Raw genomic sequence first — 282,985 nt, forward strand, 5'->3', positions numbered from 1 at the left:
CTTCCTCTCTCCTAGTGGCTTCCTCTGACGCAGGTCAGACTCTACCTTAGCAACTGTCTTGTAAAAGCTCCCGCAGTGCGGCCGTCCGTGGGGACTGTACCTCAGTAGGAGATGCTGATCTTGGTTGCAGTGAGGAAAGTGGATGCTCTTGAGCTTAGTGGTCAGCTGGCTGGTGCTCCTTCCTGAGTTCCCATCTAAAGGAATGCATGCATGTCACCCTTACGGGCGCCAGGTGAATCTGCTACCTGCTGTCAGCACCTGATATGCTCTGATACACCTCAGGAGTATGTCCCGTTCTCCCAACTGCACCCTGGTTTCATCATCCTGAAAAGTAAGAGAAAAGAATCATTGAGTCAAAAATGAACATTCTAAGTTACTCTGCTTTTTTGTTGGCAATTAGTTAACAGGTAAAATCTTTTCCAGTGAAGTGTAACATTTAATAACTCTCAAATATGGCATAAAGTATAGGAAACTGGTTTGTGAGACCACAAATGTGTCAAGGCCCTGATGTCATCAAAGCACAAGAACAAAGCTGGAGACTGTCCCGACATCTGAGGTGTCCCAACAGCCTTTTGATTAGTTAGTTCCTCTGTCGTGGGCACTTTGTGTAATGCATGGGTGCTTAGTTCAAATGAGGGAATACGTTTCTCAGACAGCCCCCATTTACTTCCTCTCCAAATCCTACTTTTCCCTTGCTGAGGAGGTAGAAAAAACTCTATCCTACCTGTTTTTATGAATTCTATGATTTTGCCGACATCTCTAGTGAAAAGTTCTAGAGAATAAAAGAGCTGACTAGTCCAAACAGTGCTAACTGACCACAAGAGAAGCAGACAGTGGACAGCCTCTTCCTCAGTGAACACTGACCAGTTAGATGTTTCCATAACTCATGTATATGTATAGTACACTCTGTAAATGCAAATGTAATGCTTGTCAAGAAAAGTGCAATTTATTGAACATTGTCCCAACAAATGTTTACTTTTATAATTGTAATGAACTTGAATTGGATTAGTACCTTATTTTCATGTGTGAATGAAGGCTTGTGAAATAAACAAATGCAACCCAGAAAGTAACAAGGTGACTGTGTTTGTGAGTCAGTGGTGTTCTCGATGCCTCGTGTCGCCCTGTTGGCGACAAGAAATAGTAATAAACATTTGTTCCGAAGTCCATACATGTCCTTCTGATTTTTTTCTGGTTGGCTTGATTCTGAATCACTTGAACCCAGTGTTCCTGTAACACTTCTTACCAGGCACTAAATTCCAGGCAACTGAGAGAGGAAACACACACAGAATACACCTGCAGAGTGGTACCCTGCTCAGCAACACTGCCTCTCCCCTTTCTAGGGAGGACACTCCTTGGTTACAAGCAATGGACTCTGAGACTGGATTCATGTCAGCAGCAGGGAAGAGGTAATCAGGAATGCTTGTGTATCTCCCGCAGGCTACACAGCTGGGCTTGAGGGCACTTGGACAAGGGACTAGGATGTCACCAGCAGCTGTTCTCACGATTGCTCTCCTGCACGTTTTCCAGGTGATTCTTTGCTGCGTCATTCCTATCTGGAAGTGAGACTTCTCTACTTCTAAATGCTTCTGCATTCAAATGTCTTCTCTTCAAGTTAGAGAATCTGGCTGATCCTGGCTCAGGTGGCTTTGCTGGTCCTTTGAGTCACAGCATGGTGGTGACACAATTCAAACACTAGAAAACAGGCAGCGTGCAGACTCTAAGTGATGTCTGATTTGCACTTGGTCTTTTGTTTTAGGTGTCCATGACTGAAAGTTTAGGTTGATAAGCTCACGTTAGAATTCAGCATTGTTGGCCGGCGCCGCGGCTCACTAGGCTAATCCTCCACCTGTGGCGCCGGCACCCCAGGTTCTAGTCCCGGTCGGGGTGCCAGATTCTGTCCCGGTTGCCTCTCTTCCAGACCAGCTCTCTGCTGTGGCCCGGGAGTGCAGTGGAGGATGGCCCAAGTCCTTGGGCCTTGCACCCGCATGGGAGACCAGGAGAAGCACCTGGCTCCTAGCTTCGGATCGGCGCAATGCGCCGGCTATAGTGGCCATTTGGGGGATGAACCAACGGAATGAAGACCTTTCTCTCTCTCTCTCTCTCTCTCTCTCTCTGTCTAACTCTGCCTGATTAAAAAAGAAATTCAGCATTGTTTAAAAAATATTAATCAGAGGAGGGTCTTTGGCCTAGCAGTTGACGGTGTTTAATATGCCCGTGTCCCATAATGGAGGGCCTGTGTTCAACAGTCACCTGCAGCTCCTGATTCCAGCTTCCTACTGGGATGCTGGTGCAAGTAACTGGGTTCCAGCCACTCACATGGGAGATCTGGGTTGAGTTCCTGCCTCCCAGCTCTGGCCCTCGCCCAACCTCGGGCTGTTCCAGGCATTTGGGGAGTGGACCAGCATGGGCATTGCCTCTCAGTGAAGAACAAACATGCGGAATCTCAGCTGACCAAAGCAGAACCTCTGTGTGTGGATGGGGGATGGCTGATGATCGCACCTATCTCCCACTGATTCTTAGCTCACAGTCTGGAGGAGCCTCCCCGGTGTTACTTGAGAAGTGAGCTCTGTGTTGATCTGGGGAGAGTATTTCAGGCAGTGGGTTTGAACACAGCGTTGCAGAGAGCAAATCCAGTCTGTTCGAGGAAACTAAAAAATGGCAGTGTGCGAAGCTGGGAGAGGAGAGAGCGGTGAGCGAGGAGTTGTGTGAAAGAAGACACAAAGGGAAGTCCACGCAGCGCATCCGACAGCGAGGTGAGGAGTCTCAAGTGCATTCCGCGGCAGACTTTACTCCAGGCCTGACAGAAAGGTTGTGAGGGACTTCTGAGCAAAGGGGTAGGACGGTTTCAAAGGATTATTCCACTCTGGGAAAAATGAACCGTAAAGACCTAATGGAGAGGGAGAAAAAACAATAAAAGTAAAAATCCAGACAACATAATGAATGACGGATTGGTCTTAAGTATGTAGGACAGGAAAATGTATTTTTCCGTCCACCCATCTTAGGTCCATTGTCTGGGGCACCTCTAACAAGACAGATGAACACAAGAAAAACATACAAATTTGTGTAAGTTTCACATGAGATCCTTCATAAGGAAACAAAGACCTGAAGAAACAGTTAAACTCGGTGATGGTGGTTATCGTTCAGATTTTATTTGAAAGGCAGAGTTAGAGAGGGGAGACGCAGATCAATTTTCCATCTGCGGGCTCACTCCCCAAACAGTCCCATCAGCCTGGGGTTAGTCCCATGCCAGGAGCCAGGTCTCCCATGTGGGTGCAGGGGCCCAAGCACTCGGGCCACCCTCTGGTGCTTCTCGGGCCATAGCAGGGAGCTGGACTGGAAGTGGAGCAGCTGGACAGGAACCCGGTGCTGAGGCCATGGCCTAACCAGGTGTGCCACTGGACCCAGCGCTGTTTCTTTGAATAGCAGGTTTGATGAAGAATGGGGAGTTGTAGAAAACACAGGCTAGGCCCCAAACAGTGTGCTGTCAGGGTAATAACCCGGGGGGCACTTAGCAAGGTTTGCTCCCATTGCTGCGCCCCTGCGGTTCGGAGATAAGGGTGTTCCTCTCCTCCAGGTGTAAGGGCACCTCTCCAGGGAGGGTTTTAGACCTGCTTCCGGCGTGAATGAGGGGGAAGTCAGAGACAGCCCTGCAAACTCAGCTTAGTCAGCAGGCCCACTGCCGTATTTGGGGATAGGTCAGCCCCACCCGCTGGCAGCAGTGAAGGCGTGGGAAGTGGTCTGCGTGTCGACGTAGTGTGAAGACTCGCCACAGGACGGGCTGCGGGGACTGCGACTGAAGACGTGGCATGACGCCATGGCCTGGGCGGTTACAGAGAACGAGGTGGCCACGTCACTAGTCACGTTTCACCGTGATGGCTAGTTGTTCCCTCTTAATTAAGCACTTGCGAATTCTAGACACTTTAAAAACAGGTGCAGTTAATACGCAATAGGGCTCCTGGCCCGCCCCGGGAACTCTGACGTCATCAGTGCACCATTTCTATCGCCTTGGGAAACTCTCCAGGCCCGAAGGGCACCCTACAAAGCAGCGCCACCTGTGTAAGCTTAGCTTTGTGAGGTCTCCACGAAGCGCAAACGTCTCTAGCCACAGGCAAAGCCAGAATCCGCCGCGAGAGCAGGCCGAGCCGCCTCCGGGCGTCGTGGGCTCGGAACCCAGCGCCGCCAGCTCCCGCGCGCTGGCTCCTTCCCTTCGCGGCACGTCCCTGGAGGGCCCAGGCGTGCGTTCCCAAGGCGCCGCGCACCGCGGACCTACAGAGCTCAGCGCGGGCTGTCAGGCCTCCCCGGGAGCTCGGTTTGTCCTCAACGGTGCTGCGGGCGTCTGGTGGCGGCCAGGGAATAACCATCAATCACCATCAAAACGTGGGGCGGGGCTGCCAGAACCAGTCCCCGACGTCACCGGTCCTGCGGGTCACGGCGAAGCAACCTGCTGGCAACCCTAAACCCGGTGCTCCCGCGCCCACCACGGGGGTCAACACAGCCCCACCTCCAGCCTCGGCCGCGTGATGACGTCACAGCGTCCTGCACGCCAGGTCGCCGCGACGTCTCCCGGCGCCGAACCCGCTGGAAATCAAACTGCTCCCTGCAGTCATTCTCCATGACTATCACGTTTCTTCTGCGCCGTCTTCACCTCACGAGGCTGCGCCTTCGCATCCCTTTCCCTCCTCCCGCAGGCTCAACCAAGCCTTCGCTAACATGGCCGCCTCACTAGCCCGGCGTCCTAGAGCGGACGCACGCAGTCGCCTCTCTAGCCGACTTCCGCTTCGTGCCGGAAGCTCTCTGCGTTATTTCCGGGGCTGCGTCAAGGGAGCTGGTCCAATCTGCGACTGCGCAGGCGTGGCCTGCGCGGTTAAAGCCTCCGTTCCCCGGGCGGGGAGGAAGGGGCGTGGCTCTCGGCCGGCCGGTTCGCTCGCGAGATCTGGGCGGGGCGGGGCGGAGCTGCGCGAGGCGGGCGGGCGGGCTCGCGAAGGTTCCAGAGGCTCCGCGTGCGGGAGCGGGCGGCGCACGGTCGGGTGTACGCGGGCCGCGGGTCCGTGCGCGGGGTGAGCGCGCTCGGGCGGCGTTTCCTGTTCCCGGCGCTCGCGCGGCTGCAGCTCGGGCCTCGGCCTGCCCGCGCCGGACCATGGCTTCGGCTGTGGACGAGGTAAGGGAGTCGGCCCCGGCGTCCGCGTGGGTCGGGGCCGGCGGCCTCGGGAATGGCGGCGGGCGGCGGCGCGGTGACGCGGCGGGCGGCCTTGCGTCGCGCGGGTTTGAGCGCGGTGCTGGGTGCTGGGTGCAGAGCAGCGGCCGCCCTGCGCGGACCGAGTTCCCGGAGCCCTGCGGCCGGGCGCGCCCCTCCGGGCCCGGCAGGGTCGTCCCTGGCGCCCCCTGCGCTCTCGGCCTCCAGCCGCTCCGTGTGGTTGTGGAAGTAGGTGACTTCTCTCCCTGCTTTCGGGCTCTGCGCCCCGCGTGTAGGCCAGACCGCTGCTGTGAGAAATCGTGATATGTGTGCTGTGTAGACCGCTGCTGTGGGGGATCCCGAGCTGGGTGCTGTGTAGACCGATGCTGTGGGGGATCCCGGGCTGTGTGCTGTGTAGACATGCTGTGGGGGATCCCGGGCTGTGTGCTGTGTAGACATGATGTGGGAGATGACGGGCCGAGCGCCGTGTAGACCGCTGCTGTGAGAAATCGTGATATGTGTGCTGTGTAGACCGCTGCTGTGGGGGATCCCGAGCTGGGTGCTGTGTAGACATGCTGTGGGGGATCCCGGGCTGTGTGCTGTGTAGACATGCTGTGGGGGATCCCGGCCTTGTGCTGTGTAGACATGATGTGGGAGATGACGGGCCGAGCGCCGTTTAGACCGATGCTGTGAGAAATCGTGATATGTGTGCTGTGTAGACATGCTGCGGGAGATCCCGGGCTGTGTGCTGTGTAGACAGATGCTGTGGGAGATCCTGGGCTGTGTGCTGTGTAGACATGATGTGGGGGATCCCGAGCTGTGTGCTGTGTAGACATGCTGTGGGGGATCCCGAGCTGGGTGCTGTGTAGACCGATGCTGTGGGAGATGCCGGACTGTGTGCTGTGTAGACCGATGCTGTGGGAGATGCCGGACTGTGTGCTGTGTAGACCGATGCTGTGGGAGATCCGGGCTGTGTGCTGTGTAGACATGCTGTGGGAGATCCCGGGCTGTGTGCTGTGTAGACCGCTGCTGCGGGGGATCCCGGGCTGTGTGTTGTGTAGACATGCTGTGGGGGATCCCGAGCTGGGTGCTGTGTAGACATGCTGCGGGGGATCCCGGGCTGTGTGTTGTGTAGACATGCTGTGGGAGATCCCGGGCTGTGTGCTGTGTAGACCGCTGCTGCGGGGGATCCCGGGCTGGGTGCTGTGTAGACATGCTGTGGGGGATCCCGGGCTGTGTGTTGTGTAGACATGCTGCGGGGGATCCCGGGCTGTGTGCTGTGTAGACCGATGCTGTGGGAGATGCCGGACTGTGTGCTGTGTAGACCGATGCTGTGGGAGATCCGGGCTGTGTGCTGTGTAGACCGCTGCTGCGGGGGATCCCGGGCTGTGTGTTGTGTAGACCGCTGCTGCGGGGGATCCCGGGCTGTGTGCTGTGTAGACATGCTGTGGGAGATCCCGGGCTGTGTGCTGTGTAGACATGCTGTGGGAGATCCCGGGCTGTGTGCTGTGTAGACATGCTGCGGGAGATCCCGGGCTGTGTGCTGTGTAGACATGCTGTGGGAGATCCTGGGCCGAGCGCCGTGTAGACATGCTGTGGGAGATCCCGGGCTGTGTGCTGTGTAGACATGCTGTGGGAGATCCCGGGCTGTGTGCTGTGTAGACATGCTGTGGGGGATCCCGGGCTGTGTGCTGTGTAGACATGCTGTGGGGGATCCCGGGCTGTGTGTTGTGTAGACATGCTGTGGGGGATCCCGAGCTGGGTGCTGTGTAGACATGCTGTGGGAGATCCTGGGCCGAGCGCCGTGTAGACATGCTGTGGGAGATCCCGGGCTGTGTGCTGTGTAGACATGCTGTGGGAGATCCCGGGCTGTGTGTTGTGTAGACATGCTGTGGGGGATCCCGAGCTGGGTGCTGTGTAGACATGCTGTGGGGGATCCCGAGCTGGGTGCTGTGTAGACATGCTGTGGGGGATCCCGAGCTGGGTGCTGTGTAGACATGCTGTGGGAGATCCCGGGCTGGGTGCTGTGTAGACATGCTGTGGGAGATCCTGGGCCGAGCGCCGTGTAGACATGCTGTGGGAGATCCCGGGCTGTGTGTTGTGTAGACATGCTGTGGGGGATCCCGAGCTGGGTGCTGTGTAGACAGATGCTGTGGGGGATCCCGGGCTGTGTGCTGTGTAGACATGCTGTGGGGGATCCCGGGCTGGGTGCTGTGTAGACATGCTGTGGGGGATCCCGGGCTGTGTGCTGTGTAGACATGCTGTGGGAGATCCCGGGCTGTGTGCTGTGTAGACATGCTGTGGGGGATCCCGGGCTGTGTGTTGTGTAGACATGCTGTGGGGGATCCCGAGCTGGGTGCTGTGTAGACATGCTGTGGGAGATCCTGGGCCGAGCGCCGTGTAGACCGCTGCTGTGGGAGATCCCGGGCTGTGTGCTGTGTAGACAGATGCTGTGGGGGATCCCGGGCTGTGTGCTGTGTAGACATGCTGTGGGAGATCCCGGGCTGTGTGTTGTGTAGACATGCTGTGGGGGATCCCGGGCTGTGTGCTGTGTAGACATGCTGTGGGGGATCCCGGGCTGGGTGCTGTGTAGACATGCTGTGGGGGATCCCGGGCTGTGTGCTGTGTAGACATGCTGTGGGGGATCCCGGGCTGTGTGTTGTGTAGACATGCTGCGGGGGATCCCGGGCTGTGTGCTGTGTAGACCGATGCTGTGGGAGATGCCGGACTGTGTGCTGTGTAGACCGATGCTGTGGGAGATCCGGGCTGTGTGCTATGTAGACCGCTGCTGCGGGGGATCCCGGGCTGTGTGTTGTGTAGACCGCTGCTGCGGGGGATCCCGGGCTGTGTGCTGTGTAGACATGCTGTGGGAGATCCCGGGCTGTGTGCTGTGTAGACATGCTGTGGGAGATCCCGGGCTGTGTGCTGTGTAGACATGCTGCGGGAGATCCCGGGCTGTGTGCTGTGTAGACATGCTGTGGGAGATTCTGGGCCGAGCGCCGTGTAGACATGCTGTGGGAGATCCCGGGCTGTGTGCTGTGTAGACATGCTGTGGGAGATCCCGGGCTGTGTGCTGTGTAGACATGCTATGGGGGATCCCGGGCTGTGTGCTGTGTAGACATGCTGTGGGGGATCCCGGGCTGTGTGTTGTGTAGACATGCTGTGGGGGATCCCGAGCTGGGTGCTGTGTAGACATGCTGTGGGAGATCCTGGGCCGAGCGCCGTGTAGACATGCTGTGGGAGATCCCGGGCTGTGTGCTGTGTAGACAGATGCTGTGGGGGATCCCGGGCTGTGTGCTGTGTAGACATGCTGTGGGAGATCCCGGGCTGTGTGTTGTGTAGACATGCTGTGGGGGATCCCGAGCTGGGTGCTGTGTAGACATGCTGTGGGGGATCCCGAGCTGGGTGCTGTGTAGACATGCTGTGGGAGATCCCGGGCTGGGTGCTGTGTAGACATGCTGTGGGAGATCCTGGGCCGAGCGCCGTGTAGACATGCTGTGGGAGATCCCGGGCTGTGTGTTGTGTAGACATGCTGTGGGGGATCCCGAGCTGGGTGCTGTGTAGACAGATGCTGTGGGGGATCCCGGGCTGTGTGCTGTGTAGACATGCTGTGGGGGATCCCGGGCTGGGTGCTGTGTAGACATGCTGTGGGGGATCCCGGGCTGTGTGCTGTGTAGACATGCTGTGGGAGATCCCGGGCTGTGTGCTGTGTAGACATGCTGTGGGGGATCCCGGGCTGTGTGTTGTGTAGACATGCTGTGGGGGATCCCGAGCTGGGTGCTGTGTAGACATGCTGTGGGAGATCCTGGGCCGAGCGCCGTGTAGACCGCTGCTGTGGGAGATCCCGGGCTGTGTGCTGTGTAGACAGATGCTGTGGGGGATCCCGGGCTGTGTGCTGTGTAGACATGCTGTGGGAGATCCCGGGCTGTGTGTTGTGTAGACATGCTGTGGGGGATCCCGAGCTGGGTGCTGTGTAGACAGATGCTGTGGGGGATCCCGGGCTGTGTGCTGTGTAGACATGCTGTGGGGGATCCCGGGCTGGGTGCTGTGTAGACATGCTGTGGGGGATCCCGGGCTGTGTGCTGTGTAGACATGCTGTGGGAGATCCCGGGCTGTGTGCTGTGTAGACATGCTGCGGGAGATCCCGGGCTGTGTGTTGTGTAGACATGCTGTGGGGGATCCCGGGCTGTGTGTTGTGTAGACATGCTGTGGGGGATCCCGAGCTGGGTGCTGTGTAGACATGCTGTGGGGGATCCCGAGCTGGGTGCTGTGTAGACATGCTGTGGGAGATCCTGGGCCGAGCGCCGTGTAGACATGCTGTGGGAGATCCCGGGCTGTGTGCTGTGTAGACATGCTGTGGGAGATCCCGGGCTGTGTGCTGTGTAGACAGATGCTGTGGGGGATCCCGGGCTGTGTGCTGTGTAGACATGCTGTGGGGGATCCCGGGCTGGGTGCTGTGTAGACATGCTGTGGGGGATCCCGAGCTGGGTGCTGTGTAGACATGCTGTGGGAGATCCTGGGCCGAGCGCCGTGTAGACATGCTGTGGGAGATCCCGGGCTGTGTGCTGTGTAGACATGCTGTGGGAGATCCCGGGCCGAGCACCGTGTAGACAGATGCTGTGAGAAATCGTGATAGGTGTGCTGTGTAGACAGATGCTGTGGGAGCGAAGTCACGGGCCGAGCGCCCGTGTAGACCGATGCTGTGGGAGATCACGGGCCCAGCGCCGTGTTAGCCCTGCCGCGGGTGTCCACGTGGAGCTGAGTGTCCTGTGCCCTGAGGGCGGTCCGTGTCGCGGGGGAGCTGCGGCCCCGCCTGTGCGAGCTCGCGTGGACCCCTCCGAGTGGGGGCCGTCCCCGTGTCGGACACCGAGAAACGCACGTGCACACGACGAGCGCTTCGTGGTGGAGGCGGAGCGCAGCCTTGACACCGTTTTCAGGTGCACCTTCGGCGACTCCTCACGGGGTCTCCATCGCAGGCCGCCGCCTGGCCGCACACGGTTCCCTCGCCCCTCACAACATGGCCCCCAGCCCCTCGCCCTGCCTGCCTCCTCACGTGTCCACTTCGTCTCCGTGGGTTTGCCTGCGCTGGGCACTGTAGATGTAGGGTGTTAGGTGTGCCTGTGGTTTTCGGCCGCTTTGGTGTGCGCAGGCTCGCCACGGGGTGCTGTGTGTCGGTCAGCCGTTCCTGTATAGGGCTGAGTACTACTTCTGGTCATTCGGTCGCCAGCTGAAGGACACTGAAGTTGTTCCCACTTGGTGAGTGTCTCAGGCCTTTATTCCGCCGCAGGGATGCGTGCCCAAGGCTGGGTGCTCAATAAATAAGAGGCTGCTTAGCTCCCACCTGCGAAGGCTGGGGAGGCCCCTCCTGGCTGCACACCACGTGGTGGGTATGCCTGAGTGAGCGCTCACGTGGCAGGAGAGGGGCAGGCTCACTCTCTGCTAACATCGCATTGTCACAGGAGCCCACGGGGGTGCCATGGAACTACCTCACTCTCTTCTCAAGGCACTTAACACCTCTCACTAAGCTTTTAGGTTTTGATTTATTTGAAGGGCAGTTACAGAGGGAGGGTGGGAGTGGTAGAGAGAGTGAGCCTCCATCAGTTGGTTCACTCCCCAAATGGCTGCAGCATGGAGCTTCTTGTGGGTCTCCCACTCGGGTGCAGGGGCCCAAACACTTGGGCGCATTAGCAGGGAGCTGGATCAGAAGTGGAGCAGCCGGGACTCAAACTGGCACCCGTATGGGATGCTGGCTGCAGATGGCTGCTTAACCTGCTGTACCACACTGCTGTCCCTCTAAGCGCTATCTTTTAGAAGTTCCCTCCTGATAATACCACCATACTGGGGACTAAGTATGTAACGCACGAGGCCTTAGCAGATGGATTCAGGCTGTATCCAAACCTCAGCATCCACTCAGGAATCATGCTGTCAGGGAATACTTCTGTGCAGGTTTTTGTGTGGACACGTACCTAGGAGTGGAATTACGAGGTCAGATCCTAACTCTGAGGTCTGTTCCTGAACTGCTGCACCTTTTTATATTTCCACAGAAATGGAAGAAGGTTCTAGTTTTTCCCATGTCCTCATCACCGTTTGCTAGTTTCTGGGGTTTTGTTTGTTTTTATGATACCCCCCCTAGTAGTATAAATGCCATAGACATTTCCCTGGTGACTAAAGGTGATCATCTTTTCAAGTGCTTGGTGGCCGCTGTGTTCTTGGGAGAGATGTCTACGTAAGTCCTTTCCCATTTTTAGGAGGCTTGGTTTTAATGTATGCTAGTGAAGATGTAGGAAATCGACTGGGAACTAAAGCTGAAGTGTTTATGGTGCAGGATAAAGATGAAATGCGGTTCCTGCAAAGAGCAAACACGCATGCCGACAAAGCCAGGACACAGGGTCAGTCGGAACATCTCAAGAACGTGCAGAAAAGCGCCAGGAAATCACTGTCGCTGGCGTTCAGGACTGTGAGAAACCCTCAGAACGGGCCTGCTGGAAGTTGCTGTGGTGCATATCTCTTGCAAATGAACTTTAGAGCCAAAACTGGCCCAAAAAAAAAAAAATGGGGCCTGACAAGACAGAAGTTGGGAGGTACTTGCTTCATTAATTCTGAGTTCCTTTCTGAGTCTACTATGAAAAGGATTCCTATCCCTTTCAGAAAAATTTGCTGTTTAGATTTGATCTGTTTGATAACTGAATTCCTACTTGGGAAAAATTACTCATTTTACACTTCAACATTTTTCATTATGTTGATACTAGAATCAGTGTGAATTTTTGAAACCATTATATGAACGAACTGTTTTGAACTAAATGTCTTCAATCTCCATTCAAAAGATGTAATTCATTTTAGTTTTAGTATATAAGTTTTTTCTGAGCGGGCGGGCAGGGTATGTACACCTGTTGAACAGATAGGCAAAATGAGTGATTCTCAGTTAATGAGGTGATAAAAGACTTGGGGTAGAAGGACTAGTTAGGTTACTGCACTTTATAAGACTGTTAAGAAACATAAAGGCTTGCAAGTTCTGTTGTACTTTGGATAATACGCTGAGTTATCTGGCAGTATAAGACTTTTTTAAAGCTTCTATTTAATGAGTGCATATATTATAGGTGCAACTTTAGGAATATAGTGTTCTTTACCCCCCCATCCCATTCTTCATTATGGTTCATTTTTAGTTTATATACAGAGGACCAACTCTATGTTAAGCACTGATTTCAACAGTTTGCACCCAGCACACATATAACATATAAAGTACAGTTTGAGAACAAATTTTGCAGTTAATTCTCATACAACTCATTAAGGACAGAGGTCCTACATGGAGAGCAGGTGCACAGTGATGTCTGTTGTTCATTTAACAACTGACACTCTTATTTATGCCGTCAGTGATCATTCCAGGCTCTTGCCAAGAGCTGCCAAGGCTATGGAAGCCTTTTGTGACCACAGACTCTGTCAGTATTTAGACAGGGCCAAAATCAAAGTGGAAGTTCTCTCCTGTCGCTCCCCCTCTTCGTGGAGGAACGACACTAAACCCTGCCTAGGCTTCATATCCGAGTCACGGCACCATTATGTCGCTCCCCGTCTTCATGGAGGAACGACACAGGACCCTGCACTGTTCTTTTGTCTGCTTGGCCCTCCCCGGGTTTGCTGCTGGTTCTTCCCGGGTTGGCTACCAACCCTTCCACCTCCGTGGAAGGGCAGTTCCCCCTGGCCACTTTCCCCACTTCCGCAGGGGAGCAGCACACCGCCGGCCGGCTCTCTCGGGGGCTGCACAGGTGTTCCCCTTAGATGTTCCCTTTAGATGTTCCTGGTGCATGTTGTCTCTCTCCTCCTTTATAGTCCTCTTCCGCCAATCCCAACTCTGCTACCCACACGCCGAGTACGCTGCTCTCCTCCAATCAGGAGTAAGTCCCACAGTTTATTGGTTGAACTGGAGGCAGCTGTGTAAAAGCTGTTTCCTCCTCTCCCAGCGCCATATTGTGGGAGAGCAGATGCATAGAATAAGTCTTAATTCCAGTAACTTAGTCTAGTCCGAGTTGCTCCCCACACTCTCCTTCCTTTAGAGAAGAGTACATCTTTCTTTGATGGCCCCTTCTTTCCACTGGGGTCACTCACAGAGATCCTTTATGTAGGATATTTTGTGCCACAGTGTCTTGGCTTTCCATGTCTGAAATGCACTCATAAGCCTTTCAGCCAGACCAGGAAGCCTTAAGGGTTGATTCTGAGGTCAGAGTGTTATAGACTGCTGTGTGGACTGCTTCCCATGGACATTTCCTCCTTTTTAATTCTATTATTATTAGCAGGTACTTGATGTTATTTACGTGATCTCTTCAACACTTAATGCTATCCAGATGTTCACGTTAACACCTAATAGGGCCACTGTAACAAGTAAGATGGCGTTTTTACCACCAATTTTAATGGCATTGGAGTCCCATGACAAGTTTTTAACCTGTACCCTTAAAAGTAAGTCCGTAGGACTGTATGCAGAACTATATTCAGCTTTTTGTATAATTTCAAACAAAAGTTAAGATTTCCCTGGTTAGGTTGCAGGTATCAAGCCAGAATATAAAGTCATTTTAAGAATAGTGGTTGGGGCCGGCGCCGCGGCTCACTAGGCTAATCCTCCGCCTAGCGGCGCCGGCACACCAGGTTCTAGTCCCGGTCAGGGCGCCGGATTCTGTCCCGGTTGCCCCTCTTCCAGGCCAGCCCTCTGCTGTGGCCAGGGAGTGCAGTGGAGGATGGCCCAGGTGCTTGGGCCCTGCACCCCATGGGAGACCAGGAAAAGCACCTGGCTCCTGGCTCCTGCCATCAGATCAGCGCTGTGCGCCGGCCGCAGCGCGCCGGCCATTGGAGGGTGAACCAACGGCAAAGGAAGACCTTTCTCTCTGTCTCTCTCTCTCACTGTCCACTCTGCCTGTCAAAAAAAAAAAAAAGAAGAAGAGTGGTTTAGGGGCCAGCACTGTGGCACAGTGGATTAACACCCTGGCCTGAAGCGCCGGAATCCCATATAGGCACCAGTTCGAGCCCTGGCTGTTCCACTTCCAATCCAGCTGTCTGCTATGGCCTGGGAAAGCAGTAGAAGATGGCCCAAGTCTTTGGGCCCCTGTACCCACATGGGAGACCGGAGGAAGCTCCTGCCTCTTGGTTTCGGATCGGTAAAGCTCCAGCCATTGTGGCCAATTGGGGAGTGAACCAGCGGATGGAAGACCGCTCTCGCCCTCTTCCTCTCCCTCTCTCTTTCTCTCTCTGCCTCTCCTCTCGTGCATTTGCAATATGTCACAGAATAATTAGGGCGAAACTTTTAAACTCATTTATTTTACTTTTTAAAAAAATTCTTGTGGCTGGTGCTGTGCCACAGCAGCTTAAAGCCCTGACCTGAAGCACCGGCATCACATGAGGGCGCCAGTTCAAGTCCCAGCAGCTCCTCTTCAGATCCAGCTCTCTGCTGTGGCCTGGGAAAGCAATGGAAAATGGCCCAAGTCCTTGGGCCCCTGTACTCACGCGGGAGACCGGGAAGAGGCTCCAGGCTCCTGGGTCAGCACAGCTCTGGCTGTCGCAGCCAACTGAGGAGGGAGCCAGCGGATGGGATGTCTCTGTCTCTGCCTCTGCCTCTCCCTGCCTCTGCCTCTCCCTTTCCTTCTCCCTCCCCCTCCCCCTCCCCCTCCCCCTCCCCCTCCCCCTCCCCCTCCCCCTCCCCCTCTCCTTCTCCTTCTTCTCCTTCTCTTTGTAACTCTGCCTTTCAAATATTTGAGAGGCAAAGAGATCTCCCACATGCTCGTTCATTCTCCAAATAACCGCAGGAGTTTCCTCTCTGGAAGTGAAGTAGGAACTCAGCCCAGATCTTCCGCATGAATGACAGGACCCCCGTCACGTCATCACTGCTGGCTCCTAGGTTCTGTATTATCAGGAAGCCAGAGTCAAAACCTGGAGCCGTGCATCCAACCCAGTCACTGAAGGATCGTGGGGGCATCTTATCCTGTAGGCCAAACACTTGCCCTCAGGTTCATTAAAGGTTTATTTATTTATGCCAGAATTTCAAAGAGATGGGGAGAGACGGGGGTAGAGGGCAGGATCTTCCATCTGTTGGTTCATTCCCCAAATGGCCCAGGGGCTCAGGCACCAGGACCATCCTCCATTGTTTTCCCAGGCACATTAACAGGGAGCTGGATTGGAAGTGGAGCAGCCAGGACTTGAACTGAGCCCAGTTCATTAATTTTCTAACAGTGTCTTCAACTAAGGAACTTCATAAAATCTTTGCTGAATCTCCATGGAGAGTACAGTTATTTCAGTAGGTGATGTATTGACTTGAAGTGTGTGTTTTTACTTACTTGAAAGCAGAGAAGAGGGATCTTCCCTCTAATATTTCTCTACTCAGATGGCTGAAGCAGCCATGGCTGGGCTAGACCAAAGCCAGGAGCCTGGAGCTCTAGCCAGCTCTCCCACAGAGATACTGGCCGCCATCTGCTGCTCCCAAGATGCGTTGGCAGGGAGCTGGATTGGAAGCAGAGCAGCCGGGACTTGAACTCTGATAGGCAGTGTGGTAGAGTAACTCCCTGTATACGATGGTGCCTGCCCAGAGGGTTGTTTGTTGTTTATTTTTAATTATTTTGTCTTTAAAATACCAGCTTTTTATTTGGGGTAGGAGGATCAGTGAAGACTGGTCATTGACCATGGTGGGGTTATGTCAGTGTGGATTCTGTAATCTCTTAAGAAATTCTAACATCTGATGACTCTAAAACTGATGTTATAGGGAAATGTCTGAATTCCATTTTTTTTTTTTTTAAAGATTTATTTGAAGGCAGAGGCAGCAGGAGGGGTCCGCTGGTTCACTCCCCAGCCCGAGCTGTGAGGATCTGAAGCCAGGAAATTCTTCCGGGTCTCCCACGCGTGTGCAGGGGCCCAAGGACTTGTGCCATCCTCTACTGCTTTCCCAGGCCACGGCAGAGAAGTGGAAGTGGAGCAGCTGGCGCCCATATGGGGTGCGGGCACTACAGGCAGCGGCTTTACCCGCTACACCACAGCTCCCCTGAATTACTTTTTGTTAAAAAAGATTTTACTTACGTACTTGAAAAAGTTAGACCGGGGTGGGGGTGAGGGGTGGGGTGGGGAGTCTTATATCTGCTGGTGCACTCCCCCGAAGCCAGGAGTTTCCTCCGGGTCTCCCCTGGGTACAGGGGCCCAGGGACTTGGGTCATCTTTCACTGCTATCCCAGGCCATAGCAGGAAGCTGGATCAGAAGTGGAGCAGCCAAGACTAGAACTGGCACCCATGTGGGATGCTGGCACTGCACGCAGCAGCGGCTTTTACCCGCTATGCCACAGCACCAGCCTCTGAATTACTTTTACTAAAATCTGCAGAGTGGGGCCGGCGCTGCAGCTCACTAGGCTAATCCTCCGCCTAGCGGCGCTGGCACACCGGGTTCTAGTCCCGGTTGCCCCCCTTCCAGACCAGCTCTCTGCTGTGGCCAGGGAGTGCAGTGGAGGATGGCCCAAGTGCTTGGGCCCTGCACCCCATGGGAGACCAGCAGAAGCACCTGGCTCCTGGCTCCTGCCATCGGATCAGCGCGGTGCGCCGGCCGCAGCGGCCATTGGAGGGTGAACCAACGGCACAGGAAGACCTTTCTCTCTGTCTCTCTCTCACTGTCCACTCTGCCTGTCCAAAAAAAAAAAAAAAAAAATCTGCAGAGTGGGTGTTGTGGTGCAGCAGCCTAACTTGGGGACCTGAATGCCATATAAAAATGCCTGGTTTGCCAGCTTCCTGGGTCTGGTCCAGCCGTGGCTGTTGCAGTCATCGGGGAGTAGAACAGTGGATGGATGGAAGATGTTGCCACCTTTTGGGGAGTGAACCAGCAGGTGAAAGAATCTCTCTGTCACTCTGCCTTAAAGACCAATTAATGAATAAAACTATCTTGAAAGGACACTAAATGTTTAAAAAACAACAGCTTGAGTTACTTACAGTGGAGCAAGTAAAGTTGTAGCTCAATCCCAGAATTCTAGTAATTTGAAATGATACGCCTTATTTATCCTCACTGACTCACCTTTTATTTTAATGCAGCTACAGAAGGATCTAGAAGAGGTGAAGGCGTTGCTGGAAAAGACTACTAGGAAAAGAATCCATGATGCCCTTACAGCAGAGAAATCCAAGATTGAGACAGAGATCAAGAACAAGGTGCAGCAGAAGCCACAGAGCAAAACAGAACTTGACAATGAAAAGCCGGCTGCTGTGGTTGCTCCCATTACAACGGGCTATACAGTGAAGATCAGTAATTACGGTATGACTTGTCCCGTGCATTTGGTGATTTCTGTCTGTAAGCAGTTTATGCCTCAGTAGTCATCCATTGACAAACTGATTTTTTAAAATACTTTTATTTATTTATTTGAAAGTCAGAGTTACAGAGAGAGGAGAGGCAGAGAGAGAGAGAGAAATCTTCCATCTGCTGGTTCACTCCCCAAAATGTCGCAATGGCCGGAACTGCGCCAGTCCGAAGCCAGGAGTTTCTTCCAGGTCTCCCATGCGGATGCAGGGGCCCAAGGACTTGGGCCATCTTCCACTGCTTTCCCAGGCATAGCAGAGAGCTGGATCAGAAGAGGAGCAGCCGGGACTAGAACCGGCACCCATATGGGATGCCAGCGCTTCAGGCCAAGGTGTTAACCCGCTGCGCCACAGCGCCGGCCCCAACAAACTGATTTTTTAAAATATTTTGAATGTTTTGGTATCTTAGAACACTCATCAGTTTCTCTTGAATAAGGTGCTTTGTATTTTTATTAGATAAAAAGGAAAGGATACACTCTAGATTACTAAAGAAAATAAGGAGATTTAACACAACGATGATAACTGGCAAGAACAACAGACTATTCTGAAATACACTATGTATGGAACACAGCTGTTTAGGTCATTTTGTACATTTCATCAAATGTACTACCAAAGTTAACTGAGAAAAGGAAAAGAAATATTTTTGAGCCATTATTGTGCTTAAATACGTAGATACATAGTAGTGACTAAAAGCCAGTTCCTGCTTAGTGTCTGATTAGGACATAAACATACAACTAATACTGTAATAATGTAGGCAAACTTTTTTCTTGATGGAATGTAAGTTTTTTGTTTGGAAATGGCAGCTTGCATCTGAGCCATGAACTGTCTTGTAAGGGGCAGCCATAGATCCATCACATAGTAGCTGCTTCATGGTATTTGCTTAACCAGGTTCAGTGGAGATTTTTTTTTTAAAGATTTTGTTTATTTGAGATGCAGAAGCAGAGAGAGAGGTCTTCCATCTGCTGGTTCACTCCTCGGATGGCTGCAAAAGCCAGAGCGGAGCCAGTCCAGAGCCAGGAGCTTCTTCTGGGTCTCCCACACAGGCGCAGGGGCCCAAGGACTTGGGCTGTCCCTCACTGGTCTCGCAGGCCACAGCAGGGAGCTGGATCAGAAGTGGAGCAGCTGGGACTTTAACCAGTGCCCATATGGGATGCCGGCACCGCAGGTGGCAGCTTTAATTGTTGGGCCACCAACACCAGCCCTTCAGTAGAGATTTTAAAATATTATGAGAATGTAGCTGAAGAAATAATTCTGGAGATAAGTAGAATTGGAGGAGACATTGACGTTTCAGGAGGTTTTAGCAAGTGGCCAAGGAGGGGAACAGTGAGCAGAGACGTGCGCGCGACTTAAAGGCACAGCAGGAGGCGGTGTGTCTCCCACTCAGGAGACGCATTGGGTGCCGTGAGACACTGCACGCCCATGACTCTAGGAATCTGTCTGGAGGAGGTAAGGAGGATCGGGGTTTTATTTATTTGGAACAGTTACAGAGACGCCTTCCATCGCTGGTTTATCCCCCAGAGGGCTGCAGCGGCTGGGCCAGGCGCTTATCCAGATCTCCCATGTGGATGGCAGGGCCCAGACACTTGGGTCCTCTGCTGCTTTGGAGTGGAGTGGAGCAGTCGGGACACGAACTGGCACCACATGGGATGCCAGCCTCTAGGATGATGGCATGTATGGGAGAAACTGCTGTCAGTGTAGACGCTGGATTGAGTCAGTGGTGAGGCGTTAGATGAGTTGTGCAGAACTCCACCAGGCATCCTTTCTGATTATCCTGGAGGACTGGGCAGCAGGATATGCAGATACTTGTACGTATTTTGCATGGAGTATGCTTCTTAAATGAAGCTGGTAAATTTTTATTGTGACAGAGACTTAAGAGTTTGATAGCTTCTACTGCAATGGCTTTTACTATGTTAGTCAAACTAAGAAGTCTGACTAAAGAACAGAAGTGTTGTTAAATTCATATTCTGGCTTGTGCTGGAAAGAAATCGAGAGAAGTAGAATTGATTGGGCAGCAGCAGCAGCCTGCTAGCTTGGTGAAGAATTAATACATAGGTGTAGGACAAAAGTAGTTCCATAAAAAGATAAATAAGCTCATCTTAAAGACCATGTATTCCAAAGAATAAAAAGAACATAGATTCAAAATCAGGTTAATGAACACGAAGGCTAATTAAGTTTTACCACTTAGTAGATACCTAACTTTGGGGAGAGTTTTTCTATAGCTAGAAAAATTTCTTAGTGAAATAAAAATGAGGAGCCAGTAACAAACATAAAAACTGAGTTTTATGATGAGTGGTATGCATCTGCTGTTCTAATGGGGGAGGTCTGACTGTGTCCCTTCTTTCCTGTTAGGATGGGATCAGTCAGATAAGTTTGTGAAAATCTACATTACTCTACCTGGAGTTCATCACGTTCCCACGGAGAGTGTGCAGGTGCATTTCACAGAGCGGTGAGTCATCGTGATGGGAAAGACGGGGGTCATCAGGAGGGACTTTGGCCAAGTGTGGACCCTGAAAAAAGCTGGTAGGTGTTTTCACAAGAAACCACAAAGGTGATGTATTCCTGATTGTGTTACAGGTCATTTGATCTTTTGGTAAAGAACTTAAATGGCAAGAATTACTCCATGATTGTGAACAATCTGTTGAAACCTATCTCTGTGGAAGGCAGTTCAAAAAAAGTGAGTTTCTTCCCCCTTTTTGGTCATAGTGTTATGTAATCTGGATGCTTTACAATTGAAATGAACTAGGGTTAACTTTGCTTTAACAGCGACCAGCAATGACATAGCCCTGCTTACTTGGTTATGAGTTGTACCGAGTAGTTGCAGCCTATGAAACCTTAAATATTACAGAAAAATGTTTGTCAGCTGATTGTAAGAATATTGCAATCAGGAGAGAAATAACTTCGGAAGTGCTTAAGGGTGAGACTTGAATTTTAATACCAGCTTTATAATTTACACGTTGTTCAAGCTTTGGCAGTTTACTTTCTCTGTGCCTCAGTTTTCCCTTTTGCACATTGGTAACAATTTCACAAAGGTCGAATGACACATGAGAGTGCTTAAGTTAACAGTAGCTATTCATAGGCGCACTGTGGATAAGGTAGTACTAAGCACTTAGCCTAATTGGAGTTGCTAGAATCTGTTAAAATAACGGAGCTGCCTTTCTAAAGACCATGCATACTTTGCACTAGTTCAGACCATACCTCTCTTCTCACTTGAATGAATGAGGCTTACTGTATGTGGTAAGACATGGCATCCTCTGCATAGTTACGTAGCAGGTTAAGTCACGTGTGTGTCTCACTGCACCTTCTCCATCCGCTGATTGCACACTGAAGGGACACTCAGAGGGCTCCTAGGACTTAAACTGACGGTTGTGGGAAGATGTGTTGCTCTTTTCTCTCTCTCCCCTCCTCCCCTCCCCTGCTGCCTTGTGTCGTCTGTTACCTGCCTATGCCTCCCCCCTTTCCTATTGTACTCGTCCCTCCAACCACTCAGGACCAGGCTCTCTCCATCTCAGGGCCATTCTGCCAGGCTGCTGCACCGGCCCAGAAGGCCCTTCCCGCAGAGCCTGGATTCCTGCCTTCCTAGCACGTGTTACTGTTGGGAGGCACTCAGGTTTTACTTCACAGACTTTGAAAAGGCACTGCCAGCACCAGTGCAAGCCCAGGAGGATTGAGTGAGTAACTGTTTGCTGCTGTTCACGCCTGTCTACACGTGCTCTGAGCTGTACCTGCTTTTCTTCCAGGTCAAGACGGACACAGTTCTGATCTTATGTAGGAAAAAAGCAGAGAACACCCGATGGGACTACCTGACCCAGGTTGAAAAAGAGTGCAAAGAAAAAGAGTGAGTTTACATCGGCAGTGTGCTTTACAGAGGAGAGCGAGGTAGTCAGTGACAAGGCCATGACTTACTCTGTCCTTAAAGAACGCCTGTGTCAAGTAGGCAACATGTTTCTTTTATTATTTGAAAGTCACAGTTGGAGAGCTTCCGTCCGCTGGGTCACTCCCAAAATGGCCGCAACAGCCAGGGCCAGGCCAAAGCCAGGAGTTTGTGGAGCCCTCCCAAGTGGATGGCAGGAATATTACCTTTCCTAATAAAGACAGCTTTTTTTTTTTTTTTTTTTTTTTGACAGGCAGAGTAGACAGAAAGGTCTTCCTTTTCCATTGGTTCACCCCCCCAAAAATGGCCACCACAGCTGGCGCACCGCGCCGATCCGAAGCCAGGAGCCAGGTGCTTCCTCCTGGTCTCCCATGCGGGTGCAGGGTCCAAGCACTTGGGCCATCCTCCACTGCACTCCCGGGCCACAGCAGAGAGCTGGCCTGGAAGAGGGGCAACCGGGACTAGAACCCGGTGTGCCAGCACCGCTAGGCGGAGGATTAGCCTAGTGAGCCACGGCGCCGGCCTAAAGACAGCTTTACAACAGTGTGACATAGCGGGTAAAATCGCCACCTGCAATGCTAGCATCCCATATGGGCACTGGTTCATGTCCCAGTTGTTCCACTCAAGGGCCTGAGAAAAGTAGAAGATGGCTTAAGTGGTTGGACCCCTGCCACCCACATAGGAGACCTGGAAGAAGCTCCTGGCCATTGTAGCCACCCAGTTATGGAAGATTAGTCACTCTGACTTCCAAATAAACCTGATTCAAAGATACTTCTGTTCTAGCCCAGTTGTACCTCTTGAGTACCCTGTAATCCCTGGAGTCAGTGCTGCTTATGTAAGCCAGCATGCATTTGGGATGCGGCTAGCCGGAATCTGCTATATCAGACTTGTCTGTAGAATTGAGTTACTCAAGTACAGGGTTACTCAAGTACGGTGCCCAGTACAGACTCTGGCACTAATAAGTTGAATTCATGTGGGAGCCTCAGATTCAGTTCCCAGCTCATGAACCAGTAGATGAACTTTCTAATAAATTTTTAATGTAATTAAATAAAAGGTTAATTGGCCTAGTTTGAACATTTAAAAGTACTCCTACATACATTAAAGACCATTCTGGTCACTATGCCCAAAACCGTGGATTTCAGGCTTACGAAGGCTTAGAGAGCATGCTGCTATCCACTGGTTCATTCCACCGATGCCTACAATGGCCAGGCCAAAGCCGGGGACTTACTCCTGGACCCAGCGCCATGGGTGCACACTAGCAGGATACTGGAACCAGGAGCAGACTTGGGACTTCAGCCCAGGCAGTCTGATGTGGGATGCAGCTGTCCAAGCAGCATCTTAACCATCAGGCCTCATATCCACCCCTAAAAGACAGCTTCTCCAGTTGGGAAGCATGAGCTTCATTATGCATCTCTGTGTAATATGTTTGTGTTTTCCCCAACTCGTGAGGAACTAGCTTTGAAAAATTAAAACAGGTACATGCTTATTTTATCTAAAAATCACCTGAGATCCCACTGTCTGGATCTTATTTTGGGGACTGCTGTTCCATGAGTTAAGTATGCGCCTCTCTGGTAGGTGCTGGTTTGGATAGCTCATCCCCTCCCCCTACTTCTACCGCTCCTAACAGCCTCGCTGTGTCTGCTCGTGCTCTGATGTCTCCATTCCCCTGCTTTAACAGAAAGCCCTCCTACGACACAGAAGCAGACCCTAGTGAGGGACTGATGAATGTGCTGAAGAAAATCTACGAAGATGGAGATGACGACATGAAGCGAACTATTAATAAAGCCTGGGTGGAATCGAGAGAGAAGCAAGCCAAAGGAGACACGGAATTTTGAGACTCGAGTCCTGTTGGAACTGTGGTGTGGAAGTACCGACCTTTCCAACAAGGGGATGTCGCTGCGCTGCGGATGTAACTCGACAGATAACTACTCACATACCCTGTAAGGAGAGGCAGTGATTCTCCATCTCCTGCTGGAGGATGTATTTAAATAAAATGTGCTCATTAAACGCTTCCTCTAAAGGTGGTTTCATTCAGTTCTGTGGTCTCTCGGCTTCAGAAAGGGTTATACTGCATTCTCATAGAAAAAGCCTGATGAGATGCTGCATTGTATTTTTGTCATGAGGTAGAACACAAACATACTTGCTTGTCTTTACTGACGTCAGCTCCCATCAGTGTAAGAAAATGCCTAAGAGTGAAACCTGCATTTCTGCGTAAAAGCCACCTTCCTGTGCTTAAAAGTTGCCGTCGAGTGGCTGAGCGCTGCCTCCATCTTGAGTGTGTATGTCGTGCATTATTGCCGTGTACTACAGACCAACCACAAATGTTCCCATCTAGGCTCTGGTATTTGTGTGAATATAGGTTTGTTTATAAACAAGAATACACAAGCATCTCTGTATAGTTCTAGCAAAATTCCATCTATTCCTGTGTTCAATAAAGTTAGATTTTTATGTAACAGAATAGTTTTACTATCTGTTTGTCTGGGAGTATGTCAGAGAAGCCAGAGTTTTAGGGGAGGATTGTTTTATTTACCCCAAAAGTAAGGAGCCAGGGCAAAGTGCCTGTGATCTGCATTACTGTACTGTCCTGGATGTGTTAGCCAGTATAGTTTTGAATATGCAATTAGACACAAAAAGGAAAAATCTAACATTAATAGGATCTGTGGAAGTGGTGGGATTCAGAGTAAGCATGCAGAAACGGCTTACTGACGTGGGCCAGGAAAACCAGACCAGTGGAAAACAGTGGGCACTTAGGATACGGAAGTTTTGGCAGCGTTTCAGAACACTTGAGGGAAGAAGGGTTTTTAATGATATTGATAACTATAAATACCTAAAGATCTCGATGTAGAAAAAGTACACAGGGACAGAAGACAGGGATGGACCTCCATTATAACCTAAGTGGGGGAGTAATATTAAATGGTGATCAGTTTTAACTACATAAAATAAGTGTTTATGTGGTAAGAAAACCCCCACCATAACCAAAAACAGATAATGCATGTGAGAAAACTACTACTTGGGAACAGAAGTTCATGGGCAAAGAAATGTAAGGACACTCCTCTTGTTCAGAAGAGTAACACTGAAACACAAAACATTCTTAACAGTCACTGAAAAAACCCAGTAGTTTGACACACTGGAGGATTGAGGCTGTGGAGAAATAGGGACATATACGGGGCAGTGAAATGAAAAGGTTAAAACTGGAAAGTACTTGGTAATGCCAACCATAATCAGTCACTTAGCCTCTGACCTGAAAGTCTAGCCTGGGGCAGTGCTGTGACACAGTGGCCAAGCTGCAACCTGCAGCACAGGCTTCCCATGTGGGTGCCAGTTTGAGTCCTGGCTGCTCCACCTCTGATCCACCTCTGATCCAGCTCCCTGCTAATGCACCTGGGAAAGCAGTGGAGGACGGCCCAAGTGCTCCAGCCCATGCACCCACAGGGGGGACCTGGAAGAAGCTCCTGGTTCCACCTGGCCCAGCCATTTGGAAAGTGAAAAGGGGATGGAAGGTCTCTCTTCTAACTCCATCCTTCAAGTGAATTTTTTAAAGATACAGTGGCAAATGTCGAGACACCTGTCAACAGGGAACCAGCTGGATCAAGGCGCAAAAAGGTGGGCGCTGTGCACTGATGGTCAGCAGTACAGCCTAAGTGGGAAGGCAGTGTGGTAAACGCTGGTGTGCATACCACCTCTGTGAGGGAGTAGGGAAGGGCTAGAAATGTGGACACCCATTTTGCCCTTAGGTTTGCTTGTGTTTCAAGAACTGGAAGGGTAAACCAAAAACCAAAAGTTTGTTACCAATAGAGGAAGGAAGGCCGGCCGCTGGGACAGAAGTGATGCTCCTGCAAATGGACCTTTTATGTCATATTTTTGAAGTCCTAAAGTTTGAAACAAGCCTAATTCATGGTTTCAGTCCACTGTAATTAAACATTTATCTCAGACTGGGTAATCTGTAAATGCTGGAGATTTAGCTCACAGTGTTGGAGCCTAGTAAGGGCTTGCCTGCGGCTTTCAGTGTCCTCACGAGGTGGCAGAGCAAAAGGTAGGAACTCCCTGGAGCACTTTTAACGTGGGTACTGACCCCACCCCGGGGGGATAGCTGCCTACGGCATAATGTCCTGAAGAACACAGTCACACCATAGCATGCATCCCTAATCTGCAGATTAGACAAGTTAATTTTTATTTGAAAGGCATGGCCCTGCGACGTAGCGGGTAAAACCACTGCCTGCCAGAGTGCCAGCATCCTTATGGATGCTGGTTCCAGTCCCGGCTGCTCCACTTCCGATGCAGCTCTGCTGTGGCCTGGGAAAGCAGAAGAAGATGGCACAAGTCCTTGGGACCCTGCACCCGCATGGGAGACCTGGAAGAAGCTCCTGGCTCTGGATTGGCACAGCTCCTCCGGTCATTGCGGCCAGTTGGGGACTGAACCAGCAGATGGAAGACCTCTCTGCCTCTCCTCTGTGTAACTCTTTCAAATAAATAAATAAATCCTTTTAAAAGACATGGTGACAAAGAGATCTTCCATCTGCTGGTAACGCCCCAGATGGCACAGCAGCTATGCTGAGCCAGGCAGGAGCCAGGAACCAGTTCTACCGGGTTCTCCCACTTGGGTGGTAGGGACCCTGCTGCCTCCAGTGTGTGCACTGGCAGGAAGCTGGATGGAAGCCTGAGCAGCCAGGCCTCGAGTCAGGCACTCTGATAAGGGGAGCAGCTGTTCCAAGCACTGAATGCCTGCCCCTATATATCTTTTGATGAATAACTAGCTTGATGTCAAAAAAGACAAGATATGAAATATAATCATTTTCAATTTTTCAAAAAAAAAAATTTTTTTTCCAAGGGGTCAGCATTGTGGCACAGCAAGTTGGTCGCCCCCTGTGACATCAGCATCCCATGTCAGTGCCAGTTGGAGTCTGGGTTGCCTGCTTCCAATGCAGCTTATTGTAGGAAGCTTATATGTAGGAGGTTAGAGATTAGCCTGTGTGTGTGAGGGGCATGGGGGGAACCAACCTTTGTTCCAAAAAGAAGGCAACAGCCTCTGCAGGTGGTCTCAGCCCTCCCCCAAGGAGGGCTCCCAGCACAGTCCTCTCTCCTCAGCACAGACGGGCTACCTGGCCTGTAACACGGAGCAGCACACAGTCCTCTCTCCTCAGCACAGACTGGCTACCTGGCCTGTAACACGGAGCAGCACAACCTTCACAGCCTCCTCCAAGGCAGGGGTCTCGGGGATCTGCCAGGGCCAGGTGGGCTCCCCCGTCTCATAGCACCGAGCAGTAAACCCTTGGGAGGAATTTTCCCTAATTTACGCTAAGCACACCCTTTGTCCTGGAGTCCCTTATAAATCCCAGTCTGAACAATGCTGCACGCTGAGCCACCTGGCAGGCCAGATATATTCTCTCCATTTAACCAGGTAACCCTGTTCTCCCCAAGTCCGAGTGACTGGGCATTCTCTTGGATTCTGTCCCATGCCCTATCCCAATAAACCTTGCTACCGTGTTTTCACTGAAAAAGAAACAAACCGCATCCTCCCTTCTGCCCTGGTCAGCCCCCATCTTCCTGTGCAGAAGGCACCTTGACCGGCTGTCTGGCCCGCACCTTTGCTGCTCATGGCTTCTACCACAGCCGTCCAGGACCTGCAGAGCAACGGGTGACGCCCTCATTGCTTCAAACACTCCTCCAACCCTGCATGCAACTCAAGTCCTGCCTTACAGGAGACTCTCCATAAGGCCCCCATCTTGCGCCTATTCTGACCCCCTGAAGTGACTACAGGTTTTGTTAGATGCAGTCCTTGCTTGTCCCCACGGCAAAGATCTCCCCTTCCCCCACCTCCTGATCTACCTGTGCCATCAGGTGTCATCCCACGAATACTGCCTGCTGTTAAGTAGCTGCTTCCGTACCACCAAGTACAAGCAGGCTCAGCAGAGTTCACGGGAAGTGAAACTCAGTTTATTTTGGTGCAAATCCACGCACGGGCAGGGTATCGAATTTCATGAAAACGCACATTGTCAAGAAACTCCTCCTGGACTCTGAAAGTTTCCGTACCAAAACACTCATTCAGAAGTATTCTTACATATTTTGTTGAGTTACTGCATGAGAGAACTGTTTGCTATTCTTATACTCATTTCTGTTATACATCCTAACCCAACCAAGCTTTTCCTCTCTGGATAGATTTTCAGAGGATGAGAGAGACACCTTTAATTCTGAAGGTCCTTAATTAGGCTGAACAAGGAAACACTCGGTGGTTCTTTTGTTCGGTTACGTGACCCAGAACATCAGCTTTACCTTCCAACATACTGCTTCTCTATCGAAAACTAACAGTGAGGTGAACCAGGACCACAAACTATCATGAATGCGCTGCCTATCAATTAGCTGAATTCTCCATAATACTGTGTTATGATACTGCACTGTATTAATACAGAAGCCCTTAGAGTTACATATCACGTTTGAAGGAAAAGGAAAGTGTACACAGCATATGTTCACAGGAAGTACTTTTTATTGGTCTACTCTCTGTACCACGGATGGGAGCAGTATACTGAATCTGTTAGACTTCGCATTTCTTCATTTAACACACTTCACAGGAATTCACGGGCAGCATCAGGTCCGCCAGACAGCTACGGTTCCGACTGTTAGAACAGTCTCTTTTCCAGAGCTGGAGCCCCTGCACCCGATCTACCACATTGCTCGCTGCACCCCAGAGAGCTGCCCGTGGTCGGCTAAGTGACGGAAGACGATGCGACTGAGCCTCCAGCGCCGCTTCACACCACGTGGCCGGGACGTCATCACACAGCGGTTTCTGATCCTAACGGGACAGCTATCCCGGGGAAGGGCAGCAATTTCTTCATCAGCCACTGCCTAAGGGAAGTCACAACGTTACTGTGCAGATCACACACATTCATTTTAGATGCTTGGAGGAAGACAAGAAGGGCAAGACTAATAAAGCCAGCAGTTAGCCAAGAACTCTGGATACAGTAGTAACCTTGACTCTCTTAGTAGAAATAGACTAGAAAGCTGCCAGATACCTTTTGACATCCTCCCAATATGAATTTTTGAAACTTAATACGCAGACAAAACAATTCACAAACTATAAGTATAAAATTCAGTAAAGTTTTACAAACAGAACACACTTGTATACCCAGCTCTCGATTATGAAACAGAACACTAACAGCACCCCAGGCCCTATTAGTACCCTGACAGCTATCTCGATGACTAATACAACAGGTAAGGTTTCCCTGCTGTGAATTATCTAGAAATGTAACCAGCCATTATGCATGTTGACCCATTTCTGTTTGGCTTCCACTCAACAGCATGCTGTGAGACTCACGCATATTGTTACATGTTACAGAGGAGCTGAGAATCAAACCACACCTCCAGTACGGGGCTATGGGATGGGGAAGCCCAAGCAGCACCCTAACCACTGCACCAGACACCTGACCCTCCTGAGGATTTTCCGGTCATGAACGTTCAGCACCTCCGGGCTGATGACCGACTGGAGGGAATGTGACTCGAGAGGAGACCGGAAGGAGGGAGGGGAGCACCGTACAGATCCCGAAGTCCATGGTGAACACCCCCGAATGCTGCAGGAGGAAACCGACGAGATAAGACTCACATTAATGAACTACCTGCAAGGTTTTCAAGATGGTGGAATGTTACTGCTCTAGGCTGGGGGAAGATGGCTGAAAAAAAAAGGCCAAAGTGCAATCTCAAGGAAGAGTCAGGGAGAAAATGGCAGCAGAAACGCCACACAAATTAGAGGGACACCACAGATCAACATGGAGGGTGTGGATGCCCACACTAAGGACCCAGGAGCCGAGAACCTCCGCACCAGCTCTGCTGTGAGGCGAGACCAGACTGCAACAGCCCAGGCCACCTACAACAAAGCTACAGGAAGAGCCTGGTGCGAGTCTGGCTTGGAGTCCTGTAGGGGGCAGTATACCTGCTGACCTAGAGGGGAAAAAAGGGCACGTTTCTCTCTCCCCGACCACCCAACACAGCATCCTGTAACTGCTGATTAGAGGGCGGACGCCATTTTGGATACACCTAAGAGCTCACCAGTTTGTGTCCACGCACCCAGCAACCAGCCAAGGGGAGAAGCCAGAGTGTGGCGGGAAGAGCTGACAGGAGGCTGGGTGCTCGTGTCGCAGGACTGTGAAGACACTGGCTGTGTGGGAAGGCAGGGTGGGCTGGGTCTCCAGGCAGCCGCTGGGGAGGCTCCACATGCTCAGGGCTCCGTGACTCCTCAGTGAGTCATTGCTGCAGGCTCCGCACTCACACCGGGAACTGCACGGATGCTCTGTGTGGTTCTGGCAGCATGGACGGGTACTGCACTCACTGAGGCTAGCTTCTTGCAGGAGAGGAGGTAAGCGTGAGGCTACACCAACAGACCACAGCACACCTCCCCTCTGATAAGAAAAAAAATTACCACACCCCACTGGGTGTCACCCTGGACATTCCCTAGAGCATTGAACAGCGCTCCTTAACTACACACACACCCAACAAACGCCTCAAGCAGTAGAAGATGGCCCAAGTCCCTGGGCGCCTGCACCCGCGTGCGAGACCCGGGAGAAGCTCCTGGCTCCCGGCTTCAGATCAGCTCAGCTCCGGCCGTTGCGGCCATCTGGGGAGTGACCCAGAGGATGGAAGACCTTTCTCTCTGTCTGGCTTTCAAATAAATAAATCTTTAAAAAAAACAAAAACAAAACAAAAAAAACCCTGATCTCAGGATTACTTAGAAATAATCAGAAGCTAATCCACAAATTAAAGAAATCCATACATGATGAATGAAAGCTTTTTCCAAAATTGAGATGTTGAAGAGCAATCAAGATGAAATACTGGAAATGAAGAATTCAATAGATCAAATAAAAAATGCAGAGGAAAGCCTTTACAACAGACTCAGGGGGCAGAAGAAATATCCGAGTTAGAAGAAAAAATCTTTGGAAATTTTAGACTAAAAAAAAAAGAAATTAGAAAACTAAAAACCAGTGCTGGAGATTTATGGGATACTATCAAACAATCCAACATAGAGTTCTTAGGAGTTCCTGAAGGTGTGGAAAGAGAAAGGGTTAGAAGGCCTTTTTAGTGAAATAATTACAAAAAGCTTCCCCAGTTGAAGAAAGAAAAGGAGGCCCAAGTATAAGAAAGACAGAACTCCTAATAGGCATGACTGAAAGAGATCTTCACCACGACATATTAGAATCAAACTCACCGCAGTAAAACATAAAGAAGATTCTAAAATGTGCATGAAACGCCAGATGACTTTCAGAGGATCTCCAATTAGACTAATAGATGACTTATCAGAAACTATGCAGGTTAGAAGAAAATGGTGAGATATATTCAAAGTCTTAAGAGAAACAACTGTTAATGCAGAACACTATAACCCACAAAGCTCTCACTTATGAATGATGGCGAAATAAAAACTCTCCATAATAAACAGAAATTGAAAGAATTTGTTGCCACTTTTCCAGCCTTACAAAAGATGCTTAAGGATGTGTTACACATAGAAATGCAGAAAAATAACCATCACTAGGAAAGAAAGTAAAGGCAGAAAATTCCCCAGTAAAAAGTACAAAAGAAATACAAAGTAAACAATAGGAATATTTATGGAAAAATGGCAGAGAAAAGTCATTACTTATCAACAATCACCTTGAATGTAAACCGTCTCAACTCTCCAGTCAAGACAAAGACTGGTTAAAAAAAACTCGCCTATTTCCTGCCTACAAGAAACACATTTCACCAATGAAGATACATGCAGACTGAAAAGCGAAAGGATGGAAAAAGATATTGCACGCTAACAGAAACCAAAAAAGAGCTGGTGTAGCCATCCTAATATCAGACAAAATAGACTTTAACACAAAAACTGTCAAAAGAAAGAAAGAAGGGCACTCTGTAATGATTAAAGGATCAATTCAACTGGAAGAAGTGACTATTATAAACATATATGCACCTAATTATAGGGCACTTGGCTATTTAAAAGAAATGTTAAGGGATCTAAATAGAGACATAGACTCCAATAGTAATGAGGGGCTTCAATATCCCACTTTAAGCAATGGAAAGATCAACCAGACAGAAAATCAGTAAGCAGAGTTAATCAGCACTATAGACAAAATGGACTGAATAGATATATACAGAACTTTTCATCCTACCATTGCAAAATACACATTCGCAGGGAACTCTAGGATAGACCACATACTAGGCCACAAAGCAAGTCTCAGCAAATTCAAAAACATAGAAATCATACCATGCATCTTCTTTAACCACTATGGAATGTAGCCAGAAATCAACAACTGAAGCATCTCTAGAACATATGTAAACACACAGAGACTGAATGTGTCTGAATGATCTATTTGATCATATATATAGATCTATAGATCATTTGATCTATTTCTTTTATGACCCACTGAATTAACAGTGGGTCAAAGAAATCAAAAGAGAAATCAAAAAAATTTTTGGAAATTTCTGGAAACTAATGAAAGTGACAATGCAACACATCAAAACTCATGGGATACAGCAAAAGCAGTGTTAAGAGGAAAGTTTATAGCAATTGATGCCTTCATCAAGAAATTGGAAAGGCACCAAAAAATGAACTATTAATGCATCTCAAGGACCTAGAAAAACAGCAAATCAAACCCAAAACTGGTAGAAAAGAAATAATTAAAATTAGAGAATAAACAAAATTGGAAACCCCCCCCCCCAAAACAAACAATGAACCCAAAAAAAAGCGAAAACTTTCAGGTGGTTTAAAAAAAATTTTGACACGCCATTGGCCCAAGTAACCAAAAACATGAGAGAGACAACCCAAAACAACAGAGATGAAAATGGAATGATAACAATACCACAGAACTAAAAATCATCAGAAATTACTACAAAGAGCTGTATGCCAATAATGACAGATTCCTGGACACATACAACCTACTTACATTGAGCCATGAAGACAGAGAAAACCTAAACAGACCAATAACCAAGATGGACATTGAATCAGTAATAAAGGCCTTCCCAGCAAAGAAAAGCCCAGGATCAGATGTCTTCATGGATGACTTCTACCAGACATTTGAAGAACTAACTCCAGTGCTTCTCAAGCCATTCAAAACAACTGAAAGGGAGGGAATCTTCCCAAATTCTTTCTATGAAGCCAGCATCACCTTAATTCCTAAACTTGAAAAAGATGCAGCGGAGAAGAACTACAGATCAATTTCCCTGATGAACATACAAACAAAAATCCTCAACAGAATACTAACTAATAAAATCCAACAACACATCTGAAAGATCACTCTCCCCGACTAAGTGGGATTTATCCCCAGATATGCAAGGATGGCTCAACATTTGCCAATCAATAAAATTAATAAACTGAAAAAAATGTATAGTTATCTCAATAGATGCAGAGAAAGCATCTGATAAAATACAACATCCTTTCATGATGAAAACCTTCAGCAAATTGGGACTAGAAGGAACATTCCTCAACATAATCAAGGCAATTTGTGACAAACCCATGGCCAGCGTCCTATTGAATGGGGTAAAGCTGGAAGCATTCCCACTGAGATCCAGAACCTAAGATGCCCACTCTCACCACTGCTACTGAATACAGTCTGGAGGTTTTAGCAGAAGCCATTAGGCAAGAAAAAGAAATCAAAGGGATACAAATTGGGAATGAGGAAGTCCCTATTTGAGGATGACATGATCCTACATATAGAAGATCCAGAAGACTCAAGATTCAGAGACTTGGTATTCCTAAAAGAGTTTGGTAAAGTGGCAGGAAATAAAGTCAACACTTAAAAGTGAATAGCCTTTGCATACACAATGTCATGGCTGAGAAAGAGCTTTTAAGATCAGTCCCATTCACAATAGTCCAAAAAGAATAAAATACCTTGGAATAAGTTTAACCAAGAATGTCAAAGATCTCTATGATGAAGATTACAAAATATTAAAGAAAGAAAAAGAAGACATAAAAAATGGAAAAATCTTCCATGTTCATGGATTGGAAGACTCAATATCATAAAACTGTCCATAATACCCAAGGCAATCTACAGATTCAGTATGAACCCAACCAAAATACCAAGGACATTCTTCTCAGATCTAGAAAAAATTATGCTGAAATTCATATGGAAACACATGAAACCCTGAATAGGTAAAACAATCTTAGGCAACAAAAACAAAGCCCTGAGGCATCACAATACCACATTTTAAGACTTACTTTAGGGTAGTTATAATCAAAACAGCCTGGTACTGGCATAAAAACAGATGGATAGGCCGGCGCGGCTCAATAGGCTAATCCTCCGCCTGCGGCACCAGCACACCGGGTTCTAGTCCCGGTCGGGGCGCCAGTTCTGTCCCAGTTGCCCCTCTTCCTGGCCAGCTTTCTGCTGTGGCCCGGGAGTGCAGTGGAGGATGGCCCAAGTGCTTGGGCCCTGTACCCCATGGGAGACCAGGAGACGCACCTGGCTCCTGCCTTTGGATCAGCGCGGTACGGCGGCCATTGGAAGGTAAACCAACGGCAAAGGAAGACCTTTCTCTCTGTCTCTCTCTCTCACTGTCCACTCTGCCTGTCAAAAAAAAAAAAAAAAAGTTAAATGAAAACAGATCTTACTAAAAAACAAGATTGGGAACAAGAGAGGGAAGCAGAAGTAGAGGGATAGGAATGTGGGTGGGAGGGTAGGTATGGTGGGAAGAATTACTATATTCCTAAAGTTGTATTTATGAAATGCATGCAAATAAATAAAAAAGGCATTAAGGAGGGGCTTAGTTTCATTCTATTAATATTAGCAATAATCATTAGTAATAGTTAACAAAATTACTATTAGTGATCAATCATAATAGCAATAACATGAAACCTTTCATTAATAATAATAATCATGAGGGGGCCAGTGCTATGGCATAGCGGGTAAAACCGCCACCTGCAGTGCCAGCAACACATATGGGCACTGGTTTGAGACCTGGCTGCTCCACTTCCAATCCAGCTCTCTGCTATTGCCTGGGAAAGCAGTAGAAGATGGCCCAAGTCCTTGGACCCCTGTACCTGCATGGGAGACTAGGAAGAAGCTCCTGGCTCCTGGCTTTGGATTGGTCAACTCTGGCCATTGCGGCCATCTGGGGAGTGAACCAGCGGATAGAAGACCTCTCTTTTTTTTCCCTGCCTCTCCTTCTCTGTGTAACTCTGACTTCCAAATAAATAAATCTTTAAAAATAAAATAATGATCATGACAACATGCTTTGAGTACTTACTGTGCTAATATATATTAATATACTTGTACCTATTGGGTCCTTCCATCTTATTCCATCTCCACCTTACTAACATAGCAAGAGACCCATACACCTGGTGGTCCCCAATCACACATCCTCCTTTTCTATCCCAGCATCCACATCTCACTTCTCCGTCCTGGATCTAAAGAACGTATTTTTTACCATTCCCCTACATCCTAACTCTCAGGACACATTTGCTTTCTCCCCGGCCAATCCTGACACTCAGTGGATCTGGACCGCACTCCCCCAGGGGTTCCAGGATGGCCCCACCTGTTTCATCAGGCCTTGGCCAGTGATCGAAGAACCCTGGATCTATCCCTCTCCTTTCTTCTCCAGGACGTCAAAGACCTCCTCCTTCGCAGCCCTTCAAAAACAGATAGCCAATGACAGACTGCTACTCTCAACTTCCTAGAAGCCAAAGGTCATCAGGTGTCCTTCCCCAAGGCATAGCTTTGCTTATCTGAGGTAACCCACCTAGGTGTACATCTCTCTCTCACTCACAAGGCTATCACTCATAGAAAGCGCCTCATAGCTAACCTCCCACCTGCTTCTACCAGAGAGGAAATTCTTTCCTCTCTAGGCCTGGCAGGATTCCTACGTTCATGGATTCCAAACTTCTCCCTTCCAGCTTGACCACTCTACAAAGCCATAAAGGGATCCCTCGAAGAGCCCCTCGTAGCCCCAGTCATGTCCCAGTATCGTAAGCTCCAACAGGCTCTTCCACAGGCCCCTGCCTTACACCTGCCAGATCGCACACGGCCCTTCCTCATTTACGTCACTGAAAAGCAAGGCACGGTCTTGGGGATTCTCAGCCATCAAGCTGGCCCCTCTTCTGCTGTCTTTCAACACATCAGACCCCCACAGTCAGGGATTGGGGCCCTGTGTACGGGTGCTAGCCTCAGCAGCAGTTCTCATACAAGGGTCAAACACTTTTGGTTCACTGCCTACCATTCTTTCCTCACACCATCTATCAGAACTCCTAACTTACAAGGGCCTCCAGTCTCTCCCACCATCTCACATTCTGGCCCTCCAGGTGGTACTAACTGAGGACCCCTACCCTCACTTTAAAAAAAAAAAAAAAAAAAAGATTATTGGCTGACGCCACGGCTCAATAAGCTAATCCTCCGCCTGCAGCACCGGCACCCTGGGTTCTAGTCCTGCTGGCTCCTGGCTTCGGACCAGCGTGGTGCGCCGGCCGTAGCGGCCATTTGGTGGGGTGAACCAACGGAAGGAAGACCTTTCTGTCTAGCTCTGCCTGTCAAAAAATAAAAAAATAAAAAATAATAATAAAGATTATTTATTTGAAAGAGTTACAGAGAGAAGGGGGGGTCTTCCATCTGATGGTTCACTCCCCAACTGGCTGCAACAGCTGGAACTGCGCCGATCCAAAGCCAGGAGCTTCCTCTGGGTCTCCCATGTGGGTGCGGGGGCCCAAGGACTTGGGCCATCCTCCACTGCTTTCCCAGGCCACAGCAGAGAGCTGGATCGAAGTGGAGCCACCGGGTCTCGAACCAGTGCCCATATGGGATGCCGGCGCTTCAGGCCAGGGCATTAACCCACTATGCCACAGCACTAGCCTTTCAAACCTTGTCCTCCCCTTAACTGAGCTACTCCCCTCCCACCTCCCCTTCCATCTCCAGATCACACGGCTCCCGTTCACACCTGCACTGAGACTATCGAATGCTAACTACCTCATCCCTCAAACATCCAGGAGGGTCCCCTCATTTATCCTACTCTAGTCTGGTTCAGATGGTAACTCCATCTTTCATGAGGGAATAAAAAGGGCAGCACATGCTGTGCTACCAATCACCAACCCATACAGCTGAGGTGGGACCACTCCCTTTCAATACTACTAATCAACAGGCTGAGCTCTGTGCTCTAACCTGTGCCTTTATGCTGGCAAAACTAACACCTGACTCAAAATACGCCCTCCGTATCATCCTATCCCACTCCACAATATGGAAAGATAGGGGCCTTCTTACCACTTAGGGAACAACCATCTCCAATGCTACCTTCATAACCTCTCTCTTAGAGGCAGCCCATCTTCAACATGAAAAGACTTGTCCACTGTAAGGCTCAGCAAACCTAACTCTGCCATCACAGCCATCACATAACAGGACAGAGCAGGCGGCCGTCAAGCGGCTCTGTCTCCCTTTTCCTTGTGTCTTCCACTCCATCTGCTATACTGGTAAATCACTTTCAAGATCAACCATCCCAACAGCCCTCCAACCAGGCCATTTTATTCTATCTCCAGCATTTGTTTTATCCCAACATTTGTCAAACAATCTCTTCCTCTCTCACCAGAAGGTACCAAACGTCTTCAACAACTCGCCACTTCTTGTTCTGTATGTCAAAAAACAAACCCTGACTCTAACCTCTGTCCTCCACCCTTCCCCTCCCACCAAGCCAGAGGAAACCTGCTGGCCTCTGACTGGCAAACTGGCTTCACCCATATGCCCAGAGAACGGCGCTTTCAACACCTCTTGGTATTGGCAGCTACCTTCTCTGGGTGGGCCGAGGCCTTCCCCACCTCTAACAAATGGGCACTAACAGTATCCAATTCAGGGTCCCAGCCTCCCTCCACTCAGAGGTCCTAAACTAAAATCACAAGTAACTCCACAACCGAGTAAGCACCCAACATCCCCTGGCATTTCCACTTCCTAATCACGCCCAGTCCTCAGGAAAGGTGGAAAGGACAAATCGTACCCTAAACATTCTAACCAAACTCTCCCGTGAGCTTCACCTAGGCTGGACAGAACCACTTCCAAGGCCCTGCTCCGTATGAGAGCCCTTCCAAGAAACCTCTCAATATTTAGCCTTTTGAACTGATGTACAGGTATCCCTCGGTTCCTAACTACACACTTTCGATCTCCACTCCTGCCGCCCCACCTACTCTCGCCTCTCCTCAGGTATCTCTGAACAGTCATGGAAATATACAGACACCTACTGTCCAGCTCCAACCACCTCAGACAGCTTCCCTCCTGTACACTGGGAGACGAGGTCTTCCTGTCCTCTTCACACCCTTTCTCGCCCCCTACTCCCACAGGCTAAATGGACCGGCCCTTACTGGGTTATTCTCCCTACTCCTGCAGTAAAGTTACAGGGACTCCCCCACTGGGTCCATGTCACCCACCTGAAGCATTCGTTGCCCCCTCGTCATAGTTAATCCCACAGGGCCACTCACACCAAGTCTGCCCAGACTGAAGCTCCACCACCAATAGTGCCCAAAAACTCAGACCCTTCTGCGCTCGATGAATCCGCCTCCAAGAAAGTGACCACTTCCAAGGCCAGAAAAGTGCCGATCCTCTCTCACCCCGCTCCCAGCTCTTTCTATCCCTTCAGTGGGAGGAACATCACACTCCTCGCCATCCACCCGTCCGGGCTCCTTCGGGATACTGAAGGTTTACGCCTCCAGGGAACCTTCTCAGACTTCACTCCCTTTGAGCTACACTTTTCCATGCCTTTTCTCATTGTCTCACTCCCTTTTCCAGACACCATGATGAGCTTCTGATAATCTCATTTCTCTGTCCTGCATCCACACTAGCCCCAGGAACACTACGTGTGGCGATTTCAGATTTACAGCGCTCCTGCTCATCACTTCACACTACCTTCTGCCCCAGCACGGGCTGTGCAGGCCCTATCACTTTTTTTTCCCCCAGAAACCTTTTATTTAAGGAATACAAATTTCATACATGTTACAATTACAACTTTAGGAACACGGTGATTCTTCCATCTCACCCACTCTCCCAACCCTCTTCTTAGTCCCTCTCCTATTCCCATTCTTGTTTTTTACTAAGATCTATTTTCAATTAACTTTTTTTTAAACTTTTATTTAATGAATATAAATTTCCAAAGTACAGCTTATGGATTACAATGGCTTCCCCCCCATACTGTCCCTCCCACCCGGAACCCTCCCCTTTCCCACTCCCTCTCCCCTTCCATTCACATCAAGATTCATTTTTGATTCCCTTAATATACAGAAGATCAGTTTAGTATACATTAAGCAAAGATTTCAACAGTTTGCTCCCACACAGAAACATAAAGTGAAAAATAGATGATTTTTTAAATGATGATGAAATCAGATCAGACCTACTGTCATGTTTAATCCCAGTGAGAGTCAAGTTGGGAATTGATAATTTCTTCTTCTTTTTTTTTTTTTTTACAGAAGATCAGTTTAGTATAAGTAAAGATTTCAATAGTTTGCACCCACATAGAAACACAAAGTGAAATATACTGTTTGAGTACTAGTTATAGCATTAAATCTCAATGTACAGCACACTAAGGACAAAGATCCTACATGAGGAGTAAGTGCACAGTGACTCCTGTTGTTGACTTAACAAATTGACACTCTTGTTTATGGCCTCAGTAATCACCCTAGGCTCTTGTCATGAGCTGCCAAGGCTATGGAAGCCTTTTGAGTTCACTGACTCTGATCATATTTAGACAAGGCCATGGTCAAAGTGGAAGTTCTCTCCTCCCTTCAGAGAAAGGTACCTCCTTCTTTGATGGCCCATTCTTTCCACTGGGATCTCACTCGCAGAGATCTTTCATTTAGGTCCTCCTTTTTTTTTTTCAGGGTGTCTTGGCTTTCCATGCCTAAAATACTCTCATGGGCTCTTCAGCCAGATCCCAATGCCTTAAGGGCTGATTCTGAGGCCAGAGTGCTGTTTAGGACATCTGCCATTCTATGGGTCTGCTGTGTATCTCACTTCCCATGTTGGATCATTCTCTCCCTTTTTGATTCTATCAGCTAGTATTTGCAGACACTATTCTTGTTTATGTGATCCCTTTGGTTCTTAGTCCTATCATTACGATCAATTGTGAACAGAAATTGATCACTGGGACTAGTGAGATGGCATTGGTACATGCCACATGATGGGATTGAATTGGAATCCCCTGGTATGTTTCTAACTCTACCGTTTGAGGTAAGTCAGCTTGAGCATGTCCCGAATTGCACATCTCTTCTCTCTCTTATTCCCACTCTTATATTTAACAGTGATCACTTTTCAGTTAAGTTTCAACTGAATAAGAATAACTGTGTATTGATTACAGTATTCAACCAAAAGTATTAACTTTTTACACTTATGATTAACTCTATGGTAAGTAAGTAAAGGCCTACCATTCCAAAGGCATCTCACAAGGATTCAGCACTATAGAATTTTCTAAATAAGCTAGGTTAGCATCTTATTCCATTTCATATTTCCTGTCATCTCTTTTTATTCCTTAACTGAGAAACAGATTTCATATGTGGAGGCCAAATTGTTTTCTCTAACTTCTGTGCAAGCTGCTGGAGTCACAAGGAATACGTCAAATGCTTTGTCTACACGAGCCTTGTCTCCACTGCGCTTCCTAGTCAAGTCCTCGCTCCTCTAAACAGAAAATTCAACCTCCACCTCCCATTGCATTCATGTGACTATTGTAAAACCTTCTCAGTTCTGGTTACCTCTCTCTGGGTCAATGATAATTTATCATGTTCATACGAAATTCCAAAGAGAATTGGGGGGGCTGGCATTGTGGCACAGCAGGGTAAGCTACCACCTGCAGCACCAGCATCCCATACCAGTGCTGGTTCATGTCCTGGCTGCTCCACTTCTGATCCAGCTCCCTGATAATGCACCTGGGAAAGCAGTGGAAGATAACCCCAGTGCTTGGGCCTCTGCCACCCACATGGGAGACCCGGATGCAGCTCCTGGCTCCTGGCTTTGGCCTGGCCCAGCGTGGCCATGGAGCCATCTAGGGAGGGAGCCATCAATGGAAGATCTCCCTCTCTCTATATATGACTGTTTCTCAAATCTTTTAAAAAGAGAGAAAACTGAGAACAATAACTGACGTGTACTGACCAATTTGACAAATAAGGTCAGCCTACATTTTCACTTGTGCCGTTTGTATTAGTGCACTAGGTTTGGGGATTATTTGATTATTATTAATCCAACAGCCTTTTTATAACTACTCCTCTTACCTCCAAAACCAACCTTATATGGCTGACCTCATGTATCATGGGTATTTATTCCAGGTGCATTTTGCCTGATTAATTGAGTTTTGGGCCTGTTTCAGCTATGAAAATGTTGAATTACAATTCCATTGATTTCAAGGGTTTTTTTTTTTGTTTTTTTTTTTTGTTTGTTTGTTTGTTTTTTGACAGGCAGAGTGGACAGTGAGAGAGACAGAGAGAAAGGTCTTCCTTTGCCGTTGGTTCACCCTCCAATGGCCGCCGCGGCCAGCGCACCACGCTGATCCGAAGCCAGGAGCCAGGTGCTTCTCCTGGTCTCCCGTGGGGTGCAGGGCCCAAGCACTTGGGCCATCCTCCACTGCACTCCCTGGCCACAGCAGAGAGCTGGCCTAGAAGAGGGGCAACCGGGACAGAATCCGGTGCCCAGACCGGGACTAGAACCCGGTGTGCCGGCGCTGCAGGTGGAGGATTAGCCTAGTGAGCCGTGGCGCTGGCCTCAAGTTTTGTTTTAAACACACATTTGGTGAGTCTGTTTTGTCTGAGTTTGGTCAAGCTGTTGATACAACTGCTCAATAGACTGGGGCCAAACCTTCTAACGCACAATCAAAATACTTCTGAAGTGCTAAATATTTTTAAAAGTTTCTTAGGTATATCCCCAAATTTGGTAGGGCCAGAGGTTTCAAGTTTCTGTGGTCTAAAGACATGGAAAGGCACACGAACAAGTTAAAAATGCAAACTGACTCTTTGGAAGGCATACCTAATGATGCTGTCCTTTTGACATCCTTTGCAATACATTGTACAGTCAATTGCTGCAGCCACACCAAGCTCCTCACACCCTGCCCCCCTCTGCAGGTACACCCAGGGTGCTCTTTTTCTTCAAATTTCCTTTCTTTTCCTCTTCTCTGTTTCACTTTATCTAAGACCTTTATCCTTTCTCCCTCTCAACACGTTGATCCAAAATTATGGTGAAACCTACTGGCCGCAGCCCATGGTGCTCTGTGCTTGGCACTATGACACTGCTCATGCTGAGTTGTAATTATTTACATCTCAAAAGAGATTCCAAGAGGGCAGTTAGGGAATAATGTGATGCACCAGACTAGGGATAAACAGTCAAAGAAAGGGGTGTAGGAAGTGCACTTTCAGGGGAGAACTGGAGAGAACACCACACTGGAAATCCTACAAGGGGGCCTGTGTGGAAGGTGTGGGCGTGCAACATGAATGTGGGCCCAGAGCACACAGCAGCAGCTGAGAGCTGGGGTGGGTGGGAGCCTGGAGACGGAGGTGAGAGGGACTGCAGCAACCCGTGCCGATACCGCTGGAGGGAGAGCGCGGGAGCAGTCCGGACTGAAGCCCTGGGGGTTGGTGGCAGCCAGCGGTCGCCCATGGACCCAGCAGGAAGAGGGGGCGTGTCTGTCTTGTGCCAATTTCCCCACACAGCACCTGCTGCCTGGCTGAGCAAGGGTGGGCTCCATTTCAGGTCTGGGGGCAGCTGTGCAAGCCTTTGAGTGCATGTAAAGCAACTGGCTGAGCCAGGACGCCAGCTTTTCAGAGCAGTCCTGGCAGCAGCGGCGGGGCCCAGGGATTCTCGCAGAGGTAACAGCGGGAGTCTCCGCCACGCCCACCACACACCTTACTACTCACTCAAGGTCCAGGCATCTCGCTAAGCCACAGAAGCGTAGCTCAAAGATAAAGGACATCACAGAATAAAAAACACAAATCAACCCCACAAATGCCTAGAAACACAGAAATCCAAGACACAATGAGGAAGACACCATGACTCCCGCCCCCCACAAGGAACACAGCATTTCAATATCAGAATTTGAAGATTAAGAGATCGAGGACATGACGGAAAGGAAAAATTACTCATAGGATTACTCAAAGGCAATCAGACACAGATCCACAAACTAAAGAAAACCACTAATGATATGAATGAAAATTCTCCCCATGAAATTGAGACTTTAGAGAGAAATCAAAATGCAGTATTAGAAATGAGGAATTCAATAGTTCGCTGGTGGGCGCGAGGCGGGGGGGGGGGGGGGTCCCAAGCGCAGGAGATCCCCATAGGGCCCCACCTCAGAGCGGGCAGAGCCCGGCAGAGGAGACTGAGGGGCAGGCTGGCGGCCCCAGCCCTGGGGGCCCGCCCCACGTGTACCCAGCACTCTCCCCTCCAGGAGTTCTCCCAGGGCCAACAGCTCTGCAGGGAATGTCGGATCGCACATCCTACTGTAAAGTGTACTTACTGCAGATGAGAATTCCAACAAGAGAGCAAACGAACACAATCTGTAAGTGCACAAGATGTTAAGGGATTTGGGACACCCAAACCTTGTCGACACTGTAACATGATTGCAGCATTCATTGGTACCAAGTGTCAGCGCTGTACACATTCAGAAAAAAATGCAGACCCCCTCAGACCTGTGAACAGTGCGAACGACAGAGAGCTTTTGATGCGAGGGAGGAAAGTAGAAAGGCGGATCGAAAGTAGTTATGCTGGCGCTGTACTTTACCATACAAGAGTTTTACAGAAGACAAAAGAACAAAGGAAGGCTCTGGGATCCTCGCATTCAGATTCTCCTCCTCCTCCTCCTCCTCTGAGAAAGACTAGCATCATTCAAAACCTCTCCACCAGCACCACCACCGCCATCCTCTCAGCAGTAGCCATCACCAAGTCAGCAGCTGAAGTCCAGAGCGAGAGCAGGGACTGTGGAAACGGCGCCATAAATCCTCTGAAGCAGTTCAGAATGAAGCTCCAGAGAAACCCCAGCTGGAATCTAAGCCATCGGATGGAGACAGCTCTACAAGTCAGTCAGCACGTGGTGGGGCAACAGACAGTTTCGTCCTAAGTCAACTGAAAGAAGTGATGTCGCTTAAGCATCTCTTAGAGCAGAGAGACCAGGCCATTGTAGAAAAAGACAGACAGTCAACTGAACTAAAGGCAGATTGTACCAAGAGTCAAACTGGAGAACAAAGATGAGCAGCATGGAAAAGCTCACAAGAAACCGCGGAGCCACTTCAGGCCAAAAACAGAGACCTGCTTGAACAGGCTGCAGCACTGTCAAAGGGAAAAGATTTGTCAAAGTGGAAGCATACTAACATCTCTTTGAGAAAGTAGTTTAGCGTTGTTTCTGCTTACAATGTAAATTCGAAAAGAAAAAAAAAATTCTGCGAAGCCCTTAAATTGTGTGTAGTAGAAAAATATTTTGCATACCAAATGAACTGGTGTGTTTCCTATTCACTTTTATAAGGGATCTACAGCATTTTTTAAGTTGTAAAACATTCAAATAAAACTTAAACTGGTTTGAAGTAACCAAATCCAAAATCAGAGAGAAAATAATTAAAATTAGAGAATAAACAAAATTGAAACAGAAAAAAAAAGACAGGTGAAATGAAGAACTGGTTTTTGGAAAAAATAAACAAAATTGACACACACCACTGGCCCGATTAATAAAAAAAAATCAGAGAGATGAAAAAGGAAATGTAACAGACATTACAGAAATAAAATCATTAGAAATTACTACAAAGAGCTCTATGCTAACAAACCAGGAAACACAGAAGAAATGGATAGATTCCTGGACACATACAACCTACCTAAATTGAGCCATGAAAACACAGAAAGCCTAAACAGACTGAAAACCAAGAACAAAATTGATTCAGTAATAAAGGCCCTCCCAACAAAGAAAAGCCCAGGACCAGATGGCTTCACTGCTGAATTCTACCAGACATTTAAGGAACTAACTCCAATTCTTCTCAAACTATTCAAAACAATTCAAAGACAGAGAATCTTCCCAAATTATTTCTATGAAGCCACCATCACCTTAATTCCTAAACCTGAAAAAGATGCAACAAAGAAAAAGAACTGCAGACCAATCTCCCTGATGAACAGATAAACAAAAATCCTCAACAAAATACTAGGTAATTGAACCCAAGAATACATTAGAAAGATCATTCGCCTGGACCACGTGGGATTCCTGCCTGGTATGCAGGGAGGTTCAACATACACAAATCAATGTGACGCACCACATTAACAAACTGCTGAACAAAAACCATATCTCAATAGACGCAGAGAAAGCATCTGATAAAATACAAACCCTTTCATGATGAAATCTCTGAACAAACTGGGTACAGAGGAACATTCCTCAACACAATCAAGGCAATTTATGACAAACCCAAGGCCAGCGTCCTAATGAATGAGGAGAAGCTGGAAGCATTCCTCTTATGATCTGGAACAAAAGAAAAAAGGATGCCATTCTCATCACTGCTATTCAATATAATCCTGGAAGTTTCAGAAAGAGCCATTAGGCAAGAAAAAGAAATGAAAGGGATACAAATTAGGAAGGAGGAAATCAAACCATACCTCTTTGCAGATGATATAATTCTATATATAGGGTATCCAAAGGACTCCACCAAGAGACTACTGGAACTCCTAGAAGAGTTTGATAAGGTAGCAGGATATAAAGTCAATACACAAAAATCAACAGCTTTTGTATACACAGACAATGCCACGGCCCATGGCCGAAATAGAACTAAAATCAATCCCATTCAAAATATTTCCAAAAAGAATAAAATACCTTGGAATAAATTTAACCAAGCATGTCAAAGATCTCAAGACACACAAAAAAAGGAAAAATTTCCCATGTTCATGGATAAGAATCAGTATCATCAAAATGTCCATAATAAGGAAAGCAGTTTACATATTCAATGCCCATCAATATACCAAAGAAATTCTTCTCAGAGAAAAAACAATGCTGTAATTCATATGGAAACACAAGAGACCCCAAAGAGCTAAAGAAATCTTATACTACAAAAACAAAGCCAGAAACATCACAATACTAGATTTCAAGACATACTACAGAGCAGTTAGAACAGCCTGGTACTGGCACAAAAACAGATGGATAGACCAATGGAACAGAATAAAACAGCAGATATCACCCCATGCCTCTACAGCCAACTTATATTTGATAAAGGAGCTAAAAATCAACCCCTGGAGCAAGGACAGTCTTCAGCAAATGGTGCTGGAAACACTGGGTCTCCACGTGCAGGAGTATGGAACTAGAGCCCCACCTCACACATTTCACAAGAACTTGCTCAAAATGGATCTCAGATAGCAATCCATGACCCAATACCATCAAATCATCAGAAAACACTGACAAGATACTGGCACAGGCAAAGGACTTCTTAGAAAAGACCCCAGAAGCACAGGCAATCAAAGCCGAAATTGACAAATGGGATTACCTCAAGCTAAGAAGCTTCATACTACCAAAAACACTCTGCAAACTTAAGAAGCAACCAACAGAATGGGAGAAAATATTTGCAAACTACACAATGATAAAGGGTTAACTTCAGAATCCATAAAGACCAAGAAATAAAACATCAACAAAACAAACAATCCAGTGAAGGAATGGACAAAGGACTTGAAAAGGCATTTTTCAAGAAAGGAAATTTCAATGGCCAACACACTTGAGAAAACATTCTGAATCACTAACCATCAGGGAACAGCAAATCAAAACCACAATGAGGTTTCCCCTCACGCCCGTTAGAATAGCTCTCATACAGAAATCAACGTATGACAAATGCTGGCAGGATGTGGGGAAAAGGTACACTGGTCCACGGTTGGTGGGAAAGCAAACTGGTGCAGCCACTGTGGAACACAGTATGGAGATACCTCAGAAATCTGAATATACACCTTCCATACGATCCAGCCATCCTACTCCTGGGAATTTACCCAAACCAAAAGAAATCAGTACATGAAAGAGTTATCCGTACCGCCATGTTCACCATTCACACTAGCTAAGGTACAGAATCAACCCAGATGTCCATCAACTGCTGACTGGATAAGGAAGGAAATTATGGTACACTTATAGACTATGGAGTACTACTCAGTTGTGAAAAAGAGAAAGAAAAATCCTGCCTTTTGCAACATAGGCACAACTGGAAAGCATTGTACTTAGTGAAATAAGCCAGTCCCCAAAAGACAGATATGTTTTCCTGATCTGAGGCAGGTAACAGAGTACCTGAAATGCAATGTATTGGAGTGAAATAGACATATTGAGATGCAATAATTGTTCACAGCCCTAGTCTCTTCCATTGAGTTCTTTTTCTCTTCATATTATTTGTTGAACTCTTATTTAGTGTAGGCTTAGCTACACTATCATTAAATAAATTGAAAATATATTTTTGCAATAATCAAGAGTGGAAATGTGAGAGGGAAGAGGAGGAAGGGCTGGGGCACGGGCAGGAGTTGCGGTGGGGGGGAGTGTCAATATGTTCCTAAATGTATATATATAAAGTATATGAAATTTGTATAACGTAAATAATTTTTTTTTTAAATCTTATGCTTTACGAAGGCAGGCAGGGTTGACACCCTCTTATTCAACTGGAAGAAACAAGAAGTGAGGAAGCCTACATGGATGTCACCTCGGCACACCAGCACGGGCCAGGGAGTCCAGGGGACAGGCTAGGACTGCTGCTGGATAGGGAACAGCTTACCCCACGCTAGGCAAGCGGCCCCTCGTGTGAGCAAGGCCTCCCAGTGCCTTCAGGGTTCAAAGGCTGTGATGAAGTGGGGAGAAGACTGTGGGTCAGTCACCAGTTTTGGCAGGTCACCATCAGCAGTCCTTTCTAAGGCTCTGGTCAGGAGGAGTCTTTGACCTGAAACTCACCACTAGTAGTTTCAAGGCTGTTTGTGTTGACTTGGTGTATTCAATCTTATTCTCCAGTATTAAAAGTGAGATTAGCTCGAGTTCATGATCTTGTGGTAGGGAGAGAGAGACTTAATCTTAACTAGCTAACCTGAAGATCTTTTGGTAAAATGGTATTCTTCCTCAGCGAATTGATCCGTAGCCTCTCATCCGCATATTCATAGGCCAGTTTTCGTCTCTTCACATCACGCAACATTTTCCAGTCTACGTAGTAACCTCGAATTTGGCCTGAAGCTGATAAAGGAACCATCTACAAGAAAGAGACAAAGAATAAGACAGGCCCAGGATCTAAGAGTGTTCCCCAACCCTCTTACAGCTACTCATTATGCCACTATTTATTAAAAGTTCCTTTAGATTAGGCCGGCGCCGCGGCTCACTAGGCTAATCCTCCGCCTGCAGCGCCGGCACACTGGGTTCTAGTCCCGGTCTGGGCACCGGATTCTGTCCCGGTTGCCCCTCTTCCAGGCCAGCTCTCTGCTGTGGCCAGGGAGTGCAGTGGAGGATGGCCCAAGTGCTTGGGCCCTGCACCCCATGGGAGACCAGGAAAAGCACCTGGCTCCTGGCTCCTGCCATCGGATCAGCGCGGTGTGCCGGCCGCCGCGCTGGCCGCGGCGGCCATTGGAGGGTGAACCAACGGCAAAGGAAGACCTTTCTCTCTCTCTCTCTCACTGTCCACTCTGCATGTCAAAAAAAAAAAGTTCCTTTAGATTAGTCATTTAAAATAATAGTTCATAATTAAGACTAAATTAAATGAATATACAGGGGCTGGTGCTGTGGTGTAGTTGGGGGGGGGGGGGGGGAAGATACTGCTTGCGATGCCAGCATCCCATATGGATGCTTGGCTGCTCCACTTCCAATCCAGCTCTCTGCTATGGCCTGGGAAAGCAGTGGAAGATGGCCCAAGTCCTTCTGCCCCTGCACCCATATGGGAGACCCAGAGGAAGCTCCTGGCTTCAAATCGGCATAGTTCCAGCTGTTGCGGCCATCTGGGGAGTGAACCAGTGGATGGAGAATCTCTCTCTCTCTGCCTCTCCTTCTGTGACTTTCAAGTAAAATGGATAAATCAGGCCGGCGCTGCGGCTCACTAGGCTAATCCTCTGCCTTGCAGCGCCGGCACACTGGGTTCTAGTCCCGGTCGGGGGGCTGGATTCTGTCCCGGTTGCCCCTCTTCCAGGCCAGCTCTCTGCTGTGGCCAGGGAGGGCAGTGGAGGATGGCCCAAGTACTTGGGCCCTGCACCCCATGGGAGACCAGGAGAAGCACCTGGCTCCTATCATCGGATCAACGCGGTGCACCGGCCACAGCGGCCATTGGAGGGTGAACCAACGGCAGGGGAAGACCTTTCTCTCTGTCTCTCTCACTGTCCACTCTGCCTGTCAAGAAAAAAAAAAAAAAAAAAAAAAAAAGGATAAATCTTTGAAAAAAAAATGAATATACATGAAATTAAACTGATAACAAGATTATGCCAACAGCATGTGCTGAAAGGTAGAAACTTTAAGTGTTTTTTTTTTTTTTTTTTTAAAGATTTATTTGAACAACAGAGTTACAGACATAGAGACAGAAAGAGAGGTCTTCCATCCACTGGTTCACTCCCCAAATGGCCAATCCAAAGCCAGGAGCTTCTTCCAGGTCTCCCACGTGGGTACAGGGGCCCAGGGATGTAGCCCGTCCTCTACTGCTTTCCCAGGCACATTAGCAGGGAGCCAGATCGGATGTGGAGCAGCCGGGACTAGAACTAGCATCAATATGAGATTTTGGCGCAGCAGGTCAGGGGTTTAACCCGCTGCTCCACAGTGCCAGCCCCTCAAGTATTTTTTTAAGATTAATTTATTTGGAAGGCAGAGCAAAGAGACAGAGACACAGAGAAATCTTCCATTCATCTATTCACATCCCAAAGAGCTGCAACAGCCAGAGCTGGGCCAGGCCCGCCTGGTGTGCTACACGGGAGGTGGCCGTCACCTGCCTCTCCACGGGGGCACTATGAAGCTGCACTGGAGGTAGAGGAGCCAGGACTTGAACTGCTGCACCACAACACCAGCCCCCAGAGATGTTCTTCCTGTTTTAATCTGAAAGGCAGTTATAGAGGAGAGGAGCAACAGAGATCATTTATCCACTGGTTTATTCCCCAAATGGCTGGGGCTGGGCCAGGCTGAAGCCAGGAGCTTCATCTGGGTCTCCCACATAGGCACAGGGGCCCAAGCACTTGGGCCATCCTCCACGGCTTCCCCGGGTGCATTAGCAGGGAGCTGTATCCAAAGTAGAGTAGCCAGGACTTGAATTGGAGCCCATACGGGATGCCAGTGTTGCAGCTTTTATCCACTACACAATAATGCCGGCCCCTCCCCAGAGATTTTTAACATAATTCCATTTGATCTTCAGGTAGGTTAACAGTTACATGATTCAAGAACCAAAAAAGTAGAAACAGTGTAAAATCTCCCTCCTACCCGCCCAGTGACCGCCAATCACTTAAGTACCACTGTTAATAGTTTCTTGTATACTCCTTCACAGACTTTTTTCAACACAAACGTATACACCCCCTTCCATTTTTCACACCCCCTTTTTCACTTAACGACACAGCTGAGAGATGGGGCTGGCGTTGTGGTGCAGTGGGCTACGCTCCTGCTAGGGACACTGACATCCCATGAGCACTGATTTGAGTCCCGGCTGCTCCAGTTCCATCCCAGCTCCCTGCTAACGCTCTTGGGAAAGCAACGAAAGATGGCCCAAGTACCTGGATCCCTGTCACCACATAGGAGACCTGGATAGTGTTCCTGTCCCGACTTCAGCCTGGCCTGGCCTGGCCCAGACCCAGCCGCTGCAGCCATCTGGGAGTAAACCAGCAGATGGAACATCTAACTCTACCTTTCAAACAAATAAATGAATTTTAAAATATAATTTTTATATATAACGCAGAGTTCTTTCCACATCTGTATGTTAAAATGTTTTTTAGATTACATAATATTCTACTGTATGGATCCATCATAATGTGTTTAATCTTCTGGTCATAAGATAAGCTGAATGGAATTTTATTTTTAAAGGTCTCAATTGGTTTTCTTTTCTGTTCTACAACTGAGCAACACTCCATCCTACAGAGTAAGTGTTCTGTGTGAATAGAGTTTACAAACTCATCTGGCACCTGACTGACGAATCCCATCGTAACTGTGCCTGGAAATATGTGCCCTGGAAGGGGGACTTACACAAGCCTTAGAAAGACTGACAGGGCCAGCGCTGCGGCTCACTAGGCTAATCCTTCGCCTTGCGGCGCCAACACACCGGGTTCTAGTCCCGGTCGCTCCTCTTCCAGGCCAGCTCTCTGCTGTGGCCCGGGAGTGCAGTGGAGGATGGCCCAAGTGCTTGGGCCCTGCACCCCATGGGAGACCAGGAGAAGCACCTGGCTCCTGTCATTGGATCAGCACGGTGCGTCGGCCGCAGTGCGCCAGCCGCGGCGGCCATTGGAGGGTGAACCAACGGCAAAGGAAGACCTTTCTCTCTGTCTCTCTCACTGTCCACTCTGCCTGTCAAAAAAAAACAGAAAGAAAGAAAGACTGACAGAGGGGCTGGTGCTGTGGTGCAGCAGGTTAATGACCTGGCCTGAAGCACCAGCATCCCATATGGGCGCCGGTTCTAATCCTGGTTGCTCCTCTTCCAGTCCAGCTCTCTGCTGTGGCCTGGTAAAGCATGGAGGATGGCCCAAGTCCTTGGTCCCCTGCACCTGCGTGGGAGACCTGGAATAAGGTCCTGGCTCCTGAGTGGCTGTTGCAGCCAATTGGGGAGTGAACCATTGGATGGAAGAGCTCTCTCTCTCTCTGCCTCTCCTTTCTGTGTAACTTTTTTTTTTTTTTTTTTTTTTGGATAGGCAGAGTGGACAGTGAGAGAGAGAGAGAGAGAGAGAGAGAGAGAGAAAGGTCTTCCTTTTGCCATTGGTTCAACCTCCAATGGCCGCCGCAGCCGGCACACTGCAGCCAGCGTACCGCGCTGATCTGATGGCAGGAGCCAGGTGCTTCTCCTGGTCTCCCATGGGGTGCAGGGCCCAAGCACTTGGGCCATCCTCCACTGCACTCCCTGGCCACAGCAGAGAGCTGGCCTGGAAGAGGGGCAACCGGGACAGAATCCGGCGCCCCAACCGGGACTAGAACCCGGTGTGCCGGCGCCGCTAGGTGGAGGATTAGCCTAGTGAGCCGTGGTGCCGGCCAAAATCTTTTAAATCCTCAGTTCCGGGCTGGCGCTGCGGCGTAGTGGGTGAGGCCGCCAAATGCAGGCATCCCAGCTCTCTGCTGTGACCTGAGAAAGCAGTGGAAGATGGCCCAAGTCCTTGGACCCCTGCACCCACGTGGGAGACCTGGAGGAGGCTCCTGGCTTCTTATCAGTGCAGCTCTGGCTGTTGTGGCCAATTGGGGAGTGAACTGGTGGATAGAAGACCTCTCTCTCCTCGCTGTGTGTAACTCTTTCAAATAAATAAATTTTCTTTAAAAGAAAAAATCCTCAGTTCCTTAACCTCTCCTTGACGTTTCTACTCCGGCTGCATCCTGAACCTCTGCAGCCACCCCCCCCCCCCCCCCGCCAGTTCCTCTGCTGCTCCCTGCAGCTCTCAGACCCTGGAAAGCTCCTGGCTCGGCTCTGCTGCCACCCCAAGCGCGCAGTGCTGCGGCTGTCTCCCACCCGCGGGCCCTGCCGCCCCTCTCACGTGCCCATTCTGGATCCCGGCTCCCAGTCACTCTCCACTCTTCCTGAACTGATTCCTGGCGACTCCGATGCACATGAGAAACACTCTGATTTCTTTGTTCTCTGAACTCCTCTCCTTCAATGACTTCCGTCCTGCACTTTTCTCTACTAATTTCTGTGTCTTTTATTATTAGTAAGTCATCTCTGTCATTTGGGTTTTGTTTATCTCATTCTCTGGTCCCCTCTTTCGAGCTCATCCTCCCAACACGCTAACACCCAGCCTTCTGGAACTTCCACTCCCTTGGTCCTGCCAAGGACAGTTAGGAGCTACCAGGACCCACAAGCCTTTAAAGAGTTAGGGAGGGAAAACAGGTCAAGTGGAGAGGAGGTGGATTAAGAAGGAGTTCTTTGTTTTCACACGCCAGAAGTAACGGCACGTGTGTGTATTAAAGGAAAAACGGGCCATGTAGGGGAGAGAGACGTTGCCGGAGCTGTGTCCGTGTTGGCGAGCAGCGGTGGGGTCTTGTCGCTGAGGGCTGGTCTTCAGAACTCAGAGGGCTGACCTGCGGCAGTGCTAACAGCAATGCAGTGCCAACCCCATTGTCATGAAACACGTTCTGGTATCCACGTTAAAGTAAGAAGCAGGGGCTGGTGCCGGCGCCGGGGCTGAGCCGCCTGTCGAGTGAGCTTCCTGAAACGCACTGGGAAGGCAGTGCACCTCTGCCGCCCATGTAGGAGGCCAGATAGCGTGCCTGTCTCCTGGCCCAGACCTGGCTGTTGTGGCCATCTGGGGAAGGAACCAGCAGATAGAAGATCGCTGACTGCCTTTCAAATAAATACGTCTCTTAACATCATGAAAAACAGGTGACATTAATTTTAATGTAAGTTTTGTTTAGCCGGGTGTCTCCGCCATATTGTTGCTTTGACGTGGTCAGTATCTTAGAAATGAGATATTTGCATTCTGTTTTCAATGCTGCATTTTCAAAATCTGGTTTTATCTACGCTTAGTGTATATCCCAGTTTGGATGCTAAATTTTCCACTGTTAAGATGGAAAATGGAGGTCGGCGCCACAGCTCACTAGGCTAATCCTCCGCCTTGCGGCGCCGGCACACCGGGTTCTAGTCCCGGTCGGGACGCCGGATTCTGTCCCGGTTGCCCCTCTTCCAGGCCAGCTCTCTGCTGTGGCCCGGGAGTGCAGTGGAGGATGGCCCAAGTGCTTGGGCCCTGCACCCCATGGGAGACCAGGAGAAGCACCTGGCTCCTGCCTTCGGATCAGTGCGGTGCGCTGGCCACAGCGGCCATTGGAGGATGAACCAACGGCAAAGGAAGACCTTTCTCTCTGTCTCTCTCACTGTCCACTCTGCCTGTCAAAAAAAATAAATAAATAAATAAAAATAAATTTTAAAAAAAGGATATAGTTGGGAATGGACGGGAAGAATAGTGAGGAGAGTTGAAGTTCAGAGAAGTGAGAGGCCCAGACAGTTAGGTGTACTTGAGAGTAACGTTGTACAGACCATGGCATTCAAGCTGGGTAAGAAAGGAAGCCCAGAGACCAGAAGTGGAAAGTTGAGAGAGAGCCAGGAGACAGGCACGCAGTCCGGCCTCCTACATGGGCGGCAGAGGTGCACTGCCTTCCCAGTGCGTTTCAGGAAGCTCACTCGACAGGCGGCTCAGCCCCGGCGCCGGCACCAGCCCCTGCTTCTTACTTTGACGTGGATACCAGAACATGATTCATGACAGTGGGGTTGGCACTGCATTGCTGTTAGCACTGCCGCAGGTCAGCCCTCTGAGTTCTGAAGACCAGGCCTCAGCGACAAGACCCCACCGCTGCTCGCCAACACGGACACAGCTCCGGCAACGTCTCTCTCCCCTACATGGCCCGTTTTTCCTTTAATACACACACGTGCCGTTACTTCTGGCACGTGGAAACAGAGACTGCCTTCCTGGTCCCCCCCCCCCTCCGCTCAGTGACCCAGTCCCTCTCCCTCAGAGGCGTGCGGGGACTCGTGCCCCCAACTTCTTTCCTCTCCGTCTCCCCGGGACGCGTATGCCCCCATCGCCGAACCCGCTGGGGCCCAGGTGTAAACCCCAGCCGACGCCGAGCCCGACACCCGACCGTGAACTTGCCGCACCCTCCCGTCGCTCGCCTCCCGCCTCCCGCCGCCGGACGGCCCCTTCCGGTGTCCCCTGCACAGCCCACAACGCCCCAGCCTGGGAGCCCTCACTCCTCGGACCCTCTCCTCCCGCAGCCTCCAACGCAAGCCAGCTCGAGGCGCAACAACGGACACCGCCACCTCCATCTCCCCTGAGCCGCCGGAGCGGTGGCGGGAGAACCCCCGACTGGTCCGCCCAGGACAGCACCGACGGCAGAGCCCGAAGACTCGGGGGAGAAAGGCGTTCAGGGACAGGGCAGGGGTCGGGGTGCACGCCTAACCTGCCGGAACCGCCGCAGCACGCAGCCCACCACGGCCGCCGCCATGTTGTCCGCCGCGAACGTCAAACAACGGCAACTTTATTCACACGGCCGGATGCAGGGGGGCGGGGCGGTAGGCGGGGTTTGGGGTTTGAACTCTCGCGGTATTTCGGTGCCCTAGGAACCTAGGGGCGCGGCGCGGCGCGGCGCGGCGGTCGGGGTCCCGCTGTTGGGCTTTTTGTTCCGCTTCCGTCCGTTTTGTGCACTCTGTGGAGCCACCCACGACCCTGCTCACGTCCCTTTCTTCAGTGTCTCTGACCCTGCGCCCCTGTCGGCCGCTTCCGCCTCCTGGTCCCGCTGAGAACTGCGAGACACCTTGGCATCATGGCCTCCTCCTTCCTCGCTGTCTTCCTGGGTCTTGCGAGTCTGCCCCTGGGGTGAGGATGCTGGTGGCGCGAGGAAGACAGCTGCTGGCATGTTTGGGGTTCTACGTGCGCACGTGTGGGAAGAGGGCGCAGTCGGGTTTTCTGGGGAGGAGACATCACGGGTTCGAGTCCCGGTCATGGCAGCTCGCCTGGGAGGGCCCCTCCCGTGTGCCACCCCCGCGCCGGCGGGCGCCGTCGGGGAGGATGCGGGTCAGCCTGGGACGCAGCGTGGAGACGCCCTTGGGCCTGTTGCGCAGGAGCCCTCCGGGACGCGTCCGTCAAGGTTCAAGTTCACGGGAACACAGGAGGTGCACCGGGGTGGGGGTGGGGGTGGGGTCTGGCAGAAAGAGACGTCGGGAGACCCTGCCAAGGCAGGCCCCTGTGCCTCGCTCAGAGCCGTGACATGCCTGGCGTTCCCGCCCCACGCGGGGGTGCCGGCTCCACGCGCTGTGACCTTCCGCTTCCTGCCGGTAAAACCAGCTCCTGGGGCCGGCACTGTGGGGCAGTGAGTTCAGCCACCACCTGCAATGCCGTATCGGATACCCCAGGCTGCTCCTCTCCCATCCAGCTCCCTGCTGTGGCCTGGGAAAGCTGTGGAAGGTGGCCCAGGTCCTTGGGCCCCTGCGCCCGCGTGGGAGACCCGGGAAACTTCCCAGGTTTCTGGCCTTGGCCTGGCCCAGTCCTGACTACTGCAGCCATTTGCTAAATGAACCAGCAGAAGGAAGATGCCCCCTCACTTCCCTCCTCTTTCTGTAACTCTGCCTTTTTTTTTTTTATCTTTTAAGATTGATTGATTTAGGGCCGGCGCCGCGGCTCACTAGGCTAATCCTCCGCCTAGCGGCGCCGGCACACCGGGTTCTAGTCCTGGTCGGGGCGCCGGATTCTGTCCCGGTTGCCCCTCTTCCAGTCCAGCTCTCTGCTGTGGCCAGGGAGTGCAGTGGAGGATGGCCCAGGTGCTTGGGCCCTGCACCCCACGGGAGACCAGGAAAAGCACCTGGCTCCTGGCTCCTGCCATCGGATCAGCGCGGTGCGCCGGCCGCGGCGGCCATTGGAGGGTGAACCAACGGCAAAGGAAGACCTTTCTCTCTGTCTCTCTCTCTCTCACTGTCCACTCTGCCTGTCAAAAAAAAAAAAAAAAAAAAAAAAAAAAAAAAGATTGATTGATTTAAAAGTCGGAGTTACAGAGAGGCAGAGAGAGGCCTTCCATCTGCTGGTTCACTCCCCAAATGGCCACCATGGCCAGAGCAGAGCTGCTTTCGGGCCTCTTACGTGGGTGCAGGGAACCAAGCACTTGGGCCATCTTCTTCTGCTTTCCCAGGCCACAGCAGAGAGCTGGAGCGGAAGTGGAGCAGACGGGACTAGAACCGGCGCCCATATGGGATGCTGGCACTGCAGGCAGAAGTTTTACCCGCTACACCACAGTTCTGGTCCCAACTCTGCCTTTCCAGTTAAGCCAGTTCAAGTCCTAGGTGGTCCACTTATTATCTGGCTCTCTGCTATGGCCTGGGAAAGCAGTGGAAGATGGCCCAAGTCCTTGGGCCCCTGCACCCACATGGGGACCTGGAGGAAGCTCCTGGCTCCTGGCTTCAGCCTGGCCCGGCCCTGGCTGTTGTGGCCATTTGGGGTGTGAACCAGGGGATGGAAGACCTCTGTCTCTGTCTTTCCCTCTCTCTCTCTCTGTAACTCTACCTTTCAAAAAAATACTTTTTTAAATAGCACTGTTAGTTTCTAGGTTATGGTATCACAAATGAATTTTTTTAAAAATGAAAAAAACCTAAGAGCAGAGTCCTGACTAAAGCAATAAGAAATTAAGACTTCAGTGACGCTTGCTGCGTTTGGGTTTAGTCCCAAGTCATTCCTTCGCCCTTTTGTCTCCCTGTCTCTGGCTCCTCAGCACCTACCCTCAGAGCAGTGGCTTTCCCTTTGATGTGTAACCTGCACCAGATCCAGGCTCACTTATTGCCTTAACTTCTGTATTTTCAGGGAGGCTTAATAAAATTATTCTCTTTTCTTAGTTTCTTTTTTTTCTTTTTTTTTTCTTTATTTTTTGAGAGGCAGAGTTAGACAGTGAGAGAAAGAGAGACAGAGAAAGGGCTTCCTTTTGCCGTTGGTTCACCCCCCCAAGTGGCCGCTACAGCCGGCTCATTGCCAGGATCCAGGTGCTTCTTCCTGGTCTCCCACGGGGTGCAGGGCCCAAGCACTTGGGCCATCCTCCACTGCACTCCCTGGCCACAGCAGAGGGCTGTCCTGGAAGAGGGGCAACCAGGACAGAATCCAGCGCCCCAACCGGGACTAGAACCCGGTGTGCCGGTGCTGCAGGCGGAGGATTAGCCTAGTGAGCCGCGGCGCCGGCTCTTTTCTTAGTTTCTACAGGGGAAATGACAGGACGAGTTCGTCTGCAGCCTCTAGCCACACAGAATGAATATGTGCTTGGCAAGTGCTTGTCCCAGGAGTCTAGGTTGTCCAGGCTGAATGACCCTGGACTTGCCCACCCTCCCTCGCTGACCCCGAGAGGTTCAGGGTGATGCTCCCTGGGACAGGCTGCCCCCTCCTGGAGTTACGTGCTGTGCCCCACATTGGACACAAGATGGCAGTATTGCTATGTCTGTGCTCCACACCCAGCTGTCTCCTCACCGTGTTCCCACCCCGGGCTTAATGCACACTGTCCACACACACACACACACACACGCGTGGGATGATACGTCGCCTGTGGTCGGTGGTACCTATGTTTGACTTTGGAGCTCCTATTCTTTTTTTATTTATTTATTTATTTATTTTTTTATTTTTATTTTTTGGACAGGCAGAGTGGACAGTGAGAGAGAGAGAGACAGAGAGAAAGGTCTTCCTTTGCCGTTGGTTCACCCTCCAATGGCCGCCGCGGCCAGCGCGCTGCGGCCGGCGCACCGCGCTGATCCGGTGGCAGGAGCCAGGAGCCAGGTGCTTTTCCTGGTCTCCCATGGGGTGCAGGGCCCAAGCACCTGGGCCATCCTCCACTGCACTCCCTGACCACAGCAGAGGGCTGGCCTGGAAGAGGGGCAACCGGGACAGAATCCGGCGCCCCGACCGGGACTAGAACCCGGTGTGCCGGCGCCGCTAGGCGGAGGATTAGCCTAGTGAGCCGCGGCGCCGGCCCGGAGCTCCTATTCTTTATACAAGTCTCAGGCAGCGCTGGCTGTGGGACCCAGTGCAAAATGAACGCGGGGCTCCTTGTTCAAAAGGCAGGAGAGGGGCTGGCGCTGGGGCACAGTTCTAAGTGCAGCCGTGACTTTGACGCCAGCTTCCCACTTCAGAGTGCCAGTCTGAGTCCTGGCTGCTTCCCTTCCATCCAGCTCCCTGCCACTGCAGCTGGGAAGGCAACAGAAGATGCCCCAAGGTTGAGCCCCTGCCATGCATGTGGGGGACCCCGCTGGGGCGCCAGGCTCCTGGCTTCAGCCTGGCCCGGCTCCAGCTGCTGTGGCCGTTTGGGGGGAGCGAGAGTGGATGGGAGATCTCTCGCTGTGTCTGTCTCTCCCTCTCGAGTAAATACATTTTTTTTTCAAAACAGCAAGAACAAAGTGCTATTAAAGGCAGTGAAATAGGAAGCTTTTTCCTTTCTTCCTCAGGCTCTTGGCTTGTCATGGAGTTTTTCATTCGCGTTTAATGTCAGTCTAAGTAAAGAAACACAAAACCACTAAATTCAATTTTAAATCATTAGCATGAATTTTACCACTCGTTTTGATCCTGTGTGATGCCAGCTCACACAACTGTGGAAAACACTGTGATAGAGAATTAAGTCCTGCAGAATCAGTGAGGTGACACTGCTGATACCTCGCAGCTCACGCGTGCCCAGGCAGCCCATTCCGGGAAGACCGCACAGCGCTAACTCAGCGGCTTTTATTTCCTGTTCGTGCCCGTTCTGCCTACACCTCTACCTGTGACTTGCTGGAGAGTAAGGGAGGACGGAGTGAGGAAGCTCCGTTCCCCTCAGCAAGCCAGCGCCTACTTCCGCGCCGGGACCCGGTGCTGGTGGCTTCTCAGGGCTGCAGGGCCCCAGCTCACTCAGTCACGGGCACGACACGGTTGCCTTAGGCTTGATTTGGCTCTCACCAGCCTCCCTCACGTGGTGGATCCTGCGAATCCCAGGCCATCGAGGCATCCTTTGAAGGCAGCAGCGAGCAGCCGTTGCACGTACATCCCCGCTGTCCGTGCCTGGGCACCACCGTCCCATCGACTTCACTCCCAAGAGACAAGTGCAGAGAAAAAACTCATCATCGTCGCAACATAGTGATGGCAGAGCATTAAACCACGCATGGGGCTCTTCTGAACCGTAGGTCCTGTGGGATGTGAGGTGTCCTGGCACTCTGGTATCGGCCGTTTGCACACCCGTTTTCACAGTCCACGCCTACATCTGCAGTGGGCATTTTCATCCAGGGGCCAGAGCAGCTTAAGGCCACGCATGCCAACAACAGTGCCGGTGAGCATCCGTTGCTTCAGAAAACATTTACACAGAGACCCTGCTCTGCGCCAGGTACAGCTGCGGATCCTGGGCACGCAGCACTGCACACACGGAGCCCCTGTCCTCTCGGAGCTGAGACTCCGGGGGGATGAGGAAGAGCCACTTCTCAAAGCAATGCAGAGCAAAGCAGAGTGAAAGGTACAAAGGCTGAGAGGTGGGGTGTGCATTGTGTGTGTGTGTGTGTGTGTGTGTGTGTGTGTGTCAGAGCACCGGGGCTGTAGCTGGAGCCGAGCGAATAAGAAGCAGAGGGCAGATGAGGTCAGATCAGCGAGGGCTGAGGCCTTGTAGGGGCCTTGCTTTCCCATAAAAAACCTCATTCCGTTTGCCTCCTCTGCTCTACCATCTTTGTATCTGGATTCATAGGAACCAGGAACCTTGTTTTTTTTAAAAGCATCGAATGGAAGCATGTAATTTTAGTGCTTTCATCGTATTTTTATTTATTTTATTCTAAAGAGGAAATCTTCCATCTGCTGGTTCACTCTCCAAACACCTGTGATAGTGCCAGGCCGTCGCTGGCAGCCCAGAACTCTTCCAGGTCTCCCACGTGGGAGGCAGGGGCCCAAGTACTTGAGCCACCACCTACAGCTCCCCGTGTGCACATGAGCAGGAAGCTGGGACTGGAAGTAGTGCTGGACTTGAACAAGGCCCTGGGGTGCAGGTGTCCTGAGTGGCGTCCTGACCACCACGTGTGGCACCTGCCCATCTGACACTCGTCACTGGGCTCTTGCCCACGCGTAGCCCCACGTCTCGCTCCTGGCTCACCAGTTCTGAGCAGGCTGCTCGGGCGCCTTGGGTCGACATCAGGCAGTCCTCTCGTACCCTGGGGCTTCTCCGGCATCACACACCTGAGGAGCCAGAAGCCTGTTCAGCATTGGCACACACGGGGCTGCTGAGGGCAGGGGCGCTGGCGCCCATGGACTTCCTGAGCCAACAGGACTGGAAGCGGTGGAGAACACGTTCCATGTGGCTCCACAGAAGGCTTCGGGTACTGAGTAGCAGTCGTGTGCAGTAGAGGATAATAGTATTTTATTTTAAAGATTTATTTATTTATTTGAAAGAGTTACACACAGAGAGAAGGTGAGGCAGAGAAAGAGAGAGAGAGGTCTTCCATCCACTGGTTCACTCCCCAGTTGGCCACAATGGCTGGAGCTGTGCCAATCCGAAGGAAGAATCCAGGAACTTCTTCCGGATCTCCCACACAGGTGCAGGGGCCCAAGGACTTGGGCCATCTTCTACTGCTTTCCCAGACCATAGCAGAGAGCCGGATTGGAAATGGAGCAGCCGAGACTCAAACTGGCGCCCATATGGGATGCTGTCACGGCAGGCGGCGGCCTTACCCGCTACGCCATAGCACAAGCCCCAAGGCTAACAGTCTTAGTGGCATCCTGGTGCTGCTTTTTCATTTTCTTGTTCCAATGCCCTGATCCCTCCCCCTTTCTCGGGTCGCTTCCTAAGTGAAGCACTTGCACAGAAACCTCTGTCTTGGAGTTACTTCTGTGGGCGGCGGCAGGAACCGAGGCTAAGATACAGATATGCCGTCCGGCAGTTCATCCCGGCATTGCTGATGTGAGTCGTCTCTTCCTCTTTCTCCGTTCCTCTTCCTCTCCTCTCTACTTCCCAGTCTTGAATGTCATGTGTGTCTCTCACTTTCCCCCTCCACAAAAGCACCCACCCACTCTTTCCTTCTGCCAGAGTGAACCCTCTCGCATGCTACACCCACTCACTTCAGTAGCTTCCCATCATCTGCAAGATAAAGTCCAAACCTCAGGCCACGCCCACCTCCCCATCAACACCTCTGGCCGCACAGGGGCTTCCTCTCTGAAGTCTCCCCTTCAGAGGGTCTCTCTCCTGAAGCCTTTCTCTTGGCCAAGTTCCCCTCTGAGGTCCGTCTGGGTCATCAAAAGCTGACCTGAAGAGCAGGTACGCTCCATTTCCCATCACCCAAGGGGCTGAGCTGCAGAATTTGCCGCAGGTCAACACTACACCATGAGGTAAGACTTCAGGAAATCAGCCCCAGGTTAGGGGCCTACAAATGCTTTGTCATCAGGCCCAAACCACTGCTGGGGATTTGGTCAGGAGAAACACAGGTTTGCATTTGTAGAACTGAGATCCCGTGGGAAAATAGGGTTCCGAGTGGGATAAACGTTTGAGACGCCTTTTCATCTTCACAGTAATAATAAAGACAAATGTCTAAATATGGAGAATGCAGTCGCCGTTTTTCACATTTTGAATTAGTACGAGCGGACGTGGGGTTCAATTTCCAGTTACCATCCTGACTTCAAAAAAAATGTTGATTTCTCCTCAGCATTTTCAAGGGGATGCTTGCACATTTGTTGTGATTTGTTGCAGGTAAAATGCAGGCAGAGTTTTTCTTTTCCAATTCTCATTTTCCATCCACATTTTCAATGTCTTCTCAAGTTGGGGACTTAGAGTTGAGGACATCTGTCTAGGCGTGTCTGTGGGACGACTGGACATGGCCAGTGGGCAGCACCAGAGACAAGGACACACCAGCTGACATCCCGCCCAAGAGGTTTGCCAGGGGACTCCCTGGTTTACAGCTGCATTTTAAGACAAGCTTTATTTATTTATCTGAAAGGCAGAGTTATAGAGCGAGAGGGAGGGAGGGAGGGGAAAAGGAGGGAGAAAGAGAGCGAGAGAGAAAGAGCTTCCCTCTGCTTGTTCACTCCCCAAATGCCCACAGCAGCCTGGGCTGGGCCAGGCTGAGGCCAGGAGCCAGGAACTCCACCTGGGTCTCCCACATGGGTGCAGGGATCCAGTACCTATGCCGTCATCCGCTGCTTTCCAGGCACGTTTGCAGGAAGCTGGATTGGAAGCAGAGCAGCCTGGTCTCAAACCAGCAGTCTGAGATGAGGCGTGCGTGTCCCTGCTGCACCACGAGGCCTGCCTAGTGTCTGAGCTTTTTTTTTTTTTTTTTAATAATTCTGCCTAGAGCTATAAATCATTTAGGGTAGTCTTGTTTACCAAAGAGAAGTCCAGAATTCATTTGTATCCCCTCTATCCAGCTCCCAGGTTTATGGTCTCAGCCAGGAGCTTCGTGTCTGTGTACAGAAGCACAGACTACCAACTCCTCCTTCCATTCCTAGCCGTCTCCTTCCTCTTAGGCCAGTTCCCAAGTCCTAAAGACCTGGTTCACTTTTCCTCCCTGTGTCGGGTTTCTGCGGCTGCCATAACAAATCACACTCTCTGTGGCGTAAAACAACTCGCATGGATCGGGACGTCTGCAGTCCCACGTGGAGAAGGCAGCAGGGCTGTGCGCCCTCTAGGACTGTAGGGCAGAATCACGCCTCAGCCTTGCCTCTTCCGGCTCCTGGTGACTCCTGCTGTTTCCCGGCTCACGGCCACATCACCCGGGCTCTGCTCCGATCTCTCCCTGGCCTTCTTCCCTGGGTGTGACTGTGTTACCTTCGGCCTCCGCCGGAACACTTTCATTTAGAGTTCGGAGCCATCGGCGTGATTTCATCTCAAGCTCTACCTTAACGACATCTGCATTCTGAGGCTGTAGGTGGACACGAATTTCGACCCACTGCACTCACCTACTTTAACTCAGTCTAGGCTTAAATGCGAGCATCTCCACTTCTTTTTTTTTTAATATATATATTTAGTAGGTAGAGTTATAGACAATGAGAGAGACAGAGAGAAAGGTCTTCCTTCCATTGGTTCACCCCCCAGCTCCAACCTGGGAGCTGGATAGAGGGGATACAAATTACCTCTGGACTGCTCCTCTCTGTTAAATAAGACTACCCTAAACAATTTCTAGCTCTAGGCAGAATTATTAAAAAAAAAAAAAAAGCGCAGACATTAGGCAGGCCTCGTGGTGCAGCAGGGACACTCACATCTCATCTGCTATGGCCAGCGCTGCACCAATCTGAAGCCAGGAGCCAGGTGCTTCTTCCTGGTCTCCCATGCCGGTGCAGGGCCCAAGCACGTGGGCCATCCTCCACTGCCTTCCCAGGCCACAGCAGAGAGCTGGACTGGAAGAAGAACAACTGGGACTAGAACTGGCACCCATATGGAATGCCGGCGTCGCAGGTGAAGGATTAGCCAAGTGAGCCACGGCGCCGGCCCCCTCCACTTATTATAGCTTCTGATTTATCTCCTCTTTCTCTTCTGCACTGCCAGTTCCTCTCTTCGTAACTGACTCCTCCAAGACTGACTCATATTGTGTGTGTGCAAGACCCGGCCATTCTCCGCTCTGAGGGGATACACAGGTGGTAAGCACTCACTTAGTAGATTTCTCAAAGAAGGAAGCCACGGTCAGAGAAGGAGAGACCGACAGATTCCCGTCCAGCCCATTGCTGTGGTTTTGTAAGGCTCTGCTCAACTTAGTTGTATTTCCGAAGGAAATGTATGGCTTTCAACGTAGTATACAAGATCTAGCAGATTCTGCTGGGTAGTTGGTACTCATAAGTATGTGTTGCATCGAAATGATTCAGATGCCTCTCCTTGACCATGCGCTAACCAGACATTGAGTGGGAAGTGACAACTGACACACAACTCTCTCTTCATTGTTCGCGTACCCCCCTCTAATGCTGCCTCCAAGGATACGACCAACTGGCCTAGTATTTTATTTTACAAGACAGTGCTCCTGTACCCCTTCTGTGGCAAAGACCACACTCACCACGGTAACGGGGGTGACCTGGACCCTCATCTTCCAGAGAAGGAGGGCAACGAAGGCATCCACAAGAAGACAACGGGGGATGTGAGGGGCTCCCCCAAGCCCCTTTGAAGCCCAGTCATAGAGCATGTGTCTTGTCCCCGTGGTGAGAACCAGGTCCAGAGGGCAGCTATGAGGCTGGGCCTCTCTGTTCCTCCCACCAGGCATGCTGCCCACCTGCACAGAGCCAGCGCCCAGCAAGCCTCGTGTGGTGGCGGTGGCGGTGACGGCGACGGTGATGGTGAGGTTCAGAGAGCACATCCATCAACTGGTGACAGCCCAGCAGCGAGGTCACTGTGCCATCCTCTGGAATGTCCACGAGAGACCTGCCTGCCTCCTGCACGGACAGGGAGCGCCAGCAACCTGGCCTTTTTGGGTCCCAGGAGAGCCACAGCACTGTTTTCCTGCACCGACAATGCCTAAGACCTTGGTCTTCCTGCTTGTCGGCTGGCTCTGGTGCTTGCTTCTGCTTCTCGGAAATGTACATGCCTCCCTCCCCTCTCGCCGGAGGGAAGTCTGCACTTGGAGGTTTTGGATCCTATTCAGTGTCCCTGCAGGCTCTCTCCTCCAGAGGCTCGTGGCCCAGACTGAGACAGAATGTTTTGTGTGGTTTCAAGGACAAGGTCACACCCGTTCTCTTCTGCAATGTCCTCAGTATATTTTCATTTGGGAGAATAATTTGTTAGTCAATGGGAAAGCAGCCTTTTCTTTCTTTCACATCATTTCTCTTCATTTTCCACCCGGTTTTTCCTAAACTCCTAACTCATCTAATGAAAAAGGCAAATGTTAACAATTTAGCGTAAATGGATTGCTTTGGGAGTAACAGTTTAGTGTCCATGTTAGCCATGGGGACGAAAACATCAAAAGGCCTTGAATTCATGAGAATGGAAGGTAGGGAAGCTACCTGATGACGCCAGCACAGAGCAGCTGTCTCCTTTTCTGGGAGGTCCTTCAAAGCACCCTGCACCCCCAAAGCAGTGGGAATGTGTGCCCCATCTTCACGCCCCTGATTCCTGCCAGGGCCTGGGCAGGAGCGCGGTGAGACATGCTCCCCTTACATTCCATGTCTGTCAAAGTCACCCTCTCCACAGCTTTCTCCCAGGGCCTGTTCAAAACAAAAACAGATCCCTTCCTGTAAAATTTAATGTTTATATTTTATTTACTTCATCTACTTGGAAGATAGAGTGACAGAGACAGAGAGATCAGAGAGAGATTGAGAGAGATTTTGATTTTCTGTGACTGGTTCACTCCCCAAATGCCCACAACAGCCAGGGATGGGCCAGTATCTCCATCCAAGTCTCCCACATGGTCAGCAGGAACCCAGGCACTTGGGCCGTCACCCACAGCCTCTAGGGTGCATCAGCAGGAAGTTGTATTGGAAGTAGAGTAGATAGGACTGATTTGGGATACAGACAGCTTAACCCTCCTTACCACAATGCCCCCTCCCTCTACCAAAGGATCCTTGAGTTTCACTCCCACCCCACCCTACCTCCAGACCAGCTTATGTCAGGGTAAGAAGAATGTTCCTGTTCACACGGGGTCTTATGCTGAGTTTATCAGATGTCAGTCTAACCAGTTGAATTTGCATTTTGTCCCGATTTATTTTTGAAAAGGAAATTAGAATTATATTTCTAGATGCATTTTTTTCACCCTTTGCTCTGTGCTGTCAGAAGAGCTACTGTTATCTTCTCGTGCTATTCACTGATTGCTGTCTTTTCATAACACTTTCTTGGGTTCCTCATGGTGCCCTGCCTCCTATTGCCAGAGTGCAGTGGGATCCTGACTTGTGCCTACGAGCTGATAGGGAAAATAATGAATCCCGAGGTCCACAGAAGGCATTCAGTAAACCCCTTCTGATCAAGAAATAAGTTACAAGATTGCATTCTAGTGGCTGGACATCTGCTTTCAGGGTTCCACTTGGGGAACTCTTCCTTGGATGTAATTCAAAGAGAACTAGGTCGCTTGGCTTTTCTGTGCTATATGCAGAAGAAAGGAGGGAGCGGGATAGGAAACCACCTGGACTGCTGCCTCTGCTTAGGGTTCAAGCCGTAGGGTCCTGTCTTCCTGGTGTCCAATAGTGTCCTGTGCAGAGCTGAGGAATCAAGCCTGCACCCCTTCAAAGACATGAATACACACTCTCGACAATCCGTCCTCTCTCTCTCTCTCTCTCTCTCTCTCTCTCTCTCTCTCTCTCTCGTAGAACCACAGGGCAATGCTTTGTTGATACTGACCCCCTGTCTGTCTGTCTGATTCCCCAGGAGGGCAGGAATGACAACCATGATAATGCTGATTAGTTTCTTTTGTTCAGTTTAACACCCTCAGTTCATAGAACGTCCCTAGCACACGGCATGCACTCAATAAAGCATCTCTAGAAAGAATGGATCGATTCAGGTTATATTTGTTCTGATCTTACAGATTATGTGATTAGCAAGGGAAAAATCAGACCTCCTCATGCATTTGAATTCTGTGTTTGGCGTTTGACGTCTGACTATGACTCCCTTTCTGGTTTGATCCGGGACTCTGTACAAAACCGCAGCCTCTTGCTGTAAGTAACCACAGGGTCTGCGTCTGGAAGAGGAGGAGGCTTTGCAGTAATGAAGGGAAATGGTGACCCAGTAGGAAAAGCTGAGGTAATGAAGACGAGACGAGAGCCGCACACACGTGGCCACTTCTCTGCTCCATCCGCCCGTCTGTGCAGGATGCCCACAGTCACGACAGGAGCCTTCCACGGAATTCTCTTCCTCCTTTTTATCGCATCTAGCTATCCTTCACCCCTTTTGACTTGTAGGTTGGGTTCTGATTAATGTTGCTTACTATTGGGAAAGAATGAAATAAGAGCAACACTGCTTATTGTTAACAGTAGCATAATCATATGCCCCATAATGGCATGTTGGCCCATAATGGACTATATTATGTGCTAATGGCCCCATAAAATTATAATGGAAGTGAAGAATTCACATTATGTCATATTTTCACTGTACTTTTCTATGCTTTGCTATGTTCAGATTCATAAATACTTGCATTAGGTTACAGTTGCCCACAGTACTCAGTCCGGCACATAGTGTGTAGATTCATAACTCGGGTGTGAGGTGGGCTAGACCATCGGGCACTCCGTGATGATCAGCCCAGCAAGGAGGCAGCAATAGCGCAAGTCTCACAACATACCACGTTGTTAAGAGACGCGTGACTGCATCAGATTCACAAACCTTGGCAGTCTGTGTTTCTTCTGAGAAGACCCAGACTTCTCAGATCCAGACCCAAGCTTAATCTATTAAGCTTAATTATTAATTAATCTTGCAGGCCCAACAATCATGAGCCCCATTTTTCTAACACTGAGAAGTACGTGTACTTGGGACCATCTTCCACGGCTTTCGTAAGCGCACCAGTAGGTAGCTGGATCCGTGGTGGAACAGTTGAGACCCTATGTGCGATGCTAGCATGGCAGGAAGTGGCTTACCCCTCTGGACCCCAACACTGGCCTCACTCAAAGCCTTTATTATGTATCTACCATACACAAATGGTTGTGCAGGAATTGTGGGAAGTCCTTACACACATGTATGTGCAATAAAGTTGTTTTTACCTACAAAGCACTTGTACCCTCTTGTCCAGGGTACCCAGGACAGGCGAGGGCTGCTCCTCTGTCCACGCCTACTGTGCACCCCCAGCTCTATTACTCTGGATATTACTCTGTGATAGCCAGCCGTCTAGAGAACCATGAGTTCTGTGAACTCAGGCACTGTGTCACATTGGCTTATGCAGCACTCACAGGGTGCCTGGTGCTCGGTAGGACTGGACTGGGGAGGACAGCAGAGGCCGTCTTCTCACTGTGTCCCCCCCCCCCCCAGCTTTCATGTCAGAGCTCTAACTTTAGACTTCTTTTAGGATTCTTTCTTGGTCCCCTTCACCTATGACCTTCTCTCCAGGTAGTTTTTCTTTGTTTGTTTGTTTGTTTGTTTGTTTTAAAGGAAGAGTGAAAGAAAGAGAGAATCCATTCACTCATTCATTCCCAAATGCTTGCAAGAGCCAGGGCTGGGCCAGGCTGCAACCAGGAGCCAGAACTCAATTCAGGTGCCCCTGTGTGTGGCAGGGACCCAAGTGCGTGTGCCGTCATCTCTCTCCCAGAGTGCTCTGCAGCAGGAAGCTGGAATCGGGAATGGAGCCAGGATGCACGCCCGGGGCTGCGGTTCCTTGGGTGTTCCTGGCATTTCGGTTTCATGGGACTCACTGGGCCTTACCGTTGAGCCAAGAGAAAAAGGGTCCTATCTTCCCCAACATGGCGCTTCTTGGGAACCCAGGGGCTCAACCATCGGTGTCCTGTGTGTCAGGCTATCAGGTTCTCAGGCTCCGGCCTTTGTTTCCCCGGGGCCTGGTTTGTCTCTGCAAACAACGTCTCCTTTGAGTCACTCTCCTCCCACTGGGAAGAGGAATCCAGCACAAAGTGAAATTCTGGGGCTGGAGGGAGGTTTGGCCAAAGTTCATACAACTGTGTTTGCTTTACTGTTCTTCCCGCCAGGCTCCCAAGCACAGAGCCAGGGCCCGCCATTTCTCAGGGCAGCAGACCTGTCCTCTTCGGCCCTCAGCAGGCTCCCTGCGGCGTCTGGCGTCAGGCAGCGGCTCCGTCGGAGGCCGGTCTGAGCACCTGCGCGGTGTGTGTCTGCACAGTGTTTACGCCGAGCTCGGTCTCGTGCAGATGTTGGTGTGCACGCCATCAGTTACGAAGCGTCTTTGCACCAAGACTTTGCTCTCACGTGCCTCCCTCCCTGCTCAGGCTCACATACCCACCGGGCCCCCAGGGCCCTCTGCGAACATCCAGCCCTCTGTGGTTTTGCTTGGCCAGATCCTTCATCTGTAATTGGTTTGGATGTTCAGCTTTCAACGTCTCCCCAAACCACAGTGGCACGCCAAGGTTTAGGAGAGCCGTGGTGTCTGCGTTCCCCTCGCCTCAGGCCATTCTCTTGCCCGTGGAGCACTGTGATGGAAGGTGCACAGGCGTTTTTCTGTCTTGTCTGACAGCTCCTTGTGGAACATAAACTAACAGCCCCATGGTTCCCGTGGCGCCAACGCTCTGTGTCAGAGACCCGTTGTTGTAGGGGCTGTTGGATGAGCTGTGGTTGGTATGTGGACTTGGCTGGATCAGCAGGATTCTTGGGGGATTTTTAAATTTTATTTTATTTTATTTTATTTTCGTTAGCCATTTGTCACTGCCAAGGGTCTGGTTACAAGAACCGCACAAAAGTAATGACAGTCCTTGAAATTCTGGGTTCACTCTCCAGCTCGGCCAAACCAGCGGGGACTCACCTTAGAAGACGTACTTTTTGATGAGAAATATTTTCTTTTCTTTTCTTTTCTTTTCTTTTCTTTTCTTTTCTTTTCTTTTCTTTTCTTTTCTTTTCTTTTCTTTTCTTTTCTTTTCCTTTCTTTTCTTTTCTTTTCCTTTCTTTTCTTTTCTTTTCTTTTCTTTTCTTTTTTGACAGCAGAGTTAGTGAGAGACAGAGAGAAAGGTCTTCCTTCCGTTGGTTCACCCCCCAAATGGCCACCACGGCCAGTGCGATGTGCCGATCCGAAGCCAGGAGCCAGGTACTTCCTCCTGGTCTCACATGCGGGTGCAGGGCCCAAGCACCTGGGCCATCCTCCACTGCCCTCCCTGGCCACAGCAGAGAGCTGGCCTGGAAGAGGGGCAACCGGGACAGAATCCGGTGCCCTGACCGGGACTAGAACCCGGTGTGCCGGTGCCCTAGGTGGAGGATTAGCCTATTGAGCCACGGCACCGGCCTGAGAAATATATTCTTAAAATGCCGCTCTCTACTCCCTAATTCCAAATCTCAGCTTCTGGGCCCTCCCTTAACTCACATTGTTTCTCAGGAGGCTTAGCACACTGCAGCCAGTAAATCTTCATTTCTCATCCCTGCTGACCGGGAAGGTTCTGGATAGAGACTCTGCTTCTCTGTCTGGCATGCAAGGACCTCCAGACTCCAACTCCGATTCACCTCTCCAATGTATGGCTCACTTATTTGAACTCCTGCTTTGATCAAAATGACACTCTCCGTTTTGGGGTAATTTCCTGATAGTCTTACCTTTCCAATGGTTCCTTTTCAATCTCCCTTTAGACTCTTTTTCCAGGAATATAAGCTTCCCTGGAGTTTTATTGATTTTTTTTGCCCCTTTCACTTTTTAGTGTTCTCATTCACTCTGATGGCTTCAACTCTCCATCCTATGTCCATTCTCTTTCTCCATCTGGAAATTCCTCTGGATTCTAGACCCCTCTAGCTTCATTGGCTATCGTGGATGGCTCAATGAGCACCTCAAACTCAACATGCTCAAAGCTAAATTCGTATTTCCTCCAGCCTTGACTCACCTATGGGAATGATCTCTAAGCCTAATCTGCTCTTCTCCTGATATTTCCCACCTGCCCTGAAGCTCGGATCACTTCCTGTCTCCACCGCAGGGATCAGCACACAGGCAGCTACCAAGGTAAAACTCTGAGGCTCCTGGATAGTCGCCTCTCCATCCTTCCTGGATTCCTACCAGCTCTGCCCCCAAAACAGTGCCCAAACCTCTGCTTCTTGTTGAATGACTCTAGGTTCTCTCCCATAATATCTCATAATATCCCATAATATCTTCTTGTTGAATGACTCTAGGTTCTATCCCATAATATCTCATAATATCCCATAGTATCTTCTTGTTGAATGACTCTAGGTTCTATCCCATAATATCTCATAGTATCTCATAATATCTTCTTGTTGAATGACTCTAGGTTTTATCCTATAATATCTCATAATATCCCATAGTATCTTCTTGTTGAATGACTCTAGGTTCTATCCCATAATATCTCATAATATCCCATAGTATCTTCTTGTTGAATGACTCTAGGTTCTATCCCATAATATCTCATAATATCTTCTTGTTGAACGACTCTAGGTTCTATCCCATAATATCTCATAGTATCCCATAATATCTTCTTGTTGAATGAATCTAGGTTCTGTGGGTTCTATCCCATAATTCTCCATAGCTGTTTTCTTCTTCCCATCACGTCTCCCTTTTTTCCATTTGGACACCTTGCGTCCCTTGTCCAGGTGACCACAGCTGCCTCCTTACTGGTCTGCAGTCTTACATCTTTTAAAGCCATTGTTGATTCACTACAACAATATTTACAGAGGGATCGCTGTGCTTGGGGCCATCTGTGGACAAGGCAGATGAGACGCCTGTCTTCACACGCCCTACATTTTGTTTGGAAACACAGACATTCCATCCTTGAAAGTACAACTGGTGGGAGAACCCCAGGAACTAAGAGCTAGCCTAAGAAACCAAACAGGAATTTCTAGGGAAGGAAAATGTCAGTCAAATGTTAGGGGTGCACGGGGGACACCCAGTGAGGGAGAAGGTCAGGGCATGGTTAGGACGTCCTCGTTGGAAGAATCGTCAGATGGCAAACGTGAGGAGCCTCTCCCACCCTCCTCTTTCTCCAATCATCTACTTTTCTGGTTGAAAATAATGCATATTCATGGTCGGATAGTTGGAGAATGCAGAGGGAGATAGAATAGGAAATAGCATTTATCCACAGTCTCACCACCCGGAGACCAATGCCGCTAACACGGCTGTGCACGCCCTTTCAGCTTTGTCTACACACACATGCATTTTCAAAGCGATCTCCCTATACCTAAAGCCTATCGTATTAAGCTGCAGCCTACTACGACATCATCCCATATCAGAATTGCATCCGGGTCTTGCACGTGGGTGCAGGCACCCCAGTACTTGAGCTATCTTTGGCTGCTTTTCCCAGACATGTTAGCAGGGAGCTGGATTGGAAGCAGAACAGCCCAGACAATATCATACCTTCCCTTTTATTATTTATTTTTTACTTAAAAAATGATTTATCTATTTATTTGAAAGTCAGAGTCACAGAGAAAGATCTTGCATCCGCTGGTTCACTCCCCAGATGGCCACAATGGCCAGGGCTGGGCCAGGCTGAAGCCAGGAGCTTCCTTCAGGTCTCCCACGTGGGTGGCAGAAACACAAGCACTTGGACCATCTTCCACTGCTTTTCCCAGGCCACCAGCAGGGAGCTGGATTGGAATTGGAGCAGCCCAGACTCGTGGCTGCTTTACCCGCTAAACCACCACATCTGCCCCATTCTTAACTCCACCCTTCTCGCAGGTGTTGAAAGGCAGAAAACTACATTTCCCAGAATCCTTTGCTGACAGTGCTAGGTCCACCAGTGAGGGGCATTCGTTTGAGATGTGGAATGAGAAGCAGGGGCAGGGGTGCTCGGCTGCTCTGCTGGCTGTGGTGGCACCCAAATGGCAGGATGTTCCTCTGACAAGTTCCTGCTTTGGTGCTGTAGGCAGCAGGGATCGTCCATGGCGGGCTCCCAGAGTTCTGGAACCCCTGGACTTTCTGAAAGGGAGGGACAAACCTGGCCTGTGTCCTGCGCCTCCTTACACGTTCTTATCTGGCACAGTTCCTTGCTTCCTGCACACATATTCTGCTGCTGTTGGAGACAGTACCATCCGACGAGTACCATCCGACACTTCATTTCTATTGGCCAAACATCTCAGCTGGTAGAAGGAGCTGTAATCCTTTTAGGAATTTAAGTTTCTCCTCTGTAGCAGCGGTTTATTTAGGATGTGAACATTTACACAAATGAAACAGAAAGGCTTTAGGAAACAGGTAAATGCTTACCGATGACTCAGCTCCCCGAGGCTGTCAGCACCAACAGTGCTGCACACTCAGCACCTGAAGAATCGTCAATGTTTGTTAACGGTCCAGTGTGTGTCTACAGCCTCCTTAGGCTTTCATGGAGTTGGAAACAGGAAGAAATTACTATGAACTTGTGCCTATTGCTAAGTGCCCTATAGGTAGGCGTTAGGTGTTGGGAAAACATAGTAAACAAGAGTGGTAGCTTTCTGCTGTCCCAAAGATTACAGGCTGGCAAGTTCAATGCTTGATAGGTCTTATTGACAAGGAGTGAGGCTGGTCATTCCCCATCTCCACCCCTATTCCCTGTGACCCTGGCATGAATGGCAACAAGCTCACCAGGTCTACAGAGCACCCAGTGTAATGCCAGAGTTTCTTGGGAACAGAGCTGTGAGCCGGGTGTTGCCTGGGGTTTCCCCAAGCATGCCGGCATCTCCAGCCTCATGGACTACGGCAGGTACAGCATGGTCCTCTCTGGATGGTTCGCTTCTTGCTCAGTATTTCATTCATCATGGAAGTCTGGCCTGGAAGCTAATAGCGTCCAACCTTAAATACTAGAGGGAAAAGGGCAAGGAAAGTAGTTATGTGACTATTGAAAGACAGGGCCGGATACACCTTTGCAGACTAGAGTGGCATTCTACGCCAGGCCACAGGGCAGAACATACAAGGAGAGAGAAACACTTAAATGCTATATTTTGAGATTTTAAGGGGTAAGAAATGTAAAATCCACGAAGTAACGGAAGGTCAGTGCAAAGATGGTCATTCCATGGGCTTAGCTAACGTTTATTGAGGCCTTGCTATGTGCCCACCACTGTTCCAAGTGCGTTACGTTAATGATACATTTAGTCCTAATGACCCCCATGAGTACGGACTACTGTGATCCCCATTTGATGGGTCAGGCAACTGAGGCAGGAGAGAAGAACTTTACCCAAGGCCATAGAAATAAGCGGTAGAACTTGAGTGTGAACCTGAGTAGTTTGATCACAGTGAGGGGAGAGGTCGTGTCTTCCTGTTTTGGAATTTCTCCTTGTATCCTGTGAGCCAGTCTGATCTGGATACAGTAAGCATCAAAGAAGTGATATTTCCTTTCTTTCTTTCTTTTTTTTTTTTTGACAGGCAGAGTGGACAGTGAGAGAGAGAGACAGAGAAAAAGGTCTTCCTTTGCCGTTGGTTCACCCTCCAATGGCCGACGTGGCTGGTGCACACGCTGATCCGATGGCAGGAGCCAAGTGCTTCTCGTGGTCTCCCATGGGGTGCAGGGCCCAAGCACTTGGGCCATCCTCCAACTGCATTCCCAGGCCTTAGCAGAGAGCTGGCCTGGAAGAGGAGCAACTGGGATAGAATCGGGCGCCCTGACCGGGACTAGAAGCTGGTGTGCCAGCGCCGCAGGCAGAGGATTAGCCTAGTGAGCCGTGGCGCAGGCAAGAAGTGATATTTCTAAGAGGAAGTTGTAAAAGGGACCTCTGGGTGTCTTCTTGACCATTGTGGTCTGACATGCTAAGGTCAGGTCACAATAGCTAGCTATTTCTTGGGCCTAGATTTTCCCAAACGGCGAATATGTCATCTGATCAGTCATCAGCCACTGGCATCTTGGTGTAGATGGCTGCATTATTTCACTTGAATTTTAAAATGTGGGGCTCAGAGCAGATAGCTTGAAATGGAAGGAGAGGAGAGCGAAGGGGCTAAGAAAAGAGTGAGGGAGGTGGGTGTACTGAGCGCTGTTGCAGAACGCCTTCAGGAATACGCATCACTTTGAAATCTTAGACGCTTACCCTTGAAGGTCAAGATCAAAACAAGGGCACCAGCCCACCATTCTGCAGAACTTTACTCAATTATGTCAAAAAGCAGAAGAATATAGAAGAAGCGAAGTCAAATTATCGTTACCCAGAAGGTAAGATTATTTATAAGGAAACTTGTGAAAATCAACTAAAGATGATGGAATTAATGTGAGGATTAAGACAAGTGTAGGCCGGCGCCGCGGCTCACTAGGCTAATCCTCCACCTTGCGGCGCCGGCACACCGGGTTCTAGTCCCGGTCGGGGCGCCGGATTCTGTCCCGGTTGCCCCTCTTCCAGGCCAGCTCTCTGCTGTGGCCCGGGAGTGCAGTGGAGGATGGCCCAGGTCCTTGGGCCCTACACCCCATGGGAGACCAGGAGAAGCCCCTGGCTCCTGGCTTCGGATCAGCGCGGTGTGCCGGCCGCGGCGGCCATTGGAGGGTGAACCAACGGCAAAAGGAAGACCTTTCTCTCTGTCTCTCTCTCTCTCACTGTCCACTCTGCTTGTCAAAAAAAAAAAAAAAAAAAAGTGTAAAAGGTACCTTACAATAAGTTTTTAGTGCATTTTACGTAGCCCAAATTTTATTTCATAAACCGGTGCCAGCACCTGGAAGACGCTTCGGTACACCTCGGCTATGTGAACAATCAGGCCCATAGGAAGTCAGGAACCTAACAGAACTTAAAGAATGAAGTTGTGTGTCCTGAGGGCATACAACAATTTTCACCAAAAATATACTTTTTTCAAAACAGTTGTGGAAATATCAGCAGTAGAACAGGTAGCATGATTAGATAGAGAAGTCTTAACTACTTAGCACAAGATAAATGAACTCATCAGTTTTAAAGTTTCTGGACCCATTTTAAACATCAGTGCTTTGAACAAATGTAACAAAATATAGATAGGATTCCTATGGAGAAAATTATAAAGTTTTGGGGCCGGCACTGTGGCGCAGCAGGTTAACACCAAGGCCTGAAGCACCGGCATCCCATGTGGGCACCAGTTCGAACCCGGCTGCTCCACTTCTCAACCAGCTCTCTGCTATGGCCTGGGAAAGCAGTAGAAGATGGCTCAAGTCCTTGGGCCCCTGCACCCACATGGGAGACCCAGAAGAAGTATTTGACAGGCAGAGAGACAGACAACTCCCATTTGCTGGTTCACTCCCCAAATGTCAGCCATACCTGAAGCCAGGACCTGGGAACCCCATCCAGGTCTCCCCTGTGGAGGCAGGAACCCCCCCACAAGAACTCCCACTGCTGCTTCCCAGGGGCTGTGTCAGGACCCGGGCCAGGTACCATGATATGGGACGTAGATATCTTACCTGCTAGAGCTAAGCACTGCCCCTGTGATCCAGTATTTTAATTAAGGTGTTTACACTTTTTTTAAAAAAAATACATAATACTATCACATACTTAATAGATTATACTTTAAGTACAATTTTGATAAGCACAGGGAGGCAAAAAGTTTGTACGGCTGGCTTTGTGTTTTTTTTTTTTTTTTTTTTATAGATTTATCTTTATTTATTTGAAAGACAGAGTTACAGAGAGAGGTGGAGACAGAGACAGAGGTCTTTCATCCACTTGTTCACTCCCAAGATGCTGAGCCAATCCAAAGTCCGGAGCCTCTTCCGGATCTCCCACGTGGGTGCAGGGGTCCAAGACTTGGGCCATCTTCTACTGCTCTCCTTGGCCATAACAGAGAGCTGGATGGGAAGAGGAGCAGCCAGGACCCCAACCGGTGCCCGTATGGGATGCCGGCACTGCAGGCTGGGGCTTTAATCCGCTGTGCCACAGCGCCGGCCCCATGGCTGGCTTTATTGTGAAACTCCCTTTACTGCAGTGGTCTGGACTCAAACCCACAGTATCTGCAAGACTGGTCTACATGGGGCAAGAGGGGCTGGGGAAGGAAGTGCTGTGAGGCTGGGCTGGGATGGACATCGGGAAGCCGAGCAGAGGACAGAGGCAGGGGGATGTCGGCTTGCGGAGCTATCTCATGGGGGCCTGCCTCAGCCACGCTGGGAACTGCCCGGAGGTTTGTACCCAGAGACCACAGAGGGCCTCAGATGGACGCCCTCAGCAGTTCCCCCAGCAAGACCTTGTTATTACCCGTGGCTTTGCCCTTGCGAGGAGTGGAACAGATGCCTGTCTGTAACCCTATCATCCGAGAAAACAACAATTAAGAAAAAAAAAAAGGAAAAGAAAAGAAAAGAACAAAGCCCCAAGCCCAGAACATAGGCAGTTGGGTGCTATTAGGGAAAATCAAAGAGTTATGTTTAAAAAAATAAAACCTGAGAAGCGGGCTTAGGAGGACATTGGAGATGGGAGACTGTGACTCAGTGGGTACGGAAAGTGATTGGATTTTCCTATCTTTTTTTTTTTTAGCAGGGAGCACTCTCAGGGAGGGACAGCAGGCTCTCTCATCCTTTCTGATCGGCACCCATGAAGTCTGAGAGATGTTGTGATACTTTGGTAGAAGGAACCGCTAATTCCCAGACCAACTCAGAGGCGAGGGCCAGTGGCGTGCCGGGAACATTTGACAGCCAGCTCCCCAGCCCTTGTCCAACTTCTGTGGGATAAACACTCCCACAACGGCTGATTCTAAGCTACTACAGTGATGCCCCTGGATGCGCAGGTGGGAAGAGACGGTGCAGTTGGCTTCCGAAGGCGCACACAGGTTGGCTTCCACCCAGCAGGAGGGTGAGGATGGCTGGAGGGCTCAGCCCTAGGCATGAGCAGTGCGCACAGGCAGGAGACTCCTCCGTCTCTGGCCTCACCCTGCTCCCTCTCCATCTGGCAATGTTGGGAGTGGAAAATGTCATCACCCCGCTGAGAATGGAACAGCACTTCCTTTGTAGCCAGACATTCTTAGAGGATCATAACACATTAAACACACTGACACCGGAACTCTCTTCTCTTTCTAGAAAAGCACTGGAGAGGCCACGCTCCCCCAGCAAGCCCAAGACGCCGTGTTGGTGACGGTGGCGGTCAGGTTACGCATGGTGCCTTCCCCGCCGCCCTCGGCCCGGGACACCGGGCTCTGCAGGTCCCAGGGACGCTTCCTCTGTGGGTGAGATGGGAAACTCTGCTTACAGAGGATTTTAAATCCCCAGATCCCCATGCCCAGCTTTACATTCCCCTGGAAGCTCTGCTGTCTAAAGGGTATTCTCTGTGCGCTGGGGACTCTGCATTGGTTAGAACGACTTGAGCAGGGCTAGCAAAACCCCCTGGCCCGATTTGCTGACCTGATGAGGAACGAACTGATCTCAGACAAAGAGGACTTCCCCGACAGGAGGGCATCATGACTGATTAACTCAGGGGCTCAGGAGGTCCACGAAGTCCCAGGTTCCCCTCTGCTGCTCCGCCTGTGTCCTCCTCAGCTCTGTGTGGGGATGGGGGCTGCCACACCCCCGGCACGCAAGGCAGCAGCCATTACAGACGGAGCAGCTCTCCTCTGCACAGAGCTTCCCCAGGGGCGGCGTTCGACAGAACTGGATGCCCGATATCCAGTCCTAAACGGAGCCGTGTCAAGGAGGTTGGAATGACTCTGATTGGCTCAAACAGGCTGGGATGTACGCCTGAGCTATGTGGGAAGGGGAACGCAGGGCTGTGGTTGCACTGGCTCAGGTCTGCCCAGGGATTTCTCTCTGATTCTGAGACTAGCACCTCGTGCAGGTCATTCTTCTTGGCTGACTGGGGAGATCTACTGAAAGCAGAGCCATCAGTTTGACCAGAAACAAGTTGTCTTCTGTTTATTAAACTGGTGACCCTCAAGACCTGTTTATCAAAGTGTTTTAGGGCCCAAGCGGGACCTGGTACATAGAACTCACAACCATGGGACGCCAGGCCTACTTGTCTGTAGGCGTGGACAGCTGGACGTGGCGCTCCTACTCATCCGGCAGAATGTGTAAACGTTTCTTCCAGGCGTGCAGAGACAAATGCAGATGGCTATGATGTTCCGGCATGCGGTCAAGACCACTCAGGGAGGAGGAGAGTCAGCTGCTGGGATGTTCACATACGAAAGAACGGAGTTGGCCCACAACTCCATCGTCAGTGACTTAGAACGGATTGCAGGGGGCAGGCGTTCCACGCGGCAGTGAAGCTACTGCTTGGGATGCCTGTGTCCCAGGTCAGAGGGCCTGGGTCGAGTCCTGGCTACTCCACTTGGGATCCATCTTCCTGTTCATGCCTGGGAGGCAGCAGATGATGGATCAAGTATTTAGTCCCTGCCACCCATGTGGGAGATGGGGATGTCGTTCTGGGCTCCTGGCTGTGGCCAGAAACAGCTCTTGCTATTGTGGGCATTTGGAGAGTGAACCGGTAGATGGAAGATCTATCCCCATTGTCTAATAAAATGAACATATATGCTTTAAAAACTGGATCATTGACCTAAAATAAGAGCTAAAATTACAAAAAACATAGACTAAAACTTGTAAATCTCATGACCTTAGATTAGTTAATTATTTCATTTTTTAAAGATTTATTTGTTTATTTATTATCTCTGCAGAGGGGGAGAGAGAGAGAGAGAGAGAGAGAGAGAGAGAGAGATCTGTTTGCTGGTTCACTCCCCAGATGGCCTCAATGGCTGGAGCTGGGTCCATCCAAAGCCAGGAGTCAGGAGCTTCTTCTGGGTCTCCCACGCGGGTGCAGGGACCCAAGGATTTGGACCATCTTCCACTGCTTTCCCAGGCCACAGCTGAGAGCTGGATTGGAAGTGGAGCAGCTGGGACTCCTATATGGGATGCCAGCACTGCAAGCAATGGCTTTACCCGCTATGCCACAGCACTGGCTCCAGTTAATGGTTTCTTATACCTAAAACACAAACAACAAAATTTTTTAAAAATTGGCTCTTTTCAAAATTAAAAATTATTGCGCTTCAAATCACACTTTCAAGAAAGTGAGAAGAGGGATCGGCATTGTGATGTAGTAGGCTAAGCCTCTGCCTGTGGAGCTGAGATTCTATATGGGCACCAGTTTGTGTCCTGGTTGCTACTCTTTCAACCCATCTCTCTGCTGTGGCCTGGGAAAGCAGTAGGAGATGGCCCAAGTGCTTGAGCTCCTGCACCCTCATGGGAGACCCAGAAGAAGCTCCTGGCTCCTGGCTTCCAACCAAGTCCAGCTCCAGCCATTGCAGCCATTTGGGGAGTGAGCCAGCAGTTGGAAGACCTCTCTTTGTCTCTCCCTCTCTCTGTCTATAACTCTACCACTCAGATAAGTAAATAAATATTTAAAAAAGTGAAAAGATATCCAATGGATGGGAGAAAATGTTTGTGTCTCATATACCTATTAAGGGTCTAGTGTCCAAAGTATCTAAAGAACTTTTGGCATTCAATAATAGAAAGACAAATAACCTAATTAAAAAGTGAGAAAAAGACTTGAATAGACATTTCTGCAAAGAAATACACAGATGTCCAATAAGCACGTGAAAAACTGCTTATCTTCATTAATGATTAGAGAAATGCAAATCAATAGCACATCACACCCACTGCGATGACTACATTGAAACCAAGATAGACAATAACAAGTATTGATGAGGATGTGGGAAAATTGGAATGCCTGTCTATTACTGTGGGAGTGTAAAATGGTGCAGCCACTTAGGAAAATCGTTTGGCAGTTCCTCAAACAGGTAAATATAAAATTAGTATTCAGTACCGCAATCAATTCTATTTCTAGGTAAATACACAAGACCAACCAAAACATGCATACACACAAAAACTGAGCACAAATGTTCATAGCATTATTATTATTATTATTTTTGACAGGCAGAGTGGGTAGTGAGAGAGACAGAGAGAAAGGTCTTCCTTTTGCCATTGGTTCACCCTCCAATGGCTGCCACAGCTGGCGCGCTGCGGCCGGTGCACCGCGCTGATCCGATGGCAGGAGCCAGGTGCTTCCTCCTGGTCTCCCGTGGGGTGCAGGGCCCAAGCACTTGGGCCATCCTCCACTGCACTCCCGGGCCACAGCAGAGAGCTGGCCTTGAAGAGGGGCAACCAGGAAAGAATCCGGCGCCCCGACCGGAACTAGAACCTGGTGTACCGGTGCCACAGGTGGAGGATTAGCCTATTGAGCCGTGGCGCCGGCCTTATAGCAGCATTATTTATTATAGCCCCAAGGTGGAAACAACTCAAATTTCCATAAATTGATAAACGGCGGGTCAACAAAATATGGTATATCCATATAACAGGATATTATTCAGCCCCAAAAAGGAATGACGTTCTGATACATGCAATGGGTGACCCTTGAAAACATTGCTAAGCAAAAGAATCCGGTAACAAGACAACACAGAAGGCAAAAAAGACCATTACTTTAAACGTCCGGAATCAGCGAATTCATAGGAAGAAAGCAGATTGGTAGCTGTCACTGGCTGGGGGAGGGGCAGTGGGAAATGCCTGCCGTTAGGCGTGTGGTTGGATTTATTTTGGACTTGATGAGCATGTTTCCAAAGAGATGATGACGACGGCTGCAGAATCTTGTGCATACTGAGAACCACTGAATGGTACACTTCGAAAGGATGAATTTCATGTTATGTGAATTATAGCTCACTAAAAATATGTGTATGACTTTTGTGGGGATTTGCAAATTAGGGCAAATGTATCAGTGGACTCACGAATATTTAATTTGAAAAATTTATAAAACCATTTTATGATTGTGACTTGTACCCATCCCATGTTATCTTCTCCTGTCTCCTTGGTCTAAAGGACCTGTTGTGTAGAGCAGGAGGTTCCCAACTCTGGGTGTACATTCGCACATTTTAGAACCATCCAGTAGCTTGTAGAAAACAGAGGGTTTGGGCCTGACCCCTGGACAATTAAACCGTGGTCTCTGTTCCCCTCTTCCCCAACACTGCCGACTTATTTTATTGAAAACTCCCAGGTGATTCCCGCGTGCTCCCAAGAGCTGGGCAACATTGGGTCCGGTTGTGTCGGCATCCTTTACCAAGCACTTTTTTCTTCTATTTCTTTAGTAAGGTTTATTGAGACACAATTAGACACTTTAAAATCTGCTCCTTTAAAGAATGCAGTCTGGTGAGTTCTGGCAATGTTTTTACATCCTGTGTCAAGGGCCACAATCAGACTACAGAGCGTTGCTGTTACTCCCCCAAATTCCTTTATGTCTGTTGGTAATCAGTCTCTTCCCCTGTGCGTCAGATGCGCATATGATAGCGTCTCCACGTCTGTGGATTCTACGTTTATTTCAACCAACCAGGGATCGGACACATTCGACAGTCAGATACGTGCCTGTAACATGTGCAGACTCGGTTTTGGTCGTTATTCCCTATCCAATACAGGGTTCCAGCTGTTCCTGCAAGATTAGGGGAAGTGAGTCGGCATGAAATAAAATCAGTGTCCTCTCGGGAGAGAAGTGCAGGGCTGGTGTGGAGGCAGACGGAGCAGAGCCTTCCGCCACGCCACGTTTGTGGAACTTGCCTTGTCTTTGCACGTATTGAGGAAATCTGTCATATAAACAGCATTTACATTGCATTTGTACTGTAAGTAATCTAGTATTGAATAAGCAATTAGAGTAATTCACAGTGCATGGGAAGATGGGCAAAGGTTATAGGAAAATTCTAGCCCATTTGGTTAAAGGAACTCGAGAATCTGCCGATTTTGGTACTTGTGGGGTGTCCTGGAACCCATACACCATGGACACTGAAGGGCAGCTAACTGTACTACGCATGTCTTGGAAAAATACAGCAAAAAATAGAGAGCAAAAAGCAGAAAAACATTCTCCATGTAATAGAATCTTGATTATTTAATCTTTTTAAAAGGCTTTTCATTTATTCAGGTGAAAAGTAGACTGATAGGGAGAGCAGAGAGAGAGAGAGAGAGACATCGTCCATCTACTGATTCACTTCCTAAATGGCTACAGCAGCTAGGGCTGGGCAAAGCCAAATCCACGATCCAAGAGCTCCATCCTGGTTTCCCCCATGCGTGGCGGGAGCCAAGCACTTGGGCTTCCTCTCCTGCCTGCTCAGGTGGATTAGCAGGAAGCAGAGCAGCAGGGATTCAAATGATTACTCTGATATGGGATGCTGGCATTGCAAGTGGCGGCTTAATGCACTGTGCCACAATACCCGCCCTAATTTTTTCAGGTATGTATATCTCTCCATGTAGAAAGAATCAGTGGTTATCTCTTGGAATTGCAGGAAATGTTCATTTTCTTCTTTATATTTTTCTGCATTTTCTAGTCAGTCTATCGTAGATTACTCTAATAATGAAAGCAATAATGATGTCTTAAAAATAGCAACCCCCGGGCAAAATATGCTTGAAGAGCCTCCTAAAGACCGAACTCCTTCTCTACGAGATCCGAGGCCGCTGGCTGCAAACCCAACTCTGGTTCTACGCAGGTCGGCCACTGGTTAATAGCAACTAGTACCACCCAAGGAGAGGAATAAGGAGAGAGTGACTTCTACTGAGATGGACATCACAAATCATTGATGCAAGAGGAGGAGATGTTGACAGGGGAAGAAGCAAGGTCCTTCATCGCCTTGAAGGGGGTAATGAAGCTGCTTCTTTGCTGAGTTCCATATTCTGCTGTCTGTTTTTACAGAAGTGCCCTCCCACATCTGAAGCCAAAGATGAACCCTCCCTGTAAACACTGAGGGTCTTGAATTCAGAACCTCCTACACGGGGAGCAGGAGGGACATGATCCTGCGAGTGGAGGACATGTAATCCAATTTACAGCTGAGAGAAGGAAAGAGAGAGGAGAGGGAGGGGGAGGGGGAGACAGGGAGGGGGGGAGGGAGAGGGAGGAGGGGGAGAGGGGGGGAGAGGGAGAGGGGGGGAGGGGGAGAGGGGGGAGGGGGAGGGGAAGGGAGAGGGAGAGGGGGAGGGGAAGGGAGAGGGGGAGGGAGGGGGAGAGGGAGAGGGGGAGAGAGAGATGGAGAGGGAGAGGGGGAGAGAGGGAGAGGGGAAGAGAGGGAGAGGGAGAGGGAGGGGAGGGGGAGGGAGAGGGAGAAGGAGGGGGGAAAGAGGGAGACAAAGAGGAAGAGGGGAGAGGGGGAGGAGAGAGAGGGAGTATGAGAAGAGAGAGGAGAGATGAGGTGGCTGAGACGAGATCCTGACTACAGAGATCTGTTCAGGTTTTATTTCGGTTCCTTTAGACTCAGCAGAACCCTAAGGAAAGATACTAAGACATATCTTCCAACCAACTCAAACCGACCAAAACCAGATGAGACCAGCTCTGGTTCTCCGAACTAGACACAAGTGAACCAGGCTCCCCCAGAGCCAGCACATGGGCCTGCTGGGTTTTTGGTGATTTCTCAGGACAAACACTTGAAAATGAAGGCAGATGACTGCAGCTGAAATGCTTTTTCCTATATTTTTCTCAAATAAAGAAGATGATATAATAACATGTTGGTTGAAGCAGCATTTGAACCAGTGACTTTTTCCAGGTTGTTCTGGAACGAGTTATTCTATTTGAACATAATAAGGAGATGAAATTAGTCTCATGTTAGACTGTTGTATCATTTTTCCATTGTTGCATTGCAAATGCATCCAAAGTGTAGTGACTTACAAGCAATCATCTATTCGCTCACAATTCTGTGGCTGGCAGTTCGGGCTGGATGGAGCTGGGTGGCTCCCCTAGCACTGGCAGAACTCATTCGAATATCTGGGGCCTCTGTTAGCATGGCTAGGCTCTCTCTCCCTTTGCTTTTGTCACCCAGAAGGCACTCATCCGAAGAGGAGAGCGAAAGCTCCCCTTCCCTTCTTTGACCACTACCCCTTATGGTTGGTTCCAAGGTGCCTGCCACAGTACCAGTCACTCCACGCAGACGTGGTAGTAGCCATCTCTTCTTTGGCGCTTAGTTTTTTTTTTTTTTTAAGCAATGTAGGCCTTCTTTGACTCTCTGCCAGCATTCTCCTCCTTCATGTCAGAACTCGCCTCCTGAAGCCCCAGATCAGGAGGAAGTGAGTAGCTACTGAAATAGAGCCAGCACTCTCTTGGGAAAGAGGGAGGGAAGGTTATTAGGGAAGCAGACAAAACACTGCCTGCCACCATGGTTTGGGCCCAGTAGGTGTGGGAACTTGCCTTGCTCTTGGTCTACCGAGAAAATCTGTCCCGATGGAGTTTTGGGCAACTTATCATGCACTTTGCCATGCGTCTGCTACTGAAGGCAGTAAATGACACAGTGCTCATTCTCCGGAAGCCCATACTGAACTTAAGGGGCCGTGGCATGGACACAGCAGTCAACCAGCACTGCAGGGCCCTAAGTGAGAGGCTCTAGGGAGAAATCTCCTAACTCAGGAGCCAGCCAAGGTTACCTGTCTTTGAAGTCAAATGAAACTGGTTTCACAGGGCCGGCACTGTGGCATAGCGGGTAAAGCTGCCGCCTGCAGTGCCAGAATCCCATATAGGCCAGTTCAAGTCCTGGCTGCTCCTCTTCCAATTCAGCTCTCTGCTATGGCCTGGGAAAGCAGTGGAAAATGGCCCAAATCCTTGGGCCCCAGCACATAGGGGAAGCTCCTGGCTCCTGGCTTCTGATTGGCCCAGCTCTGGCCATTGCTGCCAGTTGGGGAGTGAACCAGCGGATGGAAGACCTCTCTCTCTCTCTCTCTCTGCCTCTCCTTCCCTCTCTGTGTAACTCTGACTTTCAATTAAATAAATAAATCTTAAAAAAAAAAAAAAAACTAGTTTCAACCTTGGTCCTATAATGTATGGGATATGCCAAACCTCCAGTCCCTCTGCCACCATCAGCGACTCCTGTAGATTCTGTCTTGGCTGGGCGAAGGAGGCTATGTGCTCCGGTCATGCCTTGCTCTGAAGTGTTCTTTCTCTGACCTCTTTGGCACTGTCTTACATATTCCCCTCGGGCGGTTATGACCCAGACACTTGACCCAACTCCTTTTCTTTCATTTATTTCTACCACTCAACCCAGTTGAATTAAGTATTTACGTGGGCAGAAGACTCAGTATAGGGTTTGGGACCATGAAAAAGAATTTATATAAAGTTGAAAAAAGGAATTTAATGTTGTTTAGATAGTTTGGTTCTTTGGGAAGTTTTTATTTATTTATTTATTTATTTTCATTTTTGTTTGAAGACCACAGGGACAGTCATAAATCTTCCATCCAGTGGTTCACTCCTTAATGTCCTTAAAGCCAGGGCTGGGCCAGGCTGAAGTTAGGAACTGGGAACTCAGTCGGGTCTCCAACATGGGTAGCAAGGATCCAGCTCCATGAGCACTCAACTGCTACCTTCCCAGAGGGTGAATTAGCAGGAATACAGAATCAGAAGTGGAGCCAGCACTTGAACCAGGCGTCACTTCCCAAGTGACATCTTAACCCCTGCACCAAATGCCTGTCCCTTTAAGAGAACCGTAGAAGCTTACTCCTGCAAGTAATGGTGACGGGTTCTGGTGAACACCAGTCAGGGAGTGGTGTGATGAGATGTCTTTTTTTTTTTTTTTTTTTTTTTTTTTTTTTTTTTTTTTTTTTTTTTGACAGGCAGAGTGGACAGTGAGAGAGAGAGACAGAGAGAAAGGTCTTCCTTTGCCGTTGGTTCACCCTCCAATGGCCGCTGCGGCCGGCGCCGGCGCACCATGCTGATCCAAAGCCAGGAGCCAGGTGCTTCTCCTGGTCTCCCATGGGCTGCAGGGCCCAAGCACTTGGGCCATCCTCCACTGCACTCCCTGGCCACAGCAGAGGGCTGGCCTGGAAGAGGGGCAACCGGGACAGAATGCGGTGCCCCGACCGGGACTAGAACCCGGTGTACCGATGCCGCAGGCGGAGGATTAGCCTAGTGAGCCACGGCTCTGGCCATGATGAGATGTCTTGATTGTGGGGAATTTTGCCAATGAGGTTTGGGTGCGAGCTGCAGTACTTCAAGCTGTCCATCAGTGCCGTTCTCCCTCCCTTCCTCTCTCACAAAGCCCCTGGGTTCCAGATGGACACTTGACCTCGCCCTCCGAGAGACACAGTGGACTCTCTGGCAGCTGTGTGTGAACATGTGACTAACTCTGGCCAATCAGGTGCAGCGGAAGTGACATACATCCGACGCTTATCCAACATGCACAGCACTTCCCAAGAACAGAGAACTGGGCTCTTTGAAAGTAAATCCAGAGAAGGAGAGCAATGTGACGCGGCATCAGTCCTAGGCTCCTCCACGGGGCGTTTCCCATCGAAGAAGCAGTGACAAAGTCCAAGGGGGAAAAGAGATGCTTGGGGCTGGGGGCTTTCTGGTGACACCCCACTGCACTCCACACTGCTCCCCTCTGTGCATGGCAGGCCCTGGTTCCAGCGGCAGAGAGCAGAACCACCTGTGGGTACAAAGTAAGAAGGGCCGAGAGCCACGGACCTTTCTGCATATTATCAAAGACTACTTATAGGACACGTAGAAGAACCAAAAGTGAAAATAATCCCAACAGCGGCTGGTATATGAAGCCTGCTATGTATCCTGGGCACCAATCTAAATTCTTTCTATGCGACAACTCATTAAATCCTCACAAGACCCCTATTATCCCATTTTAGAGATGAGTAAGCTGAGACATGAAGCCATTTGCCAGTGTCAGATACAGGCTTTGGAGCCAGGCAGTCCGGCTCTGAGCCCACCCTGGAACTTAGTCTCCATCTTTCCCGTCCTCTCCCTTCTCCTCTTTCCTTCCAACAACACCTGACGCCCACCCACTGGAGAGGGAACACACAGGCTCCTTGTGTCCTCTGGTGGCTCAGCCCTCCAGAGCCTACTCCAGGCAGGGGAGGAGAGTCATGGAAGGTAAGGAAGAGCCACAGGTGTCAGCCCATGACATACAGAAATGGCTGTGGTCCATAGAAAGGCTGGAAGTCCGTCCATCTGATGGCACAAGAGGAAGGGGGCCCAAGGGAGGAGCTGCTATCCTCTCCTGGGTCCCGTGAGGGGGCAGCATCTGGAAAGACGTGGGGGCCAGAGAGGACTGCGATTGGTGCCTAGGGCTGCTCTTCTCCCTCTCGGTCCCTCAGAGCCCTGCCTGCCACTCACAGGTGTGAGATGCTGCCGGGGGGAGGTGGGGGCAGAGGAAGGGCTCTGCTCCTTTCTCCCGGTGCTAAAAATCTTTTTTTATTTAAAACTGGTAGGCAGAAGTCCCCGAATGCCTGACACAGCAGAGAGAGAGAGAGAGAGAGAGAGAGAGAGCATAAACACACTTTCTAACCCTGAGACCCAGCTCGAGGCCAGACAAACCCTTTTAATATCCTTATTCTGGATCCACTTAAATGGAAACAGCCTCTGATATTTTTAGCCGCTGCGTAATCGAAGTAAAAAGGAAGAGGGAAACGTATATTTTTGTCTCTCCTCATTAGGATAAGAGAAGGAACTGCTCATTGGGTCCTAACGGAGTCCCAGCCGGGAAGAGAGGAAAACGCCCAGGAGTCCCCATTGGCTCCTCCTCTGGCCCAGGCAGGATTTAAACCCAGGGAAGGAAGCCAAGAGAGAAAGCAGTGGGACAGACCAGCGCCGAGGTCTGCAGTGAGAGGGGCCCGGCTCACAGCGGGCGCAAGCGTCGGAAGTGGTGCCCAGCAGTCTCCCAGGTAAGAGTGGCAGCTTTGCCGGGGAGAAGGAGCAAGGTGTCCAGTGGGGAAGGTCCCAGATCTGGGCCCGAGGACCCACCAAGGCAGTATAATCAGCCGCCCACCAATCCTGCAGTCAAACCGGAGCTGGGAGCTGTCTCGGGACCTGCGCACCACACCCGCAGCCGGGCCACTTGGTGCCCAGCAGGGAGGCATCTAGGTGTCCTCTCACCTGGCCCGATGCAGTCTGCCTTGGACTGGATTCTACCTGGAGGGGCCAGTTTTTGGCTAAAATGTCTCCTTTAAGCTGAACATGTCCTCGTCTCTTTTCTTTGCTGACTTTTTTACAACGTCAAAGCCCTTTCTCTGCGGTGGTGGCGATGGTGGAGTGATTTCGTTTCTGTTGTCTCTCACTGTTCTTTTACTTTCTAAGGCGGAACTTACTGTTGTGATCAAGAAACTTCGAACGTTCCCTTTTCTGCCTTTTGTGTGTACCAGTTAGGATGACGTCGCGTGTGCCTTGGGAAGGCTTTGTGGTTGACCCGAACATTTACTTCTGCAGGTTTTAATGGTTATTTGTAAGAGGACAAGGTCTCTCTCCCAAATTCCCACTCTATTACCCTCACAATGCCTCAAGGAAAATATTTTTGAAATATTTTAAGAAGCGACGTGGTAGGCTAGTTTTTGGAGGTCTGACCTCTGCTTTATTAGTTTTTGTGTTTGGGATGGAGTCGGGGGAGAAGAGGGAAAGGGTGAGTGAGAGCAGGCGGGGTGTTTACTGGGAAGCATGAGAATCGTGTCTTGCTTATACAGGCACTAAAAGAAGAACAAGTCTCACCATGAAAGTCACAAACTACCCACATCGGGACACTGATGAGCCACGGTGCCCAAAGCCCACTAGGTGTTTGGAGAAACCGAGCTGTCGCCGAGGTATCCGAGACACCTGCTCAGCCAGTGCTGGGCCCTGGCAAGGATCATGCCTTGGGGCATGTGGGTGTGTGTTGCAGAGCCAGGGTCAAGGGGACAGTGTCTGCAACCGACCGCCCAGGAGGAAGAACCCCTGCCGGTCTTACCCACGACTCTGAATCTCACGGAAGCTGCAGGCAGGTCCTTGTGGGAGGAAGCCATTCCCTCCTGCTTGAGCTGAGGAGCCTCTCCAGTGCCTAGCTCGGAGCCTGGCCCCGCCCCGCGCTAAGAGAGGCAGCTCCCAGGACTGCCTGGGCCCCTCGGGTGGGCCCCACTAAATTAGCAGAGTGGGGAGAGACAGTGAGACCTGGACGGGGACCCTGTGAAGCCTTGTCACACACAACCACATTTTTCATTCTTGCCCACACCCAGCTGTCTTGTGTCCCATATGGAATCCCCAACCGAAGAGTTCAATGTCACAGAGACTTATGTACTTGGTTCAGCTGGAGTCTGGCCCAGAGAAACGGTGCTGCCTTGCACATCGGACGCTCTGGCAAACACAAAGAGGAAGACACAGAGGTGGCATGGGCTGCCCACGTCTTCAGTCCACGATGAGCGGAGCCAGTGCAGCCTTCTTAGGTACTCAAGAATGTACTTAGGTAATCTCCTGGACCAACTATTTGGGTCAGAAGAGCCCAGAGTCTCCCAGGGCTCCTGGTTGTGTATCAGTGGCAAAGTGTACTCGACAGGGCCAAGGAACAAATGACAAGTTTGCCAGTGACATTTGCGATGCCGATGCCTCACCAGCCACTCAATTCCCGCATTTTCCTTCATGGTTCAGTGCTGTCTACCCTATCATTTGGGGACAGAACATCTTCTTAAGTGATTCCATTGGAAACCCATCCTAATGCAGTGTTTCTAAAACCCAAAGCAGTTCTCTCATTTGCTTGTGGTTAATTGCAAAGGCAGGATGAGCTCATAAGGGAACTGGAGAAAACCCTGAATTTAAGTATAAAGGTCTGTAATAGTGGCTACAAATTGGCAACAGCTTTCTCTGGGGTAAGTGGTACTCTTGTTTCCCTCCGATGGAGGGAGCGTGTCCTTCGGAGAAAATGAGGTGACTTAGAGACCATCCAGGCCTGGGGCTGGAGAAGACCCTTGGGGTTCACAGTCCACCCTTCTGCCCTGGCCAAGGCCCCTGCAGACCGAAGTCTTGGTGATGCTGGGATTTAAGAAAACCCTGCAGGCCTGACTCCTCGTGTGCCTCTGACCCCACCTTCCCACACCTCCCCAGGCCTCTCTTGAAGTCAGAATTAAAGTCATGATCGGCCTTGATAAAACTGACTCTCGGGCACCGGGCTTCCTGCAAGTGGCTTCCCTTTGCTTAAACACCCTTCTCCCAGTGCGATACGAAGCCTCCGCCCTGTTTTCGGGGTGGTGGTGGGGGAACCACTGCTCCATAGAGTCATCACCCCTGCTGGGAAACGCATCATCCTGCCTTTCTCTGGATGAAATGTGGGCCCTCGGGGCTCCCTCCCACCCTGTGGAGGGGTCTGGTTTGCTGTGGAGTCATGCCTTCCTTGTGCTGCTAACACGGGACATCTCGGTCTGCCACAGTGGCTTCTCCTCCGGCTCCTCACCCTTGACCGAGTGTTGAGGATCTCCCCAGTCCCATCTTCTTTCGAGCAGTCACCTTGCCCAGGAAAATCTGAGCTCAGCGGGTGGAATCCGAGAGGCTGTCATTAGCCCGGACATCTTGCTGTAATTACGACGGACAGGCGACCTCCAGGCAGGCTCCGACCAGAGTTTCTGGAGTTTCTCATATTCCAGTCTTCAAGAACAAACAGTGGGAGACGGGGCTGTGGCAGCCTCGCTGTGGTTTATGGCAGGACTCCATGGTGTTCTGCATTCGTTCAGAAGTTTTCCTGAAAACCATCTGCACTCATTTATGTCTCAGTGAGTGAGTCTGGGGCTGGATGGTAGGAATGAGCCCAGGAGCTCACTTTATAGCTCTGTTGTCGCCTGGAAGGAGACTGCACAGGGAAACTTGGGTGCCACTGTGAATAAAGTGGGTGCTTCAGAGAGCAGTATGTGTTCCTAGTGGAGATATAGAAACACACAGCTGGGTTATCTGAGACGGTGCCTGGCTCTGAATCCATGGCCTTGCGCTCTTTGGTGGCATAATCAGGGCATGTTTTCCCTGCCTGGGAGCCATAGTTGCCGTCTTCAGGACTAAGTGCCGTGTTTGGGCGTGACTGTTCCGTCATTGGGCTGGGCATTTTAGGTTGCAAAATATCATTTTTTATGCTATACTTACCTCCATCTCACTCTACTAGTCCCCCACTGCCACATCACCTGGCCAAAAATCTCAGATTCCCAAGCTTTTATGGTTGCTTTTGGTCTTAGAACTGGTCGGCTCTGGGGCAGGCCTTTGGTGCAGTGGTTAAGTGCCTGCTTGGCATGCCTGCATCAAATATCTGAGTGTCTGGATTGAATCCCAACTCCACTTCTGATCTAGCTTCCTGCTAGCATATCTAGGGAGCCAGCAGATAGTGGCTCAATTGCTTGGGTCCCTGCCATCTGCAAGAGAGATCTGGATTGAGTTCTGGGCTTCTGGCTGTGGCTGGATCCAACCCTGTCTGTAGCAGGCATTTGGGGAGTGAACCAGTGGATGGTTCGCTCTCTCTCTCTCTCTCTCTCTCTCTCTCTGTGTGTGTGTGTGTGTGTGTGTGTGTCTCCTTGGTCTCTCAAGCAGGTCACAGCTTTTCTTCTCCCAGCCCAGGCCTGATGCTGGAACTGCAGACAAGTGCAGGGCAGGGCCCGGGGTGGGGGTGGCCTTGGCCTCCTTCTACTCCTCCCTGAGGTGCATGGTTGCTCTGGGTCCCGCCCCCACCCCCACCCCCAGCTGCTGCCTGAGGTGTGTGTGTGGGGGGGGGGGTGGGAAAGAGGGCAGGGGTGCTGGAATTCCCCATCCAGCTGTGGCATCTCCTCCCATAGCCTAGAGTTACCCACTCCTGCTGTGCTGTGGGCCTGCCCTCCCCTGGCCTGTTTGTGCTCAAAGACTGTGCGTGGAAGATGAGGGTGGGGGAGGGTGGGAGCCATCCCGCCCTCTGGCCCTGGGGGAGCTGGGAGCCATCCCGCCCTCCCATAGCACGGGAGGCCCACTTCTCCCATTGGCCAGGGAGGCAGAACCTAACCTCCTGCCTGGCCAGGGTCTCCTGGCCTGACTGACAAACCAGGTCTCCCTTGCACCAGAGGATCTGCGGAACAAGGCCCCAAGGTCCTGTCCCTAAGGGGCTGACGGCCTAGAAGGGAGGGAGATGAGCTATAGCCAAGAGTAACCGCAACATGAGCTGGGCCACGAAGAGACCCGCAGCGAGGGGTTGGTCACGTGGCCATATTTCTCTGCTTAGCAGGAGATCCAGTTTGCAGCTGGGGTGAGGCAGGTGGACGGGAGAGAAGGCTTCCTGGAGAAGCAGAGTTTATGAGAAATGCTGCTGGTGTACAAGGGGACATTGCAGGGCAGACACTGGCCTCGGGAACAGTGAGCTTGGCCTGAGGACTTGCCCTGCCCTTCCCGACTGTGGTCCCAGGATGCTCTGACTCCTGACCCTCAGCTCCACCCCTGTGCAGACGTTGTGGGGACAAGCGTGGGCTCTGGAGCCAGCTTCCCCGGGCTCAAGTCCTGCCTCTCCTCGCAGTACGCCTGTGGGTGTTGCAGAAGCCTCTGGTGGGTGCCCTTCATTCAAACAGGCACCAGAGACAGTGGAGGATCAAGCAGTTTATTAGCGCCAGCGGGCTCAGCTGGAATCATTTCTTGAGCACTAAGCGACAGTCCCAAGTTTCTTACAGTATTTATAGTTCATCAGTATCACACCTTAGCTGCTACAGCTTTGGTGGGTTTAAATTGCAGCCTACGTGGCCTAGGACCACACTTCCAGTGGTTGGTGATCTGTTATGTTTGTAAAAGAGATGAGGGGGCCAGTGCTGTGGCACAGGTTAATCCTCCGCCTGCAGTGCCGGCATCCCATATGGGCACCGGTTCTGGTCCCAGCTACTCCACTTCTGATCCAGCTCTCTGCTGTGGCCCAGGAAAGCAGTGGAGGATGGCCCAAATGCTTGGGCCCCTGCACCCTTGTGGGAGACCTGGAAGAAGCTCCTGGCTCCTGGTTTTGGATTGGCCCAGCTCCGGCCGTTGCAGCCGTTTGGGGAGTTAACCAGAGGATGGAAGACATTTCTTTCCGTCTCTCCGTCTGTAATTCTACCTCTAAATTAATAAATAAAACCTTAAAAAAAAAAAAGAGGTATCAGGGGCAGGTTTATTAGGACAGATTCATGACAGGAGTTACAGAAGCAGCACTTAGGACTTTGCCCTCCCTGGACCAGAGAACGGGGGCAGTGTCTTCACTAGTTAATCGTAGCAGCCACTTCTCAAGGTCTGTGTGTGTGTGTGTCGGGGGGAGGGCGGGGTCCACTTTTCTTTCTTTGCGGCTGCGGCCGTGTCTCCTCTACATGGGTGAGTCATGTAAGGCAGCAGTGCCTCAGTTTCCTGATCTGCAACACAGGGGTAATCACAGCGCACTCCACAACGTTGCTGTGAGTTCTGAGTTAATGTGCGAAACACTCTGACTACTGCCTGTCCCGTGCCAAGTGCCTGTGTGCTGCTCTTGCTACTGACCTTAGGAAGGAGAAGGAGAACAAAGCAGGCCCTCCACACCTGACACCTGCTCCTCTTAGACACGTGCAGGTGAGCCTAGAAGGGCAGGACAGGGCCTCCAGGTGGTGTGGAAACGAGTAGGCAGGAGGCAGGCACGTGCACTGTGAGGGCGAACCGGGAGCCAGTGCAGACCCACGGTACAGGGCGTACGGGTGAATTCTCCCTGTGGTCGCCTAGAATCCGGTGTCCCTCTCAAACGCCCCTGACTGGCTCTCGCATTTCTCTTGGATGCAGGCCTCCTGGAGGGTCTGCTCCCTGTCTCCCCAACGATGCGTCCCCAGGGGCTGTGCAGCCTCCGCTTGGGGCTCCTGCTGGGCTCTGCGCTGCTGGTGGCATCAGCCCCCGCCACCCCGGAGCCCCACAGTTGCAGCAACCAGGACCAGCAGGTGACCCTCAGCCACACCTACAAGATCGACGTGCCCAAGTCCGCCCTGGTCCAGGTGGAGGCTGACCCTCAGCCCCTCGGCGACGCAGGGACTTCCCTCTTGGCCCCGGGAGAGGCCGGGGAGGAGCAGAACATCGTCTTCAGGCATAACATCCGCCTTCAGACACCACACAAGGGCTGCGAGCTGGCAGACAGTGTCCAGGACCTCCTGGCCCGGGTGAAGAGGCTGGAGGAGGAGATGGCGGAGTTGAAAGAGCAGTGCAGTGCCCAGCGCTGCTGCCCAGGAGCTGCCGGTGAGTTCCCCACTCGGTACTCGCGCGGCAAACCCTGGTCGAGGGCCGGCCGCGTGCCAGCTGCTCCTGCAGCTTCAGGAGCACCGAGCCTGGAGCACGCCCCCTCTCCTTCTGGGTTTCCTCGGGGTGGGGGTGCAATGGTGCTTGTCCCTGCTGCTCATCCGTTTGCTCAGTGGTACTGGCTGCAGGAGGCTTCCGGCAGCCGGAGCAGGGAGGGACCAGCAGTTCTTGGGAAGGGTCTAGACGCTGGGGCCAGCGCTCCCCGATGGGCATATTAGCGGAGACGCTGACCTGTGGCTCCTGTCTGCATTCACAGCGGGAAACAAAGGCACACAGAGGGAAGACGGAGGGTTTTGGAGATGGGCAGGATTGGGTTCAAATCCCAGTTCTGCTTCTTTTTCGGTACACCTTTGGGCAGACTCTTTGAAGTTCCCTCAACTGTAAAAGGAGAGTAATTTGATCAGTTAGTGTCGTTCTGAAAATCAGACATGGTGTATTTCTGTGTTCCTGGCCCATAGTGGATATCCAGCGAATGGTGACCATTTGATGAACGTTAAAGCCCTGAAATTTGATTTCACCAACATCAGTGAGGGTTCCTCCCCCTCCCTCCCCACCTTTTTGAAAACATAAACTGCACAGGCCGATCCAGATGCCATGAGTGGTACTTTGGCACAGAAGAAATCGCTGAGGTTAACAGCACCTCCTGCGAATGCAGACACAACTGGGCCCCGCGGACACCCCCGCGAGCATACAGCAGCTCGGAATCTTCTGGGGGGGGGGGCCCACTTCGCCAACTTCCTTTTTAGGACAGAAAACTTTTCTGAGAAGTAGGAGCAAGGGCTGCACTGGCTGGCCAGACCTCCAGCTGGGAGCAGATGGCCGGCTGGGGTCAGCGACGGCAGCCTGGTCAGGGCCCTTCTCCTGCCCTCCTGCCCACGATTGAGCCCGCGCTCTTGCGTTTGGAGCTCCCGTGGGTCCACTTTCCCAGGCTTCTGCACGGCTTGGTAGGCAGGGACACGCTCCAACCAGCCAGGATAAAAAATTCTCCCTGTGGTCCCCACCCCACCCCCCACCCTGCCTCCCTCGGGAGCCCCGCCCCTTGGAGTCACCCTAGAAAATCAGAGGGGGCGCGTCCGGGAGGATTTCCCTCCCCCAACCCCAGCCTTTGTTCTGCCTCCCTCCCAGACCTGAACCACCACTGCAGCGCCCACGGCACCTTCTCCCCGGAGACCTGCAGCTGCCGCTGCCAGCCGGGCTGGGAGGGCGCGGCCTGCGAGCGCCCCGCCTGCCCCGGCGCGTGCAGCGGCCACGGGCGCTGCGAGGACGGCCGCTGCCTGTGCGACGCGCCCTACGTGGGCGCCGACTGCGCCTCGCCGGCCTGCCCCGGCGACTGCAGCGGCCACGGCGCGTGCGTGCGCGGCGTCTGCCAGTGCCACGAGGACTTCACGTCGGAGGACTGCAGCGAGCGGCGCTGCCCCGGCGACTGCAGCGGCCACGGCTTCTGCGACACGGGCGAGTGCTACTGCGAGGAGGGCTTCCTCGGGCCGGACTGCGCGCAGGGTGAGCGCCCCGGCCGCCCTGGTCTCCACGGGGCCGCCCCTGGTCTCCACGGGGCCGCCCCGGACCCTCAGCTGCGCGGTCAGGCGCAGGGCCGGCCCCTGGCCCGCTCACCATCCCCCCAGCGCTGCGTAACACGCAGCCTTTCCCGGATTCTGACTCACGGGCCGGCCTGAAATGTGCGTTTCTGGCAGGTCCCCAGGAGCCGGGGAGGCTGCGGAGTGGGGCCTGGTCTCCGAGACCGCTGGTCTCATTGGTGATCTGAGCTCTGTGTGTGTGGTGAGTCTGACTCTCACCCAGGCAGTGACTTCCCTTCCCGAGGGCGAGGGGAGGAGCCAAGCGCAGTGCCTTGCACAGGTCTGCACCCTCCACCCTGACCATTGATGTAGTGCTACAGAGGAGGTGCTCGGTTACTGCTCATCCTGCTACAGTGCTGTACAGCAGGTGCTCAGTGCTCATCATTACAGTGCTGTACAGCAGGTGCTCAGTGCTCATCATTACAGTGCTGTACAGCAGGTGCTCAGTTAGTGCTCATCATTACAGGAGAGGCTCAGTTAGTACTCATCCCGTTACAGTGCTGTACAGCAGGTGCTCGGTTAGTACTCATCCCATTAAAGTGTTACACGGCAGATGCTCAGTTAGTACTCATCCTGTTATAGTGCTATACAGGAGGTGCTCAGTTAGTACTCATCTCATTACAGTGCTGGACAGGAGAGGCTCAGTTAGTACTCATCATTACAGTGCTGGACAGGAGAGGCTCATTACTCCTTATCCCATTACAGTGCTATATAGGAGGTGTTCAATTAGTACTCCTTATCTCATTACAGTGCTACACAGTAGGTGCTCAGTTAGCACTCATCCCGCTACAGTGCTATACAGGAGAGGCTCAGTTAGTACTCATCCCATTACAGTGCTATACAGGAGGTGCTCAGTTAGTACTCATCCCGTTACAGTGCTATACAGGAGGTGCTCAGTTAGTACTCATCCCGTTACAGTGCTATACAGCAGGTGCTCAGTTAGTACTCATCCCGTTACAGTGTTATACAAGAGGTGCTCAGTTAGTACTCATCCCGTTACAGTGCTATACAGGAGGTGCTCAGTTAGTACTCATTCCATTACAGTGCTGTACAGCAGATGCTCAGTTAGTACTCATTGCATTACAGTGCTATACAGCAGGTGCTCAGTTAGTACTCATCCCATTACAGTGCTATACAGGAGGTGCTCAGTTAGTACTCATCCCGTCACGGTGCTCCACAGCAAGTGCTCAGTTAGTACTCATCCCATTACAGTGTTATACAGGAGGTGCTCAGTTAGTACTCATCCCATTACAGTGCTCCACCGCAGGTGCTCAGTTAGTACTCATCCCATTACAGTGTTACACAGCAGGTGCTCAGTTAGTACTTGTCCCATTACAGTGCTGGACAGGAGGTGCTCAGTTAGTACTCATCCCGTCACAGTGCTCCACCGCAGGTGCTCAGTTAGCACCCACCCCCTGGGCTGCCGTGGACCTGCCCCATTCCTCACCCTCCCCTCCTGCTGTCCTGCAGTGGTCGTCCCCCAGGGCCTGCAGCTGGTCAGGAGCACAGAGAACTCCCTGCTGGTGAGCTGGGAGCCCAGCAGTGAAGTGGACCACTACCTCCTCAGCTACTACCCGCTGGGGAAGGAGCTCTCTGCGAAGCAGATCCGGGTGCCCAAGGAGCAGCACACCTATGAGATTCCCGGGCTGCAGCCTGGAACCAAGTACATCGTCACCCTGCGCAACGTCAAGAAAGACGTGTCGAGTAGCCCCCAGCATCTGCTCGCCACCACAGGTGAGGGGCAGCCGGGCAGCCTGGGTCTAGTGTCCTCTCCCACGTTTCCCTGCAAACAGCCTTCGGGAGTGAGTCTGCTGTGGGCTTTGAGATGCGAAAACCGCCAGTGTGTGGTCTTGGTTCTGGAGAGAAGTCCGCGTTCTCTCCCCGCTGCTACTCCCTGCGCACTGCGCCCTGCAGCCTGCGGTCCAGCCTGCTGGGCTGGGCTCCGGGGTCCTCTCCGTGTCTGAGATGAGTATGATCTCATGGCCCTGTACCTCCACGCAAGCAGCCACGGGCTACACGGCGGCCTCAGCCCCACCCGGGGCTTCCAAGGTCATTCAGCTGGTCCAGATCAACAGGGGTGTGTGTGTGTGTGTGTGTGTGTGTGCTGCAGGGGCCAGCTCTGTTAGATTTATCTCAGCAGGCGTGAGGACACACACAGCCCTGGAAGGAAGTGTAAGGAAAAGCTGTACAGTGCAGGTGGGGTTTGCGTGGTGGGACACTCTGGCACTGCCAGGCTGAAGGGGCCAGGGGTGGACCCAGAGAACGCTGTAGGAAGGTGCCGAGGTGCCTTTGGTGGAGGGATGCGGGTGGTTCACGGGACCCCCAGAGGGAGGGAGTGGAGTCTGTCCTTGGAATTCTCTCCTACCCTCTCACCTGCTGGGGAGACCCTCTGGCTGAACCAGTGACCGCAGGGCTAGGGGTCCTGGTGACTCCGTTCACAGAGATCCTAACTGGGATATGGGGCAGGGGGTGGCAGAGGCTGGAGCTGCAGAGAGGGGGTCCCCCTGCATGCCCCCAAACGCCACTGAAATGTTCACAAGGACAAACATCAAAGCAGCAATGCCCACTCTCCTCGTTTGAAACCCGCGTTTGCTCGTGAAAGCAGCTTGGATCTCAGTGAGTTTGGAGAAAGCTGCCCTGAGTGACTGAGCCATTCCCTCACTCAGCACGTTTTGATGGATCACCTGCTACGTGCCCGGGCATGGGACTGGCTACTGATGGTCTGTTGCCCTGCCATCCTGCGCTGTGCCTTGTGGGAGATCCAGGGAGATCCCGATGGCCAGGCCTTTGGAGCGCGCTGTCTTCAGGAAGCTTTGCTACCTCTCCTTTGTGGGTGGCGGAGATGGGGTGGGGTGGGGTGAGGCGAGTCAGAGCTGGAACGGCTCCCGGAGGCTCACTGCCTTGTAACTGGCTTCATCAATGCCCTGCAGCCCAAGATCCATAGGAACCCCCTGTAGTTGACCATGTTGGGCTTGCTGATGATTTCGGCGTGAGAGAGCCCGCACCATGGAAAGCTGTGGGGTGTTCCAGTAAGAGGGTGTCAGGAGGGACTGGTTATAGAATTTGGGGTAATTTGGGGAAGTTTTTAAAAAAGGATGTTATTTGTTTATTTTGAAAGGCAGAGCTACAGAGAGGTAGAGACAGAAAGATCTTCCATCTGCATTTCTCCCCAAATGGCTGTGATGGCCAGAGCTGGGCAGATCCCAAACCAGAAGCCAGGAGCTTCCTCCAGGTCTCCCACGCGGGTGCAGGGGCCCAAGGACTTGGGCCATCTTCTACTGCTTTCCCAGGCCATAGCAGAGAGCTGGATCAGTAGTGGAGTAGCCGGAACTCGAACCGGTGCCCATATGGGATGCCAGCACTGCAAGCAGTGGCTTTGTGTTCTATGCCACAGCGCTGGCCCCTGGGGGCAATTTTAAGAAGGCAGGGATTTGCTTTGGATTAGCAAAAAAAATGGGAATTACTCTGTGGTTGGTGAGCTTGGTGAAGCCTAGCTAGAAGGAAGGAAGAGGGGCCGACGCAGTGGCTCACTAGGCTAATCCTCCGCCTGCGGCGCCAGCACACCGGGTTCTAGTCCCAGTCGGGGCGCCGGATTCTGTCCTGGTTGCCCCTCTTCCAGGCCAGCTCTCTGCTGTGGCCAGGGAGTGCAGTGGAGGATGGCCCAAGTGCTTGGGCCCTGCACCCACATGGGAGACCAGGAGAAGCACCTGGCTCCTGGCTTCGGATCATCGCGATGCACCGGCCACAGCAGCCATTGGAGGGTGAACCGACGGAAGGAAAACCTTTTTCTCTGTCTCTCTCTCTCACTGTCCACTCTGCCTGTCAAAAAAAAAAAAAAAAAAAAAAAAAAGGAGGAGGGAAGAGGAACGGGAGCTACAGCTGCCGCTGGGCAAGAAGAATGAAGTGCAGACGCCCATCTGTCAGGAGAGGGGACGCCCAGTCCTTTATGCGGGGTGGACAGCGGGCACCACGTGTCTGTTCAGACATGGGCACAGGGTAGCTCTATGTCCTTGAGTCTGCGTGGTCAGAGAGGCTAGTCTGGAGTTGACATTCTGTGAAATGGTTTCTGCCCAACAGGAGGACACCCAGCCCGAGCGGGAGCCAGGCTACCTCCCGCCAGCAGGAGCTCGCTTGCTTTCTCTCTCTGTGGTCCGTGGCTGCTTTTGCACACAGATGGAACAGTGTCCAGGCTGCCGGGAGTCACAGGGACATGTGTGCTAAAAGTCCTAGCGACCCTCCTTGGCATCTCGCTTTAGGAACTTATGTAAACTCCCACAAGGCTGAGGTTTGTCTTTCTGTCCGGCCTGATTCCAGTTGAAGCCGTTCTGATGTGCTCCCAAGGGGGCCTCCGACGCGCAGACACTGAGAGATGCTTGTCCCGTCGTGGCCGAATGTTCTCATTAAGCCCTTTCTTTCTCCTCTGCCAGTCCCTCCCGATTCTCCTAAGCCATGGGCGACTGCTTCTGAGTCACTTTCAGTGTTCGCCCCTGACCTGTCCCCCAGGGAATCCCATTTCTGAAGGACGTCTAGGCTGGCAGGAGGGAGGAAACGCCTCTGCGAGCCGCTGTCTCTGTGCCAGATGGACCAGGGACACCAGAGCAGGGCAACCTCGAAGTCGCTGAGTTCGCAGCCTCACGAGGCACACACTGTCCCACGTCCCTGACAAGTGCTCAGCCGGCCTGGGCGGCAGAAAAGCCTCCAAGGAGTTGAAGGGGGAAGGGACTTGGCTTCCCTGTTCCACACTTTAAGCTGGGATATGGCTTTTGGTGTTCAAAGTGCTCCCCGAAGATCCTAACTCCCCCATCTTCCTCTCCCCCCAACCCCCGTTTCCCCCCCGAGCATCGCATCATCCTCATTATCATGTCACGCTCTCCTTTCTGAGTGGGAGGGGGATAGTTTAGCTGTGAGCACGTTCCTGTGCGTGTGTGCAGTGACTCCTCCCTCGCAGGCAGAACCGTGGGGCAGCAGAGCCCCAGGTGGCTGGCGAGGTCCTGCACTTGTGCAGTGGGAGCAGGAAGGGCACCAGGAGGGACCTCGCTGAGATTCACCTGCTGTGTGGTTTTGCTCCGAGTTAATACTTAGAGGAGGGCTTGAAAGACGGAGGGAGGAGCCGGTTGTAATGGCACTGTTAGCTCTAAGTTTGGAGTGCGGTTCCCCGCATTTACATGGAAGGGCCTAGGCGGCTCCTCCGAGGTTGCAGGGGCCCTGTGGCTAAAAGCGGGGAGTCTAGTTCAGCACGTCTGAGCTCTGGCTGGGAGGTGTGCGCTGCTGGCCCGAGAGGTGGGGTTTGGGCTTGACCCGGGCCAGTGTGGGCAGGGAGGGCGGTGTGGCATCGGGCGGGATGGGTGAGCAGAGGTCTCCCAGGCTGGCCTCCGTGGAAGCTTTGAAAGCCAGCAGCTTGGGCGCTAGTTGAGTAGCTCTAAGGGACAGCAAGGCCTGTTCCCCACGTGCAGCCGATGGCCTGTTAGGGGCCCGAGGACCCTCTGCCGTTCACCACGTCTGCTTTGCCCTCTGTGCCCCCTGCCCCAGATCTGGCTGTGCTTGGCACTGCTTGGGTGACCGAAGAGACGGAGACCTCCCTGGACGTGGAGTGGGAGAACCCCTCGACGGACGTGGACTACTACAAGCTGCGGTACAGCCCCTTGACGGGGCACGAGGTGGCTGAGGTCACGGTGCCCAGAAGCAGGGAGCCCAAGAGCCGCTATGACATCACCGGTGAGCGCCCGTGTTGGGAGGGGAGCTGTCGGCTGCAGATACTGAGGGGGTGAGGGGGCGCGCTGCGAGTCTGGGGACGTGGGAGTTGCACCGGCAGCTCCCAGCCATGAGCCTGCTCTGGAGGCCTGCAGACTGCGTGCAGCCCACAGCTGGAGGCCCAGAGCCCCTTGTTAACAGATTCCCCGGCTGCTGTTCTGCCAAGTGAGCTCACCCTTCTGAAGACCCTGCCCGGGTCCTGGGGAAGATGTGATGCTGTGCAGACATGCCTTTCGGAGGAGCTCTGCGTGTGTGTGTGTGTGTGTGTGTGTGCACACGCGGTGCTATGGAGACACTGAGACTGGTTTCTGGAAACCAGTTGTGTTAGGAGGCCTGGGTCGGGGGCTCCCGGTCCCGGATGTCTGAACTAATGCCATGGAGGGCTAAGAAGCAGGGGTGCAGAGACGGGCCAAGTTTTGCAGAGTTTGACGTTTTCTCCACTTTAAGGAAAGCAGTAGACCATCGGAATGCCTAATGAGGCCCAGGGCCCGGAAGGGGGCCCGGGTAGGGCATTGGTGGTCTTTCCTCCTCTGGCGCCCCGTTCTGCCATCCCACTCCCTGGGTTCAGTGTGGAGAGGGAGCATCCTGGGGTTCCCAGTGTCAGTGCAGTGGGAACAAAAGTGTGTGTGTGTGCCTCACTCGCGTTGGGTTGCCTGTATTTTGTGACAAGAGCAACAACCATTCAAGTTGCTTCTACAGGGAAAGAACTCTAAGGGCAGGGTAGGGGTGGGGGGGGGGAAGGAGGGCAGGGAGGAAAAGGGGAAGACAGTCTAGGCTAATTATCACAATGAGAGGGGAAGGAACTTTGGCAGGAAGACCGTCGAGCAGTAAATAAAATCCAGAAGCAAAAGCTAGGTGCCCCAGCAAAGTTTGGGAGCTCCATGGCCCTCAGCTCACCGCCCGGGGCCTTCTCTCCTCATCAGCAGGGCCCCTGCGTGGTGCCTCCCATCCGTGGGTCCCACAGCTGTCTGTCCACCCAGAGACAGAGCGTGGCTACGGGGAGGGGAGCAAAGCCCCTCAGCTCCCCCTCCCAGGAGAGCTCCGGGGAGGGCTGGCAGTGGGGCTGTGTGTGGGAGGGGAGCCCCGAGCGCAACCTCACGTCCAGTGCTGCTGCGTGTGTGCAGGTCTGCTGCCTGGGACGGAGTACAAGATCACGGTCATCCCCATGAGAGGAGAGCTGGAGGGCAAGCCGATTCTGCTGAGCGGCAGGACAGGTAAGAGCATTATCTAAACGCAGGGGATGTGTCCTTTTTTTTCTGGCCACACCCGTGTTTTCCTGATGGCCACAATCAGGCAGTCGAAAGACTGAAGACCCAGGAGGGGAGTGGGGTGAGAAGTGTCACTGTGTTCCTGAATCCGCGTATGTGAAACTTGTATACCTTAACTAAACTTTTAAACTAAACTTTTAAAAAATGATTAAAGGCCCTCACCTAGGAGTGGCGGCATTTTTAGCATCTGTTTGTTGAGAAAATATTCAATGACAAAGCATTGTGAATCAGTAGTTTCTGATACCAACTTAGGATTCGTTGATCAGAACGGAGTCTGAAGACATGGTGGAGTGTATCGCAGGAGGTCCTATTAGCTTTCAGCTTTTAGAAGGGGCTTTGCATTTCCAGTCTTCCGGGGAAGATTTCTCATTCTTTCCCGTTCAGTCGTGTGTGTGTCTGATTAGGATGCTGAGAATAAGGGGCGATGGTGTGAGAATCCAGTTCGTTATTCCAGCCACTTAGCCGACTGCGTACTGGAGTAAGAAGTTATCGCGGGGCAGTTACAGAGCGTCAGCTGTAATTCCCTCTATAGATGAAGCTCTGCAGACGCAGCCTGCCCAGACAGCAGACTAGTGAAGCACTTAGTGGCTCGGAAAATGCCAAGTCCTTGCTGTTCGTGGCTGTCTCTGTAGCTGCAAATTAACTGAGAGCTTACTGTGGGCCAGGCATCAGACTGGCTAAGCACTTTCCACGCATTCTCTACTGAGTTCTCACAGCAGTCCTAGGACACAGGGCCTATTACTGTTGCTATGGCAACCACAAGACACCTGAAGGTCAGGGGGTGACTCAGAGCCACCCAGAAGGGAAATGACAGAGCTGGAATTTGGACCCAGGAAGTGCAAGTGTGCCCACTTTTACCGCCTGTAAGAGACGGACACTTTGTCTTCCCGCCCACAGTCCACACCAGATGGAACCTTTGCCCTGTGATGAACAGATTGGGGTGGTGGAGTTTCTCTGCACAAGTCTCCATTATTATTGCGTGTCCTAAGATTCAGTCCCGCTCTGGCACCGTCTTCTGGGAGATAGTGTTGCATGCCATAGGGAGTCTTACTCCCACAAGATTGTCCTTATTTCAGATGTCAGGGACAAGTGCCAGGTTGTCATCTGTACTTCCGACCACCTGGCTACAAATGACAGGTTTCTTGGGCCTGCTCCTTGGGTTCTATTAATTTGGAAGAGGAGTCACAGGACTCAAGGGAATTCTTAGGTTTACCCATTTGTGAGGGGGTCTTCATGGTCTTGAAAAGTGTGTGTTTGTGAACACACTATGTGTGGATCTCAGATATTTTTTTTTGCACTAAAGTAAACAATTTCATTTAAAATTGTTTATTGGATTTATTTGAAAGGCAGAGAGACAGTGAGAGGAACAGATATACAAAGATCTCCCATCTACTGACTCACTCCCCAACATTTGTTTATTTCACTTGTTAAAATACAAATTCTTAAAAAAAATAAAAAAATACAAATTCTTTTTTTTCTTTTTTCTTTTTTTTTTTTTTTGACAGGCAGAGTGGACAGTGAGAGAGAGAGACAGAGAGAAAGGTCTTCCTTTGCTGTTGGTTCACCCTCCAATGGCTGCCGCGGCCGGCGCGCTGCGGCTGGCGCATCGCGCTGATCCAAAGGCAGGAGCCAGGTGCTTTTCCTGGTCTCCCATGGGGTGCAGGGTCCAAGCACTTGGGCCATCCTCCACTGCACTCCCGGGCCACAGCAGAGAGCTGGCCTGGAAGAGGGGCAACCGGGACAGAATCCGGCGCCCGACCGGGACTAGAACCTGGTGTGCCAGCGCCACAAGGCGGAGGATTAGCCTAGTGAGCCGCGGCGCCTGCCTAAAATACAAATTCTTATCTATTAGTTTTATTTGTTTGAAAGTCAGAGAGAGAGAGAGAGAGAGAGCGCGCGAACGAAACACCCGAGTCTCCATCTGTTGGTCCCCTCCCTAAATGCCTACAATGGGCAGACTGAGTGAGAGTGGCTGAAGTCAGCAGGTGGAAGTCCATTCTACCATACGGGAGCCAGGGTCCCAAGTACTTGAGCAAACAACCGCTCTGGTCTCTTCCACTTACCAGTCACCCAGCGGAACCAGTGCCACCAAAGGGCAGGGATCGGCTGAAAATCCTCACCCTGTTCACACACTCCAAAGGCCTGGGGCCCCTTGCCAGAAGGCAAGGCTTCCGAAGGGGTCACTTCCAAGGGCGGCGAGCGCAGGCTGGGCCCGAGGCTGCAGACTCTTCCCTTCCCCGGGGAGAGCCCCTGGGTCTCCCCCAGGCCCTCACAGCCACACGTGGTGCTTCACGTGGCAGGCTGCAGACTGGGAGGCCAGGAATTCTGCGTCCTCGGTTTCTCCGTCTGGAAAATGAAGGGTTGGACTAAACAATTTTGAAGTTCCGCCTCTTGTTTTCGCTGTGTTTATTAATAGCTGCCATGGACGCTGCCTTTCTCCGAAGCAGAAAGCACAGCGGGTTGGCTTTGTTGGAACGTCACAGCAGAGCTGGGCCTGTCGTAATCGTGAGCAGCCGTCCCACAGCTTTCCCTCTGGGACTGTGATAGGAGTAGCACGCTGGCTTCTTTCAATATCTTCTCACTTTTTCCTGACTCCCCAGTGCAGGGTTCCTGCATGGCCCGGCCCCTAGCGCTGTCCCTCCCAGGCGTGTTCTTGTGGGGGGCTGAACTCCTGTGAATCAGGACTCCTGTCTCCCACACAGCCACCCAGCGCCCGGAAAGGGGTACTGGTCTCCATCATCGAGTGACCACGGCGTTGTGGTGGGCTTCTGTGTACCCTGAGTATCTCTGGTCTTTATAGCAATGTTTCAGGCACTCTAGGTTCCATTCTATAGACGAGGAAGTGGAGAGCTACGAAGCTGAGGAGATTCAGGGTGAACTCTCGACCAGCTGAGCTGCGGTTGGGGCGATGATAATCTTTCCAGAAGCAAGGTGGACGACGACAGGCCGAGGGAGGTTGGTCTCTCTGAGTACATCTAAGTGGTGCCTTTTGAATCCTTTTGCTGTCACACCAGAGGGACAGTAGAGGAGGCCATCGAACAAAGAGTGTAGCCCCAAGGCACCTTGAAATCAGTGGCAGAGGCTCCAGCCCCAGCTCTGTCCACAACTTCATGTTCCCGTAGATCCTGCATGTGCCGTCTTCTGCTGCACCAGCTGGCTGACCACTGTGATGGGAGAACTCCGTGCCTGCTGCCTGTGGCCTTGTGCTGGAGCGGGGCCTTGCAGTTGGGTGTCACAGCGTAGACTGAAGACAGTCATTCCCAACCCAGCTCTGTAGCGGATCTTCTTACAGAGTGAAATACTCTTCCTTGTGGACGCAGCTCCTGATTCATCGCTTCTATATATTCTGGTTTTGCAAATTAGATCCCTTTGAAGTGCGGCTGCCTTTTATTTTAACACAAGCACTTGAAAGTGAGTCCCACCTGTCAAGCCTTACAAGTCCTGCCTTAAATCTCTCGGACTTGAATGGCCCGGAGCAAGGTCCCACCACGGCTGCTGGCATCCAGCAGGTGGGCGCTGCAGCCTGAGGAAGAAGCTGGGACCAGGGTGGAGAGCTTGTTTTGTAGTTGAGGCTGCAGCTGGTACTTATCTAGGCTTTGGCCGCCTGCCGCAGCTACTGAAAAGCTTGGTTACGTGGAAAAAACCCATTTAATGATGCCCACGTCCCTTCCTGGCAGGGAGGGAGGTTTTGGCCTTGCAAAGTTGGCCCCTTCCAGCGCTGTGGTTCTGTCTCTGAGGGCTTGCTCTTGTTTCTGTATCTTGGTATCTGACTGAGAATGGCCCAGGACAGAACTCTGAAGAGACCCCTGTTTCGGTGACTGTTGTTGGGGAACTGGGAGAGAGAAGGAGGAAGGAGTCAGAGAGCCATGAGTTCCAGGCTGGCTCCGTGACCTGGCAGAAGTCACGTCTCTTCTCGGAGCCTAAGCCTCCAGGCCGCCTCTAACCAGGCACAGGGTGACCCTTTTCCCTCCCTACTCTTCAGAACCAACGTGCCTTTTCCACGTTCTGCTCCGACCTTCGAGTGCCCCAGGGCTGGTTGCTGTGGTGCCCATGCACTCCTGGGAATGTGACGGCTCTGCCCACGCAGGCAGGCAACACCGGCTCTGCCAGCATGTGCTGTGGGCCTGGAAGCTCTGTTCCTGGGCTTGAAATCCTTGTTTATTTATTTTCACTCACATGAAAAGGGGGGAAGGGAGAGATTGATTTTTTTCAATATATTTCCTAGTGTTTTGTCATATATGCTCTCTTATTTTAAAAGATTTATTTATTTATTTGAAAGTCAGATTTACACACAGAGAGGAGAGAGAGAGAGAGAGAGAGAGAGAGAGAGAGAGGTCTTCCATCCACGGGTTCACTCAACAGATGGCCGCATTGGCCAGAGCTGCGCCGATCCAAAGCCAGGAGCCAGGAGCCTCTTCCAGGTCCCCCGTGTGGGTGCAGGGGCCCAAGGACTTGGGGCATCTTCTACTGCTTTCCCAGGCCACAGCAGAGAGCTGGATTGGAAGTGGAGCAGCCGGGACTTGAACCGGCGCCCGTAGTGGATACCGGCACTGCAGGCGGCGCTTTACCTGCTACGCCTCAGCGCCAGCCCCTGATTGATTTTCTATACACTGGTGCACTCCCCACATCCTGCAACATCCAGGCCGGGTCAGGCAGAAGCCAGGAGCTTCCATCTGGGTCTGTGGGGGGCAGGGCCCATACACCTGCGCCATCCTCTGCTGCTTTCCCAGGTGTGTCAGCAGGGGGCTGGATGGGAAGTGGAGCAGCTGGGGCTTGAACCAGAGTTCCAATATAGGGTGAGGGGGTCCCAAGCAGTGGTTTACCCCACTGTATCACAATGTCTGCCCTTCCGTATGGTATTTGTTTTCCTGATGACACAATTCAACCCATGTGGGTGCAGGGCCCAAGCACTTGGGCCATCCTCCACTGCACTCCCTGGCCACAGCAGAGAGCTGGCCTGGAAGAGGGGCAACCGGGACAGAATCCGGCGCCCCAACTGGCACTAGAACCTGGTGTGCTGGCGCCACAGGTGGAGGATTAGCCTAGTGAGCCGCGGCGCTGGCTGGTCCCCCAGCTTTAAGTAGGAACCCAATGACTGTGGAATGAGCCAATGAAAATCATTCACTAGCTCAGTGATCTCCAGCACCTTATCTAACCTCTTTGACTCTCAGATATAGTTAAGGCTCAAAAAAATGCTAGCTGGATAATCTTTATTGAATTTACAGAGTAGTACATAGGAAATCTGATAACTGTGTTGTGACTGTGATATTGGATAAATTAACTTCTAAAAGCACCGGCCAGTGTGTGTTCATACATAGTTGATGTGCTACAAAGTAAGATGTGCTCTGGCCCTGGTGATGGAAATGCACACACACAGACCACTGCCACTGAGCCCGAGAAAGGTGCATTGTAGCTGATGTGAGAGAGTACGACTCGGTGAAATTTCAACTCCTCTCGCAAGCACCCTGGGTCAAGAGAACAAGAGAAGCATGGGAAGGAAGGAAAAATACTTAGGTGTCTGAGGCTCAGAAGCTGTTGTGAGTGTTCTCACCCCAACGATGCCAACCTGTGTGTGTGTGGGGGTCTGGGGGTACCTCTGCTTAGTTCTGTGCTGTGTCCTTGTCAGTGGCCTTGATAGAGAAACCCAGATGGCTCTCGCTTTCCACGCTGTCAAAGATAGACACTGGAAAGGAAGCTGAGCACGTGGGGTCCAAGGCTGCGTTATAATGGGATTTACAACATAAGTGTATAGCAAGGGTAGATGCTGAGTCCAGTGACCGCACTATACATGCGACAAATGCGGGCAGGTGGCTCACACGAGGTTCTCTGCCTTCGGAGTGCTTAAGAATTACTTGGAAAGTTCTGTTTCCTTCTGTTCCAGGGTGTTTCAACAAGCTCATGGAAAATGGAATTAAAAAGTGAATTTATTTTTCTGCAAAATGTTTTGTCAGCCATGCATATGAGGGCGTCTTCAGAAAGTTCAAGAAAATTCATAGTATGAAGATCTGTACGTGAATCTAGAATTGTTGTGTGAAAATAAGCTTATCTTTTTTTTTTTAAGATTTATTTTATGTATTTGAAAGACAGAGTTACAGAGAGAGGTAGAGACAGAGAGAGTTCTTCCATCCGCTGGTTCACACCCCAGATGGCTGCAATGGCCGGAGCTGCGCCTATCTGAAGCCAGGAGCCAGGAGCTTCTTCCAGGTCTCCCACGCAGGTGCAGGGGCCCAAGGACTTGGGCCATCTTCTCCTGCTCTCCCAGGCCACAGCAGAGAGCTGGATTGGAAATGGAGCAGCCAGGACTAGAACCGGCACTCATATGGGATGCCGGCACTTCAGGCCAGGGTTTTAACCCACTGCGCCACAGCGCCGGCCCCTCTTTTTTGTTTTTAAAGATGTGTTTATTTATTTGAAAGGCAGAATTACAGAGAGGGAGAGACAAAGAGAGCAAAGAGAGAGATCTTCCATATACTGGTTCACTCCCCAGATGGACACAATGGCCTAGACAGAACTGGGCTGAAGCCAGGAGCCAAGAGCTTCATGTGGGTCTCCAACAGGGCCCCAAGCACTTGGACGGTTCTCTGCTGCTTTTTCCAGGCACATCAGCAGGGGGCTGGATGGGAAGTGGAGCAGCCGGGACACAAACCTGGAGTTCCAGGTGGTGGCTTTACTTGCTATGCCACATGCCAGCCCCAACTTATCTTTTAATTCATTTTTCCCTGAGCTTCTTGAAGTATTCTCAGAGAGACACTCGGGCTCATCTGAGGCCTCCTGAAATGGAATCTGGTGGCAGTACGTAGCGAGTGCTTGGTTTTCACAAAGGTTGAGAACTTCTGGGTTAACCAGGGCAAGAATGAAACCAACTAAGGATTTTCTGAGGCTCCCAGGATATGTTATTGGGAAGCACACCCCTAGGATAGGCTGAACGCGGTGTTCTGGGTTGGCCTTTTTGAATGTCAGCTCCACATTGGCAGGGATCTCTGACTGATGTATTCGCTGATGACGTCAGAGTGCCATTGCATTCGCTGGCCCACTATGGCTGTTCAATGAGTTGTGAGATACGTGAACTGAATTTAGGGGATTTTTGTTTGAAAAGGGAAAGAAAGAATCACATCTAGAAGTGCCAGGTCTAGGAACTACAATTTGGAAGGAATCGGTAGAAGAGGTGAAGTTGTTTTGATTTCAGAAGAATTAAGAAGGGGAGAATAATAACTTCGTTTTTAAAGACTGATTTATTTGAAAGGCAGATTGGTAGGGAAGGAGAGACAGACAGCGAGATCTTCCATCTACTGGTTTGCTCCCCATGGGGCTCTAATGACCAGGGCCGGTGCAAGCTGAAACCAAGAGCCAGGAACTCCATCCAGGTCTCCCACGTGGCTGGCAGGGACCCAAGCCCTTGGGCCACCTTCCGTTGCTTTCCCGGCACACTAACAGGGAGCTGAATTGGAAGTGAAGCAGCTGGGGCTCAAACCGTGCTCTGACATGGGATGCTGATGTTGCAAGAGGTGGCTTAACCCTCTGTGCCCCAGCACTGGCCCCTGGTAACTGCTCTTGAAGGCTGACGTGATGGTCGCCGGGAAGAGGAGCTACTGTATTCTCTGTGTTGTCCTAGGATAGACACGTTTGGAGGAGGCAGACCTTGAGTGGCTACATCTGAAGGAGTTTTCTGAAAATGGATGGGTTTTTGGCTACCGGGGAGCCCTTTGTCAGTCTGGGGCTCAGGCAGAGACCAGTGGTCCGCCTGTCATGGGTGAATCCATGACCCTTTCACCTAATACTACACTGGATCACACTGATGAAGTAGACCTTTAAGTATCTGTGACTGGGCCAGCCCAATCGTTTCTCTAATTGTTTTCCTCGTGTGTTTTTATGAAGAAATTGATGGTCCGACCAACGTGGTGACTGATCGCGTGACGGAAGACACGGCTGCCGTCTCCTGGGACCCCGTGAAGGCTGACATAGACAAGTATGTGGTGCGCTACATCTCCCCTGATGGGGAGACCAGGGAGACGGCAGTCCCCAAGGACCAGAGCAGCACCATCCTGAGGAGCCTGAAGCCGGGAGAGGCCTACAAAGTCTACGTGTGGGCTGAGAGGGGCAGCCAGGGCAGCAAGAAGGCCGACACCCAGGCCCTCACAGGTGAGACGGCCAGGAGCCAGGCAGGTTGTCGCAGGGCAGGGGCAGGCTGGTTGCCGCAGGGCAGGGGCAGGCTGGTTTTGAATCGGAAGGTCGTTCGCCGGCGTCAGCTCTGTCATTCTTAGAGGTGGGAGAGAGGGGTGCACGGCAGTTATGAATTTCATGCTTATGCATTGCTTCCCTTTTTAACCTCGAATGATAAAGGTCAGACGTTTAATTGGATCCAGAAGATCACATTTGGGCTGGAACTCCATATGCAACTCCCTCTGAGTAGATTCACACTTTCTGATTTTCTTTCTTTTGGACACGGTGCACCTGAATGCTTGTCTTGGTTTGCAGTGGCTGTGCGGGCACGTTGCAGATCCGGGGCTGCCTTTCGTCTGTGCACGTGGTCTGCCTCCTGAGCCCACATTCGCCCAGTGTACTGTGTACTGATCTGCCTTCCTCCTTCTCACCCCTCCTTTTGAGTATTTATTTATCTATTTGAAAGTTACAGAGAGAGAGAGAGAGAGAGAGGGAGAGGGAGGGAGAGGGAGAGGGAGGGGGGGAGAGAGGGAGGGGAAGGGAGAGGGAGAGGGAGGGAGGGGGGAGAGGGAGAGGGAGAGGGAGGGAGAGGGAGAGGGAGAGAGGGAGAGGGAGAGAGGGAGAGGGAGAGGGAGGGGGGAGAGGGAGAGAGGGAGAGGGAGAGGGAGGGAGAGGGAGAGGGAGGGAGAGGGAGGGAGAGGGAGAGAGAGAGGGAGGGGGGAGAGAGGAAGAGGGAGGGAAAGGGAGAGGGAGGGAGAGGGAGGGAGAGAGGGAGAGGAAGGGGGGGAGAGAAAGAGGGAGAGGGAGAGGGAGGGAGAGGGAGGGAGAGGGAGAGGGAGAGGGAGGGGGGAGAGAGAGAGGGAGAGGGAGAGGGAGGGAGAGGGAGAGGGAGAGGGAGGGGGGAGAGGGAGGGGGGAGAGGGAGGGGGAGAGGGAGAGGGAGAGGGAGGGAGAGGGAGAGGGAGAGGGAGGGAGAGGGAGAGGGAGAGGGAGGGAGAGGGAGGGGGGAGAGGGAGAGGGAGGGGGGAGAGGGAGGGGGGAGGGGGAGGGGGAGGGAGAGAGAGAGGGAGAGGGAGAGGGGGGAGAGAGGGAGGGAGAGAGGGAGGGAGAGGGAGAGAGACAGATTATCTTCCATCTGCTGGTTCATTCCCCAAATGGTGCCAACTGCCGAGGCTGGGCCAAGCTGAAGCCAGGCGCCTGGAACTCCATCCAGGTCTCCCGTGTGGGTGGCGGGATCCAAGCATTCGGGCCGCCTTCTGCTGCTTTCCCAGGCGTGTGGGCAGAGAGCTGGACCGGAAGTGGAGCAGCCAGGACTGAGAGTGATCCTCAGCCCTGGAGGAGAGCAGCCCGACTCTGGAATCCGTTGACATGCTGAAACTCTTGGCAGCAGATCAGGGGAGGACTCACTCACTGTCTGCTCTGTCCTGGGTGGTCCTGGTGCCGAGCCCCTCAGAGAAGCAGGCCCGTAGCAGGACTGTGGTCTCAGGAGTCTGTCCGTTTCCGACCCCAGCCCTGCCTTTCCCTACCTGAGTGGCGGGGGGCGAGTTTCTTCACCTCTGTTGCTCAGTTTCTCTCTGTAAAAGGGGAGCATGTGAGTGTCTACATGACAAGGTTATTAGGAGACTTATCTGAGTTAATTTATAAAAAACACTTGACCCGTAGTGAGTGCTACAGAAAACGTGGCAGTGTTTCTTGGACTGTTAATCAGCATTTCCCTTGAACTGTTTTGTGACACACAGATCCATGTGGACCACAGAGAGCTGACAGTGAGATCTGAACTTGTTTAAAGTCAGGGTCATGGGGCCGGCACTGTGGCGTAGCAGGTAAAGCTGACACCTGCGGTGCTGGCATCCCCTATGGGCGCTGGTTCAAGTCCTGGCTGCTCCACTTCCAATCCAGCTCTCTGCTATGGCCTGGGAAAGCAGTAGAAGATGGCCCAACTCCTTGGGCCCCTGCACCCATGTGGGAGACCCGGAAGAAGCTCCTGGCTCCTGGCTTTGGATCGGCACAGCTCTGGCTGTTGTGGCCAACTGGGGAGTGAACCAGCAGATGGAAGACCTCTCTCTCTCTCTCTCTCTCTCTGCCTCTTCTCCCCTCTTGTGCAACTCTGATTTTCAAGTAAAAATAAATAAATCTTTAGAAAAAAGTCAGGAGACATTCTGGAAAGGGACAGATAGGAAATATTTCCAGCTTCCGGGCCGGTCGTTGTTACAACTGCTCAGTTCTTCCATTATAGCATAGAAAGAGCCCAGGGCAGTAGTATGTCAATGAACTGCCAGAAGGCAACGTGTAACACTTACTTATCCGAATGAGCAGTGAGGGTAGACAGTTACGACAGCACTGGAGACACCCCCATCGCACATTGGAGGGGCCGGATTCGAGTCCTGGCTCCAGCTGTGACTTCCGCTTCCCGCTACCGCACACCCTAGGAGGCAGCGAGTGATGGTGGAAGTAGCTAAGTCCCCGCTACAGACCCGAGAGGCCCGTAGTGAGTTCCAGGCTCCTGACCTCAGCCTGGCCCAGTCCCAGCTGTTGTAGGCATTCAAGGAGTGAACCAGTGGATGGAAGATCTCTATCTCTTTGCTTTTTAAACAAAGAAAAACAAAATATTAAAAATCAGCAGTGATTTAGATTTGGCCAATGGGCAGTAGATCGCCCCCTCCTGGCTTCCATTGCACGTGGCTTTCTGTTTCCGGGGATTTTGTGTGTTGTGAGGGAAAAGAGCATGTGGGTCAACATTTTTAAGGCAAAGGAAGTTGGCAGGGAGGAGGGCTGCCCCCATCTCTTTCAGGCAGGGCTGTGTGAGTGAGCACCCCAGTGCACAGGGAGCCACTGATGTGGGCTCACGCACGGCGCTGGGCTCCGGGGCATAAAGATCAAGGACCAGTTCACGCCTGTGTGCTGTGCATTGTCCTCTGGGTGGGGAAGACAAGTACAGAAGACACAGCGCAATGGGCTGTGTGCTTGAGCAAACGAATGTCGCTGGAGCGTGGGAGCCTGGAAGAAAAGGGTGCCTTCCCCCGATGGGGTAGGAGAGGGATCGGGCAGGCTGTTTGCGAGGGCACACCTGAACACAGCCATGCGGATCGGGCAGGCTGTTTGCGAGGGCACACCTGAACACAGCCACGTGCAAAGCCTGCAGGGTGAGACGGTGGCAGCCTAGGGCATCTCCGTGGCTTTTATGGTGCGCACGTCTGTGCAGCGGTCCAGCGGTGCGGGAGGAGACTGGAGCGTTGCAGGAAGCGCAGAGTCCCAGGAGCTGAGCCATCTGTCCCTCCAGTCAGGTGTCTGGGTGTGTTCCAACCCTGCTCCTTAAGGCTCCGTGCCCCCCGCTGGCCTGCCACGCTAAGCACGCGATGGAGTGCAGGCTGGAAGCTGCTCTCACAGGAAGTTCAGCCTTTCGAGGGAAGTGTTGTCCTTTTATTTGAGTAACACACACACACACACACACACACACACACACTGAGACAGACACACATAGGCACACACCCCACAGGCACACACAGACACACACAGACACCCGCACACACACACACACACACAGAGACACACAGAGACAGACACACACAGATACCCACACACAGGCACACCCACCCCCCCCACACACACAGACAGATACACACAGGCACACACACACAGGCACACACACACAGGCACAGACACCCCCCCCACAGGCACACACAGACACCCACACACAGACACACACACAGAGACAGACACACACAGACACCCACCCACACACACACCCACACACACACGGGCACACACAGATACCCACACACACACAGAGACAGATACACACACGCACACACACACAGGCACACACACACAGGCACAGACACCCCCCACAGGCACACACAGACACCCACACACAGACACACACACAGAGACAGACACACACAGACACCCACCCACACACACACCCACACACACACAGGCACACACAGATACCCACACACACACAGAGACAGATACACACACGCACACACACACAGGCACACACACACAGGCACAGACACCCCCCACAGGCACACACAGACACCCACACACAGACACACACACAGAGACAGACACACACAGACACCCACCCACACACACACCCACACACACACAGGCACACACAGATACCCACACACACACAGAGACAGATACACACACGCACACACACACAGGCACACACACACAGGCACAGACACCCCCCACAGGCACACACAGACACCCACACACAGACACACACACAGAGACAGACACACACAGACACCCACACACACACGGGCACACACAGACACCCACACACACACAGAGACAGATACACACAGGCATACACACCCACACACACACACACAGACACCCACACACAGACACACACACACAGAGACAGACACACAGAGACAGACACACACAGACACACACACACAGACACCCCCCCCCCACACACACACACCGAGAAAGAGAGAGATCCGGCAGCCTGTGGTTCACTCCCCAACAGGGCTGGCCCAGCCTGAAGCCAGGAATCCGGAGCACAGTCCGGATTTCCTCCATGGGTAGCAGGGCCCCAGGAACTTGAGCCATCACTTGCTACGTCCCAGGGTGCACGTTAGCAGGAAGCCGGTATCGGAGCAGAGCCAGGACTTGAATCCAGGTACTCTGAAATGGGATGTAGTTGTCCATCCTGAAGAGGTTTTATGTTTTTTTTTTTTTTAAAGAATTATTTTTATTTATTTGAAAGGCAGAGTGACAGAGAGAGAGGGAGAGACACAGAGAGAGAGATCTTCCATCTGCTGGTTCATTCCCCAAATAGCTGTGACGGTTGGGGCCAGGCCAAAGCCAGGAGCCAGGAACTCCATCCGGGTCTCCCAGATGGATGGCAAGGGACCGAAGTACTTGGGCCATCTCTGCTCACTTCCGGGCACATGAAGAGGGAGCTGGATTGAAAGTGGAGCAGCTGGGACTCGAACCAGTGCCATCATGAGATGCTGGCGCTGCACCACAGCACAGAAGAAAGTAACTTTCATGCCTCGTGTGCCCTCAGTAGTCACTGCTCAGCTAACGGTTTGCTGCACAATGTCCTGTTTGCTATCTGCCTGACCGTGCAGTTTCCTCTTCCTAGATATGAGGGTGCAGACACTTAAACCGCACAGCCGTGCCAAGTGAACAGCCAGGAGACAGTGGGCCAGATTCCAACATGGTTTAATCACATAGAAACCCAGACAGATTCCTCACGCTGAATTATTTTTTTAGGATTATTTTTGTTAGCCCAGACCTCAGACACCGTGAGCTAAAGAGTCTGCTGGTTCCCTGGTCACAGGCATCGTGGATGCTAGGGAAAGAATCATATTCATCTAGGATATTTTCTTTTGGAAGAACATATTAGAACAGATACAGGCCGGCATCATGGCTCACTAGGTCGGCACACCGGGTTCTAGTCCTGGTCAGGGCGCCGGATTCTGTCCCAGTTGCCCCTCTTCCAGGCCAGCTCTCTGCTGTGGCCAGGGAGTGCAGTGGAGGTGCACTTGGGCCCTGCACCCCATGGGAGACCAGGAGAAGCACCTGGCTCCTGGCTTCAGATCAGTGCGGTATGCCAGCTGTAGCGCGCCAGCTGTGGTGGCCATTGGAGGGTGAACCAACGGCAAAAGGAAGACCTTTCTCTCTGTCTCTCTCTCTCACTATCCACTCTGCCTGTCAAAAAAAAAAAAAAAAAGAAAAAGAAAAAAAAAGAACAGATACAGAGCTTTATTGAAATATAATTACGTCCAGGTATAAGGAGTTAGGAGATGAAAGAGTATATTATGGGGGCTGGCGCTGTGGTGCAGCGCGTTAAAACCCAGGCCTGCAGCGCTGGCATCCCATATGGGTGCCGGTTCAAGTCCCGGTTGCTCTACTTCCAATCCAGCTCCCTGCTAATGAGCCTGGGAAAGCGGCAGAGGATGGCTCAAGTCCTTGGGCCCCTGCACCCATGTGAGAGGCCCAAAGAAACTCCTGGCCCTTGGCTCTGGATCGGCTCAGCTGTAGCAGTGACAGCCATCTGGGGAGTGAAGCCGCAGATGGAAGGCCCCCCCCACCTCTCTCTGTAATTCTTTCAAAATAAATAAAAATAAATATTTGTTAAAAAGGGTATATTATGGAAATCCAGAGTAACAGAGATTTGTGTGTGAGGACCCTTTCTTCCCTCTTTTATCCCAAAGCAACTTGTAGGGGAAAGTTTATACCTGGAGCTGATGTATATCTTGGCGAGGCCTGAAAACCAGTTCGCATTAAATGCTCGTAGATCATTCTTGTAATTTCTGACAACTCGCTTAGTTACACCCTGAAGTTCTCTCAATTGCTGCCATAGAATGACTGAAATTTATTGAGGACAACACTTTGTGTGTGCTGGCCTTTCAGGAACTGGAGGGTGGTAAGGGCTACAGTCTTCTTTCGTCTGTCTCTTAAAGAAATCGACAGCCCAGCAAACCTGGTGACTGACCGGGTGACGGAGAACACAGCCGCCGTCTCCTGGGACCCGGTGCAGGCTGACATCGACAGGTACATGGTGCGCTACACCTCTGCCGACGACCAAGAGACCAGGGAGGTGCCGGTGGACAAGGAGCGGAGCAGCACCGTGCTCACGGGCCTGAGGCCCGGCGTGGAGTACACGGTCCACGTGTGGGCTGAGAAGGGGGCCCGAGAGAGCAAGAAGGCCGACACCAAGGCCCCGACAGGTAACCAGGGGGAGACGGGCTGTTGAAACTGAACTTCGAGCTTATGGATTTGAGAGTGCGTGGTGTCGGAAGGGTGGGCTGAGCTGAGAGACTTAAGCTCACGATAATACTGTTAGGTCCCTTGATCAAAGTCAGGTCCCCTGCATCATGCAGCTGTTCAGTTTACGCTGTTGATGGCTAAGAAGACACTGTTCTTCCCATGTCTTAGAGACCTGGAAGCCTAGAAAGAATGCCAAGTTCATGAGGATTCCTCCTTTGCAGTGACCCACAGGCCCAGAATGGCCTCCCTGGCCTCGTGCTGAGGGCTCTGAGAAAGACAGCCATGATGATAGAGTGGTGCCCACGTTTCCCACGGCACCAGAGCTTAGGCTTTCTCCAACACTTCCCTTCCAGACATCGACAGCCCCAAAAACCTGGTGACTGACCAGGTGACGGAGAACACGGCCACCGTCTCCTGGGACCCGGTGCAGGCCGACATCGACAGGTACGTGGTGCGCTACACCTCTGCCGACGGAGAGACTAGGGAGATGACGGTGGACAAGGAGAAGACCAGCGCCATCCTGACAGGCCTGAGGCCGGGCGTGGAGTACACGGTGGACGTGTGGGCCCAGAAGGGGGCCCGGGACAGCAGGAAGGCCAACACCCAGGCCCCGACAGGTAACGCAGTCTGCTTGTCATCTGTCTGCGTTGACTTTCCTTCTAGGACCTTGGGAAAAAAAGAGATTTGGGGGAGGAGAAGGTTGGTGTGCCTCCATCGTGTATTGTGTGCCTCAGGTTTCTTTTGAATGACTTCTCTTAGCATGTGTGTCTCACATTGTGGTCTCTAACCTCTGTGCTTTTTAATTTTTTTAAAAAAATTTAAAACTATTTATTTGAGAGGTAGAGTTACAGACACAGAGAGAATGGTCTTCCATCTGCTGGTTCACTCTCTAGATGGGCCACAAAGGCTGGGCCAATCCGAAGCGAGCAGCCAGGAGCTTCTTCCAGGTCTCCCACGTGGGTGCAGGGGCGCAGGGTCTTGGGCCATCTTCCAGTGCTTTCCCAGGCCATGGCAGAGAGCTGGATTGGAAGAGGAGCAGCCAGGAACATAAACCGGTGACCATATGGGATGCCGACACCACTGGCCGAGGCTGAACCTACTACATCACAGCCCTGGCCCCTAAACTGGTTTTTAAAAATGGCTGGTTGTTTCTATGGTCCCTCCCTCCTCCTCTGCCTGTATCCCATCTGTGTTATTAACACACAAGGTGCTTCACCTTCACAGACAACAATAAACTTGATGAAAGCACAGTGACCGTCAGCTGTGGGCTGTGAGCCCAAAACTGCTTCTTAGAAAACTGCTGACCTGGGGCCGGCGCTGTGGCAGAGTGGGCTAAGCCTCCACCGGTGGTGCCGGCATCCCATATGGATGCTGGTTTGAGTCCCGGCTGCTCCTCTTCCGATCCAGCTCTTTGCTGTGGCCTGGGAAAGCAGCAGAAGATGGCCCAGGTCCTTGGGCCCCTGCACCTGTGTGGGAGACCCGGAAGAAGCTCCTGGCTCCTGGCTTCTGACAGGCTCAGCTCCAGCTGTTGCAGCCATTTAGGGAGTGAACCAGTGGATGGAAACCATTCTCTTTCTCTCTCTCTGTAACTGTTACCTCTCAAATAAATAAATAAACACATAAATCTTAAAAAAAAAAAAAAAAACAACCTCCTTACCTGTTGAAACCCCTTCCCGTGTAGCTTGGTTTTGTTCATGTCTTTTGTTATTTCCAATTTTATTTCTTATTTTAATTTTTAAAACATTTTTTATTTGCGGGGGAGGAGAGAGTGAGTGAGAGCATTCTCATTTGCTGATTCAATTCTCAAATGCCAACAGTGGCTGGGCAGGGCTGGGGCTGGGCTGGGGCTGAGCTGGGCTGGGCTGGGGCTGGGCTGGGTGGGGCTGGGCGGGGCTGGGGCGGGGCTGGGGCTGGGCGGGGCTGGGGCTGGGCTGGGGCTGGGGCGTGGCTGGGGCTGGGCTGGGGCTGGGCTGGGGCTGGGCTGGGCGGGGCTGGGGCTGGGGCTGGGCTGGGCTGGGGCTGGGCTGGGCTGGGCTGGGGCTGGGCTGGGGCTGGGCTGGGCTGGGGCTGGGCTGGGGCTGGGCTGGGGCTGGGCTGGGCTGGGGCTGGGCTGGGGCTGGGCTGGGCTGGGCTGGGGCTGGGCTGGGGCTGGGGCTGGGGCTGGGGCTGGGCTGGGGCTGGGCTGGGCTGGGGCTGGGGCTGGGGCTGGGCTGGGGCTGGGGCTGGGGCTGGGCTGGGCGGGGCTGGGTGGGGCTGGGGCGTGGCTGGGGCTGGGCTAGGGCTGTCGCCGGGAGCTAGGAACACAGTCCAGGTCACCTACAGAACTATTTGAGCTACGTCTCCTGCATCACAAGTGTGCATCATCCGGAAGCTGCAGCCAGGAACGAGGGCTGGGAATCAAACCTAACTGCTGGGCTAAATGCCACTCGTGTTTCTGCCCTTGGGGTGAACGTTACACAGCACTAGTGGTGCAGTATTAGCTAACATAAGGTAGTGTCCCGGTACCGTAGCTGCTGACCTGCCCATTCTTTAGGAAGGGAAGGGTCATTCTCCAGGAAGGGCCACCTTCATTTCTCCCTTTGGCTCAGACCAGCTGCCGGCTGTGGGAGGGCGCTGTTTGGCTTCTCCCGCCTGTCCCTCCTTGTCCTTCTAGCACTTTCCAGCCTGCCAAGCACAGTTTCCAACCCACGTGTGTTTGGCACAGCTGGGAAGTGTAAACTGAGGCAGGGTGCGGGGTCAGGAGGGAGGAGAGCTCAGAGGAGGGGGGGATTCAGCAGGAGGAGGAGAGGAACGGGGTCAGGATATGGGTCAGCAGCAGGAGGAGGAAGGCCAGGCGTCACGGACGACCCTGCTCGCCTGTGTCAGTCAAGGCTGTCTGGGGCCTGTGGGGCTGACGGGGCCGCAAGTGGGCTCTTCTCTCTCTTCTGTGTTCTTGGTCCACCAGCGCCTCTCACCGTGGTCACTCTGAGGCAGTGCCTGTCCCCTGGCCTCTTGAGCTCCCTCTACTGCCCTCCAGCACCTCGCCCCTGCAGGTGGCCCTGTAGGACAGCTGCTAACGCAGCCCCAGGTGGGCCCACTCTGGTCCCCAGGGAGCAGGCGTGCACCCTTTGTCCATTCGACCGGATGTGAAGGCCTTATACGTGTTGCAGCCTCTAATTCTGCCTCAGAACGCAGATGCCAGTGGTCTTGTCCTCTGAGCCAGCGTCTGAGCGAACGCCTCTGGGGAAATGGCTTTGCGGTAGACTATGTAGGACACAGAAATGCAAATATTTTCCTGGTGAATACATTTTTGAGTACCTGCCTTCTGTGTGTGCGTTATAAATATAATATCTTGCACTGATAAAATAACAAGCTGGTTTTTATTAATAATACTAGTATTATTAGTGCTATTATTAGTATTAGTATTATTAGTATTAATAATACTAACTCACGGTCCCTCAGCATCTGTTCAGTGACCTGGAAGGTCGTAGAGATGTCTTATTAACTCTAGGCTGTGCTGTCATCTCCCCCTGCCGCCCGACCCTTTGGTGGGGCTGAGGCTGGAGGTAGGCGCAGAGGTGAGGCTTACCTTTGGACATGTAAAGCGATACTCTGGGCTCCAGGGTGGCAAACCTGCAGGACTCTAGTGTTTCAGCTCCTTTTCTGCATGACGCGGTTTTGTCTTGGATTACAGAGAGATACGCACATTAAGTATTAGCAACCTCATTTTACAAACGCAGAAATAAAGGAAAGCAATTTGCCCACGGTCATGAAACAAGTTAGTAATGTGAGAAATGAGATGCATGCATAGAATATTAATGCTTGGAGAAACCTCCAGGTTTACCCAACCTGAATCCCAGATGTTACACACGAGGAAACTGAGGCCCGACAGAGGCAGCTGAGGTGTCCAAGGCCACAGCTGCCCAGAGGCGGAGCGCGGATTCCAGTCCTGGTCTTGCGGCTGCAGCCCATGGTGCTCTGGTCCCTCTGCTCTGCCCCGCCCCTCTGGGCTGGGCTAGAACCCAGGGCTCTGACTCTGGGTTTAGCCCATTCCCTGCCCCGTGCTGCCCCCTGGAGGACGCAGAGGCCAGCTGCAGAGCCGAGGTCCATGTCCACGGAGCACCTGAAACCAGCGGAGGGGACAGGACAGCCCCAAGGACGGGAACATGTCTCGGCCGAAGCAAGATGGTCCTCCCTTTGGTGCCTGAAAGTAGTGCATATGGATCACTCCTTTCCCTTGCAGACATCGACAGCCCCAAAAACCTGGTGACTGACCAGGTGACGGAGAACACGGCCACCGTCTCCTGGGACCCGGTGCAGGCTGACATCGATAGGTACGTGGTGCGCTACACCTCTGCCGACGGAGAGACTAGGGAGGTGCCGGTGGACAAGGACAAGACCAGCACTGTCCTGACGGGCCTGAGGCCGGGCATGGAGTACACGGTGGATGTGTGGGCCCAGAAGGGGGCCCGGGACAGCAGGAAGGCCAACACCCAGGCTCCCACAGGTAATGAGCGTCGATCTTTGGGGATGTGAGACCTGTCACGCTAAGCTATGGGTGTCAAGTTTTGTTTTCCTTTGCTGCCACTGGCAGCAATCAGTACTGCAGACCTCTGTCAGACTGATGCCACCTGGTCTCACTCCAACACATTACCTTAGAAGAAAGGCTTCGCACCTGCAGCCGCATCTGTGGCCTTAGAAGGCTGGCGGTGCTCGGCCACGCCACCTCTGTTCTTCCCGTTGTGTGTTTTGTTTGTGATCAGTCACTTCATATTCTTCCAAGGGAGAAACATAAAGGAACTGGTTATGTAGAATCTGTGAACCAAACACTTAGGGAGTGGCTTTTGCTATGATCGCTTTTGAATAAGGAGGGATTATTACTTTCTTAGTAATTCTTCTTTTGAGTACTGTGTGCTCTGTTTCAGGGGCCCTCTAACTGGTAGTTACATTCAGTAACAGTTCAGAGTCAAAGCTTTTTTCCTATCTCTTTGCTCCTTACTGAGATATGATTTACATGGTATAAATTTACACTTTTTAGTGGATACAATTCAGTTGTTCCTGGCACATTTATAGGGTTGGGTAGCCATCACCACCATCTAACTCTGAGTATTTTCATCATCCCAGTCGGGAGCCCGATACCCAGTAGCAGTTTTCCTTGTCCGCACTTCTCCCAGGCTGAGGGAATCACTCCTCCTGTCCTGACAGGTTTTCCTAGTAGGGAATTATCACATCAATGGGTCCATCAAGTACCTGACCATTCTGACTGGCTTGCTCACCGGCCATGTTTTCAGGCTTCATGCTTGTTGCGACATGGGTTAGTACTTGACTTCATTGTCACGCAAGTCCACTGCATGGATAGACCGCATTTTGTTCATCCGTTTGTCGGCTCATAGACGTTTGTTCCCGCTTTTTGACCACTGTGATAGTGATGAGACGAACACTTGTGTGCAGGTTTCTGTCTGCACATACGTCTCCATTTCCCTCAGATGTCCGCCTAGGAGAGGCATTACCGGGTCATGTGGTCACTTTGTCTTTGACTTTTCGCAGAACTTCTGGGCTGTTTCCAACGTGGCTGCACTGTTTTACATTCCCCCGGCAATGGTGAGGGTTATTTTCCTCATTTATTTGGTCCTCAGAGGAATTTGTTGAGCTCGATAGAGCAGGAATCGATAACTGTAGTCTGCAGCCGAGAAACCTCAGATACAGTGCAGTATAGGATTTCTCCAAGTCCCACTGCTGCCGCTACGTGCAGTTAGATACACGAATACAGGAATCTTCGTGGAATATTGTAGAAACTCAGGATCTGTTTTGTCTGAGGCCTACATCTTGTAGGTAAGGAAACTGAGGCCCGGACAGAGGCAGCTGAGGTGTCCAAGGCCACAGCTGCCCAGAGGCGGAGCGCGGATTCCAGTCCTGGTCTTGCGGCTGCAGCCCATGGTGCTCTGGTCCCTCTGCTCTGCCCCTCTGGGCTGGGCTAGAACCCAGGGCTCTGACTCTGGGTTTAGCCCATTCCCTGCCCCGTGCTGCCCCCTGGAGGACGCAGAGGCCAGCAGGAGAGCCGAGGTCCATGTCCACGGAGCACCTGAACCAGCAGAGGGGACAGGACAGCCCCAAGGACGGGAACATGTCTCGGCCGAAGCAAGATGGTCCTCCCTTTGGTGCCTGAAAGTAGTGCATATGGATCACTCCTTTCCCTTGCAGACATCGACAGCCCCAAAAACCTGGTGACTGACCAGGTGACGGAGAACACGGCCACCGTCTCCTGGGACCCGGTGCAGGCCGACATCGACAGGTACATGGTGCGCTACACCTCTGCCGACGGAGAGACCAGGGAGTTTCTGGTGGGGAAGGACAAGACCAGCACTGTCCTGACGGGCCTGAGGCCGGGTGTGGAGTACACGGTGGACGTGTGGGCCCAGAAGGGGGCCCGGGAGAGCAAGAAGGCCAACACCCAGGCCCCGACAGGTAATGAGCGTCCATCTTTGGGGATGTGAGGCTGTCATCCTAGGTCTCCTAGTGGCCAAGTGTATTTTCCTTCTTCCACATCGGCAGAAACGGGTCACTGATGGAGAAACAGCGAGGTATCCCTGTATGTTAGAATACGCACGCCTTTCCTCCTTCCTTCAGCTGTGTCCTTTAGGGAGATCCCAGTGGCTCTGTCCAGGCCTTGAGAGGGTGTCATATTCTTTACTGCTCTTCTGGTTGTGTAGATCTGTGGCTGTAGGGCTTTTTGGGGTCTCCTAGTGAGTTTGTGAGTGTGTACAGAAAATTAAAATCAAGTGTTGTTTCTGTACTACATATTGAAAATTGCACTGTATATTGAAATATAATAATTGTACTGTATATTGAAAACTCAACTTTTTCCTGCCTTATCCTGTAGATATAGGATTCATTTGATTAAAAATGACTCATAATTGTAACAGTGGGGCAGACATGTTTCTTCGAGGGGCTGGGTGAGTAGTAGTAGGACACACATTGACAGAAGTACCCAAACAACAGTTGCTTGCACAAGGGAGGAATTTATTTTTGGTCTGTACAGTGTGCGTGGGCCCAGGATTTGAGACTGAGGTAACTACTGTGTTGTATCCTTATTATTCTGAAAGAAATATATGATCGTATTTCACGGGGATTTAGCCAGCACAACAACTGAGACCGTGATCTGCTAAAGAACATTAGAGCGAGACTTTGCTGATTTATTTAGTAGTATATATGTCAGTATGTGCCTGTCATCCACGAGGCCTTGGGAGACAGAGGGGAACAGAATGCCCTCTTCCCCAAGAGCTCCCACTTGGCCCTGGCTTTTAGAATCTTCTAGCATGAATGGAAGGCCTTTATGCTGCTAGACACAAAATTGTTCGCTCCTTGTTGGCAGAGACGGTGTCTGCAACTCTGGAGCCTGCACACAGCCTAGAACACGCCTTGTCAGAGTAGGGGCTTCGTGTACCCCTCTGAATAAATAGAGATTGGTTTTGCTAAATTCTTCGTGCTGGTAAAAGCCCAGATGTTCAGATTCTGGCCTATTGTGCTCTCTACTCAGGGAGCCAAGTGCACTGGGGGGAGAAGATGCAGGGGGACAGGACAGCTGAGAAGCAAAACAGGAGCTGTGACACGGAAGACCCACAAAGCGTGAAAGGCTCTCACCCCAGACAAAATAGGGGGTCTCTTAATAGTGCGTGATGATCAACTTCTTCCCTTGCAGACATCGACAGCCCCAAAAACCTGGTGACTGACCAGGTGACGGAGAACACGGCCACCGTCTCCTGGGACCCGGTGCAGGCCGACATCGATAGGTACATGGTGCGCTACACCTCTGCCGACGGCGAGACCAGGGAGTTTCCGGTGGGGAAGGACAAGACCAGCACTGTCCTGACGGGCCTGAGGCCGGGCGTGGAGTACACGGTGGACGTGTGGGCCCAGAAGGGGGCCCGGGGGAGCAAGAAGGCCAACACCAAGGCTCCCACAGGTAACAGGCAGCGTTCTTTGGAAACGTAAGATCTGTTGTGCTAAGCCTATGGCAGTTCACGTTTTGCTTTCTTCCTCCACATTGGCAGGTCATGGGGTGAGGAAAAGAGCAGATAATTAATCATTAATATTAATGAACCAGTAATTCATGTGGGTTTATTTGTTGCTGCGTCTGAGATCTGTGACTTTAGGTTCTGTAGACTGCTTGAGCAAAGTGTCAGTCTTCAGCAGACGTTTCATGAGCATCTGCTAAGAGAGTGATCAATACACTCGGGAAGGACTGTGAAGACTTACATATTGAAGTCTGAGATGTGTGTGAGATTCCTTGGTTAATCGAACGATTTGTTTATTGATTCCACCAATATTAACTGAGTGTCTGGATAGGCCAGGCACTGCGGGGAGAGGCAGTTTAGATGCAAGTCAGCGGCTCAGAATTGATCCGAGAGCATCCATCTGCTGTTCAGGCTGTGGTCATAGGGAGATTGCCTGGAGAGAAATGAAGGGGGGGCGGGATCGGACACCGCAACATGGGAGGTTGCTGACAAAGGACTGGTGCGGAGGAGGGGCCCACGAGTTAGGAGGGAAGTCAGTGGAGTGCGTGGTCATAGAAGCCAAGAGCGGAGAGTGTTTAGGGGAGACAGTGGATCAGTTCTCGAAGCTGCCACTGGGAAGCTGAGTGAAGGGAGGATGGCAGGTGTCCCTAGACATCTAGGGAGGTCCCTAGACAGCACGGAGGTTGCTGGCGACCTGGAGCAGCAGAGTTCACGGCGAGGTGCAGGATGGGTGCATGTGAGTGTGGTGAAGTTAAGGTGTGCAGGCTTCTCAGGATGGGTAATTAATTTGGGTGCAGAGAAACAGAAGGACACGGGGAGGGAGGAGAGAGCCGAGAGCTCGTCCGTCTGGGCCAGATGGTGGAGAAGCTGGCGATGCGGGAGAGATCGAGCAGATGAGAAGCTGTGAAGTCCTCGAGCAGGGGGAGGCCTCCAGACTCGGAACACAGCCTGCAAGGCGTCTAGGCTTGGTTTCCGTGCAGGAAGACGCGGGAGCGTGGACGAGACTGCGTTTCTCTGGGTCTCCATTCCCTTGGTTAGAAGTGAAGCCGATTGGCAGATAGAACTTCTCAGCCCTCAAATTCTGTGAAACAAAACAACTAGGAACCATGGGGGTCAGGAGAGAGACTGTTGCGATAGCAGCCTTGGGGGCTTAGCTTGTGGCTCGGGGAGACTTTGATTACTTTTGTGTAAACGGGAGGCTTCTCTATTGATAACCGTGGAGAAGGTCTGATTGCTTTGCACGCCCAGTGGTTTGTCCTCCACTGTCCGGCGGGCCTCTTACTCCTGTTTTAAGTGGGTTAATACCGTTCCTCACCATAACCGGAGTGGAGGGTGATTGGGTGTACGGATGCCCTGTCTTGGTTCTGAAGCCCAGTTTTGTCTAAATCTTTTAAAAAAGAAATCGACAGCCCCAAAAACCTGGTGACCAACTGGGTGACGGAGAACACGGCCACCGTGTCCTGGGACCCGGTGCGGGCCAACATCGACAGGTACGTGGTGCGCTACACCTCTGCCGACGGCGAGAGCAAGGAGGTGCCAGTGGGCAAGGAGCGGAGCAGCACCGTGCTCACGGGCCTGAGGCCGGGCGTGGAGTACACGGTCCACGTGTGGGCTAAGAAGGGGAGCCGGGACAGCAAGAAGGCCAACACCAAGGCCCTGACAGGTAACAGGGCAGGGCTGGGACCTGGGAACCTCCACACTTACTAGGGAAGTCTTTCTGCATGACTGGGTGGGGAGGGGAGCAGGCAGGGTGCTGGCTTCCTGCGAGGATGGTCATCGGCATGGTTCCCTTGGGCCTTGGAGCAGCGATGTGTTGCCGTGACCTTCAGAGTGTAGGGTAGTGGTGTGACAGATGAGCCTAGGAGGCTGCCCTCAGCCAGCTCTCAGGCCCTCTGCCCAGAGAGACAGGCAGGAGCCTCTTTGGTTTTCTTGTCTGGCAAGGGGCTGATGGTGGAACCATTCCTCCCTCCCATCCCCGGCTGATGCTTACAGGTGCCCGGGCCATGTGGATTCTGTGTGCGTGGGGGCCTTCCCTCCAACGCCGAGGCCATGAAATCAGGTCACACCTGGGAGTGCAGGAGGGACCTGCCCATCCCCCCTGGGTCCATGCAGCAAGTGTGGCCATGGAGTTACACGTGCCTTCAATTTCTTCATGATTTTTATTAATGAAAATTAGCCAGGATTTTTAATCCCCAAAGTCATCTATGCTTACGGGAAAAATCTTCAAACTGGAAAAAAGTATGTGGAGACGTTGCCCTGTTTCCCCGTTCCAGATGCCTTAGTCCCTAGCGTGGCTCTCCAGGGGCAGCCACTGACTGGGACCTCCTGCCTTCCCCTCCACTCCTTTCTCTGTTGCTCCTTCTCTCCTTTGCACTTTCTTTCCTCTCTTTCTTCTTTTTCTTTTTCTGATTGTAAAGACAACAATAATGAAGTTATCATCTTTCTACATTATTCTCAAACCAACCCCCACCCTCCACAACTGGGGATCCATAAGCAATCAAAGAGGTGGCAAAAGTGAGCTTTAGATACTTAAGTAGTTGCAGTCTTGCTTTGATTTTGCAAACAGGAAATTCAATTTTTCCGTGTGATGGGTAGAATCAAATCCATGCCAGATGTTATGCTTCAGAAAATCAAACCAAGCTGATATTACAGAAACTCAAAATTTGTCAAAACACCCTAATTCAAAACAACAGCTGTCTGATTTCTATTAAAATGCTGCAATTCAGTTCTCAACTGAAATGCTACTGCGGAGAAAATCGCTTGGAGACATCTCTTTGGGAACTTCTAAATTAAAATCACCGTCTATGGTGATTTCTTTTTCAAAGTGGAATTTTCCATTCATGTCTTATTTGGGTAAAAAAATGAGCCGCCTGACCAGCTGTTACGATGTTGATGAGTGTTTCCGCTGGGCGTCTCTGTCCTGGTCTATCATGCATTCTCACACACCCACAAGTTCCCTCTGCTCTTTGGGTAGGGAGCCATGGAGATTCTGGAAGGCTCTCTGCTGCCTCCCTCCCCCGGCTCACGTCCTTTAGACAAGTACTGCCCCCTCTCCTGTCCCTCTCCCGGACGTGCGTCTAGCGCCACACTCTTAGATGTGTATGAAATATGACTCTGTGTTCCTATGGTATGTAAGAGGCATAGCTTTATAATTCTCTATCAACTTACCCTCCATCATCAGCCCCTGTTCTGCACGTTGGTCAGAAATCTCAGTCCGTGTAGGGTCCTGTCTGCTCCTTGGAGCTGCAGGTGGGTCTTGGGTACTTTCCCAGCGCGAGCTGTGGGAGGCCCGTCTGCATTTCAGATGTCCTCCCAGGCAGCTGTTTGCTGAGTCATCCCGGTCTCCATGCGCGCAGCCTTCCAGATCTGTGCTCTCTCATCTTTCCACGTCAGCTGGGCAGCCCTGCCACCTGTGCGAACCCACGTGCTGCTGTAGACCGCTCTTATCCCCCCCCACCCCGGGAAGCTGCTGGGCAGGTGGGGGACCCATCAAAGCCCTGCTCCTTAGTCCTTGTCCTCAGCGAGTGTTCATGCACCAGAAAGGTCAGGAAGGCTGCTTGGCAAGGGAGAACGGGGCCTGCTGCCTGTTGGAAGGGAGGAAGAGACACGGGAAGTGGAGGGAGAAAATGCAGTCATTTTTCAGTCATCAAAAAGGCCCTTGCCTTGGTTGACCTGACGTTTTATGTACAGAAATTGACCCTCCGAAAAACTTCCGTCCGTTTGCTGTAACCCAGTCTGGCGGGGTCCTGACCTGGACGCCTCCCTTGGCTCAGATCGATGGCTACATACTCACCTACCAGCTCCCTAACGGCACGGTGAAGGTACTGCGACTCCCTTGTCTTTTCTCTTGGGCCTTCTCTTTGCAGCCTCGGAGTGGGGTCAGTCAACTTGATGGGTTGCACGGCCATCTGCTCGCTCAGTGGGCTCCTGTGCTCACCTGCCGTGTGCAGGGGACAGTGCTACACATGGTCATTTGTGAACCCTGTGGTCTCACACGAGGACAACCCTTAGTGGCTGTTCCCAGCTGACCAATGCATATTTGCTGGCTGTGTATCTGCAGCAGGTTAATTTGCTTACTGTTGGTCTCCCCTGATAAAAGGGAAGGGAATTTTTGCCTGTTTTGTTTATTGCTTTATGCCATTGCTCAAATCAGTGCGTGGCGCCTGTGAGCTACTCAGTAAATACTGAATGATCAGCTTCACCCTGTTTCAAAGGGTCTGTCTCCCCTTGCAATCTGAAGGCCAGCAACATTTTCAAAACTTTGTGCCAAAGGAAAATTATCATTTTTCTCTTCTCTGGCGAGGAAGAAAGAAGGAGGAGAGAAAAATGGGAGGGGTACTTTGATTATTCAGCATCTCAATTAATGCTTTTGGTGACCCAGCTAGGAAAGTCAGTCCTGTGTTTATAGGGGAAGTGACACAGGTTCAGAAAGAAGTTTACGGCAATACCAGCTATCACCGTGTCTCACAGACATCAGGGGCCAGTTTCACTCCCCCCTTTAACAACTCCTTAGCCTGCCAACCTCCTGCTGCCCATGGCGGCTGAAGTCTGTGCCCCATGTGAAAGTGGAAGTCCCAGGAACCCTGGCCAGTGCTCCTGAAGTGGCAGTGTTCTCGGCTGATGCGCCCGGTGATGCCAAATCTCCATGGCACGGCACTCCCGAGAAGTGACTGGGACTCCCGAGAATCCTGGGTTGCCACTGAGCCCTCAGAGAGCTTGTGCCGTCAACACCGGGCAGTGCTGTTGACATGTAGGGAGCCAGGGCTTGAGTCACCACCTGCCCTTCCTTTCCTGGTAGGAGGTGCAGTTGCGAAGAGGCGAGCAGAGGTTTGAGCTGCAAGACCTTGAGCATGGCGTCACCTACCCCGTCTCCTTGGTCGCCTTCAAGGGGGATCGCCGGAGCAAGACTGTCTCCGCCACCCTCTCCACAGGTACCCTGCACTCCTGCTCTCTGAGTGACAGCGCGGCAGACAGCACACGTGGGAGAAGCAGGGCCGGGTGTTCAGGGCGCTGCAAGTAGGTCAAGAGGTGGAGATTTTCTCAGCGGGGAGACATGAAAATAGGCTCCTGTCGCAGCAGAGAGACGGAAGAGGAGCCAAGTGTTACTTTGTGCCAAGTGTTACTTTGTGGGGGAGCTGGCTTGGGGGAAGAGGTGATGTGAACTTGACCTTAACCCTGGTGCATTCAGAGAGCTTGAGAGGAGCAGAGTGAGCGAGGAAGGAAGACGGGGGTGCAGAGTTACAGGAAGCAAGCTCGTGGGTGTTTATGAAAGCTTCCCACGGCCCTTCTAACGAACCCGTTCTGCTCGGCTCCCAGTTGACGCCAGGTTTCCACACCCTTCGGACTGCACTCAGGTTCAGCAGAACAGCAATGCCGCCAGTGGCCTCTACACCATCTACCTGAACGGCGACCCCAGCCGGCCCCTGCAGGTGTACTGTGACATGGACACGGATGGCGGCGGCTGGATAGTGAGTCACAGAGCCCCCCGCAGCCCCTGCAGTGCCTTCCCCTCCGTGGCTGCTCCATGGAGGGTTTGGGGGACTCTCTACTTGTCTGTGTCCAGGGGAATGGTTTGCAGCTGTTTCTAGGCAGATCCTAATCCACTGTAAGGAAGAGCCTTGTATATAACACCTGTTACAGACAGGCTTGGGTGGACTCAGGTGGGAAACTAGTGTTACAGACAGGCTTGGGTGGACTCGGGTGGGAAACTAGTGTTACAGACAGGCTTGGGTAGACTCGGGTGGGAAACTAGTGTTACAGACAGACTTGGGTAGACTCGGGTGGGAAACTAGTGTTAGACAGGCTTGGGTAGACTTGGGTGGGAAACTAGGAGGGCCTGTGGGTTTTTTTGCATCTAATGTATTACCTCTGCTCCACCCTCTACAAATCACTTTCATAAACATGACTCTCATGAGACTGGCACCGTGGCATAAGCTATTGTCTGTGATGCCAACATCCCATATGGGTGCTGGTTCAAGTCCCAGCTGCTCCACTTCCAATCCATCTCCCTGCTAATGCACCTGGGAAAGCAGTGGAAGAAGACCCAAATGCTTGGGCACATGAGCCCGGGGGGGGAGACCCAGAGGAAGCTCCTGGCTCCTGGCTTCAGATTGGCCCCACTCCAGCCTTTGCAGTCATTTGGAGGGTGAACCCGTGGATGGAAGATTTCTCTCTGTCTCTCCCTCTCTCTCTGTAACTCTGCCTTTCAAATAAATATACCCTTAAAAAATGACTCTCACCCACCAGTGTTAGAGCAAGAAAGGATTATTATTCCTGTTTTGTAGGTAGGAAAGTGAGGCTCACAGAGAGAAATGCCCTAGCTAGGTCATGCAGGTTAATAACACAGCTAGGACCAGATTTCAAGGCGCCAGCCTGCTAACTCATTGGTCTTCCCAGCAGGTCATGTGAGCTCATCTAAAACGATCATCTGTTTGGGAGCTCAATCCTTTGCCTTGAAGCCTGTGGCCCAGGTTCAGCACCCTGGCCCCCCAGTACAGAGGCCAGGCATTTGGGACTTTGATTTGCAAGACCAAAGCCTGAAAGAAAGAAGGGTGGGCAATGTTCTAACCATTTCTCTTCAGTGTGGAGGTTTTATTCTCTTGGGTCACCGCTTAAACCACAGGACGCCCTGTGTGATTGCGTCTGCTGATCCAGTTATGTGATAAGCGGCCTTGCGGTCACAGTCTGATCCTGCATTCCCCCTGGCCCGCAGCTCTGTGCCTGCACTGGCTGAGACGCTCACTGCCCCAAGCCAGCGCGCAGCCTAACCTGCTGCGCATGTGCAGCTCGTGGTGCCGGGAGGCAGCGCGACCTCACAGCGCTCAGACTGCATTCGTTTACACGCCTGCTCAGAGGCCTGGGAAATCAGGGATGCTTGAGCAACCGTGGGTAAAACGATACCTTCTGATGAGCCCCAGCGAAGGAAGCTTATTACCCGCACAGCAGCGCGGTGGCTCAAGGGCAGTCACCCACGACTGGTGGGGAGAAATTCCTGATTGGTTGGTAATCGTAAGGGACAGAATGTAGCATGAGCAGTCTTCCTCTTGACCAGATCCATAGGTGCTTTTCATCAGCACCTTTGTAACTCTAAGCCTTCTGTCCCTTTAGGCCTGAAGCCAAATTTCCTCCCTTTGTGCCTGTAATGGGCCATTGGCGGGTGTTTGGACTGCCTGGTGTGGCATTTTTGAAAGCCAAGCTCACATAGGGAAGGTGACATATGTCAAGGACAGCCTTTAGAAAGAGATCTAGCAACCTGTCTACCCAGGAAACCCAGGGTTTAGTGCACAAATATTTATTGAGTGCCTACTATGCGTCAGACACTTGAAATTCAGCCATGAACCAAACAGACTCAATCCTTGACCTCAAAGAACTTGCTTTTCACCTCCCACCCATGCAAATGACCCTCACTCAGACACAGAGTTCAGTTCCAGAAGTAATGAGTCCACTCTGCATTCTGACCCACAGCAGTCCCCCATCCCTGCCTAAGTCTTGTTTTCTGACCCAGACTTCTGGAGGTGATGCACCTGCCGGGACACTGTAGGGTTCTTTGCAAGGCCGCCATGTCCCAGAAGTCATGTGGAGTCCTGAAAACTTCAGACAAGTCTTTAAATTTGCGAGGCAGAGAGCGAGAGAAAGAGATCTCATTCATTGATTCACTCCCCCAAATGCCCACGACAGCCAGGGCTGGGCCAGGGCCACGGTCAGGAGCCAGGAACTCAGTTTGGTCTCCCATGTGGGAGGCTAGGGTCTGACTCCTGTCACCTGCCTGCTGCCTGCTCTGATCCATAATGGCAGGAAGCTGGAATCGGAAACCAGAGCCGGGAATCAAACCCTGACACCCCGAGGTGGGATGTGGGCGTCTTAACCACTAGACTAAACATCCAGGCCTCTCCACCAGCTGTTTTACTGACAGTTTCCATGGCGAAAGGGCTCAGTTTTCATGGTTTTGGATCCTTCTGTCACTGCAGGGTGACCTATAGCGCCTTGCTCCTTTTTATTGAGCTTTTAAAATCCTTTTAAGGAAATGTGTTTCTCTGTCCCAGGCAGCAGGAACCCAGTGTGACGAACAGGCCAGAGGAGCTGTGCCCCGAGGTGGCTGAGGCTGCTGGCGGGGAGCCGGGAGCACATCAGGGAGCACTTGCTGTCTCCCCGCTGTTTCCATCGCTGTCTCCTGTCTGGAGAGCCCTTCCCACAGGCGTGCAGACGCAGTGCTGACATGTGCCTCCTTGACTTAGGTGCTCAGGGCACTGAGCAAGCTCTCGCGCGGAGTGGCATCTTTGCATGTCTTTATCCAGACACAAATAGATTTTTCTCCCCCTGAGACCGACAGCCAGGGGCCTTTGTCCCTCTTAGACAGTTCATTAGAGGGTGCTTTGTCCCCTAGACTGGGAATGGGCTGGACTCTGGGCGAGTCCAGGAGGGCTTCCTGATGGAGGTGTTTCAGTAGTCCCTGTGGGTCAGTAGTTCACTGGGAATCTGCTATAATAGAATGCAAAGTAGTCTGTATTGAGATGAGAAGAACTATTTTACCTACATGCACCGGGCTCTGGCCTGGATCCCTTACAATTTACTGTGAACAATGACCTGGTAGAAGATGCTACTGGAGTTTTTGACGGAGGGGCTGGTGACATCCTAACGTGACAGCTGGGGCTCGTCCAGGCTAACTGAGTGGCCTAAGGACGCGTCTAGTAAGTTTGGAGTTAAATCACCAGAATCAGCTTTGAGGCCTTCCTGGTCCAATTGAAGCAGTATGTATATAAAGTCAGCTGGAGAGGCCCCGTCCAGCGAGGGCTCTGTGTCCACTGATTGGCGATGGAGCCCACAGGTCTTTGTAATGAGCCTGTCCTAGGGTGGGAGCGCTGGATTTGAGCTTGACCTTGTGGTGGTAATATGAGTTGACACAGTGGATGTGACAGCAAACGTTGGTGCCACCTCCACCCTAGGATGTCACGGACTGTGGGACAGGCAGAGTCCCAGGAAAGGGGTTGGAACAGCACCTTGCTAGGGAACTAAGACGTCCTCAGAGTTTAGGAAATGCTAGGCTTTTTCCTGAGTTTTTAAGCGTTCTAATTGCATGAAGGGAGGTTTGTGTGTTATCCTTGCATCAGCCGCTGAGTGACAGCTGTGTGGCCCTGGCTGCCTGCTTTTCTGGACTTTCAGCTCCATCAAATGGCATCACGTGTATCTGCCCGGGAGCCAGCACACAACAGATGCTGGAAAAATGACGGTTCTAGAAGTGAGTGAATGAAGAAGTACGCAGGAAACCCGGAGAGGACCGGGTCAGTTTTAAAAGATGGCCGTGTGAAGAGAGAGGAGAGAGAGCAGCGTGGCACCGGAGGGTGCCCCTGTTGGCGAGGACCACGTCCACAGTCTTTCCCACATGAACAGCGGTTTTGCACATACCGCCTCGCTGAGTCCTGGCCAGCCAGCCTGGAGGCAGATCCCCCCCCCCCCCCCCCCCCCGCGCCTACACTGCATGGGCCAGGGATCAGGAATGGAGGCTGCTGGCTCCCCACCCCTGCTGGGAAGGGCTGTGGTCTGACTCAGAGCCTAGAATTTTCCCCTGCTCATTGGTGCCTTGGTCAGGAGCTCTGGGCCAGCTGACCTGGCCAGGGGAGGCCCCAGAAGGAATGCATCGTGAGCTCTGAGCACCGTTCTCTCCTCCCTCCCTGCGTCTCCCCAGAGACAGATGTAAAGAAGGCAAGCTATCAGGCGGTTTACCTTACCAAATTCAAAATAGCCTGTTCCACTCGCAGGCACAGCTGTGAAGTCAAGTGGAAAGGAGGGAGATGAGATTTTGTACTGGGGCTCTGCATTTGAATGAATACAAGGGAGAGGTGCGATTGTAGCCTGTGGATGGTGGGAGCCCTTGCTGAGGTCAGCTGGGGCTGCCGTTCAGGTTGTCTGTCAAGGTCCTACAGGATTATACGCATTACCAAGTCCAACAGTGTGCACAGGTGTGCTTAGCTTTTGGGTACTTTTCAAATTTACTTCGTATTAAGGAATCCAATTTACTCGGGCTGGAACTGCCTGCCTTCTCCAGATAGGGAAATTTTTGAAAAGAAAGCAGCCGTACGCCTGTGGAACAGTGCCAGTTCCGTCTCCGTTTCTCACGGCCCGCTCACTCTTGTGCCTGTTCCCCTGGGCCTCTGCCCTGCCTCTAACAAACACAGCTCTTGTGCGAGTCACTGGCGGTTTCCATGTCTCTGAATTCTAGGGACAGTTTTGGCCTCACATCTGTGCACCTCTAATCAGTTTTTGACATTGTTGCCCTCACCCCTTCTATCTGTGGCTTCGATGATTCCATATTTTTTCAGGTTCCTTCTACATTTCTTGTTGTTCCTCCTCTATCTGTAATGAGCCCATGCTTTTTGTTAATGGCTGCTCGCTCGCTCGCTCCTTCCTTCCTTCCTTCCTTCCTTCCTTCCTTCCTTCTTTCAAGGTTTGTTTATTTATTTGAGAGGCAGAGTTACAGAGAGAGACAAGGAGTGACAGAGAGAGATCTTCCATCCACTGGTTTATTCCTCAAATGGTTGCAACAATTGGGATGGTGCCAGGCCTAAACCAGGAGCCAGGAGCTTCTTCTAGTCCACCCACAAGGGTGTAGGGCCCCCAAAACTTGGGCAATCCTCCACTGCTTTTCTAGGCATGTGGGCAGTGGAGCAGCCAGGACTGGCGCCCATACTGGATGTTGGCGCTGCAGGTCGTAGCTCAACCCATTGTACGCCAATGCGGGTCCCCTGGGTCTCTCTTTCTGTACATTCTGCTGTGGGGATGTCATCGTCACTCCTCAGGACGACTTGGAACGAGCTTGTCCTCGCCATGTGCACAGGGGAGCTCACCGTGCACAGTCTGTCTTCTCAGACTGCCCCATCGCAGGGAACAGCTCGGTGAGATCAGTCTGCAAGCCAAACCCAAGCATCATTCTTGACTTACTCCTCTTCCAGGTCCACCTTCTGTCTGTCACCACAGCACTCCTCCCCCCCTCCTGTATACTTGTGTCTATCCGCAGGGCAGCCCCCAGTCCAAGCTGCCGTCCTCTCTCACTGGTACTCTGCAGTGGTCCCCTAGCGCATCATCTGTCCTGCACTTTTGTCCCTGGCCATTCTCTGTGCTGAAGTTGAGGATCTGGCCAAGCTGTAAATATGAATGTATCATTTCCTGCTTACAAACCTTCGGGAAACCCCACTGCTTTCACAATGAGCCAGGCTCTTCAACAATTCCCAGTGAAGCCCACAAGGACGGACCCTACGCAGCTTTGTAGCCTCTCTTCCCACTCCTTCCTCATCAGCCCCCAGCGCCCCAGCATCCTGCACTGCCACCCTCTAAGCTGACCTCTTACACATCCCATAATTCCCAGCCGCTTCCCGAGGGGAGCTTTCCTGGCTCCTTGGTCAGGTCTTCACTCCCTGTTGCGTCTTTCCCTCATAACTCGCAATCTTAATTGCTGCTTTATCTGTTTGATTATTTAATTCATGGCTTTTTCATTTACCATTTAGCTTCATGAAGGCAGAGGCCACCTCTGGTCTATTCATTTTGTAACATTGTCTTGCATCATGCCACTTACCTAGTAGTTACTCAATAAATCTTTGTTGGATGAACTTTTTTCTCCATAATTATTAAAATAATTGCTATATTAGGAATAAGTGGATTAAAAATAATTCCTACATTCAAACTACTTACATGAGGAAAAGATAGCATATAAATATAACGTGGCCCCATTGAGCTGAAGAGATGTTCAGAGTTACAGGTCGGAGTTGGCAGAGTTCTGGAATGTTCTGCCCTACACAGTCCAGCAGTAGCAGTCATGCCGCCACTTCTCCAAGGCTCCCCGGTTCTAGAATTGAAATTTCTTGAGTGTAGGAAGAGTCTCTGCTTTTCTTCTAGACATTTCAGTTCTTCACAAGCTACTACACACATAAAGAACATTTATTGATGGAATAACCAGGGACCAGCATTTTGGGACAGTAAGTTAGGCCTGCACTTACAACTCTAGCATCCCACATTGGAATGCTGGCTCCAGTCCCAGCTGCTCAGCTCCCGATCCAGCTCCCTGCTAACGTGGTTGGGCAGGCTACAGAAGATGGCCCAGGTACTTTGGCTCCTGCCAGCCGTGCGGGGAACGCAGATGGAGTTCCAGGCTCCTGGCTCTGACGTGGGTCCTCTCTGGCCATTGTAGCCATTTGGGAAGTGAACCAGCAGGTGGAAGATAACTCTCTCTCTCTTTCAAATAATAAGCAAATAAATCTTTTTTTAAAAATGGTATAACCAATATAGTTAGTCTGCCGACTTCTGGAAGAGAAAGAAGGCGTGCTCACTGGAGGAAGTCGGTGTTTTGCAGGTTCATAGTTGCCCCTTGTATCCCAGCATGCCCTTGGAAAATACAGGGATGGTCCATTAAGTTAAGTCTGTTCAGTGTCAGATTGAAGCACCCGTCTTCTCCCCCAGGTCTTCCAGAGGCGGAACACGGGGCAGCTAGATTTCTTCAAGCGTTGGCGGAGCTACGTGGAAGGCTTTGGGGACCCCATGCAGGAGTTTTGGATTGGTATGACCTCTGAGGAGTCAGGAGGGCGGGGCTGCTAGGGGTGATTGCCCCTAGACAAGGTAGCCGGTCGGGCAGCTCACAGACGGTCACTCTGTGGAGTCTCCCGAGGGGCGTTGGTGGGGCCGTGTTGGTGGGAGGGCTCTCATGTGTTCTGGGCTTCTGCAAAGGTAGCCTGTCCTGATGGCTCCTGGGCTGTGTCTAACCCAGCTCTGCAGGAGCTCCCTGGAGCCTGAACTTCTTAGCAACCACCGGAGGAGGCAGTTGGTTGCCTGGGACTCTGGGCATTGTTGGGGGACGTCCTGGCAACCCCTGCGGTCCTGCTGGTTGTGCCGGGCATTAAGGCATGTCCCGCCTTTTCCCTCTGCTGCTTCTGGAGCAGAGGTTCACAGGGAGTGAAATCGCCAAACGCACCAACTGGGACATGAATAATTAAAATATCATAATCGGGATACTCAGTGTCTAATAGAGTAGGTGATGTCTGTGGTTTGCTTGGTCCAAAATCTCTTCTGAGACCTGAGAATGGGTAGCTGATCTGCTCTTCTGCTTGGTGAACCGAGAGGGCGCTACAGAGCTGCTTCTGCGTCCGGGAGATGGAGCCCCTGGAGGCACAGCCCGCCCCTTACTGCTGCCCTCCACGGGGCTCGTTAGCATGCGTGGGCCTAAGACGGTGTAGGGTGAGACGGTGAGCCTCCCTGAGGAGAAACCACCGGGCTAGGAGAGGAGGGAAGGGCTCAGTCGACTGACTTTTAGACCTGAAAATCTCAGACGCCAGTGGCGAGGGCTCACGTGCCGGCTGATTGGTCAGTTCCTTTCCTGGCTTTCAGGTCTGGACAAGCTGCACAATCTCACCACTGGCACTCCGACCCGCTACGAGGTGAGAGTGGACCTGCAGACGCTCAATGAGTCTGCCTATGCCGTGTACGACTTCTTCCAAGTGGCCTCCAGCAAGGAGCGCTACAAGCTGACCGTCGGGAAATACAGAGGCACAGCAGGTAAGCGGACGTGTTTGCACCGCGAGGGTGTCCTGCTCTGCTGTCTGGGTCGTGGGTCTCGGAGTGGAGTGTTTTGTGGAGGCCAAGTGTCCTCAGTGACAATCGAGGGCCTGCTCCCTGCAAGGAGCTGGGGCTGCACAAAACAGTGAAAGCCGCCCTTGACTGCCATCACAGTGGAAAAGTGAAAGCCGTCCTCTGCTGCCGTCACAGTGGAAACTTTGTATAGGTGACACAGTGACTCCTTCTGTGGTCAGAACTCACTCTTTCTCTCTTTTAAAGATTTTATTTAATTATTTGAAAGTCAGAGTTACACAGAGAGAAGGTGAGGCAGAGCGAGAGCGAGAGCGAGAGCGAGAGCGAGAGAGAGAGAGTCTTCCATCTGCTGGTTCACTCCCCAGTTGGCTGCAATGGCAGGACCTGCGCCCATCCGAAGCCAGGAGCCAGGAGCTTCTTCCGGGTCTCCCATGCAGGTGCAGGGGCCCAAGCACTTGGGCCATTTTCCACTGCTTTCCCAGGCCACAGCAGAGAGCTGGATTGGAAGTGGAGCAGCCGGGACTCAAACCGGCACCCATATGGGATGCCGGCACTGCAGGTGGCAGCTTTACTGGTTATGCCACAGCATCGCCCCCAAAACCCTCCTCTTGTACTGCCTCAGTCCGGCTGGTGCGCAGGAGTCTTCGCTGAAGAAGCAGCATTCCCAGGGGCTCATGGTGCCTGCAAGCCCCTGCTCGGGCGTCAGCAGTGAGCTCGTCAGCGCTGTTCACACCATGGTGTGAGTGCTGTTCTGTAAGTGCGCGCGGCGCTTTGCTGGAAACAAAGCCAGAGAAGTGAAAGTGCAGATTTCAGCCACGGGAAGCGCAGGCCTCTTTAACTGAATCCGACGCCGACGGCACGGAAGCAGGTCAGCCGAAAGCCGGGGTTCGCTCATAACCAGTCGATGGTGTGTTCAGTTCTGAAGGCGAAGAACAGAATTACGCAGCGTGGCCAAAATACTAGAGTTACCATGGTGAAGATCATATTGAAGGGTTGTTGGTTTGACACTATCGATTTAAAACCTCTATTTATGCATTTTAAACCGTAGCACATAAATCTATAGTTTGACTTTTGCCTATTTTTCTTAAAATAAAGATTTGTTTTTCAGTCTGAAAGTCAGTGTTGCAGAGGAGAGAGAGAGAGAGAGAGAGACAGAGACAGAGACAGAGAGAGGTGTCTTCCATCTGCTAGCTCCCTCCCTAGGCAGCAACAGGTGGGGCTGGGCCAGGCTGAAGCCAGGAGCCCGAAGCTCCATCCTGGTCTCCCATGTGGGTGCAGGGGCCCAGGTACTCGGGCCCTCTGCCCCCTCCCCTTTCTCACCAGGCACATTTTCCTTTTCGGAGGCCTGTCTCAACATGGCTCAGGAAAGGCGCTGAGGCAAGTGGAGGGTGAGTGACAGGGAGCCCCCTCCCAGGCACCCTATTTGCATTTTGACTGTGATCAGGCTAATTCCTGTCCGGAGGTTGTTTGGGCCAACAGTGGAGGTCAGTGGCGGATTTTTAATAGGAAGCCTTGGGAGACGTTCAGATCACACAGTGTTAGGGCGGGAATCGAGTCTTCTGTGTGTGCAGTCTTTTCTACTTCTAACTTCTGAATCGCTGTGGTTCGGGCTCACAGAGCGTTCACTTCCCTCATATATGCTGATGGCTCTACCAGGAGGGTTTTAAAATCTAGGAAGCTTCTGGCTACTCATGTCCTAAACGAGGCACTGTTTAGAGGACGTGGTGTTCAAGTGGAAGGTGGACTTTTCCCTCTCCCTTTCTGCCTCCCCAGAGCTGATGAGAACAGAGAGGCGCGTGGCCCTGGTGGGGGGTGTGGTTTTAGACTTGTCCCTGCGCACACTGCCCAGGTGGGCCCCCACCTTCTGACTTCCATGGCAGCCCGTCACTGCTTCCTGAGGGCGTCTCCAGCAAGGTCAGAGGGTGCTGTTGGCGTCTGATTGTGAGTCCGGCAGGGGAGCAGGCAGGCTGCTGGGAGCGCTGCCCTCACGCAGCCGCTCAGGTATTGAGCAGCTAACGTGAAAACACTGACATGCTCACTTGCTGCAGGGTGACTTCTAGGGCTGACCAATCAGTCCCAGCTGATTTCAAGTCCCACCCTATAGGACTTTGCAGTACCCAGCACCTGGAAGGATTGGAAACGTGGCAGGGGAACCCCACCAGCAGTTAGTGGGCTGGGCCAGGGGTACCAGATGTCCAAGCTGAGGGATTGTTCTGCTCCAAATGCTGGTGCCTTCCTTGTTTTGAAGTAGATTCTTAAATTCAGGCATTTAGATAGAGAAATAAATGAGTGGGTACCTGGACGAAAGCGAAAGCCAGAAATGGCACAAGTGCCTCTGTTGCTTGCCCACTCCTAGTCCTAAGGCAAAAGATCTTCACGGTACAGGCACCTGGCCTGTGTCTTAGATGGGATATGGTAAGGGCTTCTTCCAGTCCCGGCTGCTGCACTTGCTTGCGCCACCTTCCCTGTCCCGTGAGGTACTGGAGGAGGAGAGTACGCCTTGGAGTCACAGTTTGATGAGACAGGTGATGGCCCTGAGTGTGCTTGGGTTGAGACCCCTCCAGTCACCTGCGCCAGAAGAACCAGTATCCCACGCAAAGCCTTCATGCTACAGGTGATACCTCCCATCAGAGTTCCCCCTAAAACGGCATGGAGGAAGTCTAAGCTCGTTGGCTTGGCTGCTTTGCCCTACCTAGGGAGATAAGCTGCCTAAGTCAGAATGCTAATAGCGTCTCAGCGAGGGCCGGCTGACTTTGGATTCTTGGATACTCTCGCCGTGTGCACTCTGAACATTAGGATGGCTTCCGTCTCTGGAAGGTAGGAAATCCACCTGCAGGGAAGCGCCTTCCCTTACCCTGGCCAAAGGCTGCGTTACCCAGTGCCCAAGGTTGGGTAACCACGAAGGTTACCTTTAAGAAAGCCTCCTCCTAAGTTCTTACCGGACAGCTCTGGCAGTTTCGCATGTGAGAGGTGGGCCACGTGCATGTTACTGAGGGAGGCGCTGGGTGTCACTGGGGATGGAGTTGACTCTGCAGGAGACGGAAGGGAGGAGGAACTGTGGATGAGGAAGGGGACAGAGTGCCTGCCCCTGACTGGATTGGGAGCTGGCTGGGATGGAGTCAGAGCAGCAGAGGCCTCGTGGTCCATTCTTGCTCTTCTGAATGGAGCCACTGTGGGAGCCTGGAGGGCTGGAAGTGCCAGGCGGACCTTCCCTTTGTGTGGCGTGTCGTTAGCTCTTTGTGTTTTTTAGATTTATTTTTAATACACACACACACACACAAAGACACACACACACAGGTTCAGACAACCACATCCCACAGCAGAGTGCGTGGGTTTGAGTCCCGGCTCTGCTCTCAACTTCAGCTGTCTGCCTGTAGACACCCTGGGAGGCAGAAGACCCAAGTAGTTACTTGGGTCCTTGCCACCCATGTGGGAGACCTAGATGGAGTTCTTAGCTCCTAACTTCGGCCTGGGCCAAGCTCTGGCTGTGGTGGGCCTTTGGAGAGAGAACAAGTGGGGGTGTTGGGGGTGGGGAGTGGATCTCTCTCTCTTTCTGCCTCTCGGCCTCTCAAATTACCGAATTTAAAGATTTCTAAAAACTGAAAAAGAAAGAAGGAAAGCACAGGTGGATTGGTGTCTCAAAAAATAACCCGACTTGGAATCTGAGGACCAGGATTTGAATCCTGTTCTGTGGTCCGAGGACTGTGGGGCCCTGCTGAGTGCCGGGAGTCTGACCTCCTTGCCCCTGCAGGTTTGCTGTGAGGTCAGGTGAGACTTTGCTGGGCAAACTCAGAGGTTGCATGTCAGTGGAAGGGTCGCTAGGGCAGGAGCAGAGCTTGGTTAGTGTCTGACCCACGTGGCCCTTATTGCCTCTTCTAAGCTGAATCTAAACGCGAGCTTATGGAGGATGACAGCTATGCAGGGAGAGGGGAGACACGGAAGTGAAATCAGACTCCAGACAGGATGTGACGAAACACTCACAGCGTGAGCTCATCAGCATGAGGGTCTACAAGTGCAGGTGTGTGTGTGTTAGGGGGCGAGTGGAGGGTGGCTGGAGGAATCTTCCAGGGGAGTGGTGTCGGGATGGTTAGGAGTTGACTGATGGGGGACAGAGAAGAACCCCATGGGGGGTGAGCTTGCCCACCCCACAAGGAGAGGATGCCTGGTGGCCAAGAGAGATAAGGGGCTTCGGTGTCAGCCGCAGGAGCAGAGAGGTAGGGGTGTAGGTGAGTGACCTGCGGATAAAGGGGCACAGAGGGATGGCCAGTCGGGATTCAGAGAGTCCAGGGCCGGGCTGGGGGCAGGAGGTTTGGGCCACGGCAGAGACAGGGGCACAGGAGAGTGGTTCTCTCGTGCGAGGGGCAGTCAGGGGCTGTGGGCAGAGTCCACACAATCGGTTTTGGAAATCTGACACGTGGCTCAGTGGATCCTTGGCATTTTCACACCAAGCTGGCTTTCCGTCCTGCGAGTGATCATTCCCCAGGGGCTGAAGTCGCACGGGCTCCTGCACCTGTCTCTTCTCTCCTGCAGGGGACGCTCTTACTTACCACAACGGGTGGAAGTTTACAACCTTCGACAGAGATAATGACATCGCCCTCAGCAACTGTGCCCTGACACATCATGGCGGCTGGTGGTACAAGAACTGCCACTTGGCCAACCCCAACGGCAAATACGGGGAGACCAAGCACAGTGAGGTAGGCGACAGGTGCCACTTGTTTCTGTCTCAGCTCCGCCCGTAGTTAGCTCACAAAGGACACCTTCCAGGCCAGTCTGGGGGTCCCCCTCCTTCCTTGGCTTCCAGTCAGGGTGGTGGGAGAGCATCTCCATAACTCTGCAGCCTTGGGGTCACGGCCATCCCTGCCCACTTGGCGTTTCCCCCATGGCTGCTCCCTCCCTTGGTGCCAGCGGGGTGGGAAGCTTGGGCTGCCATTGCTGTGTAAAGACCTGTGATGTAGGTCAGACGCCACCATCTTGCCTAACCCGTTGACATGCTGTGTCAGTCAGCTCAGACTGGGCAGCTTGAGTGACAGTGCCTGGAGGCTGGGCAGTCCAAGATCAGGTGCCTGCAGGTGCAGTTCTTGGTGGGGACTCCTGCCCTGTCTCACGGCCAGCTGTCCTCCGCTGTGTCTGGAAGACAGAGGGAGCCCTGGTCTTTCCCTCTTACTAGTTGGACCCTATCCCACGGAGGGCGGTGCTGCACCCCGTGACCCCCTCTAAATCTAACTTCTCTGGAGGTCTCACCTGCTAGTGCCCACATCGGGAGCCAGGGCTTTCGGGGAGAATTTGGGAGGAGAGGCAAACATTCAGTCCTGCCAGACCGCTGCGTGGTCCTCACTAGTTGTTCTAGTCCAGCTCGGCTCTTCAACAGTTTCGTGGAGAATGCACGCCATGAAAACAGTGTGCGTGGATTTCCAAATTTCTTTTGCTCCTCAAACTCTCACATCTCGATTCCTTTTCCGGAGGACGTTTTGAAGATGCCTCCTGGTTCTCTCAAGCCCTCGGATCACCAGGGAGCCAGGTCTCTCTTCCTTAGGTCAGACCCAGCCTTGTCTCCACGGCACCCAGAGCGCCCCCACCCGGGCCCCCCCAGAGCAGCGGGTTCCACCAGCCCCTCTCTCCAGGCTTGTGTGCAGGCTCTCGCCCCTCCCTCGCTCAGAAGCTCTCCTGTCTACGACTTCTCGGACCTCCGCAGCCCCTGTGTGCCGTCCGGCCCTCGGCCTGCTCAGGGCGGCTCCTGCTCCCTCGCAGCTCCTTGGAAACCATGTCTTTGTTCCCCGCCCCCAGCTCTCAGAGTTCACAGCCTGGGGTTCTGCCCTCACTTCCTGGAAGGCGCCGCTCCCTGACCTCACCACGTACCAGTATTCCTGTAGATGTTAGCACTTCGGAAGTCCAGCTACGTCTGCATGACGTGGACCCTGACCAGGCAGTGGGGGCCTCCCAGTCCTTAGGTGACATTTCAATGGCAAGAAGACGTTTCTTCCGGGGAAGCCACCGGGAGGTGGGCCCACAAATCATGGTGGCAGCCGTGAGCCGGCGATCACAGATCCGATATTTGAAACGAGCAGCCTGCACGTGCTAAACCATCCCCATATTTACTAATAAAAGACATTCATCTGGCTAATGTGCTTTTCACAGTCTGCAAGGCATTTAGCTTCTTGTTTATTATTTACCTCACAAATTAAAATACATAAAATTGGTCGCTGGGGCTCTTTATTGGCCAGGTTGCAAGGTTATTAAGTGAATTAAATATTATTGCACTCACCAGTCAGAAGACATAAAAGGAAATTTAGTTTGCAGCGGGCCATTTGTTACTCCAGAGCTAATATCTAAACAGCCTAAATTGAAACTGATTTTACACCGTTGGCCAATTAATATGTTTATTTCTGACTTCACGTTCTTGGAAGGGAAACGAGGGAGGCAAAGCTAATTTGTTTCTTGCTGGCCAGGTTGACCCCGTCTTGTCTTTGCCGCTGCTCGGACCTCACCCACCTACCTCCTGGCCTCACACCCTGTTCCTGGGCCCCTCTGTGCTCCTAGCTCGGTTTTGAGTCCTTAGCCTGCCTAGGCCTGACTGCCCAGCAGAGGGCGCCCGCTCCCGGGTCCGGCCCTCACCGTCTATCACTAGGCCCAGGCGCAGGTGCCTCTGGCTTCCCCTTAGCTGGGAGGGGCTGCTTTCACTGCTAAACCAAGATTCTCGTGTGTTCCATGAGCCACCCTCCTCGCCTCCCAGGAGCCTCTTCTTGATTTTTTTTTTTTTTATGTAGGGGGTGAACTGGGAGCCGTGGAAAGGACATGAGTTCTCCATTCCTTACGTGGAGCTGAAAATCCGCCCTCAAGGCTACAGCAAGGAGCGCGTGGTCGGCAGGAAGAAGCGGACGCTAGGAGGCAAGACGAGAATGTTGTGATGGCCCGTCTGAGCGGCCGTCGCAGGAGACTGGCAGGGCTGGGGCTTTGGAAGCTGGGGGCGGGTGGGCAGCAGGGAAGGGGGAATGGGGGCTTGAGGGTCGCTCCGTCGTCCCTCGGCTCTGGGATCCCTGGTAACCCGCAGAAGAGGTCACGTCTCCAAGCTTCAGATCACGCAGTGTCTTGGCCCGTCTATACTAGGGAGCAGACAACACAGTAGCGGTTGCACAGTGTCTATGGGAAAGACAGCATTGGAGCCGCGCGGCTCGCTAGGGACAGCTTGCTGGAGCCGCGGGTCATCCAGTGCCTCCGCCGTGGGCAGCTGTAGAACCGGGCTGCCTCCCTCCCTCTCTCCCTGCCTCGCTCGCTTGCTCTCGCACAAACCTCTCTGGAAAGCAGCACCAGAGAGTCGGTGTGACTCCCGGGAGCCAGGGCTGCCGCAGCCTGACGCAAGTGGAACCCCTGCCCCGCTGTTGTAATTGCTGATCGACAAGAATGAATGGGGGCACCAGGAGGGGCCAAGGCGTGCTCCTCTGGCCACATTGCAGGATCCGGCAGGCTGGACACCAGAGCTCCCATGTCGCTGCCCCCTTTCCAGCCCCTGGTGTAATCGCGCTCACAGATCTGCACAGCTTGTGAATAACTTCTCGCTGGGTTCCGCTCTCTTGATGACTGGGCCCTCTGCAGACTCTTGCAGACTCTTGGCTTCCTTGCCATTCACTCCCATCAGCCCCCAGCCTCCGTCCTTCCCGGGACGGCTCCCAGCCCTGGGCGCCCCGACCTGGGCCACTCAGCATCGTGAGGTTCGCCCCTGGGGTCGCCGGAGCTGCCCAGCCAGCCCCAGGAGGCTTTCCTGTTTGAAGGCCCCCAGGCAAGATCAGCTCCTTTTTTCTGCTTATTTCCTATCATTGTGGAAGGTTTCTGTAGCTGAGTCAGTGACCAGTGAAGTCACTCAAACTGCTACTCAAGAACAAAAATAATAAACCACTTAAACAAACTCGCCGTGTGTGACTTTTTTTCGCCGCTGAAGCGCACTTGAACCCTAAATGTAACCCAAGTTCACGCGAAGGCACGCAGGTGTGCATGGTAATGGAATGCAGGTGGCTTTGGCTTCGTGTATGATGGCCACTAATCACCCTTGCAATGCACCGGATCAGGTGAGCGGGAAGGCAGGCCCCTCCGGGGCTGGGGTCTAGTTCATTGCCTCGCGTCTCCAGGCTTTGACTTCTGAGCCAACGCCAAGCCGCACTCTGGAAACAGCCTTTCCACTGCCGGGATCGCCTCTCCCTCTGCCCGCTCCCCAGACGGGCACACCGAGCAGTCGCGCCCACTGCTGCATCTGGTAATGAGTGGTTTGAATGAAGTATGGGGTTTGTGTCGGGGCTTGTGCGCTGTTCGTTGATTCGCAGTTTATTAAGTGTCTGTTGCTTGGTATCAGGTGGCGTGCGGGGCACGGGGGAGACAGGTGAACCGCGGAGGTGAGCAAGCCGGACAGGGTCACTGCATTTACTCTCGCAGTCTCTCAGTCGCTCATTACGCGCTGGGTTCTGTTCCAAGTGCCAGTGCCACGCAAGTGAGCCGGTCCTGCCTTGGTGCTTATGTTCTCGTAGGGGAGACTGACAGTAACAAGCAAATGTCGTTGGGCCAGCGCTGCGGCTCACTAGGCTAATCCTCCACCTAGTGGCGCTGGCACACCGGGTTCTAGTCCCGGTCGGGGTGCCGGATTCTGTCCTGGTTGCCCCTCTTCCAGGCCAGCTCTCTGCTGTGGCCCGGGAGTGCAGTGGAGGATGGCCCAAATGCTTGGGCCCTGCACCCCATGGGAGACCAGGAAAAGCACCTGGCTCCAGGCTTCGGATCAGCGCGGTGCGCCGGCCACAGTGGCCATTGGAGGGTGAACCAATGGCAAAGGAAGACCTTTCTCTCTGTCTCTCTCACTGTCCACTCTGCCTGTTTAAAAAAAAAAAGTGTCGCGTGGCAAGAAGTGACAGGAGCCGTGGGAGAAGAGCTAAGGGGGATCAGGACGTGCAGGTGCCGGCAGTATGTAGGATAAAATGAACTCGATTTGCGAGCTGGAAGACCACACCTTCACCACGCCGCTGTGTGATCTCACGCCCCTACCTGGCCACACCTGTGCGCCCACCTGCCAATCAGAATAATTAACCACACCCCTCTGGAAGAGGATAAAAGGCCTGGAGCATGGTGGTGGGCTGGGCCCGATTCTCCCTTGGTGCCCCGCCCTCTTCGCCTTCCCCTCACTGCTTGTGCTGAGCTGCTCATGGCTGCTCAACACCAAACACTCGCTGCACGTGGCTCCTGGCCTGCTCTCTGCTCGGTATGGACCCCAACTTAATTTCTGGACTTTTCTTTCTCCCTTAGATTAAAGCCCTCACACTCCCATGCATTTCTCTCACTAAATAAAAAGCTTAAAAACTTGCCATGCTGCCTGGCCCGTTTGAGCCAGGATTCAGAATTCTTCTCTGAATATGGGGAAGCAGCCCACACGGCGTATCCATTTTGGAAATATCGATAAGCAAGACGGCCTCAGGAGGGCCAGTGTTCCACCCGGGGCCCCTCCGAGTGGGAGACACTTGCAGCGACACCTGCCGGGTTCCTCCAGTCTTGTGGCTTTGCCCGAGCCGATTGCCTTGTCCCTTTGCACAGCTTCCGGTTCCCAGGCCCCTCCTCGCCTGCCAGGGTGTTCTAGTTGCCTGAGGTTCAGAAGCCGTGGGCTCCTCCCAGGAGCGTCAGGCTCTGTGGCCAAGCAGCACCCTCCTTGGCAAAGTGGATCCAGCCCCTACCCGGGGGGCCTGACGCAGGATTGGGGGTGTTCATCAAACACGCTTGTTAGCGCATAGACTGCTGGGCCCCAGCGCTGGGTGTGCTGACTCAGCAGTCTGGGCGGGGCTGCCGAGGGATCTGTGATGGCAGCAGACCGAGCGTGTCCCCAGGGTCCACTGACCCCAGCAGCAGCCAGGGTTTGAGAGCGCTCTGCTGGGGAGAACTCAGAGGCTATGGACCGCGCAGGACACGGCCGGGCAGTGTTCTGCAAATGTCAGTCCGGGGGCAGGGTAGGGGGGTGAGGGTGGGGGCATCGTGACACCTTGTGAAGAGAATGGAGACTCCCAGACTGTTTAGGGCCATTGCAGTTCTGACAAGAGGGAAGGGGTTTCTTGGCCTGTAGCAAGGGTAGTGGTCACAGAGAGGGCCTGGAAGTCAGAGTTACAGAGAAGAGGAGGAGAGAGAGACAGGGAGAGAGGGGGAGAGGGGTTCACTGCTGGTTCACCTCCCCAGATGGCCACAACGGCCAGGGCTGGGCCAGGCCAAATCCAGGAGTCAGGAGCTTCTTCTGGGTCTCCCACATGGGTGCAGGGGCCCAGGGACTTGGGCCGTCTTCCACTGCTTTTCCCAGGTGCATTAGCAGGGAGCTGGATCAGAAGTGGAGCAGCTGGGATGTGAACCGGTGCCCGTGTGGGATGCCAGTGTCACAGGTTTTAGCTTTACTTGCTAAGACACAACGCTGGCCCCAGAGCTGGTTGGTTTTGATAGTGGCTTCCTCTGGGAATGGGATCTCAGAGTTTATATTTGTCCATGAGGTCGAGAACTCCATTTAAACTTAGAATTCTCAAGAATCCAAAGAGTATAGAATCCAGCCAGTGCTTAAGGAGCCAGGGACAAAGATAAAGGATGACTTGGGGTGGAGGCAGGGGCAGCGTTTGGCATAGCTATTGGGACAGTGCCCTAACGCACACTCTGGAAGGCGACCAGTGATGACTCAAGGACTTAGGTCCCTGCCGGTCGTATGGGAGACCTGGGTGGAGCTTCAGGCTCCTGGCTTCGACCTGGCCCCGCCCTGGGTGTTTTGGGCTTTTGGGGAGTGAACAAATGGATGGGACGCCTCTCTGCCTCTGTCCACTCTTCCCCCAACTAAGTGCTGTCCAAACAAGCAGACAGTGACTCAAGAAGTTGTGTTCTAGGAAGGCCAAGGACACAGTGTGATGGATGAAATAAGACCGAGACGGTCGACAGGGCAAGGTGAAAATGGAGACAGAGCTTGCAGAAGGAGAAGCAAATATGCAGCGAGACGCTCCTGGAAATCTCATCAGCTGCTGGAAGTGGTTCCCCACGGAAATAATTTCCAAGTCGCTGCCCTAAGCCCTGCACCCGGACAGTGGGAAGGATCAGGGTGGAGTTCTCGTCAATCCCAGTGCGGCTGGGATTGGCAGCCCGCTGCAAGAGGCCTGCTATACTCGCCCTGGCCAGCAGATGGCAGTGCTGTCCCACCGGGACTCTCACTTCCAGGGCCCCACTTGTCCTCTGACAAAGGGGAATTCTGGGTTGTCCTCACTCTTCTTCCTGCTTGAGTTCCGTCGTCTGGGAGTGACGCGGGGTCCAGCTCAGCATCCTGCCCGCACTTGGTGGCTGCTCAAGCAGTGTTGCTGCTGGACGGAGGCACAAGTCAGTAAGAACTACCTGGAAGAACTCCCTAGTGAGACCTGGACTCCGCCCCAGACCTGGTCCTGGGCTGGGTGACGAGACAGGGGCTGGGGGTGTCCATGTGATGACAGGGGAGGGAGGTGTCCCTGGAGAGAACGACCTGATTTTCTTACTCTTCCCAAAGTCCTCCTGTTAGTTGTTCTATGGGGAGACGCTCTGAGCTCCGGTGGAAACACCATATAAAGAAATTGGGTTCCAAACGAGGGAGAATACCAAGGTGGTGGAATGGGGAGGGGGCTGACTGCTCTAGTCTAGGGGAAGAGTTAAAGTGGAGAGAGTGCACTCTCAGGGAAGAGGTAGGGAGGACGCTCCACACAAATTAGGGGGACACCGTGGACCCACGTGGAGCGTGCGGATGCCCACAACCCAGGACCCCAGCAGCCCAGCACCTCGGCACCAGCGTTGGAGAGGGAGGTGAGAGCAGACTGCAGAGCCCACGCCACTGTGATAAAGCTGTGGGAAGAGCCTGGCGTGAGTGCAGCTTGGAGCCCTGTGGGGGACACTGCACCTCCCAACCTAGAGGAAAAAGCGGGGCATGTCCTCTCTCCCAGCCACCCGGCACTGGGGTCCTGTAGCCAGCCCAGAGCAGGAAGGTGCCATTTTGGGCATATGTAACAGCTGCAACAGTTCAGGTCTGTGCACCCAGCAATCAGCCGAGAGGAGACGCCTGGGTCTGGCTGGGAGCATTGCTAGGGGCTGGGTGCTCGTGTCTCTGGGAGCCCTGCGTGCTGGGACTGTGAACACACCATGGCTGCGTGGGAGGGTGCAGGATGTGGCCAGGCCCCTGCCCAGTCACTAGGGGCAGCTCCACACAGCGCTCCCCGATTCCCTGAGAGCGTTTGACCTAGCACATGACCCAGCCATCCCACTCCTGGGAATTCACCCAGTGGAAATGAAATCAGCGTGTGCAAGTGTTACCTGCACTTCCATGTGTATTGCAGCTCAAATCATAATAGCTAAGACACAGAATCAACCTAAACGTCTGTCAACTGAAGACTGGATAAAGAAATTATATATACCTTGGAATACTACACAGTATAAAAAAGAGAAATCCTATCATTTGCAACAAAATGGATGCAACTGGAAAACATGCTTAGAAAATAAGCCAGTCCCAAAAGGACAAAAGCCATATGTTCTCCCTGACCTGTGATAATTAATAGAGCACCTCAGAGGTCATCTATAGAAGCGAAATTGACACTTCAAGATGCAATGCAATGATTTTCTTATCTCAACAGTTGAGGAAGTTTTTTTTTCCCCCACACTATTTGATGAACTCTTTACTTAGTGTAGAGTTAATCTTCTGTGTATAAAGCTAAAAATAGACCTTAGTGAAAATAAGAATGGGAGCCGGCGCCGTGGCTCAATAGGCTAATCCTCCACCTTGCGGCGCCGGCACACCGGGTTCTAGTCCCGGTCGGGGCGCCGGATTCTGTCCCGGTTGCCCCTCTTCCAGGCCAGCCCTCTGCTGTGGCCAGGGAGTGCAGTGGAGGATGGCCCAGGTGCTTGGGCCCTGCACCCCATGGGAGACCAGGAGAAGCACCTGGCTCCTGGCTCCTGCCATCGGATCAGCGCGGTGCGCCGGCCGCAGCGGCGGCCATTGGAGGGTGAACCAACGGCAAAGGAAGACCTTTCTCTCTGTCTCTCTCTCTCACTGTCCACTCTGCCTGTCCAAAAAAAAAAAAGTTTAAAAAAAAAAAAAGAAAATAAGAATGGGAATAGGAGAGGGAGGAGGAAGAAGGGTGGGAGTGCAGTTGGAGGGTGGGTAGGGTGGAAGAATCACTATGTTCCTAAAGCTGTATTTATGAAATGCATTAAGTCTGTATACCTTAAGTAAAAGGTTTCTGGGGAAAAAAGAGAAATTAGGTTCCCAGGTTAGCCCGTGAAAACCTGTTTGGTCTGTAAAATAGATGAATTTCAGTGCACTTACAAGGACAAAAATAGAAGAAAAGCATCCTGCAGTGTTGTAATTGAAGTAGAACAAGGAAACAAAATGAAAACATTTCGTTTATTTGGGTGAGTGAGGAAGATGCGCTTTCATGAGAGAAGGGTAAGGCGGCGGAGGGGGCTTGCTGCGGGACACCTGGGAGACACAGGGGCACTGCAGGGGCTCAGGGCACGACTCTGGGCTGTGTTCAACGTGTCAGGTGCGAAGGAGGTGCTGATGCAAGCTCAAGTCTTTGAGCGCCAGGCTCAGTGGGCTGGGCAGGGTCAGGGTGCGTGGTGACAGCAGCACTGGGCTGGGGCTTCCCCTGCAGAACCAGGTGAGCTGGCTGACCGCCCCGGCCGCATTCTCTTCACTCACAAAGTGGGGATGGGATAGTGACAGAGCTCCGTATGTGGGCTGGCAAGAGCGTGACTTGGATCTTCAGCCTTCACAGTTTCATTACCATTTTTGATGTATCTTTCCCTTTTTTCCCTTGATAGATATCTATCTATAACCAGTTCTAAGATATTTTTGCTATCAATTGCCACCACCGGGATTGCTATGGTTCACAAGGCGGTGAAAGGGAAGGGAAGAGTGAGAGAGACTTAGGTGAAGGTCAAGGAGAATCTGTGGGCATTTCAGAAAGGGTTTCCTTGGGTGATGTTGATGTAGCTGCAGGCAGTGGGAGGCGGGAGGAACGCACAAGCCCCCAGCAGTATTTCCCAGTTAGGGTCCCCCAGAATCCCTGTCCCTCGGATTGACTAAAAGATTTCATGTGCAGTCAGTTTGGGAGAACCGCGTTATGTGTGGTTAAACCGGTCTCTGTAGCACAGTGCCTGCTGGAACCTTCAGTGTGGCGCATGCCTTGCACGCCTGCGGGGCTGTGTCCTGTGCAGTGGTTTTTGTGAGTGCATTAGACTGCAGCAGTCTTGTGTGTTTTGAATATCTCAATGCTGCATTTCAAGGTGTGGCTCAGGGGCCGCCTGTATTTACCTCGAGTGCTTGTTTGCAGGGCAGGTTGTCTGGCTTCCTGGACTTAATGAATCAGCCAGATGGGCAGGGAAGCATCAGAAAATCCCACTTTTAAGAAACAGAGCAGTGATTATCCACCCCCCACCCACCACCCCACCCTCCTGCCAATCAACACATTTAGTGAGCATACAGCATGTGTCAAGTTCCATGACAGATACTGGAAGACATAATAGTGAACGTGACAGCTATGATTCTAGCCTCATACAGGCGACTTCTCCTGGGGTCGGAGAACCAGGAATGCGGACCACACACCATGGCAATGTGGCCGGGTCTCACCGTGACAGGGAGGCCTAGGATGGCCAAGGAAGCTTTCCCAGAGACAGCAAGGCTGCATCTGAAACACTTGGCCACAACTGTGTTTGTAGCAATGAAGACTTTCGGTTATGCAGATGCCCCTCTGTGAAACAGGCATGGCAGTGCTGACACTGACCGATCTGGGAGGAGCACGTGAGACACTGTGACTCTGGCACATTGAGTTTGAGCACAAGTCAAGGCTGAGTTGAAGTGCCCGCTGGAAGGTGGAAACAAAGATTCAGACTCTCTCTTCTGGCCACCAGGTGGCACTGTCGTGCAAGCGTGGCTTGGTTGTGGGAAGAGGGGACAGGTCCTGCTCGTTGAGAGACCTTCATTCGTAGATATTGGTAATCCTGACAGTGCGGTACGTGTTGCAATTAGGGAACACGTTTCATGGAGAAGGAAAGAAAATGCAAATTGTTCCAATTCCTATCTCATTTGACCCTTCTGCGTCATGACTACGAACTGCTGCCTTCTAGGAAGGCCTTTCACCTCGACTCTGACGAGTCTCCTTCTCCCTTAGGAACAGCCAGTAGCGTGCACTGAGCAAAGACTATGTGCCAGGCACTGTGCTGAGCGCGTTGTGTGTATTCCTCCATTTCACCGTCAGATCCCTGCGACACAGGGACTATCAAGGGCTCCACCTTTCAGATGAGTCTTTGCAGAGAGACGAAATCAGGGGTCTTGCTTACAGAATGAGTGGGGGTTGGAGTGAGCTTTAGGGTTGGGAGGGTGCTAGACCTGAGTCTGTGCACACAGCACTCGGAGGCTAGAGAGTCACTCCTGTTGGTGTCAATGTTCCACTTCAATGCCTGTATCACAGCTCCAGGGAGACCTCCACATGGCAGACTTCGCGAATGGTGCCCAGCGCTCAGCTCCCTGGGGTCTCCCTGCAGCCTGCAGCACTCCTGTAAGGAAGCAATGGCCATGGCACATTGCGATGGTCTGTTTGCTCGGCTGTGCTCCGCTTCCGGGCCGTGTGAGCGCTTGCCAGACAACTCTACCCAACTGGTCCCGGTGTGCTTGTGCTGGTCCCAGATGTTAATGGAATAGGCAGCCCCAGGAGGGGCCAGATGGACCCAGAAAGGCCGTTCCTGGGCAAGAGGCCGCAGGGCTGCCCACACAGGTGCTTGGAGTCAACAGTTCCACTCGCGACACAGCTGGCTGGGGACAGGGCTTCTTTCTTCATCGTTGTAATCCCATGGCTTTGAATTGGGGACTGACACTGAGGTTAAAGGGCAAGGGGCCAGCCCAGAGTACTGTCAGGTGAGCTGAGGATGCCAGTGGCTGGATGGCATTGTCCAAACCAGAGCCTAAAGTCAGGGCTGAGCCTAGGGACACTTAGCTGTGGCGTGCCCTCAGGTGTGTGGCAGCTGCTTCCCTCCCTTGGGGGTTCGGGACGATGTGTCCTCCTCTATCCTGCAGTGTTTGGGAATATCCTAGAGGAATGACCCGGAAATGGACAAAGAGCCTCTGCCCTCAGCTGTCACAGGTGTGTGCTGATAGGAAGGGGCCCAGGGATCTACTGGCACAGGCAGAAAAAGGCCTTCCCCAGGGCAAACGGGAGCCCATGTGCTGTAGGCTTTACTTCCTAAGCTTTCCTTAAACGCAGTCATCTGCTGGTTCACGCCCCAGCTGGCCAGAGCTGGGCCAGGCAGGAGCCAGGAGCCAGGAGCCAGGAGCCAGGAGCTTCATCCAGGTCTCCCACATGGTGCAGGGGTCCAAAGACTTGAGCCATCTTCCACTGCCTTCCCAGGTGCGTTAGCAGGGAGCTCGATTGATAGTGGAGCAGCCGGGACATGAATTGGTGCCCAAATGCGATGCCAGCGCTGTGGGCCACAACTTTAAGTCACTGAGCCACACTGCAGTTTAATGAATATGTTGGGCCACAGGAGGCTAATGGTACCACATTGGACAGTGTGGATAACACAGAACGGCTCTGCTTCTGCTTTTAGTGGCAAGCTTAGCATCATCGAGAGGAATTGAGTCTAAATAATTTTACTTTATAACTAGTGCACCTCTTATGGTCAGCTTGGAGGAATCCAATTTTGCACACACACACAGTGCGGCTCACCATCTATATGATACCACTTTATCCATCTCCATGTCTTGTGGCCACTGTAGAGGCTTTGGAGCCCCCCCCATCCCAACACCACGCTGAACACGGGAGTCTGCTTCTACTTAGGTTTTTGGTTTTGCCCTTGGCTGGGGTCAGCGATTGAGGCACTGGGTGAAGTCGCTGCTCGGAACACTGACATCCACGTGGGCGTGCTGGGTTGAGTCCTGGTGACTCTGCTCCGGATTCGGCTCTGTTAATGCACACAGGAAGGCAGCAGCGAAAGGCCAGGTGCTTGGGCCCCTGCGGCAACATGTGGTGGACCTAACTCCTGGCTTCCGCCTGGCTGTTGTGGCCATTTGGGGAGTGACCCAGCAGACAGAGGACTTCTCCCTCTCTCCCTCTTGCACATACATCTTAAAAGAAAAAGACGAGGCCAATGACCATCCTCATCGAAGGACAAGTCCTCTGGGTGGTACCAGGAACCTCCTCGTGTTTTTCCAAAGCCAGCGCCTCTGAGGGCCTTGGTTTCCACATCCACTTTGCAAACGGGTGAGAAGCCACATCCCTGGTCTCTGAGCTGTGACTGGGTTGGCAAGGCGGTGACTGGTGGGGCTGCATCTCTCTGTCCCACGGCACAGTCGCTGCACCCTTCATTTCCAAGTGGTGTGGGGTGAGGGATGACGCCACCTGTTGAGAAAGTCCGGGACTCCAGCAAGTGAGGAGCTGGGCACGGCTTTGAGTTTCCAAGGTCTTTTATTTAAATAAGTCTTCTCGTGTGTGACTTGTACAGAAAACAATACTGACAAACATCATTCTGCTTTGATATCAGTTCCGCCCTTCCCCCTCCCCCCAAGAAAGCTCTAAAGCAGATCCGCAGAGCGAGGCGGTTGGAGACCTGGCGCAGGCGGCAGAGGCAGGCTGAAGCTGCCAGACATCCGGCGGGGTGAGCTCCTCCGGTGCTGGCCCGGGAAGCCTCTTCTATGAATCCTCCTGTTTTGGCTCCAGTCTCCGGGGTGCCACCAGGGGCCAGTGGAAGTGGGAGGAGAAGTGGAGAGGGATCAGGGGTGCAGCTGGCCCGGGGCCGGGAGAAGAGGAAGCACAGGACGCCGAGAGTAAACTGGGTGGAAAGGAGAGAGGACACCAAGGGTCACCTCGGGCTCCTCTCCTGCGTCCACTCACCCACCAGAACCACGAGGGCCCCGCGGGTGCCTGGTGCCATTCCGGGCATGCATGAAGGCTGAGGGGGGTGGGGAGGGGTAGGGAAGGGACAAACCCCACCCGGCTCTCAAGGTGAGGAGGAGTGAGCGTCCGTGTGTTTCATGCCTGGAGCTAGGGCAAGTCCATTCAATTAGGGGGCAGCAGGGACACTTGGCCCGGAGACAGAGGCCTTGTCACAGCAAGGACGACTGACTGCTGCCAGAATCCCAACTGGCAGCTGGTTGCCATGGAAACCATCACCCGTATGGCCCCAGATCATATCGGACGGCTGTCTTGGCTGTCAGTCTCCACGTCTCCCCCAGCCGTCCACTGTTGGGGTGCAGAGAGCTGGGGACAGGAAGGGCAGCAGTGCAGAGGGAGTGGGGATGTGACTTGTCAGCCTGTGAAGGGAAGGGTTAGCCGGGTGCCACACAGCAATCAGGGTGTTTCTTTCCGCGGTCTAAGGGTTTTTATGCGTGGTGGTGCGCCTGAGTGCCCATGGAATTCGGGCCACCGAGGGGAGGGAGAACATGACTGGCTCTTAAATACATGCCGGCTTGATCTGTGCCTCCCAGGGTCCCATGCTACGAGGCCCTGGGGCAAGAGGCACCAGCAGACACCCCTGCTCCACGGGCCTGGAGAACACCTGGAGGGCAGGCGAGTCCCGGGGGCCCCGGGAGTGACCTGGCACATCTCCCCATTAGCACAGCGTTGGGGGACTCGGTCTGTGGCTCGGCCAGGCTCCTCGACAAAGGACCTGCCACCGTTTAGAACCTCTTCTGTGGGGAAACTGTTCAAGAGACCTCTCGGGACATTGACAGTGAACCTTTGGACGCACATCCTGCTTCCAAGTGGGAAACCGGCCAGCTTTGGGGTGTGGTCAGGATGCCAACCGGTTTGTCGTACAGGTGGGCTAACCTCCCAGCCCCAGCCTGGTGGGGACGCTCTCTGTGACTCCCTGTTTGCAAGTCCTCGCGTACCTCAGGGCCCGTAGGCCGGCTGCCCCTCACTTCTGTGGGTCCTGTCCTGTGGCATGTTAACGCCGGGTCTGTCCACGGCAGCAGGTAGTGGGCGTTCCGGGAGGAGAAGGTCACTTGGGGGACGTGGTGAGGTATTAGGAGCACACCCTTAACATCATTGCATCAACAGCAACTGCAGTTGAGTACCTACTGTGTGCAAGGCACTTGCCTGAGCGTCAAAATAAATAAATAAACCTTTTTACAAATTCATCCTGCCTTCGTATAAACTCTTGTTCCTTCTGCTTCCCTCCTGCAACACAGCGCACACCCAGCACAAATCATTCCCAGTGCCGTCTGGGAGACTCCACTGGTCACTGTCTTGGTTCCCTTCCTGCTGAAAACCTCTGCTCACACAGGTGCTACTCAGCTCAGGTGCAGCATCCCCTGCCCCTTTCCAACCGTGACGCCTGCACCGCACAGGGTCACAATCGCAGCCACTCAAGTGTGTGAGAGGCTTCTGTGGTTTGCCAGTAGTCACCGCCAAGATCTGTGTGTTCATGCTAAGAAAAGGCACCCAGCTGCATGGCTGTGGGGGCAGCATCTCGACAGAGGGCTCCTAGCACGTTAAATACCTCTCAGTGGTAATGAGGACCTAGTTGTGAGCTGCAAGAAAAGAACTTTCAGAGAATTTTGAGCCATCTTGCTTTACCCTTTGCCACGCCGGTAGAGCAGGGTCGGAGCACAGGAGCTTGGCGTGTGTGCATCAGTACACGCAGGGGTTGCAATGTCCCAGAGTCCTTCCAGTCAAAGGCCACGCAGGCACAGGACCAGGAAAGCAAGCGCCTCTAACCTGAGTGGTGTATGGAGTACACAGTGCACGAGGCCCTTGCCTGGTTGTGCAGTTGTGAGGACGTGCCTCGATCTGGCCCGGCCCTCCTGTGACATATTTTTTTTTGCAAGTGTGGGTAATGTCCTGCCTTGCCCAAAGGGCACGTGCCATGGCCATTTGGTGAACAGAGCGTACTCTCCCTCGTACCTGTCACCTAGATGGGCGTGTGTGTGTGTGTGTGTCCGACTGGGAGCCGTATCTGGATGGGTGGATCAATGTTCCTTGTGCGTTGAGCCTGGGGTATGCCAGCGACGGACGGAAGACGTGCCTGGAAGTGCGGAAAAGCGCGTTCATTGCTAGGGACACGCGGCTGCCAAGACGGTGCCCAAGAATCGCCCGCGTGTGCCCCTGGGAGTGCCAGCTGGGAATGCAGTCTGAGGTCTGTTCCTGGGTGGAGCGGTTAACTCTGGACAGGAGGGTGTCCTCTGGGCTGTCTCTGTGCGGCTGGAAGGCGGCTCAGCCCCAGAGGGAGGACAGGCCGGCGTCCTGCCTACCTAGACGGGCAGAGACGGCCTCTTCTCCATCTGCAGGAGCTTGGGCTGCGCTGAGATCCAGAGGTCTTCCTCGTCCTTCTTCCTCCTCTTCTTCTTCCCCCGGCTCTGCTCTGGCGGCCGGCTGCCCTTGCCTGGCCGGCTCCAGCAGCAGTGGCAGCAGATGAAGACGAGGGTGAGGAGCACCAGCAGCGGCAGCCCCAGCAGGATGCCCAGGCAGATGGTGTTGAAGATGCCCTCCTGGTGTTTGACCAAGATGGTGTCCCACATGGAGCTGAAGAAGGCGCTGATCCTCTCCATGGTGCCTGGCTGGACACCCGGCGGCCCTCTCGGCTCACCACCAAGCCCTGGGCTCCAGAGGACGCGGCCTTGGCCGCTTGTAAGTTACTCCTCTTTCGGCTCTGGGTTTAGGCATGCCACGGGTAGCACCTGGAGAGACGACAACAGACAGTTCATGAGAAACGTGTGGCAACGTCTACTATCCTAACAACATCGTGGGTTTCAGGCTTAGGAAAGGGGGAGGAATTGAAGACTTACAGAGCTCATGCAACGGTGCTGAGACTCAACATACAAGACACATACATGCAGTGAGTCAACGGGCATTGACTAGTTCTTGCTAGCTACACACACCACCTTGGGCTTAGCACATAAAAACAAATAGCGTATCCGGTCTGGCACACACACGTGTGGTGGGTGTCAGTGGTCACTGGACCAGTGCACCCAGTGCTCTGGCGAGGGCCTGACTCCCTGGGCCCTCCATAGCTCTTCTTAGCTCACCTGGACACACAGGCCCACGCAACAGCTCTGTACCGACTCAGGGACCTGACCTGCCATTTCCAATGGCTCTGAAAGCCGAAGCTCAGGATAGAATGTTCACGTCTTGCTGCCCGAGGCAGGGGATTTGGTCTCCCCAGGCGAGGAGGTCACCAGAGTTCCCCCGGCCCCACCCCTGCCTGCCATGCTGTCCCACGCACTGCCTCCCACCCACTCCTGTGCCTCAGGGTCCTCTCCCCCCGAGGCTGGGAGAACAGCTCATCATCTGCTGGTTTTCTCTTGCTCCAGCAACCATTCCCCAGGCTCCATCTCTGCCTGGTCCTTTCTCCTTGGTGGAACAGGGGCCTTGGCGGTAGTCTGGTGTCTCCGGATGCCTCCCTGCTCCCACCCTGAGCTCGCTGCAGAGGAGGGGCCATTTCCCTCTCGCTGTAGCAGCGTGGCCCCTTCCCGGGTCACCCCTTTGCCTCTCCACACCTATCTTAGGGCTTAGCTATGAGGAAGAAGCTCTTTGAAGCTCCCTTTGGTCTTTGTCCCAACATAACCTCAGGGCCAGGCACAGCTCAGAGAGATTTCAGAGACCTCCTGGTGCAAGACACTGCTGTGGACCCAACCCCCGGGAAGTCAGACTTCTAGGCTGGAGGCCGCAAGACAGCATCCTGACCAGCTCTCCTGCCTAAAGGTGAGGAACCTGCAGGCCACAGCAGTGAGGTGACGTGTGTCAGGCCACGCAGAGCTGCAGCGAATGCCCAGACTCGGGACAACGGGTCCAGGGCTCGCCCATGGACGCTGGCAAGAGGAGGAACTCACAATGACAGCGCTGGTGCCTGATGCTGGGTGCTCACCACTTTCACATGCATTTGTGGGTGACAGGATAGTGCCGTGCCTACAGACACAGGCCTCGGGGAACCTGAGTCCAGAGTTCACGGTTAGCTCAGGCTGCATCCTGCTGCTGTGCACGGGAGCCCAGACGTGTGGCCTTCCCGAGTGGTGCTGTTCTTAGAGGTCTAATTCCTTGGATAACATGCGCAGGGGATGTCTCATAGACTTGGCTCCCATGTGCCCATCAAAGCCCTGCCTAACTTTATTTCTGGTCTCCTGGCATGTGACCAAGCCCCTAGCGTGACATTATTTACAAAACTTGCACTATTGTGTAACTGGCACCTACCACTCTACCGTTTGGCCCATGCAACCTGAGGTCATGCCGTAGGATGACAACCGTACTTTTAGATAGCTTTTATGAAGCAGTTACTATACGCCAGGCGTTCTTCTAGGCACCTGCCACCTCAGGAGGCGGGTCCTCAAACTCCTCCGCCCCACAGCAGGAGAGACGGAGGCAGAGGTCACACAGCGGAGTGGTGGGGCCGACCTTGCTCATTCTGGGGAGTCTGAGTGCCAGGCAGGTGTCAGCTGTTCACAAGCACCGCCCCGTGGCTTCCGACTGCCTTGTAAGGAATGAACCCACTTTGGAAAGCAGCCGGGACTTCCAGAATCTTACAAAGCTTGGCTATTCCCCAGGCTGACATCAGTGCTTATCCCAGTCTATTGCGGAAATGACTGCAAAGAGATTTTCATTCCATTGTTAGATACTTCCCAAATGCACAAAGAAAACATAACAAACCCAGTCCTGGCCAAGTCCATGTTTGCAGAAGGTATACGGCTGCCCCCACTTAAACTCAACGTGAAAGGGAGGTCTGAGCAGTCAGCCCCTTCACTGGAGGCTCTGGGTGAGCCCCTCCAAACGTCGGGTGACACCCCACAATGCGGGTCTGCCTGCACTCTGAAGCTGCCGGGCTCTCTGCAGAGAAAGGCCCCCTTGTTCATCTGAGACACCTCGGCGCTCTCATGCGCCCACCCCGTCTGCATTTTCCCTCTCCCTTCTCTGTGACCTTTATTTCACTTCAGCCTGGCCTGCTCCAGTACTTTTTGGCCCATGCAGGGGGGATATTTCTGCTCTGCTGTGGGAGAGCTTTAGATGCTCATCCTCTAATTGGATCCTACGCCTAGCTTTCCTGGGACCAAGTGCTCCACGCACAGTACTCTGGGACTCAAGTTAGAGGAAACCATGACCACAATGTTGACACACTGCTCCGTGCCAGGAGTCGTGCTGGTCCCCGTGGGGCGCAGAAGGCGCCCAGGCCCACTCTTGAGTTCAGCCAGGGAGAGAGCAAGGACGTCGACAAGGCTTTGGAGAACAGGAGGGCAGTTTTCACGAAGAGGGAGCCACTTGAGGAGGAGTCTGGAAGATGAACACGATTTTCAGAGAAACATGGAAGAAAGCAATGTCCAAGCATTCCAGGCAGAGAAAATTCTAGAACATCAGCAGGAGACCAGGGTGTCTTGTGAGCCTGGGACAGGATTGGGAGAGAAGCCAGAAAGGGTGGTTGTGGTTGGGGTGGGGCTTTGAATGTTGTAGTTAGGACTGCCCTTCCGGAAAAGGGAAGATCTGAAAAGCTGTGGACAATGTCTTCCGGGATCTCTTTATCCACTTAACAAGTCTTTGTTGAGCCCCTGGTATGTGCCATGCTCTGGGTTAGGTGTTGGGGTTCCGGTAGCCAATGACAACGATAGAGACTTGTCTGTTCCAGGGGGAGTTATTATCGTTGTAGGACCATGTCATAAAAGACAAGTCTAAGCAAATCCCAACCTGTGCTGCTTAGCTGGCTGAAACTGACGCATGCATTTGAATTATGTGTTTATCTCCGCGTCCCAGGCCCTCTTACCCCTCCCAACCTTTGTCTTAAACTAGTCCCTCCCATGGCCCCTAAAATAGCCTTTGAATAAATAGATTTCTTTTCAAGCTAAAGCCAAGTCAATAATTCTCTTCTTCATTCTACAGGTACTTATCTGAGTCTGCTCTCCATATAGCCAGAGAGAGAGTATTCATTAATATTTGGGAACCTAGGCTGGGGATTCGATTAAAAGGTATTCTTTATATTTTTTTCATCTAAGAATTCTCTTCTGGGCCCCCAGGTTACTTGCTGAGCTCTGCTAATCTATAGTGTTTCATTAGTATTTATGAGCCTTGTATTATTAGCAGCTCTTGGAAACAATCAAATACCTCCTTGGTGGCATGAATTAAAAGTTAGAGCTTCCATGGCCTGTTTTGCAAAAGAAGCCCGAGAAATACACTCTGGGAGACTCACTCTCTTCTTCAAGAGCTGCTGACACTGTTTGAAAAGCAATTTATCTGTCCTTGCAAACCAACAATAGGTGCCAAGCAACCTCATTTGCTTGTGGTTGAGGGGGTGGTGGGTGTGAGGAGGGGGAAGAGTGGAAAAGTTACTTTCAATTTGCTTGAAACCAGACTTTAAAAAAAAAAAAAACTTTGATATTCTCTGTAATATCTGGATGGGGAGACAGAGTCATCATTCATTCTTTCTTCCCTGGGCTTCTGCCTGCCCTCGTAGGAGGTGGTGGCAGGGAACAATGGTCCCGGACCCTCAGACCTGGGCTTGAGCCTTGGGTCAACCTGCATGACCCTGCTGAGTTACCGAACCTCAGCTATCAAATGGAGCGTCCCTGGTTGAGACGCTTGAGGATGAAATGGGCTCAGTATATTTAGTGTATGTTGTAAACCGTAAAGTACCATGCAACATAAAAATAGATTATCCCCAAATCCTGATGGACCAATTCTGGCCTTGAGTTTTTCCTCGCCAGCCCTCACCTCCAAGCCTCATCCTCACTGCCACAGAACCTCAGGCCCCCAACCCCATAGACATGAGAAGGGCTTTGCAAATAACCTCCTGGCTTACGGCTGGTGTGCAGGTCTGTGGATGTAATTCTAGACTCTGGCACTTGGCAACAGGACCAAGAGTCACGTGGGAACATCTGACGGTGTCTAGAGGATGGCTGAATTCATAGGTGAGGCCCAAGGAGCCAGCAGGCCCCAGCCTCTCTCCCAGGCTTTGGGAACCCTGGGCTGAGTCATTCCCACAGAGGTCCGATCCAATCTCCGAGAGCCCAGAGTTGATCCAGTGTTGCGTCCAGGGCTGCCTCTGCAGCTCTCCAGGACGCGGGTGGGGCATTCTACTCTGTATCTGCCTCTCATTGTTCCTGTTTATTAGGCGAAATCATACATGTGAAGTTCTAGAATAGTGTCTGTCAGATGGTAACTGTTCTATAGAGCTGTCCACGGCAGTAGGATGACAATGAGAACAGGAGGAGATCCATCCCAGAGTGACCTCCAGGGGGCCACACCTCCAGCCTTCCCGCGGAGCCTGGGCTCAAGTCGGGGGTTCCAGGCTTCTTCAGAACCTTGCGCTGTTCCTCCGCTGTGGCTGTGGTTCCTGGCATGCCGTGCGTCCGTGTCATCGCTGAAAACTAGGGGCGCAGACCTCTGTTGGGGCCTTTCCCTCTGCCTTGTGTTGGGAACAGCAGTGGGTTCGCTTTGTCCCCTCTACCCAAGGACCCACAGTGACAGCAGGACGGCATGCAGACCTGGGGAGGGAGTCAGAGACACGGATTCCTGGGCCCACCCCAGTTGACCCTGATTTAGTAGGTCTGGGGTGGACACAGGAAGTGATGCTCGTAACAGTCCAAGTGGCTGTGGACAACTGTCAGGTGCAAGAACTGCTGGCTACGCACGTGCAGCAGGTGACCCTCGTCTCTGAGCTTGGGGGCCCTGTGCTGAGTGAGGGAGGCGGGGAAGAAGTTCACCCGCTCCGCAGCAGCACTCTGGCCCGTCAGGAGCTGCGGGAGACGACACTTCTGGCCCTGCGCTGCCAGCACTGTTTGCCTGGAGGCCATGTGTCAGTGCCATCACCATGCACTGAATCTGCGTTTCGGCTCTGGCCCCGTGCACCAGAGGCTGAGCACCGTCACTTCTAGGCAGCAGGAGAAACACGAACAGCAGAAGCATGGGGAGGGGAGTGTTTGTGGCTGGGTCTGTGCAGGACACGGGAGCAGCACGGCAGAGGAGACAGCAAGGCCAAGGGCAGAAGAGCAGACGGCAGTCACGGTGGGGTCGGCTCTGTCTTTGGGCAATGACCTAGGGGCGCCTATTACCTGGTACGAATTGTGTTGGCCCTGGGTGTCCCGGAACAAGCAGAGCAGATCCCTGACTGTCCAGTGCTCAGAGTCTAATGTGGCAGCAGACAGTCATCGGAGAGCCATACCGACGTGTGCCAAAAGTGTAGTTACGGCAAGCGCTGTGAACAGGATGCTGGGGCAGTGGGTACCAGGCAAGAGTGACCCATCGGGGAGGTCACGAGGGCTCTGAGTGGGGAGTACTGAGCCAAGGCCTCAATGACAAACAAGCATACACGTGGGCTGGTTGTTAGGAAACTGGCGCGGTTGTAGCCAGGTGGCCGCATGGCCCAGCTACCTGAGCCAGGCTCCACCCCCACCCTAATGGGATTCGCTGCTCCTGCTTCCCTGCCTGCCCTCAGGCAAAGTTTTAAAAGGGCCTGTTCCTGCACACGTGCTCTCTCGGCCCTTCTCTCCTGCTCTCTGTCGGTTCTTCTCTCTAGCCACCTCCTCTGGGCTCTTGGCCCTTCTCTCCTGCTCTCTTGGCCCCTTCTCTCCTGCTCTCTCTCGGTTCCTCTCTCCAGCCTCCTCCTCTGGTCTCTTGGCTCTGCTCTCCTCTCTCCTCTTCTCTGCTCTATCTTCTCTCCTTGCTAGCTCCTCTCCTCTCTGTCTCTCTCTCTTACAGTCTCCCTCCCTTTTTCCTTCGTCGCCCCTTCACTCCGGTCTGTAGGGTGTTCCCCAATAAACCCTTTCCCTTACTCCGGTGTCCGGTGTGCTTTGCGACGGCTAACGTTAATATATAACACTGGTAAATCTTGAAACACAGGAAAAACTTATTTTCAGGCATTTCCAAAAATGCTTGGCACATTTTTCTTCAGCCTTTAGGTGATTTTTTCAGGTAAAGCGTCTCTAAATTTAGAACAATAAGCTCAGCTGTTAACAGTGTCTCCACCCTCCCACCCCCCACCCCCAAACAGAGGAATAGTAGTACATTTCTTGTGCTTTTTGTTAGGCCAGTAACTGGACCTATTGCTTCTCCTGAGAAGCCGAGACAGCAACATGGCTGAACACTGCAGCAGTGGCAGGCACGAGTAGGGGCCACGTGTGGGGCCCACGGGGCCGGCAGCCCTACACCACGGGTCCCTGTAAGATGTATTAAAGGCTGGCATGTGCTGTGAGAAGCCACAGGCTCTCAGGCAAGTGGAGATAGAACAGTGTGTGCTTCGTCCACAAACCGTCACTGAGTTGTGAGAGCGAGGAGTGGCAAGAGAGGATTTCAGGTGTTCGGGGGGAAAATGGAGGCTAGGGTGAGGGGGACGTGGCAGTGGAGGGGGCCACGTGGCCTGGCTCCGAGGTTCTCCAGTGGATGGGCGTGGAGACGCTGAGGCAGGAGGACACGAGGAGTGTCCTGCGCGTGCACGGCCCTCCTTCTCCTGGTCCTTGTCTCCTACGAGGTCTCTGAGTCCACACACACACACACACACACACACTTCTGCTTTCCTGAGATAGGAATCCCACCGAAGAGTCCACCTGACTCCCTGTCACCTTTGCTAGGGGTTGAAACCTCTTACTCAGCCCCAGGTCTCTCCACCACGCCCGTCTAAACCTTACCCCAGCTCTCAAACTGCCTTGCCTTGCAAAACCCCTCTGGTTACGAAACTCTGCCTCCCCCTCCCTCCTCACACACACACCACTCCAGAAACCAAGGCTCTCTGGCAGCGAGCGAGGGCTTGCAAGGGAGCCTCGGCCCCTGGTTATTAACTCTGCTGCCCTGGATGAGTATTTTCTGGGTGATCCGCACCTTGCTAACCTGACATGCCCCGACACGTTGCAGCCGCGCTCAGCACTGCATTGCAAGAGTTGTCAGATCCTGGCAAAGACTCTGCCCGTAGCACATTATGCTTAGTACTTAGACCTGGCTCTAGGCATTACATTTTCTCCCAACTTAATTGCTTCAAATAACCCGTCCTAATAAAAAGTCGGAGGCTCCCTTGTCCTCTGAGAGTGTGCCTTATGTGATGGGTAACTAGATAGTATCAAAGGAAAATAAACGGTATTTTTCCTCTGAGTCGACATTATGGTTGCAATTTTGAACAGAAGCACAAATAGATCAATATAAAAATGATTAAGGCCCCATGGTTATTAAAAATAAAATGATGCTTCCCTCCATAGATAGTTTGGATTTGAAGGCTTCTAAGATGGGCCATCTGGTTGGATTTCCTCACGTTACTGATGAGGACTATGTGAGCTCTCAGCAAAGACTACCTGACAGCTGAGTCATCAGGATGAGAAGCATCCTAGCTCGCCCTGTGCCAGGTCTCCCCAGCAAAGTCCTTAAAAACAAGCCCCGGGCAGTGCTCTGCGAGCCGCCCACCACCACTCTGTTCCTGGCCACCTCACACCTCTGTGGGTCATGCGCCTGAGGGCTGGCCGAGGGGTCGTGGCTCCTGAATCTCCCCTAGGTCCTCCATGTGCGCTCTCTGCTTGCTCCTTGGCTGGCCAGGTGCAGGAGATACACGGTGGACTCCAAAGGCCCCGGGGGCAGTGAGATGACGGTGTGGAGGTGAGCTTCAGTGCTGCCCACAGGGAACAGGGCAACCAGCGAGAAACCAGTGGGTGAAGCCAGTGGTTTAGCCTGTCCTGACGGATGCAAGTGACACAAAGCTAAGCTGGCGATGCTAGCAAAGTGGGGAGAGCCCCACCGCTGTCCCGCCGTGCAGCTTTGCAGAGGGACTTGTCTGGATCAGTTGAGGCTGAGCCCCAGTTCTGGCTCTACGGCTCCCGCGCTGCGTCACCCCCGGCTGCCGTTCCAGCTCTCTCCGGGGCTCAGTTTTCTTGTTTGTAAAATGGAGTTGATAACAACTGGGGACTGTGAGGATTAAATGAGCCGGTAGAAGCTGAGCGCCTCAGAGCCTGGCCTGCTTATCTGACCCTAAACAAACAGGCTGGCCAAAATCAACATTCCGGGACTCCTTAGCTAGTGATGGTTTCCTTTGCCTTCCTGGAATCTGGGGGTTCCGGAGTCGTGACTTTCACTATCCAGGACCCCTCTAAAAGGTGCTCCCTCCCTCCCTCCCTTCTCCCGCCTTAAGCGGCTTCCAGACCATTTTGGTCATCGTGGTTTTTCAACGCGACTGTTTCAGAAGTGGAAGGTGGCGTCACTCAGCACAATTATTGAGAGTTTCTTCACCTTCTGTCCACAGATCTCGCATTACGGGGCAGTTCGGGATGCGAGCCTCCTTCCTCATCCCACACCGGATGTCTTTCCGTCTCTCCCGTCTCTTCTCTTTCCTTCCGCCAATGCATTTGATGAGCTCCCAACACCTGTCACTTCCTGTCTGAGACACTGCAGACACAACCATGACTAAGACAGCACGGCAACGCTGCCGAGTGTCCACAGAGAGAAACAAGCAGTAAACAAGTGCGCAGTAAACCCAGCTATCTCGCCGGTGCTTTGGTGAAGCGGCTGGAGTGGCCTCTGCAGAGGTGACCTTGAACTGAGGTTGGGAGGATGACAAGAGTTCAGTTGCACACACAGCTAAGGGCAGAACCTCCTACGTAGCAGAAAGAGCCAAGGGGAAGGCTCTGAAGTGAGAACGAACGTGGCCTATTGTGAGAGAGAGGGAGGCAGTGCTGCTGACCACAGCGAGCGCCCATGGTAAGCTAGGCCTGAGTGAGAGAGCTCTGTGGGCACGGAGGGCAGAGGAGGGGACCAGGAGGCAGAGGGGCCCTCCTCTTGAAAGCTCTTGTTGAGGTGGGCATTCAGGCACGCTGGTTAAGCTGCCACGTGGGACCCCTGCATCTCGAACTGAAGTGTTGGTTCCAGTCCCAGCTGCTCCCCTTCTGATCCCATTTCCTGCTAACGGGCATCCAGGGAGGCAGCCGGTGATGGCCCAAGTACCCAAGTCCCTTTCCCCCACATGGGTGGGACACCTGGATGGGGCTCCAGGCTTCTGGCTGCCCACCCAGCACAACCCTAGCTGTGTTGGGCATTTGGGGAGGGAACAGCGAATAGAAAACTCTCTCGGGCCAGTGCAGTGACGCAGTGGGTTAAAGCCCTGGCTTGAAGTGCCGGCATCCCATATGGGCGCCGGTTCTAGTCCCAGCTGCTCCTCTTCCGATCCAGCTCTCTGCTGTGGCCTGGGAAAGCAGTAGAAGATGGCCCAAGTCCTACTCTCCTGTGTAGGAGACCTGGAAGAAGCTCCTGGCTTCAGATCAGCACAGGTCCGGCTGTTGCAGCCATCTGGGGAATGAACCATCGGATGGAAGACCTCTCTCTCTGTCTCTCTCTCTCTTTGTCCCTCTCCCTCTCCTCTCTGTGTAACTCTGACTTTCAAATAAATAAATAAATAAATAAATCTTTTTTAAAAATCTCTCTCTCCCCTTTCCTATCACTCTACCTTTGAAATAAATAAGGGGCAAGCATTGTAGCACAGTGGGTGAAGCCGCCGCCTGCAATGCTGGCCTCCCTTATGGGCACTGGCTCACATCCCACTATTCTACTTCTGATCCAGATCCCTGCTAATGGACGGCCTGGGAAAAGCAGAAGATGGTCCGAGTGTTGGGGCCAACCATGTGGGAGACCCGCATGAAGCCCCTGGCTCTGGCCTGGCCCAGCCCTGGCTGTTGTGGCCACCTGGGAAGTGAACCAGCAAATGAAACATCTCTCTGTCTCTCCCTCTCTCTTTGTAACTTTTTCAAAGTAAACAAATACCTCTTTAAAAGATAAAAAAAAAAAAAAAGTCATTGTTACCATACTTGTCCAAGCCCTCAAATGACTATCTGGCTTTTCCTTCCTTCAATTCACCTAAAATCCCAGCGTAATCGTGCATCCCCTGCTTAGCCTGGCTGCAGTCTGTGGTCCCTGGGATCTGCCCCTCTGTCTCCACAGCCTGGCCTTCCATTCCACCTCTACTTGGAGGTGGGCTGGGGCATTCTCACGTCCTGTTTCCAGCCCTCACACGGCCACGCTCTGGCCCTTGTTCCACTTGCCAAGATGACCCCCGCTCCCCCCACCCAAGCAAGGGACTCCGTGTCCTCCAGGCTTCCTCTGTGGGGTCTTCCGTGACTTGCTACCCCCTGAGCCACCACAGAGCCGATCACCCACCAAAGGCTGAGCTCCTTGGATAATCCATTGTCTGCTTTGAAAAACTGCAAGAACACAGCCCAGTGCCAAGGGTGCTGGATCTCGCAGCACTCTGTCCTTGCAGACTGGGTTTTCTGACTCCCTGCAGCTCCTGAACAGCTGTGCTGCCCACTCCTGGTTTAACACGCAGGCCAGGCTTCACGCTGATCACAGCCTGCGTGCCAGTGAACAGCCAGCCAGTGAGCGCCACCTTCAGTCTCTGGGCCAAGCAGAAAGCTGGCCCCGCGTCCTTGCCTCTCTCCTCTGCTTGGCCGCCACGTTCACTCTGTCAGCCGGTCTGTCCGTCGGCTCTACCGCTCACACACACCCAGAATCCAGCCACTTTTCTCCATCACCATTGTCTCTCACCTGGGTCACTGCCACGGCTTCCTAAACCAGTCCCTCTGGTTTGACTCTTCCCTCGCCATAGCCTGTCGTCCTCCCATGACCCAGATCCTGCCGCCCCCGCTCGCTTTACACCCAAGGCTTCCCGTCACCCCAAGTGTGCAATCTAAACTCCTCCTCCTGTCCCACAGGCCCCTCCTCTATCCGGGCCCTGTCTCCTCTGGCCTCCTCCGGGCCCGGTCACACCTATGTCGGAGCTGTCCACCCTGTCTGTCCCTTCGCCTGGCCCCTCTGTCCCCAATCCTGGGGTGACCGTTTCACCGATTCAGGTCTCGGCTCACGTGCTTCTCCGCTCGGATTTCTTCAGCTGCCACCTCGGCAACAGCCCTCTCCTAGCCGGGCAGTCTGAGCGGCCCCACCTCCAGCCGGCCCTGCAGTGTGTCCCTCCTCCACAGGGCACGCTCTGGCCACAACAGGGGGCAGGCCTGGCCCGTCTGCTCAAGTGCCCACAGTCTGGGACGAAGCAGACCAATCTAAGGATGGGGTGAGGGGCCAGAGATCTTGGCTGCATGTCCATCAGCTCAGCCAGGTGACTGGTGAGAAACGGCCACAGGCGTGGACGGTGCCTCTCCACTCATTCAGTGCCCTGTCCAGGCAGACCCTCCAGCCTGAAAAGGATCAGGGAAGTCCACGCCCCGGGAGCAGCTGGGAGTGAGGTGTGTGTTACCAGCTCCTACATGGTCACCTGCCTTGCTCTTGCTCAGTCACAGAGCCCACTGTGGCTGGGACTCTGATAACCAGGGGTCCTTTCTTAATTACTATGTGCTCTATGTCAGGTTCAGCAGAAAAGAAAATGAAAAAGTTCATTTCACCTGAGGTTCAATGAGTCCATCTTTCAATCAATCAAGTATTAATTAAGCCAGGCTAGGGAATCCAGAGGAGGTAAGAGAAACCCTCTCTCCTTTCAGAGGCGACACCAGGGAAACAATTAAGAGTTATTTGAGAACGAGAAGAGTTTAGAAAGGTTTTCATCTGGATTTTCTTTGAATTCCTATCATGGAAGGCCTGGAGTCTGATTCCTCTACTTTCCTCATCTCTCTCTCCTCCCCTCCCTTCCTCTTTTTTTCTCATCGTTAATTATGCCGTCTGCAAAGGGCTCCACGCCACAGGGTCCAGGAACGATCAGTCTGTCTTAACCTACCCTCAGGTCTCGTCACTGGCAGCCGTCTCTGCTTCCCTGCAAATCCCACCAGGCCTGCATGTGACTGACGCTCTCTCCAGCCCTTTAGCAGATCGCCAGCCTCCTCCTACCTGCCTTCCTGAGAGTACCACGGAACGTCTTCTCCCTCCTAAATCAGAAAGCTGGAGTCAGGAGTTTTGTCTGCACCAATAACATGGATGGGGCCTGGGGATTATTCACCTAAGCTTCTGGAGTTCAGTGTCTTCCTTCCGCAAACTGAGACATTAGCATCTTTCTTGGGTGTTTAGTGCATGCCCCCTGGGCATCTGGCACAGTGCCTGGTGGAAAGTGGGCTGGCCCTGAGCACTCGCTGAAGGGAGGAACGGATGCACCCAGGGCTAGCTGCAGTCAATGAGACAACACGCGTGAAGCACGCTGTCTGGCACGCCTCACACAGCCTGTGCGGAGAGCTGCCTGGGAACTAACACACCATCTTTACTGTCACACTGCACTGCTGTGGGAAAGGGGAGAACTTCCCTTAATTCAAGAATTCTTCGGCTAGAAGCAGAGTTCGGTCGGTTTTCCACGGCACCGGTTCAGGATGAGTTTCGCCAGCTCCTGGGGCTCAGGGCAGGTGCACTGGCCTGCCCACTGCTTCCTCCCTACTTCCACTCATCCCCTGCCCCCGCGGCCCGCCTGACCGCCAGGCTCCGGTTTGTGCGGGAAGCCTCGTTTAGCCTTCCTCTTCCTTCCGGTTACAGTGTGCATTTGTTTTCTGTGGCAAGGCCCCTCATAAGGGACTTCAGGAGGCCAAGGCCTCAACATGGGGGCTGCTGGCGACACGTCTGCTCCCTTTTCACAGGCGCTTGGAGGGACTGGTTGGGCCCAAAGTCACCAACTGTTGAGTTCCCACTGAAGGGTGCGACACTGTGTGATCAAAGCTTTCCAGGCACGACCTCATTCAACAGCTCCGCGGGATAGGCCATCTTGTCCCCATGATACAGATGGAGAAGCCGAGGCTGTCGGAGGTAATTTGCCCAGGGCTGTGCAGCTACGAGGGTGCCGGAGGAGGTTTGGGCCCAGAGGGCTATTGATTGAGGACCCAGGAAACTGGGCGGGCACGACCTCATCAACAGCTCCGCGAGGCAGGCCATCTTGTCTCCAAGATGCAGATGGAGAAGCCGAGGCTGTCGGAGGTAATTTGCCCAGGGCTGTGCAGCTACGAGGGTGCAGGAGGAGGTTTGGGTCCAGAGGGCTATTGATTGAGGACCCAGGAAACTGGGCAGGCACGGTGCTCACGGGCAGTCCAGCGGCTCCATCTGGCCCACAGGCTTTTTCATTTTTTACTGTTGTTCTGCCTCCTCCGGTTTCATATAAACACGCGAGTCTTGGATTTAAGATTTGACCACACTGACCTCCCAGGAAGCCCCAGGCTCTGGAGCTGCAGAAGGGCCTGCGGTTGGCTCTCGATCGCCCTACCCCACAGTGCTCCACCCAGTTCTGCTCCTCCACCTGCTCCCTGGAGGCAGCGGTAGCTCGCAGCCCCTGGAGTCCATCAAGTCCCTCGGGAGCAGGGGCTGCCTAACCTACTCCCTGTGCTGCAGGAGGCTTGGGAAACGTAAATGAGGACAAAAAGCAAGCCTCACTTAGCAGCTGTAACCCCAGGCTGACTTGAGTGGGTCTCTGGTCCAGCAGGTAAATGGTGCGGGAACTAGTCCGATCAAAGTATCCCAGGTAGAAGACCACAAGCAGTGGAAAGAATCCTAAGCAGTCAGAGGGTCCACTGGGTTCTCTTTGCCCTTTCTCCTGGGCACCAGCGAAGCTCCGGGAGCCCTCTCCACAGCTGAGCAATGGGGGTGTTACCTGACACTGATATCCCTCAGGATGGCTGTGAGGAGGGGAGGGCACCTAGCCGAGTGGTCAGGATGCCCACATTGCACACTGGAGTTCTCGGGTTCTGTTCCTTGGATCTGCCTCCTGACCTCAGCTACCGGCTAATGCAGACGGAGCCTGGGGGCAGTGGCGAGGGCAGTAACTGGACTCCTGACACCCTTGTGAGCGACCTGAATTGAATTCCTGGCTCCCAGCTCTCACCTTTGGCCAGACCCAGCTCAGTCCTGGCCACTGTGGGTGTTGAGGGAGTGAATAAGAGAATGGGAGCTCTGTCTCTCAATCTCTCTCTAAAAAAACAAAAATAGGTATTGTTGTGAAGAACAGACAGTGTGAAGACGTGAGAGAACATGGAAGAGGGCAAACTGCGATCTAAATGCAAGGCAGTGGTTTTCTAGGGCATTAGAGTAAAAAGCTCCCTTAAAGATAAACAGAGACCACCAAGCTTCTCTCACTGAACCGGCCCCCGCCTTCCCGACTCTCCCTTCCCTTCCTCCTTGGTCTTTTACGAACCACGAGGAGTCACATTTCCAACGTGGAGAATGCCCGATGCTTTGCACACTTGGTTTGCCTACATGGAGTCATCCGACCACATCCTGGTACTAGTGCTAATAAAGCCTGTAGCCATGGTTACGGTGAGCCACCTTGGTTACACAGCCCTTCAGGACTGCACCGTCAAAGACTGGAGCCAGCCTCGGTGGGTGTGGTGCGTGTCGAGGTGCAGTCTTATTTTTGGAAAGCGTGAGCCTCTGAGGTCATACGTGAGTTAGGCGGGGACAGGGCGGTGCCTCTTCTGTTCTGCTTCTGGCTGACTCCAGTAACCCACACTTAGGTCTGCACACGTCACATCCTCGCGGAGGCAAAGAGTGTTTTTTGAAAAAGCAAGAGGACAACTGAACACTTGTGCGATTCAGGTTCTCCCACAGAGGTGGTAATTACAAAATAGACCTTAAATTAAAAGCTGCGTCGTTCTCTCTAATTCTAGAGAAGGGAACTCACAGTCCCACAGTCCTGCAAACGTTGCAGCAATAACACAATGAGGGACCGACTGCTTTCCAGTGGTCGGGGGAGAGGTTTACAGGCTGGAATAGCTGAAACCCAATGGGGTGGCAAAAAATATACGATTATGCAACTCAAAAGCAATACAGGCACGGTTCTATTTTCCCTTCCATTTCCTCCCTTCATTTACTGTTAACAAAAGTTCAAGGCAATTAAAATCTGAAAGTTACCTCCCTGCACTAGGAAGGCTTGAAATGCAAAGGCTCCCTCCCAGAGGGATGAGCAGCCACATTCTCATTCCGACTGGACGCATCTCCATGGACTGTCCAATGCGGCACATTCCAGCGTCGCTGGGCCATGGGCTGCCGCCTGTGTCCCAGGGGCTGGGCTGTGTAGCAGAGCTCACGTTGCCTGAGGGTGAAACTTCAGGTCTTCTCTGCGCAGCTCTGCGTCTGCATATCTGGCATTGTACGCAATTATTTTTACGGTTTGGATGAATAACGGTTGAAGAATGCAGAGGATACATATGAAGGAGCTAACGCACTTATTGAACGTCATCCAGTGCCAGGCAAGCAGCGCTTTTTCCCTTTGGCTTCAGCACCCTTTTCTTTGCTGTACACGGCATTTTCTGTCTCACACAGATTGCCGAAGGGGCAGGACAGGACTCTGATACAGCAGAAGTCTGAAGCCTGCCTCTCACTCCCCCTTTTCCCTGACCCCACTGGTGCACCCGGGCAGCCACCCCTGCACCCTGTGGGCGCGGCTGTCCCTCCTCATCTTCAGGCTCACTTTCTGAGGTTTCAGTTACCCGCGGCCAACTGTGGTAGAAAAATATTGCATGGAAAAATCTATGAGTAAACAGGTACGTTTTAAATTGTGCACCATTATGAGTTGATGAAATCTTGCGCCAGCCTGCTCCAGCCTGCCCTGGACATGAGCCGCTCCTTTGTCCAATGCAGCAACGCCGGGCACTGCCAGCTTGTGAGTGACTTAGCAACTGTCTTGGTGAACAGATCAACAGTTTGGTATCTCAGTGCCTGTGTTTCAGCAATCCCTATTTTACCTAACAGCCCTGACACGCAAGAGTACTGATGTTGGCAACTTTATCACTGTATATTCATCTTGATTAGTTTATTTTTTTGAGTATACTGTTAGAACTGTTGTATTACTGTTGTTGCTAATTTCCTCCTTGCAAGCTGTATAAATTAAACTTTCTCATCAGTATCAGTATATATGTAGGGGACAAACAGTATATACAGAGTTTGGGACTATCCATGGTTTCAGATACCCACAGCGGGGGGTGGGGGGTGGGAGTGTCCCAGAACACGTCTCCCTGGATCAGGGGATACTTGTATTGCAAATGCATGATTTGGGAGGATGGACTGAAGAAACTGCTTCAGTTGGAGACTCCAGGGGTGCTGCACAGATCTCTCTCTCTCTCTCTCTCTCACACACACACACACCCTATTCTCACCCTTCCTTCCTCCTGATCCACAACCTCTGCTGCATCAACACCTGGAGGCCTGAAGACTTCCTGGAAAGCACTTGGGGCCACTGGGAGGAGAGTGGGATGGTGGGAGAAGCCAGGGAAGTCAGCCTGGTCTCTGGGCGCTCCACAGGGATGGGCTGGGCTGGGCACCCACCTTCAGGGTGTATCTCTGCTTAGCAGCCCAGCATACATTTCAGGTCAAGGTATCAGGGTCTTGAAGGAATAGGACACTGGTGGGACGCTTTGATAGACAGATGGTGTAAATGTGGCGCCCTGGCCCTCTGGTTAGAAGGCAGGAAGGGTTCTGGGCACGGGAGTGGCCGGGGGCAGGCAGAGAAGGGAGTGGACGTCATGGTCCTGCAGCGCTGGGTGGGCCCGGGCCCTGGCTTTCCTGCTCTTAGTTGCTTTGCTCTTGCCGGCTTTCCAGTGAGTCAGTTGGCTAAAGGGCAGTTCTGCAGAACCCTGGGTGGAGGGGACAGCTGGACTGTGTATGGGGCAGGGACGCCTTACTCAGTGTGTGCCCCTGGGAGAGCCACTTGGCTGCTGAGGGCCTCAATTCTTCTCCATCTCCCAAATGTGGAAAAATCCAGAACACATGCGGCCTCTCTGGAAGGAAGCTGGGGACAGTGCTGGGAGGGAGACCGGCTTTCCTCAGTCCTTTGGTTCCAGTCTAAATGTTCACACACACCGACTTCCAAAAGCCAGCACACACCGGGCAGTGAACACCTGCCTCACAGGGTTCGAGGCCAAAGCAGACAGGCGTGTGTGTGTGCCTGGGCTGTTAGGAAGTGGACAGATACAGACCCCTAACTGTTGCTATTCGGGGTAGAGGTAGGGGCCGCGGCAAAAACAGTCACTTCTCAATGCTGCTGAGTACTCAGGAGGCCCAAACTTCTGCTAGGAGGTCTTCCTGCCTCCAACCGGGAATGGCTGGCCGGACATCCCCCCACCCCACCCCCAGCAGGGCCGCTCTCCACCTGGCTGTGTTGTGTCCTGGAGCGAGACCCACACACAGTCCCGGTGCCGGGTAGCCTGGATCTCCTGTGCACACAGAGGACCTCTGGTTCCCAGGGCCAGCCGAGCATGTCCACCCTGCTGAGCCAGTTCTGACAAGTGCATTCCATCCACTGCCAGGAAGCAGCGGGGCTGGCTCCAGCGAGCAGAGGGAGCAGTGCCTACCTTTGCGGTGCCCTCTGACTGACCTCTGGGGGGTCCAGTGTGTGTGTGTGTGTGTGTGTGTGTGTGTGTGTGTGTCTTAGGCTGTTTACTGAGTTGCCGTAACAAAAATAATGCCACAAGCATATAGTTCTTGATACGCAAAGAGGCTAATAGCACTAGCACCAATGATTTACATCAATAAAATATGCCATTGGGGTGATTTTCCCCTGCAGTTAAGTATGGATTCCACCCATATATAGAAGGATTTTAGCTCAATATCTACTGTGTCATCGATACGGTGCTGAGGGGGAGAAAGAGAAGCGCCTGCCCTGGTTCCCATCCCAAGAGTTTCTTCCTGAAACCTGCAACTCTGAGTCTGGCTCTGCTTCACCAAGGGTAGGCAACACGGCTCACGGACGTCAGGCTCCACTCTCAGATGTAAGATAATCACAGCCCTGACATCACTGCCCATCCAGTGTTGTGAAAGTCAGCGATACACACCAGAGCACTCTGTAAACAGAAAATGCCCTGAGAAGTTTAGTTTTCAAGAGCAACAGGAGCAAGAAAATGCTAAATATTGGAAAGTTACGGAGGAGAGAGGTCACCGTTGGCTTAGGTTGGGGAGGGGCCGGCTCAGAGGAGGTGGGGGTTGTGTTGGCCCCTGTGCTGTGTGCTGTCTCGGGGAGGGATGGACACGGTGCGGAAGGAGGGCTGAGGAGAACCACACAGGACGGGAGAGCCAGAGCCGGGATGCAGAGGCCGTGTGTACGGGAGGTGGGGCTAGGATGGCAGTGGGGAGACCCGAGGGAGAGAAGGAAGGAGGTGGTACAGCAAGATGATCTGGGACTACAGAGGACTGGCAGGTCTCCCGTGGGTTTGGTGCAATGGGCCCAGGGCAGAGGGGACCTCACAGCTCCACGTTCCAACGCCCCCCCCAACCTGATCCCATTCATAATGAAAGGACCCCTCACCAGTGCTCAGGACCCTGCAGGAATAAGCCCTACCCCAGCCTCACGGGCAGGCTGCCCTAACCAGCCTGGCAAAGTCAACACAGACACTCCAATAAGAAAGCCTGTATTAACAGCACACTTTCTCCAGTAGGCAAAATCTGATTACAAACTGAAATATCAGCAAACCAATCAGAAGGGACTGGCTGTTTATATCCTGGTCCCTGGGGATGGGGGGGGGGGGCATCCACACACCGATGCAGTCCGCACCTGCAGTCTTCCCACTGATGCCTGAGTGGGCACGGGTTTATCTGTGACTGGGTAAAGACCGAAAGTTCAAATTCATTTTCATTTCTTCCTGCAAATGTTCACTGTTTCAGTCCACTCAGCATGGGGGAGAAACGGAGGAAAAACCTAAGGAGTTTCCTAAGTTCGTTCCACGTCCTGGGCTGGCCGGCGCTCCAGCCCTGCAGTTTGCCGGCGGGAGGCTCTCCTCGCAACACTAAGGCAGGACCAGTGCTCACCCTTGGGTTCCAGCTCACACATGGCTGCCCTTGGGAAAGCCTCCTTCACCTCACGAAAGCCCAGAACCCTTCACTGCGGCTCTACTGCGTCCACGACTCAGAATCTGCACTAGGATAACTGCTTGTTTAGTGATCTTTCTTCCTCCAGTTGAAATCTGTCCTGCCTTTTACGTCCCCAACATCTGGGACATATTCTACCCACTGGGAAATAATTTGCTGAATGAATAAACATTTTTATAGATGAGGAAACTTTTTTTTAAGATTTATTTATTTATTTGGAAGTCAGAGTTACACAGAGAAGGAGAGGCAGAGAGAGAGAGGTCTTCCATCCTCTGGTACACTCCCCAGTTGGCTACAACAGCCAGAGCTGTGCCAATTTGAAGAGCTTCTTCCCGGTCTCCCACACAGCTGTAGGGGCCCAAGGGCTTGGGACATCTTCTACTGCTTTCCCAGGCCATAGCAGAGCTGGATTGGAAGTGGAGCAGCTGGGACTCAAACTGGTGCCCATATGGGATGCTGGCACTGCAGGTGGCAGCTTTACCCGCTACACCACAGCACTGGCCCTGATGAGGATACCTTGAGGTGCACTGAAATTAAATGACTTGTCCAAGCTCTCACAGCTACTGAAAGATGATGTGGTGCTTCTGCTACCTTTATAAATTATTTAGGGCTGGACTGGCATTGAGGTGGGTAAAGCCACTGCCTGCCATGCCGGCATCCCATATGGACACCGATTTGTGTCTTGGCTGCTCCACTTGCTACCCAACTCCCTGCTTATAGCCTGGGAAAAGCCGGGGAAGATGGTTCAAGTGCTTGGGCCCCTGCCACCTATGTGGGAGACCCGAAAGAGGCTCCTGGCTCCTGGCTTTGGCCTGGCTCAACCCAGGCGGTTGGGGCCATCTGGGGAGTAGACCAGTGGTTGGAAGCGCTCGCTCGCTCTCTCTCTCTCTCCTGTCTCTTTCTAACTCTGACTTTCAAATACATAAATACATCAGGGTTTCTTCCACTCTGCCACACTAGCTTCTAGGTTCAGATATAACAGTGTAGTCAGATAAAAGAGCATGCTCAGGACAAGCTACTTGCTGATTCGAATTTCATATTCTGGGTTTGCACAGTTTCGCCAGACACAGCTGGGCATTCCAGGGTAGGTACACTCTGCCATCTTTTTCTGGACTCTGGTTTCTTTGGAATCTACAGTGAGGCTGTCAGTGCCGAGAAACAGAGTTGAGAGCAGCTCCGAGAGACGAGACGAGACCTGACTTTCAAAGGTTACTGGCCCCAAGGGAAAAACAGCCTTGTTTTCATGGGGTGCTACTCTGAAGATTCAGATTCCATCTCTTGGAAGTGACATTGCTCCTGTATTGTTGGAAACCCCTGACTGGCTGTGTCTCTAAATTTCAGGGTTCTTGAACGGATGCAATTTCATCTGGTAACTTCCAGCCACCAAGCCAACTGAGCAGAGTGTGCAGGTGTGCGGGGTCTCACAACCTCACAGCTACTGCACAAGGCACCCCGCTTCTTCTCAGAGGGAGGACTCCCTGTGCTAGCATGTTCCTTCCTTCCCTGAGTGAACGCTGATGGCGCCAGGTGGAAGACTTTCACCCCACTGTCTGCAGTACTGCAGATCACTCGGCTCACATGCGCTGAGTACCTTCTATGCCCATGAGGAAGGCCTCTCTTCAAAGGCCTCCCCAGATAACGCTGCCTAATGAGAAGCAGAAAGCCTACCTGGGATTCAAAATATAACTAAAGATACAACCTGCAAACTCAAGGAATCTGGTTTTTGTTGGGGAAATGGGAAAGAACAGAAGAACCGCAAGGCCCAACTGGTTACGCATCTCAAGAGAAACTCAAACATGCAGCTGTCGGAGCCACACGGAGGGAACTGTTCATTCAGTGTGGAATCAAGGCAAGGCTTTGAGGCGCGTGTGATGTGAACGGGGCCCTGCGGTGTGACCAGGATGGAGAAGGCTGCTCAAGAAAACCCAGCCGGCTCACATTAACAAACCCCATCAAGGAGGCTGAGGATCCGCCCAGGTCTGGAGGCTTCCACCTGTGGTGTTACCTTGGCAATGCTCAAACACCCCTCTCCCTGACCCTTCTCCAGCCAGCTGCTCTCATTGCCATGGTGTCCCGGCAATGGCAGGGACGCCGCGGGGTTGTGGCCCAAGGAGGAAGGCTGCTGTTGGAAGACTTTCCTGTTCCTGCAAAGCCCATGGTGTGCTACGACTTGAACTTGAATGGTGGTGGCTGATGACACACTGGGCCCCGAGGACCGCCAGGGATGATTTGGGTGTCTGACCGTAAGGCAGATAATCATGTTAAGGAAAGCTGAGTGAAAAACGTGTTTTTGGTTTCCTTCACCTCAACCACACTTACCTCTTTGCATATCAAACTGGGTGATCGTCCTGATCTCATATTGGGTGTCATCACACCCTAGGCAACCAAGGCTGGTTCCACTTGGCCCAAGCTCAAGAGTCTCTCTCTCTCTCTCTCTCTCTCTCTCTCTCTCTCTCTCTCTCTCTCTCTCTCCCCCCTCCAGCCCTCAACACACAGAGCGCCCAGTCATGTAGCAATATGCCAACATTCAGCCTAAGTCATGTGGAAAAGAGATTCCACCTGCGGAAAGGCTTGTCTAGGTATTTCTGTGGCTCAGACGTTGAAAACTAGAAGCCTACAAGGGAGATGCGGTATTTTGTTTGACCCAGAGCTCTCCTGGCTTAGTGTTCTCCTTATGTTCTTGTACCACCTGTGTTGCTCTTTTTCTCATTTCTCATTCACTTATTTGAGAGATGGAGGAGACACAGAGAGAGAGAGACAGAACTTCCATCTGTTGGTTCAGTCTCCAAATGCCCAGAATGACCAAGGTTAGGCCAAATTCAGGTCTCCCACATGGGTGGCAGGAATCGAACTACTTGCGTCATCACGCACTGCCTCCCAGGGTCTGCATCAGCAGGAAGCTGGAATCAGGAGCTGGGTGCAGGCAGCCTGGTGTGGGATGCAAACATCCTGACCAGTGTTCTAACAGCTGGGCCCAGTGGCCACTCCCTGTGATACTTTTTTAGCTGGACCAGCCTAGGTCTGGGCCTGGCCTCAGCACTCCTGGTTGTCTGAATAGGAAAGTCCTTTTATCTCTCTGTGCCTGAATTCCTTCAACTCTAAAAGCAGAATAGGCCCTCCATCACAGGACTGTTGTGGGAACTGGATGAGTTAAGTACTACACTTAATGCAGTTTAAACCATGTATAGAGTAAATGTCCAATGTAGACACCTGAGTTTGTGACTCCTGCTGTGGTGCAATGATGAGGAGCTCAGGGGCCAAAGGGACCACAGCACTGGCTCCTGGCTATTTCATGGAAGATGACTTTCATTAGAGCGAGGAACGCTCTAGCCTGTAACACTACAGCAAACCATGACCTCCGTCCAGCCCCCGACAGACACAGGTGAGAAAAGGCAGGATTTGGTAGCCTAGGGCTTTCTCTGGAATCAAAAGTTATATAGAGAAAATCACGCTTGAAAGCTTCTCTCCCTTTCTACCACCTTACATCCGACAACACGGGAAAGATTATTGCTTACTGATAGTACAGATGCTGTTCATGTCTGCTGTCCCACCCGACATCAGACCGTTCAGAGCCTTCTCCTCTGGGTGTCCCCAGTGTCTGGTTTCGCATTGGCCCACATTGGGTGCTCAACACATGCTTGTTGGTTGACGATCTGCTGGCCTTGGGGTGTCCATACTGATCACTGGCACCCCAGTGCTCCTGTCTATACTGGCTCTTCAGTGGGCGGAGAAGCAAAGGAGGGCTACAGCAGGGCAAGGGGGCCAGGGCAGTACAGAAAGGCCTCACAGCGGCTGGGCTGTCACAGCCGGGGTTGCAGCCGAAAGCTGCAGCTGGTGGCTCAGGTGAGCTGGTTAGGCGTCTGTGGAGCCGGCTGGGCAGGGACACGGCAGATGTCAGAGCAGCCCGGGTGGTGGGAGGAAAGATGGTGGCTCTAGGGGCCAGAGAGTGGGAAAGCTGCTGCTTCTCACAGCTCTAGGTGGGAGGGCCGGACGTGCAGACTCCAGGGCGGTGGGTGGTGCGCCCCTGAGGGTGGAATCTGCGCCTGCTTTTATTTTGTTTTTAAAGAATTCCCCACCGCCTCTATCATAGAGTTGGGCACACATGGAGGTGTTTAAGAAATGTGGATGGGAAAAAATGCAGCTAGACTCATGTTGGGGCAGCTTCCGCCACCAGAAGCGAGGCTGCCGGGCCTCCCTAAGAGTTCGACAGCTCTCCCTGTGCAGAGAGGACCTGGAGATGGCCTAAGGCGGGGCACACGTCCAGCCCTCACCTGCGAAGGAGTGAGAATGACCCACAGGGGAGAGTCCAGACTTCCCACGAAGCTGCTGCTGGCTGACCTGAACTGCTTTCGGTCCTAGATAGGCAAATGCTAGGAGTCTTTGAGGCAAAAGTAAAGCCTCAAGGTGAAACAGAGGAATTACAGTTTTGGAAAGAGGCCCATCCGTTCCTCTCTTCCTTAGGACCCCACGTGACTCCAGAGTCTCCTCCCTGGGCGTGGGAAGGCCTCCACACCGTGCCATGCGACAGGCCTCCGGCCTCGCTCCTGCTCCTCTTCCCCACTTTTCTTGTCTTCCCTCCCAGAGGCAGCGAGGACAACTTAAGCCACTGGAGGCCTTCTCCTGTCTGCTTCCCAGAACCCCCAGGTCACACGGCTCTGAGAAAGCAGAGGTGAGAGTTGGCCCCAGGCACTGCAGTCTCAGAACAGCGTGATAGGGCTGGAAGTTCCCTCTACAGCACTGCCTGCATTGCAAAGTTTAGTTATTTTCATCTACTTGAAAGGCGGAGCTGAGACAGGGAGAGCAGGCGTGTGAAAGTACACACTTAATGTATAGGATGAAAGTGCACACCTAATCCTACCTCCAAGAAAGGAAAATGAATTTGTAAGTATGTTGATAACAATGTGGAGGAATGGAAAGCAGTTTGGCAGTTCGTCAAAAAGCTGCAGGCAGAATTAGCATTGACTGCAGCCATTCCATTCCTGGGTGTATGCTCCAAAGAACGCAAGAACAGCATTCAGCTGAAGCCTTGCACATACATGTCCACAGCAGCAACATTCACTATAGCCAAACGGTGGAGACAACTCAAACGCCTTTCAACGAATGAAAAGATTAAAAAAGTCCACACAATGGAATATTATTCAGCTATAAAAATGGTGTATCATATATGCTACAACACGAATGGACCTTTGAAAACATTGTGCTCAGTGAAAAAAAGTCATCACCGAAGTCATCTATTATATGACCCCACTGTTAGGAAATATCTAGAACGGGTAAATGCATACAGGTGGAAGGCAGACTGTCACTGCTGGGGTCTGGGGAAGAGCCAGCAATGGGGAGAAACTATAGAATGAGTGCAGGGTTTCATTCTGGAACTAAACAGGATTCCAAAGAGGGAGGCAGCTAGAGGCAGTGGCTGCCCTACACTGTAAACCGCCTGGGACTCCTCTCTTTACAACGGTTAACATTACGTATGTGAATGCTGTCCATCATCAGTCATTCGGGAAACAGAACACCTTGTTGGTGAGTCTCCCAGTGTGCACTTACTCACTCCAATGCAAATGCTGAATGACCACATACCCAGTGGCTTAAGGATTTTTTCCCCTCACTCTCAGACCCCACCTTGAAGGAATAAATATTTTTAAAACGCCCAAGTCTTATTCCTGGAAAATGCCAGTCAGGAGCACTGACTGTCCGCCCTGCGTGGCACACGCCCTGTGACTGGGTCTCCTTCCTTGTCCCAGCCAGTGTGGGGGTGCAGGGCCTCTGTCTGGGAATGAGGTGTTCTTTCCAAGGCCAGCTGAGGACGGCCGCTCATCTGCTGGAGAGGAGGAAAACGCAGGCCTGCAGCACGGTGGGACAGGCACGGCGCTGGCACTCAGCAGGGACCCTCAGGCCCCGGCCAAGCGCGGCTTCCCCCAGGCCAGGCGTTCCTCAGGATCTGAGTTCTGGGTTTGGAACCTGGGAGGCTGCAGCGCGGTGGTGGGACCTGCGACTGTGTTCCCCTTCTCAGCTGACGGGGTGCTAAGGGATGCTGTGGGTCACCAGGTAACCCTGGAGGCTTGACTGGGGCCACTACTGTGCTGCCTGGCACCTGCTACTCCGCAGACTGCGGCCTTGGGCCAGAAGGAATCCGCTTCAGGTCAGGAGAGGAAGCTGGGGAGGGGGCAGTCCCCTGCAAGAGAGGGGCTTGATGGATGGAGAGTCAGCAGGGCTGGCCTTTAGTGTGGCACATTTTCCCCCCACCTTGCTCTGTCTCCCCTGTGTGATGCTGAACACCCAGCGGATGTACCAGCAACCTGGCAGGTGAGAGGTGGCAACGGCTGTCCCCTTTGCAAACCTCCAATTCTTAGCACCACCATTCAACAAGTGGTTATTAGAATCTAGTTGCACACTGACAATCTGTGGGAGCCGAGACAGGCTGGATGGACTTTCTTTTGCTCTGGGTTCCCAATTCCTGGGAAGGTCACTTTAACCCCAGTGTGAGTCCCTGCTGGTTCCAGGCCAGCACGAATGAGTTGCTGCCTGGAGCGTGCAGGCTTCGGCCAGGGCTTTGGGTGTCTGATGACCACACACGGAAGGGTTTCTGAAAGCCGGCACTTTGGCCACTGCTGCAGGCACCTAAGAATCGGACAGTAGAAGCCACAAGCAGGATGAGGACTTGGTATCTTACTGGGTTGGGGAAGGACTAAGTAGGCTCCTGACTCAGGTGACAGCGGCCACTGTCATGTCACTTGGGTTAATCCACGGTACGTCCACACTGATGCCTGTTCCCATAGCAGTAAGGCACAAAGAAACTCCCAGTCCCCCCTGCTTCTCCCCCTGTCTCCCCCTGACCTCTACTCACCCCACCCCTGACTCCCGTGGCTCTCAACCTGGAGATTGGCAGTACTGTAACAGACAGAGCTCTTCACTGCTGCTATTCATGTGTTTTCCCCCTCTCTCCTACTAATTTTCTTTTATGACTTTCCCAGAAAACAAAACAAAACAAAACAAAACAATCACATGGCTCTTCTCAACCTCTCCAGCTTGACATTAGGGTGCTATCCGAGGAGAGTGACACTCAACCGGAAAGCCGCACGCTGGGAGGCAGTGACAGGATAGAGGGCAAGGCTGCGGTGGGTGAGCAGCACCAACTCCTCCATGGTGGCCAAGAGTCATAGCCGTGGTCAGCGCTCCTCTCATTTCTTAGCGACAAACTCACGGAGTGGCTTGCTGATGACCGTGGGAGCAGGATTCTTCCCAGAGGCGGGGACTCTGTCTGGACACGGTCACGGCCCCTTGGGAGTCGCCTGAGAAAGAAACCCTGTGTTTGTGGGAGGTTTCGCTTTGGAACCTAGCTACCCTCTGCTGGTCTCCGCTCAGTGTCCACTCACGTCCCCTGCTGATGCTCTGTCCAGATGGCTCAGCCTGATACGGGGCAAAGCCCGACACCCGAGCTGGACTGCTACCTGGGGACTGCCTTTCAGAGAATTCACCAGAGAGTTCCCCTTTGCTGTCTGGAGAGGTTTACAAAGCCTATCTCGCCACTGTGTTTCTCTCTTACTGGTCCTGGGATGAATTTCCTGAGCTCCTCTTGGTCACCCAGCACCTTCACGGCGAATGGCTAACTCGCCTGTTGGTGTCCAACATGTCACGCCTGCTTGTCTACTGCTCCCTGGCACGTTTTTATCTCAGAGGTGAAACAAGCTCCATGATACACTCGACAAAACACTACCAGGATTTAGTCAACTCGGGCACCTGAAGTGGTCTCCCTTCTGGAGGGGTCTTCAGGCTGTCCTGAGTGAAGGACAGAGCTGGGGAAGCAAGAAGGATGCAGGGCGGGATGGAGGCTGTGTTCCAGCACGGGGCCCAGCTGCGTCTCTAGCGCCCTGGCTCCTGCTTTGCCCTGGAAGTCACCACGGGGAGGAGCCGGCCTCCAAGCACTGTCTGTTCACCTTACCGCTCTGCCAGCACTGGAGTGCCTGCACTTGTCCCCAAGTAGCAGGGACACAAGGTCCAGGTGACAGGGATCCTAGAGAGTACCAGGATTCCTGGACACACAAGGATGGTGTCTGGATTCTGGTCCCTCCTTTAACCAGCTGTGTGACCTGACCACACGCGTTCCTCCCCAAACCTTAGTGTGCTCCTCTGTGAAGTCGGGGGTGGAGCTGGCTCACGACTAGAGTGTTTTTCCACTTAAAGTCTCTGAATCTGTGGTTACTTCCTCTTCTTCATCAATTGCTAGCCCCTGTGAGAATCCTGTTTACTGAAAGTTTGACGCCGGTATAAAACTTGAACGCCACTGGGTTGGACTATGTTGGGCTTTCCTGGTTAGAACACGGGAAAACAGCAAAGCCACTGATGGATGCATCACCCAGGGCCACTGCTGGTTTAACCAGCACCTCAGTGAGGAACAGGAAATGGGGTTCCGTCTGGGTGGACTCCCATGCAAGTGGGGCCAGTTCATCCCCTACCAAGAGGAACCCTGGCTGCTTGTAGCCTCACATACCCCCAGCAGTCCCTGTGCAGTACATGACCTGCATGGTCATTGGCAGGGCACGGACTTCTTTGGGCTCCAACTCCTTTAACTAAGGAGTAAAACAGGAAGAGACTGGAATAGATGTACAACACTGACAGGACTGATGGAGACTTATAGTTACTGCTTTGAAATATTTAATCCAATTAAAAAGCTAAAAGTCCAGGCCCGAGATGCTGCCTGATCCTACACCTACCTACACAGACCATCTGAATTTGATAGCTTCAAGAGTCTTGATTAGTAACAATAATAAAACCCCTTACATTTTTATAGAGCTTTACAATTTATGTGGCACATTAAGTGTACTTACTTTTTCAATTCGATTCTGATTCTAACCATTGCTCTGCTGAGTAATAATTATCCCTGTTGCAAATTTAAGGGAAATGGAGCTGAGAACTTCAAAGACTTGTTCAAGGGCAGCTCATAAGCGGTCAAGCCAGGAACTGAACCCATGCCTAACTTCTGAGTCCAAGGTGTCTTTTTTGCATGCAAGTTGTAAAAGATCCTGGCCTGGGCATTGGCAGCCAGACCTAGAGAATGACGCTGTGAGGGTCTGGAATTAGCCTGAGCAGGTATCCTTCCTGTTTTCACAAAGGCAGGGCTCACCCACGTGGCTGCTGTAACTCAAGATTTGGGGTATGAGCTCTGGAGAGGTCCTGGCAGATCTGACAACTGAACAGTGGTATTTTTCCCATGGGGAGTGGACTCCTGGGGTTTCACTCACGTAGGGTAATGCATCTGTACTTCCTGCACGTTGTTAGCCCAGAATTCTCTCTACAGTGTTAGGGACTGCCCTGCCCCTGAGAGTCTGGAGAGGGTCATCTGCAAGTTACCGCACGCTGCGATGGTTACATCCGCAGGTCACCAGTGACAAGCCCAAGACCCTTCAGTACTGACACAGCGTCCCTGATGGTGCCATCAGCAGCTCATCGGCTGCCTCCACACTGCTTTTTGGGCACAACATCCGGGCTGGAGAACTGGAGCAGCCTCCACCTCTCCCGGAGCCTCAGCCCTGTACACCCAACTGCTCACCACAGGTCTCCACCTGCACGCCCTCTGGGCATATGCACTTAAATACGTCTCGAGCGTTGGCTGCCGCTTCTTCCATGGTCTGCTTCTACTTCATACGACGTCCGTGCACGACACCACAGTGCACCTTCCCCCATCTTCCAGCTCACACCTTGCAATCGCTCTCTGTTCCACTCACTCCTCCCTCACTACACTCCGTTAGTCCCCCGACACCACTGATTCTGCTTCCTAAACTCCAGTGAGACCCGTTGCCTTTCCTCGGTTTCCACCACCACTTTTTTTTTTTTTTTTTTTTTGGACAGGCAGAGTGGACAGTGAGAGAGAGACAGAGAGAAAAGTCTTCCTTTACCGTTGGTTCCTCCTCCAATGGCCCCCAGGAGCCAGGTGCTTCTCCTGGTCTCCCATGGGGTGCAGGGCCCAAGCACTTGGGCCATCCTCCACTGCACTCCCTGGCCACAGCAGAGAGCTGGCCTGGAAGAGGAGCAACCGGGACAGAATCCGGCGCCCCGACCAGGACTAGAACCCGGTGTGCCGGTGCCGCAAGGCAGAGGATTAGCCTAGTGAGCCAGGGCGCCGGCCACCACCACTGTCTTAATAGAGGTTCCCATGAACTACTTCCTCTCTCTCCAAGCCAGCAGCCACCTAGCCAATATGTTTTTTTCCCCAGGTACAAATCTTCCCCTATTGAAAACCAAATACGGCTCCCCAGTGCTATCAGAGAGCTCCTTCTTCTTACTAAAGTGGTGTAGCCCTCATTCCGTGCTGTTCCTTAAACCTGTCACTGACCTTGCAAATGCTCCCTCCTTTGACCAAAACACTATTTCCATGGGAACGTCTCATCACGTTCAAAACACTGCTCATCCACCACTTCTTCAGTGCCGACTCCCCAGTCAGTCTCTGGGGAAAGAACTCTGGGCGACTTCAGTGCCCCCCAGCTACTGCTGTTCTAGGTACTTCACTCCGAAGTGCAGTCTTTTACCTGCCTCGTTTACCACACTAGGGTCTGCAGAAGCAGGAACCCTCACCTCTTCAGACTCCCAGGCCCTGGCTGTGCTCAGCACACAGTAGGTACAGTGCGTGTGACACGAGTGCACGGGAAGCATGGCCCTCCCTCTTTGGTGAAATCAGTAACTTGGCTTGTGGCGTGTTCATTCTCTTCTTGAGTTTCGTCTTGAGGCAAAAGGGTGGAAGAAAGTTTTTTTCATTCCACAGGCTAGTGATGGAGTGAGGAGCCCAGAGAATCGTGTGCTCTGCAATGTGTCTCTTTCCTGAATTTTCTGTGGTGGGGATGAGGCGGCAGAACGTCAGACACAACGAAGGGCCTGATCAGATTTATCTGCCAGCTGCGTCCCCAGCCCAGCGCTGGGCGAGGGTAGACCCTCGATCAGGTGGTTGACAGACGTGAACCGGCGTAACGGCTGGAAACACCCTTGCAGGATTCTTGAGGTAGAACTCGCACACCTCTTATGACAGGAACAAGACGCAGGCATGCTATTTCAAAGTCCTGCTCTTTGTAAAGCAAGGCTCTCCCGTTACCCACCAGGACTTCAGAACGAAAAGTTCCTTCAGACTGGCTTCAAGTTCTCATGCGTTTTAGCGGAGTGAACCACGTGCAATAGCTTTGCAAGAGAGGCGCTTCCGAGGTGGTTAAGGGCACATTTCTGCCCCTTCCTCGCTGGACAGGATCCATGGAGCACTTCCAGGAGGTAGCAGGCACGCTGGCTGCTCTGTGCTCTGCTAAACTAGGCAACCGCTGGCCTGTGCCTCCGTACCCTGTTGGCCCAGGCAGGCCTGGTGCGCCCACTCACTGTACCTATCACCGACTTGACTCCAGCATTGCCTAATGACACACTCTGTCTCTCCATTATATATATGTATATATATAATGGATAGGTATATATATTATATATAATGAATATGTATATATATTATGTATATAATGGATATATATATGTATATATACACACACACCCTGAAACTCTCCTATATACTAGGGAAACGCGTCCTCTGGGGTCCCCCATTTGACCCTCGGGGGTCGGAGGGGCTCTGGAGCCACAGTCCACGACTCCAGGAAGTCATCGGCGTCCCGGCCAATTTCCTGGAGCCCCGAGAGAGGCAGACAGGTACTCCGCCCCCGGGCGCCAGGCCGCGTTTTCGTTTTGGCCAACTTCTCGGCCCCACTCCAACTCCGGCTTCACCTGGGGCGGCAGAGAAACGTCTAAGCGCCCGACGCGGTCCGCTCTGCAGGTTCTCGGCCTCGAGAGAGGCCGTGCGCCCCTGCCTAGCGGCTCCCACCGGCCGGCAACACCCGGCCTCCGCCCCGGGCTGCGCGACGCGCACCACAGCCCCGGAGCCCGTGCAGCCCCCCGCGTCCCCGGGGCCGGTCTCCAACTTGCAAAGTGACCAGAGTGGACGCCCGCTTCCCGACGAGGGCGGCGTCGCGGACACGCGGGGCACTCACCTCGGCGCCCACGGGCGGGCGGGCGGGCTTCCTGCGGGCCGGCGGCCGTCTCGTGGGAGCGGGGCGAGCGAGCCTGGGCGCGCCCCGCCGGCTCGGGAAGGCCCCGCCGCGGCCGCCCACGGGGGTCTGCGGGCGCCGCCCCGCCCCGCCCCGCGCCGCCCCGCCCCGCGCTTACCTGCGCTCCCGCCCAGGAAGGGCGCGCTCCGCGGGGCTGCCCGCGCCCGCCGCCGCCGCGTCCGGCCCCGGGGCCCGGCGCCCGCCTTCCTGAGTCGGGCTCGCGGGCGCTCCCGCTCCCCGGCTCGGCCCCGGCGCTGCCCCCGGGTGCGCTTGGGCCGGGGCGTCCACGCCCCAGACCGCCCTCCCCTCGCGCCGGGCCCTGCCGCCAGGCGCCCCCACTCCGCCCCGCCATGACGTGTTCCTCCCCTGCGCGCCTTCTTCGGGACGCCGCGCGCTCCGGGTGCGTCCCGGGCTCGCCCGGGCTCCGAAGGGGAACGGCCTGACGGGGCGGGAGGAGGGAAGGGAGACGCGGCAGGGCCAGGTGTGCGGCCGAGCGAAGCGACAGCCCCTCCGGCCACCCTGTGCGCTCCACACTACGTGCAGGCCGCACCCCGGCTGGCTCTCCAAGGGCCTCAGTGAAGCGCTGGGGAGCACCGGGGCCGTCAGCGGGGATGCCTCTCCCAGCCTCTGTGGGCTTTATCACCCTCTAATCAGATCCCGTGGGTCCCGCCGGGAGCACAGCACCCCGAGCGCCGGGCCATGGAAGGGTCTGCGCCCAGGCTCCTTAGGGGACTCGGGGCGCAGAGCTGTCGGCGGCCCAGGGCAGGGAGCTTGGGTTGTCTCCAGGTTCACTCAGGGCGCAGAGCTGTCGGCGGCCCAGGGCAGGGAGCTTGGGCCGTGTCTCCAGGTTCACTCGGGGTGGGTGGAGGTGATGCCAGCCCCTGGCTGGGGCGGGGGAACCCCTCTGAAGTATCTTGGGAGAACCTTCCATGACATGGATCAGAGATCCTGCTCGCTTGACTGTATTAGCCTGGTGCCAGGTGCCAGGTGCTGTGCGGGGACTTGCTCTCCGTTTCCCGTGTGGGCACTGGTGTCCTTTGGCCTCTGCCTGTGTGACTGTGGCAGCCAACTGTGGCATGTAAGGTACAAGAGATCTCTTCTGTGTCTGCAGGAGAAACCAAACGGCTCTGAATTGAAAGCCCAAAGAGAAAACCCAGCACACTCCAGTCCCAGAAATGCCAGGAATGGTTAGGGAATGAGGTAAGACAAAACAACAACAAAAATGTTTTCTTTCAAAAGAAGATTAGATGAGACTTCTTTCCCAGGAGTCCAGGGGCAAGTGCACTGAGTCTGCGTTTGAACAGGGGAAGAGGAGTCCCCGAATCAGGAAGATTAGCAAGCACTCCAGGCCAGCGGGGAGAAAGCTGCGGAGTTCTTCGGGAGAGAGCGCCTGGATGTGGACCGAAGCACCTGCTCCGTGGTGTGGTGTGTTTACCACGCTGGGAGAAGCCCAGTCTCTGGTGACGTCGGAAGCCTACAAGTGCCTACCTGTGAGGAGTTGGTTCCCTTGCAACTGGAGCCCGAAGCAAGAGGTCAGTGTCAGAGTGTGGAGGACAGGGCTGCAGGGCACCAGCACTGGGCCTTGAGTGCTGGCCCGAGGCTTTGAGATTGGCGGTGCCTGAAGCCTTACACACATCACTCAGTCTTTCCCAACACTTTGTGAGATGCAGCCTTGTCCTTGTTTTGCAAATGGGGAAACAGAGGTTCGGAGGAAGTTAAGTCACTTCCTTGAGGCGGTAGCTCAGATTTGAGTGGAACCCAAATTTGAGTCCAAGTGTTTCCAAACTCCCAGCCTGGCTTTTTCCACGGCCTCATCTGCTGGGCAGAAAATGTCTTTCCGTGCAGGAGTTCCATCCTTGAGCAGCGGCAGTGTGCAGACTTCCAGGGACACTGAGAAATACTGTGCTGAAAAACCTACAGCAACCATACAGATGGGTTCCGGCTGCGGTGACAGTTACGTAGGGTTGCTTTTGGAGAAAACAGGAAGAAACCGAGGCAATGAGCCGGAGCCCAGGGCTTCACAGGTGTGGCTGAGGGATGGTCGACAGAAACGCGGAGGTCCAGGGTCGGCGCTGCGGTGTAGCGGGTAAAGCCTCTGTCTGCGATGCTGCCATCCAGTATAGGTTCCCGTCTGAGTCTCTGAGTCCCAGCTGATCCAGTTAAGGCACTTGGAAAAGCAGCAGGGGATGGCCCAGGTGCTTGGGCCCCTGCACGCATGTGGGAGACCTGAAAGAAGCTCTTGGCTCCTGGCTTTGGCCTGGCACAGCCCTGGCCATTGCTGCCACTTGGGAAGTGAATCAGTGGTTGGAAGATCTCTCTCTCTCTCTGTGTGTGACTGACTTCCAAATAATTAAATAAATCTTAAAAAAAAAATGAAAAAAGAAAAGCAGAGGTCCATCCATAAAGTGGTATGCTAGCTGTGCTACACGCGTTAGCAAGGAGAAAAGTCTAAAGCTGACAGGTAATGGCTTCTGGAGCAGAGAGATGGAGGACTTTCGGGTGTATTTGCCCGCATTTGGTTGCCGAGGCTGCAGAATTCGTTGAGAGACTGACACCACTGTGGAGAGCAATTGTGGCAGAAGAGAAGGTGTGGGCGTCCAGGCAGGAAGTTCTCACTCTGGGCGATTGGTGCCTCCCTTTTGAAAAAGCAGGTTAGAGCCCCAGCCTGCTATCTTGTTCTCTTGCCAGCGAAGTCCTGATTCCTATGAACTCATGAATGGCTCCAGGCAACCACAGTGGGATTACATTTTGCATAATCCTCATTATTTTTCTTGTTGTCAGTAAGGGTATTTGAAGGTGCTCAAAAAGTCAGTGGGTTCTAACTGGAGTGAAAACGGGCATTAACATCTGTCTTTAGAAGAGAAACCAAAATAAGCAGATTTGTGAACTGAGAGTGGAAATGGAGGCTCTTTCTGGTGGCCCGTCCCCCTCTACCAACTTCAGCATCTGCTGAATTCTTAGTTTCACATCAGTATATTATTAGGTGAAAACAATCGTTGCCTCTCTCTCACATGTTGTGAAAATCAGTGGGGTATTCAGTATTCAACCGTAGCCGGCCTTGAAGGCTCGGACTGTCTCCATTTGATTTTCTTTCCCAGGAAGGCCCTGTTTCAGACGGGCTGACTTGCAGTATTGGCCAGGAGTGATCCACTTGTGCTGCCTCAGACGGATTCCTATCAGTTTGCAAACTCTGTGAGTGTAGAATCTCTAATACAATATGGTTGTGCTAGGGCTGGCGCCGCGGCTCAATAGGCTAATCCTCCACCTACGGCGCCGGCACACCGGGTTCTAGTCCCAGTCGGGGCACCGGATTCTGTCCCGGTTGCTCATCCTCCAGTCCAGCTCTCTGCTGTGACCTGGGAGTGCAGTGGAGGATGGCCCAAGTGCTTGGGCCCTGCACCCCATGGGAGACCAGGAGAAGCACCTGGCTCCTGGCTTTGGATCAGCGCAGCGCACTGGCTGCTGTGGCCATTGGAGGGTGAACCAATGGCAAAGGAAGACCTTTCTCTCTGTCTCACTCTCTCACTGTCCACTCTGTAAAACAAACAAACAAAACAATACGGTTGTACTCAGGATAGTGTTGCACAACATGGACACAATCTTTGGGTGGGGAAATAGTAAACTGACATTATGACCTTATTGTCACCTGGACCTGGCATATTCTTGCTTATAACACTGTGAGAAGGTCTCGATAAAAAACAGGGCTTGAGAAAGTCCCTGAACAGCAACCTGATGCTTTGCGGAACTGTCTGGAATCAGAAGGCCCGTTGCCAAGGCCCAAGCGCTGAGAGGAAATGATGAGACTACAAATGGTGTGGATAAGATGAGCACAGACTTGTTCATCACATACAGAAATACAGCAGTGTTTTGGGATCACATGTGAGGCAAGTTCAGGACAAGTCAGTGGAAACAGACTTCACACAGCAGGTAGTAAATTTATGGAATAAATGATCTCGCAGAGGTGGAGCAAGCTGGCAACAGGAATGGATTCCAGAGGGGTTTGGACAGATGTGTGAGTGCCAGGGACACAGTGGAGCATGGCAGTGGTCAGAAGCCCGTGGTGGAATTCCACGTGGCCTTTACACAGCGCCGACCTGGGGCCTTACTGGACAACAGAGTCCTGACGCCATTGAGCTTGGGTGTGAACTGATGGGCACTGCCAACACCACCACCTCCTCCTGATCCTGCAGTCGCTGTGCCCCTGGCCTTAGACGTTTTGCCTAAACCTGATAGCCCATTTAAAACACATGACTTGGGGGCCGTTGTGATAGGGCAGCAGGTTAAAGCTGTAGCCTGCAATGCTGGCATCTCTCTCTCTCTCTCTCTCTCTCTCTCTCAACTCTGCCTTTCAAGTAAGTACAATAAATCTTTTAAAAATGTGTGACTTTTTTCATTTTGGCTTTTGACTTCTAAACAGATTTGAGTGTCTGCCTTCATATTGGTTTTTATATTAACCTCTTGCAATTAGATTTATGTTTAGACCTTGTACCCTAAATTACCTGATTCTGATCATGAAAGTGCCCTTAAAAGCAGCTACAACAGTATACTTTTCTGGGAGCACTGTCTTTTTAAAAAATATATTTTTAGAGTCAGAGAGAGGGGGAGAGAGAGAGAGAGAGAGAGAGCTTCATTCACTGGTTCACTCCCGAAATGGCTGCAATGGCCAGGGCTGGGCCAGCCTGAAGACAGAAGCTAGGAGCCAGGAGCTTCTTCCAGGTCTCCCACACAGGTGCGGGCTCAAGGACTTGGACCATCTTCTGCTGCTTTCCCAGGCACATTAGCAGGGAGCTGGAGCAGACGTGGAGCAGCCGGGACTTGAACCAGTGCCCATATGAGGTGCCGGAGTTGCAGGTGGCAGCTTAACGCCCTACACTACAGTGTCGGCCGCGGGAGCACTTTCTCTATGCAATGTCCAGAATGTCTTCAATACTGCACCCAGGATAATAGGAAGAAGGTGACTCTTACGGCCATAGCTCCAAATCGTGGGCCTGGGGAAAGTTCAGGAAATTCTTAGATGTCTCCTCTAGTCTCAGCTTGTCTTCTCACTCCGTCCGTGCACTTTGTGCCTTCTTTAAGTTGTAGAGACAAAGCCCCATGCCTGGTTCTAGCGTGAGGGTGAGAGTGGAGGCGCAGATGGGAGGGCCCTTTGTTGATCCCTCTGGGGCACTGAGGGCTCAGTTTTCATTTTCTGTTCCTGGCTCACAGCCCCCCCCCCCCCCCCCCCAGGCTGTGTCCTTAAAGCTGTTGTTACAGCCCTCTCACTGGCTGCTGTAAACGGGACAGGGCTGCTATTCAGGGCCCTCGTGGGGGATTCAGCATCCGCTTTGTTCAGATGTAGACAGCAGGTGTCTGGATCACTTTTGTGGCAGGGGTCTCCGGGCAGGAGGGGAGCCCCACAGAGTTCTCATTTCACCTCTCTGGGCCTCCCCGTCATCTGCTCTTCTCCCGGGGATGGGTTTACCTGTCGATGTACTGAGCGAGCCCCTTGGGTGGGTTTCGTAGAGCAGTGACACGGCCCAGGTGGAAGCCTCCCTGTCATCCGGTCAGGGAGGCTCCTGGGAAGCCCTGCTTGCCCTGCCCGCACGTTCACTCTGGCAGAAGTTTTTGTGAAGGCTGAGATCGTTCACTGCTCTGCCCTGAGGGCCCAAGAAGTAAGTGTGGCTTTGACATTTGCTTCCTTAACTAGTTCAGTGACTCAGAACATTGGGGTTGCTGTGAACAAACTTCCTCTCCCTAGGCCGGCTCTTTTTAACAAGTAGAGGGAAGCGCTGACCAAGCCCTCATGAAACAGTGGGCTGGCCTTCAGTGACCAGGTGGCAAGGCCTGCACTCTGTCTGACTACGTAAACTCCTGTTGACTCGATGCTTTCCCTGTGCTGGTCATGGGGCTGACAGCGCACACATACTGCCTTTAAGTTTCTGACGACCCTGTGAGACACTGTTGTCAAAGCAATCCAACAGATGAGAGAAGTGAGATTTGGGAAGTTGAAAAATTTGTCAAAGGTCAGGTAAGAAGGCAGACATTTTAATAAATAGTTAGAAGTGCACTTATTCAGGCTTAAAATGTCCCCAGGACTATGTGAAATGTTAGATAGGGACCAGTTTTGTGGCACAGCAGGTTAACTACCCTCCCCTACCCCAACACTGGCATCTCATATTATGGAGAGTTGGTATGAGGTACCTCTCTCTCCCTCTCCCTCTGCCTCTCCCTCTGCCTCTCCCTCTCCCTCTCCCTCTCCCTCTCCCTCTGCCTTTCAATAATCTTTTTAGAAAAAATGCATTAGATCTACAAAAGTGACTGAAACTCTAGTCTGGTGGAACTTGTACTAGGTTCAGGTTTCGATCTAGAATTTTCTGAATTCTGAGATCCACTGCTACCCATTTTAATCAACTGGACAGGCTTGGAAGGGTCACGGGACAGAATCAAGTTAAGTGATTCTGGGGTGATAACCTGGAGCTTTGTAATTTTCAGCTTATAAAGATGTTTCACAGGTACGTATTATTTAATTTGACACGACCTTCATTAGAGAGGCAGGGTTAATGAGCAGCTGGGACTTGAAGGGGCTGGTTGCCCACGGTAGCTGCATAACTGGACCGGAACCAAGTGCTCTGACTCCTAGGCCAGTGAGCTCTTGCAGTGTGTTGATGCCTTGGTGGGATCCTGAAATGATCACGTGAAAGCAAAACCCAGACTGACAGACTCAAACACAGTGTGGCTGTCGGCCTTGGAGGGCATTCCTGCACTTGGGGATGCATGGACCGCAGCACTTCAACATTTCCCACTAAATTACCCCTAAAGTACAAGAGACCGTTGCTTTAAAAAGACAATATTTAATATTTTGTGGCTTCATATGCAGTGGACACACATTTCCATCTACCTGCAGGGGTGTGTACACCACAGCTGGAGACGCACAGTACCGGATGACTTAATCTACACTAGAACTGTCCTCTTAGCAACTGGGCTAATCCATCCAGCCTGTGGAATTGCACCTATCCATTCGGCCAGCCAGCCAGCCAGCCACTAACAAACTTGTATGAAGAAACTACAATAACCTCTGCGCTGTGCTGGGTAGGATATGGCCCTGAAGGAATATGTAATCTAATGTGGAGCTGACTATGGGATGATGAGCAGGTCGTGAGAACTGCTTGTAATGAAGTGCTAAACTTTGTAACTGCGATTGAAAAGCAGTAAGAGCCGGAACACTCATAGAGTTCTGATAGATGGCCAGAATCTGAGAAACGTAGGGGAATTGGAAGGGGGAAAGAGAGTGAGAGATTCCTAGGTGGACATAACATGAACAAAGATATAGACAGGAATACTCATGGTAGGACATTTTGGTTAAGTAGCATTAATTATTTGAACACTCTCTTTCTGTCTTAAAACTAGGGAGAGACAAAGGAGAAAAACAAAATGCCGTACATAATCCTGGTAATCATGTAACATTTTGCTTTGGGCTATTCTAGTCTTAAGATTGATTTATTTATTTACTTATTTATCTGAAAGGTTAGAGTGACAGAGAGAGAGGGAGGGACCGGAAGAGAGATTCTTCCATCTGCTAGTTCACACCCCAGATGGCAGCTCTGGGTGAAACCAGGAGCCTGGAACTCCACCTCGGTCTCCGAAGTAATTTGGCTGTTTCCACTGCCTTCCCAGGCGCGTTAGCAGAAAGCTGGGTGGGAAGTAGAGCAGCCAGGACCCCCACTGGCACTCTGATATGGGGGGCTGGTGGCCCAGCAGCGGCTTAACCCACTGAGCCACACACCCGTCCCTATTCTAGTCTTTCAGAAGAGGATTAGGACTTGCATGTAGGCAGTTGGGTTCGCTGAAGGGTGTGACAATGGACTGACCACTCCCAAAGAAAGTTGATCTGGTGGCCTTTCGCTGGAATCACTAGCGTGAGGGGACACCAGGAGACTCGAGCGAGAAACACCAGCGAGGTGAAAGGCCACTCTGCTCCAGCTCCTGCCTTTGAAGCTCACTAACACTGACGAGCCGACTGGAGCTGCGATGAGAGGCAGGGTGGCCACCCACCCAGGGTGCTGAGAAAGCGCTTTAGTCCTGGCGGAGATTTAGTAGCCTGTGTGAACCCTTCAGCATTCCAGGGCTTACATTATTAGCTGTAATAATGAATAATAATGTAATAATGAATATGAAATTCATATTCAATGATTATGGTTCCGTCTTTTTTTAAAAAAAAAGATTTATTTATTTGAAAGGCAGATTGACAGAGTGTGAGAGATAGAAGGAGATCTTCTATCAGCTGGTTCACTCCCCAAATGGCTGCAACAGCCAGGGCTGGGTCAGGCCGAAGCCAGGAGCCAGGAGCTCCATCCAGGTCTCCCACATGGGTGGCAGGGGCCCAAGGACTTGGGCCATCACCTTCAGTCTTCTCAGACTCGGTATCAGGAAGCTGGATCGGAAGCAGAGCAGCTGGGGCTCGAATCAGCACTCCGATTATGGGATGCCGGTGTTACACCAACAGCAGCAGCTGGACCTGCTGCACCACAGTACCGGTCCCTCTCTCTTCTCTTGCTTGTCATTGGACAGCAGTTGGCTTGCTTCACTGAGCAACATGGTGAATGTTACTGAATGATAGAAATCAGCTGACTCTGCTGCTGACAGTCATCGCGTACAGATCTGAGCCCGGTGAGGTTGTTCATTGAGGGCTGCCCTCCCGGGGGCAGCGTCTGCCCGTGTGGCTCCTGGCTCAGCCACCATCCCCTCTAAAAAGGTCTCCTTGGCTCCCCAAGACTGAGGTGGAAGCCACCGCTTATGTTCCCAAAGGACCCTTGCTCACCCAGTAATGACATTTCCTGTTTATCCATTCCCCACACTGCTCTGTAAGCTCTCGTGAGCCGGGTAGGGTCTGGCAAACAGGACATTGCCTGGTAAACATTTATCAGGGAGCGAACATTCCCGGCCTCAAAGCCAGATCCGGGAGCTTTAGCAATGTGCTGTGAGCACGGCTGAGCTTGGCGCCCTTCCTCACGCACTTATCTCCTGGTAAGCCCCTGAGGCATGCAGCTTTTCTGCCCGGGGCTGCTTTGTGCTGTCATTCTGACCTCCTATCCAGGACTGATAGTACACTCGGGACAGCGCCCGCCCTAGGAGGGGCAGTGGACAGGAACAGAACGTAATCCCTGGCGGCCTGGGGTCAGGGTGGGAGCGAGGTTAAGGAGCACTTCCGAAATCAACAAGTTGTTCACTTTCCCCAAGGCTGCCGTGACATTTCCAAGAGAGGACCTGCCTACCCTCCTCCGTGGGGACCTGGGGACTCCCTTTGCACAGTGTCCATCCTGTTGCAGGCAAACCCCGCACCCCTGCTTGTGCTCCACCTCCAGTGTTAGCACGACCAGCTACGGGCGAGGGCTAGGCGGGAGAAGATGCTGCCGGCTCATCAAGGATTCTGGACGCGGAGTGTCAGGCGAGGGGTGCTGGATCTGAGCTCCTGTGAGATCCGCACAGGTTCCACCTCGAGCCTCAGTGAGGAAGGAAAAACCCATGCACTGACGTCCACTTGCCCCATGGAGGCATACGAAGCAACACCGTTTTTCAGTGGCTCTGAACACGATGAAGACTATTTATGTCTATATATGGCCCGAAAATAGCCCTGCCACAGGGCTGGCTTCCTCATGACGCTTTTTCAGTTTTTCCAGACCTGTGGACTCCAGAGACATCCCGGCTGGACACTGCTCTCTGCAGGCTGCGTGCCACCAGGCTCAGCTACAGAAAATGTGGCTTCCAGCGCGCCTACCCCTGCTGTTCCCCGTCCCTTGCCTCCTCCACCCTTGCCTCTGCTCCCTTGGAATGCTGTGGCTAAAAAGCAAAGAATGAGGCTCTCACAGCTGCAGCCCTGCTAAAAATAGAAAGTTTGTTTATTCTCGTGTGCACAAAGCCCCTTTCCTGCTGTTGCTGTTGTGTGAGTGTCACTCCCAGACAGGAAGGGGACGGGCTCTGTGCTGGTCTCCGGCCAGGAGAATTCCATCCAATGCTGAGGGCTTCTGCCTAGCCCAGCGGGGCCCAGGGGATCCAGCGATCTGTTTTCGGTTTTGCGTGTCTCCTCTCACAGCTGCCACCTGCTCTGCGGCGTTTGGCGTGTGTGTTTCTCGGTTTGCAGATGATCTGCTCGAGTGTTCTTCCCTTTCTCTTTCGTGTGGTCTGCTCGTAGGAGAGGTGTGGCCAGAGGGAGGACTGGGCCAAGAGGCAAGAAACCTGAGTTTTTCTTCCAGGCCAGGTTTGCTATCTTGTCTTGTGGTTTTGAGAGGGGCGCAATCTCACTGAATGTCAGTTTCCTCATCTGTACACCAGGAATAAGGGCAAACGCACAATACTCAGGTGTCATAATGGATAAGAGACGTTCAAGACATCTAAAGCAGGAATTGCTTATGCTTTTGTTCAACCCAGGCTTCTCAACTGTGTCCGAAAGATGGGCATTTTCTTTGCCCCAAAGGGCTCTTGAATCCCCCTCTCTCAGAAAGAGAAGTGGACTGCGGGAGGGGAGACTAGTCTGGGAAGTGTGCTTTGATCTGATTTCTTTTGAGATATGCAAAAATCAGACTCACGTTGAAATGGAGATCTAGGTTAAAATAAAGAATTTGGGGGACCAGCGCTGTGGCGTAGTGGGCTAAAGCCTCCGTCTGCAGTGCCAGCATCCCATATGGGCGCCGGTTTGAGTCCCATTGCTCCTCTTTTGATTCTGCTCTCTGCTACAGCTTGGGAAAGCAGTAGAAGATGGCCCAAGTCCTTGGACCCCTGCCCAAGGACTTCTGGGTATCCCAAGATACCCAGAAGAAGCTCCGGGCTTCGGATTGGCCCAACTCCAGCCGTTGTGGCCGTGAACCAGAGGATCGAAGACCTTTTGGTTTGTCTCTCCCTCTCACTGTCTGTAACTCTGCCTCTCAAATAAATAAATAAAAATCATTAAAATAAAATAAAGAATGCTGGATTAGGGTTTGGGAAATGTTGGCTATTTTGGGCTTTGGAGTAATGGTTATACTGCTGTGCGTCTTATCTCCCTCCCCAGGGTGGTCCTCCAGCAGCAGCGGTCTCTTTCCAGCGGTTGGGATCTAGTGTTGGTCGCCTGTTTACCAGACAGTGTCCTGGAGAGTCTCTCCTCTAAGACACTGACAGCCAAAGGCAGCGTTGTGATGGCTGCGTCTTTGGCTCTCCTGGAGCCGCTGTGACAGCCGCGTCATGCATTTTCGGTGGAGGAGCACGGCGTGCCCCAGCCTGGTCCTGCATCCAACAGGGTCTTTGGTTGTAAGCCACAGACACCTTTGACTGATATAAGCAGAAAAATAGTTTATTTAGATCAAGACTCTTAACTTCTTTTCTTGTTTAAAATTTAGGGACTCCGCGACTTGGATGGGCTCCTTTCTTTCCTCAACCATCTTTCACTGAACTTAGCATTTCTTTAAGTGATCTAGGTATCTGGGACTTTATCATCTTTGGCAATGAAAGATACTTTCTTGTAGACATTCCAAATGTGGTTTATGCTCATTGCTATTTCTGAGTTACAGAAGTGATTAGACCTGCCACTAGATTCATTGAACGAGCTAATATAAAAAGGCACATGTATTATGTTATCACATAACTGGCTTTTAAATAAATTCTAACTGTATTTAAATACAACTGATTGCCTATGTTCTCTTAGGCTTCATGGGCTTCACCGGGCCACCAAAGGCCTCGTTCACATAAAAGGTTAAGAACTCCTTGACATAAAGCATATTAGCTAGCTCGTGTTGGATTGGCTACAAAATTTTCAGGGCCCAGTAAAAATGGAAAGGTGAGATCTTTTGTTCAAAAGATTTTAAGAACTGCAAGATAGCAACAGCAGGCTGGCGCCGTGGCTCACTTGGCTAATCCTCCACCTGCGGTGCCGGCACCCAGGGTTCTAGTCCCAGTTGGGGCACCAGTTCTGTCCCAGTTGCTCCTCTTCCAGTCCAGCTCTCTGCTGTGGCCCGGGAAGGCAGTGGAGGATGGCCCAGGTCCTTGGGCCCTGCACCTGCATGGGAGAGCAGGAGGAAGCACCTGGCTCCTGGCTTCGGATCGGCGCAGTGCCGACTGTGGCTGCTGTTTGGGGGGTGAACCAACGGAAAGAAGACCTTTCTGTCTCTCTCTCTCACTGTCTAACTCTGCCTGTCAAAAACAAACAAACAAACAAACAAACAAAAAAACCTAGCAACAGCAAAGCAAGCGCAGAGCCTTACTAAAACTGGAGCCCTGCGTGACTGCACAGGTCGCATCCATGTGAAGCTGGCCCTGGCTGGCCGAACTTCCAGAGGGGTCAAGGGGCCAGTCTCAGGGACAATACCCAGACTGTGCTGGAAAACGGTTTGGTGGAAACGCAGTGCTCTTCCTTCCTTCGGGGACAGTACTGCAGCTTGTCCCCATGCTACCCTGGCACTAAGAGCTAGAAACTGCCCTGGAATCTGCTAGCACAGGTGAGTCCGCGAACTGGATGCCTGGAACTGTCCCCATCGCTGGGGCTCTGTGTGACTCCTGGTTTTCAAGTTAAATGTGGGTGGGTGCATTTCATTGGTGGAGCCTAGCTCAAGGCCAACCCTCTAGCTGGAGCCTGGTGAGACAGACAGCTATGCCTGGCTACGTTCCACAGCGGGAGGCCAGCTCTGCCTGTGGTCAGAGGGCCGCCCCAAATACAGGAAGAGGGTTTAGATGCTAAGTGGTCAAATAAATGACGAAGGTTCTCGATAGAACCCATGTACCCGTGGGATCCCCTGACCACTTCTGAAGAAAGCCTGTGGGTTAGCCTAGGGGCGTGGTCACCTTTAGGGAGGAGCAGCTGTCTTCGGGAGGCAGCACTTTACATGCTGAGGTAGGGTTAACTTTTGTGAACATTGGAATAGTTTCTGGGAATAGTAAAGCGGATTATTTGGGATAGAGATCATTCTAGAAAATTCACAACCTATGGAGGTAGGACATAAAAACCTGGAATTTTTTTTTTTTTTTTACCAAAAATCCACAGTGTCAGGCAAAGCCAGGAAGCCTGGGTAGGCAATACACTGTCACAAAATGATAAGGAAGCCTCATTAATTCAAGTGTTTCCCTGAGGTACAGGATATGAATCAGTACAATGCACTTAAGGCTGGGTCAAGTCCCGGGGAAGGGGGCGTGCTGCAGAAATGAACCCCCCCCCCACCCTGGCCGGCTGTGGCGCAGAAGGCGCCCCCTGGGGAGCAGGCGCTGGGCCCTGGACTGGGTTCTTGGCTTCTTGTCTCCCTTCCCACTTTCAGTGGACTTTCCTGGCCCCCTCTCCTGGCAGAGTGATGGCTGGACCATTGTTAAAAAGGGGTGAGGACAGAGCTGCAACAGCAGGGCTCGGCAGGAGGCCTGCAGGGTGTAAGCTGTCCCCCTAGAAGCGGGTTGAAAGACCACCCCTTGCTCTGCAGGGCTGAGCCCTCCAGCAGCTCCGCAGGAGGCCAGGAACACCACAGGCCCTGCTTGGCAAGACAGAGGCATGCTTGCTTCCCCGGGGGAACTCCCTGTGATAGCGTCCAAGAGCTGTTTGTGGGCAAGTTCTGAGAGGCAGCAAAAGGAAGGCCACTTCTCCAAGGCCCTGATATGTGTTGAACACTCTACATCTGTTGTCGCCTTTATTCTGCAGAGCTAAGGCTTGAGAGAGGGAGCATGCTTCCCACATCACAGGTCAGAGAGCTCAATGCCCAGTGCTCTTTACTTTTCCAACAGTTATCAAGGGGGAGTAGACACTGGCCACCATCATCTGCCTGAAGGTTGGAGATACTGGTCCCCTTCCTGTACTTATCACTGGGGACAGAGAATAGTCATCCCCACCTCTCCCTACCCACCAAGTAAATGTTCTTTGTCTAAAAACCTCTGATTATATTTTTGGTACTTCAAAAAATAAAATCTGGAGTGATTTTTGATTTACAGAGAAGTTGCCAAGATAAATACAAAGATCCTATCTACCATGCATTCAACTTTCCCTAATGTTAACAGCCAATGTAACTATTGTTGCATTTGTCAGAACTAAAAATTAGCATTGGTATAATGTGAGGACACTTAAAAAAAGTCATGGAAAATGGATTTTAAGGAAAGATAAGTTTGTTTTGATGATTTTTTTAATTCATGCATACAAGAAGAGTTTTTCAAAGGATTCATGGTAAATGCCTATTATGAAAAAATTGGGCATGATTTCAGACATTTTTGGTGCTAACATAAACTTATCTTTTAATTCCATTTCCATGAAGTTTTTGAAATGTCTTTTATTATTAACCAAAATTTGGAGTCTTTTTTGAATTTCACTAGCTTATTAAAGTTTTTTTAAAAAATGTTTTAGGGTCCAACTTAGGATAACACATTGCTTGGGAAAATCTCCAATTTTAAGAGGGTTTTCAGATTGCTGGTAGAGGGTTTGACTCAAGGTGAAAATAGAGTTTTACTTATAATTTTCTCTCATTTTTCTTGCCAAAATAGTTTGGACATTCAGTGCTTTTTAAAGTATGTGAGCTCAGTGGGTTCTTGCTGCTTCTTTGGGACATTAATGTCAGACAAGATCAAGGAGTTGGAAGATTTTAGAATAAAGATGCTGAAACAATGTAAAATAATGTAATGGTTGATAGGAAATTGGGAATATTCAGGTCTAAGTGTTGAGAAAAACCAGGATACTTTGTACACGAACTTCTACCACCCACCTTCCTGTGGAGTCAAGTAACTCTGGGCTTGGAGTAGGCTTGAGTCTTGTTTTCTGCTCAGGGCAAACGCGGATAAAAGCAGGCAAGGTGTGGATGAACTCAGCTGTGCAGCTGGTTTCTCTGAGATACTCAGAGTGCTGTTCCAAGCACCAGGCCTGTGCTGGCAGCATTCCAAGTCACACGTGCCTCCTTATAGTTGCCTGCGCTTCTGCTGTCGATTGGGCACCCTTGCGGATATAGTCTGCTTTCTCTTGAAATGGAACTGAAAGTGGAAATATGGCTAGGTATTCTTGAGTCTATGACATAGCTTTCTGCGGTAGGTAACATTATGACATTCATGATTTGGGTGATAAGAATGAAATTAGCCGGCGCCGCGGCTCACTAGGCTAATCCTCCGCCTTGCGGCGCTGGCACACCGGGTTCTAGTCCTGGTCGGGGCGCCGGATTCTGTCCCGGTTGCCCCTCTTCCAGGCCAGCTCTCTGCTGTGACCAGGGAGTGCAGTGGAGGATGGCCCAGGTGCTTGGGCCCTGCACCCGCATGGGAGACCAGGAGGAAGCACCTGGCTCCTGGCGTGCCAGCCATTGGAGGGTGAACCAACGGCAAAGGAAGACCTTTCTCTCTGTGTCTCTCTCTCACTGTCCACTCTGCCTGTCAAAAAAAAAAAAAAAAAAAAAAAAAAAAAGAAATTAAAAACTTAATTTCATCCATGGTCATACAACTAAGAAGCAGTGAAACAGGTCTTGAGCATCAAATCCAGTATTCTCTTACCCACTTTGCCACACGGAATCAGAATATACGGGTAGCTGGTACACATACACATGATGGTACTTCACAAAGTGTGCAGAGGGCTGGCGCTGTGGCGTGGGGGGCTAAGCCTCTGCCTGCGGTGCCAGCACAAATATGGGTGCTAGTTCGTGTCCTGGCTGCTCCTCTTATGATCCAGCTCTCTGCTTATGTCCTGGAAAAGCAGTGGATGATGGTCTAAGTGCTCGGGCCCCTGCGCCCACGTGGGAGACCCAGAAGAAGCTCCTGGCTCCTGGGTTTGTATTAGCCTCGCTCTGGCCATGTGGCCATTGGGATGGTGTGCCAGCAGTTGGAAGATCTTTCTCTCTGTCTCTGTCTGTAACTCTACCTCGCAAATAAATAAATAAAAATCTTTTAAAAAATGTTTGCAGAAAAGTGGAATTAAAAGTTAAGTTTATGCTTGGTGCAAAAAATTTGAAATCCATGTTTTGCATAAGAGCTTTTCAAACAAGTTCATGGAAAAGACGTAGTATGATAAAACTGTGCATGCATTTCAGAATTTTTCCACCAAAATAAATGTCTTTTAATTTCATTTTCCAAAACTTTTTGAAGTATACTTTTCCTGATGTACTTTTCCAAGCAATAATTTCCATGAAGCAAAGATTATGCAAGTTCCAGAAATAAATAATCTGTGTCACTTACTGACTTTTTCCTACATGCAAAATTCTGTGCTTGACACTGAGAGGGGAATGCAGAGATAAAAGGAAAATCAACAAAGTCCTAGAGTGGAAAGAGCCCAGCTCAGTCACTGATTGGTTTGGTCTGGTCATGGGATCTCGTGGACGTCAGATGGTTTATTTGTAAGGTGAGCAGGTAGGATGGGATTACAGGAACCCAAAGCTCCTCACCAGTCCCTTGATTCTGCGCCTCCATCTTTGTGTCAGGCATGTCAGAGTTCAAATGCTGATGTCATGCCCACCCTCAAGGATCCTCCAAAAACCCTTTAAATCCAGGAAGCAATTAGACCACAGTAGAGCAGTAAATTGACTACCCCAGGCTGTAAGCAATCTATGGACAAGTACTCACTTGAACCTCTTCTGTACTCAGCAATTTTAGGGATAAAAGGCACATGTTAAATCTGTGCCCTTAATAAGTGTACAAATTAACTGGGAGAACAAGATGTAAGCACATGGAACGATGACTAATATAAAGACAGTAGGTGAGTCAGTGCTAAATTGCATTGTGCAGTCACGGTGTGGTGATGGTAAAATGGTAGCAACTAAAGTTTCTTGAGTTTTTAGGAGAATGTGCAAAACTTAAGGGGTGCAAAAGTCCTTCTAGAAATCAAGAGAAGTCATATTTTAATGCAACAATTTAAAAAGTCAAAATTAGTGTGAAAAATTCATGAGCAGAGTATCACTTTAAATAAGGACTGGGTTATTATGGATCTTTTTAAAATCTCAGGTTCCAGTAAGGTTCACAACAGCTCGTGCGCTTTATTGCTAATTTATTGCTTCACATTGTCTCATTTAACCCAACAATGGCTTTTTTTTTTTTTTTTTTTTTTTTTTTTTTTTTGGTAAAGGTTTTAGTTATTTGACAGGTAGAGTTATAGAGAGATGGAGAGACAGAAAAAGGTCTTCCATTTGTCTGTTCACTCCCTTAGGAGCTGGGCTGATCTAAGGAGCCAGGAGCTTCTTCTGGGTATCCCATGCAGGTGCAGGGGTCCAAAGACTTGGTCCATCTTCTACTGCTTTCCCAGGCCGTAGCAGAGAGCTGGATTGGAAGAGGAGCAGCTGTAACTCAAACCAGCGCCCACATGGGATGCCAGCACCGCAGGCAGAGACTTAGCCCATTATTTTTTTTTAAATATTTATTTATTTATTTATTGCCAGGCAGAGTTAGACAGTGAGAGAGAGAGAGAGAGAGAGAGAGAGTTATAGACAGTGAGAGAGAGACAGAGAGAAAGGTCTTCCTTCCGTTGGTTCACTCCCCTAATGGCCACCAAGGCCGGTGCTGTGCCGACCTGAAGCCAGGAGCCGGGTACTTCCTCCCAGTCTCCCACATGGGTGCAGGGACCCAAGCACTTGGATCATTCTCCACTGCCCTCCCGGGCCACAGCAGAGAGCTGGACTGGAAGAGGAGCAACCAGGACTAGTACCTGGTGCCCCAACCGGGTCTAGAACCCGGGGTGCTGGTGCCACAGGCGGAGGATTAGCTAAGTGAGCCACGGCACCGGCCAGAGACTTAGCCCATTATACCACAGCACCAGCCCTTAAACAATGACCCTGATGCTTAGATTCTGTTATCATCAGCTAACATTTGTAGAGCTCAAGTCATTGAGGTAACAAAGCACAGGGCTTGAATCCAGGTCTCTAGTTTTATAATTCGTGCCTTTTAAAAAAGATTTATTTATTTAAATGAAAGGCAGAGTTTTGGAGGGGGAGAGAGAGAGAAAGGAGAGAGATATTCCAGCCGCTGGTTCACTCCTCAGATGGCTGCCATGGCCAGGGCTGGGCCAGGCCAAAGCTAGGAGCCAGGAGCTTCATCCAGGTCTCCCATGAGGGTGAAGGGACCATCTTCTGCTGCTTTCCCAGGCACATCAGCAGGAAGCTGGATCAGAAGTGGAGCAGCTGGGATTCGAGCCAGCCCCATAGGGGATGTTGGCATTGTAGGTGGTGGCTTAACCAGCTAAACACAATGCCGGCCCCTATATAATTCATGCTTTTTGACATGACCCCAGATGCCCTTACAAATATACAGAATTCCCTGTCCCAGGAGAGAGGGCTGTGCCCCAGCGCAGCTGAGCTGAGGTGGGCTCTGCGCAGGGCAACCTCGTGGCCTTCCCCAAGGGCTGCTCAGTGAAGCTGCTCTCCTCACACCTGTTCCCTACCAGCTGGCCCACTCAGGCTCTTCTGTCCCCACCCAGTGGGTTCCTTGTGGCTGAAACCACCACTCAGGGCCCCACCCAACACCACCACTCCAGGGCGCTCTTCACATTCCAGGGTGCACGTCCGAGAGGGAGTGCGTTCCAACTGGGCTTTCCACCTGACCCCACCCAGAGCAGAGGCTCTGCAGTGTTTGTCAAGTTCTCCCAGCAAGGGAAGTCACACTGAACGCATGCCCTCTCTTAGAAGCGTTCGTCATCTGCAGCACTGAGCCCCGTTTCCGAGCAGGAAGTGAAACCACAGAGAACAAGTGAGATGTTGATCTTCAAATCGCCGCTTTGGAGCAGCGGGCTTTGCTACGGCAGCCCTGCCTCCAGCACACATCTGCCCAGGGTAGGGGGCAAAGATGCCCACCAGCAGAGCCCACGGGCCACTTCCTCTGAACTCTGCTGTGCGGGCCACAAAGCCCGTCCTGTGCCTTTGGGGCCTGGAGTTAGGTTTCTGCTGCCCAAGCGACTGGCTCGCAGTGTAGACAGAGGCCTGAGTGGACTAGATGTGATGTTAAAGGAGAGTCAGAATTCTCACCTGTCAGATGGGAGTGGGACTGAGGGTTACCTGGTCCGTTCTCTCACTTTACAGAGCCAGAGGAATCACGTGGCCTTGGAAAAGGTCACCTGACCGCATTGTGGTGGGAATGGGACGTGCAATTGAGTGAATGATATTGTGAAGTGGTAATTTTAACTAACCACAGGGCCCTTTTGATGATGCCCCAAAAGCGTTATTTTTAAGCACACAGCGAAAACTCTCTCTCCTCTTTGGTCTCACTTATTCTTTTTCTCCAGGTCCAGTGAGAAAACGTGTGGGATCCCTTACGATGTCTCCATTGCAGGGCCACATGCAACGTATTGGCTCTTTTGGTAGCAAAATTTGTTGTGTTGTGGGTCCAAACACAAATTGGTGTCCACCATCTTTGGTTTTATCTTTTAGCTGGATAGAAAAGATTTCTATTTTTACATTGTGGAAGAAAGAAGCTATATCTTAGATTTCTCAGCGTGCCTAGAAGATTTGTGTGCTATTTGCAGTGCTAACGTATTTCGGATGATTCTTCTAGGATGCTGGGTTATTTTGTCAGGCTGCTGAGATAACCACAACGGGAAGCCGTGTCCCTTGTCCCTCAGCCTCTCCTTCCTTCCTTCACTTTTTTTTTTTTTTTTTTTTTGGACAGGCAGAGTGGACAGTGAGAGAGAGAGAGGCAGAGAGAAAGGTCTTCCTTTGCCGTTGGTTCACCCTCCAATGGCCGCTGCGGCTGGCGCGCTGCAGCCAGCACACCACACTGATCCGATGGCAGGAGCCAGGTGCTTCTCCTGGTCTCCCATGGGGTGCAGGGCCCAAGCACTTGGGCCATCCTCCACTGCACTCCCGGGCCACAGCAGAGAGCTGGCCTGGAAGAGGGGCAACTGGGACAGAATCCGGTGCCCCGATCGGGACTAGAACCCAGTGTGCCAGCGCCGCTAGGTGGAGGATTAGCCTGTTGAGCCGCGGTGCTGACCTCCTTCACAACTTAAAAGTATTAAATGAACCTGATGAGTCCACAGACTAAAGAATGAAAGTTTACGGTGCATATGTCAACCAAGTGGGAATGTTAATTTGCTGTCAATTGCACAAGGATATTAAGATGTGTTTATATCACACACATACAGTACTATACACACACAAGTCTGCATGCCTTACAAGTGACCCAGTTCGTACACAGCTACCCACAATTCCTGGTTTCACATCACTGTCCAAGGAACTCCTACATGAAGTGCCCTCACCTTCTGCTGGCACGTGAGCTTCTTATCTTTTAAGGTGTGGCTCTGTGGTAACTACCTTAGGCCATTCTTTTCTTTGCAGCATCGTAAATTCATCTGTGTCCCTCCAGGTGGCTCATCATGCTTGATTGCCAGTAATTTGATTATATGTCTGTCCTCTGACTGAGGACGGGGTCATGACCCGTCTGTCTTGGTGTCCCAGATCCCAGCATATCCGCTAGGATGACGGGATGTATTCTAGCAAACCGTGTGTGTGCACAGGGCAGCTGGGTCTCCTGCTCCCTGAGTCATTTGGAGAGGGGTGGTTACGGATACCATGAATACACGGATCTCTCGATACTGGAAATGCTTTCGCCAATAAAGTACTGATGTGTTGGATACTGAGCCTGTGGGCATTCATATAAACTTGGGGTTGTGAATGAACACTTGATTTTTCCAAATGACTTCCAGTTCACTATTGCTTTTAAAAGATAAAATACTTACTCAAATATAGTCATTATTCTGTGTGGATTCCAAATTACCATTTTATGCTGTTGTCTTTTTCCATCTATGTGATTTCATGCTCCAGCAATGCATTTTTCGATCAACAAGTATTTATTGTGAGCTGTGCAGGCATCTTACGTAACAGTTTTCTGCTTAGCATACTGTTGCCGAGTTTTCTCCTGATATTGTAACTTTGGCTTCTAATACAACTGAAATGAGAAAAAAAAAAATCTCCTGTGAAGGTGTTTGGAAGCTCAGGATCCAGAGACTGGTGACTCTGATACCTTTACAGTTATAATTTGTCAGCCTACTGTGTGCAGTGTGCTCCAGTTTGCATCAGTGGTCTTTCTTAATCCCCTGTGGAGGACGCAGGTCCAGAGATGACAGGCAAAGGGCCAAGCTAGGGCGAGGCCTCAGGCTCACCTGAGACTAAAGCCCACACTCATCTCATGTATTGCTTCCTTTTTACATTAAACTACCCAAATTTTATTAAAGGCAAATGTTCGGAATGATTGAAATTGCAAGTGGAGTATAAATTCCTCGAGGCTGGAACTGTATATAAAACTGAATGTGTCATTTGATGAATTTGACATATCTTTGTATTTGTTTTTTTCCCCTATTTGTGAAAAATAGGCCTCACACTGTGATTCCTCCCCAGGCATCTAGAAATGATGCGAACATTTCACACCCTCCCTCCTTCCATCTGTCCCGAAGAACAATATGGAGGCTCTAACCCCAAATCGGAAAGTGTGCGGTGATGTTCGTGAATCCAACCACGTATTCATTCTTTTTTGTTCGTGTTCCTGCTGCTACTCAGGGCTCTTTCTTCTGAGGTATGGTGTTTCTCTCTCTCTCTCTTTTTCCCTCTCTCTCAAAGGTCCCAGAGTAAAGTAAAAAATACCCTGCGTAGTTATGAGACACTGCAGATCACTCATTCATTAATCAATTTTGAGCTCTTTGATATGTCTGAGGAGTGTCTGCAATGGGCACATTGCCCACCCTTGAGGACTGGTAGGCAAATCTGTGCATAGCTGATGGCAAGATGATATGATTTATTCCATATTAATCCTGTGAACAAAGTCTACAGGATTTCAGGAAAATAAGACATGAATTATACAGGGGAAGGGTGAGAGAGGGGAGAACAAGGGAGTCAGCACAGGGAAGGAAACCGCTGAAACTGGATGCTTGGCCATTGTGCAAACGTAGACTGGCCACTGCGTATGTGCCGGGCATCGCTCGAAGCGCCAGGGATGCAGAAGTGGATGAGACACAGCGACTCCCCTCAAGGCACTTGCGGGTTGGAGGAGTAAAAATGATGCATAATCCACTGACTGTTGCCTACCAAGATCAACACATAGCTGTGGAGGGCTGATGGGCCCTTCGTGGGCTGGGCTGTCAGCGAGGACCTCTGGGGAAGTGGCTCAGCGAGTCGTGAAAGCTGTGAAGATGCTTTTGCAGTGTTTGTGGGGCAGGGTGAGCAGGCAGGGAGGCGTGAAACAGCCAAGCAGAGCTCAGGAGGTCAGAGTTGGAGAGAAGGATGTGAGCAGGTGGGCATTTGTATGTCATCCTTTGAAAAATGCCTGTTCTTATCCTTTGCTCACTTCTTACCTGGATTGTTTGTGGTGTTGTTGTTGAGTTTCTTGAGCTCTGTAGACTCTGGATATTAATCCTTTATCAGGGCCGGCGCTGCGGCTCAATAGACTAATCCTCCACCTAGCAGCGCTGGCACACCGGGTTCTAGTCCCGATCGGGGCGCCGGATTCTTTCCCGGTTGCCCGTCTTCCAGGCCAGCTCTCTGCTGTGGCCCGGCAGTGCAGTGGAGGATGGCCCAAGTGCTTGGGCCCTGCACCCCATGGGAGACCAGGATAAGTACCTGGCTCCTCCCTTCGGATCAGTGTAGTGCACCAGCTGCAGCGCGCCAGCCGTGGTGGCCATTGGAGGGTGAACCAATGGCAAAAGGAAGACCTTTCTCTCTGCCTCTCTCTCTCTCACTGTCCACTCTGCCTGTCAAAAAAAAAAATCCTTTATCGGTTGCATAGTTGCAAATCATCTCTCCCCTTCAATTCGGTTGCCTTGTTGACAGTGTTTCCTTTGCAGTACAGAAGCTCTTAGCTTGATGTAATCCCGTTTGTCAATTTTGGGTTTGATTGCCTGTGCTTCCAGGGTCTTTTCCCAGAAATCTTTGCCTATGCCAATGTCTTGCAGAGTTTCCTCAATATTCTCCACTAGTAATTTGATGGTAACAGATCATAGATGTAGATCTCTGATCCATTCTGAGTTGATTTTTGTGTATAGTGTAAGGTAGAGGTCTTCTTTCATACTTCTGCACATGGCGATCCAGTTTCCCGAGCACCATCTGTTGAGGAGACTGTCATTTTCCAGGGACTGATTTTAGTTCCTTTGTCAAAGATTAGTTGATTGTAGATGTGTGGATTCTGTTCCGTTGGTCTACATGTCTATTTTTGTGCCAGTACCAGGCTGTGTTGATTATAGCTGCCCTGTAGTATGTCTTGAAATCTGGTGTTGTGATGCCTCTGGCTTTGTTTTTGTTATATAAGGTTGCTTTAGCTAATCAGGTTATCCATATGTGTTTCAGCATCACTTTTTCTAGATCTGAGAAGAATCTCATTGGTTTTTTGATTGGGATCCCATTGAATCTGTAAGTTGCTTTTGGTACTGTAGATATTTTGATGATATTAATTCTTCAAATCCATGAACATGGAAGATTTTTCTATTTTTTGTGACTGCTTCTATTTCTGTCTTTAATGTTTTGTAATTTTCATCATAGAGGTCTTTCACCTCCTTGGTTAAATTTATTCCAAGGAATTTAGAGTTTTGTAGCTATTGTGAATGGGACTGATCTTAGAAGTTCTTTCTCAGCCATGGCATTGTCTGTGTATACAGACTATTGATTTTTCTGTGTTGATTTTATATCTTACAACTTTACCAAACTCTCCTATGAGTTCCAATAGTCCCTTAGTGGAGTCTTTTAGTCCCCCTATATATAGGATCATGTCATCTGCAAACAGGGATAATTAGATTTTCTCCTTTCCCATTTGTATCCATTTGATTTTTTTTCTTGCCTAATGACCCTGGCTAAAACTTCCAGAACCATGTTGAATAACAATGGTGAAAGTGTACATGCTTGCCTGATTCTGGATCTTAGTGGAAATGCTTCCAACTTTTTCTCATTCAATATGATGCTCGCTGTGGGTTGAATTTAAATATTTATTATTTATTTGAAAGTCAGAGTTACACAGAGAGAGGAGAGGCAGAGAGAGAGAGAGAGAGGTCTTCCATCCTTTGGTGCACTCCCCAATTGGCTGCAACAGCTGGAGCTGTGCCGATCCAAAGCCAGGAGCCAGGAGCCTCCCGCAGATCTCCCACATGGGTGTAGGGGCCCAAGGACTTGGGCCATTTTCTACTGCTTTTCCAGACCATAGCAGAGAGCTGGATCGGAATTGGAGCAGCCAGGTCTTGAACCAGCGCCCATATGGGATGCCGGTGCTTCAGGCCAGGGCGTTAACCCACTGCGCCACAGTGCCGGCCCCTATTCTTCAATTTCTTAATGTAATGTATCACATTTATTGATTTGCACATGTTGAGCCACCCCTGCATACCAGGGATAAATCCCACTTGGTCTGGGTGAATGACCTTTCTAATATGTTGGATTCAATTAACTAGTACTTTTTTGAGGACTTTTACATCTGTGTTCATCAGTGATATTGGTCTGTAGTTCTCTTTCTTTCTTATAAAAGGAGTTTGGGAGGATTCTCTCTCTTTCAGTTGTTTGAATAGTTTGAGAAGAATTGGAATTTGTTATTTTTTTTAAGACTTATTTACTTGAAAGCTAGAGTTACAGAGAGACAGAAGGAGAAACAGCTAGCGAGATTTTTCCATCCATTGGTTCACTCCCCAAATGGCTATAATGGCCAAAGCTGGGCCAGTCCAAAACCAGGAGCCAGGAGTTCTTCTGAGTCTCCCACATGGGTGCAGGGACCTAAGCACTTGGGCCGTCTTCCAGTGCTTTCCTAGGTACATCAGCAGGGAGCTGTCTTGGAATTGTAGAATTCAGCAGTGACGCCATCTTGTCCTGGATTTTCTTTTTGGGAGAGTCTTTATTACTGATTCTTCAATCTAGGTCTTGGTTATTGGTCTGTTTAGGGTTTCTGTGTCTTCATGACTCAATTTTGGTAGGTTGTATGTGTCCAGGAATCTGTCCATTTCTCCTAGATTTTCTAATTTGTTGGCATACAGCTCTTTGTGGTAATTCCTGATAATCTTTTTATTTCTGTGTTGTCTGTTGTTACTTCTCCTTTTTTGTCTCTGATTTTGTTGATTTGGGTCTCCTTTCTTTTTCTGTTAGTTGGGCCAATGGTGTATCCATTTTGCTTATTCTTTTTTAAAAGCCAGTTCCTTCTTTCACTGATCTTTTGTATATTTTGTTTATTCTGTTAATTTTAAGTATTTCCTCCCTCCTACTAATTTTGGGGTTGGCTTGTTGTTTTTCTTGGTCCTTGAGGTACACTGATAAATCATTTATTTGATGTCTTTCCAATTTTTTGATGTAGGCATCAATTGCTATAAACTTCCTTCTTAACACTGCTTTTGCTATATCCCATAAATTTTGATATGTTGTAGTGACATTTTCATTTGTTTCCAGAAATTTTTGGATTTCCCTTTTGATTGCTTCTATGACCTCCTTCCTGCTCATTCCAGAGTGTGTTTTTCTTTCTCTCCGAGTCTGCATATTTTCTACAAATGCTTAAATTGTTAATTTCCAACTTCACTCTGTTGTGGTCAGAAAAGATACATGGTATGACTTCAGTTTTGTTTTTCTTTTTATTTTCTGAGACTTGATTTATGGCCTACCACATGGTCTATCCTAGACAAAGTTCCATGCACTGATGAAAAGAATGTGTATTCTTCAGCTGTGGGATGCAGTGTTCTGTAGATATCAGGTTAACTTGGTCCATAGTGTAGATTAGCCCTGTTGTTTTCTTTGTTGATTTTCTGTGTAGTTGATCTATCCATTGATGAAAGTGGGGTGTTGAAGTCCCTCATTACTATTGTATTGGAATCTGTCTCCCTTTAGATCCATTAATATTTGTTTTAAATAGCCAGGAGCTCTGGCTTTGAGTACATATACATTTATTATAGTCACATCTTCCTGTTGAATTGATCCTTTAATCATTGCATAATGCACTTCTTTGTCTCTTTTAACAGTTTTTGTGTTAAAGTCTATTTTTTCTGTTATTAGGATGGAAATACCTGCTTGTTTTTGCTTTCCATTAGCATAGGATATCTTTTTCCATCCTTTTAGCCTGCGTGTATCTTTGTTGGTGCAGTGTGTTTTTTGTAGACAGCAAATAGTTGGGTCTTATTTTTAATTCATTTGGTCAATCTGTAATCTTTTAATTATATTCAAGGTTATTACTGATAAGTAACAATTTGGTCCTACCATTTTCCCATAAGTATTCCTGTTGTTTGCTTTGGATTTCCTTGTACTTTTACTAGGAGATTTTCTGCCTTTACATTCTTTCATGGTGATGACTATAGCTCTGTTTCTGTGTGTAGCAAATCCTTTAGAGTCATTTGTAAGGCTGGACAGGTGGTGACAAATTCATTTTTTGTTTGTTTTGGAAGATCTTGATTTCACCTTCGTTTATAAATCAGAGCTTTGCTGGATACAGCATTCTGGGTTGGCAGTTTCTTTTTGAACTTGGGCTGTGTCTCTCCATTCTCTTCTAGCCTGTAGAGTTTCTGACGAGAGAAATCAGCTGTTAGTCTAATTGGTGATGCTATGAAGGTAATCTGGTGTTTTTCTCATGCACATTTTAGAATCTTTTCTTTATGTTTTACTGTGAAAGTTTGACTTTAATGTGTCGTGGTGAATATCTTTTCTGACTGCTGTATTAGGAGTTCTATGTGGTCCTTGTACTTTGATGTCCCTTTCTTTCTCCAAAGATCAGGGAAGTTTTTTGCTATTATTTACTGAACGGGCCTTCTAATCCATTCTCTCTTTCCATGCCTTCAGGAACTCCTAAGACGTGTATGTTTGGTCATTTGTTAGTATCCCATAAGTATCAAACAATATTTTCAGCTTTTCTAATTTTTCTTCTTTTTTTCACGGAGATATTTCCAAGAATTTGTCTTCTAGCTCAGATATTCTTTCTTCTGCCTCATCAAGTCTGTTGTTGAAGCTTTCCATTGTATTTAATATTTGGCATATTGAATTCTTCATTTTCAATATTTCAGTTTGATTTCTCTTCAATATCTCAATCTCTTGGCAAAATTTTTCATCCATATTGTGTGTGGATTTCTTTACCTCATGAATTTGTGTCTCTGTGTTTCCTAGTGTTTTTATGATCATTCTTTTGAATTCATTTTCAGGCAGTTCATCAGTCTCTTCATCTTCACACTCTAATATTGAAGGGTTGCTGTGTTCCTTTTGGGGAGTCACGTTGTCATCCTTGCTCTTGTTTCTTGTATTTCTGCTTTTATTTTTAGGCATTCGTGGAACCACTTGTTGGTTTTCTTCTCTGATGGGATTTTATCTTTGAACTATTTGTGGCTCAGTGGAGTGTCTGCTCATACAGTGGCTATCCAGAGGTGTGTGCTGGGTGGGCCCAGGGAGCTCTGGTCAGTGTTACAGGTGGGGTGAGAAGCCTGGGTGACACCCAGGTTGGGTGCAGTAGACCTCTGTGTCAGCAGGAGGGAGGGTAAGATCATGCCTGATGGCATAACCACAACCTCACCTCCTCTTTCCCAAGGTTCCCAGTGTCCATGACTGCCCACGGTAGGTACAACCCCACCCATGCAGGTGCATGGATCACACAGGGATCTGTGGGGTCCTCAGTGTTTGGAGACTGTCGCAGTCGCAGTCTGCTCTCAGCTCGCACGGAAGCCGCTGCAGTGAGCCACCCCAGGCAATCAGGGAGCCCAGAGCCTCTGATGCCAGACACAGTGATTGCCCAGAGACCTTCATGCCCTGTTGTGCAACCACCGAGTTCCCACGGTCATGGCACTCAGAGGGCAGCGGGTCAGCTCTCAGCCCACAGGCCTGCGCTGTCCACAGGGAAGCAGAGACACTCCCAGAACCAGGTGCCTGTGGGTGCTCTGCCTTGGCAGTTGGAGCCCCGGGCCTTGTGACAGGTTGAGGGCATGAGGGCACCGCACAGTCCTAAGTGGGTGCCCAGCCCTCTGGGTCAGCCCCCCCAGCCAGACTCAAAGTCAGTGGGGAATGCAGACGTCTCCCTCCAGTAAAATCCGCCGGTCGGGTGCACCTGAGCGCTGCTGCAGCCTCTGCTGGTGTCACTGGATGCCCTGTGGAGAGGCTAGGGAGAAGGAAGGGTGCTGTCCTTCACTGGATTAGGTGGGACCCTGCCCCTCGCTAGGGCCCCACCGGACTCCAAGCCAGTGTTGTCTGCAAGGCTCTCCCTCAGGAAATGCCACCGCCGGCACAGCACAGGCAGTGCTCTCCCCTTGCCCTCGGCAGCTGGTGTCTCCTCCAGGCCTGTGTGTCCCCTCCCTGCTGCGCGTCTGCACTTTCCCTGTTCTGCCCGTAGAATGTCCACTGCAGGCGTCTCTCCAGCTCTCCCCTGCTTTCCTTCTGCCATCTTCCTGGGGCAGAACCGGCCTGTCTGTCCCCCTCAGCCATCCTGGAGTCCCTCAGTCCAGCTTTCTTCACAGTCCAATGACTTTGGGCGAGTTGTGGTGGTTTTTGGGCAGTGGATCTGTTTGTCAAATTTAAGTGTGTAGCTGGCGCCGCGGCTCACTAGGCTAATCCTCCGCCTTGCGGCGCCGGCACACCGGGTTCTAGTCCCGGTCGGGGCGCCGGATTCTGTCCCGGTTGCTCCTCTTCCAGGCCAGCTCTCTGCTGTGGCCAGGGAGTGCAGTGTAGGATGGCCCAAGTGCTTGGGCCCTGCACCCCATGGGAGACCAGGAGAAGCACCTGGCTCCTGCCTTCGGATCAGCGTGGTGCGCCAGCCGCAGTGGCCATTGGAGGGTGAACCAACGGCAAAGGAAGACCTTTCTCTCTGTCTCTCTCTCTCACTGTCCACTCTGCCTGTCAAAAGAAAATATTTAAGTGTGTAGAGTTGTTTGTAATATTCATTTACTGTTTTTTGCCTTGTGAAAAGCCTGCGGTGATATCCTGTTTCATTCTTGATGTTGCTAATTTGTGTTGTCTCTCCTTTTTTTTATCATCAGTCTTCATAGAGTGTTGCTAATTTTATTGGTTTCTACTGAAGAACCCCTTCTATGTTTCATTTAATTTCTGTTTCAATTATGTCTATTTCTTCTTTTAGTTATTATTATTTCCTTCCTCCCATTTACTTTAGGTTTATTTTAGCCTTCTTTTCTGGATTCTGGAGACTTTTTCTCTTTTCTAATGTATCATTTAGTGTTACAGATTTACCTCTGATCACTGCTTTATCCAAAACCCACACATTTTGATATGGTAGATTTTGATTTTCTTTTATTTTAGTGTACTTAAAATGTTTTCTCTCAGGCTTGTGCTTTGACTTATGGATTATTTAAAAGTGGGCTGATTAGCTTCCAAGTACTTGGAGAGTTTCTCAAATCTTTCTGTTATTGATTTCTGGTGTGACTGCACTGTGGTTAGAAAACATAATCTTTTAGTAAGATTTCACTTCTAACTTAACTAAGCTTTAATTAATTGATTATTTAAGGTTCAGGGTGTGATCTGTCTTGGGCTATGTTCCTCAGGCACCTGATGTAAATTTGTACTCCGCTGTGTGTGTGTTTTTTTTTTTTTTTTTTTTTTTTGTGTGTGTGTGTGTGACAGGCAGAGTGGACAGTGAGAGAGAGAGAGACAGAGAGAAAGGTCTTCCTTTTGCTGTTGGTTCACCCTCCAATGGCCGCCGCGGCTGCCGCGCTGCGGCCGGCGCACCACACTGATCCTATGGCAGGAGCCAGGTGCTTCTCCTGGTCTCCCATGGGGTGCAGGGCCCAAGCACCTGGGCCATCCTCCACTGCACTGCCGGGCCACAGCAGAGAGCTGGCCTGGAAGAGGGGCAACCGGGACAGAATCCGGCGCCCCGACCGGGACTAGAACCCGGTGTGCTGGCGCCGCAAGGTGGAGGATTAGCCTAGTGAGCCGCAGCGCCGGCCTCCCCTGTTCTTGAGCAGAGCGCTTCATTCGTGTTGGCTGGATTCTGTTGGCTGATAATGTGCATGAGTTTTTCTACACCTGTGATGACTTTCCGCTGGTTACTCTGACAGTGGTGTGAGAAGGGGAGACAGAAGTGTCTCAGCATGATTGTGCACGGCCTGTCCTTTCTGTCAGGTTTTGCTTCACACATCTTGCAGCTCTTTTGTCTGGTGTCTTATATCTGAAACTGCTTTGCCTGGTTCCCCCACCAAGAATTTTTTTTAAAGATTTATTTTATTTATTTGAAAGACAGAGTTACAGGGAGGTCAAGACAGAAAGAGAGGTCTTCCATCCGCTGAATGGCCACAATGGCTGGAGCTGCGCCGATCTGAAGCCAGGAGCCAGGAGCTTCTTCTGGGTCTCCCACGTGGGTGCAGGGGCCCAAGGACTTGGGCCATTTTCTACTGCTTTCCCAGGCCACAGAGAGAGTTGGGATGCTGGCGTTTCAGGCCAGGGCTTTAACCCACTGCACCACAGCACCGGCCCCAACCAAGAAATTTTTATTTTTTTATTTTTATTTTTATTTTTGACAGGCAGAGTGGACAGTGAGAGAGAGAGACAGAGAGAAAGGTCTTCCTTTGCCGTTGGTTCACCCTCCAATGGCTGCCGCGGCTGGTGCGCTGCGGCCGGCGCACCGCGCTGATCCAATGGCAGGAGCCAGGAGCCAGGTGCTTTTCCTGGTCTCCCATGGGGTGCAGGGCCCAAGCACCTGGGCCATCCTCCACTGCACTCCCTGGCCACAGCAGAGGGCTGGCCTGGAAGAGGGGCAACCGGGACAGAATCCGGCGCCCCGACCGGGACTAGAACCCGGTGTGCCGGCGCCGCTAGGCGGAGGATTAGCCTAGTGAGCCGCGGCGCCGGCTGAAATTTTTAAAAAATATTTATTTATTATTTATTTGAAAGTCAGAGTTACACACACACACACACACACACACACAGAGATAGAGAGAGAGAAAGACAGACAGAGAGAGAGAGAGAGAGAGGTCTTCCATCTGCTGGTTCACTCCCAACTGGCCACAACAGCCAGAGCTGTGCTCATCTGAATCCAAGAGCCAGGAGCTTCTTCTGAGTCTCCCACATGGGTGAGAGGGCCCAAGGACTTGGGTCATTTTTCACTGCTTTCCCAGGCCATAGCAGAGAGCTGGATTGGAAGTGGAGCAGCCGGGCCTCAAATCAGCGCCTATATTGAATGCTGGCACTGCAGGTGGCAGCTTTACCTGCTATGCTACAGTGCCGGACCCCTGGGGATAGAATTTTTATCACCATGTAATGTCCCCTGGATCCGGTGATGTTTCGTGCTTTGATGTTGTCTTTATCTGATATTAATAGTCACTCCCAATTCTCTTTGGTTAATACTTACAACACACATCTCTTTCTATCATTTACATTCAAACTGCCTGTATTGTTAGATGAAGGGGGCTTCTGCAAGTCCATGGAAAGAATGGAATTAAAATGTAATCTGTGTTTTGCATGAGCATTTTTTAAAATATTTATTTATTTATTTGAAAGGCAGTTACAGAGAGGCAGAAGCAGAGAGAGAGAGAGAGAGGTCTTCCATCTGCTGGTTCACTCCCCAAATGGCTGCAACTACCGGAGCTGGACCTATCCAAATTCAGGAGCCAGGAGCCTCCTCTGGGTCTCCCACGCAGGTGCAGGAGCACAAGCACTTGGGCCATCTCCTACTGCTTTCCCAGGCCACAGCAGAGAGCTGGGTCAGAAGTGGAGCAGCTGAAACTTGAACTGGTGCCCATATGGGATGCCGGCGCTGCGGGCGGTGGCTTTACCCACTATGCCACAGCGCCAGCTCCTCATGAGCACTTTGAAGTCCCCTTGTGTTTGGAGTAAGTTTTTTTTTTTTAAACTTTTATTTAGTAAATTTAATTTCCAAAGTACAGCTTATGGATTACAATGGCTTCCCCCCCATAACATCCCTCCCACCCGCACCCCTCCCATCTCCCGCTCCCTCTCCCATTCCATTCACATCAAGATTCATTTTCAATTATCGTTATATACAGAAGATCAATTTAGTATGTATTAAGTAAAGATTTCATCAGTTTGCACCCACACAGAACATAAAGTGTAAAATACTGTTTCAGTACTAGTTATAGCATTACTTCACACTGGACAACACATTAAGGACAGAGATCCTACATGAGGAGTAAGTGCACAGTGACTCCTGTTGTTGACACTCTTGTTTATGGCATCAGAAATCTCCCTAGGCTCTAGTCATGAGTTGCCAAGGCTGTGGAAGCCTTTTGAGCTCACTGACTTCGATCTTATTTAGACAAGGTCATAGTCAAAGTGGAAGTTCTCTCCTCCCTTCAGAGAAAGGTACCTCCTTCTTTGATGACCTGTTCTTTCCACTGGGATCTCACTTGCAGAGATCTTTCATTTAGGTCCTTTTTTTTTTTTTTTTTTTTCCAGGGTGTCTTGGCTTTCCATGCCTAAAATACTCTCATGGGCTCTTCAGCCAGATCCCAATGCCTTAAGGGCTGATTCTGAGGCCAGAGTGCTGTTTAGGACATCTGCCCATCTATGAGTCTGCTGTGTATCCCGTTTCCCATGTTGGATCGTTCTCTCTCTTTTTGATTCTATCAGTTAGTATTAGCAGACACTAGTCTTGTTTGTGCGATCCCTTTGACTCTTAGACCTATCATTATGATCAATTGTGAACTGAAATTGATCACTTGGACTAGTGAGATGGCATTGGTACATGCAATCTTGATGGGATTGTATTGGAATCCCTTGGCACTATGAGAAACAGTGACTTGATCAGCCCTTGTCCTGACTGTTGATGTACAATTTAATACTTTATCCCTTTTAGTATTTTTTTGTTCTAGTTAATACTATTGGTTGAACTCTGTAATTAACACACATTTATTCCTAGGTGTTGAAATTTAACTGAAAAGTGATCCCTGTTAAATATAAGAGTGGGAATAAGAGAGGGAGGAGATGTACAGTTTGGGACATGCTCAATCGGACTTGCCCCAAATGGTGGATGGTGGAGTTAGAATTGTTTGTTTGTTTTTAAAAGATTTACTTATTTATTTGAAAGTCAGAGTTACACAGAGAGAGGAGAGGCAGAGAGAGAGAGAGAGAGAGAGAGAGGTCTTCCATCCGATGATTCACTCTCCAGTTGGCTGCAATGGCCAGAGCTGTGCCGATCCGAAGCCAGGAGCCAGGAGCTTCTTCCAGGTCTCCCACATGGGTGCAGGGGCCCAAGGACTTGGGCCATCTTCTACTGCTTTCCCAGGCCATAGCAGAGAGCTGGATGGGAAGTGGAACAGCTGGGTCTCAAACCGGTGCCCATACGAGATGCTGGCACTTCAGGCCAGGGTGTTAACCCGCTGTGCCACAGCGTCGGCCCCTGAAGTGAGTTTTATATAATAGTATATACAAAGGGTCTTCGGAAAGTTCTTGGAAAATGTATATATGAAGAAAACCACGTGGGGCTGGCACTGTGGTGCAATAGGTTAAGCTGCCATCTGCAGTGCCAGCATCCCCTACGGGTGCCAGTTCGAGTCCCAGCTGCTCCACTTCTGATCCAGCTCCCTGCTAATGTATCTGGGAAAGCAGCGGAGTATGGTTCATGTTCTTGGACCCCTGCACCCATGTGGGAGACCTGGAGGAGGGTCCTGGCTCCTGGCTTCAGATCGGCTCAGCTCCGGCCATTGCGGCCACCTGGGGAGTGAACCAGTGGATGGAAGGTGTCTCTCTGTCTCTTTCTTTCTTTTTTTTTTTTTTTTTTTTTTTTTTGACAGGCAGAGTGAACAGTGAGAGAGAGAGACAGAGAGAAAGGTCTTCCTTTTGCCGTTGGTTCACCCTCCAATGGCCGCCCATTGGCCGGCGCGCTGCGGCTGGCGCACCGCGCTGACCCGATGGCAGGAGCCAGGAGCCAGGTGCTTCTCCTGGTCTCCCATGGGGTGCAGGGCCCAAGCACTTGGGCCATCCTCCACTGCACTCCCAGGCCACAGCAGAGAGCTGGCCTGGAAGAGGGGCAACCGGGACAGAATCCGGCGCCCCGACCGGGACTAGAACCCGGTGTGCCGGCGCCGCTAGGCGGAGGATTAGCCTAGTGAGCCACGGCGCTGGCCTCTCTCTGTCTCTTTCTATAACCCTGACTTTCAAATAAATACAAATCTTAAAAAAGAGAAAAAAATGTGCATGGATTTCAAACTTTTCACACTAACATAATTTTACCTTTCAATTGCATTTTTCATGAACCTTTTGAAGTACCCTCATAGTTAGGTTGTGTGTTTTAATTTGCTCTCCCAATGTGTATTTTGACTATTTGCATTTAATATAATTATTGATAGGACTATAAATATGCCATGTTGCCTTTTGCTTCCTTCCTTGCCTTTTCATTTTCCTATTTTCTTTTGCTTGCCTTCTTAGAATTCCATTTTGATCCGTCCACAGTGATTTTGAGTGTATTTCTTTCTGAGGTTTTAGAAATGCTTGCTGGCCGGTGCCGCGGCTCACTAGGCTAATCCTCCGCCTAGCGGCGCCGGCACCCCGGGTTCTAGTCCCGGTCGGGGCGCCGGATTCTGTCCCGGTTGCCCCTCTTCCAGGCCAGCCCTCTGCTGTGGCCAGGGAGTGCAGTGGAGGATGGCCCAGGTGCTTGGGCCCTGCACCCCATGGGAGACCAGGAAAAGCACCTGGCTCCTGGCTCCTGCCATCGGATCAGCGCGGTGCGCTGGCCGCGGCGGCCATTGGAGGGTGAACCAACGGCAAAGGAAGACCTTTCTCTCTGTCTCTCTCTCTCACTGTCCACTCTGCCTGTCAAAAAAAAAAAAAAAAAAAAAAAAAAAAAAAAAAAAAAGAAATGCTTGCTGTAGGGATCACGCTGTGTATGCCACACCCCTCTTGTGCAGAGTTTCACTTTCTGCACCTTCAGTTATCAGAGGGCAGTCACGATGTGACAGTATGACATGGACAATTCCAGAAATAAACAGTTTGTGAGTTTTACATTGTGCACTGCTGTGAGTTGCATGATGCAGTCTTACACCAGCCTGCTGCACCCTGCCTGAGACACGAATCACCCCTCTGTGCAGCGTATGTCCACCGTAGACTCTACCTGTCCATGGTCACTCAGTAACCATCTCATCCATCAGATGGATTGTCACAGAACTGCAGGGCTTATGTTCTAGTAATTCTCGTTTTACCTAATAATGGCCCTGAAGTGCAAGGTTAGTGATGATGGCAATTTGGATATGCCAAAAAGAAGTTGTAAAGCGCCACTTTGATGTGAAAAGGCAAAGGTTCTCATTAATAAAAGAAAAAAATCACATACTGAGGTTGCTATGATCTATGGGAAGAAGTTAGCTTCCATCTGTGAAACTGTGAAGAAGGAGAGACCTGTGCTGGTTTTGCTTTTGCACCCCAAACAGCAAAATCACAGCTAGAGTGTGTGGTGAGTGCTTAATTAAGAGGGAAGAGGCATTGTTTGTGGGTGAAAGACATGAGCAGAAATGTTCCAAGTGCTGGCAATCCGCTGTTCCAGAAATTGATAAGCCTTATACAAAGACCTCAGCAAGCGGTCCCCTAAAATGAGTAACATTAAGCTATTTGCTGCAAGTAAGGATTAGTTACACGGATTCAGAAAGAGGTTGGAGAGGGGAGAAACAGAAAATTCCTGAGAGGCTGCTTCAACTGACGAAGAAACTGCTGCTACGTTTCTAGTAGACTTAGAGCAATTCATGGGGGTGGGGTCCGATGTGGCGCAGAGGGTAAAGCTGCCATCTGCAGTGCCGGCGTCCCATATGGGTGCAGGTTCGAGTCCCAGCTGCTCCACTTCTGATCCAGCTCCCTGCTAATGCACCTGATAAAGCAGTAGAACATGTCCAAGTCCTTGGGCCCCTGCACCTGTGTGGGAGACCCAGCTAAAGTTCCTGGCTCCTGGCTTTGGCCTAGCCCAGCCCTGGCGTTTGCAGCCATTTGGGGAGTGAACCAGCAGACCGATGATCTCTCTGTCTCTCCCTCTCTCTGTATAACTCTGACTTTCAAATAAATAAGTAAATAACAATAGCAAAAGAGAAATTGATGAAGGAGAAAGGATACCAGTCAAATCAGGTCTTCAGCTGTGATGAAACCAGTGGGCTCTTCTGTAAGATGTTCAACAGAACCTAGATTCGCAGAAGTGCAAAAGAGACACAAGGGCATAGAAATGGAAAGAGATGAACTCTGGTCCTGCTGGCAGCGCTGCAGGACACACGATGACGCCAGGGGTTGTGTGCAGAGTGGAGACCCTGTACGCTCTCAGAAACAAAACCCAAAGTGATCTCCTTGTGTTCTGCCCACACACCCAGAAAGCACGTGTGACTGTTTACGGTACGGTTTCATTAGCGCTTCATAAAGTCCTATTAACAATAAACAATGCGCCTGGCCATCTTGAATTGGCTTGCTAAGAAAATGTAAAAGTTGGGGCCGGTGCCATGGCATAGCAGATGGAGCTGCCACTTGCAGTGCCAGCATCCCATGTAGGCGCCATATTGAGTCCAGGCTGCTCCACTTCCAATCCAGCTCTCTGCTATGGCCTGGGAAAGCAATGGAGGACGGCCCGGGATCTTGGGCCCCTGCACCCATGTGGGAGACTAGGAAGGAGCTTGTGGCTCCTGGCTTCAGATCAGTGCAGCTCCAGTCATTGTGGCCAATTGGGGAGTGAACCAGTGGATGGAAGACCTCTCTCTCTCTCTCTCTCTGCCTCTCCTTCTCTCTCTGTGTAACTCTGACTTTCAAATAAATAAATAAATCTTTTAAAAAATGCAAAAATTAAGGCTGTATTTTTACCTCCAAATACAATCTTGTTGTTTCAGGCTTTTGACCAAGGTATTATCTGGTTTGTCAAGGCCACATCTACCCACCTGGTATTGGATCACATTTGGTCAGCAATTGAGGCAGAGCCTCATCTGGTCGTAATGCTGTATTAGTGCAAGGTGGAGGTGGAAGTCCATGGTCTCCCTTGTCCTCTGCTGACAGCTGATACCTGTGAGTGCTGCTGCTCACTAACCACACGTGGAGGCTGCCATCCCGGCTCATCATGTGACCTCCACCGACTTAAGTTGGAAAGGCCGTGTTGCTGCTGGGTGGTGGTGAAAGCCACGCTCTCTCTAGGCCTGCGCTGATCCCAGGGGGAGTGGAGAGGAAGAGGCTTCCTGTTGTTGCTGCATGCAGATTGTACGTCCAAGCTCCCAGTGTGGTCCCCACTGTGCTGTCAGGGGCTTGCGTGGACTATCTGCTGTCGGCCAGGTAGGATGGAGGTTCAGGCCCCCTGGTTGGTGTCTGATATCACCCCTGCTGGTGTGTTGGGCACCAGTTACACTCTCTCAAGGGTGGAGGTCCAGGCTCCCATTGGGCCTTTGCTGCTATGGGTGACAGCTTTGTTTTGGAGTGGAGATAGAGTGGTTAATATGCAAAAAATTTCCCAGTCTGCTCTTTCCTGGTCCTTTGGCTTGAGAGAAAACTTGCGTTGAGGTCTGTCTGGTTTGTATCTGTTCCTGAGTTGCTGGTTTATTCTGCTCTAAGTATGGAGTACGACAAGGAAATCTGGGGGAAGTCACACTTTGATTCCTTGTGTTTTTTTTTTTTTTTTTAAGATTTACTTATTTGAATGTCAGAGTTATTCAGAGAAAGGGAGAGAGGTCTTCCATCTGCTGGTTCACTCCTCAATTGGTTGCAACGTCTGCAACCAATCAGCTCTGCTGATCCAAAGCCAGAAGCTTTCTCTGGGTCTCCCATGTGTGTGCAGGGGCCCAAGCACTTGGGGCCATTATGCACTGCTTTCCCAGGCCATAGCAGAGAGCTGGATAGGAAGTAGGGCACCCGGGTCTCGAACCAGCGCCCATATGGGATACTGGCACTGCAGGTGGTGGTTTTACCTGCTACGCCACAGCACAGCCCTATTTCCTTGAGTTTTCAAGTATGCAGTCTGCCTTCTTTGCTCTGCCTTTCAGTGTCTTAATATATTTTACGCAAACACACGTACATTCACATGTATGTATATAATTTCCAGGACTTGCAGTTGTACCTAATGGCAGAAATGGTTACATCTGAGTACCTCATTTTCCTGGAAGCAGAAGTACTGAATACAAATATTTTACAAAAAGTCTTTGTATAAATCTGAATTTTAATGAAATTTTTTGAGAATTTATAATACAGATGTCAATGTTTTTCTAGTTAGCAATGAAAATATTGGTGTTGGGGACAGTGCTGTGGTACAGTAGGTTAATCTTCTGCCTATGGTGCCAGCATCCCATATGGGCACTGGTTCTCATCCCAGCTGCTCCTCTTCCAATCCAGCTCGCTGCTGATGGCCTGGGAAAGCAGTAGAAGATGGCTCTAGTGTTTGGGCCCTTGTACCTGCGTGGAAGACCCAGAGGAGGCTCCTGGCTCCTAGCTTTGGATTGGCCCAGTTCTGTCCATTTGGGGAGTGAACAAGCAGATGGAAGACCTCTCTCTCTCTCTGCCTCTATCTGTAACTCTGTCAAATAAATAAAATCTTTTAAAGAAATTGGTGTTGTGCTTCACTCAGATAAACAAATGTACAGGCAATATGATGTGCTTAATAGTGAAAAGCATTCTTCAGCTGCTACCTTCATCTGTTGCAAACATTGTGGTGATCTGCAAATACTTCGGGAAGCTCAATTGAAAATATAAAGAGTAGGAAGATCAGACACCTGGCACTTACCAAGAGATAATTCACTATGTAAGAAGTACTGCAGTTCTGCTGAAGGCCAGGGCTTGACAAGTTAATTTGTCTTTTCTCTTAACTCCTGAGTGCTTCCATTGCTCAGAACCTACCTGTGGTTCCAAGTCTGCAGGACAAAACCCACGGATACAGCCGGCTTCTGTTTCAAGAACATGGGCAAGAGATGTGATGGTTTTTCTGGGGCTTGAAGGGTGCTGGAAACAAGAACACATATGAGATTGTGGGCTGGTCTGCGGCAGCGCTGGACACCACGCCTCAGGTGGCAGGTGTTCACATGATCGTCATAAGCATGTGTGTGCGTGTGTGGTGTGAGGCCTGGAAGGCCTTCAAACACAGGACCAGGACAGAGATCCTCCGGCCCAGAGTCAAAAGGTAGTGTTGCCTTCCGCTGAATAATTTTGGCTAAGACTTCTAAGCTACTTGCTGTATTTCAGGGCCTTCTTGCCCATTCTTTTTTCTATAATCTAGTATAAGACTATTAACAATGTAAATGAGGCAAAGCTAAACATTTCCACATTCAACTGAGAATTAATATGAGGTAAACACAGATCGGGAGATGGGAGAGTTCTTTCTGCATAATTTATGATATCATTTTGATGGCACTGCACCACTGTGTCTCTGTGTGGAGACTGTGTGGGCAGAGAGGGATTATTCTCCCTCTGAATTATTGGGCAAAAGGCTGAAATTTTTTTATGGTCAATTTCATTTTTCTAACTAGAGTCAAATGCTTGATATGATAATTAAAAATACATCAAGTCATCCAGAACATTAGCAGTTGTGTGTTTGGTTAGATGACAGGATAATTGCTAGCCCTTATCTTCAGTTTTCAGACTTAAATCTCTTTCCCATTTAGTTTTAATTGGCTCTGGGCTTCCATCCATCCTTAACTTTAGGTTCATTTGTCGCGATTGTTTTATATGAGCTAAGCCATTCTCCAACGGATACAATAAATCCATGCATCTGATTCATCTTCGTTTTTATGGTTAATATTTTAAATTAGAAAGCCAGACTCTTCAGAATGTGAAATACAGGAATGAGAATCTGTTTCAGAATTGCTTTCTGCATGTCTGTGAAAAGGTACTCACAGGCAGTATCTTATTGAATCACAATTTAAAAAACTGTCTTAAACATTTTGTATTTTTATTTTTCCTGCCCTTAACTCCTATCAGTTTTTCGCAACTCCCCTGAAGGGTATTTTTGAAAATTGAAGTTTTTTTCATAATGGTACCTCTTTCTCAAATTGCCAATTAAATAGTGACCTGGCTTATGGCTACCTTGTCACCCTAGGCTGTAATGCAGAGACGGAGCTGTTGGTGCCCTGGTCCCTGGCTGCCGGGTAGTGGTTACAAACTCTGGAGTGAGGAGGGCGTCGCTGATGCCTGCAGGCTTTGTGTTCAAGTTACAAACCCTCCCTGAAGAGGTTGTAGGAGATTGGCGGCCATTTTGCAGCTGAGCCCAGCTTCCGTAGGAGTTGGGGACCTGAGCCGAGCCCCCGTGGTCCGGCACTCGCAACTCTGCTGTCTGGGGTTACTTAGCCGGTGGAGTGTGCAGATGCCGCCTGCCGGGGGCGGTGTCCTGTGGTGAGGAGGTTGAGGTAGAGTGCTTGTTGTCGGCCATGTTGGTAATGGTAGGCTCTTAGCTGGAAAGATGAGAGGGCAGACCGTGCTACCGATCGAGGGTCAGCTTATAAAGATAAACGGACGCGCCCTCTGCTCTCTAGTGAATGAGAATTCACATCAGGGTTATGACAAGGCTCATCATTGTAAAGCTGCTGTCTGAAAGCTGGCACCGCTGGAGTCCGAGGATTTGGGTTCAGTGACACACCTAGGTGAGCCTCAGGTGTGCATATCGGGGAGCAGGCAGTGGGAAGGTTGCCTGGGGCAGAGGGGTGAGCAGAGTCCTGGTGCTTCACCCTAAGGCGTGGCCAGGGAGAAATCTCTAGAGGATGTTGAAGTGGGACAGCTGGTATCGGATGTTAGGTTGTCTGCTGTCTGAGAAGGTGTAACCCGTCCTTCACGACCTACAAACTATCAGCACAGATTCTGTTGACGTGCAGTGCTTGCAAAACTGATTGCTTTTTTGGCAAGAGGGTAGGGTTGGGTGAAGAAGGTACAGAATTAGGGAGAGCACAGAATAAAAATTCAGCGAGGGTGGGATTTGGAGCCAGAGGTCAGAGCAGAATATAGGTCCTCTTGCAATTTGCAGACACCTCAAAGCAGATATTTGATTTCCCTCTAGGATGTCTAACGTGGATTTGAGCCCAAAATTGTGTGTTAAGGCACATGATGACTCCTGCTGACTGGAGTTCCGTTTGTCTACAGGAGTTAGCGTTCCAGAGCCTTGGAACTCATTTCTGCTGCCTGTTTTCCTTTGGCTCTGGGCACACAGGCACTGCGTCCAGGCAGGGTGGCAGGTGCTGGCCTTCCCTTCCTCTCAGAAGGCAGCAACTCCCCAAGGCAGGTGGTTCTGAGGGCGGAGGCAAGAAGGCATGGGGAAGGTCGAGGCGAACCCGATTCTGAGAGGCAAATACAGATTTTGGTGGCGCCAGACAACTCCAAAAGCATCTGCCAAGCTTCCTTGTGAGGTTCCGAGTTCGTGCTCCTCTAGTTCCCAGCTGTGACAGCCCTGAGGCCCAGGGCTGCCACTCGGCGTTTCTCCAGCAGAGGAGGAACTGTAAGAATATCCTGATCGGAACTGAGCCCCTTGTCGCTCATGTGAGGCCCTGGAGGTTCAGGTGCTGGCAGCAGGGCCCTGGGAGGGAGTATGGGGTCGGGGCGGGAAGGTGCCCAGGACTGTGGTCGGCCCTTTCTTTCAGTGGCTGGCTGGCAGGGTGAGACCGGGGCACATCTGGTGTGGCCTTCTCCATGGAAGACAGAATCGCACACCCCACTCCCTTGCTTGCTGGTGTGCCTTAGGCATTGTTTGATTCTGCGCAGGAATTCCTTCCTGAGGAAGTCTTCAGGGCTCAGTGAATGGACTTGGAGTGGGAGGGAGGGAGACGCTGCTGCAGGGCTGCAGAAAGTCGGGTCAGATAGTCCAGGCCTGAAGATGCGTGGCCTGGCCGACTTACTTGATTTGGGAACACTGACCTGCACTGTCGGCCCGTTTCTTAAAATCTGGTAGAAAAATGGTATTAAGAGACCTGTGGTATCCCCTTCATGAGGGGTGAGGGGGTCAGACTAAATCTTACATGAGGGATCGTCAAAAAATTGGGAAATATTATGAAAAATATCCATGGATTTCATTTGCACCAAAATAAGCTTATTTTTAACTTCACTTTTCCCGTGAATGTCTTGAAGTCCCCTCATGTTTCATCAGGGAGTCTTATAGGATAGCAAAGGGCACGGGGGGCGGGGGTGGGTGGGGGGTGGGGGGTGGGGACAGAGGCCTGGGGTGATGACTGAGCATGCACACATGGGACACCTCAGTGAGTGCCTCCACCTGCACAGACTCGCTGGGCACTAGGAGCTGGGATGTGAGAAGCAAATGCGTAGTCTCTCTGATAACGGCGGTTAGGGCAATTTCTGCTCCCATTAGTGTGCTTCAATTTCTTTTTTTTTTTTCCTTTGATTTTTTTTTTTTTTTTTTTTTTTTTTTGTCAGGCAGAGTGGACAGGGAGAGAGAGAAAGGTCTTCCTTTGCCGTTGGTTCACCCTCCAATGGCTGCCACAGCCGGCACATCGCGCTGATCCGAAGGCAGGAGCCAGGTGCTTCTACTGGTCTCCCATGAGGTGCAGGGCCCAAGCACTTGGGCCATCCTCCACTGCCCTCCCGGGCCACAGCAGAGAGCTGGCCTGGAAGAGGGGCAACCGGGACAGAATCCGGCACCCCGACCGGGACTAGAACCCAGTATGCCAGTGCCGCAAGGTGGAGGATTAGCCTAGTGAGCCACGGCGCCGGCCAATGTGCTTTAAGTTCTAAAGTGGCCTACAGGGCCGCATGTGACTTGACCTCTGTTACTTCACTGCATTTCCTTCTACATTATCCTGTGTTCCCTCTGATAGCCGGAGACACACATTCCCACCTCAGGGCCTTTGAACTGGCTGTTCCCTCTGCCAAGAATGTTCTTCTTCCTTACTTTGAATTTTTACCCAAACGTCAACTTATTCTGACTTCCATCTTAAAAGTGCAACTAGGGGTGGGTGACCGAATGGTTAAGACTCCAGTTAATGTGCCTGCATCCTACATCAGAGCATCTGGGTTTTATTCCTGGCTCTGGCTCTTGGATCCAGTTTCCTGCTGATACAGCCTCTGGGAGGCAGTGGTGATGGCTAAAACACATGCCACCCTCGTGTGAAACAGGATTAAGTTTACTGTTCCTGGCTTTGGGCTGGCTCAGTCCCAGCCATTGTGGGCATTTAGGAGTCAACAAGTTGATTGGCGCTCTCTGTCATTCTGTCTCTCTGCTTCTCAAATAAAGTACAGCTGGTCCTCTGTCTCATGCAGCTGCTCTCCATTGTCTTGTTCTATATTTCTTTTTAAAGCATGCATCTCCTCCTACCATATCATAATTTAAATGCTTACTGTGTTTTATTTATTGTCCATGCTCACACACTGTAATGTAAGCTTCATGAGAACAGACTAGCCAATGCACCCCGAGCACTGTTGGACAGTGGAGTCTGCAGTGGAGTTTTGAAAAACCCGCCTTCCCCTCCCATTTCTGGGCCAGGCCTTTTTAGGAGTCTCCTGGAACTGAGTTCTTGACTGTCGCCCTTGGCATTGTATCAGGGAAACTTCTCTAGGCACAGCTGGCCACAGGATCACCTTCCTTCCGATGGGGCTGTGGGAAGAATAGTGTTGCCAAGTTCTCTTTCCCTGCCGCTGCCAAGTCAGGTGCAGGTGGAGACCTGGGTGTGTTAAAGGTTGGCCTTGACCTGTAACCCACCACCATGGCTGAGGAAGGCATTGCTGCTGGAGGTGTGATGGACCGTAATACTGCTGCCCTCATCCATGATGGCCTAGCACGTGGACTTCATGAAGCTGCCAAAGCCTTAGACGAGCACCAAGCCCATCTTTGTGTGTTTGCATCTAACTGTGGTGAGCCTGTGTATGCCAAGCTGGTGGAGGCCCTGTGTTCTGAGCACCAGCTCAACCTCATTAAGGTTGATGACAACAACAAACTTGGAGTGGGTAGGCCTCTGTAAACTGAGCGAGAGGGGAAGCCCCGTGAAGTGGTTACGTGCAGTTGTGTAGTGGTTAAGCACTATGGCAAAGAATCTCTGGCCAAGGATGTCATCGAAGAATACTTCAAATGCAAGAAATGAACAAATAAAAGTTCGACTCGTTAAAAAAGTTGCCAAGTCGAAGAGGGGACACAGGGCTATTCTGGCCAATGTTTTCAGGCACTTAACTTTGGTTTTGAATGACTTAGCAAGGGAAGTGGCTTTGTCTTTTGAGAGATCCAATTCTAGTTTTCCAAATAAGATCTCAAGTTCCTCCTATCCAGTTTGACTTCTTCAAGAGGCTGTCCCGACATCAGTGGTCACCATCCAGGCTCTCCACCCGTCCCAGGAATCCTGTCCACTGCCCTGGTGTTTTTGAAAGTCTCGCGTGTTCTGCACACCCAGTGGGCTCCAACTCAGATTGCTCTATCTACCAACTCTGGCCTTGTTCCTACCACTTCTCTAGAGTTCTCCAAACAAGACTGTGGGCCTGGAATAGCGAATTCAAGGCCAGAGATACTGGGAAAGTTGCACTGAGGACCTGATGCTACCAGCCAGAAAAGGGAAGCTCGCCTCTCCTGATAGTCACCAGAGCTCCTGAAAGTCTACTGGCCATGCTCCGTGGTGGGCGGTGCCTCTCCTTTCCCCTGGCCAGCCGCCTGGTTCCAGAACTTGTTTGTCCCCTCTGGAAGAACATTCTCTGTCTGCTTTTCTCTCTGAATTCAACTCCCAAACCACAATCCTGAAGCTGGCCAAGTGGTCCCCCTGGGCATTTCTGTTACTCCTAGGAGTCAAGTCTGTAACGGTCTTGGGGCATCGGTGCTTGGTGCTTCCATGGCCTGGAAAGCTCCCCCACAGAACGGCCTGTACCGGGCTCCTTTGTCTCACCTCAGAGGACGCCTCTACAGAGGAGCTTCTGTGACCTCTCCGATTGTACTGTCTCCTCCCTCCTATCCCTGCCTGTGTTTTCTTCTCCGTCCTCATCACCATCTGAAAGGATCTTGTCTGTTGCTTTATTTTACTACTTACACCACGCACCCCCAGAGAAGCCTACTCCTACCTCTCCAACATAAAGTGGAAACCAAGCTCCTGCTTGGGATCACTGCCATACGCTTATTGCAGATGTACTGCTAAGTGTCCTTGAGGAAGGAGGGAGAAGGTCTAGGACTTCTGAGGGGAAGCAGGTAAGACAGAGAAGGGGAGATGCCTTTTTTTTTTTTTTTCTGAGTCCCTCAAAGAGGCAGTCTCCCTGGCAGTGTCTGTGGGGAGCTGGGAGAGACTTTAGAAGGAGAGAGGGCGGGGCCGGCGCCTTGGCTCACTTGGCTAATCCTCCACCTGCGGTGCCGGTTCTAGTCCCAGTTGCTCCTCCTGCAGTCCAACTCTCTGCTGTGGCCTGGGAGTGCAGTGGAGGATGACCCAGGTGCTTGGGCCCTGCACCCGCTTGGGAGACCAGGAGAAGCACCTGGCTCCTGGCTTCAGATCGGCACAGCACCAGCGGCCATTTGTGGAGTGAACCAATGAAGGGAAGACATTTCTGTCTCTCTCATTGTCTATAACTCTGCCTGTCAAATAAACTAAAAAGAGAGGACACTAGGAAGGCAGAACACCAGGCCGCAGGGTGACAGGGGCTCCCAGTGCATGAAAGTCTTAGAGGGATGAGATTTCAAGGGATCACGTGGAAGGCTCACTGCTGTAACTAACTCTAAGGCTGAGGGTGGGGTGGGGCAAATGCTTTGCACAGTAGGAGCATCCCCCAGCACCCTCTGTGTGGCCCTAAGGGTGAGGGCGCAGCAGTGACTGGCTGGGATCTCCCAGCAGCCTGGAGGGAGTAGGTCTTGAAGTCAGATTGAAATGAAAAGCTCCGATGCATTTCTTAGACAGCCAAGTTTGTGAACTTGTATTCATTCTATTTTTAAAGATTTATTTTATTAAGACAGTTACAGAAAGAGGTAGAGCCAGAGAGGTCTTCCATCTGAGGTTCACTCCCCAGATGGCTGCAACGGCCGGAGCTGTGCTGATCTGAAACCAGGAGCCTAGAGCTTCTTCCAGGTCTCCCACGCGGGTGCAGGGGCCCAAGGATTGGGTCATCCTCCACTGCATTCCCAGGCCACAGCAGAGAGCTGGATTGGAAGAGGAGCAGCCAGGATTAGAGCTGGTGCCCATATGGGATGCCGGTGCTTCAGGCCAGGGCTTTAACCCTCTGCACCATAGCACCGGTCCCTTGTATTCATTCTATTACTTCCTGTTTTAGCCAAAGTGGGGACTACAGCTGGGGTGGGTGGTGGGAGGAAGAATGACACCAAGGGTCATCCCAGTGTGGGCTCTTTGTCTTGGGATGCCCTTGGACTCTCCTGGGCACCTTCCAGCTCAACCTTGGACAGCATCTTCCCTGTTGGGTCTCCTTGGGTGAGCTTGCCCTAAGGGTGGGAGGGCCCTGCTTGCTTGCAAGCCTTGTGCCCTAGGAGCTGGACTGCACAGCACTTGGCATGTGAGCTCCAGCAACAGGAGGAGGTTCAGGCAGCAGAGGCCTCTGAGGTCCAGATGACAGCCAACCAGTGCAAGTGCACCGGCTCCCTCACTGTTCCCACACCACCTGCTTGTGACGGTGGGGGGAATCCCTGGGCCCTGCTGGCTCGGTCCTCTTCTGGAAGACAACAAAAACCTTCTTGAGCTTTCCCTCCCCAGTCTTCCTCCCGCACACTCTCCCTAGGGAATGACCTGGGGAGAAGGAAACAGCCTGGCTTGTGCTGATGGACAGGGCGAGACTTTTGTGCAGAGAATTTCCCAAGTGGCAACTGGAAACCAGGCAGGGGACCACTGCTGCCACGGACGAAGCAGAGTTTGCCTCTGAGTTTAAAGGGGCAGCCTCAGGTGCACCGTGTGCCTTGCTCATTCTTCCAGCTTCCTCGTCTCGTCCCAGAGATTGTCACCTCCTGGGAGTTACCCTGGGGGTGGGCCTCCCATTTGCTGGGATGCTTCCCCTCCCATGGGAGGTGAGCACACATGAGTACAGGGCAGACTCCCGAACTCCCACTGTTCTGAGGACCAGCAGAATACAAAATGCATCAGGTGCTTGAGCAGTGGAGCCGATTCAGACCTGTGCCACCTTCTGCATCTCGCCTCGCCACTTCCTCTTGGATAAGTCGAGAAGGGAGTGAAGGGGAGGGAAGGGCGGGAAGGGAGGAGTGGAGCCCTGAGGTCAGTTTGGAAGTTTGTAGGCCATGAGTATGGAGCTGGGAGGGCCCTGTTTACCACGGGCACCCGTGTCTGCCGTAGGGGACTTGAGGCCAGGTTATGCGATCTATTTATAGCGTGGGCATGCTCTATCCACCGTAGGAATTCAGACGTGTCCAGGCGTCTCCAGCAACTTGGGCTAGGGAGCCAGGTGGGAACTCGGAAGCCTCCTAGATGTGCCATCCTGCGGAAGCAGGACAAGACCTTAGACTTCGGGGGGGAGGGGGAGTGAGGGTGTGAGCCCAGTGTCATGCAGACCTGTCCAGTCCTGGCCCTGAGCCCTAGGAAGAGAGGACTGCCTACAGATGGCACTGGGCAGGATCCTCTCTCCTAGCAGTCCTGAAATACTTGGTCCCACCACCAGGGGATCCCTGCCATGCAGTAGGTGGAGGGTGTTGTGGGCACAGCTTTGTGGGGGCCCCAACGGCAGAAGATTCTCTTTGTTGGGTGTCACGTGTGAGACGGCTCCTGAGGACTGCCAGATACACGTGGGTGGAGCTTGGCAGGGCAGGTGTCTGGAATCCAACACGAGCAGGTTTGCCGCAGTCAGGACAATAATTCCACCTTGCATTGACCGTCGGGGATGGGCTTCACGGACGTCTTCACACAGCTGCCCTGCTTGGCTGCTCGCAGCTCCCGTAAGCGAGCAGTCCTTCTCAAACTCCTTCTCAGGACACTTCAGCCCTGCCTCCCCGGAGCTGTCTGGGCTCACCCAGGCTTGTCCTTCAGTGAACACACTCCAGGAGCCGTGAAGTCAAAATACATGCATCGCCTGGGACGCTGCCCTGCCCGAGGTCCTGAATAGGAAAGGCAGAGAGAAACATGACCTTTATGATCACTAAGTCTACACTGGAAGACACAGCTTACAGTGAGAAACCAAGGAGCCTGCTGTCTGAGCACAGAGTCGGGCAGACTGCTTACCTGGCAGCCCCGCTGGGTGTTTTTCCACGTGGGACATAGAATGAAGAGGAAGGGGCCAGGTAATCCTGCCATGACCCTGCTTCTAATTCACCAACCAGGCGAGGGAGGGGTGACCGGGTCAGGAGTGTCACACTAATGGATGTCCCTCCATGTGAAACATCAGCTTTGGAAAATATGTTCCTGCATGAACTACCGGGCCTCAGGAGCCAGGACGACATGGCAAGAGTTGTGTAGTCAGTACGGCCTGTTGAGGATTCATGGCTGTATTAGGCAGAATTCTCCAGGGAAACAGTGTTAGTAAAATGGTGCCGTCTTCCTAAGCCCAGCCTGGCTTACGAGAAGTCAGGTGACCAAACAGCCCAACCCCAAGTGTCAGTTCCACCACACCCACACCCACACCCACACCCACGTCCTGACCTCTGCCAAGCTGTATAAGACCCTTTCTCCTAGTGCAGGCTGCTCTGTGCATGGGGAGGCAGCCTGGCGGGTTTCCCCGACTCGACAATAAATGTTTTCCCTTGCTCCGGTGTCTGGTGTGTTTGGGGTGGCCTTTCCTTTCAAACAAACCCTACTGGCTAGAGAGGATACACTAGTACCTCTTCCTTGTTTGTAGTTTCGCTTTCTGCAGTTTCATTTACTTGTAGCCAGCTGTGGTTTGAAAATATGAAATAGAAAAAAGCAGACAACTACACTTTAAAAGTGGGGGAAAAAACCCTAGTACATGTAGGAGTGAGTAATATGATTTCAGACATCCACTGGGGGTCTGCAGATAAGGGGGCACTAGTGTGCATATGTACACACACACGTGCTCAAGTATGTGGGCAATGAGATCAATGTCAGTGAATTCATTGAACAAAGTTATACAGATTTATGTCAGTGTATCACTGCTTGGGTCTATTCATAGCTCCCAGTTACCTGGAGTCTGTGACTCACTCTCTGAGCCATGATGCTTCTCAAGCGTCGTTTGTATGGAAGCCAAGACGAGGGTGATTTGCTTCTTGATCCAGTGGGGAGCAAAGAGGCTTCTGCCGTGTGCTGCACCCTGTGTTGCAGGGGACAATAGAGGCAGGGAGTGGTGTTTGTTTCCTAGCAGCTCAAAGTCGAGATGCGGCAGACAAAGCCCAGTATGATGAGGCCATCTAAGGAAGTAGATGCAAGGTGCAGTGGTGGCCTGACTTGAAACCTGAGGGTTTCTGTTCTATTCACTTTCCAAGGTAGAGTGTAAGGATTTTGGAAAGGGAATTGAATTTTGACAAACAGGGATTAAAGGAAGGGCTGTTGTATCTGAGGAATGTGTTCTATCTGAGGAACGTTGGTGAGCCTGGCTATGTTAGGATGGTTCTGTGTATGTGTGTGTCTACGTGTGTATGTGTTAGTATGGAGAGTTGGATGGCTGTAGGGGATTTCTGGAGACCAGAGTTTACGGAAGAAAAACAGCTTAATAGGAAGGGTTACCTTTACATTAGGGAAGGCATTGATGGTGTGAAGGAGTTAAGGTTTCCACAGATGGTTATGGGGAGCTATTGATTGTATTTAAGAAAGAAAGGGGGAAACAGATATTTTAATATTTATTATTTACTTGAAAGGCAGAGTTAGAGAGCTTCCATCTGCCTGTTCACTCCCCAGACGGCTGCAACAGCTGGGAATGGGAAAGGCTGAAGCCAGGAGCCTGGACCTCCATCTGGGTCTCGCACGTGGGCGCAGGGGCCCAAGGACCTGGGCCATCTGCTGCTGCTTTCCCAGATGCATTAGCAGGAAGTTGGATTGGAAATGGAGCATTTGGGACTTGAACCAGTGCCCATAAACGATGCTGGCTTTGCAGGTGGTGGCTTAACCTGCTGCAATACCATGCTAGCCCCAAAAATTGATTTTTAAAATCCCTGTTGCTATGCATGGAGCATGGATTGGAGGGTGGTCAGAAGCCAGGGCAAGAGTGTAAGAGCTGGATGAGGACTGAACCATTGCAGAGGTGGTGGGAATGGATACGAGGGCACTAATTAAGTTCTGGAGGAGAATCTGGTAACTGACAGAAGGAGTAATTGGGGTTGGCATAGGAGGAAGCCAGTTGGGAGTTCATTCATACATCTCTATTTCAACACTACGGGTCTTCTACTTTGTGTCAGATTCTCCAATGTCTCCTGGGACCTGTCTGGCCTGGGATCATTGAAGGCTGAGAGAGTCAGTGTACTCATCTGTGTGGCCTTCAACAGGATGTGTTTGTGACCACAAAGTGAACCCAGAAAGATGGGCTGAGGCATGCAAATCTCCCATGGGCGTGTGTGTGTGTGTGTGTGTGTGTTGCTGGGTAGGTGTCCGGCCTAGTGCCTAAAGGGAAACCCTTTGCAAAAGACAGCGTAGGGCCGGGGGTATGTGTGGGAAACTCCACTGGCATCCTTGAGTGGCCACCTCGCCTGTGCCATGTGAGCTGCAGAGGGACCCTCGTCAGTCCCTCAGGGTCTGGGAGGGCCCTCTCACTAGCCCTGGTCTGGGCTGGAGAAGCTTGCTCCAGCTGAGGAGATGGGCTGGTCAGGTTCCTGCTGAGGGAGCCTGGGACTCAGCACGGAGGGCCCTCACAGGAGCCACGACAGCACGTGGGAGTCATCGGTGGTCATGGGTTCCTGGGGGCATTTCTGAGCAGGGTGAAGGAGAGTGGGCTAAATGTTCTCTTCTTTTATATCTGTTTTTGCTTTCTGGGAAAAGTAACATATGTAGAAAATCTGTAGAATTTTGAAAATCCCTGCAACTAAAGATAAAAATGCTCACAGTGCTACCAGTAAAGATAGCTGGTTACAAGTCTTCATGATTGTAAGGCAAGAGGTCTTTTCCACGGGTGTAAGACACGCACCGTTTGCTGGTGAAAACTTCGTCAGCCTTGTGGTGTCTTCTCAAGGCTAGACTGTTCTGGCAATCTCTAGGGGTCACCCCACTGGACCCCTGGCCTCTTCAGTCTCCCACTGGCAAGCATTGTTCTCAGAGTGCTACCATGGATCCCAGTGGCTGCAGCGTGAGGCCATTCCTGCCTCAGCCACACACTGGCCCAGAACTGGTCCAGCCACAGGGACTTCAGGCTGTAGGGGTAAGCCTAGTCTCCAGCATGGCCTCCTTTGGGTCTTCTCGTCTTTGGAATCTTTCTGCCAACAAAATATGGCCAGGGCTACTCCTGTTTTCCTCACTTTAAATACTGGGGGAAAGTATTTAGGGTTCTTCCTCCCCTGAAGTTCCTGGATTCCTTGCTCAGATTAGTCCTCCCCTTCTCTAGAAACCAGCTGTGCACATCCGGGAATATCTCTTAGCCTGCAACAGGCATAACCATGTGGTTCTTCAAGCACACGTAGAAAACTGAAGTCTCCCCCAAGTCGACAAAGAACACAAACTCAAGAGATTGCTGTATGGGTGATGAAGGAGTTACAGGTCTGTCCACCTAGGCCATTTCCTTTTGGACTAAATAAAATCCAGTGTCCTTGCCCTGGTGCCACTGGAGATATGGGCCCCTCTGCACTCAGAGGGCAAGCTTGCAATGCCAAGCGTTGCCTCCAGAGGCACAGACAAAGCACCCAGAGCTGATCTTTCAGTCCTCAGTTTAAAAAATGGAAGCTCTTCCAAATCTCGGGTTGAAGGACTGAGAGTGAATAATAATCATGTGTGTGAACTTGAGGTGTTCTACTTTCAAAAGGCAACCCGTGCCTTACCGCTTCCTACACCTAGATTCAGGTCACTGTCGAAGCGCACCTGGACAGCTGAAGTGACCTCCCACCCACCCAGTTTCTCTGCCTCCGGGCTTTTCTCTCAGGAGTCTTTCCCTGCCACCACAGCTCAAAACCCATGCATTTGCACACCACCCAGGCCAAACCCACTCTCCCCACTGTGCAAGGAAGGCCCTTTGCCGTGTGACTCCCACGCATCTCCCCTGTCTCATCCCTCTGCCCTCACTCCAGCCACACTGCCTGGATCTTCTTTGCATAGCCCACTCCTGTGTCTTCCTCAGGGCCTTGACATGTGCGGTTCCTGCTTTCTGGAATGTTCCTTCTTCATTTCTCTACATGGTTCACTCCTTCCATTCATCAAGTCTTTGTTCAGAAGTCACTTTTTGGGGCTGGTGCTGTGGTGTAGCAGGTAAAGCCACTGCCTGCAGTGCCAGCATCCCATATGGGTGCTGTTTAGAGACCTGACTGCTCCTCTTCCGATCCAGCTCTCTGCTGTGGCCTGGGAAAGCAGTAGAAGATGGCCCAAGTCCTTGGCCCCTGCACCCGCGTGGGGGACCTGGAGGAAGTTCCTGGCTCCTGGCTCCAGATCAGTGCCATTAAGGCTATTTGGGGAGTGAATCAGCGATGGAAGAATTTCTCTCTCTCTCCCCTCTGCCTCTCTGTAACTTTGCCTTTCAAATACATAAATAAATCTTTTAAATAGTCACATTTTCTGAGAGAATGTGAAAAACAGACACTGCTCCCTGCCCTCCCACCCCCATCATGTCCATCCCTCAACACACTTCTTCTTCATAGTTCCTCCTATTGCTCTCCCCACTCCAAATTTTATACTCTATTGAGCTGCTCCTTTAAGTGTTATCTGTCTTCCTAGTATTCGAGTTGAAGTTCCTTGCAAACAGGGCCATGTCTGCCCTTTCCACAATCCACTGTGCCTAGAACCAGGTCTGGCCCATGCTAGATGTTTAATGAATGTGTTTCATATGAATCTGAGACATTTCTCAAGTTATGGAGATGGGACACAAGTAGTGAAGTGGCCTGCTTTGCTGAGAGTCAGTAGTCTCCTGGCTATCTTCTAAAGTTCTTGGCAGGCTCTGTGCAGAAGACATCAGGCATAGGATCTCTCCTCTCTCTCTCTCTCTCTCTCTCTCTCTCTCTCTCTCTCTCATCTCTCTCTCCCTCTCTCTCTCCCTCTCTCTCTCTCTCTCTCTCACACGCACACACACACACACACACACGCAAGGAAACAGATAGGCAGAAATGTGATTATATTTGTAAAAAAGATCTATTTGAAAGGTAGAGATAGATAGGGAAAGAGATCTTTGAAGCATTGGTTCACTTCCTCATATGGCTGCCACAGCTGGGCTGTCTGAAACCAGGAACCTGAGATTCCGTTGGTCTCCCATGTGGGTGGCAGGAGCACACGTTATTTGGACTGTGTTCTGCTTTCCCAGGCACATCAACAGGGAACTGGATGGGAAATGGAACAGCAGGGACTCTGGCGGGCTAAACCCACTGTGCCACAACGCTGGCCCCGTAATTAGATTTCCTTTCCGTGTGGGGGGCGGTTCTGAGCCAGCATCTTCTTTCCCTTTGAATGTTACTTCTGACCCCACCAGGCTGTGCCACTGGGCCACCAGTCAGGCAGATTCTTCTGGAGGAATTTGTCTATGGAACACGAGCTGGTTTCTGAGTGGTGCATCTCCCGTCAAGGAGCTTTATAAGAACTCTGGCCTTTGGGCTTAAAAATAAGAGCGGTGAGTGATTTGTAGTTTCTCCAGATAATTCAGTTCATGTGACACTGCCGGAGGCCATTCCCTCACCTGCATTCAGCTGGTGCCCTAAATGGCCCGGGAGACCCAGGAAGGCTTTCCCCACTGGTCTGCTTCCTTGACGCTGCCTGTGAGCCGTCCTCTCTTCACAGGGCCAGCTGGGCTTCCTCACAGCATGGCGGTCTAAAGGTAGTCGGGCATTTTCCCAGGCAGCTGGTTGTCAGGAGGGAGCAGCCGTCGGAGCACTGACCTCTTGATTCTACAACTTGTTAGCTTAGTGACACTCGGCAAATTACTTCCATCCTCCAAGGTTCAATCTCCTCATTTGTAAAATAAGGATAATAATACACGTCTCAGGATGTTGCTGTAAGGGCTTAGTGTGCTGTCTGCATGTGAGAGTGGAATCCCAGACCCTCATGATCTGGGCTTTCGCTGGGGACGCTGGGAGAGTCACTTTTCTGTTCCGTTCCTTTCCATTCATGAGAACTAATGACGGGAGAAGGATTTCTGACCAGAAGTCTAATCTGGGGCACGTACAAGAAAAATCGCCATTTCGGGGTTTCATGTCGTTCTTTACGTTGTTTGGAGTGGAGCCCAGAGTAGAAACCCACATGAAAGGGCCCTTTGTGGTTGTTGAAAGCAAAGCTCAGGGGGACAGAGTGAGACAAAGGGGATCCAAAAGTGCTTTGCCCAAGAAACCGACAGAAGACATCTGTATTCTAGCCCTGGAGCTCAGAGCAGAGAGGGTGAGCGCAGTCTCGGCACAGGAAGTTGAGATCCCAGGGACGGTGCTGCCGTGGGCCGAGTGGCGAGATGCTCTGTCTGCCCTGGTGTGTGCCATACAACTTCGGTCTGTGTTCTTTTTCTATCGCTGCCTCCATCATCAGTAGGCCTTCAGGAACAGCTTTGTGTAGGTGGGTGTGGAGGCTACGGAGGATGTGGAAGAAGAGAGAGGACGGTATCTCAAAAACAAAATGGAGGGAGCTAGTAAGAGGTGAGCTGGCAGCAGGAACTTGAACGTTGGAGCCCACCTTGGAAACACTGGAGGAACACCAGGCTTCTCTAGTTTAGGATGTTAGATGGGCACTCAGATAATTATACTGGGGACACTGACCCCAGGAGTCTGGCAGAGTCAGGGATATTCTGGTTATACACATAAAGAATTTGACCCATTGCTGACTAACCTTAAACAGTGACTTCCGCTATTATTATGCCGAGTACAAGTAACTTGCCAAAGGAAATAAAGCTTAGCAATGCCACTGGCACGCAGACCCAGGTTTTAGTGAGTCTTGTTCATTCTTTCCACTATACCACATTCCCTTCAAGTGCTATGTACTCACTACCAAGTCTTTATTTAGAGTATGGAAGCCAAATGAAGGGTCTGGTGGGAGCTTGCAGCCAAGCTACATGGTGACGCACCCTGGGTCACCCAAGGCAAGGCAGGGGCCTTCTTAGGGCTCGCTGGGGATTGTCCAAGTGTACTTTCTTTGATTATTTTGGGATCAAATCTGCAGGGATTAGGAGGCTCTAAAGTCCTTCTTTGTTCCAGTTCTTTTAAAATCTTGTTTATATGCTAATTGTACTCTACCCTCAGCTCGGGTTCTCAAATAAATAGGGGCCATAATGAGAAAAGAAGCCAGAAATGCAAATGAGGAAAGACAGAGTGTGGGTGAGCAGGAGCCAGCCTCGTGGAGACAGATACATTCCTGTGTGGAATACAGTCTCATCTCTAAGCTCACACCTTTATTTTTTATTTACTCTAGCATAAGAAGCCTTCGTTGCATTGGTAATGACTCTGTTAATGTTGTACGTGATGTAGAAGTCATGGTCACATTGAAATCCTCCCTCAGCAGATGTAGGACTCACACTTACTGAAATACTGTGTTTGAGTCGGGCTGTCATACACCCCTGCTAAGGACCTGAGCATTCTTGGGGGGTGTTGGTGACCCTTGGGTATCTTTGCGTTGTTACCACACCCCTCCAAGCCTGCAAAGAAACGTCAGAATCTCCTCCAAGTCTCCACTTCCCCTGCAGTTCCCATCAACGCAGGCTGATCATGCTCCGTGTTCTGTGTAGCCTTCTCCCAGGAGAAAGGTTGCTGTTCTCCTGACCCTGTCTCCACCTGCAGACCAGAGCTCATCAGCTTTGAGGTGGAAGCTCCAGCAAAGTCGTACTAACCATCTGTATCATGCTCTTTTCCTTTGGTCACTGGTATCTACCTATTTCCTGGACAGTCCTTTCCTTCATCAAGAATTCTGGGATGTCCATCAGTCATTGTCTCTATTTCAGACACCATTCTAGGGCAATTTAACATTTGCCAGACAACTGGTCCAACAACCCTGTCTCCTAATTCTTGGACATAGATGACTCCCATGCTCTTCATTCCTCTCCTCTCCAATCAACCTCTGGGCAGCACTGCAGTGTCCTAGTCTCAGATCACAAAGTACTGTCCTTGCACTATTTCTCCCATCATGCTGTGACCTCACATGCACTTCTTGGCCCTGATCACTTCATTTTTCTCACAGTTTACCAGCATCTTTATGACATTATTTTTCCTTAACACAATCTAGATACCCTGAGTTATACAGAGATCAAAGCCATTCTTTTACAAACATCTATGATTTCTTCCCATCTTTTAAGATTCTATCATTCTACCGGATTAAATCCCAATCTAGAATTAGTTTATTATTACTCTTATTCCTTTTGTTCCTTAGGTAGGGGAATATACTGGACAAGTAATCAGGTAGCCTTGCCTGCAGGTGGACATGCCAGAAAGTTCATAGTCTCCTATTTTGGTGTGTCTCAAGACTGCTTCTCAATCTTTTGTCTTTAGTCAACTCTATCTCCCATTTCCTTCAATAACTTCCAAATGCTATCTATTTCTTCAAACCTTACAGTTAATCCTTATTCCTTCACTCTCAGCAATCAAGAAAATCAAAGAAATTAAGGGTACTTTGAACCGCTGGATATAAACTTTCCCACATTTACTCCAACTGTGGCAGACACTTTTGGTTACTGACCCAACAGCCATGCCCAGACATTCTTCCTTGAGAACAGAACCCTGATATGGTTTAGGTCTCTTGTGGCTATGTTCTGCAGGGAGGCTGGATTCCTGCCTAGCCCCAGGGATGGATCATAATAAGCCCAGCCCAATTGTGACTGCTTCATTGCCTTTGAAGTGCTTCAAGAAATGCTGACCGTTGATGGCGTTCTGTTGTGGACCTTGGAGAATATGTTTCTCCCTCACAAAATGAAGCCCAGTGAAGAGCTCTGTATCCCTGGCCTCGGGATATTGCTCTGGGTGTAGAGTGGAGCTACTGGCATGGTCTTTTGACCGTGGTAGAAGTAGTTGATGTGTTGAAAGTGCCAGTTCACAGACATGAAAAGAACCTCAGTTCTTGCTGACATTATTAAGCCACTGAATTGGTGAAAAAAGATCTGTAAACCATTCTTCTCTTAGGCTTCTTGCTGTATAAAATAATTTTCTACTATATTAAGCTCTTTTGGGGTGGATTTTATGTTTTTACTTTTTGGCAAAAAAAAAAAAAAGGTTTATAAATGTCATACTCATTTTTTTTGGTCCTTGGAGATGTTTTCTTTTCAATGTCAATATCTTCATGCTATTGATCATGTTGCTTCCTGCCTCTTCTGGAATTTTGCTACATCCTTTATTTCTCCCTCATCCTGTAGCTCCTACTTTTCTTTCGCTGTCAATTTACTCAAATTGTCTCCAATGTTAAAATGTGAAATGCTTTCTTGGATGTTAAAAGCTTTCTTGAATCCAAGTCTTCTAGTTCTTAGCAAACCTCTGTTCTGCCCTTCTCCAAGCATTTTAGAGTGGACTGTACTTTGTTTCCACTTCTTCACTTCCCATTTCTTTTCAAGTCATTCAATTTGGCTCCTGGTTCCACCATTGCATTAAAATGGTCATGTTAAATTTACCAATGATTTCTAAACCACCATATGCAGGAGGATGTTTGCAATCCTTTGTTTTGCTGTAACTTGCCTTTGCCATGTTGATGCCATTTATTGAATCTCTTCCTATTTTGGCTTTCATGTATCCACACTCTCCTTGTCCTCCCTATCTTTGTAAGTTATCTTTTAGGTCTCCTCTCCTTGTCAGAGTTGCAAATCTCAGATTCTTGCTTGACTCTCAGATTCTTCTATTAAATGACTGGCTCAAAAATGACCCCAGGAGGCCGCTCAGCACCCTCAAACCTAACATGGGTAAGCTAACTCATCATCTTTCTCACCAAACTGCCTCTCTCCTCTATTCTTCACCTGGGTTTGTGGCCCACCAACTACCAATAACTTACATATGACACTTAAGGACCATCCTGAACATTCTCTTCTCTTCCCGTCTCTGCATTCAAGCTACCATCAAGTGCAGCTGGTTCTGTCTTCCGTGTAGCTCTCAGTTCTACTCCTGCCTGGTAATCCTCAGAGCTACTTTGCCAGCTGTGCCGCTATCACCTCTCCTAACTCAGATGACCACTTAATTGCTCTCCCTGTCTCCACTCTTGACCTTCTACAACTCACACGCCACGTAGCCAGCAGAAGGCTGTATCTTCATAATTGGATTCTACGATGGTAGGATGGTAGGTCCTTGATTGAGTTATGCTTATGCCTTTGCGGTTTTGCAAGGTGAATTAAATGTGCATTCTTATTGCATGTAAGTCTCTTGAAGAGAAACGTCTGCTTGATTCTCCAGGCTTATTTCATGGCATCCTGCCTTAAAATTTATTCTCCATTAATAAGAAGTTTCTTTTATTCATTAGGCATACCCTATTTCTTAATACACTGACATGCACATACTACTTTGTCTGATTTTCTAAGTTAGATGTCATTTCTTAATTCTATCCTAAAATTTCTATTTGAATGTAGATTTATTAATATCTGGGCGGTTGTTGATTAGTTCATAATAAGGATTCCCTAATATTTGTTGAGTGCATGAAGGAATCAATGAATAAACGTATTTTATAGGGAGTTCAGTCTCCTGTATTTGTCTGTAGATTGAGATTTTCTGAGGCTTCAACTCAGGGCTTGGAAAGTAAATAAGAACTGTGCCTACGACATTTATGAGACTATCTTGTCATTGGTCCCACATTTCCCATCCTCCTGTAATTTTCAGCTTGTTTTTTATTCTTCCAGTCCTGGAATATAACAGAGTTCTCCATAGATCCACATATAGAAAATTGTAAAAGCATTTTGTAACTCTAGATTGATTTGAACAAAACTAATATGTGCATTACAAAAAGTATGTATTTTCAGGTTACCCAGAAGAAGTTGTTTTCTGATTTTTTTTTTCTAAATCTCCTTATTCTCCCATTCTTATTGCCTCAGAGTTTCTAGATGAGAAGAGGTTGCTTGACAAGAGAAGAAATTCTTGGAGCTGGAGGAGGCTATGAGACAAAGTAGTGGCTTCTGGATACTTCCTTCTTCCTGGATTTAAGAGAGTACTGCCAGTTTAGAAATGTTCCTCTCTCTCTGAAACTGTTAATCTCCCTCTGCCATCCACCCCTCACAGCACCCAATACCCAACTGGGACCCTCTATATCCTCCTGAACAAATGTGAAAAATTGTAAGCAAGCTAAGTCCTGGGAAAACTGTGTCTCATGTCTCCTCCCTCCCTGTGACATGAAGAGGAGGAACACGAACCTGTCGATGAATTGGTGGCAGAGAGGGAAATGTATGGAGTGGATAGATATTTGTTGATTAACATCTTAAGGCCATGTTATAGATTCAGATGCCTATTTAACCTGTTATTCAGGATGGGGACACATTTGCCTTTGAGCAATAGACTCTTTTAAAAATTTTTTTTTTTTTTTTTGACAGGCAGAGTTAGACAGTGAGAGAGAGAGAGAAAGGTCTTCCATTGGTTCACCCCCCAAATGGCCACTACGGCTGGCGCACTGCACCAATCCAAAGTCAGGAGCCAGGTGCTTCCTCCTGGTCTCCCATGGGGTGCAGGGCCCAAGCACTTGGGCCATCCTCCACTGCCTTTCCAGGCCACAGCAGAGAGCTGTACTGGAAGAGGAGCAACTGGGACAGAACCGGTGCCGCAACCGGGACTAGAACCCGGAATGCCGGTGCCGCAGGCAGAGGATTAGTCTAGTGAGCCGCAGCGCCGGCCTGAGCAATAGATTCTAAGATTTTTCAGACTTCTGTAAATTCCTTGGATTCTTCCAGTCCTCAAGATTTCTCAAAGCAGACTGTGGAGGAGGAGTAGTGATGAAATCTAAAAAATTTTGTTATCATTGCCCATGAACTTTCAAATCCAGGCTGTTCTGAGGTTAAGAAACAATTCTAACTGAGGTGAGACAGGGTGTGAAGGATACGAGGACAGCAGGGACACTTGCTAATAACTGGCAGACTCTGTTCTTCCTCTTGTGACTGCTGCAGAAGCATGTATCATGAACACATCTTCCCATATCTGGAGGCCCTCAGACTCACCCATACACACTCCTACGCGTGCCTCGTCGAAAGGACTGAATGTGACTATGAGCTGTCCAAATGTTCTTCCCCTACTTTTGGATGTTGTGATGACATTCTCAGAAATGTACTGCAGTGGATTTTGGTGCTTTCAAGCAGTGTTTCTTAGCTGCTTGGTCAGGGTAAAGAGATTGGGAGAGCCCTGATGGAGGCATAAGGGATGAAGGTAGTAGCTAGATGAGTAGTATTACAGGTACAGGGCGATGTACTTCAAGTGTTCCAGTCTTCTCAAGAGTCAGCAGAAATCTCAAACATGGCATCATATTCTGCTTTTGAGTTGAGCAAGTTCTGATCCTGTAAGTAGGGTAATCTTGCAAAAGTGTTAAAAATAATATCAATGACCAACTGTATCCCTCACTTAGGAACCAAATTACCTAACTCATTTTAGGAGACAACCATGATTTAATCTCAAGACTTTAACCAAGAACTAAAATAAAAAGAATGCCTTATACTATTTTTTGTGTATAGATACAGATACAAGAATTCTAAATAAAGTATTAGCAAATAGACTAGTTGACAATCAGCTCCTCCTTAGAAAGGAGTGGGGAAAGAAGGGTTGAATAAGATGTTAAAAGTAAACTCTTTTCACTTCATTACTGGGACTGGAACAGGTTGTGGTGAGATAATTAAGAAATGAAAGAAAACACTGGCCAGCGACGTGGCTCACCAGGCTAATCCTCCGCCTTGCGGCGCCAGCACACCAGGTTCTAGTCCCAGTCAGGGTGCTGGATTCTGTCCCGGTTGCCCCTCTTCCAGGCCAGCTCTCTGCTGTGGCCAGGCAGTGCAGTGGAGGATGGCCCAAGTATTTGGGCCCTGCACCCCATGGGAGACCAGGATAAGTAGCAGGCTCCTGCCATTGGATCAGCACGGTGCACTGGCTGCAGCATGCCGGCCACGGTGGCCATTAGAGGGTGAACCAATGGCAAAGGAAGACCTTTCTCTCTGTCTGTCTCTCTCACTGTCCACTCTGCCTGTCAAAAAAAAATGCTGCAGAAAACTATGACATTATGTATCAAAATAATACTAATGGGCAAGTGTAGTGAATTTGGAAGCCAAATACAGGCTAAGCCAAATACTGGATAAGTTAGCTAAGTATAAAAATGAATCAATGATATTTAAGAGGTAGAATGGTGCAGTTTTAGTAAACGGGAGACCTAGGATCTAGTCTTCTCAAACACTAATTTGCTGTGTTACAGATGGAGAGCAGTAATTTCTTTGCACAATTGAGGTGGTTGGTCTAGATCAGTAACCTCAAACTGAAATGTATATGAACCATTTGAGGACTGTGCTAAATGTGTGCTCTGGTTCAGCAAGCCTGGGGCTGGGCTGAAATGCAGCATTTCTAATAAGCTTTTAGGTGATATTGCTGGTCTGCAGACCACACTTTGTGTCATAAGGGTCCCGATGATTTGATGTCTTTTCCAGTTCAGCTGAACATGGTTTTATGATAGGACTTTTCTCTGGCAATCAGCCAAACACTTCCGGTATCACAGGAATGAAAACCAATGATGAGAACCACTATACTAAATAAGAAAAAAATCAAGAGATTAGTACTTAACAGGGTGGTTTTATCAGTGAGGTTTGGCTTAGTGACAGAGTAAGAGAGGCAGGGCCAACACAAAATCAGGGAATGAATCTTAGTCCATTACATAGATCAGAGAGAAGGAAGAGCGATGGAGTCATGAGGACGAAGGCGCTTCATGAAGCTCCCCTTGTTTTGCAAAGGAATAAAAGGGGCCAGCACACCGTTAACCCTCCTTCAACTCCCTGGCTTCGTTTGGAGCACGCAGTGTCACTATGATCCTTGACACCTCCTCTCTCATCACCAAGCTTTATAAATGTAAAGACACTGGGTTCGTATGTGAACATCAAGCTGCATTCTAAAGAGCCTCTGAGGTGCTGACAGGTATCCCAGTCCTTGGTTTAGGGGCCAGCCGCCAGGGGCGAAAGATCCACAACATAGATCCCATGTGTGTCTTAGTACTGAAGAGGGGAAGGAAAAGGTGGGGAGGAGCCAGCAAAAACAATTACTGAAAGGACCTTCAAGGCCAGAAGCCTTCCCTATTGCGTTTGTTCATGGGTACACGGACTTCAGCTTCATGGCAATATGACTCACTAAGTCGTTGGTACAAGGAAATATTCTGTGATGTGTATGAGATAAGTGTTGTCATCCAATGTAAAAAAGGAAAAAAATCAAGATTAGGCAGGTTGCTATCACCAGCTGGTTAGTGTTGGAGATAGGGTTAGAATGCTGGCCTCTTCCTCCACAGTCAGTGGGGCTTTCTCTACAGTGTCAGAAACCCAGCACCAAGCATAGTTAAGCGTATTAGACTTGGACTTCGCTCTCATGTTACACTAACCGTTCATATCCACTATGGCTATTTAGTGGCCAGATGCTTTTCTCTATTACCTGATAGCGTATTGTCTTAGAAAACAGCCGCCATATTGGCAGGATTGAGCCTCATTGCTGGTTGTCATTCCTACCGTAATTACCTTTCTTCTTTGCTCATGAATTACATCTTCCTCTGAGAATCCACATTCCTCAGCAGGATCTGGGCCCTCTCACAGCCTTAGGGCAGTGAGTGTTGATTGGTCTAGGCTAATCAAGATGAAATTGTTTGCCACATGATTGTTAAGGTGAGGGCAGGTGATGAAACACAGAGGAAGTTGCCTCTGCTTTGAAAAGGGACACATTACACATGGTGAGAGGTCCCTTTCTGCCTCAAGACTTTATCTACCACAAGTGATGCTTGGAACTGTGTAAACAACCTAGAATATTGAGAGGAAGACACTTGACACAATGAGGTCAGCGGAGAAGAAAATGGGAAAGAACGTGCGTCCTTAATGATATCATTAAAGCACTGAACTGACAAAACCAAACACTGCTCTTCCTTCAGAACTTTGGCTGGAGTTTTTTATTTGCAGGCAAATGCATCTAAATGAATATAGAGCGACTGGGATGCACTCTGTTAAAACTGACATCAAAAGACCAGAGTTGGAATCTCAACTGTATCACCAACTAACTTTATGGACTTGAACAAATTTTGTTTTCAAGAGCCTTCTTCCTTATAAAAAGTGGATATAATGAAATACCTAGTTCTTAAGTCGGAAGTTCTAACATAAAGTCTGAAAACTGTTCTTACTGTTATATTTATTTCTGTTTTGTGCCATGTAGTAATAAGAGCACCATAGTCAGGCTTCATCATAAACAGTCTGCTGTGTGAATACTTTAAAGTCCGCCCATGTTTCCCATGAAAGTCACTGCATTCTGGAACATCCGTACCTCCCCCTTGTCCTAATGGCACACGAGAGACAGCCTGGGTGTAGTGTGGTGTGGGGAAGTTCCAGAAGGGAGTAGGAAAGCAACATCCCATCACAAGCAGGGGGAATTCAGTACACTGCTTTTGAGGCTAATGTTGCACAGAGTATTGCCAGCATTGCAGTGCATACGTAGGGCTCCAGCACACGCCAGGTAACTCTTCTCTCCATTCTCCTTTGTGTGGAGAAGACGGGAGTTCCGTGAATTAAGGTGAAGGATCATGACTCTGACTTTCAGAAGAGGAATGAGTCTAGGAGCCCAGCAGCACTGTGGAGGTGAGAATAGTTTCCCAAGCAGAGGGTTGCAAAGGGCTTTCTTCTGTTCTATTGTCTCTGTCCTTTCTACTCCCAAGGACACTGTCTTTTTCAATTCAGGTTGCTATAAACAAGTATCAGAGACCAGGTGGCTTATAAACAGGAATTGATTTGATGGCTTACTTTTACTTAGTTTTAACCATTTAATGGTGCCCTCAACTATGTGAGGGTAGTACGGGATATTTTCCAACATTTCCTGTGTAAATTCAAATTTTAGATTCCTCTTTGAAAGTAACACAGATTTTTCACTGCCAACAAGATTATTCCTGAGTTGAAAAATTCTCCCTGTGTTTCCCCACTGTGCTTCTCCATTGAATCCTGGCTGCCACAACCACGATACCGGGAGGACGTTTCCCTTGCATCTGTAGTGAGACTTCAGCAGCGAGTGGATCTGTCAGGGCAGCAGAAATTTGTTTCATGATTCCAGAGGCTGAGACCACCACGATCAGGGGCTTGCGTAGTCGGAGTCTATTGAAGGTCATCCGGCATGCTGCAGTCTACCATCTCTCTTCTCCTTGTGTCTGCACAGGGTGGGAAGTGAGTGGGGGAGGACCCTGGAGCCATTTGCCATTTTCACAAGGGCACCAGTCTAACCCTGAGGGCTCAGCCTAGTTCCATCCCAAATGTCTCATTGGCTAGTACTACTACATGGGGTAGGAGAGGAGTGTGGTTGGGATTTCAGCATCTGAAGTCTGGGGAGACACACACATTCAGTCCATTTTAACGACTTCTTAAGCAGTCTCTGAATACAACAACCTTGGTTTGGCTTAGACCTAGAACCATTCTCTTTTTTTGCTGCCAGAGCAAGAGCCAGAAGAACCTTACATTCTGTGTGGGTTTGTGTTAGAGACAGCCTCTCATTTCCCACTGAAAATAAGAATACTGTCATTCTGATGGCTGACACCTGGGATGATATTCTCATGCCTGTGGCTGTCAAAGCTTTGGAGAGGATAGCACCAGGTTTGGACTGTGTAATTAGGACAAACCCATGGGCTCGGTGCTTGGCCCAGTTCCATCCCTGAGCCCACTATTTTTTTTTTAATGGAAGGTCAAGAAATGGGAAGCTGTGCCCAAGGACATCTGCCTGGTATTAAATTTCCAAATTGATATTTCTCCTCTGGAGGTTCAATTTCAAATTTAATTAGACAGCTCTGATGGCAAATTACCAAAACTAATTGATGAATGCTAAGTTGCTTTGATTATACAAAGACGTAAATATAATTTCTAGGGCAGTTAATATGTGGGCAAACTTTGCAGACTAATCTAGGGAAGAGATTTTACAAGAAAAATAATACTTTTTTACAGCTGGGACTGATGCCTTCTCTTGGTGTGGAACATTGCCTTAGGGGAGTGTCTCACACAGTTTCTGGTATCCTACTTAGTGAAAAGACTTTGCTTTTGCCACAGGCATCCCTGGAGGAAGAAGGCCTTGTGAGGTAGCTGTAAGCGTGTCTTTACAGTCCACTGGGTGAGACAGAAAAGTAAACAAGTAATTATTATTGAGTCAGCTATGTGCTGGGATAGGGAGCTGTCTAGGGAGCTGTGGGATCCTAGGAGAGGGGCTCTCAGTGTCCTGGTGGGGGTGAGAGCTCATGGTGAAAGCTGAAGTGCCTTTGCAGAGATGGGGTTGCATGGGGAGGAAGGAGGGCATTTGGAGCAGAGAGCAGCTTATAAAAAGGTGCTTATAAAAATGTGCATGGCTCGTTCACTCGCTCTCTCGCTTTCTCTTTCTCTCTCTCTCTCTCTCACACACACACACAGGGAGGGAGAAAGACAACATAGTATAGTTTGGGAGCTGCATGTCGAGTATTTGGAAGGGTAGTGAGATGTAATTAGAAGGCCAGAGCACTGTTATTTTAAAAAGCAAACTAAACACATATATTATGTGTGGGAACCTAAAAGGTTGGCAAAAATGAAATTCAAAGATAAGCTTGCTCTGGTGCAAAGCATGTGAAGTCGATGCCTAATTTTTTTATGGCATGCATTTTCCATGAAGTTTTTGAAGCTTCCTTGTATGCATGGGTTTGAAAACTTTTCTGCACCAAAATGAATTTGTTTTGATTCCATTTCCCACAAACTTTTCGAAGTGCCCTCCTATCTCCTCCCTGAAAATTCTACCAAAGGGATGATAGTAGGATTTTTATAAAGACATAAGCAGAAGACAAGCCAGCAGGGACATTTTTTTTTTTTTAGAAACTAGACAGTACACAGGAGAGTGACAGTTGATTAGCAAACTGCAGAAAATGGAATTCTAATCTGAGCAGTGGGAAAAAGCAAGTAGGAATCTGATCTGAATCCGAGACTGCCCCCACTAAATCTCAAGAATCGAAGGTAATGGACAGATTGGAACTAAAGGTAAAACTGGAATTAAACCAGGGGGATTCATTCAAGTTTTTGTATCTGAACTGCCTGAGACGGGAGAGTTTTTCTTGTAATGGATTAAATTAGATACTATGTGGAGTTAAGGATGGGGATATCAAATTGAAAATATGAATCGATGAAAGTTTACAAATCGAGATCTGAACAACACCAGTCTTTTTTTTTTTTGACAGGCAGAGTGGACAGAGAGAGACAGAGAAAGGTCTTCCTTTGCTGTTGGTTCACCCTTCAATGGCCACTGCGGCCGGCACACCGTGCTGATCCGAAGCTGGGAGCCAGATACTTCTCCTGGTCTCCCATGGGGTGCAGGGCCCAAGCACTTGGGCCATCCTCCACTGCACTCCCTGGCCACAGAAGAGAGCTGGCCTGGAAGAGGGGCAACCGGGACAGAATCTGGCGCCCCGACTGGGAGTAGAACCCGGTGTGCCAGTGCCGCTAGGCGGAGGATTAGCCTAGTGAGCCACGGCGCCGGCCCAACACCAGTCTTTATCACCCACCAGGCTCTCAGGATTCTGACAGCACAAGGACCTTCTCTAGAATTGCGACCAACCCAGGAAAAAAGTCCTAAAGATGTTAACATTGTGGCTTGCTCAAGAAGTCCAATGAGATAGTAACAATGAACACTACAAGTCCATCCATGGGCTCAGATCTTCCAGATAGCTTCTTACAACACCAAGGATTGTGCGATGCCTGAGAAAAGCCATAAATTTGAAAGACAAAACCAAACAGAAATAAGTGGCTTAGAAGAGATAGAGACTATAAAGGGAGAAGGAAACTTACAAAGAAGAATGAGGAGAAAAAAGAATTCTAAAGCTGTTCAACATACAAATAAAAACTTTCCAGAAAGAGACAATGAAGGGATGGAAAATATCAACAGTTGGAAAATTTCTTAGGAATGAAAGACATGAGTTACCAGGATCCTCTACAATGAGTGAAAATAAAGCCGCATAGAGGCTTATCAGTGTGAAATTTCAGAATGATAGCAACAAAAATGAAAATCTACCATTTCTGAGAGGGGCTTAATGCCCTTGCAAAAGCCAGATGAGAAAGGCTGAATCAGTAGGGTGGGAAAAAGGATTGGAGTCGCTGTCCAGAGAGTAGACGAGAGTGGAAGAGGACCTAGGGTAACCCCTGCCAGGATACCAGCGGGTTATAGACAGGCAAAGCAAAGGGATGTTTCAAGGAGGCTAAGGAGCAACCAGATTAGTAATACAAAGCCACAATCGTGTGGCACCTGCAAGCTGCAGAGGAAGACATCTCGGAGAAGCTGCATGAGGGGTACCACAGCTGCAGAGGTGTGTGAACTACGTGCTGTAAGGGGGCTGCGGTTTTCCCTGTAAGGAACTTTGCTAGTGACTTCAAAACAGTGATGTTCAGGAGCCAGGTTGCAGCGTGGTTGGAGCCCAGGGATCGCGCAGCTGACACTAGTTGTTTTTTGATACCCACCTCTGTAACCCAAGCTAACACTCCATGCTCCAACTCCGATCTAGGAGGAGACTGTTTTCACCCAGGAGACCACTTAGACACACAACATTGGGCTTCTACAATGACTTTGAGAGAACATTTCTAGGGATTCATGGACCCTGGCTAATCTTATTACATTCTTTAGATTAATTATGTTGTCTTAATGTGAAGCCCTAAATTGACTGAGTAGGAGAAGAGTATGTTGAATTACCTTGTCCTCCAAATAATTTCTCAGAATGAACCAAGAAGCTTTGACCAAGAAAACCAAGACTCTCTATAATATAAATAGGTGCTGTTGGTTTGTTACCAGCACCTCTGGTTAGCATTGCATTGCTGCTCATATTCCTGTCATATTTACTCCTTCGTCTATACTTACCCATATTCTAAGAGTTGGAGACAAAAACATAGACAAGACATGGACTGGGCACCCAAGAAACTTATAGTAAAGCAAAGATGTTTTTGTGTCCAGAGAGCGCTGGTACAAGGCAAGACGTGCTTGGGAACACTCTGGAGAGTCTTCCATCCAAATAAGCCCTGTGCAGAAGGACTGAGGCGAGGCTGGGGTCTCTGTCCATTGTTCTGCCTTGGCATTACCCCCGTCTCACATGAGTGTGACCCAAGTTTTTCTCGCGCTGTGTGGGTCTTGAACTCTCAACCTGCAGATTGACTCATTCAGATAGAGCAGCTGGGCTACATGTGCAAGAAGGGGGAGAGGAACTTCCATCTGCAGCTTGTGTTTGGAGTTTGCAGACGCTCCCTCTGTGGAGGAGAGGCAGGGAACCCAACTGTCCTACTCTCCGCACTGCCGCACAGTGTAACACAGCACCTCGGGTCACTGAAATGTGTAGGGGTTTCCCTCACATACAACTAAGTGATTCTGCAGTGGTTTCCCAAGCACACACTAGCTAAGAGTCCTGTATTCACTCCATGGATGCTATTCAGTTTTGACATCATAATATAGTACAGTGACAGATTCCCTAGGGTAAGGGCTCAGTCCTACTATACTGCTCCCAACTCAAATGAAATGGCAAAACCCAAGATTGTTGTACCTGTTCTGACTGATTGGCTGCAACTAGGGGCTCTTATGCGGTTAATCTGCTGGAGCAACTCATAGAATATGGGGCAGCATTCTGTTTTTTTTTTTTAATATTTTTTATTTATTTGAGAGGTTGAGTTACAGACAGAGGAAGAGACAGAGAAAGGTCTTCCTTCCATTGGTTCACTCCCCAAATGGCTGCAATGGCTAGAGCTGAGCCAATCCAAAGCCAGGAGCATCTTCCAGGTCTCCCACATGGGTGCAGAGGCCCAAGCACTTGGGCCATCCTCCACTGCCTTCCCGGGCCACAGCAGAGAGCTGGATTGGAAGAGGAGCAGCCAGGACTAGAACCGGTGCCCACACTGCATGCTGGGGTCGCAGGCGCAGGATTAAACTACATGCTGCAGCACCGGCCCCAGCATTCTGGTTTTTAAAAAAAGATTGATTTATTTGAAAGAACAGGGGAGACAGAGAGAGGGAATATCTTCCATGCATTGGCTCACTCTGCAATTGGCCACAACTGTGGGGGCTGGGCCAGGCTGAAGCCAGGTGTCTGGAACTGCATCCAGTCTCCCTTGTGTGTAGCAGGGCCCAAGCATCTTCCATTGCTTTCCCAGGCACATTAGCAGGGGGCTGGATCAGCCAGGACTCAAATCAGTGCCCATATGGGATGGCAGTGTCACAGGTGGCAGCTTAACCCACTGCCCAACAACACTGACCCTAGAAACACTTATTGTAAAGTTAAAGCATACAGTGAACAGCCAGATGGAAGAGATGCATAGACAAGGCATGTGGGAATGGGCCTGGAGCTTCCATGCCCTCTCAGGACATAGCGCCCTCCAGGAACCTCTATGCATTCAGCTGTCTGGGAGCCTCCATGGCCTATGTAGGCATGAGTGATTGATCACATCATTGGCCACTGGTGGTCAACCTAACCTTCAGCTTTTCTTCTTTCCCAGTGTTTAGAGAATGGGGTGGAAATTTCCAGCCCTCTAGATACCTCTTTTCATTTGGCAAACACTGGCCGTCCAGGAGATACCTAGGGGCCTCTCTCCGGGGGTTACTGCATTGGAACACAAGACACTCAGGTTACTTCAGAGATGCCACGTCCTGTGTGCGGGGACATGGGAATGAAGTCCAACATAACTCCATGCACCACACTCCCCACAGATGAGGTATGAATCAGTGCATGGGTGAGGCAGTGCTTCTGACCAGCTCGGTGCTCAGAGGGCGTGTCAACATGGAGACGAGGAAGCACCCCAGCTGTTCTCGGCTGTGGCTGTGGGATCCAATCAGATCTATGGTCCTGTTGCAAATACGCATGCTCAGAGTCCTCTGCGCTCCAGAGGCAGAAATCCCCTTGCTTCCAGGAGTTCCTCCCTCCTAATATCCTGGGGCTCCTGTCAGATTCTGCTGTGGTCTCCTGGGGTTATCCTAGGTAAGGGTGTGTGTGTGTGGAGCCTGCAGTTTCTCACAGTTGGATCAGGGCCTCTGCCAGCAGCTCTGACATTCACGGTCAGCAGCCAGCCGGAGAGGCTGTGTGTCCCTCGAGCTGGCCTGCTGGCCTCTGGAATGCTGCTCCCCCTGGTTCAGCCGGGAAATGCCTTGCTCTTCTGAGCAGCTCTTTCAGGGACAGCCTGCACAGCAGAGCTCTGGGACCTCGATGGCAGTCTCTCCTGTATCCTGCAGTCCATGCCTTTGCAGGGTAGACACGCACATCCTATTCCTCTGGAGCCTTCGCACCAGATAGGCTCGTTCTACCACCGGCTTCAGTTACGACTCTGTTTTGTTGCTGGGTTCTACTCAGCTGTTACTAGGCAGCTACGTTGGGGTCATTTACTATTTCCTGGTAGTTAAACAGTTCCCTGAGTAAGCTCAGGGGATCCCAAGAACTTGAGGAAACTGCTGCCTAACTTCACAACAGGGACCCAGCTAGCCATGGGTGTGGGCTGGAGAGATTAGGATAGATAGAGCATACTTTTTTTTTTTTATTTGAGCATGCTAGAAGTGAACAGAATTTTCTTTAAAAAATGAAAATGTATATAATGGGCCGGTGCTGCGGCTCATTAGGCTAATCCTCCGCCTGCGGCACCAGCACCCTGGGTTCTAGTCCCGGTCGGGGTGCCGGATTCTGTCCTGGTTGCTCCTCTTCCAGGCCAGCTCTCTGCTATGGTCCGGGAGTGCAGTGCAGGATGGCCCAAGTCCTTGGGCCCTGCACCTGCATGGGAGGCCAAGAGAAGCTCCTGGCTTTGGATCGGCGCAGTGCACTGGCCGCTGCATGCTGCTGGAGCGGCCATTGGGAGGTGAACCAATGGCAAAAGGAAGACCTTTCTCTCTGTCTCTCTGTCTACTCTGCCTGTCAAAAAAAAAAAAATGTATATAATGATGCTTGGGAGAAGGGGTATGAAGTGGACATAAAAAAAACCACAACACTGGTTGATTGGTTGGAATTTTCAAACCTGGGCCGTTTCCATCAGTGGCAGCTCCTCTGGTTTGGGTGAGTTTGGCTCAGTATAAATAATATGCTATCATGGCTTGCTGGAGAACCTCAGCTATTTGTGGAGTAGTGCCTGGAACTTTTCACTTTGCTGTAAAATTTGCACTAAGCAGAAGAGAGACTGTATGTATTGTAGGGAATGAGAGAACAAAGCATAATTAAATACGAAGTGTGAAAGTTGGGGAAGGATGAAAAATATTTGGGAAAAGAGGGCATTTGTTATTATTTTTAGCTGCGATTCAACTCCTGTCCCCTTTTATCTTTGAGACATCCTCCGTTTTGGTAAAGAACAGAGTTCTCTCTGCAGAGGTCAGAAACTTAGCATTCTAGCCTTCCTCACAGCAAGACTGTGGGCATTTGACAAATGAGTCAGGAAGCAGGTCTACCCAGGGAAGCTTTTAACTTGGATGCAACAATCTCTTGGAGCCCTGGCTACATAGAAGCCGTTGTAGGGGATGTTAGTGGCTTTCCTGGTAGCTGGGTTCAGTTTCCTGAGTGTGGTGGTAACAGTTCTAGCAGCAAGGCCCGTTGTTGGAGGAAGACGTGGTTGGGTCTCTGTCCAGCAGAAGTGAAAATTGTGGCTTTGCACAGTCAGTTCCATGGGACAGTTTTGGAGGTTTTTCTTGATGGGTGGCATTTAAGTTCAGTTCTGATCCTGCAGAAACCTCCATAAACAATGCAGTATTCCTTAGTAATTCCCTTCCTACCTCAATCAGCTAAGAACATTGACATCAAAACAAAGCAAACAAAATCATCAACCCAATTTTGACTACCATGTGCTTGGAAGAGAGGAAGCGGCATCATGATTCTGTCACTTTAATACCCAAAAATAAAGACCCTCGCGTTCCCCTCATGGCACTGTCCCGATGTGTTTCTGTAGAGCACTAGGTGTTTCAACAGAAAACAGCTCCATCATTAAGTGATGTTGGAGATTTGCAAAAATGCTCTGGTAATATTCCATCCTTTCTTTACCTCAGCTACTAGCTTCTCAAGGTCTTCAGTAGGTCAGTGCACTTCGAGAAGATTCAAGAAAGGGATCGGCCGGCGCCATGGCTCACTAGGCTAATCCTCCGCCTTGCAGCGCCGGCACACCAGGTTCTAGTCCCGGTCGGGGCGCCAGATTCTGTCCAGGTTGCTCCTCTTCCAGGCCAGCTCTCTGCTGTGGCCCGGGAGTGCAGTGGAGGATGGCCCAGGTGCTTGGGCCCTGCACCCCATGGGAGACCAGGAGAAGCACCTGGCTCCTGCCATTGGATCAGCGCAGTGCGCCAGCCACAGCGCGCCAGCCGTGGCGGCCATTGGAGGGTGAACCAACGGCAAAGGAAGACCTTTCTCTCTGTCTCTCTCTCTCACTGTCCACTCTGCCTGTCAAAAAAAAAAAAAAAAAAAAAAAAGGGATAAACAACCATGTTACTTGAACACTTCAAATAATGTTGAACGTACTCACATGTGCTGCCGTATGCTATTTTTTACTCACCCGAGCCGTCTGTGTAATGACAGTCAGAGGGCACATGCACTTGGGAGCCCCATTTTCTTCTTCTATTGTCACAGGTTCTTGGAGGGAGAACCTTCTCTGTTTGTCCCCGGACTCTGCGTCTTAGTAACCTGAGATCATCCAAGAAGTGGAAAGGTAGGGACTCCTGCGCTGAGCTAGCAGACCAGGTCTTGATACTGAGTCTCTGCTCATGCATATTCTAGTAGATTAGATTGTCAGGACTTGAAATTAGAGACAAAACCTCTGGATCCTGAAATAAACTTAATTTAGTTGGGCATTTCTATTTCACCAAAGGACGTAATCCAACTTTCCATCCACTCCGCGGGCCTCAGGGCAAGACTTTGCATGGTGATTTGACACAGACTATAAAGGAAGAAAGAAAACCCGATTTTGCTCCAAGGGAGAAACTGGAGCACAACCGCCTGCAGCAGGGTTTGTCATGCAAACAGCTGTGTAGCAGTCTTGTTGCTCCCAGTTATGCCCAGTGTGGAAAGGGCACGTGCTTAAGGAGACATTTCAGAGGGGAGAAATAGAATAGGTTATCTGTGGGGCATGGCTGCTAAAGGAAAAAATATCTTTTTTCACTCTTATTTTTTTTCTCCTGGTGAGCTGGCCTCAGGAAATATAACACTCCCTGGTAGCTATATCCCAACTGTGCTTCGTGCCTCTGTCAGTTAGAACGTGGTACCGAGAAAAGTCCGGACATGCATCTCCGTTTGAATTTATATTCAAGGCCTGCTTGGTTTTCCTGTGCTGCTGCATCGCCAGGATGTAGAACAGTGGCGCTATAAATATTTGTTGAGCTAATGAAATCTGTCTCTTTAGAGAAGAACTACTTTGGTTGGATCCAATAGACAGAAGTTGAACCACTAATCCTGAATCCTGAGATGTCTACTTGGGTATATATGTGTGTGTGAAGGCAATTACCATATTTCTCTAGGTTCCCTTTGAAAAAAAAAATCATCAGGCCACAGACCTGTGTAGTAAGAATCTACTCTGAATTACTTTCTTGCTGTAAACTCATAGGCTTAGAAAATGCATAGCTCAGTTTCTGGTGATACAATGGCTGGGGACCTAGAAAAAAACTTCGTTCCAATAACGATAAAAATGTGAAATGCGTTGAAGAACTGATAAAATATAGCAGCAAGGATTGATCAGTCCAACCACTAAGGAAACGTGGGAGCCAAGAGAAGTAATCAAAGGTCTGAGACTGTTTTTACCCTGGGGGCTGTACTCAGTGATCCTGAGCTTCATTTTTTCTGTATTCTTTTAGGATCAGCCTGTGTGTGCGTGTATGAAAGTCTCTCTCTCTCTTTCTCTCTCTCTTTCTCTCTCTCTCTTTCTCTCTCTCTCTCTCTTTCTCTCTCTCTCTTTCTCTTTCTCTCTTTCTCTCTCTCTCTCTCTCTCTCTCTCACACACACACACACACGCACACACACACAGTAGAAGGAGAGAGAAAATCCAGTGTCTGTCCCCAAGTTCTAGAACCTCAGTGGGTCACACACCCACTGAGAAATGGGAGCCAGAACTAAATTTACCATCCATTGCTTCAAGGCAAGCTGCCCGAGTAGCCAGCAGAACAAGGAGGTCACAAAAACCTCGCTCTAACTTTGGTGATTGAGTCAAGTTCTTGTGACCTCTTAGGTCACAAACCCTTCAGGTTCGATTTTTAAATATCTTGGAATGTCAATGCCCCAAGTTATCTGGTGAAAGTAAGCACAAATCCTGTCTGAAGAAATAGTTTCATCTAAGACCAAATCTCACAGAGAGAAGGAGCAGATAATACTTAAAATCATTAAAATATAGACAGAAGAAACACATCTAGAGACTTGAGCTATTGTAGTTATGAAATTCATAATCCACAATAAATGATGACTATCTTTAAAGAAATAAAAGACAAGCTTAAAGTGTCTGTAGGGAATACAGCATTATAATTAAGTAGATTTGAAGAACAAAATATAATTTCTAAGAATGAAAATTATAGTAATAAAATTATAAAACCCCAAAGGATGGGTTTAAAATCAGTTTAGACAAAGGTGGAAAAAGAATGAACTAGCAGATGGATCGAATTATCTAGAATGTAGCATAAACACACACACACACAAATAAGAAGGAGCTATCCAGAGACATGAGGAATGAGTTGGGATCTGTCATCTCACTGGAGTTGAGAAGTAGAGGTGTGAATGGGATAGGGAAGTGAAAAGATGATGGCTGAGAAGTTTTGCTAACTTTTTTTTTTTGAACATTTATTTCATTTATTTGAAGGAGTTACACAGAGAGGGGGAGAGAGTTCTTCCCTCTGCTGGTTTTCACTCCCCAAATGGCCCCAATGGCTGAAGCTGAGCTGATCCAAAGCCAGGAGCCAGGAGCTTCCTCTGGGTCTCCCACATGGGTGCAGGGGCCCAAGGACTTGGGCCATCCTCTGCTGTTTTCCCAGCACATTAGCAGGGAGCTGGACTGGACTGGAACTGGCACCCATAAGGGATGCGGGCACTGCAGGCCAGTGCTTTAACCTGCTACGCCACAATGATGGCCCCTTGCTAACTCTTAAAGACTAAAACCCACAGAGTAAAAAAAAAAAATGCTCACAAATCCCAATAGAAATAAAAATAATAAAAGTGAACGTCCGTGTAGGCACACTATAATGAGGCACTAACAGTGAAGAAAAAAATCTTAAAAGCAATCAGAGGAAAATAGACAGATTGCCTTCAAAGGATCAATAGTCAGACTGAAAGTTGTTTGTTTTTTTAACTGAAACAGTAGAAACCTGGAATCAAAGCTTAATGTTCTGAGGGGGGAAAAATCCCTACTAACTTAGAATTCTGCAGCCAGGGAAAGTATATTTCAAGAATAAGAAGAGAATAAAAAGATTTTCAGAAAATGGAAAACCAAGAGAATTCCGCCACCAAAGGACCCACTCTGAAAGAAACTCACCCCAGATGGAGGTCTCCCCGTCAAAGCAGGGTGAGTGGCTGGCACAGGCGGGCTGCAGGGAATCTCTGACTACATAAAACACAAGATAAAAGCGAGCGACTTTAATTAAAACAGAATGTCAATCTGGAAGAGAAATGTATTTAAAAAGTCCATGGGTTGTTCCGAGTAACTCTTCTTTAAATTCAGACATTGATAAATTAATATACATGTTGTGGTTTCTATGGTAGTCACTGAAAAATAGGGACTACTATAGAATTTCCAAACTTATAAAAAAAGAAAAATGGGAGAATGAAAAATCCTCCATTTGAGAAGAGGTACAAAATGGGAAAGAAAAGAAACAGAACAAGTAAAGCAAAAGTAGAAGGCGCAAAATAAAATGGAGGAATATTTGTGGAAATATACCAGTCATTTCAATAAATGGGTTAAGCATATAGGAAACTATACTGAAGACACATGGGACGCAACAGCAAGAACACACATGAGCTGATGTAAACATGTGCATGCCTACTCTGGTAGGTACCAAGTGATGGCGCAAGTGGTTGGACCCGTGCAACCCACATGGGAGGCCTGGGTTGGACTCTTGGCTCCCAGCTTCAGCCTGGTGTCTGTCTGGCTCTTTCTCTGCCTCTCAAATACATGAATAAATAAATAAATAATCCGCAGAAGGGGTGGTGTTTACCTGATGGTTAAGAGGCTGATTGAGATGCCCAGGTATTTAAGTCTGTACTTTTTCTCCCATCTTTCTGTGAGGTCTTTTAAAATACACTTGTAATATGGTTTGATTCCATTTTCCCAGTTTGCATTCTCTCTTGAGGTCCCCCCCGCCAGATTACAAAATGATCTTTTTTTTTTTTTTAAGATTTATTTATTTTATTTGAAAGAGTTAGAGGAGAGGCAGAAAAAGAGAGACAGAGAGGTCTTCCATCCGTTGGTTCACTCCAATTGTCCACAGCGGCCGGAGCTGCGCCAATCTGAAGCCAGGAGCCAGGAGCTTCTTCCGAGTCTCCCACATGGGTGCAGGGGCTCAAGGGCTTGGGCCATCTTCTGCTTCCCAGGCCATAGCAGAGAGCTGGGTAGGAAGTGGAGCAGCCGGGTCTCAAACCGGCACCCATATGGGATGCCGGTACTTCAGGCCAGGGCATTAACCTGCTGTGCCACAGCGCCAGCCCCATGATCTTTTCTTGATTTGCTTGCATGGAGTTTCACTGTTATGAAGCTCTGTCTACTGTCATACTATCAGAATAGTTTTACCACCACCCCATCCTGCCTGGAGTACCTGAGTTTGAAACCTAGTTCTGGCTCCTGACTCAAGCTTATGAGTAATGAGTAATGATTCAAGTGGCTGGGTTCCTGCCACCCATGTCACGTCATTAAATGGTCTGGATTGTATTCCCAGCTCATGGCTTCAACCTAGCCCAGTTTCTGGTCATTGTGGACATTTGGGGAGTGGACATGGCTTCAACCTAGCCCAGTTTCTGGTCATTGTGGACATTTGGGGAGTGGACTAACAGATAAAAGCTGGTCTCTCCATCTCTGTGTTTCTTTGGTTCTGTCTAGCTGTCTTTCTGCATCTCAAGTAAGTAATTAAAAAACTTAAATCTGAAAAAGATCTCAAAAGACCAAAACAGACCAAAGAAAATAGACAGATGGTAAATAAGCATATGAAAAGGTGCTGAACATCATTTGTCACTGGAGAATTGCTAATTAAAACGTACCAGTACACATCTCCTAGAATGGCCCAAATCCAAAAAACTGCTAGTGTGAGATGCTGGCTAATGTTCAGAGGAACAGGAACCGATTCACTGCTGATAGGAATGTAAAATGAACGACCACTGTGGAAGTCTGGAAATTTCTTATAAAGCTAGACATGCGTTTAACCACATTATCCATATTCACCCAGTTGAGCCAAGAGCACAAAGTTCTTCACACAAACGCACATAACAAGGTTCTTTGTAATTGCCACACACGGGAAGCAACCAAGATGTGCAATAGAGGAACCAATAAACACACTGGTATATCCATGTAATGGAGTGTTGTTTGGTGAGCTATCAAGCCATGGTAAGTCCTGGAGGGACCTTAAGTACATGTTGCTCAGTGAAAGAAGCCGGTGTTAAATGACTACTTGCAGTTGGATTACAGGTATGTGATGTTCTGAAAACAGTCTGCAGGGATAGGACAAAGATCAGCGATTTCCTGAGACTTGGAGAAGTGTGGGACGTATAGATGAAACCCAGGGGACATTTGATGGCGCTGAAACTGTTCTGTGTGATCGTGTGATGGTGGATACACGTCCTGATGCTTTTTGTCAAAACTGACAGTTTTATGACATGAACAGTGAACCTCCATGCATGCAAGTTAAAAAATCATTTCGTGATCTGGAGGACTCCAGGAGAGAATGCAAAATGAGACAATAGAATCAAACTATATGACAAATGTATTTTAAAAGACCTCCCTGCAGAAGGTGGGCCAAAAGGTACAGCCCTAAATAGCTGTGGAAATGAAAGGAACTGAACATAAGCGTTGTATTCCAGATGACAAAATTGCCTCCTATGGAGATACAGACTAACAAGTCTGATGCCACCATGCATGTATATGGAGTTGGACAATTAAGCAAATGGATGGCAGATGGTAGCAACTGCGTTGCTCACTGTTGGGGTGCAAATTTATAGGAAAGCATCAGGAGCAAGCTGGAGTGAACCATATGGTAGTAGATTAGACTTGGAGATACTAGTAAGAACTCATGTCTACTCTAAGATAGATAAAAATGGTTACATATGGGTTAATACAAACGCACACATTCATCTGTCAGGTGAGAGGGCCTAAAATAAATTATACCTCCGTTCCTATGAGTACACATAGCATTCAGATCATATTTAATACCATTCTAGAATAAAAGAAGCCGGAATCTTTAGAGAAATGGCTTGTTCTAAGATGGGGGCAGGAAATACATAAGATGAGTCTGGAAAATTTTGTAGTGCCAGAAAGTAAGAAAATGCTCAAAAGACATACATATATGACAAACACATAATAATGAAACAAAACCCAAACCACTCCAGACCTGGTCTTGTGGCATAGTGGGTAAAGCTGCTGCCTGCAATGCCAGCATCTTATGTGAGTGCTAGTTCATGTCCTGGCTGCTCTGTTTTCTATCTAGCTCCCTGATAATGGCCTGGGAAAAGCAGTGGAGGGTGGCCCGAGTGCTTGGGCCCCTGCCACCCACATGGAAGACCCAGCTGAAGCTCCTGGCTCCTGGCTTGTGGCCACTTGGGGAGTGAATCAGTGGCTAGAAGACACAAATTCTATCTTCTCAATCTCTTTTCTCCTTCTCTGTAACTCTACCTTTCAAATAAATATTTTTAAAAACTCACTTCATAATGATGTGGGTAAATCAAAAGATTTCATGATGTGAGCCGACTGGGACAGCTCTAAATGGCCGAAGCAGGAACAATCTGAGCAGCACAATAAATCAAGTAACACTGATTTGTAACCCGAAGTATGCAACAAACAAATCTCTAAAGATGCAAATAAATGATTGAATGGGTAAATAAGTGGAGGAGACAATTCTCTTATGCAGAAATAGTCCAAAAATTTATGTAGATACTTTAAGGAAGTGATACACAGCTCTTAAGTTGGTCCGCACATAGTCACTTCCTTTTGGAGAATACAGTATGAATGCAGGAGAAATAATTTAATTGTGCAGAAACTTGAAAAACATTGTCTCAGCCAAGTGAGTAAGGCCAGCATCAACAAAGATAAGTCATGTTGACAGTGTATCCTTGGTATGATAGGATGGAAACAGCACTTTTCTCCTGTGGCCTTCCTCTCCCAAACAAACTATCCGAGTAGAATAATGAGGCAAGCATCAAAAAATCGCTGCTGGGAGACAGTCTACAAAGGACCTGACCAGTAACCTTCCAAACTGTGAAGGTCATGAAGGACGAAGGAAATCGGAACTCGTCACAGCTAAGAGGAACCCAAGGAGTCACTGTGACTAAACCTCAGGTGGAATCTTGGATAGGATCCTAGAATAGGAAAAAAAAGCTAGGCAAGTCTGCCTTTAGTTAATAATAATGGCGTTATTTAGTTAGTAATTGGTGTTCACTGATTAATTGTAACACATGACATGAATGTAAGATGTCAAAAATAGGGGCATCTGAGTATAGGAGATATAGGAACTCTAATTTGTCTTTGTAATTTTTTTTGCAAGCACAAAGCTTAAAAATTGTGTATTAAAGCAAGAAGTGTTACAGTTACAAGAAAAATATCTAATTGGACAAGACATGAAATTCATCTATAGGCTGTCTAGAAAAGAAACATCTAAAATAGAAGGATATAGAAAAGATGAAAGGAAAAAAGATTGACAAGAGGTAATTATGACAAAATCTAACCAACGTAGTGGAATTATTTTAAGATTAGAAAAGCAAAAATCCTTACTAAAGATCACTTCATAAACAAAAAGTTCAATTTATCAAAAAAATAGATTATATGTATCTCTTAAGATTTATTTTACTCAAAAGAGTTATACAGATAGAAGGAGGGGGGGGGGTCTTCCAACCACTGGTTCACTCACCATTTGGCCACAATGGCAGGATCCTCTTCCCAATCTCCCACATGAGTACAGGGGCCCAAGGATTTGGGCCATCTCCTGCTTTCCCAGGCCGTAACAGAGCTGGATCGGAAGTGGAGCAGCTGGGTCTTGAACCAGCGCCCATATGGGATGCCGGCACTGCAGGTGGCAGCTTTACCAGCTTTGCCACAGCGCCGGCCCCGATTATATGTATCTTAACAGGACTTCTAAATTATCAAGCAAAAATTGATAGAATTCCAAAGAGTTAGACAAATGCATAATTTTAATAGGTCATTTTAATACTTTTCTTGGTGAATGTTTGAACACACAGATAAAATCAATGAAAATATAAAACATTAGAACAACCTGTTGGAAAAATTGACTTAGAGGAATATTTCATTGTCTTGACAAGTGTAGCAGATGTATTTTTTCAACATATACTGTACATCTCCCAAAATGGCTGTATGCTGGCCTTTATGTTGGGCCATAAAGTGAACAAATTAAAAGGGTGACAAATATAGGTGGGCTCTTTTGAGCACAATCCAATTAAGCTAGAAGTCAATAATGAAACAATAACTTACAGAGTTGTCGTTTGGTTAGAATTTTTTTTTTTTTTTTTGACAGGCAGAGTGGACAGAGAGAGAGACAGAGAGAAAGGTCTTCCTTTGTCATTGGTTCACCCTCCAATGGCTGCCGCGCTGCAGCCGGCGCACCACGCTTATCCAAAGGCAGGAGCCAGGTGCTTCTCCTGGTCTCCCATGGGGTGCAGGACCCAAGCACTTGGGCCATCCTCCACTGCACTCCCTGGCCACAGCAGAGAGCTGGCCTGGAAGAGGGGCAACTGGGACAGAATCCGGCGCCCCAACCAGGACTAGAACCCGGTGTGCCGGCGCTGCTAGGCAGAGGATTAGCCTGTTGAGCCGCGGCACCGGCCTTGGTTAGAATTTAAAAACACTTATAAATAACCCCTGATTCAGAAAGAAACTTGGTATGGAATATTTTTAACTGAATGATAAGAAAATATTACAAATCAAAATGAGTAAGTTGAAACTAATGAAGTATATGGAGGGAATTTTATAGCTAAAATGCCAAAAAGAAAGGTTGGTCAAATTTAACTATACATGAAAATGATGATACATCATGCTGAAGTTGAGTTTATCTCAAGAATACAAAGTTTTGGGGCTGGTGCTGTGGCGTAGCAGGTAAAGTCATCACCTGCAGTGCCAGCATTCCATGTGGGTACTGGTTCGAGTCCTGGCTGTTCCACTTCCAATACACCTTTCTCCTGGGGCCTGGGGAAGCAGTAGAAGATGGCCCAAGTCCTTGGGCCCCTGCACCCGCATGGGAGATTGGGAAGAGGCTTTTGCCTTCAGATCAGCCACTGGGGAGTGAACCAGCGGATGGAAGACCTCTCTGTCTCTGCCTCTCTGCCTCTCCTTCTCTGTGTAACTCTGACTTTCAAATAAATCTTTTTTTTTAAAAAATACAGAAGTTTTAATATAAAAAATTAAGTTTGCTTTAACATTAGTAGGTGAGTGACTGGAAATCATGTAATAACCTCAATAGATTCAGAAAAAATATCCTTCATTTAATCTAAACATTCAGTAACATGAAAGTAGAAAATTATTTAATAAGGAGTTTCTACAAAAAAGTAGAAAGTGTCAGGAGGAGAAAAACTAGAGAAAACATTATGTACAATGGTTAAACTCGTTGATATTAAAAAACGAGACAAGGGTGCAGTCTCTCAACACTTCTTCTAACATTGCCCTTGCTGTTTTAGAAAATGGAATAGAGCTGGAAAAATTCCAAAGAATATAAGGTTGATGGGGTGGGTGTTTAGCTTAGCAGTTGACACCTGCAACCGACATCTGAAGAACGGTTTGATTCCTGGCTCTGGCTCCTGACCCCAGCCTGCCAATGCAGACCGTGGGTAGCAGTATGGACACTTCGAGTAATTGGGTTCCTGCCACCTAGCTGGAGGACTGGGATTGCTGTGGTGGCATCTGGCTTCAGCCCTGGCCCAGACTGCACCACTTAGGGGGTTTGAGAAGTGTGCCATGGATGAGATTTCTGACTCTGTCTTTCTGCCTATCAAGTAGTTAGATCAAAAAAGAGTATGTGGTTCAGAAGAAGAGAACATTTCATTCAAACATATGGTTTGTGTGTTTTAAGAATTCTACAGAATCCAGGGATAGGTGTTTAGAATTAATGAGTTTACTGAGGTTGCTAAATAAAGATTTAATATACAAAATTCAATTATATGTCTATATATCAGCAACAGAGAGAAAATAACATTTTTACAAAAGTTGACAATATTGTGTGAAATACTGTTGGGAGATACTTTCCTTGTTTTCATGCTTCTGCATTTCTGACTGGGTATGCCAGGAAGGCGAGGCCTTGACAGCTCTCTACGTGAACCCTGTCCAAGGGTAATTATTGCGGTGAGAATCCTTGAAGAGTGGGGAAATGTCTTCCTCAGGGAGAAAGAGCCAGCCTGCTTACGGCTTGCAGTAGAATAATGAGTTTCCCAAACTCAGTGTTCCGCAGCTGTAAAACAAACCCATTTTGTGCCTAGCGTTCACCTAGGGACTTGGGTTGAAGCAAACCAATGCACTTGCTGCTTGCCGTGCCGTGAGTAATTGAGTTTTCATCTCTGCAGTGGTACTGTGTCTTCTGCCAGCATTTATGACACTTTAATAGGCCAACTTATTAACTTGGAAGTAGCGTAAAATCAAATCACAGATCCAAAAGGTAGCTGGCAGCAAATCTAATAAAAGTTGTGTAAAACCTCTTAAAAGAAAATTATAATCCTTTATTGAGAGACCATAAAGAAGACATACTAGGGTTGAGAAATATTCTGTGTTCATTGATTGGAAGACCCAACATTGTGAAGCAGCTTTTTCTTCCAAACTGATGTATTGATGTACATTTACGTGATTTCAATAAAAAATTCAAACAACTGTTGTTTTCTGGTGGGGCTTGAAAAGCTGATTGGAAAATTTATTTGGAAGTGTGAAGAAAATAGTCGAACACTCTTGAAAAGAAAGTACAAGGTGAAAGGTTTTAATCAATAATGATTAAGAGCTATTCTTGATTATTAATAATTATGAATTATTTTTAAACCATAGTAATTGAGACAGGGTGGTATTGGGCCTGGGGCTGACGAAAAGACCCAGCATTAGAAAGGTGACATTGAAGGGGGCGTGTTTTGGGCAGCAGTTAAAACGCTGTTTGATATGCTTGCATCCTACGGAGTGCCTGGGGCTGAGTCCTGGCTCTGCTCTCCCTTCCAGCTTCCTGCTAGCACTCTGGGAGGCAGCAGGTGACGGCTCAGCTTGCGTCCCTGACACCACCATGGATGCATTCCAGCTCAGGACCTCAACGTGGTCCAGCCCTGGCTGTTGCAGATCTTTGGGGAGTGAACCAGCAGATGGGAGATCTCTTCCTGTTTCTCTCTGCGTGTCTATTTCAGTGTGTGTGTGTGTCTCACTCAGTGTCTCTGCTTCTAAAATAAATTTGAACACAGCTAATCCTCTGCTTGCGGCGCCGGCACACTGGGTTCTAGTCCTGGTCGGGGTGCCGGATTCTGTCCCGGTTGCCCCTCTTCCAGGCCAGCTCTCTGCTGTGGCCCAGGAGTGTAGTGGAGGATGGCGCAAGTGCTTGGGCCCTGCACCCCATGGGAGACCAGGAGAAGCACCTGGCTCCTGGCTTCGGATCAGCGTGGCGCGCTGGCCGCAGCACGCTGGCTGCAGCAGCCATTTGGGGGGTGAACCAACGGCTAAAGGAAGACCTTTCTCTCTGTCTCTCTCTCTCACTGTCCACTCTGCCTGTCCAAAAAAAAAAAAAAAAAAAAAAAAAAAAACTAGGAAAAAAAAAGGTGATATTGCAGATCAATGGGCAAAAATGGGCTTTTACATAAATAGTAATGGGACAATGTGTTATTCATGTGGAAATAAATGAAAATGTATCACCACCTCACATCATATATTGTGTTGAACTATATAGAATTGCCATTTTTAAGGTCAAAAGCAGTCACATACAGTCAGTTTCATGTAACTTCACTTAATTAAAAGTTGCAGATAGGTTAAAATCCTAAATGTAAAAGGTAAAACCACAGAACCTCTGAGGATAACATGGGAAAATATACTTACATTTGTGGATCAGAAAACAAGACAAACACTAACCATCAAGGAAGAGACTGACTGACTGGACTGCATTGAAACCAAGAAATTCTCTTTGTGAAAGACACCATAAAGAGGATAGAAAAGCAAGCAAAGTGTGCAATAAGATATTTTACATTCACAAAACTGACAAATGCTTCCTATCTAGAATATATGAAATAATTTCCAAAATCATTACGAAAATGACAAGAAAAGTAGTAGAAAAATGACTTAATGAGTCATGCAGATCTTTCAAATTTGACATGTTTTATTACACAATATCACAAAATCACATTTTTTAACATCACCACTGATTTCATCAGAAAAGTTCTTTAAGTATTAGGAAGCTGTCAGGCTCACTGTGATGGAATACTAGTTTTGCAAAATCCTAATTTTCTCTTGAGAGCTCAAATTTTATCACTGGCTACAAATACTGTCGATTGTTTTCCTTGAAGTGACAGGTTCACTTGGCTCATTTTTGAGGAAATGCCTGCCAAATACCCAAGTTTAAAAAAAACCGTAGTTTGTCTGTCAGTTGTTCTTTCAAGTAAAAATGATGCTTCATGGAAAAAGCAACCAGTACAGCTGGTGACTCAAAGAAGCGCACCCGGTCTTCTCCTCAAATCGCTCGTGGAACCTGGCTGCATTCAGTCGCACAGAACTAATAGTCAGGAATTCAGGGTCGAGGAGCTATGAAGTTAATACTTTCAAGGACAGTCTTAAGTAGCATTTTTAAAAACTGCAAGTGAAGAAGATAGCTTTGTGGATATGGGGCATGGCCACGCCTTGCTTTGTGTTCAGGTGCCTGCAGATAGGAGACCGGATGCTGTGTTAGGAAGGACGGCTTGGACTTTGTAGAAACCCTTCGAGGCTCTTGTGGCTCTGGGGACCACAGCTGGACCATGGCTGCCCTACAAGGGTGATTTCTTCAATGTCAACAAAGCAACAGCAAAAATGCTGAAAATCCAGGTGTTTGTCTTTTTTCTCTGCTGTAGGATTCCTCAGGACTGTTCTGGCTGAGCTGCTGGTCTGGGTGTTTTGATGCTGCCTATGTGATGGAGATGTTTTTCTGAAAATTTCTTCTCCCAGACTGTAAGGCAGCAGAAAGCATTTTTGTTGTTGCTGTTCATTTGACCCTACTCATCACGTTGTATGGCTGAAGGTGCCCTTAGTATTATGAAGTAAAATTTGGCCTGAAGATGTATCCATACTTGAGTCCTTATGTAATGAACTGCAACCTAACTTCATGCCTAAACTGAAAGCCTAACTTGGATGTTTACTTTTATAACAAATAACTGAAGTTCAGCCAATCACAGCAGCTGAGCTAACTTCAATCACACGTGACCAACTGATGACGCCATATCCAAGCATGGCACACCTGGAGCTGTAACCAACCAAGCTGTTTCTGTCCCTCACGGCAGCCCTCCCACCTTGTGGAGCAGATTTCTGAACCTACGCTCATTCTGAGGACCTTGCACGTGGCAAATTGTTCTTTGCACAGTGAACTTCTTAATTTGTCTAAAGGGGTACTTTTGACAGCATCAACAGAAAACCCACCTGAAACCGACTTAAACAAAAAATAGGATGTAGTCGCAAACCCAGATCAGATTTGATTCAGCAGCTTAGCGATGTAATCAGAACCCAGTTTCTTTAGTTTCTGTTTAGTGTGGTGTCAGCTTCATTCTAAGTCTGAGTTTCTCATGGAGGAAAAATGGATGCGCCAATTTGAAAGGTTTTATTCATATCACAAAATCCAAGAAGTGAGAATTGTATTCCTTTAAGCCTTCAAAAAATGCTTGTTCTGTTCTTGGACTGTACACATCTTAACTGATGCGTGTTGGCCATGGAATGGTACTGATCGGCTGAAGCCAGAACAGCTGTGCCCCAGGGCAGTGATTTTCAAGGAGGGAAGTGATTTTGTCTCCATGAGGCTCTTTGGTTGTAACAACTTGGGATGAGGGTAGTTGTGCTACTGGTACCCAGTGGGGGAGAGGCCAGGGATGCCACTAACAACCTGCAGTGCTGTAGTACACAAGGACAGCTCCTCCTCCAGTCCCCCGCCCCAACACAGAGTGATCTGTGAACAGCAATAGTGCAAAGATTAAAAAAAAACCCTCTGCTCTAGGGGCCAGAGTTGTGGAGTAACAGATTTGCATTCCAGCTGCTCCACTTCCAATCCAGCTCCCTGCTAATGGCCTTGAAAAAGCACTGGAAGATGGACCAAATGCCTTGGCCCCTGCACCCACCTGGGAGAACTGGAGGAAGCTCCTGGCTCCTGGCTTCTGCCTGGCTCAGCCCTGGCCATTGTGGCCATTTGAGGAGTGAACCAGCAGATAGAAGATCTCATTTCTCTCTCTCTCTCTCTCTCCCTCCCCCCACCCAGGGGTGTGTGTATGTGTGTAACTCTGACTTTCAAATAAGTAAGTACATTTTTTTAAAGATTTATTTATTTGGAAGTCAGAGTTACACATAGAAGGAGAGTCAGAGAGAGAGAGGTCTTCCATCCGCTGCAATGGCCAGCGCTGTACCGATCCGAAGCCAGGAGCTTCCTCTGGGTTTCCCAGGTGGGTGCAGAGGCCCAAGGACCTGGGCCATCCTCCACTGCTTTCCCAGGCCATAGCAGAGAGCCAGATTGGAAGTGGAGCAGCCGGGACTCAAACCAGTGTCCATATGGGATGCTGGCATGTAGGTGGCATCTTCACCCGCTGTGCCACAGCGCTGGCCCCCAGTAAGTAAACTTTTTAAAAAATAAAAAACTGTCTTAGAGGAAGGTTTTAATTTCAGAATGAAATTGGGGAATTTAGCAAGAGAAGAGGAATGGATGTTGGGGAAGCAAATGTCATGTCTCTTACACATATGTTTTCCAACTTCTAACCTATTGTAAACCCTTTCTTGTGTAAAACCAAGTGTCCTTCACTTGGCCTTGATTCCCAGTCAGGAAACTGAGAATGTTCTTCTTTTCATTAGGAAAATGAAAGGATTCAAACGTTATTGACTGCCCTTGAATATATCACATTAAAATTGAATTTGTGATAGTATTTAAAGTGAGAGTGAAACAGAAAATGCCTGTGTTAGGTAGACACCAAGGTAGTCTGGTTTCCCTGAGTTGGTAGAAAGTCTGTGTGGCTTCCAGTTCCCTAGCTGGATGTCGTGGCTGAGCTAACTGACTTATATATCTTTCCGTACAGCTTTCTCAAGCTATTAGAAACCCTGAAATGAAAAGCCTAAATAATCTGTACAGGTCCACAGGACTGCCTCTCAGACAAGGAAGACAGAGCTCAGACTTGCTGAAACGTCCTGGGAACCCCTCTTACGCCCTGCACACGCGCGTTGTCTCTCCTGTTCTGATTTGGAAGAAGCAGCGAGTTCTCATGCACTAGGACTGCCGTCCCCCAAACTCCCTTTCATCAAGGTCGCCGAGAAGCCTCTCCTGTTCCCTGCCCTCTTAGCACCAGCAGTCACTCACTCCTCTCCCTTGGATGCTTGTTTTACTTTGCCTTCAGGGTGCCACAGTCTCCTGTGTTTTCCTCTTCTCTCAGAATCTTCTCCTTTGCAGGTGACTTCTTACTTCAGTACTTAAAGTTTGAGTGTTCCAACTATTAGCTACAAATCCAGGGCAGCTATAAAGAAAATAGCTCAAAAATATAGGGAAAAAAACAGGTAAATTAAAATGTTTCACCAGAAAATAATTGTATAACACAAAATAAGGTTGCAAGGTAGAGGAACAGAAAAACTATAAAGGTGTAAGACTTACAGAAGAGAACAAAATGATATGGGTAACTCCTATTTTACCAGTGATTACACTGAATATAGAGGGATTAAAAACCAATCAAAAAGCAGAAATTGGTGGAATGGATAAAAATGTCGCCACTTCACTGTTCACAAGAGACACATTTTGAATTCACAGATAAAAAAATCACTTGCAAGTAAAAGAATGAACAAAGCTATATGATACAAACAGCAATTAGATCTAAACAGGCAGAGAGATTGAATTTGTAATCAAAAACATTCCTACAAAGCAAATGCCAGGCCCAGATAGCATCGCTGGAGAATTCTACCAAAATTTGTTGTTCTAAAATGAGTTTGCAGAAGAACTGACACTAACTATGCACAAAGGATTCCAAAATAAAAATAGGAGGAAGTACTTTCCAACCATCCTGTGAGCCTGATTTACTCTGATGCCAAAATTGAGCAAAGACATAACAACAAAAGAGAGCTATAGACCAATGCCCTTTACACATATAGCTACACAGACCCTAAATTAACTACTATTAAAGTGAATCCAGCAACATAGAAAACGGTTATACACCATGGTAAAGTGGTATTTACCCCATGAATCAAGGTTAGTTGAAAATTCACTGGTGTAATAATAAATAATTGTATTAGAGTTAAGGAAAAAACCCACAGGATCACCTCAGTAGTTATAGAAAGAGCATTTGAGAAAACTCAACACCAAAAATAAAACCAACCAAAGTAAAATATATACATTGAACTTTATGAAAAGTAAAAACTTTTGTGCGTCAAAGGACACTGTCAGGAAAGTGAGAAGCGAACCTTGGAATGAGAAAACATTCACAAATAGTGTGCATGATAAGGGGTGAGTATAAAGAGGATATAAAGAACTTGTTACGCAGAAATGAAAAGACAAGTTATTAATAGGCATTTCTCCAAAGGAGACATAAAGTGCCCAGTAAGTACATGCAAAGACACTCATTAGTCATTAAGAAATAACTTTCTGCAATGAGACACCACAATTTGCTCTACTGGGGCTCTTTTATTAAATAGATGGGACAATCTGGAGAGAATTGGACACCTTACACATTACAAGGTAGTCAAAATGGTACAACTGCTTTGGGAAACATCGTTAATCCTAAGTTAAACATAAAGCTACCATACGATCAAGTAATTCCATTCCTGGGTGTAAACCAAAAGGAAGGAAGATATATTTTCACACAAAAGCTTGCATTTGCATTTCAATAGCAGCATTATTTATAACAGCCAAAAAGTGTGCGACAGCTCATATGTCCAGCAACTGATGAGCAGATAAAGTGTGGTGTATCTATACAATGGAACCAGCCACAAAAAGGAATGAAGTCCTGACACGTACTACAATATAGATAACTGTTGAAGGCATTTTACTGTATGAAAGAAACCGAATACAAAAGACCACATGTTGTGTGATTCCATACCTATACAATGCCCAGAATAGGCAAATCTATAGAGCCATAAAGTAAGTTTGTGGTTGCCAGGAGCTGGAAGAAATGGGACATTTAGAAAGACTGGTATTGAGTATAGGGTTTCCTTTTGTGTTAATAAAATATTTTGGAGTTGTGGAATATTTTGGATTGTTGTGGAACTTTGTGATTAAACAACAGACACTAAATTGTATACTTTGAAAAAAATGAATTTCATGCCTCAATTTAAAAACCTCCAAAAAAGTATTTTCGAGTGTTTCCCGTATGTTTTTTTCTAGTAGCTTCCAGTTTCAGGTCTTGAATTTAGATCTTTGATCCATTTTGAGTTGACTTTTGTGTGTGGTAAGAGGTAAGGATCAAGTTTTAATTTTCTCCTTGTGGATATCCAGTTTTCCTAGCACCATTTATTAAAGAGAGGGTCCTTTCTCCAGTGTCTTTGTGACTTTGTCAAAGACCAGTTGACTGCAGCTGCATGGGTTCATTTCTGGCTCTTTATTTTGCTCCACTGGTCCAGGTGGCTGTGTTTAAGCCTGTACCGTGTTTTGGTTACAATAGCACTGGAGTGTGTCTTGAAATCGGACATTGTGGTGCTACCAACTTTGTTCTTTTTGCTTTGGATTGCTTTGGAAATTCTAAGTTGGTTGTTCTTCCTTGTGAATTTTGGGATTTTTTTTCTAGTTCTATGAAGGATGTCATTGACATTTTGATGAGGATTGCCTTGGCTCTGCTGACTGCGCTGTGTAGTACAGACATTTTAGTATGTATTAATTCTTCCTATCCAAGGACATGGTGGGGGTCTTTCCATTTTTGTGCCTTATTCAATTTCTATTGTTAGTATTTTATGGTTTTCATTGTAGAGGTTCTTTTTACATCCTTGGATAAGTTTATTCCAAAGCGTTTGTTGTTGTAATTGTGAATGGGATTGCTCTTTCCTCTTAATGAGTTTATTATCAAGTACAAAGTTGCTATTGATTTTGTGTGTGCTGATTTTGATTTCTGCAACTTCACTAAATTAGTTTAGCAGTTTTAATAATTTCTTGGTAAAGTCTTTAGGTTTCTCTGTATATGGATTCATATCACCTACAGATAATTTGACTTCCACCTTTTCTGTTCTTTGTCCTCTACTATCACAGGATGAATGGGTTAAGAAAATGTGGTATATGTACTCAATGGACTATTATTTAGCCGTAAAAATAATGAAAGACATTTGCAGCAAAATCAGTATAACTGAGGGATATTATATTGGGTGAAATAAGCCACATGTAGAAATATGAATACCACATGTTCTATCTTATACGTAGAAGCTTAAAAAACTCATCAATCTCTATTCTGAATAGTAGAGGCTCGAAATATGGGGGAAAGAGGAGAGACAGGTCATACAGTAGGCGCCAAAACACATCAGATAAAAGCAACAAGTTCTAGTGTTGCACAGCACGATAGAGTGACTGTGATTCACAATAATGGTTTATGTTAACTATATAAAGACCTGGAGGAGAGGAGCTGGTAGGCTCCAAACACAAAGAAAAGATAAGGAAACGGGAAGGCCAGTGTCTGGTGTTTGGTTTCCAGTGTTATTATATGTTGAATTCTTATACTGTACCCTGTCTAGAATGCGCAAATGTGACATGTTAATACATTTGTTTTTAATTAAAGGAAAATAGGGGTTAGGGAAACTTGGAGTCACTCTCATGCTTAATAGTTCACATACAATCCATCAGGAAATCCTGGCTCCTGGGCTTCTGCAATTTACCCAGAAACAGACGACTTCCCACCACCTGCAAGGCTGCCTTTCTCCAACAGTTCTTATCTCCTCCATCATCCTGCCAGCCAGGACTCCCTGCCTCCATTCCTGCCCGCTCCTCTGTTCTGAGCTCAGCGGCAGTTGTGACTGTGTCGTCCTTTGGCTCAAAAGGCTTTACAGTCTTTCCACTTCGCTTAGAGGAAAAGCCAAATGGTCCGTAAGGCTGTGGCTGTCCTGTCAGACGCAGTGACCATTAACCCCGGGCAGTAACTGAGCATGCGAAATGGAGCTTCAGCAACCGAGAAACTTTTAAGTGTGTTGGAAAAAACTTGTGTGTGTGTGTGTGTGTGTGTGTGTGTGAACCTGGTTTTCCAACCATAAGTTTAAGTCGCTTTAGATTTGAAAATCTAAATACAGGTTGTCTTGATTTGCGAGAATTGGGTGATTTCAACAGCAGTTTATTTTCCCGTGATTCTGAAGGACAAAGTCTACCATCAAGGAATCACAGGGCTGGTTTCTCCTAAGGCCTCTTTCTTCGGCTTGCAGGTTCCTGTGTGTCTACACCTAGTCTTCCCCTGTGTATGTCCGAGTCCTAGTGTCCTGTGAGGACGGTCGGATGGGATTAGGGCCCGCCAGGATGATCCCAGCTTGCCCCAATCACCTCTTTCAGGGTTCTGTGTCCAATACTGTCACATTCCGAAGTACCGGGCTTAGATCTTTAACATATGGATGTTGGGAGTACACACTTTAACCCATAACATGCGTTAAATATGTCTGATGGAAATTTTGCCTGCAAACTGAGATATGCTACGATTGTAAAAGAGGAGTAAATGCTAAAATTTGATGATACAGTAATGAAAATTGAAATATCTTCTAAATAATTTTTTTGTTGATTATATGTTGAAAAAAATAACATTTTTGATATGTTGACAAATAGAATATGCCATTAAATCAGTTTGACATGTTTATTTACTCTCCCCCACCCCCAACACACATACCTTTTTCTTTTTAAAGAGAGACAGAAGTCTCTTATCTGTTGGCTCATTCCTGAAATGCCTGTGACAGTTGGGGCTGGGCTAGGCAGAAGTCAGAGGCAGGAACTGAATCCAGGTCTCCCACCTGGGTGGCGGGGAT

General features: G+C 50.5%; 5 protein-coding genes, 4 long non-coding RNA genes and 2 pseudogenes across 25 annotated transcripts in view; 9 read left to right on the forward strand and 2 right to left on the reverse strand.

Annotated features, from left to right (window-relative positions):
- Window positions 1-1,166, forward strand: part of RABGAP1L (RAB GTPase activating protein 1 like) — a 788,918-nt gene extending 787,752 nt beyond the window's left edge. For all 10 annotated transcript variants that reach the window (XM_070077150.1, XM_070077147.1, XM_070077148.1 and 7 more), the window contains one exon: window positions 1-1,166. This exon is cut by the window's left edge and continues 4,078 nt beyond it. The gene's annotated coding sequence lies outside the window, so the exon portion shown is untranslated.
- Window positions 1,167-4,734: 3,568 nt separating this feature from the next.
- Window positions 4,735-23,361, forward strand: CACYBP (calcyclin binding protein). The gene is made up of 6 exons (XM_002714999.5): window positions 4,735-5,158; window positions 17,213-17,429; window positions 19,820-19,916; window positions 20,045-20,144; window positions 21,208-21,305; window positions 23,020-23,361. Exons 1-6 carry the CDS (start codon window positions 5,138-5,140, stop codon window positions 23,174-23,176), a joined length of 690 nt encoding a protein of 229 aa, XP_002715045.1. The 5' UTR covers window positions 4,735-5,137; the 3' UTR covers window positions 23,177-23,361.
- On the forward strand, window positions 11,669-13,681 carry LOC138850463 (uncharacterized). The gene is made up of 2 exons (XR_011390244.1): window positions 11,669-11,754; window positions 13,462-13,681. It is a non-coding gene; the product is annotated as an uncharacterized lncRNA (long non-coding RNA).
- A 4,439-nt stretch (window positions 23,362-27,800) lies between the features above and the next one.
- Window positions 27,801-54,445, reverse strand: MRPS14 (mitochondrial ribosomal protein S14). Of its 2 annotated transcripts, XM_070077160.1 has the most exons (4): window positions 54,300-54,368; window positions 49,934-50,060; window positions 47,296-47,454; window positions 27,801-28,181 (listed from the first exon to the last, which is right to left on the reverse strand). In XM_070077160.1, exons 3-4 carry the CDS (start codon window positions 47,452-47,454, stop codon window positions 27,999-28,001), a joined length of 342 nt encoding a protein of 113 aa, XP_069933261.1. In that variant the 5' UTR covers window positions 49,934-50,060; window positions 54,300-54,368; the 3' UTR covers window positions 27,801-27,998. The 2 variants fall into 2 exon arrangements, with proteins under 2 accessions (XP_069933261.1, XP_002715046.1); XM_002715000.5 differs by lacking the exon at window positions 49,934-50,060 and having other exon boundaries at window positions 54,300-54,445.
- Window positions 42,498-43,618, forward strand: LOC103349991 (protein FAM76B pseudogene; annotated as a pseudogene).
- A 4-nt stretch (window positions 54,446-54,449) lies between the features above and the next one.
- On the forward strand, window positions 54,450-66,248 carry LOC108177625 (uncharacterized). Of its 2 annotated transcripts, XR_011390243.1 has the most exons (3): window positions 54,577-54,715; window positions 63,339-63,430; window positions 64,038-66,248. It is a non-coding gene; the product is annotated as an uncharacterized lncRNA (long non-coding RNA). The 2 variants fall into 2 exon arrangements; XR_011390242.1 differs by lacking the exons at window positions 63,339-63,430; window positions 64,038-66,248 and adding an exon at window positions 58,306-61,390 and having other exon boundaries at window positions 54,450-54,715.
- Window positions 66,249-74,271: 8,023 nt separating this feature from the next.
- Window positions 74,272-79,199, forward strand: LOC138850464 (uncharacterized). The gene is made up of 2 exons (XR_011390245.1): window positions 74,272-74,458; window positions 76,719-79,199. It is a non-coding gene; the product is annotated as an uncharacterized lncRNA (long non-coding RNA).
- Window positions 79,200-87,574: 8,375 nt separating this feature from the next.
- On the forward strand, window positions 87,575-147,131 carry TNN (tenascin N). The gene is made up of 20 exons (XM_002715032.5): window positions 87,575-87,835; window positions 93,672-94,115; window positions 95,301-95,675; window positions 97,220-97,483; window positions 101,279-101,464; window positions 102,625-102,714; window positions 110,644-110,907; window positions 117,362-117,628; window positions 118,022-118,285; window positions 121,891-122,154; window positions 123,849-124,112; window positions 125,347-125,610; window positions 127,062-127,325; window positions 129,353-129,483; window positions 130,461-130,593; window positions 130,979-131,130; window positions 138,110-138,206; window positions 139,031-139,198; window positions 143,762-143,925; window positions 145,996-147,131. Exons 2-20 carry the CDS (start codon window positions 93,707-93,709, stop codon window positions 146,134-146,136), a joined length of 4,161 nt encoding a protein of 1,386 aa, XP_002715078.2. The 5' UTR covers window positions 87,575-87,835; window positions 93,672-93,706; the 3' UTR covers window positions 146,137-147,131.
- Window positions 147,132-156,671: 9,540 nt separating this feature from the next.
- On the reverse strand, window positions 156,672-191,248 carry KIAA0040 (KIAA0040 ortholog). Of its 4 annotated transcripts, none has more exons than XR_007923734.2 (3): window positions 190,935-191,088; window positions 158,803-159,902; window positions 156,672-157,054 (listed from the first exon to the last, which is right to left on the reverse strand). XR_007923734.2 is itself a non-coding variant. In XM_051856984.2 (2 exons), the coding sequence occupies exon 2, from the start codon at window positions 159,771-159,773 to the stop codon at window positions 159,477-159,479; it is 297 nt and encodes a 98-aa protein (XP_051712944.1). In that variant the 5' UTR covers window positions 159,774-159,902; window positions 191,110-191,248; the 3' UTR covers window positions 156,672-159,476. The 4 variants fall into 4 exon arrangements, 2 of the variants coding, with proteins under 2 accessions (XP_051712944.1, XP_051712943.1); XR_011390247.1 differs by having other exon boundaries at window positions 158,115-159,902; XM_051856984.2 differs by lacking the exon at window positions 190,935-191,088 and adding an exon at window positions 191,110-191,248 and having other exon boundaries at window positions 156,672-159,902.
- Window positions 191,249-191,253: 5 nt separating this feature from the next.
- On the forward strand, window positions 191,254-201,926 carry LOC103349973 (uncharacterized). Of its 3 annotated transcripts, XR_011390249.1 has the most exons (5): window positions 191,254-191,391; window positions 192,103-192,191; window positions 192,296-192,523; window positions 200,208-201,225; window positions 201,704-201,926. It is a non-coding gene; the product is annotated as an uncharacterized lncRNA (long non-coding RNA). The 3 variants fall into 3 exon arrangements; XR_001794366.3 differs by lacking the exon at window positions 201,704-201,926 and having other exon boundaries at window positions 200,208-201,582; XR_518064.4 differs by lacking the exons at window positions 200,208-201,225; window positions 201,704-201,926 and having other exon boundaries at window positions 192,296-195,372.
- A 32,023-nt stretch (window positions 201,927-233,949) lies between these two features.
- LOC138850465 (small ribosomal subunit protein eS12-like) lies at window positions 233,950-234,735 on the forward strand (annotated as a pseudogene).
- The last annotated feature ends 48,250 nt before the right edge of the window (window positions 234,736-282,985 follow it).

This window comes from Oryctolagus cuniculus, chromosome 7 (assembly GCF_964237555.1).
Source record: "Oryctolagus cuniculus chromosome 7, mOryCun1.1, whole genome shotgun sequence".
In the NCBI taxonomy this organism is placed as follows: Eukaryota; Metazoa; Chordata; class Mammalia; order Lagomorpha; family Leporidae; genus Oryctolagus; species Oryctolagus cuniculus.

Excerpts from the sequence above, each read along its gene's own strand:
- CACYBP (XM_002714999.5), top strand. The coding sequence starts at position 5,138 with ATGGCTTCGGCTGTGGACGAG. Across the intron at positions 17,430-19,819 it reads AGTGAAGATCAGTAATTACG|GATGGGATCAGTCAGATAAG; the intron begins GTATGACTTGTC and ends CTTTCCTGTTAG. Across the intron at positions 19,917-20,044 it reads CAGGTGCATTTCACAGAGCG|GTCATTTGATCTTTTGGTAA; the intron begins GTGAGTCATCGT and ends ATTGTGTTACAG.
- MRPS14 (XM_002715000.5), bottom strand. The coding sequence starts at position 54,344 with ATGGCGGCGGCCGTGGTGGGCTGCGTGCTGCGGCGGTTCCGGCAG. Across the intron at positions 47,455-54,299 it reads TGCTGCGGCGGTTCCGGCAG|ATGGTTCCTTTATCAGCTTC; the intron begins GTTAGGCGTGCA and ends TCTTTCTTGTAG. Across the intron at positions 28,182-47,295 it reads TTTTACCAAAAGATCTTCAG|GCAGTGGCTGATGAAGAAAT; the intron begins GTTAGCTAGTTA and ends GACTTCCCTTAG.
- TNN (XM_002715032.5), top strand. The coding sequence starts at position 93,707 with ATGCGTCCCCAGGGGCTGTGCAGCCTCCGCTTGGGGCTCCTGCTGGGC. Across the intron at positions 122,155-123,848 it reads CAACACCCAGGCTCCCACAG|ACATCGACAGCCCCAAAAAC; the intron begins GTAATGAGCGTC and ends TTTCCCTTGCAG. Across the intron at positions 143,926-145,995 it reads GGGAGACCAAGCACAGTGAG|GGGGTGAACTGGGAGCCGTG; the intron begins GTAGGCGACAGG and ends TTTTTTATGTAG.
- KIAA0040 (XM_051856984.2), bottom strand. The coding sequence starts at position 159,773 with ATGGAGAGGATCAGCGCCTTCTTCAGCTCCATGTGGGACACCATCTTG.